Source organism: Cynocephalus volans, chromosome 10 (genome assembly GCF_027409185.1).
Source record: "Cynocephalus volans isolate mCynVol1 chromosome 10, mCynVol1.pri, whole genome shotgun sequence".
Taxonomy (NCBI): domain Eukaryota; kingdom Metazoa; phylum Chordata; class Mammalia; order Dermoptera; family Cynocephalidae; genus Cynocephalus; species Cynocephalus volans.
This window is the reverse complement of record NC_084469.1, coordinates 117,317,017-117,602,415: the sequence shown is the minus strand read 5'-3', so window position 1 is coordinate 117,602,415 and position 285,399 is coordinate 117,317,017. Positions and strand designations below refer to the sequence as shown.

Here is a 285,399-nt window from a genome sequence, read left to right as displayed (position 1 = left end):
TAATTCCAGAACATTTTTGTCACCCCAACAAGAAACCCTGTACCCATTAGCTGTCACTCCCCATCCCCCCTCCACCGCCCCACCCAGCCCCTGGCAACCACTAACCTACTTTCTGTCTCTATGGATTTGCCTTTTCTGGACATTCCATAAATGAAATCCTACGGTATGTGGCCTTTTGTGACTGGCTTCTTTCATTTGGCCTCATGTTCTCAAGGTGCATCCATGTTATAGCGTGTGTCAGTACTTCAACTCATGTTTGTGGCTGAATAATATTCCATGGTATGGACAGACCACATTTTGCTCATTCATTCATTCGTTGATAGACGTTTTGGTTGTTTATGCCTTTTGGCTATTGTGAATAAGGCTATAAACATTCGTGCACAAATGTTCATGTAAACATACATTCACAATTCTCTGGGTACTTAGGACTGGGATTGCTGGGCCACATGGCAACTCTGTGTTAACTATTTGAGGTACTGCCAAACTGATTTCCACAATGATTGCATCATTTAACGTTCCCACTAGCAGTGTATGAGGGTTCCAATTTTTCTACACCCTCACCAACACTTATTCTCCTATTATTATTATTGCCATGCTAGTGGATGTAAAGTGATATCTCATTGTGGCTTTGATTTACATTTCCCTAGTAACTAATGGTGTTGAGCATCTTTTCATGTGTTCATTGGTCATTTATCTATCTTCTTTGGAGAAATGTGTATTCAAATTCTTTGTCCATTTTTAATTAGGTTGTTTGTCTTTTTATTGTTGAGTTGCAGGAGTTTATGTAATCCAGATACAAGACCCTTATGAGGTATATGATTTGCAAATATTTCTCTCATTCTGTGGGTTGTCTTTTTCCTTTCTTGATGGTGTCATTTGTTGAACTAAAGTTTTTAATTTTGATGAGATCTAATTTATCTATTTTTCTTTTATTCTTTGTGCTTTTGGGGTTATAATTAAGAAAAAACTGCCTGATCCAAGTTCATGAAGATTTACACCTATTTTCTCTTGTAAGAGTTTTATAGTTTTAGATCTTACATTTAGGTCTTTGATCCATTTCGAGTTAATTTTTATATATGGTGTGAGTTAGGGGTCCAAATTCATTCTTGTACCTGTGGATGTCTAGTTGTCCCAGCACCATTTGTTGAAAAGACCCTTCTTTCCCCATTGAATAGCCACAGAACCTTCGTCAAAAATCAATTGACCATAGATGAATGGTTTTATTTCTATATGTTCAATTTCATTCCATTGATCTATATGTCGATCTTTTTGCCAGTACCACATGTTTTGATTAGTGTGGCTTTGTAGTAAGGTCTGAAATCAAGCAACGTGAGGCCTTATTCTTCTTTTTAAAGATTGTTTTGACTATTCAGGGCCCTTAACATTTTTATATAAATTTTAGGGCCTGCTTTTTCATTTCCGAAAAAAAAAAAAAAAAAAAGAAGGAAGGTAGTTGGAATTTTAATAGAGATTACATTGAATGTGTAGGTTAATTTGGAGAGTATTGCCATCTTAATATTAAATCTTCCAATTCATGAACCATGAATCATTCCATTTTGTAAGGTCTTCTTTACTGTCCTTCCACACCGTTTTGTAGTTTACCATCTACCAGTCTCATACTTTCTTGGTTAAATATGTCCCTTTGATTCTTTTTGATGCTATTGTGAATGGAATTGATTTCTTAATTTCATTTTTGGGTTGGGGCAGTCTTTTGAAACAAGGACATGACTGGGGAAAAGCAGAGAATGGCAGTTGACACCTAGAGAAAAAAGTATGAACACAGAAAAAAGCAGAAACAAGAAATTATGTGAAAAGGAAGGGATTTGAGGAGGAAAACAGACGGGGGGGACAGAGAGAGAGATCAATGACTGTACTTTACGCAAACTAGAGATTTAGAGACTAGGTTCCTGAAGCAAGGTAGAAGTATCCAAGGATAGACAAGAACATGCAGGACAAGGAAAATATGCACAATCACTAAAGGAGCCCATCTGGAGCAGGATGACTCCCTTAGCCAGCTGGTGATGTGTTTTTACCACTTCCTTATTAAAGAGGAACTGGAGCATGCTCAGAAGCCAGCGCCAGGCCTTCAGAATGCTTTGTGTATCTATGTGTTTGCAGAATGAGCCAAATGTAGTTTTCGCATGCCCTGTAAGATCAGGAACACCCAGCAGAGGCTGTCCCCATAAAGAACTCCCTCCTCGTGTTTTTATATTGCGATTCCTGTACTGAAGGGTTCTACCTAGAGAAATTCTGGTATCTGGACATAGTCAACCAGGTACATGGCTCCCTCACTCTTGAACAACAGATTCCATATTTCCATCTGAGAGAAACAAAGTCCCACCATGTTCCTAAGGCCTCCCACAGTTTTGCTGTGTGGGAAACCTGGCTGATACACGATACTCTCTTCCACAAATGTGGTGGATTGGGGAAAAGGGGAAGGAGGGGGAAACAGAGGTAGCTCAGGCCTAACTTCCTAGAGGACAAAATACATTTCTCTTGATAACTGCAACTATCTGAAAATTATTTCAGAAGAAATTTCTTTTTTTGTCATCCTGGCAGCTGCCCAAGGGTATGGCTTTCCATTAGTCTCTCTCTCTCTCTGTCTGTCTGTCTCTCTATTTATATGAGGATACTTTGAAAAGTTCATGGAAAAATAAAATTAAGAGATAAAATGGATGTCCAGGCAAGCGACTGAGCTAGCGGACATGTCAGGGATCCTGAGACAGGGCCATGGACCTTGGCCTCGCCCCCATCCCACATCCAGGCAAGCAACAGAGCCAGCCAGTGCCCTGAGACGGGGGTGGGCCAGCCCCACCCCCACCTGCAACCAGATTTTAGAAAGTACTTATTAACCCCTTGTGTTTCTTTGGGGTGTGTGATTTATCAGCTCATGTCCTTCACCAAATTTCTACTTAAATTTTTCTAATTCATTTTTCAGAGTTCTTTTTGCAGTAAGGATGTTAATCTTTATGCGTTAAAAAAGAGAGAGAGAGAGAGAGAGAGAGAGAGAGAGAGAAAGTAGAATAATGGTTACCAAAGGCTGGGAGGGGTGGGGATGAAGGGGAGGATGGGGGGTGGACTAATGAGGACAAAACTACGTTATCTACTCTAGGTGAATCATTGTGCAATATATGCATGTATTAAAATAACACACTGTACCCCAGAAAAATAAATATTAAAAAAAATTGAATTTAAAAAAAATAATAACATCTCTTTATTCTCTCTTTTATATCTAACTTCTTCCACCTCCCCTCCCTCAAAACTGAGAAGATGTATAATGTATAACACAAATAAAACAATGTTTATCTCTGGAAAAAAAAAAAAGATAATATGAACCTTTCCATGAACTATTTGAAGAGGGCTGTATGTATATATATACACACACACACACACCCTAAATTAACGTACAGATTCAATGCAATCCCTATCAAAATTCCAACTGCCTGGTTGTTTTTTTTTGTTTGTTTTTGGTGGCTGATCAATATGGGGAACTGAACCCTGGACCTTGGTGTTACAAGACTTTGCTTTGTACCAACTTTGCTACCAACTGAACTAAACAGCCATGCTTTTTTCTTTTTCTTTCTTTCTTTTTTTTTTTTTTTTGTTTGACAGAAATTGAAAAGGTGATCCTAAAATTTTATCACCTCTCATAGAGTGAGATTACTCAGAGCCCAAGTGCTGAGAGCAGTGAGAAGCCCAAAGGCACAGCACCAAGGAAAACTCCTTCAAGAGGGGAGAACCCAGGCACAGCCCCAAGTCAGTTTTTATTGTAAAGACAAGAAAGTCACAGAAGAAAAACAGATGGTTAATCAATCATAGTGAAAACATAAACAAACTGGGTATGTGACAAACTTCATTAAAGCATGTGTAGCTTACAATAGTTCAAGCAATTTACCATCAAAAGGAGTCATAAAACTAAGCTATGTGATGTACGCGGTAATCACCAAAGCGCCTAACTCCCCAAGAAACTCAAAGAAACAGCCTCGGGGCAAGATGTGGACCATCCCCCAGGCACTAACTAATCTAACAGAATATCCTTGAAGACTTTAACTTACAGACTTTCCCATGATTTAGGTTTAGCTGAACTAAGGGCTACTGCCTCCAGAACAATCCCCGTTCTGCTTTAATTCTCTCATCTACATCAAAGATTTTAGTCCTGTGAAAGTCCTCTGGTCTTTTTCAATCTTAGCATTCCTACATGTTTTCCTAAAGGGTTGGACTTTGTTCTCCTAAACTAAGGACTTTGGTCCTCTAAACTACAGCCTTTGTATATTCTGGATATTAATCCGTTGTCAGATGTATATTTTGCAGATATTTTCTCCCACTCTGTTGGTTGTCTTTTAACTCTGTTAACTGTTTCTTTTGCTGTGCTTTTAGTTGGAACTCAAACAACTTTACAGCAAAAAAAACAAGTAACCCAATTTAAAAATGGGCAAAGGAGCTGAATAGGCATTTCTCAAAGGAAGTTATACAAATGGCCAACAGACGCATGAAAAAATGCTCAACATCACTCAGCATTCGGGAAATGCAAATCAAAACCACACTGAGATACCATCTCACTCCAGTTAGGATGGCTAATATCCAAAAGACTGAGAATGATAAATGCTGGCAAAGTTGTGGAGAAAAAGGAATTCTCCTACACTGTTGCTGGGACTGCAAAATGGTGCAGCCTTTATGGAAAATGGTTTGAAGGTTCCTCAGACAATTACAGATAGATCTATCATATCACCCAGCTATTCCACTGCTGGGAATAGACCCAGAAAAATGGAAGTCATCATGTCAAAGGGATATCTGTACTCCAATGTTTATTGCAGCACTATTTACAATAGCCAAGAGCTGGAACCAGCCTAAATGTCCATCATCAGATGAGTGGATACAGAAAATGTGGTGTGTCTACACAATAGAATTCTACTCTGCTGTAAAAAAGAATGAAATACTACCATTCCCAGCAACATGGATAGACTTAGAAAAAATTATATTAAGTGAAATAAGTCAGGTACAGAAAGAGAAATACCACATGTTTTCACTTATTTGTGGGAGCTAAAAATAAATACACAAACAAACAGTGGGGAGAAGGAAGAAGACACAACAATCACAATTCCTTGAACTTGTTAAGACAAGTGAACAGATATGATGTTGATGGCTGGGAGCGGGGAGAGTGAGGGGAAAGGGAGGAATTGGCAAAGGGACACAAAAATCAACTACAATGTATAATGATAAAATAAATAAATAAATAAAAAATAAACTACAGCCTTTGGCCTTCTAAACTAAGGACTTTGGTCCTGTGAAATACATGTGTTTTATTTCTATCTCATTAATAACTTCTTAGTCAATATCCTCTACAAAATTTTTACAGAAATGAAAACATTAGGGGCCCGGAATAGTCAAAACAACCTGTGAAAAGAATAAACTTGGAGGATTCACATTGCCTGATTTCAAAACTTAACTACAAAGCCACAGTAATCAAAACAATGTATATATGTATATATAGAGAGTGAGAAATATATAGAGAAAAATATATAGAAAAAAGTTGGGGTGTGTGTATATACAGGGGGAGTATATATATAAGGGTGTTATATATATAAGAGGAATATATATAAAAGAGATGTATATGGGTGAATATATATGAGGTGTATATAAGGGCTATAGATATATATGAGGGGTATATATATATGAGGGGTATAGGAGGTGTGTATATATATATATATATATATATACACACATACACACATATGAGGGGTATATGAGAGGTGTATATATATTTGAAGGGTATATCTGTGTATATATATGATGGGTGTATGAGGGGTGTGTATATATGTATATTTATGAGGGGTATAGGTGGGACATACACACACACACACACACACACACACACACACACACACACACACATATATCCCTTGAACCTCTTTTCTTATCCATAGCTGCTGCCTCTTCCCTTACCTATTTCAGAATTCCAGGGAGAGACTACACAGGAATCAGTGTCTCAAAGTTGTGGGGAAATAATCTTGTCTTGGGTCAACATTTTGCTTCATTTTGGACACATGCAAATATATACCTACCCCCAAATTTTTTAGTTTTATTATACTTACAATAATTTAGCTCAAATGTTATGGAGTCCTTACTACTTGCTATGTTCTTAACATGAATTATTTTATTTAGTCCTCCCAAGCTGTGAGATAGGTATTGTAATTACTTACATCTCACAGATGTGGAACAGCCTTAAAAAGGTGAGAAAACCTACTCAAGGTCACTGAACTAGTAAGTGGCAGGTGCAGGTTCACACCTGGGGCCTTCTGTTGACTTCGGAGGTACTGAATTTTGTTAGCATGCTACCCTGCGCCCTGTGCTTGCCTCTGCACCTCCCTATTGGGGTCCAGCTGCCGTCCTGGTATCCATGCCTGTCTGCTGGCCCCGCTGGCTGGGTATGTCATGGAGTGCCCTGGGTCTGATCCAACCTGTAATAACTCATTCAGCAGATTAGGTATTCATTTGTAAAAATTCCTGGGTGAATTTGTCATTTTGATGACATTGCAAAGGTGTCCTCCATGGGGTTGTACCAGTTTATACTCCCACCAGCCAAGTAAGAGAGTGTTTGTTTACCCTCGACTCCCAAGCACAGGGTGATCCAACTTCTTGATCATTGTAACCCAATAAATAAAATTGATAGCTCATTGTAGTTTTAATTTGCATTTTCTTATATTATGAGTGAAGTTGAGTACTTTTCATATTTTTAAGAGCCATTTCTATTTCCTTGTCTAAGAATTCTCTGATCATTTTTCCCCCATTTTTCTGTTGGGTTGACAGTCTTTTCCCTTATTTTTTGTATATTAGGGAAATTAGCCCTTTATGTATTAGGGAAATTAGCCCTTGTTATGTCATATAAGTTGCAAATATTTCTCCAAGGAAGTGTTGTCTTTTGACTTTGTTTTTAATCATGAAGAACTTTTTTTAAAAAATTTTTTTATGTACCTAAATTTATCAATCTTCTCTTTTATGGCTTTTGGGGCTTTTTCCTTTGTTTGTTTTTCGTTTGTCATTTTGGCAGCTGGTGGTATGGGATCCAAGCCCTTGACCTTGGTTTTATAATACTGCACTCGAACCAACTGACCTAACCTGGCAGCCCCAGCTTCTGGGATTGAGTCAGACTTCAACAGGTCTTTCTTGCTCTGAGATTATTTTCTTCTAATACTTTTATTTCATTTTTTTAGAAAATTTAAATCCTTAAACCATTTGGAATTTATTTCGTGCAGTCTGAGTTTAGAATCCAACTTTGCTCTTCTTACTGAAAGTCATGCTGTTTCCATAATTTCCCCCAGCAATGTCAAATGCTACTGTTATCACATATTAAATATCCAAGCACTTCTGGGTCTCTTCCTGGACTTTCTGTTATGTTTCACAGATGTTTGTCTATTCATTTATAATCTTAATTACTGTAGCTTCATAAATTTTCATATCTGTTAGGGCTGGTCCCCATTCAACAGTATCCCCTCTACCACAATAAAATCACAGCTACCTCTTCCCTGTTGGTTCCCATCATCTGGGGAGCAAATGGATGATTCCCATATGGCCTGCAAGGAAGGAAAATCTTTCTAGAAACCTAACTCAATACAGTAGAAAAAGCAAAAGCTTTGGAGGAGTCCCAAAATGAAAGTAAAACCTAGGCTTTGCCTCGCACTAACAGGGTGACTTTGGTAAGTCACCTGACCTCACTAAGTCTCAGCCTCATCTGTAAATTGGAGACTACAATTACCTGATATAGTTGACATGAGGATCAAATGCAGCAAACTGTTTGCCATGTGGGACAGATGTGGTATTTGTTAGATTCTGTCTCTTCTCATTTTTCTCAGTATTTCGGCACAAAAAAAAAAAACTCAACTCTCAGTAATACAGAAATCCTTATTTTAGCAGAGGCAGGGTCCTGGGGTGGAAAGTGCATAGACATTAGAGGGAGACCAGCCAGGTTCAAAGAGCCCTTACACAGCCCAGTCTCTGAGCAATTTGAGCAGGTTCCTGTATCACCCCATGCTTCCGTTTCCACCTTTATAAAATGGAAATAATCATTCTTGCCCTATATTATCATTATTTTATTATTATATTATTATTATGAGGATTAAATGAGTTAATGCATTTACGTGTGAAGAACGATGGATGGCATAAGGTGTGTGCTAAATAAACAGCGGTTTTTGTTAATGTATAGAAGTACAGAATGGGCCCAGCCAATGCCTGCAAACATCTGTCTCCTCACAGGCATGTCAGGGAGACATCAGTTACTACCACTGTGTGACTACAGAAGGGAAGGGTCCACCCTCCAGCACCCACAGATGGCCGGGTGCCCTGTTCATCTGCAAGCAAACACGGAAGCCCTGCCCTCAGAGCCCACCTGCCCTTGTTGAAGGGAGCAGGACTGTAGCCGTGTTGGGACTTAAACCCCATGGGCTTTTTTTTAAAAAAAGAAAGAGTTTTTTTCCTTAACATGCATTTCTCTGAGTTCCCTCTTTTCCCATGGTTATTTGATATTTTGAGCCTTGGTTACAGTGCAGGGTCACATAGTTTACATACAGGTAAAGTTGTTGAGAAAGTGAATGCCATGGTTAGGAGGGTAATTTAGAAAGTACACTCAGCAGGCAAGGCAAGGAAGCAAGCCTGGAAACAAAGAGGCTGCTGCAGTGGTCCTGGTGAGAAGCGACAGGGGCCACAGGGGCAGCAGGCCAGAAAGGAGGAGTGAATTCAGGAGAACTTTTAAAGTAAAAAGGAATAAGATGATGTTAAGATGAAGGGCAGGACAGAGGTAATAAAATCCATACTTTTGAGCTTGGGAAGAAGGATGGGTCAGATATTTTCTTTCCCACATCTGTAACAGGGGAGCCCCAAATCTGTGAGGACACTGGCGTAGTGTTTGTGTAAGATCCGTGCACCATGCACAAACCCCACACGCTGGGATAGCTCACCTCACAAAGACCATGAGACAGAGTCTGATGCAATCAAGCAAGAGGAGTTTATTTCCAGCATGCTGGGGTCACTCAGCATTCAAGACATAAGCGACCCCGAATTTACAATACAAGCAGCTTTTATACAGTTTTTCTGAACAGATCTTGTGACAGGATGAGTTGTTGGTTATCTGTGGCGCCTTTAGGTTTACAGGTGGGCTTTAGCAGGCTGGCACCCCGATAGTGCATTTCTCAATCGTTTATCTTCCCCAGGGCCTGGCCAGGTGGCTTTTAGATAAGGAACCAGTCATTTGCTGGAACCGGGTGGGGGCTATTAATGTTTAGTGTGCTCGGGCCTGACCCTTGTATGGCCCCTTAGAAGCTGCTTTGCTTAAGCATTTGATACAAGACTGCGTACATTAAGGTTATATTTTTCTACAATTCTACTACAATTTTCTATGCCCCCCTACATTTGCTTATTCTAAAGAACTCACCTGGGGTTCCAACAGGTAGAGACATTGGTTTATTAGACTTACAAGAAGTACTGATCGTGGCCAGTCAGTCAGATACCTGCACCACCACGGGGTACATACAACACTTATGTAGTGAACAGATCAGAGTAGGGGTGTAAATTATTTTCAGGCTTATGTGCAGACCCTCACCCAGCTCACATAACTCAGAGTGCATGGGATATCTGGCTGGGCAGTTAAGTTAATCTACTCGCTACTCTCCTGGCACCATAGTGCTTGTTCATTTACTTAGGGTCCCTTGCTCCCTCCAGCTCTGTTTGTCTTAGAGGGGATGTGCCTTTCCTTGGGTAACTACCTTGGCCAGGGGTAGTATCCCAGAAGGGAGGGGGACTCTGATATTTACCGGGAGGTGGGAATAGGGCTACCTCCAGCAGCCCTATTCCCCCCTCACATAACTATTTTTAGGCTCAGCTTAAACGTCATCTGCTCAGAGAGACCTTTCTTGACTGCCCTATCCACAGTGGGACGTCCACCCTAGCTGTGCTATTTTATATCACTCCACCCTGTTTATGTCCTTTATAGCACTTCTCACAATCTGTAGTTATTTTACTGTTTGTCTCCTTTATGTGACTGTAAACTACCTGAGGGCAGCATCTGGTCCGTTTTTTATCCCTGAGCCTAGTACAGGGCCTCGTGCATACCAGGTGATTAAGAAAAATTCTCTTGAATGAATGAACGCATGAATGAGGACCAAGGAAGGAGGGTCAGGCTGGGGAACAAGATACCCAGGAGAGCCCCGGTTTGTGGCATCCATGAAAATCTCTCCAGCAGGCAGCTGGAGGGGAGAAAGAGAGGGGCTCTGGGAGTTATCTGTTTAAGAAAACCCTATCACCGAATGGAGATCGCCTAGGCAGGGTCAAGACAAATGCTACCTCGCCAGAGAATTACCATGGGCATTTCTTAAGCACACACAGCTTCCTTAGCAACTCCCAGACACACTGCAGAAGAATCTCTGGGATGTGTAACACGCTCCAGGTGACTTTGATGCATCTGGAGAAGAGGACACACATATGCGGGGGGAGGGAGAGGACAGGGGCTGAGACGGTGACTTTAGATGGCCAAGTATTAGAACAGGAGGACAAGCAGGCAGCTGACAGGGAAAGAGGCCCCCGAGGCTGCCCCGCCTCCGCCGGGACCTTTGGGCACACTTGGCCTCGTGCCGCGAGAGGGAGCTGACCCGCCCCCACCGCTCCACACTCCGATTGGCCACCGCCTCGCCCGTCTCCCAGCCTCGACCAATGGGGCCGGCGCGCGCCGGAAGCCGGAAGCAGGAAGCCGGAAGCGCGGCAGCGGTGGCGGCGCCTCCTCGGCAGCTGTTGCCTGGCGCCATGCGAGGCCTCCGGCCAAACCTGAGGGCACCGCGTCTCCTCCCGCTGCGGTTTCCCCCGCGACCGCCGCGGCCGCCCGGACCCCGGCTGTCGAGCGGGCCGGCGGCGGCGGGCGGTGCCCTGGAGCGGGCCATGGACGAGCTGCTACGCCGCGCCGTGCCGCAGATGCCGGTCTATGAGCTGCGCGAGAAGACGCCGGCTCCCGCCGAGGGCCAGTGCGCGGACTTCGTGAGCTTCTACGGCGGCCTGGCCCAGGTGGCCGAGCGGGCCGAGCTGCTGGGCCGCCTGGCGCGGGGCTTCGGTGTGGACCACGGCCAGGTGGCCGAGCAGAGCGCCGGCGTGCTTCAGCTGCACCAGCGGCCGCGGGAGGTGGCCGTGCTGCTGCAGGCTGAGGACCGGCTGCGCTACGCGCTGGTGCCGCGCTACCGCGGCCTCTTCCACCACATCAGCAAGCTGGACGGCGGCGTGCGCTTCCTGGTGCAGCTGCGGGCCGACCTGCTCGAGGCGCAGGCCCTGAAGCTGGTAGAGGGGCCCGACGTCAGGGTAAGGCCCCGCCCGGGCCGCCCCCGACCGCCGGGCAGCGGGGACGGAGAGCCCGGGTCCGCGGGCCCTTGGCGGCTCTTCCCATGTAGTCCTCACCTGCCCGCCAAGCCCCAACCACTCCATCTTCTCCTGCCTGAAGCTGCGCGCACGTCTCCTGGAGTTACAGCCCTCACTCTCTGTCCCTTCCTTCCCACGCTGAGTCCTTGCCTTCCCCCAGTCTGACCTTGCAGTCCTCACTATATAGTGCTTACTAAATACTGGGCACTTGTCTGCCATTAACGTGACTCTCCTCGTACCTGATTACTGTACTCTATAAAGCCTCTTTTTCATTATTTTAGCTGAGAGGTTTCATCTGTTTGGAGTACCTGAACGAGTATCGAACTGAGCATCATTCTGAGAACCTGGACGGTGTCAGTAAAAGTTAGTTGGGCACCCCGTCTGTGTGAGACATTGTCCTAAAAAGTCCTCTGAAATGCACAAAGATGGCTAGAAGTCAAGGTCACCTCTGCCCAGGAGTCTCAAAGCCGTCTGCCCTCCTCTCTGCTGCGTAACCTTGGACAGGGAGTTTAACTCCCCGAGTAGCCCTAACGATAATGATTCTAAGTTGATTTCCTGAGGCCATCAAGGGCTTAGCATAGTGAGTTTATGTTAGATGCAGATAAATACTTTGAGATTTAGATTATTGTGACCTGAAAGAGTGCCTCGAGTTGCCTGTAGTCCTTTTATACTATTAGTATTAAATATGAAGTGACCATTAGCCTTCCCTTTTAGTGAACGAAAAACAATGTAAATGTTTCGGGAAGTGTCTGACATTCAGAACTTTACTATGTGTAATTGGCTTTAAGAAAGATTTAACCAGTTGAATGATTACGTCCTACCTTATTTAAGAGCTCTGACATTGGCATGATAGTTTTCACTTTCATTCCCTCAGTCAGAGGTGGGTGATAGGCATATCCCTTTCATAGTAAAGGAGATGGATACTGACGTGATGTGACTTGTCTAAGAACTCAGAGCAAATAGTGTCTTTGATCACCCACCCGGATCCAGGGTTCTTTGCACTACACTGTATATCACCATCCTGCTATCTGAGTTAACAACATTCATCCAAAACTTTATCTTTTTTTTTTTTTTTTTGGCTACTTAGCCTTAGATGCATAAAACTTGGGTGTAGTTAAGGGTGGGATTAATCTCAGAGTGATGACAGTCACTATGATTTGACTGTGATAGCTGGTTAATTTCAATGCTAAATGATACCTAGGTCCACAAACCTTTGGCCAAAAGATTCGCAGACTGAGAACTCACAGTTGTTGATTGCACATCATGAAATCAGTCATGGATTCTTACTGTATTGAATTGACCATGCTCTGGGCTCAAGGCCAATCTGAATGGCCGAGCTTTTGTGTTCCACACACTACGAACGTAGTATTTGAAATGTATTATCCCCACAACTAGATGATTAGCTCCTTGAAAACTGGGAATCTTGTCTTAAATTTCATGCATAGCAAAGTGATGAATGAATCATTGAGATAAACTCCTGGATGCCCTGGTGTGAAACAGACTAGGCAAACTAATCATCACCATTTGTCTCAGGGTCAGACTGCTCCACACTGCTCATCACACACTTCTTGTCACAGAGTTCTGAGCCTAGAACGAAGCCCAGAAGGACTTGAAAGGTTTCTCCACATCCAAGTGGGTCATAATATCAGACATTTGGACAGCTTTGGTCCTCCAGTTCCAAATTCTGATTCTGAGATGTTACCAAATACATCCCCTTGCTCTTCCCCACATGGGGACACTTGGTTATCACATGGTTGAGAAGCAACATCCTGACAACTGAACACTATAATATCAAGACTTGGGAGAAAGGGACTTGCCCTGGGAAATCCAGAGGCTGCCAGCAGTGCTAAGTCCTCAGACCTTTAAAGGTTTCCTTGTTTTTAAACCAAAGTTGTCCATACAGGTAAAGGAAAAAACATCGCATAATGGTCAGGCAAAAGTCACATGGAATAGAGAAATTAGTTGAACAGAAAATGAGTAATGACAGCCTAACCTTTGCCTCTGCATGGTTTGGACTTTTTGGTGGCAGAAGCCTTTTCTGTTTGCTCTATGATGCCTCTTCCATTTCTCTACGTAGAAATCCTAGCCTTATATGCAGTGCATGTAACTGTTAATAGCTGAATCTGTTAATTCCCTTCTCCTTTGCTCTATATAGTTATGTCAAAATGGTTTTAAATTCTTGTCATTTGAATCATTCTGAGAATAGAATTATTTTTTCTATCCATAGAAATTGTCAATTGGAACCTGATATTGTAACCTGTCACCAGAATGGCTTAATGTGCAGAGTCCATTTTTTAAATGGACTTTATTTTTTAGAGCAGTTTTGGTTCACAACACAACTGAGCAGAAGGTACAGATTTCCCAAATACCCACTGCCCTCACACATGCACAGCCTCCCCCATTAGCAGCATCCCCCACCAAAGTGGAACATTTGTACAATCAATGAGCCCACATTGACATATCATTATCACCCAGAGTCCACAGTTCACATTAGAATTCACTCCATGTTAGACATTCTATCTATTTGGAGTGCAGTCGATTTTGAGTCCGTTTCTTTTACCTCATTCTGGATTTCACATCTATGTTAAAGAGGCAACTTGGCTAGAACTTTTCACTTTTAGGAGTTCAGTGTTAGAAATCACTGGAAGTTTGGCACAAGAAGCTTTAGGGCAGGATTTGTAGACTCCCAGGAGCTTTCTTAAGTGCTGACTTCTCTCAAGGGAGCAGGGTGCTCACTCCCCAGTTGCCCCAGCTCTTGGCACTCCTGATTGTGTGCACACTGCACCCGTCACACAAGTCTGCTACTCATCTGGGCCCTGTTGACTTTTGGACTTGCCAGGTAAAGTCAAATGAACATGCACTGGTTACAGGAGAGCTTCCAGTGGCTTGCTGCTCAGTGTTTCCTAGATTGGACTCAGTCCACTGTGTGGCCTGTCGCAGGTCCTTTTTTAGTGACTCCTATAGGCTGAAAAGACACTTTGGGAGTAAGTGGCAAATGTGATGCTGACGCCGTGTACTTCACAGGACAGTGGGTATAGTGTACTTCACTGGGTGCGGAAGGGAGCTGATTTCCAGTCCCGTCTTTGCCATCTGTTGGTTAGAGACGTGATTTTAGTCAAATCACTTCACTCCCCTGGTCCATTGGCTCTGCACTGAGGTGAGATTTGGTTGATGGTCAGTAAGCTCAAGGTCAGCCTGCTTCTCTTCCAAGAGATGCCCTGAGGGATATATTGGAACTTTACTAAAAATACAGTATACAAGTGATGGCACAGTTTGTGTTATGGGAAATATAAGAATCTGGAAGACTGACATTTCCGTTGCGAGTGTAGCCTAGCATGAGGACCAAAGGCATATGGCCAGGGTGGTGTATATCTTTTTCCTTGGACATTTTAAATCAGAAAATGTTTATTTTCTCTCCCTTGGGGTTTCTTAAGCCTTTTTTTTTTTTTTTTTTTTTGTATAAAGATGACCAGTAAGGGGATCTTAACCCTTGGCTTGGTGTTGTCAGCACCACGCTCAGCCAGTGAGCTAACCAGCCATCCCTATATAGGATCCAAACCCATGACCTTGGTATTATCAGCACCGCACTCTCCCGAGTGAGCCACGGGCCAGTCCTTAAATCTTTTTGATATAAAGTTCAGAGTCAGTATCAAGTGTCCTTTCTGGGAAGATAAAAGTGACTATGCTGAAAGTTTTTACAGTGGCAAAGGTCAAATATCATTGATTGTGTTTTTCAAGACAGCAAATGCAGTGTACTGAGAAGGTGAGCGTTAATTAAAAGGCTGTTAAAAGCATAATTGTATCAGACTTCTTGATTCAAACTAGGTCTCCACTCCCGTGGTGTATCCATTTGATGCAGATCTGTAGAATTCCTTGTATTACCATAAGTGAATTGATCTTAATGGATTTATTCTAAGAAAGGAATTTTAATTGCTTTAATAATTAAGGAATTTGTAGTAGAAAAGATACTTGTCAATATCCTTGACTTCTGTGATCACAAAACCCCCGATTTTAACCTGTAGAAATTGAAACAATAAATGAATTATTCAGTATAAGGAGTGACATAAAATCCATAAAGCAGTGTAATCATACCAGGAGAAGAAATGTTCCCTTTGGTTACAAGGTAAAAAGTGTTCTTTTTTTAGAAAGAAAAAATGTTCTTTTCCTCTGTCAAAGTGCGAAATGAGCTTAGATGGTTGTTATGGTGCCTAGATACACAGCCATTGGGCAGAAACAAGTCTGGTTTCTCATGTTCTTTCATGAGCGGGGCAGGCAAGGTCTTTGAGCTCAGAGAGGCACAAATTCAGATCCGCCCCATCAGTCACCCTCAGTGCTCCTGTCTCTGAAATGTGCTCAGTGGTGTCTGAAGAGGAGTGTAAGAGATGACAGCTTGTGTTAGCCAGATACAGCTCCCTGGAAGGGGCCAGACCCTGCAGCAAAAGCGTGCATGCTGCCCTGTGCCCACGGGACCTCATGGGTATGTGTCCTGCTCTGCTGACTGCTTCCTGCCTCTGGGGTCCTGGGGGATGGGCTGTGGTTTATAGGCTTTGCGTTTTTCTCCAGAGGCACATTTAGTTGATGACTTGTTTCTCAGAGATAAAATCCCCGTGAAACTGAGTTGAATCCCCAGTGTAGGAGAAGGTCTGAGCACTGTTCAGCGATTTATGGGCGCTTGAGGAAAGTTGGCCTTTACATCATGGAAAGGTTTCTTGACGGGCGATTTGAACATAGGAATTGTGGTGAAATGAGGCGCTCAAGCCTTCCCAGAAGTGAGGAACTAAAGAAAGGACTAAACTCTATCAGACACGGTAAATGTTCCCACCACTGCAGCTGCCCAGCAGAGCTAAGCCCTGGTATGCAAGCTGTTTGGGTGGGCTTCTCTGCTTTTATGTCAATGTAGTAGTCTTCATTGTTTCTAGTAAATTCTGTGCTTAACTATGCTAAATGAGAATTTATTTTTAGGTGGGAATGTATACCCCAATATATACAAGTATACACCTGGGGGGGGCACTTTTGTGAGTTGGAATCATACCTGAAATGTCTTAGCCTCTGTAGTGTTACCCTTACCAGTGGCTTTCAACTCTCTTCTCCACCTTAGAGCTTCTGAGCAAAGAAAAGTAACTTTTCTTCACACACGAAAAATGGGCAGATCTTGATAGCCAAAAACCTGAGAAGAAAGAGTGGGAGACAACCTTTTCTCTGCTAAAAGGAGAAGTTGTCTGGTATGCTAAACAGTGTTATCTAAGACCATTGGAATTAGCAGTACAGAATAAACTGAGAGCTAACGCTGACTTTAGCATCACCAGAATATTCCCAGCAGTTGTGTTTTTCAGTCTTGTTGATAAATGATTGCTGAATTAATGAGTATAAAGCAGAAGAGATTTCTCTCCCTCATGTTACTTGCAATCCAGTAACCTTGCTGCATGCTGTTGTTAATTCCAGACTGAACAGCTGTTGTCAGTGTTAGAATTAAGCAGTGGAGACTTCTCACCTTTCACCTGGATTCCCAGTTCTCGTGTGCCATCGTCACATTTTATAGCTGTCAGTAGCCCAAAATAGAACGAAGAGACTTTTGCAAGGGGAGCTTTCATCAGCCAAACCATTTCTTTAGTGATTAATACTGAGTTAATACTGAAACTAGGTATTTCCAGCCTTTTCCTATCATAAGGTGATATAGATCTGCCCATACATGGTATGCAGAACTCAGCTAGTCCATCCCTAACCACTTAGTGCAGAAGCTCCTAACCTGGGGTCCCTGGACCTTTGGGGATGGGCCACAGATACGTATCAATGGGGGGCAGTAAACTGTATGCAAAATTTTATTCACGTTTTCATTTTTCTAGGGAGAGTCTGGTTTTTAGCACATACTCTAGAGTGTGAGAAGATCCCAGGAAAGTTAAGAACTGTTGTAGTCAAACGCAGAAAATACAGTTTTATAAAGAGCCATTCTGTATTGTCTGGCAAATGAGATCCCTTCCTGCTACTTCCTCATCACCATTCTTTCATTTTTTTTTTTTTCTTCTCTTTTTCATTTGATATCAGTCTACTAATGAATGCTTTGGAAACCGCAGAAGTTAATCAGAAACAGACTCTGCCCTTACAGAATGGGAAGAATAGGAAACATAGGAATCATGGTTTGTCATACCAAGTGATGTTCCTGAGGGGATGAGGACTTGTTGAGCCTGTGCTGTCTGTGTACCTGTGTTTCCTGTATGATGCGTCTGTCACCATTGTACTGATTTTATATATTTAGTTATGTTCACAACAGCAAATGAATTGGAATATATTTGATTTGGGCAACTTAGTTCAAATTGAATGTTCTCAGTCAGGTGTCTTACAGACTGAAGTAGTTAAGTCTAAAAGAGAGTTGAATCAAAACCTCTCTTGGTTTGAGATAAGAATTCAATAAAGATGTTTCAGAAAAAGCTGTTTAGAGAATCGCCTTGCACAGTCTTCTTCCATGTCATATTTTAGCATTTTAATTCTTGGTGCTAGCAGCAACACAGAGGTGGGCTTGATCCATCACACCCCGAAGGCCTACGCTTTATCTTCTTCTTTCAGGAAATGAATGGGGTGCTCAAAGGCATGCTCTCAGAATGGTTTTCTTCAGGGTTCCTAAACCTGGAACGGGTTACCTGGCATTCACCATGTGAAGTGCTTCAGAAAATCAGTGAGTAAGTATTGAGGTTTTCATTTTCTCATATTTTAGCCAAAAGTCAATCTCCATTTACATGTACATTTTATTTCAAGCCTTATGAAACCAAACATAGTATTTACAAACATTGTGGCTGTTGTCACACATGGATAGAAACTGATCAGTATGTCAGTAACCTGGGGTCTTACTTATGTCCTCATATTTAAAGCAAACTGGCCCACTTTATAGCTTCCCAAGCCCCCATGATCAGACTTGTACAAACTCACTGGACCAAGTCTGCATTAATAATCAAAACAGTATTTCATTCATCTAATTGTTAAAATTTCTCTCTTGGATAAAATCTCTAACTGAACTATATTGTACGTAGTTACAACACATCCAGGACACAGTGTCCTCACCACATTCCATGCCGTCCCATGGAATCTAAGGCTTGAGAAGTGTCCTGCTGATTGAAGTGTAACAAACTCAAACAGCTGATAGTGCCTGCTGCCATTTCGCGTGCCAAAAACAAAATAGTGGTTGGATGAGGTTGCAGGATGAATGGACCCGAGAGATGGGTGTCTGTGGACTGAAGCCACTTTCGAACTGCAGGGAACAAAGGAAAGACGCAACAGAGTGTTCCAGGATGAAGCATTTGAGTAGCTTTTGCATAAAATCTGCAGCATAAGAGCTTCCCGGGAGCCTCACAAACTTAAAGTGGGTATTAAGAATTAGAGCATCATTGTGTATGTAAAATAGTTATTAATTGTATTCCTCTCAGTGCTGTTTCACATTAAAATGATTTTCTTTGAATTTTCCAGAAGAGCCAATTAAAGCTATATTTAAAGGATTTATTTGACTTCAGTGAATAATACGAAAAGGAATCAGCAGTCATTATTTAACTTGTAAGTTATACATCTGTCTTATCTCTGTGATTTTCTCATCAGGTCTGAGGCTGTGCATCCTGTGAAAAATTGGATGGATATGAAGCAGCGTGTTGGGCCTTACAGAAGATGCTACTTCTTCTCTCACTGTTCAACCCCTGAAGAGCCCCTTGTAGTTCTGCATGTGGCGCTGACCAGTGACATCTCCAGCAACATCCAGGTACCTGCAGATGGTCGACCAGGACAAGATAGGCACCCCACAAAGGCTCTGAGGTTTTTTTTTTTAACTTGGTATTATCTTCTTTCTAAAAAATTAATTGCTTTGGACTTCCACGGACTATTTAATGGGTTAGATAAAATCTCCAGATTTGTTGCTATAGAATGTGGAAGTGTAGTGTATAGACAGTCATGGAGCAAGGAAAGCACTCATCCAGCTGTGTCGTTCTTGAGTTAAGACACGGGAAGTCCATTACCGAACGTGTTTGTGAGGCAGAAAATAGTTATGGAAGGAAGATAAATAGTTAGGGAAGAAGAGACACAAGGATGCCTGGCTCAGCTTCTCAGCATGTGTTAAGTGTTTACAGGGAGTTTTAGAAGATATATGATTGAAAAATTGAAAGATATACTGTGTACCCTATGCCTAATAGAGGCCCAGAACTCTGCCTGGTTCACGGAGGTTTGTAGGAATCATGTCTGATAGTCCCTTCCTGTGGCAAACTGATCCTCTCCAGGAGGAGTTGGGCAGGAGTGTCTGAAATATTCATGCAGGCACTCAGGTTACGGAAGGACCAGTGGCCACACTGCAGGGTCTGGAAGTAGGAGAACAGAGCTCAGTGGAGGTGAAGACAGGTTGGGGGAGAGTATCAGACATCTGGGTCAGAGTGGGTTTGCTCAGAACAAGAGCACATGGGGGTGAAGCCTGGGGTTGGAAAAGCCTGTCAGGAAGTTGAATGGATGATAAGACCGGCCCCCTGAGCAGAGCTTCCCAGCCTAAAAAGTTAGAGAAATTGAACGGGGCAAACAGGCAGGTGTTTTTGATCACCACGGAGAAATTCTCTTACAAGTTTTGTGTTTGAAAAAGTCATACTCTCACATGCTGTTAGTGAGACTAGAAGTTATTAGGACCTCTCGTGAGGACAGTTTGACAATATGTGTTGAAATATAGAATGTGCACTCCTTTTGACCCTAAAAATTCCACTCTTAGGAATTTATCCTGGGGTTATACTCAGACCTGAGAGTGCACGGTTGCTCATGCAGCCTTGTTTGCAGTCTGGAAAGTGCTGTGAGTTAATGTGTCCCCCAAAGGTTCATGTTTTGGAAACGTGATCTCCATTGAAACAGTGTTAAGAAGAGGGTGGGAAATCCAATTACAGTATTTAAAAGGTTGGGCCTTTAAGAGGTGATTAGATTATGAGGACTGTGCCCTTGTGAATGGATTGATCCGTTCATGGAGTAATAGGTGTCATTCTGATGGCTTTGAAAGGAGAGCAGGTGAGAAGGTTGGCTCACTCTTGCTCAGCCCATTCTTGTTATGCTGTACATTGCTGTAGAGGGTCTACCACTGAGAAAAAGGCCCTCCCCAGATGTGTTCCCTGGACCTTGGACTTCCCAGCCTCCAAAACTGTAAGAAATAAATTTAATTTCCTCATGAATTACTCAGTTTCAGGTATTGTGTTATAAGCAGCAGAAACGGACTAATACGGAAAGGCTGGGGTTACTAACCTAATAGTCCATCAGTAGAGGATGAGTTAAAGAAATGGTGGTGTGTACACATGGTGCATCCTCACATACGCTGGATCTGTGTGTGTGTGTGTGTGTGTGTGTGTGTGTGTGTGTGTGTGTGTGTGTGTGTGTGTGTGTGTGTGTGTGTGTGAATATTAATGTAGGTTTATATTTTTGACACGGAAAGCCAACCTTGACTCACTGTTGAATAAAAATTCAGATTATAGAATAGCACGTAGTGTGTGGTCTTACTTATAATATTAACAGTGCTGATTGAGCTCATGCTCTGCGTCTGTCAGTCCACGAAGAACATTCCGTGTGTTACCACTCAGAGCCCCCTGTGAATTACGTATTATTATTATTATTATTATTATTATTATTATTATTATTATTATTATTATTATTATCGTCCTCATTTTAGACATGAGAAAACTGAGGCTTAGGGAACATCAGTAACTCACCCACAACCAGAGAGAAAGTAAGGGTGGGACCAGGATTCAAAGCCGGCCTCATCCTGACGCTGAGGGAAGGTGCCTTTCATGTGTGAAAAACTGAGCAGATGCATTTGTGCACATGTGAGCATGTGTGTGCACAGCTATATGTATATGCATATTTAAACATATACATGCCAACAGCCCATGAGATGACCTAGATGTGTTCATCAGAAGGTCAGCAGCAGGTGTGGATGTTACACTTTGGAGTAACTTGTGATTTCTTCTTTACGAATTCATTCTTTGCCTCTTTAACATTACACGTATCTCATTTGAATAACCAAAGAAAGATTTGTTTTATTTTGAAAACTTTAAAAAAAGATTGCTGGGAATTTTTGAATAAGGAACCACAAGATAACCTGCAGACTTCCTAAAAAATGAAGGAGACCATCATGGAGATGAAGACTAGGAGGGATGTGAAGTGCACTCTGGTCTTTGAAGTGCGGATTCTTCCATCTGAGGGCAGGTGCAGCTCCCAGCCCAGCATAGGCCTTGGGGCGTCACCTCCGTCTCATGAGCTATCCCACTTCCCTCACGGCAGCATTTCTTAACTTTTCGGGGGTCGGTCACAGACCTTGTTGAGAATTTGAAGAGGATGGAAGCTGAGCACATTTACTCCAGAGGGGGGGATATGCACAGACTCACACATTCATACACAATTTCAGAAAGTTTGTGGACCTCCAGACCTCATCCACGGGCTCTAGGCTAAACACCCCTACTTCAAGAATCAAATGTAGCTGGTGGGAGTTAAAATGGTTTAAATGTGTTCTTCAAAAGCAATCTGGCGTACTGTGAACAAGTGGGAAAAAACACTCTCTTTATTCTCACTCAACAACAGTCACACACAGAAGACTGGCTTCTGTGACCACATATGTGGGGACAGCTCCCTGCTGGCAAGCAAGCCAGCAGTTTCTCAGCAGATACCAGCTGGGTGCCCTCCAGATCAGTTCCGGCACTCTACCTGGAGATAGCATTAGATCCCACAGGTTGAGGGCTCAGTCCCCCCAGACTGCCCCCCACTTCAGATACCAGTTGCAAGTCCAGGGCTCGGGAACTTATTACCAACGAGCTATAAATTAGGGTTCCCACAGCCCCTTCCTTGGATTTGATTAGTTTGCTTGAGTGGTTCTCAGAACTCAGAGAAACAGGTACATATGTTTACCAGTTTATTATAAAGGATACAGACAAAGAGACACACAGGGTGAGGTATGGAGGAAGGGCACAGAGCTTCCATGCTCTCCCTGGGCCACCACCCTCCAGGAACCTCCACATGTTCAGTTATCTGGAAGCTCTCTGAACCCAGCCTCTTGGGTTTTTATGGAAGCTTCATTACGTAGGCATGATTGAAGGATGGACAGCCATGTAGAAATGTGATTGGACAAAAAGTGTCTGATCTAACACTAACGGCCTGGATTGGGAAACCCAGCGAGGCATGTCTGTTCAGGCTCTTCTTGGCCTCTCTGTGCAGTGTTCTTTCCTCCCAGCATGGGGCAGGACCACTCCTGAAATGGGGGTCTTAAGACCTACAATCAGCTAAGGTACATCAGAGAATTTTCTTCCTCAGACAGAAAAAGGAGCAGGTGAAAGGCAGGCAGGAGAAGGTCAGAGAGTAGCATGAGCCCAGAACCATGGACAAAAACCAATACATAAATATCATAATGTCAAAACCTGCATCAAAGCAAACTAGAATGTAACTGCCTGCTATTCCACTGTTATCAAGTGACCTTCAGAGGATTGGGTTCAGAAAACCCTACAATCAGAAATGAGTACCAGTAAAACTGGATTTCAGCTAAGTGACTTTCCAGTATAAGTTATTTCTTAGATTGCTGCTTGTATGTGTCTATGTGAATATGTGTTTTCATTTGGGAAAATCAAAGATGTTGGCACAGAGTCAAAAAAGGTACATAGAAAAGTCATAAAAGGGTAGATTTGCAAAAAGAAAAATCATGTAGGACTGCATATGGCCTACTGAATAGAAGCAAAGATAACTTAACAGGTAGAAAAAGCAGCCTTTTAAGGAACGGCAAAGAAAGAGGAGCTATTTGGCCTCGACGAAGGTTGTGTGTTACCTCTGGGTGTTGTGGGGGAGAATGGAAGCAAGTTTCAGTTTGCATGAGAATTTCAAGTGGTAGAGATGATACACCCAGGGAGGCTGTGAAATGGGCACCTCCAGGACAGGCAGCATCGGGTCTCTATAGCTAAACCCAAGTCAGGGAGCCGAGGTCTCTCAGCTCTTTCTGTTCTCTGGGAATGGTCTTATGACCAAAGCGGAAGGGTTGTGTGGGGGTGGGGAGAGCGTCCACCTGCTCAGGTCCACCATTGGTGTCTCACAGGCAATAGTGAAGGATTGCCCTCCATCGGAAACAGAGGAGAAGCACAGAATTGCTGCTGCCATCTTCTACTCCATCAGTTTGACTCAGCAGGGACTACAGGGTGTTGAGCTAGGCACTTTCCTTATCAAGCGAGTCCTCAAGGAGCTGCAGGTAAGGCGGCTGTGTGGGACAGACGGGGATAGCCCTGTGTCTGCTGTTTAAATGTGGTCTGTTCCCATTAGTGACTCTTGCAGGGTGTCGGGTTTTGTGGTGGGTGACACAGGATGAAGATAGCAGCTAAAGGGAGGGAGAAGGCCGTAGAAAAATGCCAGATGCCCCTTGGCAAGTGCTAGGAGCCATGAGACTGCCAGAGGGACAGGAATGATGTTGAGAAAAGGCATCCAGAATCCAGCTTCTCAGTTGTCCACAGAGTGCAGATGTATTCTCAGGACATCGGCTCTCTCCGGTGTAACCTCTTTCTGGTTTTCCAGGATGCTTCTGATCTCATGTGTTGTCCCAGCATGCATGTCAGGCATGCCCCCTTCACCCTCAAGTGTCCTGGTTTGTATGATACCATCTGTGGCCATCCTGGCTGTGCCTGACCTTCCCCTCCCCACCCCATGCTGCCCACACTGCCCACACTGCCCAGGGCCTCTGGCTCTGCCGTTGCATCACCGAGGGCTTTCTTGTGGTCTGTAAGGGGTGTTGAGGTTAGGCCAGGCAGCTTGAAGATGAAATTAAGTGCATTGGCTTATTTTTGATCTCACTCCCTTCTCTTTGCTGTCCCGTAAAAAACACTTTAACCATTCTACGTGGTTCAGGTTCATTTTGGGCCTGGGCTCTTTTGTTTTTTTTACTGGCTGCTGGCTGGTACAGCATCCGAACACTTGACCTTGGTGTAATCAACACTGTGCTCTAACCAACTGAGCTAACTGGCCAGCCCTGGTCCTAGGCTTTTTAAAACTATTTCATCAGGGGCTTGGATGAACTACAGTGAGTAGAATCTAATCTTTAGGTAAAATAACTAGATTGTTAATCATTGGCTCTGAGCGTGGTGTTCTCTGCTTTGGGTGGCTTCCACACAGGTCACCACAGCAGCAGCTCTTCCTTAAAGGATGACAGAGCAAAATTAAAATATTTACGTGTTTCCTGTTAAATTCATAATCAGTTTTTAATCTCAGAACTCAGGATTCAGTTGGTGTCAGCTTCATTATTATCGCTGTCTGCCACTCTTTCCCCAGAGGTGGTAACAATCCACATCTAATTGATATGTTTCTTGTTTTCTTTTTCTTTGCTGAGGGTGTTAATGAATGGGGCTGGGAGAAGGGATGTGCATGGGTAAGAACAGCAGAAGGAGGGAGAGCAGAGTCCAGGATACTGGGTGACTCAGCCACAGACTGTGCTTCTGAGTCAGAGCTGGCCCCAGTAGCCATCATGCCGGTGTCACTTACCAACACTCGGCCATGGGCCAGAGAGTCATCAAGGAGAGTCTTGAAGGAAGCAGTGTTATCCTCTGCACCAAAATGTTCCTCAGGGTTTATAAAAGCAGAACACTCGAGAGCCACTTTAAATGCCCAATGAGAAGAATGTGGTCAGGGAAATCATGGTATAGTCTTATCTTTTAATATTAGTCCGTCATTAAAATTATGTTTTTGAATTTTAAATGATAATGGAAAATGGTCATAATACAGATTCATAAGGCAGAATCTAAAATAAGTGTCTCATCTATGTAGAAATTGCATAGAGAAAGACCAGAAGGAGTTACACTTTATCAAACTGTTGAGATTAGTTTCCCAGAGTAGTAGAGTGTGGTGGTTTTCCTCTGTCATAAGTTTTTTTAAAATTTTCCATACTGAGCATATATTACATTTATAATCAGAAAGTACTAGATTTTTTGAAATGATAATTGAGATCTTTATATAGTTTGAACAGTAACGTTTGAACCGTATTGTATGCTATGAAGAAATACCCTCTATTTCCCCCTCTGGGCAGTCAGTCCCTAGTACTGTGTGCCAAGCATCAAACCCTGTTCTGTGGCCTCAAAAGCATCCACCAGGGGGCGTGGGGTGGTGGAAAGATGAGGTCTGTTGTCAGAAACTGCATACCAAGTCCCACCTTACAGTGGCCAGCTCTCTGATTAGGCAGGTCCCCTGATGCACTGGTCTCTGTTTTGCCAACGTGGCGATGGTGCAGATGGAGACACCATCTTAAAGCCTTGCCTTGGGGACTCAGGATACCTGCAGGCCTGGCACACATCAGGTTCCAAATCATTGTTTCTTGAAAGAAGAAAAATAATGCATGTCAAATGTCACTTTGTGAACTCTACAGCAGTATACAAAGGTGTATGATGCATAAACTATAGATCGAGAGGCGTTCCTATGTCATAATATACCTGCTGAATTTGTGTGTGTCTTTTCTCCACCCCATCCATGCTTTACAGAAAGAGTTTCCTCACCTTGGGACTTTCTCAAGTCTGTCGCCGATACCTGGATTCACCAAATGGCTTTTGGGGCTTCTGAACTCACAAACAAGGGAGCGCCGTGGGAATGAGTTGTTTACAGACTCGGAGTGTCAGGAGATCTCTGAGGTCACTGGTGGTCCCGTTACCGAGACTCTCAAGGTCGCTCTCAGCAGCAGTGAGTGGGTGAAGTCCGAGAAGCTGGTCAGGGCACTGCAGGCCCCGCTGATGCGGCTCTGCGCCTGGTACCTGTATGGAGAGAAGCACCGGGGCTATGCCCTGAACCCTGTGGCCAACTTCCACCTGCAGAATGGGGCCGTGATGTGGCGCATCAACTGGATGGCCGACAGGAGCCTCAAGGGCATCACGGGCTCATGCGGCCTGATGGTCAACTACCGCTACTACCTGGAGGAGACGGGTGCCAACAGCACCACCTACCTGGGCTCTAAGAGCATCAAAGCTTCCGAGCAGGTGCTCAGCCTGGTGGCCCAGTTTCAGAAGAACAGCAAGCTCTGAATATAAAGCGCTCCTGAAGCACATGCCCCGGCTCGGAAGGGAGGTTTCCCGGGTGGGCCAGGATTGTGCATCAGGGGAGCTCTTTGAGGAAGCCAGCGCTGGAGTGCATCCCACTGCCCACAGCAGGTCATGCTGAGGTAGGCCTAGCTTTCCTCATGCTGGGAGGATGCACTGCCTGGTGCACATGGGGTGGGGACTCTGCGCGCTGTCCAGAAGAGTCTGCTGTTGCCTTCGGCTTGCCCCTGCCCGGGGCCAGTGCTGTGACACCTCCATCTTCTGGAAGTTCCGCAGCCTCACAAGGACCAGGGCGAGTGGCCCAGATGAAAACAGATTTTCCTTCAAGTTTGTAGAGTGCAATTCGGTGATGGTTGCTTTAGCCGTTTCTCTTCTCACAATGCAAAAGGATAAAAGGATGATTTCCTTTTATGCTACATTTTACCAGGTAAATGCTGAAGCTCGTAAGTGTATGAAAAGTATGTGACTTTGCTCAAAGTGTAGTAACTTAAATCATTGAGCACAAAAGATGTTGCTGCTTGAGGCATACGTTGGATTATAGACTAAATTTACAGTGATTCAAGTTCATGATGAACTTACTAGTGAAGAACAAGTTTGTTCTATAAAGCATTAAACATGATTATTTAATGGTGGTGGTCTTTAGGGCCTGGTAAGGCTGGAGTCGGCTCTGAAAGGGCAGCTGTGCCGTCGTTCCCCAGCCAGCCCATTGGGATGTTTGGGAGTTGAATGAAGGGGGCCACAACAGAGATGAGGAAAGAGGCGATCATGTGGTTGTGGGAGGGACGAGGGTATGTGAGTTTGTGTCTCTGTCTGTCTGTGTCTGTGTGTGTGCATGTGTATGTCTGTGTATGTGTGTGTCTGTGTCTACGGTGTGTCTGTGTGCTTGGGTCTGTGTGTGTTTTTGTGTGTCCTTGTGTTTCTGTGTGTGTCTTGATACATGTCTGTGTCTACATGTATATTGGTGTCTATGCGTGTGTGTGGGTGTGCACATATCTGTCTGCAGTGTCTTGCTGTCCTTGGTGGGGCAGATGGGTCTTCTTGCCTTCTCAGCCTTTCATCTTCCACACCCAACCCAGGGTCCGTCTCTGTCATCTTCTGCATGTGACTTGCTTCCTCATGACAGACGGTTTGATGGTGGTCACTGAAATGTTTGCTTTTCCTGGACCTGGTGGGAGCAGCCTCATGCCTTTCAGCATTGCTTGGGCTGACTCTGGAAGGCCAGGGGCTCTGGAGCTCCTTGCAGGCCAGTGGGCAGCAGTGCTGGCACCCTGTCAGGCCCCCTTCTAAAGGCAGAATTCTTTACCACAAATGTCCCCAGACCCTCGGTCACCTATAACCTTCTTCTGCCTTACTGTCTTTCTCAGCCTTTGGCCTAGGTCTTAAAGGAGACCAACAATCTTCTGCATTTTATCCCTCTCCCTCCAAAATGCCATGGGAAGATCACAAGTCCTGGAATCATTCGGGCCAGAGTCTCAAGGCCAGTCAGCTCACATCAGTCGTGTCACTTCTGCCCCATCCAGTGTCTCCTATGTGAAAGGGAATGATAACAATACCCACCCCTCAGGCTGCTGGGAGGCTGGGCTAAGGTAGTAGCCATGGAGGGCCTTGGCGCACCAGAGGCACCTGTAAGGCAAGTGACCTATGTGTCACTGGGAATGAGGGCTCCTGAGCCAGATCTTAGGATAGTGTTCAAATCAGTCTCGTTATTGCGGCCGGGCCTCTTCCCCTTCAGTAGGGCAGCTCATCAGATCACATTACTCTTAGGCCAGATTTGACCTCCCCCACTTTTTGACTTACTGCTAAGGCAGTTTCTTAACCTTTTGTGAGTTGCAGATCACTAAAATTCTGTGGGCCTTGCCCTGGGAAAACATACACATGATGCACAGTTTTTTTTTGCATTTCCAGGGAGCTCCCAGCCCTCCCACAGCCATTCATAGCCCCCATTCTGTTTGGAGTGAAAAGCAGACCTCATCAGCATGAGATGGAAGCACGTGGATAGCAGCTCATCTTTCCAGGCTGGGGCTGCTGCATGTGAACCACTGACAGACCAAAAGGTGGCCAGGACTTTCCGCCTCAGAGACAGCCCTGTCCAGGCAGGGGCTTGTGAGATGCCCTGGAGCCCCCCCACCCCCCACATTGGTCCCCAGGCCTGGCATTCAGCCTCTCATGCAAATCCCCCAGGCTCCTGTGTCGCATGTTGCTGTGCCAGGGCCTCCCAGGCTCCATGATCACTGCACTCTGGGAGCCTGGGAAGAAGGCAGGCGTATCCCAAGACTGCATCTCCTAATTCCTGCATTTCACACCCTCTTTATTTCAGCTCAAATATACACAAAGTAGAGAGAAATAATGAACCTGTTACCTGTCACCCAGCCTCCCCAGTCATCGGTAATTTTCCTTTTTTTTCAAACATCTTATTCTTACACAGCCTTACGTTTAGCAGATGCTCAGTGAAGATTGGATGGATGAATGGGTGGTGGCGGGTGGAGGGGTGAAGGGACATGCTAACATCCCTTCTCTGTGCCTCGATCCAAATTACTGAGGGAAAAAGAGCCATGATGCCTCCGTCACACGCACTGAGCCAAGATACCCCTCTCCTCACATGTTACAGGAAAACCCCTCATTTATTTACTTCTCACACTTATCCTAAAACCCCTAGAAGGGCAGAAGGGGGCCTGTGGCTCCCCGCTTCCCATGGGATGACCAGACTGCCCAGCTTTACTTATGTCATCTTTCACCTGGTGACCACAGCAGAGCAGGAATCAGAGGCAGATGGTGGCCAGGTCTAAAGGTGACAAAAAATTACTGGATCCTAGCATTCTGAATTTACATCCTACAGGAGAGTGCCACCCACTGTCCAGGTGACATCATCACAAGGGGAACACAGTGGCTAAGAGCTCAGCCGCTTGGTCTCCCAGACCTCGTTTCCATCCCACTTGCTCTCAGAGGGACCACGGGCAACCACTGACCACAGTGTCTTCCTCTGTCCACTGCCCAGGAGTGTGACTGGCTCCCAGCAGGTGCACAATAGTCATTAGTAGTTAGTTTTCACTGTGCCTTAAGTTCAAAACTGAAGCCACACCCTGACCCCACTGTGGAGCCTGCTCCCCGGCAGCAACCCCCTTCTCAGTCTGAGGCCCAACCTCAGAGCTTGGAGCACATCTCTGATGCCATCTCAGCAGTGACTCTGCGCCCCTCCTCCAACACCAGGGACCCAAGTCTCTGCTCTCCTCATCTCAGTGCTCTGGGGTCTGTGGTTCAGATGGACCCCAGCCCCCTCCATTCCATCCATAAGGGTCTCACACGAGGCTCGGCCCTGGGCACTGGGGTTCAGATTGGAGAGGTGCAAATGGACTTGGGGTGCACTCGCTCTAACTAGTTCACGGGCCCCCTTTTTGTGCAGAGCGTGATAGTAGAAGCCACAGACTTCGGCTCCAGCCAGCACCCAGCTCCAGTCCCAGCCCCACCACTTTGCAGCTGGGTGACCTGGAGCAATCTAGCCACCTTCACTTTGCCTCAGTTTCCTCATCTTTAGCTACCCTACAAGATGCTGACAGGCATTCCTCAAAGGAGATAAATATATGAAGTGTTTGACCAACTCCTGGCCTAACAAGCCACCATTACTGTCACTGTTACAAACCTGCTCACGTCTGGGCTCCAACTGGGCACCACCATAACACACCTGAATGAAGGTGCTGCGATCTATCATCCCTTTATGTGGGTACTAGAACGTTTGTTGGTTTTATGGCTTTGACTCACAATTTCTGAGTAATTTGGTCCCTTGAAAGGAGGAAGGACAGGAACTACAGGGCGCTTGAGGGAGCCTAAGCCAGATAAGGCTCCCCAGCTCTGGCAGCCAGCCCCTGGCCAGCAAGCTCCAGCCCTGCTCTGCTGGGCCTCCTGCAGAGTCTGAACTACTGGGGTCACTCCGATGCTCCTCTGAGAGTTTGCCCTTCACGCCCTCCAGGTCTGAAACAAAAGTTGACAGCTCTTCCCTCTCTCCTTCATTGGGGGTGTATTAGTCTGTTTCTGTGGCTTATAACAAAATACTTGAAACTGTGATTTATAAAGAAAATGAAATTTATTGCTTACAGTTTCTGAGGCTGGAAAGTCCAAAGTCCAGGGAACCCATCTGGTGATGGTCTTGGTGGTGGCAACAGTTATGGCAAGTTATTGCATTGTGAAAATGGTGGAGCAGAGAGAGAGACAGACTCTCCTCTCTGTTAAAGCCGTCAGAACCAGACCCCTGACCACCATTTTTAATCCATTCTCTACTGTGTAGGCCTACAACCTAATCACCTCTTCAAGGCCCCACCTTTCAGTTACCATAAAAGGATTTCCCACCCTCTTAACAGTCACAGTGGGGACCAAGTTTCTAATACATAAAACTAGGGGGACACATTCAAGCTTCAGTGAGTTTTGGGAGGACATAATTCAATCCATTACAAGGGGACAGGACACTCTCCTGCACAAGGGAGCTGCTCCTCCTCCTCGTTCTGTACATGGCTTAAAAAGTAGGGGGGACATCAATGTTTTTGCAAGCATTAACTTATTCTGGGCTTTGTTCAAAATTAACTATAAGATATATTTAAGATTTAAATCAAACTAGCATCTTGTTCTGATTTCTAACTGGTTTTTGAGGCACTGCAATGTGAAATCCATTTTGATCTATTGTTGGAAACAAAAGCTTCTCACTGATTTCTACTAACCACAGTTTCTGCTTTATTTGCAACTCAACAAAATCTATAGAGGTGCCACCAGGTCTTGCCTTTGTCTTGTTTTGTTTTTCCAAATTGCATTTGTGTTTCTCTCCTAGCTAATTTGTGATCATTGAGGAAGGGAGAAAGAAATGCCGTTTATGGGGTCCCTGCTCTGGGCTGGCTGTTCTCCCTACAAGTCCCTAGCCCCAAGAATCCCTTCCCCCACAAAGGATCTCATCTCCATCCATGTCCACCCCTGAAGCCGGAGCGAGGGTTCTCATCTACAGATGAAACTGAGGCCCACGGAAGGCTGAGCCACTGGTGAGGGCAGAACTAAGACTGAGACCTAGGCTGAGCAGTGCCCAGCTCTTCTTTTCCCACTCCACTGACGGGCTTCCCTACCGGACAGGGCGCAGAACATAGGCATGGCACCAGCAAGGGCCCAGCAGCAGCTAGAGCAGAGTGAGTCACTGGAGCTGCAGCAGGAGTGTGGGGAGAGGGTCAGCGAAGCAGCCTGGCTGGGCCAGGAGAACTGAGGCCAGGGAATTTTGGGATGCTGACATCTTGGTGAGGACGAGGAGGTCCTAGGAAGAACTGTTGTGTCTTCCCCAAAGTCCGAGCAAGCTCCACGTTGTTGTGCTAGTCAGAAGCCTCGGCTGCCAGAGGCAGAAGCCCAGCTCCAGCTAGTTCAGGGGCAGATGGAGGGAACATGGGCCCAGGAAATCCAGGAAGGGGAGAGCAGGCATGAAGTCCTGGCCAGTGTGGACAGCCTGATCTCTGCAGGCCAGGGCTCCCTGCTGCCTCCTCGCCTGCCCAGGCTACATCACCGCGGACTCAGCCTTCCCCAATCACCCTCTCTCTCCTTACACCCAGCTCAGCCATGGCCACAGTGGCAGTGATGCTGGCCCAGTTTGGAGATGGGGAAACGGGCCCCCTTGGGGTGCAGCCAGAAGCAGACAGTTAGTGGAGCAGTTAGTATCTGCCCTTGTCATGTTGAGGAGGGCAGATGAGTGGCTGAGGCAGTTTCTAGGAGGGAGAGAGATGGATGTGCCATGTCCCACCAAGGAGGAGAGCTCGGTTCTGAAGCCTCATCTCCAGCTGGGACAGGGGCTGCAATTCCGCAGCTCCTTCCACTTGAGTCCGCTGCCCTAAGTCTTCCCACGATGCCTGGCACCAAGTAAGGGCTGCATAAATGGCTTTGATCCATTGAAGAAACTCAGTCGGTCCTCACTCCTGCTGCTCAGACAGCACATCCTGAACATAATTTAGTCCCTCCTTGATAACTTTGGCAGGCAGGAGACCAGAGAGCTGCCTGCAGAGATGTGAAAAGCTGTTTTTATGAAAGACGGCTTAGGCTTTTCGGTGCTGCTCTAGAGAGAGCTGGCCCTCTGCACTCTCTCCATTTCCCCATCTCCCGCCGGAGGCCACCCCAACGTGGCTCGTGATGCCACCTCTCCTGGCCAGCCCTCCCAGGGGCTAAGTCCAACCAGGTGCCCTCTTAGCCGTGGCCAGGACTGTGAGCTCCTCTGTTCTTCTCTTAGCACCTCTGACAGGCCTGCACTCCCCTGTCTTGGAGCCTCCCCATGCTCAGCAGACTGTCCTCAAGGGTTGGTCCCAGATTCCCTTCCTTCCCTGGAGAGTCTCACCTCCATCCGTGTCTTTACCTGCCACCTACATACCGACAGCGAGAGTGACTGTTGTCCCAGTTTGCTGGGCTGTCCCTGTCTGAGGTGCTGTTTTCATGGCACTATTGTTAACAGAGCTCCCCTTCACTCAGAAGTGTCCCAGTTTGGACAGTCACTTATAAGTTCCCCTACAAACGATGAAGATGCTCCAGACCCATGTGTCCACCTGGACAGCTCAGCAGTGGCTCAAGCTCAGCATAGTCAAGGCTGAAAGAACTTTCCCTGCAAAACTTGGCCTTTTCCAGCATCCCTTCCTAGTGAGGTCACCTCCAGCTGTCCAGCATGTGGCCCAGAAGGCTGGGCGTCATCCCTAGGGCTCCCTTACCCCTCCCATCCTCCCCGGACCCCTGAATGGGCCACTGGGCAGCTCCACTGCCAGCTCAGGCTACAGTCTCTTTTGCCTGGTCTTGTGCAATAAATAGCCTCCCAACCGGTCTGCTCACATGCTGCATAGACTCTTCTGGGTGCTTCTCCACCCCAGCAAACAGAGTTGTCATTTTGAAGTGCAATCAGGTGCCCCTCTACTCTGCTTTTCTCTCTCTCTCTCTGTCTCTCTCTCTCACAGACACACACACACACACTCACCGGCCCCCCCCCCCCCCACTTCTCCCGCCCATCCCCTGACCTCCCAAGCCTGCTGTGGTCTCGCCTTCCCCTCTCTGCTTTTCCACGAGGTCCTGGACACTCTCCTCTCTCTGTCCAGCCGCCCTCTCCCAGCTCCTGGAATTCGCCATCCTCCCACCCCCTCATTCAGCACATGCTGTTCCTCCACCTGAAATGCTCCCCGTCCCCTCTCCTGCCAGGCAGTGCCTCCCTGCTCTTCAGATCTCATCCAGTGTGGGTTCTGAGAGGGGAGCCACATCAGAATAGGAGCTCTGGAGCCGGCATCCCCTTGGGCCAGTCCCTTCAGCTCTCTGGGCCTCAGTGTCTTAATCTGTCATGTGGGGACCGTGGCACCCCCTCCCAGGGATGAGGTGGGGTCTGAATGAGTTAAGACCAGTCACTGTTCAGGTGACACCCAACATGAACAGCTCAGTAAAGGGCATCTGGGATGATGAGCTCCAGAGCTCCTGTTTTCACGTGGCTGCTCTGCGACCTAACACCTGTCAGCAGAAGTTCCCTTTAAACACAATAAGGGAAATTGAAAAGACACACTTCTACTCTTCTCAGTAGCCCCACTTCCAGCTCTTGCAAGCTAGACAGTAAGCCCCCTGGATGTTGGTGGCAGGGGGGCCTGCCTGGCTGTGAGCACAAGGTCCTAACAACCCTGCAAAGTTGTTGCCTCCAGCACTGCCGGTTCCTGTCCCATAGATGCTGATGTTAGTTGGCTTTTCATCCTGGGGCTGTCGGGGGATCTCACGGGGCAGGTCTGGATACTAGCACAGCGCACAGAAAGCCCTTCATAGACAGCTGAGACTCCTGATGCTAGAAGTGGACGAGCAGATCCACATCAGCCATCAGCACGGGCGTCGTCCACCCACAGCCACTAGATGGAGGTGTTGCGGTTCCCCAGCCACATCTTACTTTCCTGAACTTGAGCGTTTCATGCTAAATTCCTAACCGACCCAGGGTGCTCAGAGCTGACACAGACAGTTCCCCATCCCCTTGCAGGGGCTAAGTGACAATACTCAGAGCCGGTGCAGGAGTGAGAGGCCGCCCAACCATCTTTTCTCTCTGCTTTGAGAAGCTTCCCCCAGTCAGAGCTGGAGGTCAGCTCTTCCTGCCCAGACGTTTACAGTGGGGCAGGAGTGTGGTCATTTGCAAATGCCCCAGAGGATGCCCCTCCAGCCCCTTAGGTGGGTCTCAACTCAGGCTGACTGGAGACGTGACCTTTTGGTTCAGGCATGGAGCCCAGATCACAAACCCAAGTCCTGCTCAATGGTGGGGCCGTGGTTCCCAAATATCAGTCATTTGCTGACCACAGTGTGATTTTTTTATGTCACCACCATAAATAAAAACTCAGTATTTCTTGCCATAAAATAGAAGCTCAAAATAAAAGCTAATATGATAAAAACAAAGCAGTATTATTAAATTTTAGTTAGATATAGTTGCTTTCTCTCTCAAAAAAAAAGGGGAGATTAATAAATGTTAGGGGATGTTAAAGATATACTAAGTACCAAACAGACTTTCTCTTTGAGGACTCAAAAAGTTTTTGAAAGACTTTTGAAAAAGCAAGAATTAGAAGAAGATTTAATGAGATTACTGCTTTGTACATAAGCCACCAACTTATCCAGCCATCTAACACCTTGGGCAATCCTCTGAAGGATTCTGTCTCTGGACACATGGAATGAATTTTTCCTTTGGGCTTATCTAAGGCAGATTCCTTAGGTGTGTTTTTCCAAGAGACCAACGATAAGCATCAGACCAGATGGAGAAGCTACGTGCAGGTAAAACTCAGCCCTCGGCATTTTGGGAAGAAAGGCTTCTCTCAGCGACCAGGAGGTGGGCGGCCCCCAGCCCGACTGGGCCACCGCTTGGCGCGATGGTTTCGGGGATCTGACCAGGTTACACAGGCCTTCCAGAGCACCACAAATACTTTACTAAGCTTTCACTTAAAATCACATTTGTAACTATTTTAACCACATTGAAAATGACCCATTTACAAATGTGATCATCAGATATTAGTGCGTTGGAGCCATCAACACATCAGCTTGTGGTTCAAGGTAATCTCAACTTCATAAACCCTCAGAATACCCCGGCTTCTCCCCAGATCTATGGAGTTGGAGCACACATTGGAGGACTGTCTGAAACTCAGATAATTTGCAGTCTTTCATCCCTATGAATCAGAGCTCTTTCTCAGTCTTGTGCAACCGCAGAAACAAGCCTCAGATATCTCAAGCCCCTCGTTTCCAGTTTTTACAGTCCTCGTTGTAAAATCCAAATTTTACAATCTAAAACCACCTCGTTGCTGAAAGTTAAGATTTCTAGCCAAGACCTCAAGGTCATGCACCCACCACCCTCCAGTAAAGCAGTTGATGGCCAACCCTCTTCCGAAGAGGAGCGTGACATTTTAACAACAGTAATAATCAGTACTGGCCATAGACCCAAGCAGAGGGGTCCTGCCCTGGGCCCCACACCTTAGAGGCCCTCGCATGACACAAACACACACATGACAGGCTCCCAACAGAGCCAACCCAAACTAAACATCCACTCTTGCGTTAATGCCCTTCAAGCCCAGAGAAACAGCCTCCATGTCCTTGAAGCAAAAGGCCACCGTGTCTAAATGCTGTGAGGGCTGCTGGGCTTTGTGCCACCACAGAGGCAGATGCACTTCAGAGAAGGGAGGATTGAGCTGCATGAGAGGTGGGCGAGAGGACAGACACGTTCAGTACACCGTCCAGTCCTTCCTTTCCGAGAGCAGGAACCCAAGAGGTTCTTGCCTGGCAGAAAACCGCTCCCCGCGGCGCCGGCCTAATGTACGAGTTCTACGTGCCTGCACTTGATGACACATCCCCAACCCCGGACACAACTGTATGTGGTCATCTGCAATATCCTATCAGAACCATAACCTTGCCCAGTTTTTTCCAACTCGGTCATTGCAGAGGCGGATAGAGACTAGGACATATTTTGTTAGAACCCAGATATGGGTCCTAATCCTGGCGTCATCGCTTATGAGGCAGGTGGCTGTTACTCAATGTATAGTAAGTACATGTATCAATTTTAATTGATAGAACAAATATAAGCCAGTAAAGTCAATTTTTAAAATTTAGACATTTTCATATTGTCATTCCAAATGAGACTTTCGTTTATTAGAAGGCCTGTGTGGCCACTTGGTAAACAAAGGTTGAAGATGTGGGACAGGACGGGTTGGGGGCCTCCCGAACGCCATGGCGCCTCCTCCCTCCAACCTCGACAGCTCCTGCTCCCGCTCCCGGGCGCCACCTGCCGTGCTGACGGTGCTCCTGGTGCTTAAAAGGAGCTGTCATTTTGCTTTTCCTTTGCATCTCTGACCCAAAGCCTGCATTCCATAGAGAAGGACACTTGCCCAGTTCTGGTCTGCAAAGGCCACCTCTCTGAGAGGCCACAGCCTGGCTGTCTAGGGCCACTCCCCAGGCAGGTGTGTACGACCCTCTGAACATGTTTGAGGCCCACATCACCATCTTACCTTCCTAGGATCTGTGCTCTCTTTAAGCAACCACCCTATTTAGAATGGGATCGAGGGCAAGGTGCTGGTGTCCATGCTGGACAGGCGGCAGGTGGGGTGGGGAAGGGTAATGTGGATGTGGTTGCCCGAGGGGAGCAGCGGGGAGAAGGGGGTACATTCCTCCCGCCTCACAGTGGCTGACTGTGCAGAGGCGGCTCAGAATAACCACCATGACAGTGATGAGTCCCCCCACACCAGGCACTGGGACACAAAGACGTAGTGAGGGGGTCTCCTCCCCCGAGGAGGGTCTGGCTCCCAACTCCCCACAGGCCCTCACGCTCTTGGAGCCAGGTTCCAAGTGACAGGTTCCTTCCTTCCAAGCTTTGTCCAGCGAGCAGAAGAGGTGGGGTCCAGCAGAGGAGCCCCCAGTAGGAGGAGAATTTAACCTCCCTTGAGAAGGTTCTGGGTAGTGGATGTCCTGACTGGGGTGTTGGGGAAGGATCACTGGAGCCCAGGGTGCAGTGACAAGGGCCGGAGACTGCTCAAAACTCTACAGAGCATGCCGGTCAATGCCTCAGTTTCCCCATCTGCAGTCCCCTCAAGGGCCAGCTGTGGCTGGGACCACGCAGAGCCCTGGGCACCAGTCAAGTCCAGCTCTGGTGAGGACTGTCGTGTGGGCACGTCACTTCCCACTAGACATCTACAAAGACAGAGATGGAGCTCGGGCAGAGCAGTTGTTTCCCAGCTTCTGTGGGCTGAACTCTGAGTGTGGTCTCACCTGGACACCCAGCAACCTCCCCAGGAACACACCGCGAGAAAGCAGCTGCCCCTCACCTTTAATATCCAGGCCTTTCTGCGCCAGGCGTAAGCTGCTCTCGTAAGCTCCGAGTCCCTCCTCCCCTCCTTCCTCTGTTTCCCTCCCTCCATAGCTCCAGTCTCCCCCTTATCTCACTCCCTCTCCCTGCTCCTCTCTTCCTTTCCCCTTCCTCCCTCCCTCCCAACCTGACTTTCTCTTTCCTAGGTATTCCTCTCCCCTGAGCACAGCACAGCCCCAGGAGAGGCCAAAAGTACAGCTCCCATGCTGCAGATGGGGGCACTAGGCCTTCCAGCAGTGTAGACATTGCCCAAGGCCTCGTCCTGAGCAGGTAGTGGCGCTGGGCCGGCTGTGGTAGTCACAGTGGTGCTGCGCCCCGACCAGAGTTGTGAAATGATCAGGTGCGGGGCCCTCACCTGGCTCTCTGCTGCCTCGGGCTCACCTCCGCAAGATGTGCCCATTTTCAAGGAGCCACCACTGAGGTTGCAGATGCTCTGATGGACCCACAGCAGAGGAAGTGAGTGAGGCCTGGCCAGGCCCCCGGGGACCTCTCTGAGGCTTTTCCCCGGGGGCCCCTGCCAGCCCAGGGCAGGACTTTGTGATGCCACAAAAGGCCAGCCTGGCCTTCTGTCCCAGCTCCCCTGTTGCGACATCCGGGGGGGTCCCCCGGGGGAGGGCCGGCTCCACTGCGCCTGCTCCTCCTGGCAAGCAAGTCACTTCTGTCACCTCTGCCACACCCAGCCGCTCATCCTCAGGTAAGGGGGCCATTCAGGGAGGGGCAGGGGCCTCTCCAGGGGATCCTGCTGTGGGGGCCCAGCCAGGCCAGAGAGGAGGAGGGGGCCCTGGGGTGGGGGCAGCCAGCCTTCTGGCGCTGGAGCAAGGGTTAGGCTGTGGACTCCAGGGAAGCAGGTAGCCTGGGTAGGAGCCCAACACTGCTGCTTGTTCATCGCGCGATGTCAGGAAGGCACCAGCACCCCTGCGCCTGTCTTCCTGGCAGTAGAATGGGTTAACTCTGGTCCCTCCCATGCAGGGATGTTGGGAGGGTGAAGGGAGCCCCTCCTTCAGAGGCTCTGGCATACTCCACGCTGGCCCTTGTCATTGCACCCAGGACCGACAGCCACTCACCCCCTCTCAGCCAAGCCTGGAGGTTCTCCTGGTCACCAGCCCCTTGCCGATTTCCCCTCACCACACCCCCTCCAGGAGCAGCCCTCACCAGCTCCGCCACACTGCCACACCGGGGTCCATCCAGGCCCATCATCTTGGCAGAAAGAGAGAGGGGACATCAGGGCCGGTGCCCCCTTGGGCCTCTCTGCCTAAGGTCTGCTGCTCTCCCTGGCTATAGGTCAGGGTCTGGGACAGCCTGGGCCCCAGAAGCCAGAGGCTGTGGGTGCCCCCCATTGGGGTACTCTCACACCCCATCAGGGACACTCCATCAGGGAAACCGCATCAGGGATGCCCTGGGCTGTTCCTATCCCCGCGCGCCCACCCCCGACAGCTGACGCTGCAGCCTCGCTGGGCTGCTTGCACTTCTGGAGCATTTAAACCAGCCCCTTCTCTGTCCAGCTAGCCCAGTTCAGGGCTCTGCCAGGCACCGCCTCACCATCCTGCAGGGAAGGGCGGGGCTGCCATTTGATCTCAGGTCTCCCTGGATCCTTCCACCCCAGCCCCTGGCTGCTCCTGAATCAATCGCCTGGGGAGCTTTAGATAACACTGACCCCCAGCTCCCACCCCCAGACCAGAATCAGAGTCCTGGGCAAGGGACCCACATGTCCTTGTCATCCCAACTCCAGCAGGAGAGACAGCAGCTGGATTTGGGTAGTCCAGAGCCTCAAGGTGCCCCTGTCCCTGTTGGGTTGCTAGAGCTCTGCTCCCCCAAGCCCTTGGCCCCTGCTCCCCAGGACTTGGAACCCTCACTTGGTTTTGGAGGCTTTGCCCAGAAGTGACCCCCCAAACCTTTCCTTGTCCTTTCTGCTGGTGGCATCCCCAGGGGAACCCTCAGTTCTTTCCCTGGATCTTCATGGCAGTTCCAGCCAGGTCTGGAGTTCAACAGGGCCACCCCCGGAGAGACATATGATTTTTGACACATGGAAGCCAAAGAGCCTGTCAGTTGCAGGCAACATGTGCCAAGAGCACAGTCAGGAGCCCCTTTCGTACCCTCAGCCAAGACTGGGCTCCTGCGGGCTCTGACCCCAGCGCAGCCACATCCTGGAGGGGTAACCTTGGGAAGGTTATTTTGCCTTAGTTTCCTCATCTTTAAGTTCTAGAATAGCAGCTCCCTCGTGGGGATGCTGAGATGCCCCTTGATGTAATGCAGGTGAACTGCTGGGCTCTGTGGGGCAGGGGTGAGTGCTCGTGGACGGTCCCCACTCGCTGCCCTTCTCATTCCTGGGCCTTTGCACGAGGATCAAGGCTGCCCATGATTATCAGACCATCACTCCCCGCCATCTGTCTTCCCATTTTAAATGACTCTAAGATTGATAGCAAAAGATCCTGGGGCTCCAAGTTCACAGCCACAGACAGACATGGCCACGTAGAGCCACAGACAGACCTTCCTCACCCCTCTTTGTTCTCTTTGCTTCACAAGACTCTGCCTTTGGCGAACAAAGGTGCCCTGGCTGGGGCCACAGGGCCTCGCCCCTGCAGTGAGAGCAGGGCTCAGAGCAGGGCTGGGCTGCTGTTTACAGCTGGAACCTGGAACTTGAAGGCGAGGCGGTCCTAAACAAAGTCCTCTCTCTGTCAGGCATTAATCCCCTGCAATTCCTCCTTTGTTAGTTTCCTGCGACTGACATAACAAATGACCTCAAACTGGGTGGCTTAAAGCAACACAAAGTTATTCTCTCACAGTCCTGGAGGCCAAAAGTCAAAAATCAAGGTGTTGGCAGGGCCCCACGCCCTCAGAAGGCTCTGGATCTGTCGCTGGATCTTCCAGCTCCTCATGGCTCTAATCTCTGCCTCTGTGGTCACATGGCCTTCTTCCCTGTGTCTGTCAAATCTCCCTGTCTTATAAGGACGCTCATCGTTGGATTTAGGGCCCACCCTAAATCCAGGATGATCTCATTTCCAGATTTTTAGCTTAATCAGATCTGCCCCGCGATTACGATAGAAAGCGGAAGCCCGGGTTGCAGCTTGTGAACCGAGACCTCTCAGATCCACCTGTTTTCTGACCCTCGTCCCTACCCTGGTTTCTGGCCCAGCCACTGCAGGAGGCTCTCTGGGCCCTCCTGCCTCTGGCCTGGCCCTCCCCCAGGCTCTTCTCCACGCAGCCCCCATGGAGCCTGGCCCTGCTTGCTGTCTCCCTGCCCCCAGCACCCTGGGGGTGACGGAGGCTGAGCCACCTGCCGAGCCCCACCCCCCAGGTCAGCCTCTGCAGCTCCTCCCCAAGAGGCATATCTCTTCCTCGCCTGGCTTCCCTGGCTAAAGCCTTGTGGTCTTTACTCTGAGTCTTGCAGAAATCCCCCAGCCCTCCCAGATGGGGTCGCGGGCTTCCTGTCACGAGTGCTGGCGCCAGCGTACATTAAAGGTTTGCCTTTGCCCACTGCCCCTTTCCCCCACATCTGTGAGCTCTGCCGTGATGACCTGACCACAAGCTCCCAGCACTTGCCAGCACAGAGCCCATGCTGGCTGAAGGAAGAAAATGTGACCAGCCCCACTCCCGTGGCCAGAAAGAAGCCCAGCTCCAGCTTTCTGGCCCCCAGCCCAGTGCTCTCCTTGGCCTCTTCCAAAGGGAAGGCCAGAGGCCACTCCTGGGCACCAGGAGTTTGAAAGTGCCCCGCCTTGATGCTGTGTCCCCAGGTACAGAAAAGTCAATCCCAGAGGGAAGAGTCCAGGAGGCCGTGGCCTCAGTCATCTCTTGCTTAAGGAATGTGCATAGGCCCAATTCAGGCAATAGTACTCATTGAGTACCTACTATGTGCCAGGGAAAAGAACAGAAAGCACCCTGCACTCCAGGAGCTTGCATCCAATGTGAGGACTCAAACAAACAAGTCTGTGTGTGGTACATGCAGTGGTGACAGAGGCTGTGTAGAGAAACACTGCTGGGTGAGCAGGGCAGGGTGTTACCATTTCATACAGGTGCTCTGGCCTCAGTGAGGCGACATGTGAGCAGAGATCTGAACAAATCGAGGGAGCAAGGCATGGGGCATCTGACGGAAGAGCACTCTAGGCCCAGGGAACAGCAGGTGCAAAGGTCCTGAGGTAGGAGCATATCAGGAGCAGTGAGGGGCCCAGGGAGGCAAAGCAGGGGAGATGAGGTCAGACAAGTGACACCAGTTGGGTCACTTGTTTATGCCTTGGGTGAGGGAGGTTATCGGGTGCCAGCAATGCCATCTGGTTGTGTTTTGGCATGATGACCCCAGCTGCTGTGTGGAGGGTGCCACAGGGCAAGGCAGGGCACAGGGGGCACAGTTCAGTGAGGAGGCTTTGCCGCAATCCAGGGTGGCAGGGCTGGTGCTGGTGGATACATTTGCAGGAAGAGCTGCTGGGATTTGCTAACAGATTGGGGTGTGAATGAAAGAGGAGTCAAGGTTGACTCTGAGAGTTCGGCCCAAGCAGCTGAAGCAGAAGAAGGATTCTGTGGCAGGGGAGACAGCAGGGGTGGGGCCGGCTTTCCAATGCAGGAAGCAGTCTGAGTCCGCCTCGCATGTGAGTTAAGGCGGCTGGGCAGGTCCTGCGCCCGGGTTTCCCCTTCTCCACCTGGCTGCACCTTCCTTCTGCCCGTCGCTACCTGCCCTGAACCAGCGGCTGGAGCAGGGCATCAGCCCAGGACCCAGCCCCACCCAGTTCCATCCAGAGCTGGGTGGATCACACAGAGGGACACCCCGTCCCTGAGGGCCTGGGATGCAGCCCCACTGCCCTCGGAGCCCCCCTTTGCTGCCCCACCTCCCACTTTCCAGCTCCTGGCCACACGGAGCAGGGGGTGGCACAGGCCAGGGTACTCCCAGCCTGCAGGGGTATGTAGGCCCACCCAGCCCTCCTTCCTGGGATGGTGAAGTGTTGGAGACAAGGAGCTCACAATTAAGGGTCTGTACAGGATCCAGAAACCTGGGATCTCTGCCAGCTGCAAACGCCTCCAAATCAGGGTGTGTGTACAAGGAGAGGTGGGAGAGGCAGCTGGAATGGAAAAAGTGTCCAGGCCCAGCTCTGTCTCCCAGGCTCCTCCATTGTTAACAGCAGCAGTAATGACAGCTAACGTTTCTGCAGAGCTCACTGTGTGCCAGGAGTGTTTCCCTGGGCCAAGTGTCATTCCCAGTCCTGAGAGGTGGGGAAACTGAGACCGAGAGTAGTTAAATCACTTGCCTAGACCACACAGCTGGGAAGCGGTCCCTGAGGCTGAGTTCCTAACCACGCGGCCCTCCACCACCCCCCCAGCACCCCCACTCTCACCACAGCAGTCCCACCCTCGGATCCCCTCGCCGGCCTCCACCACACCAGGCCCATCCTGCCCCAGCCTTTCCCTGTGCCGCACTCTGTGCTTGGAACACTCTTCCCATGGCCGGCTCCCACCTGTTCTTCAGGTCTCAATGGAAAGGTCAACTCTTCAGAGAGGCCTTCCCTGATAGCCCATCTTCCCCCCAAATCTAGATCCCTTCCTGCTTTTCTGATAACTCAGCTGTTCCGTGTACTGTTCCAGGCCAGGAATGTGACAGGAACGAAGAGAGCAAGGCCTGTCCTTCACGGACCTGACCTCCTGCTGGGGCTCGTGTTCTTGGGCACCATGACCAGTGTCACCTGCACTGCCATTCTCTCCAACTTGTTAAATCTTCATGAGCTTGTGGAATTGAGCCTTAAACTAGCTGCTCTGCCCACATGACCCTGGAGAATTGTTTCCCCCTCACTGCCCTCCCCCGGGGTCGGCTCACCCCACCCCACATCTGCAGTTCCCACCCTCCGGAAGTCCCTCCTGCTCCTCGGCAGTGAGACAGAAACACCAGAGTGGCTTCGAAGATGAGCCTACACTGAAAGGGCTGAGGGAGGCATGGCAAACGGTGAGCCCTGAGCCTCAGTTGCCACGGCTCGGAGGAAGGCCTGCCGGCTGCTGGGGGGATCCTCTAGAGAGAACAGGCTGGTCTGAGCCCTTTAGGACCAAGTTCTGTGTTTCCTCACTCTATTGGTTTCTCTTTTCTGAACATTTTCCAATTTTCAGGTGTTTGTGTTAAGATACAGGGCTCAGAATCAAGTATCATTGATCAATGCAAAATCAAGCGGGACCATCACCCCCCACATTCTGTAGACTATGCCTTTATTAATGTGACCCAAGATTGCAATACAGAAAGACCACCATTCTCTTGCCCCTCCCACTGATCCCAGCTCTGGAGCAGTGGTTCTTACCCCCACCTACACATTGAATCATCGGGGAATCTTTTTAAATCCCAGTCCCCAGCCACACCCACAGCAATTAATTCAACATCTCTGGAAATGGCCCCAAATGATTGCAGTCGGCAGCCAGGGCCAAAACACAGAGATGTTGGCGTCCCATGGCCTCCTAGTCCTCTGAGCTCCAATCGCCGTCCCCAACTCACTGAGTTTCTGGTCTCCAGGCCTTTAAGGGTATTTACATTGGTGTAATACCTTTAAGTCAGTATTTATGCGAACTTTAACCCACAGTTCCCAAAGTGTGTTTCAGGGTATACTAATTCTGTAAGATGCCCCATGAGGAAAGGGTATGTGGTCAGTGAGTTTGGGAAACATTGCTCTAAAGCCAACCCCTAGGCTAGGTCACCAGAGGAGTCAGGATGGAAGCCCCCCACCCACCAGGAGTGGAAGGCAGATACACCGTGAAACAAGATTCTTGTAGAACTAACCAGAAAGCCTTTCTAGCCACGAGGGGCTGGGTCCTTGTCCAGTGGTCAGTCACTCCACAGACATTGTGAGCATGCCCTGAGCCAGGCACTGGGCCAGCCCAGACACCATGGTGTGTCCAAGGCACACAGTCCCCGCCCTCCCAAAGCCCTTGGTGTGGCCCTGGCTCCGTCACACCACCTCCTGCCCTCGGTTCTCTCTTAAGTGTGCACCATCTTCGTCCAGCCTATGAGCCGTGCAGAGCCAGGACAAAGTGAGGGGGCAGACACGAGGCCCTCAGGCAAAAGAGAAGTCACCATTGCCGACATCCTGAGGGGGACATGGCTGGGTGCCTCTGCCCTGGCCAGCCAGCAAGGGGGAGGAGGGGAGGGGACTGGCCCTATCCCAAGTTCTGGGGTCCAGGGCAATGAAGGTCGAGTTGAAGATGAACGGGAGGAAGCATCTGTCAAATTTCATGGGCAACTATTTACTATGTTTAAATTTTATATATTTATTAATCAGGTGACACATGAAAATGGTACAACATCCAAAAAGTGCAAATGGGTTTATAGTGAAAAGTGAGTCCCCGGCCACCCAGTTCCCCACTCAGGAGACGGCCACTGCGTCATGTGTCCTCCCAAGACAGCAGAGCACACCCCCCTGTCCCCGCACAAGCAGACACATACTCAACCCGCCGTCTGACTTTCTCTTTTCACTGGCATTCACGGGGCTCCTTTCACGTCTACATCAGGAACAGCTGCAGGATGTTCCATTGCAAGAATGTGCCAGAACCTATTTAATGAGTATCTTAATAATGGACACTTGGGTGGAGTCCCGTTTTCGGCTCTTCTAAGCAATGCCGTAATGAATAACTTTAGACAGACATCATCTCGCATGGGTGCAAGTTTGTCTGTCAGACAAATGCCCAACAAGGCATTGCCAGGCCCAAGGCCACATGCATTGTCATCGTCACAGATGTGGCCAGATCACCTGCCTAGGGGGCCTTCCAATGGGCAGGCCCACCAGCCACACAGTCACTTTTATTGAGTACCTTCCTGTTTTCAAGAGGTTTACCCTGCTGTCATAGTTTTCTGTTTTTCATGTCTTCCAGTGCAACCTTACGGTTGATCAATAAAAGAAATGGGGGTGGGGCTGGTGTTAAAGCAAGGGTAGGGTCTGCCCTGTGGTCTCCCACCCTCAGACGCCACCTCCAGGGAACCCCGCAAGGGAGTAATCAGACAGTGAGGCACCAGGAATAGTGACAGGGAAGCCTATGCAGCTGCCGGGACCAGAGGGGCAAGGAAGGACAGTGTCCATGCAGCCCAGTGAGAGCCAGACCGGGGAAAAGGAACCCCAGGGCTGGGCTAGGCCCACAGGAACCTCCAGACAGAGACACAGTGAGAAAATGTCACCCTGGCCCCGGGGTCTGCATGAACCACTCATACAGGTTAAATTTGCAGGAATTTTGTGAGCCAGTTGTTTAAGCACACCTGCTGTTAAAAATTAAATTACACTCTGTTTGGCTCATTGGCACACTTATTCTATTTTATGGAATAATGTTTTGCCTGATTCTAGAATCACAATAAAGCCAATTGAGCTCTTCAAAATTAATTAATTAATTAATTAATTAATTAATTAAATTACATAAACAAAATTAATAAATTATATTTAAAACAAAGGTAATAGAGACTCCAAACACATCACTTCCTAATTCTTCTGCCATGTTTTACTCCTAGCTAGCTACTGTCTTGAGGTTATTTACATCTGTGCATCTGAGCAGTGGAAATCATCTAACAGAGTGACCCTGCACATCTCTACCCAACTCCATCGTTCAGAACTGTCACATTGGTGATGTGAAACTGACCATGGCAGGAGTATTTACACCACAGACATTGGCAAACTACAAATCAGAGCTTCCCACAGTGTCTCCCAAAAGCTGGCTGTTAACCGTTTGCCAGCACACTGCCACCCTGACCACCCCCTCCTCCTGCCCTCTGACCTCCTGCCATTAATCAAACCCAACCAGACGCCAGCTGGCCAAGATGCCTGGGGGTGGTGGGGGATGGGCAGTGCCCAGGACTCAGCCTCCGGGGCTCAGAGCAGGACAGAGAAGGCAGATAATGGAGTGGGGGTGGCCAGTGGAGAACGGGCAGCATGCCAGCCTCTCCTCTCAGGGAGACAGGACCCCTTGTGATCAGCATCTCCCTAGGTGTGTGCCAGGTCTAGACACTCATCAGTGACCACCTGGGAACTAGCTGCTCCATTGAGGAGGTTCTGGTTCTCTTTTTACCTAACAGACCACATCAGCCCCATGTACTAGAACCTTTGTATTTTCTGGAGTAACGATAACATGCTTCTATGCAAAGAAAGGAACGTTCCATCTTCATTCATCACTGACATGTTCACATGCCAAGAGTCAGTAGTTCTCCCACATGAGCACGTTCACAACCCCCCGGGGGCGTTGTGTGGATACGGGTTGCCAGGCCCAACCCCCGGGGTTTCTGATTCAGCGAGTCTGGGGGAGCGGGAGTTAGAACTTGCTTTTCCAAGTTCCCGGGCACTGCTGCCGCTGCTAGTCTGAGAACCTCACTTTGAGAAGTCACTGCTAGGAGTGGACTAAACTGTAAGGCCCCATCCGTGACAAAGGGTCTGGCTGTGCTCTCACACCAGCAAGCACGGACGAAGAGCGCCAGGCGGTTTTCTCCCTGTGGATCCAGGTGGCGTGCATGGGCTGGGGTTTGCAGTGACTGAAAGGCCAGGAGATTGCAGGGAGGGGACCAGGGGTGGGGCACAGAAGTCAGGGAGGCCTGGGCAAAGTGCTCGGGAATCCTCCACGAGCAGGACCAGGGCAGCACCACGGCTTGTGCATTTCAAGGATATTCAAGTTCAAATACCCTGAATTTCAAGGATAACCTGCCTAGAACATGAAGAAGAGGACTCATCTGCTCAGAAACCAGGAGCTTCCAGACGAAGCCCCCACCCGGGCTTAGGAAGGAAACAGGAAACGGAAGATCCCTGGGAGGAAAGAGCCTCATGCGGGCCAAGGGGTGCACATGGCGGCAGAGGGAGGCCTACGGGTCGTCTCTGAAAGCAAGAGTGTGGAACGTGGGCACGTCTTGGACACGATGCCGAGCAAAAGAAACCAGACACCAGAGAAAACATTCTCTGAGATCCCATGTATACCAAGCTCAAGCACAGGTAAAACTAATCTATGGGGACAAAAAGCAGAAAAGGGGTAAAAAACTGAGAGGGGCCCGAGGGGGCCTTCCAGGGGCTGGGCACGGATGTCTTGGCCTGGGTGGTGATCACACAGATGCATACATCTGCAAAAGGTACACTTACAATGTGGGTGCTTTCCTGTAAGTGCTGACATGTACCTCACTTTGTAAATGCAATGGTAAAGCAGCGAGAGATGAACGGGGGCCCAGGTGAGGGACAGAGAGAAGGCTGTGAAGGATGATGAGCGACAGGTGCCCCAGGGAGGGTGGGTGTCAGGGGGAGCCATGCATTCAGCCATCGAGTGCTGGGCACCTGGACCGTACCAGGGGAGAAGCCCACAGACAGTGGATGTGGCCCACCAGGGAGCTCTGGCTGGGTGGTGTTGGGAGCTTGGTGAGGAGAGGTCTTGGAGACGGTGGCTGGGGGCACTCGCCCAAGGCCAGCACAGAGCTGGGACCAACTGCACCTCCAGTCTCAGGGCCTCAGGGAAATGTGGTGGTAGCAGGAGCTCAGTACCTGACCAAGGTGAGTGAATGAGCAAGCGAATGAATGAATGAGAGAAGGGTCAGAGCCAGACCTCTGGGAATTATTTTGCCAGGAGGTGTTTCTTATCATGCAAATGATTGGCTGGCAGACCGCCCTCTGGTGGCCTCCAAATGGGTTCTGGCTGGCGCCAGCTTTACGGGGGTGTGGTCTCAGACCAGACCCACTCTGCATTTAAAGCTCTGCTGTCTGTCGCTGTCTTGAAATTCTTAATCACTGTTGAACAAGGACCCAGGCCCTGCAAATTATACATCCAGTCCTGGTTCCAGCCTGGGAGGGGTGTCTCTAGGCAGGTCAGGGTAGGGTGGGGATGCCAGGACCAAGCCAGAAGAGCCACATGGCGGACTTGGGCCCCCAGACAGGCCTACGCAGCCACGCCATCGCTGGGGACATGGAGAGATTCAGGGTCTAGCTATGATGGTATTAGGGCAAGATGCCCACAGAAATCCAGACCCTGCCAGGACCTGGGCAACTCTTCTCCCCACGAGGTCCCCAGAGAAGGCACAAGAGCACGCGGGCAAAGGGGCATTTGGGAGAAGCTGGCACCTTGGGCCCAAAGCTCCCTGCAGAGTTGTAGGCTGAGGCTGGACTTGGGAGATCTGCCTGTTTCTCCCCAGCCCAGCACCTCAAGCAGACACCCAGTCCTCTCTGCTCCCATGGAGGGAGAAGCCACATGCAGCACTTCCAGAAGAAAGAGGGAGCTCATGGGGGTGGCTGCCCCCACCCGAGACAGGCCACGCAGACTCAGGAAGGAGCGGCCCCACCATACATCCCGTGAACTTTACCCCTCTTCAATCTCTGCCCACTGGAACTGTGACCTCCCCATCTGTCCTCCACACTCCTCTACACACACACACATACACACACAGTTGCATATACACACATGCACACATATACACATGCATACACATACCTACACACACCCAGATGCACACACATATATACACATGCACAATCACATATACACACACAGATGCACACACACATGCATGTACACACACACACACATGTACTCATGCATACACATACCTACACAGACATACAGGTGTACACACGTATATACACATGCATAATCACACATACACAGATGCATGTACACACATGCACTCATGCATACACATCCCTACACACACATACAGATGCACACACGTACATACACATGCATAATCACACATACACAGATGCACACACACGCATGCATGCGCATACCTACACACATATACACACGCACAGATGCACACACATGCAATGCATACATACATGGGTGTGCATACACACATATACATAGATGCACACACATGCATGTGTGCATGCACATACATAGATGCACATACATACACATGTGTGTGCACATGTACACACATACACAGATGCACACATACACATGCATATAGACACATACACGCATGCGTACACAGATGCACACGTGCGCATACACACGTACACATGTGACGCATACTTACACACACTACACACATGCATGTACACATGTACACTTACATATTCATATATACTCTCATAAATATACACAGCTTCCTAGAATCTGGACCATCCCCAGCAAAGCTTCTTCTGCTTCTTCCTGGAGATGGGGAGTGGCATGACCTTGATGCTTTCTCAAGACAACTGCCACAGTCCCTAACCCACACTTGTTCTCACCCTCCCCATAATCTTTTCAAAATGCAGGTCCAATCTTGTCACCCTCCTCTGGGGTCTTCCCTTTGTCCTTAGAAGAGAGACCAACTCCTTCCGTGGTGAACAAGTACTTCCTAATCTGACTCCTGTCACCCTCTCCAGCCTCGTCTGTCACCCTTGCTCAGCCACACACCCCTCACAGTTTCTCAAAAGACTCCTTCCAACCTCAGGGCCTTTGCACCCATTGTTGGCTCCTCCCAGCAGGCCTTTCTATCTCCATCCCTTCTTACCTATCCTTCCGTGCCCACCCAGTTGTCTCCCTTGCCAGGTGGGTCAGTTTGTGACAGCATGTTTATTCATAGGCTTATTTGCTCATCTTCCACACTGGACCGCCACCTCCACAAGGGCAAATTCTGTGTCCTTTTCTCCACCATCATGTGTCCACCTCTCAACACAGCACCTAGTGCGTAAATTCTTGCTGAATGAGTAAATGAAGGGTGGGGGAGTTTTTAAGCCCCTTCCCCAAGGGTCACAGCCATTTCAAAGGGGAAGCGGCACAGGGCTGAATTCCAAGACCCATTCCTGTCGTGCAACCCTGACGAACCACCTCCCCTGGCTGTCCCCCACTCAGCTTCTCCACCGAGGAAATGAGGCATTGGCTCATGAGACAGCTCTCTCTGTGTGTGGACGTCCTTGGGCCCAGGATTCAGTGCCCAACCATTCAGGTGAAGGAGAAGACTAGACTCAGTGGGCCACAGAAATCCCAGGATGAGGAGGATAAAGAGCATGAGAAGACCTGGTCCTGCCCCCTGGCTGGGGAGACAGGGACTGCCCACCCTGAGCAAAAGGAGGGAAGGGGGCTGAGGGTATCAGAAGAAGGAACAAGGCCATGGTGGCCTGGAGTCAGGTGCAGAATCCTTGACAGCCAGAGGCAGACAAGCCCATCCTTGCACACACTTGGGAGGAGGACAGAGCTGGGTCTCTGAGTCAGTAGAGCCAGGCCCAACCTGATGATGTTCTGGTCTCAATGCCTTGGATTCCACCATTCAAGCAGCATCACCTCTAATGCAGGAATTGTCCTGAGATGAGGATGGCCTGGGCCCGCTGCTCCCCATGCAGCAGACATCTCTGCATCTCTCCAACCCGAGGCAGCAAGGCTGCTCCTCCTCCTTCAACCATGCACCAAACCTGCATAGCCTTCAGGGCCCTGCCCAGACTTGATGTGCCTGCTGGCAGGCACCCCAGCCCTGCAGAAGGGCAACAGCAGCCAGGGTCCAATGGCAGCTTCCCAGCACGCTAGAGGGAAGGCAGTCCGAGGAGCCCAGGCCCTGTCAGCAAGGCTGGGATCTCGTCTCTTCAGACAGACATCCCCTTGTCCCAGCAGTCTCCTCACCTCCATGCTCATCACAGTGCCTCAGGTCCAACCATTGGATCTCCTCCTTCAAAAATGTATAAATTGTGCTGGGTCACTGCAGAAAACTTGCAAATATAGCTAAGCAACCATCCCCTACTATCCTGCTACCCAGTGATGCCAGCGAGGCTGCAGAGAAAGGTGGTGGTGATGGTGACGACAATGACGATAATGGTGGAGATGATGGCGATGGTGATGATGATGAGAGAGACAATGACACTGATGACAATGACTGAGCAGAAGTGACCTGTGGTTCACTTTGCTTTCAGTTCAAGGTGGTATCAAAGGAGACACAACAGGTCTCATTTCCTCAAAGACCAAAAACATTCACAGGGAAGGCTCTGTCCTGTGTCTGGGGAAGGAATCAGGTACAGGCTGCAGGGACTGCTACCATCTGGCCAGCTGGCCTGGCCCCTCACTGTCCCCTGATTTGCTCATTTGTAAATGTTGCTAGTAATAGTTCCTGCGTCCGAGGGTGATGTGCAGATGAATTCTACACAAAGTGCTGAGCACTGTCCTGGCATTTGGTCAGGATGTAATAAAGATAGTCTTTATTGTCATCAGTCTTTCTGTTCTCTCTGGCTCACCCCATCTTGGCCAGTCCCTTCCTCCCTTCCTCCCCTGGACTGACCTGTCATCCTGGTCCTGAGCCAGTGGGGACCATCTACGCTGCTTAGGAAGATCTTCGTGGAGTGTGGTCTTAAGTCCTGAGGGTTCCAAAATCCCAGCCAGAATGGGGGAGTCCCCGGTCCTGTGAAGGCACATTTGCTGAGCACTGCTAGGCTCTGGGGAGGAGTAAGACTCCATCCTCAGAGGTTAGTGGGAGGCGCCAGCAACTCAGCAGCCATTGCAACGAGGCCATTTCTCTCGGCTCCATCTAGCCCTCTTCCCTTCTCACTTGCTCTATCTCAGGGGTCTCCTCTGGCCCCTGAGCTTTAAACATCATCTCTTTGCCAACACACCCACACTTACACTCCAGCCAAGACCACTCTTCCCCACACCCCAAGCTCACCTACTCAGCGGGAGGGGTCCACAGGCATCCCAAACTCAACTCAGACCAGACACAACCCCTGATTCCCCACCTCACTCCAGTCTCCCCCTCCCCCAATCTTCTCCGCCCCAGGAAATGCCCTGTTGTCATCCACCTCACTGCTCACACCAGGAAAGCGGCAGGCATTCCGGATCCCCCCTTTCCTTCTCACTCGCCCCATAGCAGCTGGAGTCAGCTCTGACCAGCAAGAGCTGCTAGTGCATCTCTTCCCAACTCTGCACATCAAGCTGGTGGCTTGAAATCAATCATGGCGGGCGTATTTATACTCTAGGAACTAGCAGATGCCACAAATCAGGGCTGTTCTCTTTGGAGGAGTCAGTTGTTGAACACATAGCAGGACACCACACAAGTCTCGCTGGTGCTGGCTCCAAGAGGGAACATGGACACGTGCACTTTCTGCACTCAACAGCCAGCATGCTGGTCCTGAGCACCACGGCACTGAGCAGCCCCCACAACCTCTTCCCCTCCTGCCCACTCACGCCATTCCCCAGCCCAAAGCCCTCAGGAGCATCCCACTGCAGCCAAAATCACAGCCAAGTTTGTCTTTCAGCCTCCAAGGCTCTGCGTGGCCTGGCCTTGGCCGGCTTCTCAGGGCTCCTCCCACACTCCCTCCCCTCCTTCTGGTTCCTCAAACAAAACAACCCAGTTCCCACCCTGGGGCTTCTGCATGCCCCAACCTCAAGTGCTCCCCACCCCAGCTCTCCCAGCCACCATCCACACTGCTCAGTGCAAGTGCCACCTTTTCCAAGGGGCTTTCTGTGGTGCCCACTGCCCCCACCCTCTAATTCTCTCCAAAGCTCTCTCTTATTTTCTTCCCCCTAGCACACAGGACACTCAGGCAGGAAAGGCCTGTTGGCTTGTCTGGTCCGATTCGCAGGCGCAGGAGCCTCATAGGTTAACAAGAGCTTGCTTTTAAAGCACTTGCTGTAAGCCCCAGCACACAGTAGGGCTAGAGAGAAGCAAGCTCCAGTTAACTGCTGCTCCCGAAGTCATCTCTGCTTCATCTGTAAAGCAGAAAATTGAAGATGGGTCTGGAGAGATTTGCCAAGACCAGAGTAAAGCAAGGAAGAGCCCCCAGCTAAAGCAGCAGGGCAGCAAGGGGCAGGCGGGTAGGAGAGCTCCCCGCCCTGGAAGGGGAGCGGTGGGGAGCGGCCAGTGGGGAACGGCCAGGAGGTCCTCCCAGGTCAGATCCTGCAGGGGCCTGTCGAGGGTGGGTCTGAGGTCCACCCGAGGGCAGCAGGGAGCCCTTGGAGGCTGTTCAGTAGGGGAAGGCATCCTCTAATTTGTATTTTATGAGAGACTCAGGCCTCAACAGAAAAGGACAGGACTCTGGAGTCCTGCTTCCTATATCAAGAGGAGCCTGAAGGCCCTAAGCCTTCTTCCTGGGACTTCCAGGTGTTCAGGCGCAATTGCTCTTCTGCAGAGAAATGTGCAAAATGCTCATGGGGCTGCCCCCTGGTCCTGTTCCTGGGGATAGGCCAGGCTCACATGACACGGAATCAGGTCACTGACCCCACCTGTCCAAGAAGGCAAGGCCTAGAGAGTTTGTGAAACCTGATAAGGGCAGTAAATAGGGTTTTGTTTTGTTTTTTAAAAGCAGCACATGGAACAAAAGAACACAGAAAACAATGGCCTTGATCCAGAGGCGGGAGGTGCAGTGATGGGCAATAGTCATGGACACCAGAGGAAATTCAGCTCAGCAGCCCCAAGTGGCTTCGGCATCCCTGCCCAGGAACTTGGACTGGAACTGGTCACACACTTGTTAGGAGGGACTGGAAGCTCGGGTGAGGGGCTGGTCAGACAGCTCCCACTAGCCAAGGGTCTGCGGACCTCCCTGTGCCATGAAACGACCTTCCAGCAAGAAAGGGACCTGGGCACTTGCCCTCAGAACCCCTGGTGCCACTGAGGAGTCACAGGAAACTGGACTTTGAGGTCAGAGACAGGCAGCTGGGTCCTCAATTTGGGGAGAAATGAGGGAGGCCTGTGCTAGAACTGCAGCCCTGGAGGCTGACAGTGCTTCCTAGTAGAATTCTAGCACATGCGTCTGGTTACGAGCCTGCAGGGAGAAAAAAAGTCACTCCAAGGGCCTGCACTGATTCCCCAGGAGCAGCTGGGTCAGACGACTGTTGTTCTGTGTCTTGCTAGGCCTTGATGGTGTGGACAGAGAAGACTTGGTGGAGTTTCTCATCCTGTCCTATAGTCGTAATTCTGCCCGAGAGCTCGTGAAAGTACAGACTGCTGGGGCTGCCCGCAGAACCTGTGGTCTACTGGATCTAGGGCAGGCCTGGGAATCTGCATTTCCATTAAGTTCCCAGGTACTGCTGGTGCTGCTGGTCCGGGGGCCATACTTTGAGAATTACTGCCCTGGAGTAATTTATTGGGAATATTTGTTGGGAAATGTAGGCTGCACGATAGGAGAGCCTGTAGATAACAGAGCCAGATGAATGACTCTGCCCAGAGTGGAAGTGCCCAGATGGTGGTGGACAGAGGTGCAGGGTGGACCCACAATGTGCCAGGCAACAAGCTACCCTGGGGACAGGTGTTATTATCCCTAATTTATAGATGAGGGGATTGAGGCTCAAAGAATGAAGTAACGTGCCCAAGGACACACAGCTAGTAAATTCCAGAGCTGCTATGAGTAAATTCCAGAGCTGCTATGCAACCCAGAATCTCTGACTCCACAGGCAGGACCCTTTTCACTCACTTCTCTGCCAGTAATAGGGCTGTGACCACTGGAGGAAGGATCTCTGATTGTGTGCCACAGGGCTCTGCATTCACCTTTGGCCAATTCAAAATTGTTATCAAAAATTTAAATATATGGAAAGCATGCCAGTCCACATGCATATGATATAAAGCCAAGAGGGGCCATTCATACTCAGAAATGTTTTCAGAGTCTCTCAGGAAAGTCTAAAAGTAACCAGATGAATTCATTCATTCAGTTAGTATTTACCGGGCCACCGCTGTGTCCCAGGCCCATGTGAGGCATTTCTGATTCATCATGTGAACAAAGCAAAACAGATTATCCTCATCTCACTGAATTGCTTTTACTCACGATTATTACTATTATTGTTTGCTATACAAAGATAATGGAAATAAGAATTTTAAAAATCCATCTAAAATTCCTTGGCCCCAGCAACCCTTCTCGCTTCTTTTTTCCCCCTGGATCCTTTCCAGCTCCTGCCCGCAGGCCTCCACATCAGGCGGCACCAATCGCTTCCTGATCGTGTTTCTCTCCTAGACGTCGCTTCCTGGTTCTCTAAATGCCATTTCTTAAGCTGCATAATATCCCCCTGGGGCGTTGGCCAACATTCACTGAACTGTTCTCAGCAGCTGAACGCAGAAGTTGCTCACTTTTTTTGCTATAATATTAATGCTATGATGGATGTTTCCTTGTTTATTGTAGCCAATTTTTGAGTGGGGGGGCCTTTCCTTTAGAACTTTTTGCTCAGATTATGGCCATGCTTTACAAAGAGTGTCATGAAATGCCACAGGGGTAAAACGCCAAGTCCTCTGTTGAGTTCACAAGTCAATGTCATGAGAACCGAATCTGGGAAATGGGCTCATCCTGCCACGTGGTAAATGAGCAGGGTGACATCCTGGTTCTCTTCCAGCTGGTCCAATCGGTGGTTCTTTGGGCTTCCCATGAGGTCCCCCTGGACTCACCTGCTGGCACCTGCCATCCAGCTGGCCTGGCTCTTCTGAAGACATACCTTTCTTTTAGCCCCTGTGACTCTTCCTGCAACAGCACAATGAATATGGTTCATAAAAAGATGGGCTGCCGGGTGGATGGTGGTCTTGCAGCACTTCAACCGGCCAGGAGATTTCTAGGCTGCATCTCAGCTCTTCCTCCGACAGCTATGAGGACAGAGGTTCTCAGCCCTGGCTACACATGGACATCACAGGGTGGAAACTCCCCATGTTGAGCCGCACCCCAGCCCAATGACGTCAGAATCTCTGGGATGGGGGCTGGGCGTTAGTGTATTTTGAAGATTTCTCCAGGCAATTGCAATGTGCAGCAGGGATGAGACACGCTGCTAGAAAGTAGGCATCATTATCCGCATCTCACAGACAAGGAAATGGAAGCTCAGAGAGGTTAAGCCAGTTGCCCAAAGTCACACAGCTAAAAGTGACAGAGCCCGATTCCCAGCTTATCTGACTCCAAAGTGGAAGCCTTTACACACCTGGGCTGGACCCCCTGCCCACCCGGACTCTGGGGTGGTCACATTCACTTTCCTGCTGAGACATGCCCCCTGGTTTTTAAGTAAAAGAGGGAAGAATCGGTAAAGCAAAGGATGTGGCTGCAAGAAGGCATTGGAGCCTCCCCCCTGCGCAGACACTCCTCCCCAAGGCCTACCCAACCCTCCTCCTGTGGCTCCTGACCTCCCTGCCCCCATTCTCTCAGTGTGGCAGGCCCTGGGTCCCCAGCTTTAACACCCCCCCACCAGCGCCCTACACTGACTACCCCTGGGCCAGGCCCTAGCAACTCACACCGTTGTCCTGGGGCAGGCACAGGCCTTGCCACCAGACAGCCAGAAGTCTGAAAGCCTCTCTCTGACTCATTGCCAGTGGCCTTGGGCAAGTCTCTCAGGGTTTCTTCATCTGTAAACTAAAATTGTTACTGAAATCACCTGCCCACCTCTCCGGGTTCCTGGGAGGATCGATCAGACAGTGTGGGTGACCAGGTTCTGCACACAGTGCACCACGGGACAAATATTAGTTCTCGGGTCATGCGCTGGAAGGGCCTGGTGTCTTCATGCCAGAGCTCTGGCCAGGACAGGGTCACAGTCCCAATAACTAGGGGCCACGTGTTATGTTCTCAAGGCCTCAGTTTGCTCACCTGTAGAACGGGGACATAACAGCACCGCACCTTCCTCACTAGACTGTGTGTAGTCCCGACACATCGCTCCATGTGACACACCTACAGTGTGGCACCTTGTAACAGGCAGTGTGGTGACAGGGGGGCCCTGCGGGGCCTGCCTGCTGCAGCATGGTGAACACAGACGAGTTCCTGGACCTGGGCCTTTGTGCCTGAGACAGGAAGGAGGCCTCCTTCGTTCATCCACTACCTGCCTTCTGTCTGGAGGTGCCCAGCTCTGCAGTCGCAGCCCTGGGTTCAAGCCCCAGCTATGCCACTCATTCTGTGTGACCTCAGGCTTGAGAACACTCTCTCTGAGCCTCAGCTATGTACAAAGAACCCTCTGTTCACAGTGCCCAGTGCCTGGAGGTGCCCAGCAGTGGCAGAACTGTTGGAACCTCCGGCTGAGGAACAGGGAGGCAGGAACAGAGGGGAGAAGGGATGAGGAGAGGCAAGAATAGCCCCTTTGAATGGTTCTGGGACTTCTTAGAGAGAAAGTCGTGGGTTTTCATACAGGGCCAGGGGACCCACATCAATATCACGACCCACAGGGAAGTCCCTGAGGCTACTACCTTCTCTTCCACTAGTTCCCCAGCTCCTAGCAGCCTGCAGGGGGTTGGGGGAGGAGTAGGGAGTGGACCCGCCATACCAAACACAACAGGCTGCTGTTTGAGCTCCTCCTGAATGCCAGGCCCCTTCCTTCAGCCAGCTCTGATTAGCTGCTGCCACCCTGAAGCTCCATGTGGGCAGCACCAGATGGCGAAACTAAGGCTCAGAAGGAAAGCGCCTCTCCCAGGTCACATTGCTCAGCAACTTGCAATGCTCCAGGGTGTCTGCCCAGGCCTGCGGGGGTTCCTGGAACACAATGGGGCTGGCACTGCTAAGCCCGGGGATGTCTCAGTTTGTCAGCAGCAGATGCTGATGTCCAGGCCAGTGCTGTCCAGTAAAGACCTAATAAGAGCCACATGTGTAACTTTAAATGTTCCAGTAGCCACATTAAGCAAGTAAAAAGAAATGGGTAAAAATAATTTTAAGAATATATTTTATTTAACTCAATACGTCAAATATTTTTCTTATTTTCATTTCAACATGTAATCCATATAAAAATTATTAATGAGACATTTTACTTTTGGTTTTGTACTAACTCTTCAAAATCCAGTGTGTATTTCATATTTACAGCTAGGGCTACCAAGTGAAAAACAGGCTGCCCAGGAAAATTTGAAGTTCAGGTAAATAAGAAAGACTACCTTTAGTTTAAGTATATCCTAAATATCGCATGGGACATATGAAGTCAGCCTGCAAAGCCCTGCTTTGCTCCTTTCCTCGCCCTGTCCCCCTCTAACCATCACACTTTTGCCTGCCTCTGACATCATCTGTCTTTGTCTTTGTCTTAGTTGAGCTTTCCGGAAGCAACTCGACCAATTCCGTTTCCAATAATCACCTGCCTGGCAGGTAAACAAAGCGACAGGGAAGAAAGACCACATCTTACCTCACATTCTCCATATCAGCAAATTCTTAAAATCCAGAGCAGGGGTCAGGGCCAGCAGGGGTGGGGCACATCGGGGAGGACAGGCAGGTGCAGGACCTGGGGCCCAGGGAAGCCCATCTCCGGAAGCCTCCACCCCACCCTCAGGGGACTGAGACATTCCCAGGTGAGAGTCTCTGACCCTGCGTGCGTATCTCTCTCTACCTCAGTTTACAAACCCAAAACCACTGGGAAGTTGCAGACCAGGAGCCACGGGATGGGGATGTGGTGCCAGCAAAGCAGCAGCTGGGGGAAGCAGCAGTGTGAACAGGAGGTACGTCCCCACCTTCCCACTGAGCGCCAAACTCCTGTCCTGGTCCTGGATTGTGCCGGGTGCACATTGGGAGAGTCAGGAAGTGTCGGACACAAGGCCACAGCTGGAACAGAAGCCCAGAGAGGGAGCCTCCCATCCCAGGTCACACAGCACACCTGCAGTGGAGCTAGAAGCCAGCAGGGAGTTGAGGCCCAGGACGGGGCTTCCTGCCACCCCTGTGCCATGTGCTATGTTAGCTTACCCCCATGGGTCATTGCTCCTGTGGATCCCAGGAGGAATGGACTGTGAATGCCCATTTCCCCCATAAAACTGAGGCTCTGAGGGTGCAGTGACCCAGCCTGCAAGTGGCTGAGCCCAGAGACAGCTTTAGCCCACCCAGCTGCCTGCAGGTGCGGCCTCAGGCTGGACAAGTCACATGACTTGTGAGCCAGGTGGAAAATGAAAATGCAGAATTCCTTGTTTGAAAATTACTACGAACGAACGTTAAGGCAGCAAGAATGGAGCATTACACCAAGCTCGGGCCCTTCTGATCACAGGGCTGGGACACGGACCACATGGCCCTGGGCAGGACAGGACAGGCAGGAGGGGCTCAGGCCTGGCTCATCTCCCTAGCACTCAAGACCCTCAGCCATGGAACCAATGGTGCCTGACCTCTTCCCTGAGCCCAGGCTGCCCTTCTTACCCCAAACCTCCGGGGCTCACCCCCAGCCATCAGTTTCTCCCTCTGGGCCAGCACCCTGCATGCCACTCACGCAAGCATATGCAGGTGCACAAACACAGGTGCACACACGCAGGTGCACATGCAGGTGTACACACACTGTCTCTCCAGCTCTCTGCAGGTCCCCCTGGTCTCTGCATCCTCAGGGGTGTTTTTCACCAGGACCCAGCTCAGCCCCTGCAGTCAAACCTGGCCCCACCTGCCTCTTCACCCACCTGCTGCAGGCAGACGCTCCAGTGCCCTGGGCTCCTGGGCTGTGGTTTCTTTGCTGTGGGCAACTCCAGGGCAGGGTCCATGTCCCCTGTGGCCACCAGGGCCAGGTCTGAGGTGAGGAGGGTGAGGAATCACCTCGGACATGAAATTTAAGGGACACTAAAGCACTTCCATAATAAGGACACACAATGTGTTCATGCAGTATTTTTAAAAATCAAACTTCATGAAAAAAAATCTAGTATGAAAAAATTTAAAATAAAGATAGCATCAGTAGCCCTGATTTTTCTTTTTGTGTCAGGCTCCGAGACAGCTCAGCAGGGCACTGCTATGGATCCCGTCTTTACTTAAAATTTTAATATTTTGTTTATCCTGACTTTTTGCATTAACTTTTTGGTTTGCCTTGCCCTAGTCCTCGCCCTGGTGGCCACCTCAGGCCCCCCAGACACGGGTGGCAGAGAGCATGACGAGGGTGACGATAACATCGATAGTGAAGAAAGAGCTTATATGCACCAAGCTCTGTGGGCTGAACACTGTCTTGACCCCTTCCCTCCCGCCCTCTCGTGTTCAACAAATGCTGAGCACCTGCTATGTGCTGAGTGCCATTCTGGACGCAGGATCAAGCAGACACAAACACACTTCCCTGCTCACACAGAACCCACGTTCCAGTTTGGGGAGAGAGATGATAAGATAACTAAGAATTAGCAAAGTATGAGATTTGGTGTGCATTGCTACACAAACAAAAAGAGACCCAGAGTGCAGGCTGCATGGTCCAGGCATGGCAGCCAAGAATGACATCCGCCCCAGCAGGACAGTCTGTTACTTAGACCCATTTTTCAGATGAGGAAACTGAGGATTGGTCCTAAGGCAGCTTACCTTGAGCCCCCAGCCCCTGCCCCCTGCCCCCCAACCCCCCCCCCGAAAGAGGCAGTCTGGTGCCAGAGGGCTTTTTATTGGGGCGGAGGGAGGTGCAAAGTGGAATCCAGTGGAATGAGGGAACAGGGATGGTTTTTCTCCACTTCGAGGGGCCGTCACTGTGAGTGTTTACGGGACAAAGCTGTCTTCTCCTCCCTTATGGGAAAAGGCCAGGTTGGCTCTTTCAAGAGTCACTGGTCCCTCTTTCAGTCACTGAGCCCCAGGGAGGGGGGCCTGGCTAGTGGGAGAGGTCCACCCCCAGCACCCCTGGAGGGCAGCCCAGCAGGGGCCCTTTAAGGCCAGCCCCCCTGTTTGAGTTCATTCATCCTGGGGCCCCTGCTGACTCATGCTTATGAAAGTGATTTCCCTGGCCCCGCCCACCACCCGCCCCGCCTCCTGCCTCCCCGTGAAATACCCTGACTTCCCCTGGCCTCTCACAGCCTCTTGGAACCCCACGGGGTAAGGGTGTCCAGCTCCCGCGACGGGCATCTTGACCCCCTGGCCCTCACAGTGACCGGCCAGCCTCCTCGGTCTCCCTCCACCCACTGACCATCAGGTGAGTGGTCTGGGCAAGGCTCTAGGGGCAGGAGATTGTGGCACATCCCGGGCAGGGGTGGTCAGCGGGATCGAGGGTCTGCAGGACCTGGAGCCAGGCAAGACCCCAGGTGGTGCTAAGTGGAAGCCCACCCTAGGTTCACAGGGGCCGCATGATACTCCCCGACCCCAGGTTCCTCCTGGCTATACTCAGTCCAGGTGCTTGGCACCCTCAGCCCGACGGCTGCCACAGACCCAGCACACCCTGGCCCACGTGACCGCTGTGCTTGGCAGGAAAGAGAGGTGTGGCCTGCCCTGGCTTGCTGCCCTGTGTCCCGAGGCTACCTGTCCTGCAGCCATGCTGGGGGCTTCCCTCTGGGTCTTTGTCTCTCCTGCTCAGGTGGGCCAGAGCCCACAGGTGGCCAGGCACAGCCCCCTCCGTGGGGGTTCCAGTGACATGGCTTCCCAAGAAGGCTGGAAAAGGGGTGCTGGGAAGAGGGGTGGGGCCCCAGGGAGATCCTGAGGCTCCAGGTGGGGCAGGCGCTGGGGGCGAGGGGTCATGCTGCTGACTAATGGCAGGAAGCACTTGGGGGACAGAGCACTTCCTCATCCTCATCCCTCACACCCCGCCTCATGTGACTTTCTGGGTGTCACTGTTATCTGCTGTGTTACTTGGAGGGAACTCATCCTCGGTAGGACAAGCATGCAGGGCCAGAACTAGGACTTGTGTGCGTGGGCATAGTCTTGGACATTCTTGGGTGACCCGGGGGCAAGACGCCTCCTCCTCGTGACCTCAGTTTCTTCCTCTGCACAATGGGGATAAGAAAACTCACCTCTCAGGCTGTCGTCAAATGAGCAAAGGACTGCCAGGGGTTCCCAATAAATACAGACACATAGGCTTTCCAGAGCCCGAGAGCCGCCTGAGGCTTTAATAACCTCAGGTACCAGCTACAAACTTAAAAGGACATTATTTGATGATGCAACTATTTTTATTTCCTTTATGCTTATTTGGTCTTATGAAAGTTGAATCATCACATTTTAATGTTCACTTTTCTCTATAAACATCCACCATCTTCAGTCAGAAGGACTTAAAAAGACAACATTAAAAATTGATTATTCCAACTCTACAAAACTAAAATGCATTAAAAAAATTGAAATAATGGAACTTTTGAGTTATCTTTTAAGTTTGCAGCATGTACGTGTCTGAGGTTATGAGCCAGAGCTCTAAGCTGCCCAGGACCCTGGGACGTCCTGTATCATTCTGCACAGGAAGTGACCTCTCAGGTCCAGCCCCTGGGTGGTGACCTCATGCGTCTGGCATCTAGAAGCTTCTGTTCAAGTGCCCGATGGTTCTAGGAGGGAGCACTGGAGTTGGATTCCAGGAGTCCTGGTCGTAAATCGGTCTCCTTTGAAGGGCAGGAAGAGGCGATCTGTTCTGATTCTTCCTTAGTCAGGAAGGCTGTGGCAAGTGCTTTTCTCTCCAGGTGGTGGGAGAATTCAAAAGAACGAGGGAGGTGCAGGGCGTGGCCTGTGGTGGGCATGCTGGGCACGCGGAGTGGGTTGACACACTCATCTTGGGGGGCGGGGCTGGGGGTGTCTAGGCAGGCCCAGCCCACAGGGATCAAACTTCAATTCCATCATGCACCGACTCTGTAACCTTGGAGGCATGGCTTTACCTCCCCAAGCCTTAGTTTTCTCATCTGTAAAGCAGGTTGTCAAGAATATTAAAGGTGACAATGCATAGGAAGCACTTTCCTAGGATTGTGAGGACGAGGAGGAAGGGGCCCTGGGGCCATTTGAAAGTACCAGGAGCAAGTGGGAGAAAGTACTCCGGGAACTACGGTTCTATTCTTCAAGGCCTCGGCACATTCAGCACCCCTTCTTCAAGGCCTCGGCACATTCAGCACCCCGTAGCTACTGAGGATCCGTCCCCTCCCAGGTGGAACATTGGGAACATCAGCTTCCCCGTGGCCTTCCTCTCTGCCACCAGCACTGGGACAGAGCAGTAGGGCAAGCAGGGACGGGAGTGTGTACTGAAGGTCCAGCCCAGCCTGGAGGGGCCTGGACAGGAGCCGTCGTGATACCATGGGGCAGGTGCAGAGTAGGCTCTGGAGCAGAGTGGCCTGTGCGCAAACCCAGCTCCGCCTGTGAGAGCTGGGGCACACTCCCTGCAAACTGCAAAGGGCTGCGAGAGCTGGGGCAAAATCCCTGCAAACTGCAAAGGGCTGTGAGCAGCTCTCTGGGCCTCAGTTCCATCTGTAACAGAGTGATATGGTACATAACAATTATGCATAGAGTACTCATAACCATTATGAGTTAATGTGTAGAAAGCGTTCAGAACATGCTTGGCCCTCACCAACTGCATAGAAACATGTGGAAAATGTTAGCCATGTGTTGTTTTTCTTCTAGTTATTACTATTACCATTATTGTTACTATTAATGGTGGTGGTGTTACTCCCAAATCCTCTCCCCAGGCAGACAACATGGAACCCTGCAGGGACCTGGGCATGGAGAAGGCCACGTGTTCCCAGTGTCAGCAGGATGCCACCTTTCCTCTCCCAGATGCTGGGGAGAGGAGGCTGGCTGGGCCCTGGGCCCCAGCTAAGGCAAGGAAGGCTGTTCTCAGGGGAGCTGAGAGCACTGACCAGGGAGTCCCTGTTGGCCACTTCCCCACCGTATGACGCTGGGCACATCCTCCACCCCGGGAGCCTCCCTCTCCTTGTGGGCAAGACCGTAGGCTGCTGAGAGGACCAAGTGCTATCTGCAAACTGTAGAGTGCTGTGGGAGGGTCAGTTGTCGCTGTGGGGGCAACACGCAGGTCCTCTCACTGGCCCATCCATCTGCTGGGGACCTGCCTGGTGGCAGACACTGGTGTTTTTGTCACTATGTGCTCATCAGCAGTCACACACAATGGCCTCAGGTGTGTTTCATTGGTCTGCTCAAAATTTTTAAAAAATGTAAATTAGTTGCCCACTTTTCCAAATCAGGGAATTCGCATACAAATCCAGGTTTCCACATTCCCTGGAAGAATTTTGGAGCCTGGTGACCCTAGGCCCCTCCCTGGCCACTCTGGGCAGTCCAGACTCTGGGTCTGCCCACTCACTCCTTCACTTGCATGTGTGTGACCCTCCATGAGCCCTGGGTTGCCTCTGGGGACAGCCTGAGTGGCATGGTGACTACAGGCAAAGACTTGGCACCAGTTAGCCCTGGGTTTAAAAGTCGGCTGTGGACACTGAGCAGCTTGTGTGGACTCTGTGAGCCCCATTTACATGTCGGTGACATGGGATCACATCATCGACAGTTCTTTCTGCATGGAATCAGCATGAGGAGAAAAAACTGTGAGATATGTGGACATAGGAAGTGCTAAATGCCCACCGTCCCTCACATATGTTGCCTGTGGCCCTCAGGATGGCAGGGCTGTGGCCTGTGGGGAGGCTGGTGGCCGCTGCCAGCTGGCTTGGGGTGTGGAGAAGGTGGGTCTCACGCCCCTCTGGCACCTGCAACTCTTTGTCCCTTTGAGTGGTTTGGGCCTACAGCCAGCAGGGGGCGATGGTGCTCCAGAGATGGGCAGGCTTACGGACATTTTCCCTAAACCAAGTTGCTCCAGTTTCCAAAGTTTCCCCAAGTTCAAAGGTTCTAGCCCAGCCCCTGGATCAGTCAATAATCTCTGGTCCTTTCCCGGTGGTAGATTTACTTCAGGCAGGCGCCTCACGTACATTATCCTACTGTGTCCCTCAACACTCTGTGACGCAGGGACTCTCATGACTGCCATTTATAGATGAGGAAACAGACCCAGAGAGGTCCAGGAATGGGCCCATGGTCACCAGCTAGGAAGCACCTCACCAGACAATGACTCTAAAGTCCACCAGGCTGAACTGGAGGACTTGAGGGACTTGTGGCAGGGAGGGGGAAGGGAGTCGCATTATGATACACCACAGGGTGACCTTGGGCTTGCCCCTGTAGCGGGAGAGTGGCTGCATGACACCCAAGCCTGACCCCAGTGGGCCCTTCCTCCCCTCTGCCCCCAGGTCAGCTGCCAGCCTCGAGCCCCTGGACAGCCAGAGCCATGAGCTCGAGGAAGGATCGCCTCATCACCAGCAGCTCGGAGCCCCTCCCCGTCATCATCATCGGTGAGTGTCCTGGCCAGGCAGGGGGAGGGGCTGGAGCTCTCAGGTGCCCCCAAAGCCTAAGGTTAGGAGTTGGGCAAGGACAGGTCTGGCCTCTTTCCAATTGTCTTTAAATTAAGCCACTGAGCGTTTGCTATGTGGCTGGCTCTATGCTTAGCAATTTATAAAACATCATTCCATTTACTCTTTCCAAGAACCCAGGAGGCAAGAATAGAATGATCTGCGGAGGTTACCCAGTGGGAGGAGGGAAGGCCTGGTCCTAAGCCTGCATGGGTGTCCGTGGTCACCCTGTGCGTGGCACTGTGCAAGGTGCCCATGCAGCAGTGGCATAGGGATCTTGTCCTCAGGTCTGCAAAAATGGGAAAGACACACCCCCCAGAATGCAAGCATCAAGTTGGGCCATGTGAAACAGTCATTTTTGTAAGTCAAAAAACAGATGGATGTTGGCAATTTCAGATGGTTCCTCATAATACTCTGCATGAGGGTAATATTTTGAGCAGGACAAGACAAGAAGGTGGGGGAAGACAGATAAGAATGAAAGAAATGTCACAAGGTTGGGCCTGATGAATTGCCCAAGAAGTGCCACAGACAGCAGTGTGATTTGCTCAGACACGGGAGCGGCTGGCCTCACAGGTGGCCTAGCACCCCTACCACCACCCCAGGCTCCCCCACAAGGCGTGGAGCAGTCTGTACTGTATTTACTTGTCCATCCGCTCTGGAAGGACGGGACTAGTTCTTAGAGATCTCAGAATCTTAGTCATGTTGTTGCCTTATCTACTTGCCAGCTGTGTGACCACAGGCAAGTTACTTACCTTCTCTGTGCCAATTTTCTCAAGCATAAAAGGAGAAAGAGTAGCATTTAGCTCACTAAAGTTCTTGTGGTGGTGGTGGTGGTGGTGTTAAAAGCTCTTATTATCTTACTTGGCACGACAACTGTTTATTATTTTTTTCTTAATTATTATTATTCACAATGTCTGGCACAGGCTAAGGGCTTAATAATTTTTTTAACTTTATTGTTACAAATGAATAAATGAATGAATGAGCCCTCAGCAGTGGTCTCTTGCATCTAGAAAGCCTGCCCTCTTTGACCCCTGTCCTCTGTCCCCAGGCAACGGCCCCTCGGGCATCTGCTTGTCCTACCTGCTCTCAGGCTACACCCCCTATGTGAAGCCAGCCGCCATCCACCCACACCCCCTGCTGCAGAGGAAGCTCACCGAGGCTCCGGGGGTCTCTATTCTGGACCAGGTATGGCCTGAGCTCTGGGGAGGACACACCCACTGGTAGGAAACTATCCCAGCTTTCCCAGGGAAAAATGAAAGCTTGTGTTTGCTGGGAACAAGACCAAACACAGAGCATGACCGTCCATGAAATCAGCCACAGAAATCATGAAAGAGAAATCAGGGCTGCTTTTTGAGACCTACAAATGCTACATCAGCTCGTCTCACCACCCTAGACCAGTGCTTCTTAACAAGGGGACTGTTTTGCTCCCTAGGGGACACTTGTGATGTCTGGAGACAATTTTGGTTGTCACAGCTGGCGCTGTGGCATTATTGGATCTAGGCAGTAGACGCCAGGAATGCTAAATATCCTGCAGTGCACAGAATGGCGCCCAGAACACAGAATGATCTGGCCCAAATGTCAGGGGTGCCAGAGTTGAGAAACCCCACCCTAGATATTTCAGTCCCGCACCCCCTGCCCACAAGGGCTTGTAAATCCTCCCTCCACGCCCCTGGCCTTCCATGTGGCCACTCATTTGTCCACCTCCTCCTTTAGGCAGCGTCCATCCTCCCAGTCCCCTCCCACCCCTGAGTCAGGCAGGAAGAAATAGATCTAGACTGTTCGGTCTAGGTCAGCATTCTTCAAAGTGCCTTCAGTAGAACCCTAGTTCTTCAGCATAACATGCAGAGAAAATGTCCCTACTCCACTAGCCCCGAGAGACGTGGGGTTTGGCAAAATTAAATGGGTGAATGACAGCTGCGGGACTGGTCAGAGCCTTGACTGTGCTGGCATTCGATATCTCCTCGTGGGAGGCAGCATTTTTCAAGCTTACCTGACCACCCTGACAAGGGCAGGAATGCAGGACCAGGCCGTTGCTCACGTGCCTTCTAAGCTTTCCCATTCAGCCTGTACTCTGGGGCCCTTGGGCTCCTGGAGAGACCCCAAAGTGAGAGTCCCCAGCAGCCCCCAGCGTGGACATCTCTGCAAGACCAGGTCCCTCCAGCCTCAGTCCCCGAGTTCCTGCCCAGCCTGAGGCTCTGAGAAAATGACCCGCCTCCCCCAGCGGCCCCTCTGACCTGTGCCCCCTCCCCAGGACCTGGATTACCTATCGGAAGGCCTCGAGGGCCGCTGCCAAAGCCCTGTGGCCCTGCTCTTTGATGCCCTCCTGCGCCCAGACACGGACTTCGGGGGAAACGTGGAGTCTGTCCTCACATGGAGACACCAGAAGGAGCGGGCCATCTCCCACGTGGTGCTGGGCCGGAACCTTCCTGGGGGAGCCTGGCATGTGCGTGGGGGCAGGGAGGGGTGCAAGGGGGGGTGGGCCCAATGGACTTCCTGTTTTGGGGAGATTCCCCTCCCTGTTCTCCAGCTTGGGGTCAGGACCCTCCCATTTCCCTTCCCTCCTCCTCCCCCTCCTCCCCTTCAACCTACCTCCCCTTCCTCTTTCCCCACCTGCCCCAGCAGAGGCCTCCCTTGGTCCCCAGCCATGAGTGGCTCTGGGGCTAGCAGAGGCCTGGACTAAAGGATTCCTTTTCCACACAGTCCATCGAAGGCTCCATGGTGACCCTAAGCCAAGGCCAGTGGATGGGGCTCCCCGACCTGCAGGTCAAGGACTGGATGCGCAAGAAGCGAAGGTGAGGCCCCCCTGCGACGCACTCCCCTCCCCCACCACTGCACACATGCACTGAGCCCAGGAGCCAGAGGTAGAGGGGCTTCAGGGCTCATCTGGTCTGCCTTCCTCTTCCTCCAGAGGGGGAAACTGAGGCTCAGATAGGAGAAGGACTTGCCCAGGACCACACGAGGAGTAGGAGTGGGCTGGGCTCACTCCAGAACTCCCTGTCCCCTACTCCCTCCACCCTGCCACATTGCCCTCCCCAACCTGGCCTCCCCATAGCACCCCACCCTCTAAAGAGGGGGTAAGAATTAGCCCCTGCCCTCCATGTCCTGCCCCGTGCCCCTGGCCTCTCTGCCACCCCTCCCATGTTCTGAGCCTGGCCTGGAACAATCTTTCTAGGTGAGCTGATAGGATGCACTTCATTTTTTAATGCTTTTGCATGGAAAACGTAACCACACTACAGAACATTGAAACTTGAGAAAAGAAAGACAGTGCCCTCCAACCCCACCCCTCACCCAGCACCGTCACATCTGGGGTCTTTTCTCCCTGTCTGGTTTCCTGCTCCATCATGACCACACTGAACACCTTTGACCACTCTGGAGAAACAGTCAAATGGCTGAATACATGAATTCCGGCCCCTGCTCATCCTGGGCTGCACCCGCAGAGGGACCCATGTGAGAAGCTGCTCCAGGCAGACACCTAGGTGGGCTCACGGCATCTCCAGGGTTCACTGTCCCTTTGACTCAAAGACTCTTGGTCCCTGCAAATGTGGTAGCAAGATACATACCTGTGTAGTGATGTGTTAACAGATAGACAGGATGTTACGCTTCACTGTAAACAGGCCCTTCAATATCCTGCTTTTACATTCAAGCATTCCATCGTCAGCACCTCACATGGTGACAACAGTGTGCGACCATCTTTTGCATGGCCTCGTAACATTCTCGAAAGTGGGCGAGCATCCCCCAGTCCAGCAAACCTCCACTGAATGCTCACTACGTGTCAGGCCTTGTCTTCAGTATCAGAGCGAGAAACCACACAGACAAGCTCCCTGCCCTTGTGGCCCTGCCACTGTTACTAACCCACTGCCCAGCCACAGGGCTTTCTTCTCCCCAGTGTGTTGTCATTACAAATAGCCCCACATGAGACATCTCCTTAGGATGGTTCTTCATAACAGTGTGTACAAGGACTGAGGACAGGGAAATGACAAACCCACAGAGATGAATTCCAGAGCTCCAGTTCTAGGAGCAGATTGGTTAAGCTGGGCTGGCCAGAGTAGTCTTGGGGGTGGTGTCTGAGCTTCTGCCACAACTGGGGCATGTAGCCAGGGGGCATGTCGCACAGGATGCTCCAGTAAGTGAGTTCAACCTTAACAGTGTGTCTGCAAGTTGGGTAACTTGGCTCACCTCAGGTTGCACACCCTGATACAGGGAGGCGCTGAGATCCCGCCACAGCCAGACCTCTTCCACCAGCACCTGGCCCCACAGCCATCGCCCCTGGAAAGGGTGGTAATGCCAGTAATAATAACAACAATAATAATAAAATAGCCCCTGCTGTTACCATGTGGGCTGCGGACTATGGTAAGTGCTTCATGTGGGATATTTTTAAATCAACTTTGTAATTGAAATATAGCCTACATATAGAAAAGTCCTCAGCTCCTACGGGAACAGGTTGACACTTCTCACAGTGCATACACTTGTGTTTCCAAATCAAGAAATAGAGCCCTTCCCCCCAGAAACCCCCTCTCTGCTCTCTCTCGACCTCTAACTCCATCGATGAGTGTTGCCTTTTTCTGAACCTTATAAAAATGGAACCCTACCGTAACTACAGAGAATGTTATCTGATCCTTTGAGGTGATGATAAGGTGGTCAATTCTTCTACACCACTTTCCACCATCGGGTTGTTCTAAGCAGCTCATCGGATCCTCTCAACAACCTCAGGAAATAGGTCCTGCCACCATCATCACAGGGTCTCAGGCACACAGGTCGCCAGCGGCAGAGCCAGGATTTGAATCCAGGCGGTGTGGCTCTGGAGGCCATGCAGAACCCCAGCCTACAGCTCCCCTTCTGGGGGACATACCTCTTGAGCTCCATTTGACAGAAGATGGGGCTGAGGCTTGGAGAGGTTAAGCCACCTGGCCCAGTTCTACCGTTAGTGGGTGGTGTAGTCACTGTCCAGCTCCAAGTCTTGACAGCACCCTGGTCACCCCCCATCCCACCCCAGGCCACTCTTTGACACCCACCCTCCTGCATCTTCCCCCACAGAGGTCTTCGCAACAGCCGGGCCACAGCCGGCGACATTGCCCACTACTACAGGGACTATGTGACCAAGAAGGGTCTGAGCCACAACTTTGTGTCCGGTGCTGTGGTCACGGCTGTGGAATGGGGGACGCCTGAGCCCAGCAGCTCTGGGGCCCAGGACCCCAGCCCCCTTTTCCAGGTGAGTGGCTTCCTGACTACCAAGGACCAGAGCCAGCAGCCCTTCTCGCTGTGTGCCCGCAACGTGGTCCTGGCCACAGGCACGTTCGACAGCCCGGCCCGGCTGGGCATCCCAGGGGAGGCTTTGCCCTTCGTCCATCACGAGCTGTCGGCCCTGGAGGTGGCCACGCAAGTGGGCGCAGTGACCCCAGCCTCGGATCCAGTCCTCATTGTTGGCGCGGGGCTGTCGGCGGCTGATGCGGTCCTCTATGCTCGCCACTACAACATCCCAGTGATCCATGCCTTCCGCCGGCCCGTGGACGATCCCGGTCTGGTGTTCAACCAGCTGCCCAAGATGCTGTACCCTGAGTACCACAAGGTGCATCAGATGATGCGGGAGCAGTCCATCCTGTCGCCCAGCCCCTACGAGGGCTACCGCAGCCTCCCTGAACACCAGCTGCTGCTCTTCAAGGAGGACTGCCAGGCTGTGTTCCAGGACCCGCAGGGTGTCAAGAAGGTCTTCGGTGTGTCCCTGGTGCTGGTCCTCATTGGCTCCCACCCTGATCTTTCCTTCCTCCCTGGGGCAGGCACTGACCTGGCCACAGACCCCGACCAGCCGCTGAGTGCCAAGAGGAACCCCATCGATGTGGACCCCTTCACCTACCAGACCACCCACCAGGAGGGTCTGTACGCTGTGGGGCCACTGGCCGGGGACAACTTTGTGAGGTTTGTGCAGGGCGGGGCCCTGGCCGTGGCCAGCTCCCTGCTGAAGAAGGAGAACAGGAAGCCACCCTAGCATCTGGCCTGACATCCTGGCAGCCAGGCCCTGAAGAGGAGGGAGATCACCACCACCCTGCTGGACGCAGGGCCCATCTGAAAATGCCCCAGTGGAAGAAGGGGCCTTGCCCAGCATGAGACAGGAAGTGCTATGAGCGCATGCAACTGGCCTTACGGATCAAGAGGAGTGGGGAACCCAGACTGCCTGGAATCAGACCAATGCCCAGGGTGGGAACAGTGGCCACAGGCTAGGGTAGTCCTAGACCTGGGATTTGGGGGAAAAGCTGCCAGTGTGAGCTGTGATCACCAGGGCCAGCTGAGCACCCAGCTAGGCGGATTCTGAATCAGGTCCCAAATAAAACCAGTGCATGCCTCCATTCCTGTCTCTGTGCTTGGACTCTGTGCTTGGAGCAGAGCCAGGTGCCAGGACCTGGTGGGGGGATGAGGTGGTGGACACAGGACCATGTGGGAGGTCCTGGGTTGAGGCAGTTGAGTGGGGAGCTGTGCTAAAGATTTGGAGGAAGGTTGTGTGCAGGGAATGATGTTTCAGGAAGGTTGTCACAGACCTTGCTGATGCCTAGAGCCTTGTCCCCAGCCCTCTCCCCGTCTCTGTTCCAGCCCTATGGTCTTCTTTCAATCCTCATGCTCACCAGTCTCCTCCCTGCCACAGGGCCTTTGCACAGGCTGGTCTCTAGCCCAGGACACTTTCCCTCCTCTCTTTAACTCCTTCTCTTCCTTCCAATCTCTCAGTTTAAGAATCATTTCTTCTAGGACACAACACCTCCACTGCTATTGGAGCACATTCCCCTCTCATGGCCCAAGGTGCCGCCTCTTAATAGCAGTTCAGTTTTGTTTTCATTTGTGTCTGGCACCGCCCACTTGGCTGTAGGTTCCAAGAGGCCTAGGACCCGGTCTGTTTTGCCTGTTATAGGAACCCAGCGCCTAGAACCAGGCCTGGCGCCTAATGGGCTCTCTCCTTTTAAGTAATCCTTTAGATGGATGCATGCACGTATGCATGGACAGACGGATGGATGGATGGAGTGTGAAGGAAAGAAGGTGTTCTGGGGCGAAGATTGGTTTTGGGCATTGTGTAATGGAAGGGGGAGGTCTGGGGGGGCGTGCACGCCCGCAGGAGGGAAGGGTGGGTGCCCGCAGGGGTGCTAGGCGAGCCGGGGCGCGTGGGCGCTGATCCCCGGAGCTTGTGCCGGCAGAGGGCGCTCCGGGCTCGCTGGACTCCCGCGCTCCGGCCCCCTGCAGCAGCCCTACGGATGCGGGAGGGACATTTTGGGGGGGTGAGGCCTGCGGGAGACTTTCGGCAGGTAGCCCCCTAGGAACGACCCCCCTCTGCAGTCAGACCCCCACTCACCCCACGCCTAGGGGGCAGCCCCCGCCGCAGCCGGGGCCGGGGTCCAGTCACCAGCCCCCGCGACCCTGGGGGCAGCCCCCCGCTGCCGCGCCCCTCCGGCGGGGGTGGGGGCGGCGGACACGCGGCTCGGGGTCCAGGCGGAGCGCGCACCCCACCCCCCCGCCCCGTCGCCGGGCTCCGGCCCGTCCCCGTGGTGTCCGCGGTGTCCGCGGGGGCAGCGGGAGGAGGGCGGGGCGGCGCGGGCGGCGGGCGGCGCCGGGGAGGGGGTCGCGCGGGGGCGGGCCGCGGGCCGGGCGGGGGTCGGCGGGCTTCCGGGCGGCGGCGGCGGGCGCGGCGCGATGTGCGAGCGGGCGGCGCGCCTGTGCAGGGCCGGCGCGCACAGGCTGCTCCGGGAGCCGCCGCCGCAGGGCCGGGCGCTGGGCGGGCTGCTGCGCTGGGTGGGCGCCAGGATGGGCGAGCCCCGGGCGCCGCTGGCCCCCGACGCCCCCGCCGGCCCCGCCGCCGACCCCGGCCCCGGCCCCGCCTCGCCTCGCGGGGGCACCGCCGTCATCCTGGACGTGAGTACGCGCCGGCCGGGACCAGGAGACCCCCGCCCCCCAGCGGGGGACCCCGACGCCGCCCTGCCCCGTCCCGGCCGGGACCCGGAGCCCCCCTTCTCCCTGACGGGGGACACCCCCCCTGCCCATCCCCCTCGGTGACCCCACGAGGCAGGACCTTCACCCACTCCTCCGCGTCCCTGAGCGCGAGTCCCCAGTACCTCCACGTCCGGGGACGGTCTCCACCCCAGTCCTCTCTCGTCCCTGGACCGGGAAGACCCTCCTCCCTTCCGTCCCTCTGTACACTTCTCGGGATCCCCGCCTTCCCGCAGCCAGGACCCTTGAGCCCCTCGGATCCGGCCACTTCCCCCTACTTTTGTCCTTAGCCAAAGCTCCCACCCCCCGGCCGCCGCCCACCAGCCCCCTCCTCCTCTCCACCCCGGATCCCTGCCCACAGCGATACTTTTCTGAGACCCCCAGCAACGCCTAGCTCTGGGCCCCACCTCTGTGCTCTAGACCCTGAACCCTTCTAATCTCATCCCCAAAAACCCTTTGCCCCCAGACACCGTCACTTTAAAAGTGAAGCCCCCTCCCCACCTGCTATCTTCCTATCTGTCTTTCCGCAGAACCAGAACCTTCGCCCATCAGCCCTGGGCCTGGACCCCTCTGGGCTTCCCCACCCCAACTCCTCTTTGAACCCCCTTCCGTCTTCCATTCCCTTCCCCACTCCCACCCTTCACTACCAAGAACTAGGTCTTCTTCATGGACCCCTCCTAGCTTCTCTGGGACCCAAGCCACCCACGTCTGGGAAGCCCACCGCCCCCTTCTGCCCACCCCACCTGGGAGGGTGGATGGCTTAGGGGTGGGGGACTTCTTGCAGAGAGCTGTAGGCACTGGGGGAATCTTGGGGGTGTGTGCAGCGTGTGGGGGCTGGGGCGCCTCCGCGTGTGTCGTGGGCTTCTGGGAGAGATATGAGTGTGTTTCTGTGTGTGTGCGAGTGTGTACATGTGTGCTACCCACCCCTGGGAGCATGAGGAGCCTGGATTCCCTCTCTCCCTCTCTCCTCTTCTGTGCTCCTGCAATCCATAGTCAGGTCTGGGTGGGGAGGGCTGGACAGAGCAGGGGGAGCTCTGGTGCCCCCAAACACACACACACACACACACAGCGAGACACACACTTGCACAGCTGTCCTCTCTCAGGACCCCAGCAGAGTACACAGCTGAAAGTCCTGGGCTGAGGCCCCACAGACTCAGGCCTGCCTTTGCCCAGGCCCGTCCTGCCTCCTCTCCAGCAGTGATGGAAGTGGGCTCCGAGTCCTCCTCAAGCTGGCCCTGTGCGGACACTGAGCCTCCATGTCCTCCTCTGCGAGGTGGAGCGAGGGAGTGGGGTGTTGCTCTTGCAGACCCCTGGAGCCAGCGCCACCAGATGTCAGCAGTGGCCATGTCATTCATTGTTGAACACTCAGGCTTTGGGGGAACCTGGGAGTACCCAGCTTGGGACCCCAGCCTCGAGGAATTTTCCCAGTTAGGAGCAGGAGTGTGGGGTTCCCAGGCTGGGTATGCCTGGATGATCTGATAACTGCTGCTCCTTCTACCTGAGCCGGGGCACCCAGGACTCAGGGTCCAGCCAGGGGGAGGGCAACGTTTGGGAAGCCCTTCCCGAGCTGCAGCTTTAGCTTGACCACCCAGGTGCCTGTTAATGGCCAAGGGTGCCCCTACCCCATTGCTTGCAGGGATATGGGATGTGGAGGGCCATCTGTCCTTTGCCCCAGGGCAAGGACCAAAGATGGGATGGTTAAAGAGTGTAGTACTTCTTGCATGGTTTACCTCTTCCCAGTCACACCTCCCTGGTGTCTGGGAAAACATGGGGGAGCATGTTGCTGCCCCTCCCTGGGCCTCAGTTTCCTCCTTGCTAAAATAAGCCAGTTAGACTGGGGTGGGAGCCACTTCATGCCCTGAGGTCTTCTCAGACTTTAATGTGCTGGGGAATTAATCCCCTGGGGGTCTAGTTAAAATGCAGGTTCTGATTCGGTGGGTCTGGGGTGCATTTCTAACAAGCTCCCAGGTGAGATGCTACAGAACCTCAAGCCTCTACAAACAGCAAGGTCTGAGCACACAGGCATCAACTCTGATGGTACCTGGGAAGCTTTAAAAATGCTGTTACCTGGGTCTGTCCCAGAGAGGCTGATCTTGTTGCCCTGGGGTGTGGCCTCAGCTTGGGAGTGGGGATGGGGGGGGTCCATGCTCCTCAAGCTCCGCAGGCAATTGTCGTGTGGTGGAAGGGGAGGAACGGCTGCCCTAGAGCCCCATCTGGGCTCCAGCCCTGAGCACAAAGCACCCACCTAACCTTGAGGGATGCAGAATGGCCTGCCCCAGGTATGCACGTGTCACTGGAAATGCCAGGGAAGGAGTTACCTTGTCCCCAAGTTCAGGCTGGGGTTGGGTAGCCTGCTCTCCCATCCCTGACTGATGCGGCTAGAACCTGTCTGCAGCTGGTTTCCTGGGTCCTGGTGCCTGCTTCTCCCCCACCCCAAGAGTAATGCAGTCCAGCCCTTGGCTGGTCCCCTCACCAGGCCCCTTGGGCACCTCCCTTCAGACTTAACCCAGCCTCCCTGGGGAAACCCGCGGAGTGTGGAAGGAGCACGGTGGTAAAGGCTGTGGCTGTCCATGGGACACAAACTCCAAGTGGGCTTGTGTGTGACTGAGCGTTGGGCCGTGGGCGAAGCTGCGTGGAGCGATGGCTGTGGACGTGCACCTGCAGGGACGGGCGTGGGTGTGAGCGTGCAGGCGCACATGTGTGTCTGTCGCTGTGGCTGTGCACAGGCTGGCGGCACAGGAGGGAACAGTGGCTGCTTCAGCTGCGGGTGGCTGGGAGGGCCGTTGCCTGAAACGTCCCTCCCCCTCCCTGGATTCCAGCCCGAGGGTCTCCTCCCCAGGAGGAGGCGGGGGGGAGGGGGAGGGGGGCGGCGGGAATCTCAGCTTTCCCAGGCCCAGAGCTGCTCTTGGGAGAGGAGAGGGATCTCTGTACTGGGTCAGGTCAGAAATCGTAGGAGGGTGCCTGCCCCTCCCCAGCCCAGAGCTGACTCGACCTCTCTTCTCTGCAGATTTTCCGCCGTGCGGACAAAAATGGTGAGTTACCCTCTGCTGACCAAGGACCTGGCTCTTTCCATCCAGACACTTCAGGGGGAAAGGATCAGGGGGTAGGAGACATGGGCAACCTTGAACCTAAAGCTTAAGAGCACAGGACTCTGAAGTCAGAAGGCCAAAGCCTGGCGCTGCTCTGTGCCTTGGTTTCTCAGTAAGATGGGAATCATAACAGCTCCTACATGGTAGGGATGCCGAGTCAGCGAGCTGGTTCTGCAACGCCAAGAACGGGGCCTTGCCCAGTAGGTGCCTGGTGTGCTTTATCCTCCATGCAGCTGGGCTGGACCAGGGTGGGCCAGGCTGGGGCCCAGAGACCACCCTTTAAAGGAAGCCCCCAGCCTCCCTTTAGGCCCTCCATAGGCCTTGGTGCACTTCCTCCTCATAAGCGACCCGGTGCAGTTGGTGCTGTTGCCCCTGTTTTATCCACAGAGTGGTGGGCCAGAGAGGTTAAGTGACTTGCCCCAGGGTTGCCCAGCTGCGTGAAGGAAGCTGAGGCTCTCCTGCAGATCCCCAGCCCTTTTCCCATCTCTCTCAGCCTCCCTAACCCTGTGAGCAGCACATCATCATGGCCAAGGTGTCTGGGCACTCCACTCCTCCTGACTTCTTGAAAAGGCTCCACTCACCGGAGGAAGGCTAGGGGCTTGAGAATAAGGACGTTTACAAAGGCGCATCTGAGCCTCACAGTGGAGATGAATAAAATCACAAAAAAAGTTATGTTATTATAAATACCATAGTTGTCATCAGGCTCAATGCAACTCTTTGTGGATTTTAACCAAGGCAGGTGTCACCTCCAGCCTCATTTTCCCCATCTGTAAAGTAGGATGGTAACGCTTGCCCTGCCCCATTCCCTGGGCTTTTGGGAAAAGCCAGGGAGGAGATGTGGGTGACAGACGTTTTTAAAGAGAATCAAGAGGTGCTCCATGTTTGTTTCTTCATTCACTGAGAAAACACCCGTCGAGTCCCTCGAGTCCCAAGCCTGTGCTGGGGAAAGAGTAGGAAACAGAGACCCTGTCACCTGCCCCCGCCCCCCGGGTGCTGGGTCCCAACACCTCCAGTTCTGGTTCCTGTCCTGCGCAGCTGGAGTTCAGAATGGCAGCTCTGGCCTGGGCCCCCAGCACCCTGCCTCGTCCCTGGGGTTACTGTTGAATTGCCCCCAGTGGCTGTTGGGGGATGAAATGGGAGGCTTTGGGGATGGGAGGGCAGGTGTTCGGGTCCAGGCTGGAATTGCCTGGGGGTGATGGCGACCCTCCTAGGCCTCTGGGGTGAAGCACCATCAACAGCCATTCTGTAGGAAGGAGGAAAGAGGGGGATGCGGGGGAGATTAAGTGTCACTCAAAAAAACAGTAGTAGCACCGTGGCCTAAAACACCTTAAAGATGAGCTGACAGGGGTCCCAGGGCCTATCCGCTTATGTGGGGTGGCAAGATCCTTGCCCGTGTGCTGGCCAGGCTCCTCCAGCAGGTTGTGAGGTCTTTACGGGTAGGGCTTTGGGCTTGTCCCCTGTCCTGAGTCCTCAGTAAACATCTGTACAGTTGATGGATTCACTCTCCCCACCTGCTACGGAGTGTGCATGTGCCTCTGTAACTGCTGCCATGGACCTGAGCGTGTTGCACGTGTGTGTGCACATGTGGCTCTCTGTGCGGCTCCTTAGGTGCCATTGCAGTGTGTACGAGTGGGTGGGAGGCGCCACGTTTCCTTCCTCCCCCTGAGCACAGCTGTGGGGATCCTCAATTTCACTCCTGTGGCCCCCACAGAGGCTGAGCCCACCCCTCCCCCGTAGGTCTTCAGTCCCCCCAGCCATCACTACATGGCCATGGGGGGCTGTCACCAGGGTTACTGCGGGTGTGAGATGTCGGTTGCTGTGGGAGGTGAGGCTGGGCCCCTCCTCTGTCCCCTCCGGCGCCTGACTCCCTGAGTTCACGTCTTGACTCGGTCTCTTACCAGTGCTGACCTCAGGCAAGCCACCAAACTCCTGGGCCTCAGTTTCCCCATCTGTAAACGGGAATGATAATAGCGGAACCTACCTAGAGCGCTGTCTGAGGGTAGAGAGTTGAGCTCCTAGCTTGGAATAAATCAGTTGATAGGCATTGAATGCCCTGGCAAATGCCCCTGTTCCGGGCCTCTGCTAGCTTGGCTTGTCAACGGGTGTTTGATTTCTACCCTGTGCTCAGCGGGGAGCTGACCATCTGGGGGTGCTGCCAGCAGTCATTAACCATCTATCACGCACCAAGACTTAAATGGACTTTCTCCTCAGATCTTCACTATGATCCTGCTGGGATAGGAAGTCTCAGCCCTCCCCGCTTTTTCCAGAAGACAAAAACAAGGTTTGGAGAGGGCAGGTGATGTTTTTCAGGTGATCAGGGGCAGTGGTTCTGATTCAACCCAGCAGTTTGAAAGCATTGTGTAGGTGTGGGAATGGGAGTGGGCATGGAGCAGCCCTGGAAGCAGGTGTGCGTGCAGGTATGAGGACAGGTGTATGGAGGAGTGGGTACAGCTGCAGACATGGTATCCATGCACATGGGCGCACGAGCACACACACATGATTGTTTAACACAAGCCGATGCTGGCCCTGTCTGGGCATCCAGGGGTGGACTGAGAGGAGCCTCGGGGATGGCAGATGCGAGTGTGGTCTCAAACTGGGCCCCAGGCTGCGGGTTGCAGCTATAGAGATTACAGAGCAAAAGCTCGGGCCTATCCCATTGTGGAGGCTGTGGTGGACACGGGACGTGCAGTCCTGAGGGGGATGTTAGAGCGAGGGGCTGGCCTGGCAGCCTGGTGTATAAGCCCAGAAGGGCGGCATGTGGCAGCTGGCAGAGGGGTGCAGACAGTGTTTCTCTCCAGGGACAGGGATGATAACAGGCTCTTGGCATTTGAAAGGTCACAGTGACAGGCTGAGCTCGTGCTAATTAGCACAGACACCTGCAAATGCCCCACTCGGGTCTCTGCCGGAAGTGGAGGTGCCAGGGCCACTTGGCTCCTCTAATTGGACCAGAGGCCTGGGCAGGGGATGTTTTTCTCTCATTAGCCAATATGAGTTCATTAGGCCTGTGGTGGGACATTCAGGGTAAATGTCAGCTGAGAAGGCTTTGTGATGAGGGGACCTAGTGGGCCTCTCTGCCTATTGTCCCTGGGTGCAGAGGGGACTGAGGTGCCTAGACAGGCAGAGGAGATGGAGGCAGCCAGAGAGAGGCTGGGGGGTGGGGCGGGCTGGGATTCCCTGTCCCTCACCAAAACGGGTGGGGGCGGGATGTGCTGGGTTGGACTCAGGAGTCAGATGGCCCGATTCAAACTCCACTGTAGGACCGGGGCAAGTCTCCTAATGGCTCTGTGCCTCAGTTTACCCTTCTGTAAAATATGGGTGATAGTACTACCAACATCATGGGTGTTACGAAGACTAAAGGAGTGATCACATGGAAAGAGCCCCATGTATTGATTGCTATTCTGTGATGGGACTCCTGGTTTTTATCTTCAGTCTTGCCAGAGAAACTTAAGAAGTCTCCTGTGTCCCAGAATACAGAGGCAAAACTTGGATTTCATGTATCTCACAGCTGATTTTGTGGATTTTCATGGTTGGTTTTGGAGTCTTTTGTTTATGTATGTGGGGTTGCTTTGGTGGTTTTTTTTTTTTTTTTTGGTCTTGTTTTTGAAAGTTGCAATGCTCTCTCCGTTACCTTGAAACTTGGGCCAGGATGTCGGAGTTATATCGGGATGTTGCCCTAGCCACCCATGCACACCCACGTTCATATTCTCTCTCTCCCAGCCCCTGCCACTTCATGCCTGATGGGTCCAGAGAGAAATCATGTGGGGTGAAACCACAGCCAGGTCTGAGAACCCCGCTCTCCTGAGCTTGTACTCTTTCCTTACTTTGAACCTGGGCAGAGCTGCTGGGAGTAGAGACAGAAGCACTAGAGCCTTTAAAGTTTAATGGCTTTCGGTCTGAAGCCATATAGGTCTGGCGTGTGTGGTTGGGTGGGTTGTGCCCTGCACTAGGATACACACATGAGGGAATGGAAGGCCCCAAATCCAGGCTGCATTCCACTCCCTGCCCACGTGCCCTGACGCTGGGCTCCATTGCCCCCACTGCAGGAAGGCACATCTCTTTTTAATCCGCATGAAAGTGCCACGTGGACTCGCGGGGGTCCCTGTCCCAAGCACCTGGCCATGATTGCAGACTCTCTGGAAGTAAAGGAAGGGGTCCATGTAGAAAGGGTGGGGCCAGGAGATGCTGTCATGGGTTAACCCTTCTCCCTGACCTCCACTGCTTCTCACAGACATAGTTTCCCTTCAGGTGGAGCATGTGTGATTTTCTTAGATCCTTGGGGACAGGGTGGTGGCTGCAGGACGGGAGTGGGGGTGGGGGTTGGCTTGCTGGAGTTTGCTCAGCAGGTTTGTCCAGGTGGGAGAAGCTGAGGGTAGAAGCTTGGGGACTGCTTTTCCTGGAGTCACTGATCTGCTCGAGCCACCTCCCTCAGTAGCCCAATCTGACCCGAACGCAGAAGACCTTCCTAGTAGGGCCCAAAGTGCCCCCAGCGATACTGGTGCCCAGAGCAATCGCAGATGGAGAGAGAAGAGGGTGAGACCGAGGGACAGGAGCAAGAGGAACAGGGGGCATGGCTCAGTTGTGGGGTCCCCCTCAGCATCCCAGAACCACAGCCTCCAGCCTGGATGGAGGCCTGGGCAGTGCTGGGCATCTTGATGGCTGCATCTGTGGCCTGGGAGACAAGGTGACAGTAAGAACTCCATGCCAACCCTTGGCAGGTGTCTTATGTCTGACCACACAAAAGCCGCCTCAGGGAAAGGCCTGGAGTTTGCTGTACAGGTGAGGCAGAGGAGAGAGAAGTTGTTCCCACTCCCAGGGTCAGGACTTAGGTTCTGGGGTTGGAGTGATTTCAATGTGGGGAGACGTGGGCATTCGGAAGCAATAGAGTGAGGTGGTTCACCAGGCTGCCTGGCTTTGGATCTACCTCTTACCAGTGGTGTTACATTGGGCACATGACCAAAATTGAGCTCCCTTAAATAGCACCTACCTCCAAGTGCTTTTCTGAATTGAATGAGAGAAGATTGCCTGGCAGGGAGCAGATACTCTAAATTTGTTGAATGCACGTAAAATGTCTGGTACATAGTGAGTCCCCGTAACCTAGCTGGTGTGTTCTTTGTTTGATTTGGGGATTATCTGTAAATAGGCACTTGTCTGTTGGTTTGGGGATTAGCTGGATGAGTCAGTGATGCTCTGTGGACTGGACTTTACTGGTTAATATGGGAATTAGCTAGGTGGGCAGAGATTGGAGTTTAGTTTGGGAATTGGCTAAGTGAAAAGAGATTATCTGTGTTTATCTGTTTGCTGGGGAATTGCCCGGATTTGGGGGCTGTGTATGCACTGGCCTCTCTCTTCTTCCTTCCTCGCAGATGATGGGAAGCTGTCCTTGGAGGAATTCCAGCTCTTCTTTGCAGATGGTGTCCTCAATGAGAAAGAACTCGAGGATCTCTTCCACGCAATTGACTCCGACAACACCAAGTGAGCCCAAGTCCTGGTTGTCAGAGCAGGGGTGCGGGGGGTCCTGTGAGGGAGGCATCCTCCTTCTGATCTAGGAGCAGGGGGCAGGAGACCTGAAGATTCCCAAACTTGCTAATCCAAAAGTCAGCTCTGTTTGGCCTTCACTGCCCCTCATGTGTTGGGGAGTGGGCAAATTGATATTGCACTGGCTACTATCGCAAGTTTGTCTTTTCTGAGCACACATGGCTAAGCAAGGAGAGAACCCCGATTCTGCACAGGATACACAGGATAACAAAAATGGGAATTTGGCAATGATTTCATCCTTCTGCTCACTCCACCCAGTCAGACTCCGACCCCAACCCTAACACCTTGTGCTTTCTCCCGATCCCAACGGTAACTGAGGGGTTGAGCCTCACCTTAACACTAATGCCCATTTTAAACCAAAATGGAACCACGTACTAAATCTACTAATCCTAACTCTAACCCTCACCCTACTTCCTACCCTTGGACCTAATTAAACCTTTTCTCCAACCCAGTCATAACCCAACCTGCATCTCAGAATCAGCCATATCTGTCTCCAACCCATCTGTAAATCAAGTGCACACCCTACTCAAATTTACCCTTGACCGTTTGCCAACCTTAACTCCATCTCACCCTTTCCTTGGGATTCCCCAGACAGGATGAAGCCTGAGCCCCCTCCTCATCCCCATTTAGGTGAGATCAGAGCCCCTACCTGGTCATCATCTTCAGGCCCACTCAGGTGATAAGGACCGGAGTTCCCCGGGGGCTGCTTGGAGCAATTTGATAAATTGGGATCCCCTGAGACTGGCTAGAGATGGTCTGGACAAGGAAATACCAGAAAGCTAATTTGCAAGGGACCTGGTATCATGGTGGCCTGGACCAGAGGTTGAGGCAGAGAGTTTCCTGAGAGGCATTGGCTGGGGACCAGATTGGGGCAGATAGAGTCGGTATTCCTGACTGGGAAAGGTTACTTTAAAGAAATGGCTTCAGGCTGCAGACTCAAGAGTGGAGGGCTTTGTTTCTGGAGCCAGATGGAGGTTTCTGAGCTATTCCTGCAGCCTCCTGGGGAGCTTTGAAGGGGTCTAGGCAGGTGCCCACTGATTTATTCATTCTCATTCAGTGCTTTTGTGTTGGGCCAGCAGGAAGGTGGGGGAAGAGGGGAGAGAGAAAGAGGCACTGGTTTGAGAGTTTAACCACGAGAGTAAATGGGGGTGAGTGGGGTTTAGGGCAGACTAACTATTATGGAAGGTCAAAACTCTTTCAACCTGCTCTTCAGCCTTCCACGGTGTGTGAGCTACAACATCAGCTCCTTGTATGCTAAATAGACTTTCTGCCAAAACAATTGACATGAATCAGAAAGATTTGTGAAATGCAAGTTTAAACAAAATTGCAGGCTTCTTTTCTGCAGGACTTGTCAGAACTCTGAATGAGCAGAAGACGAGCACTGGCATCGTCTGAGCCCAGATTTATTTGGTCACAGAAGCCTTTTATCTAGAAGCATCTCGTTGAACCTGGATTCCACAAGCACACTATCCTCAGCCAGCCTCCTCCTCTATCACATGAGGGAACTGGGCCCAGAGAGGGGAGGGTTATCAGGACCTGCCCGGACACACAGGGCCCTTGACTGAGGGTACGCCTCTGTAAGCTCCGCCGTGGCATCTTGTTCTCGAGGCTGGTGTGTGCACCCTCACCACCGGGAGTAGCGTTCTCATGCCCGAGAAAGGGCAGGATCCTGCTCCGTGCTGTAGGAAGGAGGGTGTGGGTGTGGGACCCAGGGGCTAGGATGAGACGAGGAGGGCTGTGCCAGAGGCCCGGAGACCCCAGGACCCAGCAGGCAAGGATGCCTGGGGTGGGTCAGATGATGAGTTTTGTCAATAGCCTGTAATAGTCCTGCCCTCCATCCTTTCTCTCCCCTTTCCATGGCGCAGCCCCACCCTTGTTCCTATCTGTTCATGATGTGGTCAGGAGACTTTGGGAAAGAAAACAGAAATGGAGTGGGTAGCATGGGGGGGTCATTTACCTGCTGCTCCCTCATCTGTAAAGTGGGGCTCATGGTGCCAGTTCAGCATAGGATGAAAAGAGGGGCGCAGTGAGGATTGCAGAGTGCACAGGGCGTGCACACTTTGGAGGGGCATGGACAGGCCTGACACTCACTCTCTCTCTCTTTCTCTCTTTCTCTCTCTGCAGCCATGTGGACACAAAAGAGCTGTGCGGTAGGTGCCTGGCTGTGCAGGAACCAAGATGCGGGTGTGGGAGGGGGATTGGGGGAAGAAGGGCCCAAAGGAGGGGAGAGGCAGTGAGGGGCATGGGCAGGATTGGTGGGGGGCCTGGTAAGAGGGACAGAATCCCCTGTGACCCCTGACCTTTGCCTTCCTTCCCCCAGATTACTTTGTAGACCACATGGGGGACTATGAAGATGTCTTGGCCTCCCTGGAGACCTTGAACCACTCTGTCCTGAAGGCCATGGGCTACACCAAGAAGGTCAGCGGGTGTGGGTGGCCCCGGGGGTCCAGGGCCTTAGTGCTGGTTTGGTTCCAGATTTTCCCGGGCATCCTCACCCAAGGGTGCCTGGGTTTACAATGACAGCTGCTGGGTGGGCTTGGCTCGGGGCTGGGCTTTGCTTGGGGTGTCTCGAAGGAGCTGAGGTCAGCTGTGAAGTGAGCGGAGTGGCTTGGCGAATGGCCCTGTCCATTCGACCTCTGGTTTGGAACATGAGGCTCTTTCTCAGCATCAGGCCTGATCTTGGGATGGAGTCCTAGGAAGGGTGGCACCCGTCACTCTAAGCCCTGAAGGGTCCTTGGGCAGGCATTACACCTGATGAACCCATGCCCTCTGCAGCAGGCCTAGGATGCTGGAAGCAGGGGCGGTGGGGGTGGGGGGGCATGCTTCTGAACTTGACCAAGGGATTTATCATATGAGAGTCTGGGGAGGCAGGGAGACATGAGCTGAGCAATGGAACTGTCAGGAATATTGGGAAGGGGCTGCATGTTCTGGAGAGAGGGACCCGATGTGGCCTGCAAGTCTCTGCCCATGGTCCTGTCACCTCCTCCTCTGTGTTGATGCCCTGCGGGAGCTCAGAAGAGGCCAGCCCCATCTGCTGGCTGAGGCCAGGGAGCTCAGCTGATAAAGTCAGCCAGACCTGGCTGAAGGACCAAGCTGGTGATTTCTCTTTCTGAGCCTCAGTTTCTCCAGCTGTGAAATGGGAGTGTCTACTTTATAGAGTCCTTGAGAGAAGTAAGGCCTCTAAGCTGCTTAGCACAGGGCCTGGCACAGAACAAAGGCAAGTACTAGTTCTTATCATTAGGCTCCTATTGTATGCCGAGGCATAGGTTAAAACCAATTTTGTATGTTTTTCCAATGCTACTCAGTTACTGCCTACCACATGTTGGGGAATCCCTTTCTTCCCATATATCCAAACATAGCTGGGCCTAATCCACATTTCCATTTGTGTCCTGATGTCATACTGTTTTGAGTTGTTGTTTTAAAGTATGTTTTAATACAGTATAAGACTGACTCCCTATAATTGTTTGTCTTTCCGTTGTTTGATATCCTGACATATCAAGGTGGGTGGTGGATTAGAAAGGAGTATGGAAAGTTCCTAGACTTCAGAGTCACCCAGACAAAGGAGCCAATCCCAGCTCCACTCCCCATACACCCATGGGCGACAGGGCGATTGAAACCACCTCCTTGGACCCAGGCTTTCTCATCTAGCAATGGGGCCACTTCCTAGCAATGTTGTTGCAAGGCGTTGATAACATCCGACTTGCTCCTCTGTCTTTGGTCACGCTGTTCAGCAACATGATGTAGTTCTCCATCAAGGAAAGGACCTTAATGTCTACCAGTACAACTTAGACCAGCTTTACAGATTTTGCTCCCAGAAGTCATACACAGATGAGGTCAGGGGTGGTCTTTGGTGAGTTTTTAGTGGCAGGTCATTGCAGAGGTGATTGGGATTTCTTTTTCTTGCATATTTGCTAACTGGTGTTTCTTTGTAGAAATGCAGCTAATTGATTTTTATTCTAAATGCTTTTCTTGTATCCATTGATTTTAGTCGACTTCTTTGCTTTTGTCGAGATGCATTGCGGCATCTGTTATTAGTATGGTTATCTGCACTTCTGACATGTGCTTCTCTGTTTCACTGTTATGTCCTGTTGCACTTTCACCAGATTCTAAAACACCATGATGACACCAGACCAGGCATTCTTGTTTTGCTTCTGGTTTCCAAGTGCATCTCTCTAGTGTTTCTTCACTAATTATAATATTAACACCAGCTCTTATGTTAGAATCTTCTTTGGCATGTTGAAGAAATGTTTTTGCATTCCCTTTGTTAAATTATGTCTTAGGAGATGGGAGTGAATTTTTTCAAATGCCTTTTTGGTATTTTTAAATGATGATATGACTTTTCCTAAGGTATTGACGGGGTGGATTCTATTTTTAGATTCTCTCATATTGAACAATCAATCCTCAGCTCCCTGTCATCAATCCAAATTGGCACATTATTCTTTTATCACATTGCCAAGTCCTTGTCACTAGCTGAGCATTTTATCTCTGTCTCCAGTGGGAACTGAGATCAGATGATAGTTTGGGAATGAATTGTGAGGTGGTTTTGATTGTTTTCTGTATGTGAATCAGCTTCTCTAACATGCAATTATTTTTCTATTCAAAAATAGGAAGAATTTATCCATAACTCTTGGGCTAAGGCTTGAGAGAGGGGAGGATATTATTTTAAGTTATTTTAAGGTCAACCAAGGTTTTAGTCAAGTTTTTTACTTTTTGTGTCCATTTTAGTATATTTTTAAACAAAACTGTCCTGGACATGTTCGGTTTTATGATCAGTTATGCGTAGTACGTTCTTAAGATTATTTTTAAAACTCTCAAACATTGTTTGACACAAAACAGGCACCTAATACAGATTAAGGTCAATAAAATATCTGCTGTTATAGATCAGGTCTCATTTTAAATTTGATCCTGTTTTCCTACATTTTAAAACCTTATATTTGACAGTATGCCCACTTTAATTAGCAGTTTCTAATAACCAGCCTCTGACACATTTATTTAAATTTCATGATGTTTCCTAATTTATTTTTCGTTCCTCATTATTATTTCTTTCCAACATTTCCTTGTTTTTGTTGTTGTTTGCTGTTCTTTTTCATGTGTGAAATGGAATGCTTAAATTTTTTTTGATAACAAAGTTTGAAATTTTAAAAATTTACCTATGAATGATATTTTCACGGCAACCATACATCTTAATGTGTAATATTTTCACTCTCACAGTTCTCTGAATAGTCTCTTATGTTCTCATTTATTTCTCATTTCATTGTGTTACGATAACATTGAGGGACCGGTGAGGTTTCTACTCTATTTTTCTAATGTATTGAGATATCTTCATTATATAACATCTTATTTGTTTTTAATAACTATCTCATGGGTGCTTGAGAAGATGTGGCTTTTGCTTGCAGAATATCAGATTTGAAAATAGCTATCCTTGCTTTGTTATAAAATACATGCTATTAAAAGACAACTTTTTTAAAAGGTGAATTGTGTTTCTTCTACAAATGTTAAATGGACATGACAAATATTTTCTTTAACTCATTAATTAATGTGAGAATCAGTAAGATGTTACAATGGGCTCAAAGGAGAATTCAGAGAACACAGGCATATATATGTATATGTGGCAAGTAGGAAGTCTGAGATGAATTTGTGAATAAATGCAAAACTGGTCACTATCCACAGGGCATCAATCAGTTGCATTCTGCTAGACAAAATTCATTTGCGTTTCTGTGGATGAGAATTGTTTAAATTATTATAAATTTTCTGCATCTTAAGACTTTTAACAGTAGCTCTAAAACAAGGAAAGACTTAGATAATACAGGAAAGTATACTAGATGAGAAACCCAGGAATCCTTTTTGCCCACTTCAAAGACTTTCACAATTTTTCCTGACAATGCCCTCTGCATCCCTGTTTACTATTGTCAAATTTATCTGTCCTGTGGGACCATGGTGAGCTAATTTCTTACACTAAATTGTGTTTTGGCATTTAATAAGCTTTGTATTTCTAACAGCTTTACTTTTTATACTATTAGCTATGTTGTTTCATGTGTGTACTTTTGTTATAATATTTTTACTATATAAATCATACATATTTGATTTGCAAAATTTAGGAAGTAGAGAAACGTAGAAAGAAAAATTTCAAATCACTTCTAATTCTCACTACCCCTAACCACTGTTAACATTTTAGTTTACCTTTGTGCTTTTTTCCATGTGTGTTTCTTTCATATTTTTCATATCATACCATGTACATAAAATTATTTTCTGCTTTATTACCTAATATTTTAAAACTTTTTTCATGTTAAAACTGTACAAGAGCATCATTTTAAATATTCTTATTTAAATTTACTTATTTTTCCTCTCTTGTTGGGCGTATTAGTTATTTCCAGGTTTTTGATATTATGAATAATTCTGTAATTAATACCCTGGAACTTACATATTTGTCTATGCTTTGCACTGTTTCTTAAGGTTAGATTATCAGAATTGGGGAATTACTGGGTTAAAAAATACAAGCAGTTTAAAGCTCTTGACATATAGCAAAATTGCTTTATAAAACATGGCTGCATCCATCAAGTCCCCCATAGCTGTGTCTGTAGCAATATCCTCTCTTAGTGCTTGAAGATTTAAAAATATCATGTCCTTGTTTTGTCCACCCCTTTTGTCATTCATTATATTCTGACCCGTCTCAGCTTGTGTAATACTTCCTCATTTAAATTCTAACTTGATAGTGTTATTGCAACTTGTCCTGTTCTTTTGATCAAATTTGGTCACAGAATCTTTGCACAGGCTTTTCTTGTAAATCCTTTGTGCTGCTTTGGTTTAGGTGTGTTTCTGGTTGGATCTGATTTAATCCAATCTGGGACCACGTCTTTACATGTTTTTACCTTTTGATGGTCTCTGTGTTTATATTGTTGAATGTGATTGGAAGGTAAAAATCCTAGTTTTCATTTTACTAGTGATTTTTAATGAAAAAAAGTTAACATTCTTAATTCTGTTTTTATACTTAGCTAATAAAAGACACTTCCTATTCCCTCTAGAAATAAAAGGAATTTGCCTTTGTAACCTTAATGTTTAATTTGAGCGGTCACCATTATGTCTTCTTTTCACAACTTCTCTATTCAGTAATTCTTTCTCTAATTCAAGCCTAGATGATTTAGGAAAAATTCTTAAGCATTCTTTGCAGAAAGGGTGCTCATCTGGTAAAATTTCAGAGATTTGCTGATTTCTGAAAATCTCCCTGTTGCCCTGCAAATAAGTTACTTGTCCACTGGATACAAGGTTTCTAGGTCTGATCCTTCCCCTCTGGAACCTATAGAGCTGGTCTCTTGGATGAGGCATCAATTGTGGCAGAAGAGAAATCCGTAAAAGCTTCATTTTTACTCCCTTGAAAATAACTTGTCTTTTTTAGAATCCAGCTCACCAGTAATATTTATCAATCCCCTGTCTGCATCCCCAGTTACTGGTTGGGTGCTCTTAAGACACTTCACCTCGTTTTTCTGCTTGGTCACTTCTAGCAGTCTTTTTCTTTGTGTTTAGATTTTTTACCAAGTTGTCTTCCTGTTCGTTTTTGGCCATTCATTTGTCCAGAGTCCACTGATCACTGGATCGTGTGTTTCAACTGTCTGCTGGGAAGGATAATTGATCATTGCAATACATCAGGCTACCAGAACCTGACATACTTTCTGCCACAGGTTCATTCTCCACCAGGGCCTGTCTGCAGCGGGCTCTGGCCTGGCTGTTGGCACAGGACATCCACTTCCACACCTTCTCCATGTACCCCTGCTCCCACCCCCATCTCTGTTTCTCGGTCTCTCTGTCTCTCAGCCATGTATCCCATTGTGCAGTTATTGCTAATTAATTCCCAGTCAGAGTGATGGATGGTTTAATTTGCTTTCCTTCAGAGCCCTGTTTTCCTTGCCTTGCCAGGGACCGGGCAGAATTCCAAGGTGCCCGGAGCCGATGGCTCAGGAAGGCGGGGTCTTGGAGGCAGCTTGAAGAACAGCACAGGGTGTGAGAGACCTGGAATCCCCCAACGTGGCATCATTTTGTCATCTCATTCTTGAGTGACCTGGATAAGACAGAGCCTTCTCCCTTCCTCTGTAAAGCCTTTTGCAGTCCAAAGAATCTCAACTGGTCCAAAAGCCTTGAGAAACTCAGCCTTTCTTGAGGTCTCCTGACAAAGGAAATTCTATCTCATACCACAGTGCAAAACTAGATGAAAACCCTCTTTATCCATCTTTCCCCACAGTTCCCCTCCTCAGAGCATCTGCAAAGCCTCCCTCTTTCAGTCCCTCCCTGCTCCTCTGTTGCCTCCCTCTGAGTGCTGAGCCTCAGGCGCTTTCTTGGGGAAGCCAGTTTAACCCACTTGGCTGCTTTTGATTCTCTTCTGTTATTTCACTGAGTTAGCAGCATGGAGACCCAGGCACCCAAGAATTCTCCTTGGAGGAAGAAGGAGGGAGAGGAGGTTATGAATTCGTCTTCCCTAGTATTTTATCCCTGTTACAACAATAAAAACAGCACTGCTGCTGCCATCGCCACCATTACCCCCATCACCACCATCACTACCACCACCACCATCACCATCATCACCACCATCATGATCACCACCACCACCACCACCATCACCAACACCACCATCATCACCACCATCAACATCATCACCATCACCACCATCACGATCACCACCACCACCACCACCATCACCAACACCACCATCATCACCACCATCAACATCATCACCATCACCACCATCATCACCACCACCATCACCACCACCATCATCACCACCACCATCACCATCACGACCACCACCACCATCACGACCACCACCATCATGACCACCACCATCACCACCACCACCATCACCACCACCACCACCATTGTCATCACCATAATCACCACCATCACCACCACCACCACCACCATCACGATCACCACCACCACCACCATCACCATTACCAACACAATCACCATCACCATCATCACCACCACCACCACCACCGTCATCAACACAATCACCATCACCACTATCACCATCTTCGTCACCTTCACCACCATCACCACCATCACCATCACCACCACCACCACCACTGCCACCGCCACCACCACCATCATCCCCACCATCACCACCGCCACCACCACCATAACCGCCATCACCACCATCACCATCACTGTCTTTATCAAAGCAGCTGCTGTTTACTGAGTATTTACTATGTGACAGATACTATGCTGAGCATTGTATATACATTTTGTCATTTAGTCCTCACTGCAGCCTTGTAAGATAGACACTACAGTGACCATCATGCTCAGGGTCACCGAGCTGGTAAGTGGTGAAGCCAATACTCAGGCCTCGTCTCTGATTCCATAGCCCCTGCCTGGAGATTCTGTAGCCTCCCAGATGCAGGGAGCAGTGGGGTCCCCTCTTCCCACTGCAAGGCAGAGACACTGACCCCAGGTGCTCCCCATAACTTCTGTGCTAGACCCCACATCCAAATTCCCTCGCAACCTTTGTCCTTGGGGCCCTTCCCGACTCTCCACAGGTATACGAGGGCGGGAGCAACGTGGACCGGTTTGTGACCCGCTTCCTCCTGAAGGAGACAGCCAATCAGATCCAATCGCTGCTGAGCTCCGTGGAGAGTGCAGTGGAGGCCATCGAGGAGCAGACCAGCCAGATCCGGTGCGTGATGGGGCCTTGCAAGGTCTCCAGGGGCATGCCGACACATACGCACACAGCCTGCTGCTTACTGGGGTGTTTGTTTACCTAGGAGCTGGGTGACCTTGGGAAAGTTGCTGTACCTCTCTGGGCCTCCATTTTGCCAACTGTAATGTGGGGACAATTATATACCTAACCGCCCAGTCACTGTAGGATTGAATGAGAAAGTACGTGCTCAGGAGAATGCCTGGTGTACATATGGTACGTGCATGCCTTCATACCATAAGGCACTATTTCCCAGACTAATCAATTTTACCACATCCCCATACCACTTGTTTAGGTGGAACTGTTCTATTGCTGGGCCCAGTTTTTACAACTGGAAATAAATTGAAGAAACAGTGTGTGGTTACTTGGAAAATGAGTCTCACGTGCCATCAATGGAGTAACCAACAAAGAAGTAGCCTAAGTTTGCTCCCTCTCTGTTAAGAGAGGCTGGGAGATCTGAGAGAGACATTGAAGACAGGGTAGCACCAAATTGAGACTTTCTCGGGAGGCTTGAAAGAGTGAAAATGGAGTGGTTTTCTCATGGTGTACTCAGTGTTATGTAAGGCCTCGCTCATGTGCCCATAACCACAGAAAATCCCGAGATCCCGCGTGGGCGGCAATGCTGTGTTGAGGCTGTGACCTGGGGTCTAGAGAGGAGCAGTCCTCTCCCCCCAGCCCACCAGTACCATTTGCTGTCCCAAGACTCCTCTCCGCCCAGCTCCTCCCAGAACAGTCTGTGTGCCTGGCACAAAGGCTGAGTAGAGAAAATACAGAGCAACAGCCACGTGTCCGCGCCCAAGCTCTGTGGAGCCTTGACTTCCTCTGGACACAGCCTTGAGTTTCCCAGGCAGAGAGGCCAGCCCAGCCAGGATGCTGGCTTGCTGTGGGTTGGGGGTTTGAGTATGTGTCTTTTGTTTGGTGAGGGCAGGTCCCATTCAGGTAAGATTGTGAAGGCCACTTCATGATGCTGTTCCCAAAGTATGTTTGCTCTGAGTGCCTGCGGCCTAATCACCGGGAAAACTTAAAATGCAGAGTCTTGGGTCCCAGGCCACACCCACTGGTTAGAATCCCTGGGAGATGAGCCCAGGACTCTACATCTGTGGTCAGTCATGTGATTCTGAGGGTCCCCAAAGTTAACAGCCACCACTCTGGAAGCTGACACATTTCCTTTGTGTTTTGTCACTATCTTGGTGAAAACCTTGCCGTTTTTATCCTGCCACAGAATAGATAGTATTGCTGCGTGATTTTCATCAGTGATTTCCTGCCCTATGACATGGTGATGGTTATACCTGCCACCCCGAATTGGGACATTGGTGGAAGGGATGGCATGTCATGATGGGGAGATACACCTGTTCCACATGCCCCCACCTCAGACCACCTTAAGTCCCAGCTATTTTGGCTCCTGGCCGTGGGTCCCCAGGGCCATCTGTTCTGTTTACCGGCCCCAGAGCAGCCTCCAGGATGTCGTGTTCCAGTCAGAAGCCGCTGGTTCAACACCTGCCACCCCGGGGAGTTGGGTTTGCCCCTTCAGCACATGGGAGAGCCTTGCTGAGCTTTCAAGGTTCATAGGAGACAAATTCCAGAATGCACCGAGGCAACAATGCTCAAAGAAGGAGGGGGTAGTGTTGAGAGGGGCACGTCAGCCATGCACAGGGGCACTGTGTGTGTTTGTGTATTTGTATGTGGTGAGTTTTCCAGCATCCCTTTGCACGGGAGGGTTTGGATATTCACCATGCATTTGTTGAGTCCCTATGTGCCAGGCACAGTGCTCAGGGAGTAGGGTGTATGCACCTCCCTGGCTAGCTGTGTCTGTCAGGGTGCGTGGGGGCTGTGCTCACCAGCGTGTGTTGGAACTCAGTAGAGGGTTCAGGGCCAGGAGGTGGGGCCTGGCCCCTCTCTCTAGGGCCTGGCTGATCACAGCTTTCTGTCCTGTTATGTCCCCAACTGTCTCTTAGGGTTCCTTTTGGGGGGGTGGCAGATTGCTGGTACAAACCCAGGTCACCCACCCCAGAGGGCACCAAACACCAAACTGGCTTCCAGTGAGGTGGGGAAGGACGGGGACTTGGTATCTTCACAGCATGGGCTCAGCGGTTGCCCAGGAGGCTGTGAACTGTTGGGATAGGGTAGGCTCCTGGCTTAGCCTCACTCCAGCCCTGCACCTGAATCTCTCAGGAACAGGGCCTGGGCATGGGGTCCTAGAATGGAGCTGAGTTCAAGTTCTGGCTGGGGCAAGGCATTGACTGAGTCACCTGCTTTATGGGCCTCATTTCCACCTCCGTGAAAGCAAAAGCGGTAATGCCCACCTCACAGGGGTGAGGTTCCCCAGGGCGAACACTGGGCACATCTCAGCCCACAGCCAGCGCTACACAAATGCCTGCTGAAGCTGCTGCAAGTGTCAGGGCCCTGCAGCCAACACCGTAGTCTGTGTGTTTCCCCCTCTCAAACTGCAGACAGAACCACAGCAAACCCAGCCACGGCATGGTGGAGACCTGGTATGGAAGCCCCAGTCTGCCTTACACCCCCAACCAGAAGCTCACAGCCACGGACCAAGGGAGGAGCCCTCTGTCTGGTGAGAGAGCAGTGGCCAGAGGTCGGGGCAGTGGCCGGGGCTTTGGAGGAATTCTGAGAGTGCCCTGGCTGTGACAGTGACCGGGGGTAGGATCAGTCTGGGTGTTCCCTTCCCCCTCAGGCCTGGCCCTGTCCCTCCCACCATCAGGGTGTCTGTTTCTCCTTCTCAGCCACCTCGGACCCAAAGGAGGAGGGCCTGGAAGCCCAGGTCAGCCGGTTGGCAGAGCTGATTGGGAGGCTGGAGAACAGGGTAAGCCCCAGCCACGTGCCCACTGTGATCCCTCCTCTCTTCCCAGCCCCTGGGGCGTGCAGTTAGGCCTGGACTTCAGGACAGAAGTCAGGGCTGCAGAGGGGACAGGGGCCATGGAAAAGACCCCCATCACCAGGTGGGGTGTGGCAATGGAGAACTCAACTAAGGCTCAGACCCTGGGGAATATGTGTGTTGTACAGGCCTAAGGAGAGGCCCCTGGTAAAAGGGGGCTGTTGGGAGGGTGAGTGAGTGGCCAAGAGGGACGTCTCCAGGAGCAGAGAGTAGCCAACAGGGTCCCTGCTGCAAGGGATGTAACTTCAACTTTGAAGGAGACTTTGCTCTAAGGCAGGGGTGGCCTAAGCAGGTGGGAGCAGGAAGTGGCACATGGATGAATGAGACACTGTGATGATTCAGGACAGCTTAGAAACAAGGAGATGATGTGGCCCATCCACAGTAATAGCAAAGGACACAACCTTTACACAATCACGTTTTCAGAGAATGTTTTGTGACTCGGTAGAGTACTCACAACATGACCATTTGGTGGAGGAAAGAAAACAGTGTGCCTTAGGGCTTACCAGCTGCATGGGCTCAGGTATCAGACTGTCAACATCCCAACTCTGGCTGTACTGCTTAACAGCTGTGTGCCTTGGGCCAGTGACTTACATTCTCTGAGCCTCAGATTCCTCCTCTGATGAAAGAGAAAATAATCAGCAGAATGTTACCTCTCACAGGGGCGTTGTTCAGATGAAATAAAATGATGCCTTATGGCTTAGCACAGAGCCCCTGGTCATAGTTAGCATTTAATATTAGCAATGTTAGCAATTATTATCAGTCATTCCACTACCAAAACCTGTACACATGCACGCACCACACCCACACACCTACATAAACCAGGATAACAGGTGTCTCAGAGCCCTAGCATAGAGGTGATTTCACATTTCCTCTACTTTTCTGTATTTTTTTAACATCGTTTGCTAAGGGCATTGCTGCTTTGCTGGGTTTGAGGGTCGCAGGGGGAGGGATTCGAGGGGCTCCCCACCGGGAGGGACGCACAGTCTGTCACTTGGAGGGAAGTCCGAGGCAGGAGGCAGGCGCGCCCCCTGCAGTGCGGAGGCCGGGGTGGGATCGCTCCCCCTTGAAGCCGACTGTCGGGGTGAGAGCGGCTCGGCGGGACCCTGCGGCCCAGTTGTCATAACAACTCGGCAGGCGCCTCGGGAGGGAGGCTCTTTGCAGCTTATTTTTAGCGCCCGGTCGCCCTAACAACCAGGCTGGCTGGTAACCGAGGAGCACCTGGGCGTCCTGGAGACGGGTCGGGGCCCTCGTCCCCGGCCTCTGATTGGCCCAGGCCGCGAGCAGGAGCCAATCCGGGCCTGGCTCCGGCCCCGCCCTTTCGCGGGCCAACCGGAGCCGCTTCCGGGCTCTGCCTGGGCTGGGAGGATGGAGGCGCTGGGGCGGCGAGGCTGGAGAGCGGTGGGGCAGACCCGTGCCTCTGCTCTCGGGGAACCCACATACACGATTGTGAAACGATGGAGACAGACGCTCCTGCCAGGCACACCGTCAGCACTTAAAGCACGTTCGCGTAACGCGTCCGGGAGAAGTCAGTACCCTCTCCAGGATCGGCCCCTACAGCGCCCTTTCTTCAGACACTGAGACTTGTAAGGTGGGATTGCACACCACAGCCTGCTCACCTGCCGCTGTTTTCCTTGACAGCCAGCTGATAGGCCTCACACGTGTGCTCATGAGATTGCAGTCTGTCCTCATGCAGGATGGACAGGGATAGGCACAGAGGTGGCGATTGTCGCGGTGCACCAGTGAAAGGAAGAAGAATCATGATTCTTTGTGTCAGGTGGGGAGAGATACTCGGTCCAAACCCAGGCTGTGACACTTAACCAGCTTTTGTGACCTTCGGAGCCCAGGGTTGTCTCCTATGAAATAGTGACCGTTGAGCATCAGTGAGTGGTCAGCAGGTACCTAGTAGACACCAGGTACCGATGACACAGAGCTGACATGGTTCCTGCTACAGGGACTTACAGTGGGGCAGTACCCACCTCAGGGAGTCTGAAAAGTTAAGTAAGATGTATTTGCAAACCATTTAGCTCAGGACCTGGGGAAGGCCAGGGAGAAGGAATGTATCACTCCATTCCGACCATTACATTCGTGAGGTGCCAGGGATTGTGATTTGGGTGAGTTGTAAGTTGATGGGGAACCTCAGGGCTGTTGCCAGCCACTGAGGCAAAAAACAGCAGCATCCTGGATTGGGGCTTCTTGAGTCCCCACCCCTGCCTCTCCTGAGACCTCCCACCCCAGCAAAACACTCAGAGTCTCCTTTGTGCCCTCTGCAGTGGGTGGGCTTGGCCTCTGTGCCTTCCAGTGCCCCGAGATGCCCGGGCCAGAAGGGATTTTCTGCCACCTCCTGTGGTTGGTCCCCAGCCCTGCCTTCCTGGGTTCCCTCTGAGCCAGCACTGTGCATGGAGCGTGGACTGAGCCCTGTCCAGTGAGGCCTGGCCTCTAGGAGCTCCCACCAGCCCAGGGGTTCCCAGATCCCCTGGCACCTTAGGGCAGGGGTGCTGAAGCTCTGTGGTGGTCCCGAGTGCTCTAGTGTCGCTGTGGTGGGACCTGGAGGCCTCTCTGGTGGAGGTGGCCTGTGTCTCTAGTGTCACTTTGTGCTTCATTGTTTCAGACACTCTGGTTTGACCTGCAGCAGCGCCTCTCAGATGAAGAAGGCACCAACATGGTGAGACCCCTTCCCTGAGACCCTCTTTCCCCTGCTTTCCCATGGCCTCATCTCTGCCTAAGCCAGGACTGTCAAGATCCGGGTGGATTTATGTCTCTAACCTACCCCTCCTGCCCAGAACCACCACCAGGGAAGATGAAGCCCTAACACTTGGCCCCCAGACCCTGCCCTGGCCCAGGTGTTCTTCGAGGCTCCAGGGACTCTAATCAAAAGAAGTTTTGCCTGGAGCAAAGCAGTTGGCAAGACAGTGATGCCAAAACGCTGAATCAATCAGAAAGGGACTTTGCTGGTGCCTGGTTCTGCTGGTCTCAGGGACCTGGATGTCTTGTAGGCACAATGGACATTCATAGGGCCTCTTTAAACACCCTTGCCTGTTTCTCACCATTTGTGGGGACTACTTTCTGCATTTGGCTCAGTTCTAGTCCTTTTTAGCCAGTTTTCATGTGTGAGAATGAAAACCATGTGTGTGTTGGGGCGGGGGTTGTGTCTGGCTTTATTTTGGCCCAATTGTCCTGTCCCCTCAGAAGGGAGGCATTGGAGGCTGGGTGGGGTTTGGGGGAGGGCTTGGCAGGGAGCTGAGGGGGCGCCCACCGCACTCACTCTCTGGCCCGGCAGCACCTGCAGCTGGTCCGGCAGGAGATGGCCGTGTGCCCCGAGCAGCTGAGCGAGTTCCTGGACTCCCTGCGACAGTACCTGCGGGGCACCGCCGGGGCGAGGACCTGCTTCCAGTGAGTGAGCCACAGCACGGTGGATGGTGGCGGGGGCTCTGCCTGGTGTGGTAGATGGGGCAGGACCAGCCTCAGCCCTGAGAACAGACCGTGCCCCAGGGAAACGTACAGCAGGGTGATTAGGGGAGCTGTGTTCAGCTTCTTCCCGGCTGTGCACACGCGTCGCAAGTCACTTCAAGTGACTTCATCTCCTTGGCCTCAGCTTACTCGTCTACAAAGTGGGGCCAACAACAGGACCTGCTGGCGGGGGTTGTGGGAGCATAAGTGGAGTAGGGATATGAAGGGCTCAGGCCGGACCAGACACTGTCCACGTGCCCCCGGTGCGAGCTGCTGCTGTGGCCGTCGTCGTACACCTAGCACCCGGCCTGGCATGTAGCTCGCGCTCAGCAAATTATAAAGGATGGAAGAAAAAGGAGAGGACGTGAGGCCAGAGGGAAATGCCTGAGAAACAGTAGCCACCAGGTTTTCTCCTGGTCTGTGCTGAGACACCCAGGAGGAGTCCTCAGTGGGGGTGGGGGTAGCTGGGCCAACAGCCCCCACCTGTGTCTCCAAACTTTGGGCGGCTCCTTGGGACCTCCCCCTCCCATCCCTTCCCTGCACCCAGGCCTGTATTGCTCCTCAGCAAAGCTGAGCTGGTGGCCGTGGCCACATCTGAGGGTCTACAAAAGACCACAGCCCTGCTGGTGGTGGCCCAAGAGAGCTGTGGGCACCAGCCGCCCGGCTCTCTCCCTTCTTGTCTACACGGCCAGCCCTCTGGCCTGCCTGTCAGTGCCCAGTAGCCGTGGCCTCTGTGCCGGTTCCCTACCTCGATTCCCTCCCTCTCCAGTGGTTTTTTTTCCATCCTGAGAGCTCATGTTCTGCACCCTCTTGTTTCCTGGGAGCCTGCTAGGGGCAGGCTCTGGACCCTGGGACACAGCTGTGAACCAGGTAGGCAGGTGGCTGTTCTAGCTAAATATTTATTCTTGGTGGGACAGGGGCAGACAAAGATGGTTCCAGATGGTGGTAGGTGCTGCGGAGGCCAGGAAACAAGGTCTTGCCAGAGAAGGCACTTTGGGGAGAGGCTGCTCGAGGTTGAGGAGTCTCTGACTGCACAGCCGCCTGTCACCAAGGCCTGCGTGATGAGCAGCTTGACCTGCACAACGCAAGCTGGAGTGTCCAGGGCAGAGGCAGCTGAGAGCTGGGGTGGCAGCGGGAGGCAGCGTTTGAGAAAAAGAAAGCAGCCAGTGCGGCTGAACAGAGCAACATGGGGGAGAGGACCTGGCATGGTGGCAGGACCCATTCCTGCCAAGTGCAGCAGGCCAGTGGACCGTGCTGGAGATGCATACACAGGAGCAAGACTCAGTCCTGTCCCCGTTGTGTGAGGAAGGGCTGGGCAACCCAGGAGGAGACCCTGCAGTCACCAGGGAGGGGGTGATGGGGTGTCCTTGGCATGGTGGGTGGCACTGGCTGGATTTGCTAAGAGAGTGAATGGGAAGATGTGGGAGAGGAGACACGGTGGGCTCCCAGTTTCCTTGGCTTCACAGTTTTGACAGAGGACTGTGCCATTTACTGAGCTGCAGAAGACAAGGTGCTGAAAGACAAGTCTGCAGCTCCTGGCAGGGATGGGGCTGGGCAGGGGTTGGGGCTGCTGGGTGCACACGGTGCCTAAGGCCACACAGCAGTGAGCAGCAAGAGAGAAGGGGGCCCAGGCCTGGGAGGGAGGGAGACGAGGTGCCCAGCCACCCCCATGCAACTGGTGCTGACCCTTCAGGCTGAGCTCTGCCCCCTCATCGCATCACTCGGCCCACCTGTTGTGCTGCTTGGTACACACCCACCGTGCAGCCCCTTCCTCACAGGGCGCGGACCAGGCGCACCGGTCCCCAGGGCGTACAGTAGGGCTCCACGCCTGTTTGTTGAATGACTGCGTGTCCTCACTGCACCCTGAGCCTGCCTGCTCCATAACTGCTTTCATGGCGCTGCAGTCACCAAACAGATGAGCCAAGTTTCTTGTGATGACCTTTGCCTGTTGATGGAGAGAAAGACCCAGAAGCGGCACTATCCACATCTGGCAGAGGCCACAGGTTCCATCTGATCAGTGGGCAGCACGTGTCCCCAGCCTCTGCCCCATGTCCGCTCATCAAGTTAGGAGCCCGCAGCTCCACATGTAATTTTAGGCCAGAGTGTAATGAACTAATGATATGATTAGCGGCCTTGTTTCTCTGCTTCCATCCTGTGTGGCAAAACCTGGAATTGCCTGTAATTATACAGGGGAACATTCACCCGTGACAGAATCCTCCTGAAGGAGGGCTGGAGGGTTAGTTCTGCTGAGTGTGTGAAAGCGAGCAGAGGAGAGGCCAGATGGGAGCAGGACAGTGACACCAAATGATGTCGCCTGGGAGGGGGCCCTTGCTCCCCCAGGGCTACCACATTCCACAAGGTCCTGGAGACACCCCCTGTCCTCCTGCCCTCTCTGAAGCTCCAAGAGTCACGTAGCATCTGCCCTGTTTAAAACAAGGTGAATGACGTGCCCTGGGTCACACTGGTCATTCAGAAGTGACATGGGACTTGCCTGGCCTGTGGGATGCTCCCCCTGGGGAAGACCCTCCCTCAGTCTGTTTCCCCCTGTCAGGCCAGGTCCAACTTAAAGAGATTGTTTTAAGGATTAAATGAGAGAGTGCTTATGAAAGAGGAACATGCTTTGTTTTTTAAAGGTAAAGTTTTTTAATGAATATGAAGCCTTTTACAATTACATTTCATTATGATCTGCTCAACAAATAACTGCTGGCCACTCTAAGGGGCCAGGCCTTGTTCCAAACAGACCTGGTGGCTGGTCCTGGAGGCTCCGAGATATTCTGATTGGAAAAGCAGAGGCCCCCATTGTGGGGACAAGGTGGCCGCCATACCCAGACTGCCCTGGTGTCCCCAGCCTTCGCCAGCCTCACATTTCCAGGCTCGAGGTTATCCCCGAGCCTGACTCTTGAGTCCCCCCGGCAAGGCGCGTTCGAGGGCAGGGCAGGGCCAGGGAAGGAGGTGGAGGAGGCATTTGTGTGTGTCCGTGTTCCAGCGGGCAGCCCACAGGGGCGAGGGCTGCTCCCGTCCGTGCGCAGACTCCCTGCCTCTATCCCTGCAGCATCGCCGCGGTGAGGCTGTCGGACGGTTTTACCTTCGTCATCTACGAGTTCTGGGAGACGGAGGAGCAGTGGAGGAGGTGGGTGCAGCCATGTCCCCACATGCCAGGCCGGCAGCTTTGAGTTAGGTGACAGGCCATGGTGGGGGTGTCCCCGTGTGCCAGGCCGGCAGCTGTGGGTTAGGTGACAGGCTATGGTGGAGGTGACCCAATGTACCAGGCAGGCAGCTGTAGGTTAGGTGAGGGGGCCATGGTGGGGTGGGGTTGCGTGGTCCCTAGGGTCCCTTTCCTTGACCCCAGACTATCCATGAGAGGATGGGAATAATGAGTCCAGCCACCATGTTCCAGAAGCATCTACTGGCTAGAATGCCTGCCTCACTTGGCTGACACGTGCCCTGGTGCAGATGGAGGTGGTGTTTCTTGGCATGTAGTGAGACCCCTCACACTCCGCTGGGCTCTTTCAGTGCAGGTTCCCAGGCAGCCCCAGCCCTGCCAAGTCTCTGAATCTGACAGCAAGGCAGTTGCACACGTGTGCATGAAACTGCTGCTCTAAGGGTTACAATCCCCTCCCCAAGCCCTCCCGGCCTCACCCTTTCAGCTCACTCTTCCAGGTCCAGCTCCAGCGGCCTCCTCCAGGAAGCCCTCCTGATTCCACCCCCCCACCCCCTGAGTTTCCGGTCCCTCCTCTGTACCTCCTAAAATACCCCATTCCTCCTTGACTGGCCACTGAGGGCTGAGGCTCTGCCTCACTGAACATCTTACGCAGTCCAGGGCCTGATGCAGAGAAGGTAACTCAGTACCCATGTGACCCATTGCTCCATCGGTGAACCTCGTCAAAGCTGAGCTGCTGAGTGCTGACCAGGGAGCTGGGTGGTGAGATGGTAGGAGATGGGCTCTGATGGCCACTGTGGGGTTCCGTCTGTGGCTCTGTCACCTGCTCGGAACACATCCAGGGCAAGTGGCTCCCCTCCCTGGCTTGAGACAGGGATATCCAACACACACCCCTAATGGTTCTGCTTCGCCGGGCGCTCCCCATCCCTCCAGCACTGCCAGGCTGGCAGGAAGGGCAGCCTGTGGGTAGCTCCGCAGCCCTCACTGTCCTGCTTCCCTGCTGGACACTCACATGTGTTGACAGGCTGAGGACCCCAGGGGGGTGGGGCTGCCATGGGAGGTGAGTGACACAGGGAAGGACTCTGGGTCTCCTGTCCACACTTCGTTGACTTGGGAACAAGAGACTAAACCTCTCGAGGCTTCAGTGTCGTACAAGGCACGTGACAGTCACACCCCCTCCCAGGGTACATTGGGAGGTAGAATCTTTGTGCACTTAGACCTGTTCTCATTCCCAGGACAGGTTGACCCAGCAGGGTGTGTGGGGTACTGGCCTCAGTCCAGAAAGTCTTTCTTTTTTTTTTTCTTTTTTTTTTTTTTTTGTTCTTTTTTGTGACCGCGCTCAGCCAGTGAGCGAACCGGCCATCCCTATATAGGATCCAAACCCGCGGTGGGAGCGCTGCTGCGCTCCCAGCGCCGCACTCTCCCAAGTGAGCCACAGGGTCAGCCCAAGAAAGTCTTTCCATTAAAGCTCACTGGAAGGCAAGAAACTGGCCACTGTCCCCCAGCGTTGGTGGTCAGCCTCACTGGGGACTAGCCTTCTTCTCTTCCCAAAGAGACTCAGAGCCCAAACCAGCCCACTCTTGCTTTTGAGCTCCCCATCTCAGGCAGAGCTAGGATTAGAACTAGACCCTCTCCCAGAGGCTCCCAGACCCCCAGCCAAGCCCCACAACTAACACATGTCCCCTTGGGTTGCAGGCACCTGCAAAGCCCTGTGTGCAAGGCATTCCGGCATGTCAAGGTGGACACGCTGAGCCAGCCTGAGGCCCTCTCCAGGATCTCGGTGCCAGGTAGAGGGCAGGAGTGAGGGCCCAGAACAGCAGTGACAGCCAGGGGTAGCAGCAGCTGTCTCCACACAGAGACACTGACTCAAGAGGAGGGCAAGAGCCAAAGGGCAGCAGCTGGCAGCAAGCATACCCAATCCCCAGCAGGTCCCCTGCCCGCATCCACAGCCAGTCTGAATTTACCTGCCAGGTGTGTGATTTGCCTGGGTGACCAGCCAGCACCTGTGCATCACACAGAAGGTCCAAAGCCTTGCTTTGCTTGCTTCCTACTCAGGGCCACCACTGCCATCTGTACCATGGCGTCAGGCCAGCCCTGGCATGGCACAGAGCTGGCACTGGTTGAATAAGGGCACATTCTTGCAGGAAGTACTCCTCTGGCCTGCAGCAAGTGGGGGGCAGGAGAGGGGAAGCGTGCCACCCTGCCTGTCCCCTGCCAGCCGCAGCCCCCACAGAAAACGAGGGGAAGGGGATGCTGGTTCCCAACAAGCCCCCTTCCTAATGTTTCTCTCTCCTGCCACCTCTAGCTGCTTGGTGCACCGTGGGCTGAGACTGACCACATCCCCGAGGCCCTGCAGATGTGCCCACTGCCCTTCCCCCTCTTCTTGTAAAGGACGACCCATCTTTTCTAGAAACTTTGGTACATGAGCTGTCTTTTCAGTATACTTCTAAACAAGAATGTATTTTCCCCACTGTTTGGCGTGAAGGAGGGCCCCTTCCCCCTGGAATCTCCCACACCCCCCACCCTCGCTGGCAGGGCAGTGTCTGCACTGCTGGGGTCCTGCTGAAGCCAGAGGTTGTCGGTGACAGGGGAGGCTTCCTTGAGCCAGCAACCAGCCTCTCATTCCTGGCCTCTCCTCCCACCCTCAAGTGGCCATGCATGACCAGCCCCCACCATGCCCAGTCCGCCTCTGGCCTCCCTCCTACTCTAGTGGCCGAGGCTCAGCAGGACTCCTCCTGGCCAGCCACCACCTCTCTCCTCTTCCCTTCCTCATTGACATCCCTCCACTTAGTAGGAGCCGTGACCCCGTAGTGCCCAACCTAGCCTAGGCTGACCCACATGTGGTGGTAGAACCCACATAATCAGTGCCAGGATAGTAGACAGCAACTGGTGGGCATCAGCACCAATAAACTCTGGCTGGGAATGATGTGTGTTATGCTTCTGTGTCCTGTTTTCTGGTTCCTAACAGCTGGGGGAGGTGAGTTGTCAGGGTGCATGGGGCGCCAGGCAACATCAATTCAGGACAGCCCCTTATTTGCTCTGAAACTTTAACCAAGTCCCTCTGAGCCTCAGTTTTCTTATCTGTAAAATGGAGGTGATAACTTCATGGTGTAGGTATTTTGACAAATAAGCTCATGCTTGTTGTAAAGTTCAGGGTCCTCAAGACCACCCTCAGGCTCAGTAATTCACTAGAAGGACTCAGCAAAGCAGTTCTAGTTCAGTCATGGCTTATGACAGCAAAAGACTCAGACTGAAATCAGCAGAGGGAAGAGGCTCATGGTCAGGGTCCAGACAAGGCCCAGAGCTTCCAGCAGAGTAATGCAGACCGCACGTAATTCTCCCAGCAACAAGATGTGACAACATGCCCGGGGTACTGGCAACCAGGAACGCTCCCTGAGCCTCATGTCCAGAGTCTTTTCTGGGGCCTGGTCACTTAGACTTGGCTGACCACCCGGGTGGCTGACACCACATGGCCTTAGTATGGACTATATTGTATGGCCCAAGGCCCCAGGCAAACAAAGACACTTACCAGGCAAGACACTCCAAGGCCAAAGGCCAGACCGACCACTCTGTAAACACAGTTAACCACGGCACATCTGTAAATGAGCTATTCCAACAAGACAGGGAGACCAAGACTGAACTCGAAATAATGTTTTATGTCCTATTCTAGAAGCTTTGCAACTTCATCTCTTCCATTTCTCTGTCCTGGTTAGCAGGAAAGACTGTCACACAGGAAAGTCTCAAGGGACCAGGAAGGGAAGAGTAGTGGGTCCCTGTCCTAAGTCAGGACAGACCGGAGGGCAGGTGGGGAGATGACCACCAGGAGTAGCCGAGGCGTGGGGAGTAGGAAAGGAGTCGACAGTGCTGGTTGGGCCCAGAGAAAGGCCCTGAGCCAGGGCAGCAGCATCGCAGGGGCGCAGTGGGAGCCCCAGGGCAGTGGGCTGGGAACGGGCATCTATCCAACAGCAGCTCCAAGCCTGGCAGAGCTGGGAGTGGTCAGCCAGCGAAACATGGTCATTATTAATGCCGTACCACCAAGCGAGGTCCCCGTCCCCATGGCTGCCTGGAGCCTGGTGCCTTGAAGCCCCCACACCCGTGGCAGGTTCCATCCTCCTGCTTGTGTCCTGCCGCCTCCCTACACTGATGCCGGCCACTCACGCAAATCTAGTGAAACAGAGTGTGGGCTTGTGCAAAGAATACAGTGGGGATTCAGCTCCCAGATGTGCATCTCTGAGCTGAATGTCCTTGCACCAGCCTCTCAGAGCCTCTCTTTTCCCATCTGTGAAGTGGGGAGAAGACCCCCCCCACTTCAAAGGACCAGGAATGGCCTGGCTGGTGACAATGCCACTTACTGGGCTCCCGCTGCAGCACCCGCAAGCATAGAGCTGCCTTGCCGCCCCCCCCTCCAACAGCTGGTACTTTTCCAATCAGCTGAGCTGCTTTAAAAATAATATTCTCAGGGGGCTGAGGCTCTTCAGGGTACAACGAGGAACCCCGGCCGGCTGGGCACGTTGAGTTTCTTCCATGCATCACTCCTCTTGCTGAGCGCCCTGCACACCATCTCTGCTGACTGCCGCCCACAAGTGCTTAGAGCCTCCAGAGCCTCAGAATCTGAGTGGGCGGGAACGGGCTCCAAACAGAACAAATTTCAACCCTAAAAGGTATAAGCGCTCCCACTTAATTTACACTTCAGAGCCAGGCACGGGGCCAGGCACCTGGCAGGCATCATCTCCCTCAGTGCTCACTGCACCATCCTGCACTCAGCAGATGGGGAAATGGAGATGCAGAGAGGGCAAGTAACTCGCCAGAGGCCACACAGCAAGTAAGTGGCTCAGGTTAGACCCAAACCCAGAGCTATGTGCCACCCGTCCTGTGCCCGGCCACCGCACCACACGGCATCAATGCAGGGGAGCAACAGTTCCAGATTAATCCATTAAGATCCAAATTGGGTTCCTCAAAAGTTAAAGACAGAATTACATATGACCCAGGAATTCCATTCCTGGGTATATAATATACCCAAAACAATTGCAAAAAGGCATTCAAACAAGTAATTTTGCACAAGTATTCATAGCAGCACTGTTCATAGTAGCCAAAAATCAAAATCCAAAAAAAACACAGTAGCCAAAAGATGGAAACAACCCAAATGTCCATCACCCAGTGAATGGATAGGATATGGTCTATCCATACAGTGGGATCATAAAAAGGAAGGAAAAACAGACACATGCTACAGGACAGATGAACCCTGAAACAGCATGAGGACCACTATATGATCCCATTTATACGAAATGTTCAGAACAAGCAAATCCACACAGACAGAAGTAGATCAGTGGTTGCCCAGGGCGGGGTGGGGGATGGGGAGTGACTGCTTCACGCACGAGGTCTCCTGTGGGGTAATGGAAACGTTTCGTACTAGATGGAGGCAATGGGGGCACAGCACTGTGATTGTGTAATACCCCTGAACTGTACACTTCAGAGTGGTTCGTTTTATGTCATATGAATTTCACCACAATTTTTAAAAATCCCAATCAATTCACCTGTGCAAACAGAGTTCACCACCTGCACTCAACTGGTGGACCCACGTCTTTACTGGACCCTGTTCAAAACCTAGACCACCCACAGTAGTCTGCAGAGGAACCGTGTGTGGGGCAGGTGGCCTGCAGCACCCTGGGCTGGGCCCTGAGCCAGCAGGAAGGTGCTTCCGAGGGCACTCAGAGCCCCTGGCAGCAGCAATGCCCGAGGCTGGAGTACATGTCATTTGTACTATAAAATGTCACTTGGCCATGTTCAAAGCGGTTATGTGAGACATATAGGTCTCTACACGCAAGCACAGTTGTCACCATTGGCTGGGAGCTTATGACAGGCCAGGCTTTGTGCTTTTGCGCTGAGGGCTTTGCAAGTAAACCTCAGCCTGTCCTCACAGCTACCCTAGGAGAGAGGGGCTGTCCTCAGCTTTGTTTTAGAGGAGGACAAAGAGGACCGACACCTAGGGCCAGAGGACGCTGAGACTGAACGGCACTGGCGGAGGTTTTCTTGTGTTAGCAACCCAAGCACAGGCCTGTTCAGAGAGGGGACAGGCTCTGCCAAGCCCACACAGCTGGTAAGTGACAGGCAGAGCCAACTCAGATCTTCCAGACCCAGAGCCCATGCTTGAGGCCCTGAGGTGCCCCAAGGACACCACTTTTAGCCCTTCCTTCACCCAGCTGCTGTCCAAAACTTGAGGGAGCCACTTAGTATTTGAGCAGGACAATCCAAAAGACACTTCCCACCTTCCTTTATTGGGTAAGATGTCAGAGGGTGTCAGCACAGTCTGCGTTTGTCTGACTGCATGAGGCCACGTCCTTGCATTATGATGGTTAATTTAAAGCTAGTCATGTGAGGATCACATCTGTACCTGTCACAGAATCGAGATGGAAACCTTTGTCCCCAGTGGCGTATTCAGTCACCCCTTAAAGAGCCCTGCCCTTGCCTCTTCTTAGCATTCAGTGCTAGTTCACGTCCCTCCTGGTGTGTTTGCTGCTTTTGAGTGAGACCTCACATCCTCGTATTTCTCTTTTCCCCTTCACCACCAGGAAGCTCAGTGTTCCCCTGCAGATCTCAACCTGGGTTTTCTGGAAATACAGCTACCATTGCTTGGGTCCTTATTGTGTGTGAGGTATCCTACCAGTTGCTCTAGATACGTTATCACCTTTAATTCTCACAATAAGCCCACATTGTACACAATAAGCCTGCTCCATTTTGCTGGTAGGAAATCCAGTTCTTAGAAAAGATGCATGCATTTTTCAAAGCTTTGAAATGGCAAGTGGCAGAGCCAGTGTCCAAAACCAATATCCATAGATGGCAGAATAGACACCCCAGCATCACTCTCTCCCACAAATCAACCAATTTACAACTATGAAAAAGCAACGACAGCCAAGCTGGGGCCACTAGAGCTCAGGGGAAGAGGAGGAGAGACATATGGAGTGCATGAAGGTGGGCAAAGCCACAATGAGAGAAAGAAAAAACCCCTCTGACTGTTTCGAATCCCAGCCACTTCCAGGCTGGAGCTGCTGAGCACATGGAGCAAGAGCTGGCAAAAGCCGCAACTGTGCCCTTCGGATGAAGTTGCACAGTGTACGACTCCCCTGAGTTGGCAGGGGAGAAGAGGGCCTTGGTGGCCCCCAGGCCAGCAAGACCACTAATAGGGTTCTCATGTACCCACATAGGAGCAAGGAGCCACAACAACTGAAAAAAGAGAGCCACTCAGAGGCTGCTGAGTCATCTCAAGGGACCAGCGCATGACCCATCCCATGGGAAGTGTTTGCAGCACGGGCAGTGGGGGAGATGGGCCCATCAGGGGAACACTGGGGCACAGCAAGGACAGCTAATCTGCCCCCCAAACAGCATAGGACCACTCAGAGGAGACTGGTCAGGAATATAGAATTGCATGGGATGCAGTTTGATGAAAAGACTCAGGCCCAGACCAGAGTTTCTACACAACCCAGCTCCACCAGATTTCACTAGACCTGGAAGTACCTATAAAGTAAACCATTAAAACCTGAGCTGCACAAAAAGCCTTCCCTAGTGAATCAGCAGCAAAGCAGCAATTTAGCTCAACCACACAGTTCAAGTACTGGTCCTCACAGGAAGTTCCCCTGTTTTAGAAATAAGCAAAGTTTAGTTCTAGCGCAGAGTTTAAGTGGTAGGAATAGCAAATAATCCAACACAGAACTGAAAGAAGAAAAAAAGTACCCGCAACCAGAGACAAAGTTTGATATAAACTAGTAAAGGTCTCATTTCACAAAAGACACCTATAACACTTTGAAGGACCAGAAGTCTCCTGGGCTACCAAGCCAGAAACGGGGAGGGCTGGGGGCCTCAGCAATGCCCCCCAACACCTGCAACCAGTCCCAAGGGTGGGGGACGAGGGCCTCGGCCACACCCCCTGACATGCACAGCCAGCCCAGCGATGACCACCGAGCTGCTGCAGGAAGCAGCCTGGTCTCTCCTGAGCTGGGGTGGTGGGGGGCCAAGGGCCTCAATCACACCCCCCCTCCTTCCTCTTTCTTCCATCCCATTTCCTTCCTCTTTCCCCTCTCCCCCTCCCTCCCAACTGCTCTGCAACATCCTAGAATGTAAAAAATAATATTAGTAAAATTACATTTTCTTTTAAAAAAGAAAAAACAATATCCAACTCCAAAGCCAGTTCGTACACAGCCTCCTTTTATGGCATGACCCTCACCCTGCCACGCTTTGTTATTCCAGGACACTGTGAATGGTCCCATCACAGCCCCAGCCTTCCTGGCCAGTGCTGCAAAGCCTTCTAGGAAGCAGACGGGGTATAAATAATAAATGAATGACTCACTGTCTGCTCTGGGATGATAAATACACCATTAAAGCAATTCTGCCCAGCACATGTCCTGGTTCCCAAGGCCCTGCCTGGGAGGACACCATGGCCACTGAACATGGGGCGTGGCAGGTCATGGTGAGGCTGGTTAGAGAAGACCTGGAGAAGGGTTCAGTGTTCTCCTCACAGGGTAGAGTCTGTACTTGCAGCCACACCTCTCCCTTCCACCGGTGGTGCAGAGGGCTCCTCCCTGCCCCCAGGGCCTGCACACTAGTCCCCACCGCTGTGTGGAGTGGAAAGAGAACGGAGGCTGCTGGGTTCTCACTGGTTAGAGCATGGTGCTGACAACACCAAGGTCCAGCTGGAAAGAAGGAAGGAAGGGAGGGAGGGAGGGAAGGAGGGAAGGAAGGGGAAAAGGAAGGAAAAGAAAGGAAATGGACGATGAAATTTAACCCTAAATTGTTTCCGATCCCAGCTCTGTACCTCACAGGACAAGCAGCCTTGACGGTCCCAAGCCTCGGTTTCCTCTCCTGTAAAATGGACACGTCTGAAAACATCATGGCAAGTCATAGGGGCCAGACACAAAGGACAGGGAATATCCACAACAGGCAAACCCAAAGAGACTGAAAGTAGATTCCCGGCTGCCTGTGGCCAGGGGAGGGAGAAATGGGTACGAAGTTTCTCTCCCGGGTGGTGAAAGCGTCCCAGCATTAGATAGTGGCGGTGGCTGCACAGCTCTGGGAATATACTAAAAAACACTGAGCTGTACACTCTAAACAGGTGAATGTTATGATACCTGAATTCTATCTCAGTTTTAAAAATTCATGCATGTGGGCCGGCCTGTGGCTCACTCGGTAGAGTGCGGTGCTGATAACACCAAGGCCACAGGTTCGGATCCTATATAGGGATGGCCGGTTTGCTCACTGGCTGAGCGTGGTGCTGACAACACCAAGCCAAGGGTTGAGATCCCCTTACCGGTCATCTTTTTAAAAAAATAATAAATAAATAAATAAATAATAAAATAAAAATAAAAATTCATGCATGTGGACAGGCTGGAAAACACAATAAAAGTGGACCTGTCACCACCGCCCTCACACGGTCATGTACATGGTAGCTACATCACACAGGAGGAGCCTGACCCACTGCCTCCCCAGGGAGGTGTCCTGGAATGTCAGTCCCTCCCTCCTGGCTCTGGACCCACTGGCTTGTTGGAAGACAACCTGAGGCAGAGAAGAGTGGCCCGAATCCAGCAACATCAGGATGTTCCCGATGCCCCGTGCAGGGTCGGTGCTGGGGAACACGTGGACAGGGAACAGCCGGGCCCTTCCCCACCTCTCCACCCCCCTGCCCGCCTCCCTTCTTCCCCTCACCTCCTTTTCCTTACCCAGGCCCTGAGACAGACCCTTTGTCCTCTCTCTTCCTCTACTGCAGTGACTCCTTGCCCAGAATTGGGGTGGGGTCAGGTGGGAACTACAGAGCGAATAGTTCACTTGGCTTCCAGGCTTTTCAGGTCCAGTTGGTGCAAGGGAAAGGGAGCTCTCCTTGGGTCCCTCCGCCCCACCCCATTGAGCATGGGCCAAGTGCACAGTTGTGTGGCCTGTTCTGGACACGCATCTTCTTGGGCATCTCCTGGTCAAGGGCACGATTTTGGCATTTCCCATGCCCTGGCCAGAGGACCACCTTGACCCTCCTCCTGGCCTCCCATCCACTGTGCACTATCCCCCAACAATGTCTTTGATCCCACTCCCCAAAGCAGGGCTGTCTGGGCCTCAGCCTCCACCTCCCTTTTATGGGTTGAGTTGTGTCCCCAAGAAAGATAAGCTGAAGTCCTAGCCCCTGGAACCTGTGAATGTGACCTTATTTGGAAACTGGATCTTTGCAGATCCTAAGTAATTGAGATGCAACCAAGTTAAGATAAGACGATACTGAATTAGGGTGGGCCCCAATGGACTGTCTGGTGTCTTTGTAAAAAAAGGGAAATTTGGACACAGAGATGCACAGGGAGGAGGCCACGCAGTGACAGAGGCAGAGACTGGAGTACAATATCTACAAGCCAAAGACACAAAGGTTGCTGGCAGCACCAGAGCTGGAGAGATGGGAAGGAGTCTCCCCTGGAGCCTAGAGGGGAAGCGTGGCCCTGTTGACACTTTGAATTCGGTCTTTGGCCTCCAGAACTGTGAAGTGATACATTTCTATTGTTTTAAGCTACTAGTCTGTGGTCATTTGTCGCTGCAGCCACAGGAACCTAGTAAAACCCACTCCTCACTTTTGCACAAGAAACCCTTTGAATTAGCCAAGCCCAAACGAGCAGTCCGAGAAGGCAGAAAGGGTCAGTTTCTCCGCATGTTTATGAAGAAAAGAAGTTCCATTGGTGTCACGGCTGCAGGCACAGGCCCCTTCCTGCCTGGGGCCCTCAGAACAGCTGCAGGACAGCCGCCACCATGCTCTGCCCAAAGATGAAGGTGCCAACCAGCACAGAGACCACTCCCCAGACCTCCAAGCAGCACCTGCCAATTCAATAAATTCACATAAGCATGAGCTTTGCTAGATTCTTGCACAGACAAGCCAAGCCCATTTAAAAGCCTGGTAAAGTCATCGGTTTGGAAATAATTCAGAGTATTCTCCTGTACTTCTCGGGGTGGGCTTCTGAGACATGATAAAGTACACAGGCAATTAAAAAAACAAACTCTCTCACTCCATCTATTATTTCGTCACCTCATTCCTCCCCAATATTTTATCAAAGAAAAAGAAATGGGGGAGGGCAGACACTAGTTTTAAACCCCCTGCCATTCTGCTCCCCAGTGTCTGCTGAGACCCCTGAAAGTGAGGGAGTTGCTGAAAGCTCTAAGTCACATAATTGGGACGAGCGTGGAGGAAACAGAGGTTGGGATGGCTTCAGAATGTGACCAGAGATGGGGGCAGACAATGAGACTAGCATGATAATAAGATTCCCACAAAATGACAGGGCCACCAGGGACACTTCTGGCCCCATTAACAAAGGCCAAAAGTATCCGTTGTCATGGAAGGGGAGTCTCTAACCAAGCAACATCCCAGCGGCTGCTCCGAGCCATGAATGTCCTTTGACATGAAGGGGAAAATGAGGTGGCCATGGCTGTGGCTACAGCTGTGATGGATCAGAAGGACCTAGATAAAAATATCTTGAAAGCTCATCAGTAAAAGCTGTTGTGAGCTTGGATCAGGGACAAAACAAAAGCCCTGAGGCTTCAAAGAGTGCCCCAGGGAAGGAAGCACTGGGGGGGGGGGCGGGGGCAGACCATCAGGGGCCAGTTCTAAGCCCAAATCAGGTTTAGAGAATCCAGAAAAACTGCTCTCAATCCAGAAGGGAACCAAGCCAAGCCTGCTCCTTTGGAAAAAACCAAGCTTGGGCTCAATGGGGCTGGAGGAACAGGGGATACAGGGATCAGGCCTGCAGCTGGAACCCAAGTCCATGACTGCTGTAACTTAAGAGCATCTGTAGTGGGCTGAATGGTGGCCCCTGAAATTCATGTCTGCCTGGGGCCTGTGAGTGTGACCTGATTTGGAAAACGGTATTTGCAGATGTATTTAAGTGAAAGATCCTGAGATAAGATCATCCTAGATTTAGGGTGGGCTCTAAATCTAATGACAGGTTCCTTATCAGAAGGAGATTTCAGACACAAAGGCAGAGATTGTAGTGATGCGGCCACAAGCCAAGGGACACCTGGGCCTACCAGAGCCAGGAGGGCCTTCAGAGAACACGGCCCTGCCCATGCCTTGATCTCAGACTCTGGCCTCTGGAACTGAGAGAAAATACATTTCTGTTGCTTTAAGCCCCCCAGTTTGTGGTAATTTTTACAGCAGCCCTGGGAAACTAATACAAGGGTACTTCAAAAAGTTTCTGGAAAAATGTAATCAAAAGATAATACGAATCTTTCCACAAACTTTCTGAAGACAGCCTCCCTATCCCTGTTTCGGCCTGGTTTTCACATCTGCAGAACGGGAATAAGAGTCACACAGGCCTCAATCCATGCACACAGTTCCCTTTTCAGCGGGGTCAGCTGCTGGATGGCAAAGCACAGGTCTCAGTCCCATCTGACGCACAGGCTGGCCAAGATAGGGAGGGCACCCTGAGAGACATGTGTTGAGTGAAGGGTGACCCCAATCTCTTGTCTAGCCAGTGGCACAGAGCAGGGAGGGAGGTATGCTGGGGCCTCAGATCTACTGGGCCTGATCCAGCTCTGTCCTTACTGGCCTGATCATCCTCCTGGTGTGTAGGGTGGAGACACCGAGTATGGAGGAAGACCAGAGTGTAAAGGGGCCAGCATGGTGCCCTGCACAGAGGAGGCACCCAGCAAGGACCTGACAGTGGGCAGTGTGGCCCTGGTGTCCAGCTAGCCATGGGGCCTCCATAGGACCTGCCTGGGTCTGAGCTGGGTAGCGAGGGAGGGGGAGGATGCACTGGGGGCCTCCAGAGGCTAGGGAGAGCCCAAATCCACATTAGTCCCAACCACAGACCCTCAGAGCAGAAGGGACAGCCACCCACAGGCGGAAGAATGCTGGCTCGGGTGCCCTCCCCAGAAAGATGAAGTCCTTCCCCCATGGCCTGCAGGTTTCTCATCTCCAGGATGAGAAGATGGACAAGATCTCCACAGTCCCCTGTGGCATCCTCACTCTGGTCCCCTGGGTGCACCAAAGTTGCCACCCTCATCGTGGGGACACTTACTTGAGTCTTGGTCCTATGGGCTCGACATCCACAGCACAGATGAGGCACAAACCTGCAAAGAAGACACGGGGTCACCCCCATCTCTTCGTGACCACACCTAAAGCCACGAAAGCTCCCGTGAACCCTGTCAACACCAAGAAGTCCTCAATGCCCAAAGGTGGCTACACTGGCTGAGTCCCTTCCTGGCGAGGCGGCATGGTGCAGGGGTTAAGGGCCAGCTTGAGAGCTAGAAGGATGGAGCTGGAACCTGAGCTCAGCCACTTGGCCAGAGGTCTGGCAACACACTGGCTTCTCTGAGCCTCAGTTTTTTGGGTGACCACAATGACACGCCCTCTCCAGCAGGGTTCCTGTGAGGACAGGTGCAAATCGGTGCCTGACATCTGGGCAGTGTTCAACCACTGGCAGCACGATTGCTTCCTTCTCCTTTCTTTTCCTTCTTTTTTAAAAATAGGTCTACTGGGATTCAAAGCCAGGCAGCTCTGCCCAAAGCTCCCATGGAACCGTCTCCCATCCCAAACCTGTCCTAGGCGGTCCTTTCCAGCACAGGAAATAGTTGGAGCTAAAAGGCACTGTCCAGGACATGCAGCCACACTGGACCCGGGCAGCTCCAGACCAGGGGAGGCTAGGCGAGGAGCGATCTGACCATCCTGCTCAGAACCAGGGACAGAGTGGGGACCAGCAGGCTACTGATGACGCCATCACTGCCCACTTACCTGGGCCCCTGAATAATGTTTCATTTCCTCATTGAAGTTTGGGAGAAAACTTTAAAAGCCTCCATACTAACAGGCTCCTACCTCTCACCTGTTTGATATAGGGGCTGGGTTGGGCATCAGGGACATGGGGATAAGGGTCGCCCGAGTTCAACGTCTGCTCGACGTGGTTCCTCTCATGGCAGAATTGTAGGGTCCACTCATGGAGCATGCACTGGTGGAACACCTACTGTGTGCCAAGTGCCCACCATGTACTGGGCACCTACTCTGTGCCGAGTGCCCACCGTGTGCCAGGCATCTACTGTGTGCTGGGAACCTACTGTGTGCTGAGTGCCACTGTGTGCTGGGCACCTACTGTGTGTGGACCCCCAGACTGCCCCTGTGGGTCTGGGGTTTCTGTTCTGAGCACCAGTCAGCCCTCCAATGCTCCTCCTTCCTCTGGAAGCGTCCCTCTGGCCTTGGCCTTGCTGGGTTTCCTGTCTGGGGTAACATGCTTGGGCTGTTTTGACGGGAACCTCTCTCCATTGCTCGCTAACACTGGGAAGGCTTCATAAGAAACCATCCAGGGCAGAAGGGGCGTGCACCTGCAATGCCCGGTGGGTGGGAGGGAGACTTTCCCAGCGCGCCCTGTGCGTCTTCAGCCATGTGAGTTTCACATACTCATCCACCCTGTATTTTTTAAATAAAATAAAATTCTACAGCGGGAGGCAGCAGGGTTAACACTCAGCCCTGCTACACACCACTGCACCCCCAGGAGTGGGTCTCTGGGCCTCAGTCTTCTCATCTGCGGGGTGGGATGATAAAGGTACTTTCATCAAGTGCATCCACCGGGCCGCTGAGATGTTGAAGGAGGGAAGCTATTAAAGCCTCGGCCTGTCCCTGGTTCAGTGACCAGGGCACATCCATGGGGCCCAAACCTCTCGCCGCAGGGCTCCCAGCTTCCAGGACCTTGTCCTGCAGCACAGGGAGTGGCTGCACAGGTGAGCTGCGAAAGCCTGGAGAGCAGGAGACTCACCCGGGAAGATGAAGATGAAGAAGGAGCTGATACTGCCGATGACACCGATGATCTCGCTCAGGTCGGGCACGAGCAGGGCCAGGGTGAGTGTCACAGTGACCCACAGGATGGTCAGCGGCATCCGGACCCACGGCCCCGAGGGGTCAGACAGCGCCCAGGCTCCCCAGCAGCCCCTCCTCCAGCAATCCTGCATCACCGACCTGGAGGCCACACCCGCCACAGGCAGGGGCTCCAGCCAGCACCTGCCGCCAGGCGCCCGAGTCCTCCCGTGTTCCCCACACCTGGCGGGGCTCCTATTCCACACCAGGGGACCTCACCAACCCTCAGCCATTCTGCCACCATCAGGCAGCCGACAGGGGCAGCAGGGTGGGCTTGGGTTCCAGTCCCGGCTCTAACACTTGTTAGCTGGGCAACTTTGGGCAAACTACCTAAATTCCCTGTGGCTCTGGTTCCTCCTCTGTGCAAGGGGGATGACATCCCACAACACGCACTAGCACAGGCTCGGCACACACTGAATGACGACACATGCCAGTGCACCGTGTTCAACAGTGTCTCCACCGAGCCAGGCCTCACCTCCCCAGGAAGAGCACGATGGGATAGACAGTCACGATGGAGACAGCAAAGAGGACCCGGGCAACGATGACAACCACATCGTTACCCGGGTAAGACATCAAGACGTCGGCAGAAACTTCAGTCCCAAAGGTCAGGAAGCCATAAACCCCTGGGGGCAACAGAGGATGGAAGCCAGGGAGAGTTGATTGGGAAGATGCACCCCCAGCCCCTGCAACACACTGACAGCGCCAGCTTTACCACCCTGAGGTTTTCCTTAGGAGCTGACAGAAGGTTCTGGGAGGGCTCTCCATTCTGCCATTTCCCAAGGCTTTCCTGTCCCAAGCCTACATGTTGCTCTGCTCCACTGACTCAAACTCCTGCAGACAAGCCTGCCTGGTCCTTTCGTGTCATCCACAGAGCTCGTGCCTATTTGTAGAGAGTGTATTGACTAGAAGCACATAGCACTTTGAAATATATAAACACACTCCCAATGCCCTGGCCATCCCACTCTGACAACAGCTAAAGAAAGCAGCTGGCCATGCACCCACTTTCCAGGAGGGGAAAATCAAGACGCAGGGCGTCAATGACTGTCCAGAATCACACAGCTGGTTATGGCAGGACCAGGACCAGAGAGCCAGTCCCCTTGCCCCAACACAACACTGCTCTCCCCACCCTGGGTAATCAGCTTGTCCTGAGGCTCACTTTTGGCCAAAAGCTGTGGCACTTTCTGAGAGGACCCATGATCCTGCTGGCCCTGGCCCTGGGGCCATCTGGAGGTGACGCTCAATCACTGAGTCACGGCTCTCTGACGGGACCTCCCCTGCTTGGGAAAAGGTCACCCAGCAATTGTCTTGGGTAACCATGGGAGTCCAGGGCTGCCCGACAGATTTGCTGCTGCCTGAGCGCTTTCTAAATCCAGGGCTCCACTAGGTGGGTGAAAGAGCCTCTGGGCTGGAGCAAAGGGGAGACCAGAAGTCAGGCCGTGCCCTGGGTCTGTGCCACAGACATGCTGTGTGACCTCAGGCCTGTCACAGCTGCCCTCTGAGCCACAATTTTGTCAACTTTGAAGATCCTCTACTGCATAGTCTGTGAGCACCCCAGTCCATCAAGGCTACAAGGGTGTTTGCACGTCTAGCTGTGAGGACTCAGGTGAGCCATGGAAGCCCCTGAGCCTCAGTTTCCTCATTTAAGAAACGGGGCCCTTGCCTGTGGGGTGCTAAGGATTAAATGAGCAAAAGCACCCGAAATGCTGGGCACTGCGCCCAGCACATGGCAAACTCTCTAAAATACTCGTTGTTTCTCCCGTTTCTATGCCACTCCCCCCCAACTTCTGGGGCGTCCCAGGTGAGGCCTCACCTGGCAGGCAGGGCCCCTACCTGTCAGCGAGTAGACAAGGCAGCAGGCCAGCAGGGACAGCACCGAGACCAGGGCCCAGTGGGAGAGGCGCTGGTTGTGCATGCTGCAGTAGATGGAGACGGCCGCTTCATGACACTGGAAGACAGAGGGCTGGCTCAGTGGGACCTGGGCCAGCGGGTGTTAGACTCCCTGGGGGGATTTAAAAACATTGGTGTCCAAGAGATGGGAAACACCCACATGTCACCAGCAGTAGAGGACTGTAAATCGCAGGACACTCGTACATGAAATATCACAAAGGGCTGAAAAGAACCAACATGCACCTCGCACCTCAGCTGGAAGAGCCTCACAGACACAACACTGAAAAAAAAGAAGCCAGACGACAGAGAATGTTTCCACTGATGTGAGGTCAGGTCCCAAGACAGACAAATCCACAGCCATGCTCTTCAACCTCGCACTGCTGACATCTGGGGTAGGATAGTTCCTCATGGAGGGGCTGTCCCATGCACTGGAGGACATTGTGTAGCATTTCTGGCATCTTCCCACTAGATGACAGTAACAGCACCTGCTCCCCAGTTGTGACAACCCCCAACATCTGCAGACATGGTCAAAGGTCCCCTGGGGGGCACAGTCCTCCTGCTGAGAACCCCTGCACTATGGTAATAGAAGGCAGGATAGTGGTTGGGGTGGGGTGGGTACCACTGACTGGAAAAGGTCACGACAGGGCCTCCCAGGGGGTTGCCAATGACACATGGGAGCACACATCCTTATCACATACTTTACAGTAATACATTACATAGTCATACAAATTTTAAACGTGAAATGTATACAGCCAATGTCAAGAGCCCACCTGGATGTGGATTTCCTTTATATGGGTAGGTCCTGGGCACTGGTGTTTCACTAGCAGTCAAGGGGACCCTGACATGCTGCCAGGATGGAGAAGTTGCTCACATCTGTTCAAAACCAAACATGCTGATGTCTCCCTCCCTTCTGTCCCCAGGCTCCACTCCCTCTCTGAGCTCAGACCACCAGGGTCCCTCTTCGCTGCCTCAGGGCCTTTGCACATGCTCATCCTTCAGGAAAGCCCTCCCTAACAAGCCAAAGTCCTCTCTGTCCCCACATGAGCACATTTGGGCTTGCTCGTTCAGCATCTAATGTCAACTACATGACGGACGGCAAGGACCATGGCTGCCCTGTTTGGAACTCTGAGCTCGGACCAGGAAGGGAGGCTGGTGCATGGCTGAATGGACACTCCAGGGTTACTCGTTTATCTGTCCCTTGAACCCACTGGCAACCACAGGCCTTCCTCCATCCAACCCCAGCTCTCTGCCTCTCAAGTGCTCATCGAGTCCTGCTCAGTGCTGTTCGGGGGTGCCACATAAACAAGCCCCTCACAGCGCCCCCATGGAGCACACGCTCTGGAGGCAGGGGTGGCTCCGCCTCACCCCTCCTGGTTCTGGCCCAGGATGAGCTGAGACATGCCTCCACTGACAAAGCAGCCTCAGGGCACTGCGCTCTCTGCTGTCTGCCTGGGGCTGACCTGCAGGAGCCCGCTGGCCTCAGGGACCCTCCAGCAACTGGCAGGGGAACTCCATGGATACTCCCCCACCCCCACACTCCTGCAGCACTGCTGGGCGCATCCTGCACACCTCTCAGGATGGAGCGCGCACCTGGAGCCCCGGTGCCCACACAGTGACCTCTCTAATGCTCCTACCCCAGCTCACCTCTCCTGCTCCCAAACAGACACCAGCACCCTGTCACCAGCCCCGTCACAGGCTCTGCTTGAAGAAGACCACAGATGATGATCCGCAGTGGGGGACCCAGAACCACGGCTCTGTGTACTAGGGCTCAGCTGAGCCTGATGGCAGGGAGAAGACGCTCAGTGGGGCCAGGCAGTTTGGTGGCAGGAAGGTGACTTCCTTTCTTCCTGTTTCCTCCACGACTCCCGTGGGGGTTTCTACTGGTTTTATAAGGAATAAAGCCCCCTCTCGGAGGCGCGGCTGCTCTGCAGGGACAGCGGCTGGGGGGAGGCTGGGGGGCGGCTGGGAGGTGCAAGCTCTGTGGTCGCTCAGTGATGGAGGGCAGAACAAGGGAAGACGACACGAGAGCCGCAGAGTGGGAACAACCCAGACGTCCATCAAGGCACAACAAGCACACACGCCAAGTGCAGCAGGTCACATGTGGCCTGCCACTCAGCCATGAGAACAAACGAGGTACTGATACATGCTCCGATGCGGAGGAACCTCGAAAACATGCTCAGTGAAGAAGCCAGTCACAAAAGGCCACATATTATGTGACTCCATTTATATGAAGCGTCCCTTCCAGGCACATTTGTGGAGACAGGAAGCAGATGAGCGGCTGCCAGGAGCTGGGGCAGGGGGAATGGGAAGCGACTGCTAATGGGGACAGGGTTTCTTTTGGGGGTGTGAAAAGGTTCTGGAATTGACTGTGGTGACGGCTGCACATGTCTGTGGAGATACTGAAAACTGCTGACTTGTACACTTTAGAAGGACACACTGCATGGTGTGTGATCTCAGCAAAGCTGTTTAAAGAAACACACAAAACCCAGAAGTCCCGGTGTGGCCATGGTGGCTGGGAGTGGACCCCATGCTCCCCTGAGGCCCCCTCACCAACTCTGTACAGGCTTGGGGGAGGGGTGCCCTATTGTCAGATGAGTCTGGGGGAGGGATGGTGTTTTTGAATCAAGTCAGAGTTCCTGATGACAATAGGTGACTCCCTTCCTCTCAACCCCTCCAGCCTTGCCCCAAGCCCTCGCCCCATTCCTACCACCTTCCTCCATTTGCTGCCCCCTGCCACCAATTTCTGGCTGCCCCCTGCCTCTGGCCTGAGCCCTGGCCCCCACCCGTGAATTCATGTCCTTCCCAGCTGCCCATCACGGCATCCCGTGTCCCTGGAAACGGCCGCCCTGGCCTCGGTTGCTAAGAGAGCTGGATGAGGAGCCGAGGCCAGGGAGAGGGGCAGGCCGTGAGCACTGGGAACACGGCCCCGCCGAGTCTGCCAAGCCATATGGTGTTTGGGCACGAGGGGGTTGTTAAACTAAATCCAAACCAGCAGTTGACAGCAAAATCAGCTCTTTAGATCTTTCAAAATATTGGCTGTGCAAGAAGAAATATGAGACGTGCTGGCAAGCTGCTTGCTCAGCCCCGGAGGCGGTGCGCGAATCGTTTATGGGGAAGACAAATGGAAAAGCTTCAGGATCTTTTCCCAAAATGGCTCTCAAAGAGAATGCAAGAGAAAGAACAGAAACAGGAGCTAGGTGATGGATAAGGGAAGAAAAACACTCAAAGGCTACAAAGCTGAGATACTGTTTTAAGTCCTGGGCAAATCCACCCTGTGAGCTTGGTTTTACTTTCGGACGGTTTTGGTGGTGGTGGCAGGTAAGTGGTTGTTTTTAGGATAGAAGCTAATCTTCCCAGAAACAGAAGTGAAAGATCGGTGTCAGCTGCCACCTGCTAAGAGAGCTGGAGAACCCATCAGCCGGAAGGCAGGGAGCTGAGCCCAGGCCCCCAGTCTCCCCCCAGCACTGCGTGTAGCACCCACATGCCGAGCCCTCTGCAGGTTTCCAAACGCTCCTGGTACCATGGCTCACCTGTGCTGTCCTCTCTTACCTGGAATGCCCTCCCCGTCACCTGGCCACCTCCCACATGCTCTTCAAGATTCCTGTTAGACACCACCACCTTTAGTGGGCATCTCTGACTCTGCCCATCTGTTGGGATTCCACACACAGAACCCTGTCCATGACATCCTATTACAATTCTGTATATTCTGCCCCTCACCTCCTGCCACTCAGCCACTCGTACACCTTCCAGCGCCTCCAGCCCATTAGCCTGGTGAGGTGGGATCTTTCCTCTCCAAGGCCCCTGGGGCAGAATCCACCTGTATAAAGGTGTTCTCTGGGCCGAGCCCGTGGCGCACTCGGTAGTGTGCTGCGCTGGCAGCGCGGCGACGCTCCCGCCGCGGGTTCGGATCCTATATAGGAATGGCCGGTGCACTCACTGGCTGAGTGCCGGTCACGAAAAAGACAAAAAAAAAAAAAAAAAAAAAAAGGTGTTCTCTGGTTAGAGTAAGGGACGCTCCAGGTCTGCAGGCATGTGACAGTCCTGTGAGGATTCTGCAGAGACGGGTAGGTCCCAGATGCCCCCACTCTGCCCCAGACCCAATAAACATGGTGCTGCTGATGGCAGTTGGTGGGAGGCCAGGCTCCCAAGTTCAGTGGCAATTCACCCCTCCCTGAGCCCAGGCACCAACCTCCTTGCAGTCTCCAGAAGACGGCCCATGGGCTGAGAGCCCATCTCACCCTAGAAAACGTCCTCAAACTTCTCCCTGACAGGGAGGCCAAGCCCTCCCAATGCAGCAGGAGTCACCCACAGCCTCTGAAAATGCCAGTCTTCAACACGGATGCTAAAATTACCTGAAATCCAAAGCAGATGGTGGGGAAGACACTAAACACAGAGGTCCAGGAGGAAGGACTGTAAATAGACAAGAACAGGTGTTTATTAAAAAAGACTTAAGACAACCTTCAACTTGAGAAGATGAATTTTAAATGATACAGGCAAATGTAACTGAGCATGGCGGTGAGATACATTTCTAAATACTGTGTCCATGACCAGGGTTTTGGGGATAGAAAAGGATGCTTGTGAAATGCTGCACTTTCTAAATACGCCTTGGCTGACATTTGGTAACATGACATTCTCCACATGGGCAGAATGTGGGCAGGGCAATGGCTAGAAGGAGCCCCCAACTTCCCTCCTGGGCTGCCTGTTCCCTATGCTTAGGTATTGATCCCAAATAGCATAAGCCACCTGAGAGGACAGAGGTGGGCACAGGGCAGGACCTTAAGCCCTCTCAGTGGTCCCCAGGGGGGTGCCCAGCTTCCTTCGACAAGCACATCTACACGCCAGCCTCTGGCACCTACAGGGGACATACAGCAGAGTGCGATATAAACAGCACCCCCTGCCGAGCCAGCATTTCTTAGCTGTGGCATAATAATGGCCTTCAAAGAGGTCCAAGTCCCAATCCCAGGAGCCTGTGAATATGTTACCTTATGGGGCAAAAGGGACTTTGCAGATGTGGTTAAGGACTTTGAGAAAGAGAGACGACCTTGGGTTATCCAGGTGAGCCCAGTGTAATCACCCAAGTCCTTGAAATCAGAGAACCTCTCCTGGCAGTGTCAGAGGGAGCTGTGACTAAGGGACATGCAATGCGGCTGGCCCTGAAGAAGGAAGAAGGGCTGTGAGCCAAGGAATGCAGGCGGCCTCTAAAAGCTGGAATAGGCAAGGGAGGAGATGCTCCCCTGCAGCCTCCAGAAGAAACACAGCCCTGAGGACTCCCCGGTTTGAGGCCAGGGAGACCCGTGTTGGACTCCTGACCTCCAGAACTGCAAAAGAATATGTTTGCGTTGTTTTAAGCCACTAAGTGTGGGGTCACTCATTACAGCAGCCACAGGAAGCTGGGACACTGGTGTCTCCCATTCTGCTCTAGCTGACTCCAACTCGGGGTACAGACCCCAACACCCTCAGCCACCTGCACTGACTCTCCTTGATGGCACTGTCAGGGGGCAGCTGGCTTTCTAGTCACAATCAGAAACAAACAAACAAACATGCCCATGTTTCCTCTACTCCATCTGCCCACCTGCCAGGCTCTGGGCCCACACACTGTCCCTCCCATTCATATGGACGAGAAGCCTGAGCCCCAGCCTCAGGCCTATGCCTCTGCCAAGGTGCAGGCTCTCCCCTCTCGCCATCCTGAGGATGCAAATCAGCAGCAGACCTGGCATGCTCCCCGGGCATCGGGTTTTTTTCTTCTCTACTGGATTATCCCCATCAGCACAAAAACATGCTGTGACCTCTGCCCCCACTGACCCCCCGCCTTCAGCCTCTGCTCGTGCCCGCCCCCTCCCCAGGAGAGCTGCCTGTCTCTGCCGTCTCTTCTCTTGACCCGAGCCCACCTTAGATTAGGCTTCCGTCCCTCTCCTGACATAGCTCTTAACTTCACCAACGATCCCCAGGGCCAGCTCCAGTGCTCGGGGTGCAGCGGGCCTGCGTGAGCCCGAGCAGCAGCTGTGGCGGATCCCTCAACCTCCATGAAGTTTACTCACTGACCTCTGGGACCTGATCTCTAATATCCCCTATGCTAGGTTGAATAGTGTCCCCCAAACTCATTTCCACTCAGAACCTCAGAATGTAACCTTGTTTGGAAATAGGGTCTTTGTAGATATAATTAGCTAGATTATGATGAGGTCATGACTGGTGAATCCAATGACTGGTGCCCTTAGAGGAAGAGAAAACAGACCCACAGGGCAAGCGTCATGTGAGGACGGGGGCAAGGACAGGAACACAAGCACTGTTGGCACCGTCGGAAGCCGAGAGGTAGGAAGGAGCTTCCCCTAGAGCCTTTGGAGGAAGTGTGGCCCCGTGACATCTTGATTTTGGACTTGGAGCCTCCAGAACCGAGAGAGAAATGTCTGATGTTTTGAGGTCAACCAGGCCATGGTCATTTGTTACAGTGATACTGGGACTCTCATGCCCCCCAACTCACCACCCTTCTCCATCTTGCCAGCTCCTACTCACCTCCCCAACCTCCCAGTGCTGGAGTACCACAGCTTGGAGGACAGGCCTCAGGGTTGGTGGCCTAAAGTGCCATCTCTAGCCAACATCAATCACATTTCTCCCTCTCACCTAGACCTCTCTTCCTGACCTGCAGACACAGATCTGACCAGCTTCCCGACAGACTATTACATGCCTGCGATCTGTCTGCAGCTCAGTGTGTCTTGCCTGACCCCTCTCTGACACCCGCCCCTCAGCCTTCTCACTCCTTCCAGTCACTCGGGCCATGAGCCTGGAGTTGCCTTGACTCCTCTCTTTCACTCTCCGCTTCCAACCCATCGGCCAGGACAGGCCATGTGATTGGCAGGGCCCAGTGCAAGATGAACACACAGGGCCCCTTGTTTGTCAATGATTAAGAATGTCACGACGGCAGCAGCATGGTGTTAAACCCAGCATAGGCCAGGCTACTGCACAGGTCACGTACCCCAGAGCTGGCCCTGCCATCCCCAGTCTGACTTCACATGCATCAGAGTCTGCCCACTTCTCATGGCCACCTCTCAAACCACCACAGTCCGAGACAGCGGGTCTGGGCAAGCTCCCCTGGTCTCCTTGTTTCTGCCCCTGACTCGGCAGACCACTACAGCCAGAGGAATCCTTTTGAAAACAAATTCCTATCCCACCTCTGCTGTGCTCGAGAGGCTGTGGTGTTTCCCAGCCTGCCCAAAGCCAAAGTCCTCACGCGTCTTCAGTCCCTGCGTGACACCCTCACCCCACTCTCTGCCCTCGCTCGGGCTGGCCTGGCCATGGTGGTCCCCTGGCTGCTCCCTCTGCACTGCATCTGCCTCTGGCTGCCAGGTTCTGCTGCCTCCATGCTGTGGAGATGCGTCTGCAATAGCCCAGCAGCCAGGCTGGTGTGGCTTTTAGTGCTTTAGTGTCCTGTACATGGATATCACTAGCAGTGGCCCATCTGTCCTGAAGAAGGAAGGCGCCTTCCCGCGGTCTGATCACATCAGACATAGGAAAGACTTCACAGGAAGGGGCCAGGGCTCTGCAGCAAGCCATTCCACCTCTGAGGGCCCTCTCATGGCCTCCCCCCGGGCCTCCCCCAGAAGCCATCAAAAGCCGCTCCCTCAGACTCACCTCGGTGAAGGAAGGGGCTTGTGAACGAGGCCCTGGGGCCAGAGGTAGTACTGCACCGTGATGACCAGGGCCAGGTAGCAGGCGGCCAGGGTCCCTAGGATGCTAGTACACAGGCAGGGTTAGCGTCAGGTGCCTCGCAGTGGGGGACACAGGGACACACACAGCTGGTCTGAACTCCAGCTCTGCCCTCGCCACCTGAGCCTCAGTCTCCTCATCTGTACAATGGGGGCAGTGGCAGCAAGGTCATTTCAGACAGGCTGCTCTCAGATCCTAGGTCAGGTGCATCCACGTCCTGATGGTGCCTGGCACCCTTGGGGGTGATGACTCCAATAACTTTCCTCTCACCCACAGAAGCCTGCCAACTGCTCAGATTTGGCATCTAGGTCAGGACACTATCGTAGTTGGCCACACCGCAGGGGGAGGAGGACCCCCAGCTGGGCTAGATGTGACATGAGAGCCTTGACAGGCTGGGGACAATGGGGGAGGCCCTGGGTTTGCCGCCTGCCATTTCCAAGGTGAGAAGTCTGCTCATACACAACATAGAAAAGACTGCGGCAAACTTGCGTGGACACCGCTGCCAGGCTTTATTGTCTCAAAAGTATACAGAAAGCTTTGGGCCACAAAATGAAAAAAAGGGTGTGTGTGCGTCCCTCTCCGTGCCAGTGTGCTGCTGTGCACGTGTGTGCATGGGCGCGCATAGAGTCTGTAACAAATAACAAAACATGAGCAGCACGTGATGTTGTTACAGGCAAAATTTTTTTTATCTATATTTTATACCATGGGTACATATTTCTTGTGTAATTTGTTATTTTTTCCCCTTCTCCCAATGGGAAGGCCAATCCTGGCAGCTCATCCCACTCCCGACGGGCAGAAACCCTGACACAAAGGTGGGGCTGGGAAGCATGGGCAGCCCTGTACCTCGTGTGTTTCTGGAAGGCGATCTCCCGTGGACAGGACAGCGGCAGGATGACCAGCACGCAGAGCAGGGGCAGGGTGAAGCGCGGGTCTGCGTACCAGGGCTGCGGGGCTGGCGGGGTGCTGGGCAGGAGGAAGTCCCGCACTGGTGGAGACAGGGAAGGAGCTGAGCCACAGAGCACAATGCAGTCACAGGGTCCCTGCCTGGTCCTCGCACCCTGGGTGGAGTTGGACATAGGCACTAAGTCAGCCCCACGAGGCTAGGGATGAGGTGACAAGTGAGAAGGGGACCAGTCGTGCACCCCCACAAAGGAATTAATGTTGCCAAACAAATTCATTCAACAAACATTCACCAAGCTCCTTCCTCGAGCCAGCAACCAATGGGCAAACCATCTGTCCCATGGCACTTAGATTCCAGGGCCCAGAGTGGGATTTTGGCCACGATGCCAGTGTGAACTGTTCTCTGTGGTTGCTGTGCAATAAACTACCCCAAAACCCAGTGGCTCAGAACCACTGCTTTATCAATGTCGTGAATTGTAGGGAAGAATTAGGGCAGGGCTGAGCTGGCCAATCCTGCTCCACGTGGGATCAGCTGAGGTCACTGGTGGGGAGGGGGGGGGTCTGGCTGCCAGCGAGGCTGGTCCGGATGGCCCTCGACAGCTCCACCCCACAACTTGTGCCTGGTGGGGATGCCTGGGCCCTCCCTGCAGTCTCGAGTCTCTCCACGTGGGCCCCTCAGCCGGCTAGTCCAACTTCTTCCATGGTAGCTGAGGGCTCCCAGAGACGAAGGCAGAAGCTGCTTGTTCTCTTAAAGGCCAGGTATGGAACTGGCACAGCATCCTCCACCACACCCTGCTGGACAAAGCCGTTCCAGAGCCCGGCTGATTCGGGGGCAGGGAATACAGACCCCACCAACTGCTCAGTGGAAGGAGAACCAAAGAATTTGGACCATTTTTATTCTGCCACAATAAGATGGATACTTTGGAGTTGATACAAGAGGCAGCACAGAGGGGAAGGGGGCGTACAGGGGAGTCGACAAGATGAGGAAGCAGGAACTATGCCGGGTGAAGTGCTCCACAGTCCCAGTGGAGGGGAAGGGGGCCGAGAAGTGAGAGCTGGGTCCTGGCCGGCCTGGGGTTGTTTGCACTGCTCTGTATAAACGATTCTCCATTCTCATCAAACACTCAACCAAGCCAGCCATGCAAAGAAATAAATGCCTCTTGAGAGTAGCTTGTTTCTACTGAAATGACACAAGGGGAGAGCTCCACAGCTGGGTTGTGAAATAGCAGTGTCCATGTGAGGAGGGCCGGGCAGGTGTTCTGGGCAGAGACCGAGAGAACGCAAGTGCCTGCCCGAAGGTGCACAGAGATCTTGGTGGGTTTTAGGCCTCCACGTGTCATAGGATGGGGTAACAAGCCCTTATCCATCTGGGTCGCCTGCAGCCAGGAAACCCAAGCTCTGACATCAGGACTATACCAGCTCCTTCCTAAACCCAAAAGTTCCAGGACATTCCCTGAGGTCCTCAGCGCCAACGACATGTGGTCATTTATACCTAACTCATGCAGTGACTCCTCCCAATTCCTCAATCTCTATCACACCCCTCCCAGGAGCCTGGGCTTGCCTACAGAAAGGCACCTCCCCAAATACCTAACCAGAAACACACAAGCAATGCTCTCTCCATCCCGTCAATCTACCCAGAACTGGGGTGGCTCATAACCTAATCAGTACTCTTAACTAGTCAGGGTGCTCTACTACTGAGCCTCAGAATCCTTCTCAACACAGCAACATTACCAATTCACTTGAGTTGAAACTTGAGGTGAACGCTACCTGCCATGGGCAGGCAGGGTGTTTTTATGCCCATTTACCCACCAGGAGGTTCACATAAACCAACTTTGGTGCTTTTTGGTATAAAATAGTGTTTCCCAAGACATGGTAGCCTTTCATTTTAACATCCCACAGCCAGGGGCCTTTTCATTTATAGGTCAAGAGATGTAGAGAATAAACAAATAGCAAAATGGTACCCTAAATCCACCCCCACAAATCATTACATTCCAATTAAAAGTCTAAACATTCCAACTAAAAGGCTGAGATCGTCAAGATGGAAAAAAAGCAAGACCCAAACTATTTGCTGTCTATGAGAAATGCATTTTAAAATCCCAAGCCAGTTAGGTCAAAAGTAAAAGAAGGGGAAAGAGAATCATACAAGTACTAATCTTAAGGAAGCTGGAGCGGCTATATTAGTAACAGAGAAGTTGGATTTAATGTCAGAGATGAAGAGGAATAAGTCATGATAATAAAAGGATATACCTAATCACATAGCTTGAAAAACCATTACGGAGAGACTGACAGAATTAAAGGGAGAAATAGTCAAATCTGGGCTGGCCAGTTAGCTCAGCTGGTTAGAGCACAGCCTTGTAACACCAAGGTCATGGGTTTGGATCCCCATACCAGAGAGCTGCCCCCTCCAAAAAAATAAATAAATAAAAGGGAGAAATAGTCAAATCTGCAATCACAGCTGGAGCTTTTAATACCTTTCTCTTAGAAATTGATAGGCTCACTAGACCAAAAAAAAAAAAAAAAAAAAATCAGTAAGGCTGCTGTGGAAGATCTGAACAAAGCTGTCGATCACCTTGACCAACAGGACACTCCTAGCACACTGCACCAACAACTGCAGGATACACATCCTTTAAGGGCACATAGAATGCTTGCCAAGACTGACCACGTGCTGGGCCACAGAGCAAGTCTCAACAGATTTCAAAGGATTGAAATTATACAGACTATGTTGCCATGATGCCATTAAGGTAGAAACCATACAGGGATCTAGAAAACTCCAAACAATTTAAAATTAACACAATTCTAAACATCCCCGAGTCAAAGAAGAAACCATAGCAAAAATCTGCAAATATTTTGGATGGAATGAAAATGGAACACACTAGTATCAAAGCTGGTAAGACACAGCTAAGGCAGTTCTTGGAGGGCAAGTCACAGTGGGGGCCGAGAGTCTTAGCCATCCCACAATTAAAGGTTTTACTGGTTCTTTCCCAATAGGGGCTTCTTGCCGGTAGCCCCATTTCCTCATCTGTGAAATGGGTGTCTCCCCTACATGTCCCAGCTGTGGCCATGGTCTCTGTATGCTCCACCACTCTCATCGTGCTGGTGGCTGTCAATTCCTAGTCTCCCTTCCCCACCATGATACGGGCTCGGGTGTGGCCTCCACCTCTGCTGTCCCCCCAGGGTCCAGGCCGCTGCCTTATATCCTACTCAACTGGGGGACCCAGGAGCCATTACAAGCTCCACACCCTGGGCCACCCCAATTCCAGTGAAGGTACTTACGCTTCTCCAGCTGGTCCCCGATCACCCTGAGGAAGGCCACGGAGATCATGAGCAGGTTGACGATGAAGCAGGCCTCGCACAGCTTCCCGATAGTGGGGCCACAGAGCCCTCCGACAACGCCCTGGTAAGTGGTCTGGCTGCTGACAGAGGCGGCATAGCCCAGGATAACCAGCCCGCTGACCAGGAAGACCAAGGAGACCTGCGGGGCAGGACCGTGGTGCTGGGGCATGCCCATAGCCCTGCGCGTGGCCTCTCGTCTGCAGAGGCCAGGGCTGCTGACAGTCTGGGGGTCAGCACCAGATGTGCCACCAGCCCCTCTCCTGCCCTGAAATCAGAGCAGCGGAGCAGGTGGAGTCTGGCAGCTGCTCTGGCTCCAAGTCTGTGAATCTGGGATTCTAATTCCATTCTGCCCCAGTGGGACAAATAAGACATCAGAAACCCCGAGGGTTTAAATTACTGTCCTAAAATCACCTGCGCTGTGGGTAGGGAGGCAGCAAGCATGGTAGTTAGGAACCCGAGGTGGAGCAGGTGGAGCTGGGTTCAGATTCTAACTGCTACTCTCCTGCAGCATAGCACGAGGCAAACCAGACCATCAACCTCTGTTTTTCCATCTATACGATGGGGACGGCACTGCCTGCCCTCCAGGACTGCAGTGTGGGGCATGCTGGCTCAGCGCTCGGCATGCAGCAGTGCTCAGGAAACGGTCCTTACTCTCCAGCCTCCCTCTACTTCAGTTTAAACATTCTTCCTAACATTTATTGTGAACAATTTTCAGATACACAGGAGAGCTGAAAGAATTTTACAGTGAACACCCCTGTAGCCACCGCCCCTCGGGTCTGCCACACACAGGCTGCTGCACTTGCTTGATTACATCTCATCCGCTGCCCACGCCTCTGTGCAGCTACCCTCCACCTTAACTTTGGGGAGCATTTGGAAGCAAGTTGCAGATATCAGTATACTACCCGCTGAAGACTCGGGCACACTTATCCTTCATGAGAGCTTGATGGTTGTTTATAGTTCTTTTCTCTCCTGTGGGTTAAAATTTGCATATAATGAAATGCACAGGATCGTGTATCACTGGAAGAGGTACAACACACGACATGTGCACCACAAGTCTCCATCAGCAGACAGAACATCCTACACCCCTGGACAGTCGGCACAGGCCCCTTCCCTGTCAATTTCTGCCTCCACCTCATCCCCAGAAGAAACCACTGATCTAATATTTTTCCACTCATATATACTTGCATACCTGGCTTCTTGTAGTCAGCATAATGTGTGTGAAATTCATCTGTAATGTGTGCATCCGAACTTTATTCCTGTTTTTGCTGAGTGACAGTCTATTGTATGACTAGATCACAAGTTGTTTATTCCACATCCTAAACCCCAGAACCTGTGAATGTGACTTATTGAAAAGTTTTCGCAGATGTCAATCACGAACACGTAGTTAAATGAAAATGGGTCTTTGCCGATGTAATTACGGATCTCGATATGAGGTCATCTTGGATCATCCTGATGAGCCCTAAGTCCAATGACAAGTGTGCTTACAGAGACAGAGAGCAGGAGGCAGACTGGAGTGATGCGGCAACAAACCAAGGAATGCCTGGGGCCACCAGACGCTGGGAGAGTCTTCAGAGGGAGAGTAGCCTGCGGACACCTGATTTCAGACTTCTGGCCTCCAGAACTGTGAAAATGCATTTCTGTTGTTTTAAGCCCTCTATTTTGTGGTAATTTGTTATAGCAGCCACAGGAAACAGACACCTGCAACTATACAATATGGTGGGGCTCCCCAACGTCTCTTTCACCCACCAGACTCTAGGCTCCGTGAAGACCGGCCCATGTCTCTTTGTGTCTACCATTTAGCCCCAGAGGAGTTCCTACGCATAAAGTTTAAGGAGCAGGACCCACATCTCTCTGCCTCACAGCCCTTCTGGCTGCCCTGAGCCCCAGCCCCATCTACTAAGTCATGAACCCTTGTCTGACTTCCCATTAGGACAAAGCTTCATGAGGACAGGGACCACACTGTCCCTTATTCATCCAACACGAGGCAGAGAGCAGGTGCTCAGCCACCACCACGGGTGGCGTGGGTTATACCAGACACTGCACAGAGCGGGCACTGGTAGTTTTCAGAGGTATGTGAAGGGCCCTGTGTCCCACAAACCATTAGAACTCGGCCATTATCAGCTGGCTGCCATAAAACACATTTGAGATAATGCCCCGTCAAAGAGCTTACCACAAAATACCCTCGTTCCTGCCGGCCCCAGGGAAAGAATCAGAAAATTAAATGAAGCTTCGCTCATTAGTCGCTCTTCTCCTCTAGGGATGCTCAGCCTCAGGACTTTGGATGGGATGCAGGCTGAACACCTCTGACACTATGCGAGGCCTGGCCCAGCTAGGAGGTACAGCCTGTATCAGTCACCATCTGCATGTCGGATTTCAGCTCTAGTTATCAAGCTGAGACCAGCAGTCAAGAAGACTCGGCAGGCAGGACGCTCAGAGACAGCTCCTCCCTGCTGCAGTGCCCCCAACTCTGCATGCCCAGCTACCCATCAGCCCTGACCAGCAACCGTGGAGGGTGTTCTCCACCCAGGGCTACAGTGGGATTATCATCTCCCATCACTGGCTGAGTGGGATAGAAAAAATCCCCAAGGTATAGTTTATGAGAAACACAGCCCTGCAGAAACAATGCTGAGGGTCCCACCCAGAAAAGCCACAGTGATCTCCTACCTGCCCCAGGAGGCCCCCTGACATGCTTCCTGCAGACTCACCAGTTCCACGAGCAAGGCGGGGACCACCCCGCCCGCCTTGTAGAAGGCCCAGGGAAAGTTGAGCAAGCCAGCCCCCAGTGCGGACTTCAGGAGGATGAAGACGGCACCCAGAGAAGACAAACTGGGGGTGGAAGCAGGGAGGGGCTTCTCTGGAAGGCCTCTACTTTCTTGGGTCTGTCCCTCCATGGCTAGAGGCAGTGGGTGGTGGGGGAGGGGGAGAGAAAGGGCAGTCTTGGTCACACTTCCTTCCCTGTTTTTCAAGTTCAAGGTATCACTGCTGAGATCCAACAGGTTTGTTTCCCCAGTTCAGTAAAAGCCAACGTGTCTCCCTCTCCCTTGGCCTCGGCTCCCCCTTTCCAAAGCACTATGCATTCATTTGCCCCATGACTTCTGGTCTGCCCCCTCCCCCCTGTAACTTTCTACCCCACTTATTCTCACTCCTGTCCTGTCTCCCACTCAACTTCAAGGTGACCCTGACCCCTTCCTCCAACCCTCGCTTCCAAACCTCCAACCTCCCCCTCCCATCGATGCTTTCCCCGCTCCATCGCCACCCACCCCCTTTGCTTCCAGCCAAACTTCACACACAGTATCCCCACCCCTAGTCCTTACCATCAAATTGAAACTTTAAGGTGCGAGGCAATCCTCGGCCATCAGGGAAGAGGACTCAGGCTCACTCAAGGTGGTTCGGCTGCATTTTGGGGGCCTTGAGGGGTGGAAGAAGGAAGATTCTAGCTCTGCCAGGAGTGGGTAGATGAGTCATTAAGGAAAGGTCAGCTCTGTAAACCTAGGGGGACAGGGACAAGCAGTCAGGGCCATCTGTCTCAAGAACTTGGAGCTTCTGAGATTTCTGATCCAAGCAAGGAAATCTTAAGACTCCCCCGCCCTGCCAGCCCCTCCCCAGGGGTGGGGCTTTCTGAGCTGCCCTGGAGGGCTAGAGGGAGCCCAGCTACATGATGGGGGGGTGGGGGGCGGTCAGGCACGCACCTGATCTCACTACAGTGCCCTGTGGCCAGTTTCCTCAGTGCCTCTGCTCTCAGACGCCTGAGGGGCCCAATCTGAGGGAGGGAGGTCAGTTTGTGCCTGGCTGGCAGTGTGGGAGCTCCCTGAGCTCAGTTTCCTCATCTGCACAAGGTGGATCACAGTCAGCAGGTACAGGATCAGAGGGACCTTTCTCCATCCAACTCCAACCTGCGTTCGTCTAACTCTTCCCCTGCACACCGTCCACCTGGCGGTCTTGTGAAAATGCAAGTTCTGACATCTTACACCATGGGTGGAGCCCGAGTTTCCACATTTCTAACAAGCTCTGGGGTGGGCTGCTGCTGCTGGTCCCCGGACCACACTTTGAGAAGATAGACCCTCTCCCCAAACTGACACGTGATCAGCTAAGATGGCAGAATATGGGATATGGCCCCACTCCAGTAAATGCAGCACACGGAGGTCAAACCTCGAATCTGAACCTGTTTACTCCTGAAACCCAGGCTCCCTCTCATCCCTCTTCTCAAACTTCAGTTTGCAACAGAATCCCCTGGAGGGCTTGTTAAAATATGTATTGCCAGGTCCCATCCCAGGGTTTCTGATTCAGTGGGTCTGGGGTGGGGTCTAAGAATCTGCATTTCTAACCAGTTCCCAGGAGATGCTGCTGCTGCTCTGGACCCCCTTTGAGAACTACTGCTTTAAGTTAAACATCTTGGTGGTCAAGAGCTGCAACTCAATCAGTCCTTATCTGTAGGACACCAGATCAGCCCAAAAGGCTTTTTTCTCAATGTGGTTTCAAACAGTCTCAACCCCTGACTTGTGTGAACTCCTGACGGGAAGACTCATTTATACCTTTGTGGCTCCACACAGCAGGTGCTCAATAACTCCCTGACCAGCTGAGTGACAGTGTCAGCATGGACGCATGAAAAGGGAGCTAGGACTGTGGCCAGGAGCTCGGAGCTGGACGACATCTTGCATGGCATTCACATACCATCACATAAATGTGCTGAGAACCGTACCGATTCTCAAGAGGGCGTCCCCACCGTTCCTATCACACAGAGCAGGAACTGGGCTCAAGCAGGTCTAGCAAGTGGCTCGGAATGTCACCGCTGGCAAGTAACAAGAAAGATCGGGACTTGCCCTACACTGTCTCATCTCAAATGCTGTGCAGTCATGCTGCCTTCCTGCCCCCACACTGACTCCGACAGCGCCCAGGCTGGGAAGTACCAAATGGATGGATGGATGGATGGATGGATGGATGAATGAATGAATGAATGAATGAATGGATACACAGACTCCAGAAAAGAGACAAGAGGGAAAGTCGCTTGGTTTCTCCCCTGGATTAATTAAGTCCCTGTGGCTGCTGTAACAAAGTGCCACAAACTTGGTGTTTTCGGACACAGAAATTCATTCTCTCATGGGTTTGGAGGCCAGAAGTCTGAGATCAAGGTACAGGCAGGACCATGCTCCCCTTGAAGGCTCGAGGGGGGGATCCTTCCTGCCTCTTCCAGTTCTTGGTGGCTCCAGGTGTTCCTTGGCTTGTGGCCACATCACTCCAGTCTCCGCCTCTGTCTTCACATGGCTTTCTCTGTGTCTTCTCCTCTTTTTATGAGGACACTTGTCATTGGATTTAGGGCCCACCTGGATAATCCAGGATGATCTCATCTTGAGATGCTTGACTTAATTACATTTGCAAAGACCCTTTTTCCAGATAAGATCACATTCACAGGCATGTGAATTTATTTCCAGATAAGATCACATCCAGGGCAGGGCAAACCATTCAGCCAACTACAGCCCTGGTACCTGGGATCTCATGGTATTCTCAATCAACCAGTCACTCAACAAACACTGGTTTATTGGGCACCTAACATGTGCCAGGCCCTGGGGATTCAGGAGTGAAAGAGGAGGCCACTGCTCTGGAGGAGGAAACGGTTCCACAGGGAGATGAAGCAACCCTGGCCCCGTAGGAGAAGGATGGGCCACGAGACTGCAGGGGAATCTGGAGGGGCTTCCTGGAGAAGGTGTGGGGGGCTGAGGAGATATCTAGGCATCAGTGGTGGAGGGCTAGGGGGACATCCTGGGAAGTGGGCATTCTCTGTGTGTGCAGGCTCAGCCAGGGAACAAGCCAGTGCTCCAGGAAGGCCTGCAGTGGTCTGGGGTCCGGGGTGAGCTGGGAAAGGCCCTTCTTGCAACACCAGGGGATTAAACTGCATGTCCTCCTCACTGGAGTGAGGTCATTAAACCTTGTGAAGGTGGCACTGGACACAGTGTGGAGGGCAGGTACTGCTTGTGGGGGCTGCAGCAGGTAAGGCCAGTGCAATAGCCCAGACTGGGGGGGAAGGGTCCACACACAGTGTTCACACATCTCTCCCAGGCCTTCCACTGAGCCCCCCGTCATTCACTCTTTCCCCCAAATCCGGCCTCCTGAGCACAGTGAGAAAGAAGATAAAGAGCCCTTCATTAGCGGCTGGGGGCTTTGTACTTCTTAATCTTGGCTCTGGGGGCTTAGGGGCACTTCCCTGTCCCTGCCGCTGGGTCTCTCATTAGCTGCCCATTAACGTGCATGACTTAGAAATTGGCCACTGGGCTGTGAAATTCCAAGCAATGGGGAAAACCTCTTAACTCTGAGGGGCTTTGATATCCACTCTCTGCCGGCATCACAGGCTGTGTGACCTTTCCTGAGCTGTGCAGGGGTGCCCCGCTGGGCCCCATCTGCAGCCGCAGGCGGGCAGGCGGCCACCCTCGGCTCAGTCTGGCCCTGCCAGCAGGCTGGTACCGGCTCTGGCACAGAAGGAATACCGGGAGGACAAAGGTGCCCTTGTGGGTGACGTGGGTAGTGGCTCAGTACACACCTGCTTGGGAACCTCCGGCACGTGGGAGCCGTTCTCCCTCCTGCATTTCAGGGGCTCACGGCCCTGCTAGGGGAGCCCCCATCCCACCAAGGGGGTTCCTGTGGATCCCTCCTTTCCTTCCCCACAGAGCCTGTGTCAGGTGACAGGCGAGGTACTGCCACAACAAAGTGACCTCAGCTTGTGTCCCCGGACCTCTGTGCTAACACCCATTAGAAAATTCCAGAGGATGCACTGGCGCTAGGATCTCGGGTCACCTGTAACATGGGATGGCAGAAGTGGCTACTTTCTAGACTGTCAGAAGGAGCCAGTGCAAAGTACTGGAGGTGCAGAAGTGAGCAGCATGTCACTATTACCTTTGAGATAAGATCACGTGTCATGGTCCATTACCTCCACTTCTGTGTTTTTACCTCGGCCCGACTTGGAGCTTCCGGAATGGTGTCCAGAACCCTAGCTACACAAGAACCACTGAGGAACTCTCCCAACTCCTAAACCTGTGCCTCGGGCTTCAGATTAAATGGGTCTGGTGCGGGGCAGCAGAATTCTACAAAGCTCTAGCATGTTGCAAGGGCACAGACGCGTGGTTCTGAGCCAGAGGGCGTCTAACCTCTGTCCCCAGGCCAGCAGCCCCTCAATTCTCCGCAGCCTTCAGCCCCAGCTGGCCTGCAGAAGCCTGCTTAATAAATGCTGGGGATCCAGGATGCCGCAGGAGTGAAGCCTCGACGCTCTCAGGTGGCAGGAGCTCACGGACTTTGAAGGGCAGCACCCCCTGCAGCCCTTAACCAGGGCTCAAAGTCCTCCCACGAGGAACATATGACACCGTGGGGACAGGGAAACCCAGTGCAGTCAGCTGAATGATGGCCCCAAAGATGTCCTCATCCTAACATACAGATCTTGTAAATACATGACCTCACATGGCAAAAGGGACTTAGCAGGTGAGATTGAGATCTTGAGAGAGGGAGGTTAGCCGGGGTTAACCAGGTGGGCCCTAAATATAATAAGAGTGTCCTATGACTAGGATGCAGGAGGGGTTAGGGTCAGAGGTCATAGAGGAGACAGTGACGTGAAGACAGAAGCAGAGACTGCAGTGGCGTGCTCGGGAGATGGAGAAAGGGACCAAGGCAAAGCAACGCAGGGGTCTGCTCTCAGGGTTGCCCTGGCTCAGAACTCAGGATGCCGGCGTATTCATTTCCCGTTGCTGCTGGAACAAGTTACCACAGATTTAGTGGCTCAGAAAAACACATTTATTCTACAGTTCTGGAGGTTGGAAGTACAGAATCAATCTGGGTAAAAACAAAGGAGTCAGCAGGGCTGGTTCCTTCTAGAGGCTCCAGGCGAGAATCGTTTCCTTGCCTTTCCCAGCCTCTAGAGGCTGCCACCTTGCTTGAGAGCCCTTGCCAAGTCCTGCTGTCTCCTCCCTCTGATATGGGGCTGGTTCTCCAGAGCTATAATCAGGGATCCCCGTCTGGGTCAAGAAAGAAAGGGATGTATTGAACCTTGGGAGAGAAAGGAAGCATTCTTAAAACACCTTCAAGTTCATTTTCCTCTTGCCCACTGTGCCCAAAGGAGGAAACACTGGAGATGTGGGAATGGGGGTCAGCAGCCAAAGCAGGGCTGGGAGCAGTGGGTGCTGAGCTGGGGTCTTCATAAATTGGTCCTGACCTCTTGGGTCTGCACTGGGGTCTAAAGGGCCAGAGCCTCTCCCAATCTCCAAGCCAGGGGCTCCCAAGGGGCTTGCCTGTTCACAAGTCCCCTGGGGAGGTGTGTGTGTGTGCACGCGTGCATGCACACATGAATGTGAATTTGATAGGATTAACATAAAACTATGTTAACCACTTTATGGTGTATAATGCAGTGCTTCAAGAACACTCACAACACTGTGCAACCATCACCACCACCTAATTCCAGAACATTCCCGTCACCCCAAAAGAAACCCTCTCTCTCAGCCCCTGGCAACCACTCATCTACTTTCTACCTCTACAGATTTGCTTGCTCCGGATGTTTCATATAAACGGGATCATACACAATGCAGCCTTTTGTGTCTGGCTCCTTGCGCTCAGCTTATTTCCTGGGGTCAACCACGCTGTAGTATGATCAGTACACATTTCTTTTCATGGCAATACTCCGTTGTATGGGCAGACCACATTTGTGTTTATCCATTCATCTGCAGATGGACATGTGAGATGGTCCCCCCTTGGCTTCTGTGAATAGTGCAGCTATGACCCTCCATGTATATAGGCTTTTGTTTGAATACCTGTTTTCAATTATTTGGGGTATATGCGTAGGAGTGAAATTGCTAGGTCGACAGTAATCGTTTACCCTGAGGAGCTTTTAAAACAGATTTCTAGGCCTTCCCAAGGAACAGATGATTTAGTAGGTCTGGGGCAAGGCCCAGGAATCTGTATTTCTAGGACACTCACTTCCGATACCTTCATGTCACCAGCAAATGAAACCAATATCCTGTGTCAATATCTGCTTAGCACCAACCTTTAATGGTGGCACCAACTACTAAAAAAATCAAGAATTTTAATATTTTCTGGAAACTTCTATTTAATCTATACTGATCCCCAACTTATGATGGGTTTAAGATTTTTCGACTTTATGATGGTGTGAGAGTGACGTGCACATTCAGTAGAAACCAAACTTTGAGTGCCCATACAACCACTGTCACTTTCAGTACAGTATTCCATAAAGTGCATGCGATAATCAATACTTTATTATAAAACAGGCTCTGTGTTAGCTGATGCTGCCCGACTGCTGGCTACTGTAGGTGTTCTGAGCACATTAAGGTGGGCTGGGCTAAATTGTGATGTTCCAAAGGTTAGGTGCGTTAAGCGCATTTTAGAACTTACGATGTCTTCAACTTGGGATGTGTTTATCAGGAATAACCCCATCGTCAGTTGAGGAGCATCTGTATACGAAAGGCAGACCACCTTTTGAGAATCCTTGACTCTCTTCATCGTATGTCCAACAGTCCAAATCTAAGTAACACTCCCATTACTCCCTCGCCCGCCGTGGGAGAAGGGGCAGCAGCCTGGCACTGAGGGCTTCGGAGCACAGGCACAGGCCAGACCTGGGCTTTCTCCTCTGAGAAAGGTGGAGACGGCATGGGCCACTGCCTGAAGTGAGTGCTCAGCAGATGCCAGCGCACCCACCGTGGGGCCTGTTGTCGTGGGAGGCTTCCTCAAGGTCATTGTGCACTAGACGTATGTGCATAAGACTAGACTCAGATCTAGACTCAGATGGGGCTGAGGGTGGGTCAGGGCACCCAGCAGAGTCACCCTTTGCATCTCATCCCCAGGCAGTATCTCGAAGGCTCCTGCAGTCAGGTCCCCTTCTGACTCTCAGGGGACAGCCACAGTGAAGTGTGACACCTGGCCCCTCTCTGGGACTCTGGCACCCGCTGTGGGTTCCCTGGGGTATCTGTGGTTGCTCTTTCTTCGTTTTTAAAAAAAGGTGTGGCCGTTCACCAGAACAGATGATGAGAGTCCATGCCAGGGGCAAGAAGGGATCCCTTCAAGGCAGGGAGTTGGCCCAGCCCAGAACCTGACCAGTGAGCCCAGGTGATGAAACGTGCCCGCAGCCATCAGGCACATCTGTCCTCATGAACAGCCAGCATTTACTGAGCACTGGCTGTCAGGCACGAGGCTAAGCACATCGCCTGTATGTCACTGAGCTCAACATACTGAGCTCAGTGACATGAGGGCCCCTGTCTAAGGCCCACAGCAGGAAGTGGTCAACCTAGAACCAGACCCAGGCAGTCTGAGTCCAGGGCCAGGGCCATAGCATCCTCTCTAGAACATTCCTCCTAGGTGGATTCCTGAAATCCCACCTCAACCATCCAGCAAGGGGCACATACCTCCAGGGCCTCTCCTCTTAGACAGCACATCTGGACACCAGACTCAAAGCTGCCCCACCAGACCCACTGATCCAGTTCTTCACTGACACTTAATCCCCTTTCTGTATAAACTCCCCACCAAGGAGCACTCTCTCCTGGTTCAATCTTACCTGCTCTTTCAGTCATTTCCTTCTTCCACGACTTTGTCCCAAGGCTCCTCATCCCCGGGCATCCTCCTAGGGTGCTACTACTGTCCCTTTAAAGTGAGGCAGATGGACGGGGGACCTTGTACAGACGCCAGCAGTTAGGCATGTGAGTTTTGGAACTGAGGCAGACCCAAGTTCAAACCCCGCCTCTGCCTCACTCACACCCCATGCTTCTGTACTGTGGCAGAGCTGTCCTGGTTCAAGGCCTGCTGTGGTCTTTGTGGTTGCTACTGAACTTCACCTCATTAGATTAGGACCTAAACCCAAACTGTACGTGCACCTGACACCACATGAGTGCTCAGTCCCTGGTGAATGGATCCACCTGTCTAAACAGGAGGCCCCATTCAGAGCCTCCAATTCCCAGCCTCTGCGCAAGTGAGAACAACATCCCAGGCTTCCACACAGGGAAATGACAGGAGCAGGAAAACCAGTTGTGAAGGCAATTAATAAGTACAGAAGACCCCTGCACCACACCCCCACTACCCAAAGTTCCATTTTGGGGGGGGTGAGGTGTCCAGGTCCCCAAAGAGACAGGCGTACCAAAGGCCATTCAGCCAGCGTGGAGACCAAATCCTCCAGCTCAATGCTCTCTGGTCTAGAACTTCACTCCACAGCCACATCACCTACCATGTTAGGAAGATGTTACAATGGAAATCCAAAAAACTTAGTCTAGTTTACAAAAAAAAAAAAAAACCAACAATTCCATCATTTGCAGACATTAAAAACTGGGAGATTTCACATAATCCAGATTTCAGGCTTCTCTTAAAAGCTGTGCTGCTGCTCCTGAGATGCAGCCTGGGAGCTCCTCTGAGGCCCAGCTGTGGCCTGCTGTCTTCCACCTGGCCTATTTCCTCAGGCCCTGACTGCCTGGCCCCACACTGAGGAGGTGAGCAGCCCGCACCTGTAGAGGCTGGCAGGGAGACCAGAGATCCACGATCAGCGCACATGAGCTCCTCATCTAGGCAAGCAGAAGCTCCACGCAGCTCCACAGCCACCTGCTGAGGATAGACACACTGCTGGGTGCCAAGTACTTACCCCCTCAGGGCTGCTGTGATGGCCCAAAGCACTTCGGATAGGGAGCAAGCACCTCACAGGGCCCTCAGCCAAGCCTCCAAAGTCCTGGAAGCAACAGCAGCCACGAATGCAGTTAAAGCTGCAAGTGACCAATGTGACTTGCCAAGGATAAAGTCACAAGGGTGAACTGGGCCCTAGCAGCCCCTCCCTCTGCCCACGACCTTGTGAGCAGCCAAGGTCAGCACCCACATGGCCTCCACCCTCTCCTTTCCAGTCGGTTCACCCTCACCTCTGATGTGCAGTCTGACATTTGTCCTGGCAGCACACAGAATACATACTGGTCAGGCAGGATTAAATATTAACAGGCTGCCTTGGATTAGGCAAGTTTCTTAGATATGACACCTAACACACAAGCAACCAAATTAAAAAAAGAAAAGAAAAACTAGACTTCAAAATTAAAAACTTTTCTGCCTCAAGGACAGCAGCAAGAAAGTGAAAAAACAATCCACAGAGTGAAAAAGTATTTGTGAGTCATATATCTGATAAGGGACTTGGATCTGGAATATATATATAACTCTTAAAATTCAATAATAAAAAGACAACCTAATTTAAAAATGGGCAAAGGCTCTGAACAGACATTTCTCCAAAGAAGATACACAAATGGCTAAAAAACACATGCAAAGATGCTCAACATCATTAGTCTTTAGGGAAATGCAAATCAAAACCACGAGATAGGACTTTACACCCACTAGATGGCTATCATCAAAAGATCATTAATTATAAGTACTGACAAGGATGGGGAGAAACTGGAACTCACATTTGCAGCTGCTTTGGGAAAAAAACTTGACAGTTCCTCAAAAAGCTAAACAGAATATATGATTTTACTCCCAAGTATATATCCAACAAACAAAAAACTTACGTTCATGCAAAAACCTGTATACAGAGACTCATAGCAGCACTACTCACAATAGCCAAAAAGTAAAAATGACCCAAATGTCAATCAACTGAAGAATGGATAAACAAAATATGGTCTATTCACACAACAGAATATTGCTCTTCCATAAAAAGGAACAAAGCACTGACAGATACTACAACACGGATGAACCTCAAAAATATGACACACTCTGAAAAGCAGCCAGTTGCAAAAGACCACATACTGCATGACTCCATTTGGATGACTTATTCAGAACAGTGGCAGAAAGCAGATCAGGGGTTGACGGGGGCTGGGGAGAAGCGGAAAAGGGTAACTGCTAATGGGTACAGGTTTCTTCTGGGGGTGATGAAAATGTTCTAGAACTAGATATTGAGCGGTGATGGTTGCACAACCTCGTGAACACACTAAAAGCCACTGAGCTATACACTTTCGAGTGGAGACTTATGACATCTGAATTATATTTCAATAAAAAAATTAAAAGGCTGATTCAGAACCCATTCCGGGTTGTCTACTGACAACCTGGTTAAAAAGAACAGGACAGGTGGAGAAAGAGCCCTTCACACACTACTTTTCAGCTTCATACAGGTAACGCATATTTATTGAAAATTTTCTTCACCAACGATGGTGAAATCAAGACCCCAAATTACAAAACATGATGGCAGTTGATACTTATAAAAATAAAGCGAAGGTCTATGTTTCACAGATTTGTGCAAGTTTCCTTCAAATTTCAGTCTGTTCTTTCATCAAAAAAGAGATCATGGAATCTGTGTTATTTGTCATAATGTAATAGTAAAAAACTGCAATCCATTGACAAAAAAAATAGCTTTGCTTCCAAATAGCACAAGTCTTTAAAGTGACTTTTTCCCCACAATAAATATAGAAAATCGCCTTTAACAAGCATATGTTAGCTTGGTCGGGGTTGTTTCATTTGTCTGAAAAGTACATCCTCCCTCTCATGCAGAAGGGTCCCAGACGGCCTCTCAAATCTTTCTGCGTCTTTGGTGAACACAGCTGCTTGACATGAAGTCCTCCTCTGGGCTGAGCCATCAATCCCTCCTGCTGGGACCCAAGGCCACAAGACACTTCAAGACATTCCATGAGCCCCCGAGCATCACAGGAGAGGACCATTTAGAACAGACTCCAACAAACCCACAGCTGGAAACTGGATCCCTTTCAACAGGCAGCCTCCTACAGAAACTCCACATTTCCGCTTGCCCACCAAAGTGTTCATGAAGGCTCTCTTCAGCTCTGACAGTCAGCAGGTCAGCCAGTCTGACTGTCACACTGAAGGGGTCTTTGGTGGGTGAACCTGCTGCATGAGCTGCGGGCGCTTCACCCTGGGCTTCCGCCTCTTCGGCCTGCTCTTGGCCTTGTTGATTTGTACCACAAAGAAGGCCAGGACCACCATTGCTCCCAGGAAGGCAAAGACAGGAATGGTCTGGCCCACCTCCTGGTTGTAGCGGCCAGGCATTATCCCTGCAAGAGAGAATGGTCAGTAGTGCCACATGGCTACTGCTACAGCCTCTTTTCCCGTCAGAGTCGGGTTCCTGGAAACTAATGCTAGCTAATTTCATTAGCTCAGTTTGCAGCGCAAACGCCACTTTTAAACCTGGGCTGAAGTAACCCAGGCCATTAATGGAGAGTGGGCGAGAGGAGAGCACCGCCACACCCTGTGTCTGCCGAGCAGCAGCTTCCTCGTGGGGGTGACAGGCATAGGGAGAGCTCTGCTCCTGCTCCTCCCCAGGCTCACCGCAGACACTTAACAGCACTGGCTTTGCTTCTGTCACAGACAGCCTACAAAAGGGGGTCCCACATGTGCTTTTTGTTTCCCTAAAAGCAACAGAAGATGGACAAGTCTCGATCCAGAGGAGAGGGAGTGTGCTGGTGACACACTGGCTGAGTGGGGGGAAGAGGAGGAAGGCGAGGCACAGAGGTAATACAGGACTGTAGGCCGTGTCTTTGCCCTTCTGGGAATGCCCTCCATGGATGGGATGTGTGTTTGAAAACCAGGAGTGGCCATGGAAGGACCCCTAGTTTAGAATGTCAACATGCCATTGTAACTGAGCAATGCTGAGGGTTCCAGAATTTACCATCATCGGTGCACCCTGTGGCCTATAGGCAAGGCCTTCAGGATCTTAGCATCACCACACCAAGCTCCCAGGGTTGGACTGATTGAGCCAGGAGACCCCTTCCTGATTCCCAGAGCTTCTGGCCCATTCTTGAAACCTGGAGAAATCTCCCCTTTGGAGCTGTAAACTCTTTGGAAGAATGCAGTGGTTTCTAGAGCAAAAGAGCTGCACAGGCTGTCCTGGAATGAATTGTCCCAAGTAAGGGAAAATAACCTGTCCCAAGTAGTTTATTCAGGCCAAGAGTCATTACCTGTGAAGGGAACAGTATCAGATCACCTAAGGGGCACACCCCAGCTCAGTTAAGTCTCATCCCAAGCAGGCTAGGGCAGAGGATCAGAGGTGACTTCTGGGCTGAGGGTTCAGAGACCAGGGTGGCTACGGCCACCAGCCGGGATCAACACCAGCAGATGACAGGTGTCTCCTGGGGTTCATAATACATGCTTGTTTACAGAACTTTCATCAAGAGTATACAACCTACTCTGAAAAATTTTAAGTGTAAAACCTGGCCCTCATTAAAGAAATTCAAAATTTTAAATTTATGTACAATTTTCTAGGAGAAACAACATCTCAATCTTTCAGGCCTGCCTTTGGCCTTGTTTGTTTACCACAAAGAGCCAAGACCACAATGGCTCCCAGGTAGGCAAAGACAGAACAGCTGTCCTACTGGAAAAGGGAGGAAGGCTACTTTGAACAAAATATGGTATGGCTTAGCACAATAATAAAGCAGTTAAGAACTCACCTCCAGGAATGTCCCAGGCACCACTTTCTCCAGGGGACAAGGGTCTCACTTGAGGGCGATTCGATCGAAAGTTGGGTAACACCACTTTGTCCAGGTCAATGGAGAGTAACTTTTGATGTTTCCAAAGATTACTTCACAAAAATGGATTAAAACAGAATAAAAATAAGCGATTATACTAGCCTAGGAAGCTTAGCCAATACCTAAGGAATAAAGAGCAACCTAAAGAGAAATGTGAAATCTTTCCACCTCTATCTACCTAAATGCCACTGTACAGCTGAATGGCAGTGACTATTTCTGGGTCCCAAGAGAGAAATGTCAAAATTAGGTCTATGCTCACGAGATTTTAACATTCTGAGGAAGGATGAGTTCTACTAGGTTTATAGTACTGCCAACACGAGCCTGTTTTTCCAATTTTAGTATATGTGCTGCCGAAGCAAGCACAACACGAGCCTGTTTTTGCTTAAGGCTGGAAACATCAGCAAGCAATGAGAGAGGACACTCCAAGTGGACCTCGGAAAGGAGCTCGTGGCCAGGAGGGGCCACTGAGGTCCTCTGCCATGAAGCCTGAAGCAGTCAGAGCCTGCTTTCCGGCCAACGCAAAGCAGCGCAGCAAACGTGACCTCACAACCACCTCTAAAGGAGTGGGCAAAATGGTCCTGGGAACCAGACATCCTCTTTGTCCTCAAGGAAACCACCGTTCAGAGGGAGAATACGACAAACATACAAGTGACCAAGCAGCAGAGAGTCTGAACAGCCAAACATGGGATTGGCACTCACCTTGCCTGGGAGTGGGCTTTGTAAAGGCACTGTACTCTTGGTGGTGGCAAGTTACTATTACTGTTAATTTTGAGATGTGAAGAATTTATTCAAGCCAATACAACTTAGAACTGAAGGACACAGAGAGGCTGATATGCTGCAAAGGGTGGTAAAGAGTGTGGGAGGACACCTAGATTAGAGCAAAGAATGTGAATGGAAAATCTGAATACTGTTCTGGCTTAAGTGAGGGAAAATAAAATGTTAGCAAATTATGAATTCCCTATTTTTTCTGCTGTTTATTCATTTGGAAGCTGGAGGCCTGTCTCTCTTAGTTTGGCTTTGTGAGAGCAAAGATGTCCAGCTCTAATGGCAACCAGGGGGAAGGTCACTGTGAAGCTGGCAGCTGGCTAGGTCTGGGAGAGGAACAAGAGAAACCAACACGGGATACTCCCAGCTGGGTGACTGCTTGAAAATGCCAACAAGTATTATAACCTATCCTATTGTATGATTTCACTTTACACTTCACGTTTAATGAATCTGAAAATTAAACTGACAATGTTAAGTTCCAGAATCAATGACATTTAGGCTTTATGACTATGTGGCTGGATAAACATGGGCTATATCTTCAATCTACCAGTGATATCCTGTTCTGGAATTTAATTTTTGGTGATGGCACTTTCTAGTGAAGCAGTCGTGGTAACAGGACACTCACACTGTCATTTGAACACTGCACTGTGTGCTGATGAAAGGACACAGGGTCCACCTTGAGTAGGGGTTCCTCCTAAGGCTGACACATCCACAGCTGCTCAAGTGTGGACACCTGGTGCCCAACAAAGAAACTGGGAAATGCCTCCTCATTTCTCATTTCACACCAATGGAAACTTGCCCCCAGCTCTGGGCAGTCAGACATCTGTAGCTGTCTGACACTGGCCTCAAGTCTCTTTTAGAGATTCAGAATATGTCATGATCTAGTCTCTGGGGACCAAGAATAATTCTAACAACATGTAAAATGTGAGATAAATGTGAAATAGGGCAGTGTATTAATAAGGAGAAGAAATTACTAACAGTGATAGTGAAAATCGAATTCTAGGAGCTGTATATTATCAATATCCTTCATGGGTCTGTTCAGCATTTGATGGATTATTTGATGTGGACAGGAAGATACCAGCAGATACTATCATCTGTCTCTCAGAGTACTGAACCACACTGTGGAGAACAGTTGGGTTTCTGGAACGTTAGCTAACACTGACTATTCATTGAGTATGAACCACTGATCATGGCTAGAATACAAAGTCTGGTTTGAATGCAAGGATAATAGTAGGTTATAAACAAGTAGGATGTAAAAATGGAAACTTATCAGAAATTTTTAAATGATGGGATGCTAACTAGAATGGAAAAGTACTCAGTAATGGAAGGTTCAGGAAGAAAACTGCCGATGAGAAGATAATGTGATGATTCTACAATTTTCTTGTTTTCTATTAAGCATATTCTAAATGAAGGCATATGACGTGTTTAGCACCTTCCATCTGTGATGAACCATAAAGCAAAAGGCTTTGATGCCTTCCTGCAGGCTACCTCCTCTTCATTACAGTGCAGACAGTGGCCCTGGGCCCCTGACCCCATATCCCTTGACCACACCAATACCCATCTACAACTGATCCAAGGATAGTGGGCAGCCTCAAGAGGGGGAGGAAGAGGAGGCAGGAGACCTCTCGCTGGGATCCTGCTGCCTGAGGGGGGCAGGAGGCGAGGAGCAGGTTGCCAGGCAGCCAAGGGGCCCAGAAAAGGGGGCTCCTGCCTGACGGGGGCATGCCTGCCTGGTGAGGACTGTTCTGATAGCTGTCTCTAAGACATCTAGTCCCTGTTTCACTGTACCAGGACCCCACCCTCTTTCTCAGGAGAAGCCCCCATTCTCCCCCTGTACTGTCCTGCCCACAGAGAGAGAGAGGGAGAAGGTGAGATCTGGAGAAAGCAGGGACTAGCTGTACTGAGCTGGCTCGTCCAGGATGAACAGAGAAACAGCGAGGGGAACTCAAGTCTTGGCTGCCAAAAGGAAAGACACAAATTAAGAGGTTAAGTTAGGTGGTGAAACAGAGCAGCAGACAGACTAACACTTTTGGAGCACCACATACAGATGTGCAGTGACAAGCAGACGGAGGTCACAGCCTGTCACTGGATGAGGGTGCTGTCTCCAGCAATCATTATCAGCACAGGCAGTTCATGGCACAGCAGCACACTCTTCTTGGCCAGGCTACAGCGGCAAACCCCAGATCTATTCACAGCAATCTCAGCCCCCCCTGGTATGACACAGGAAAGAACCTATCTGTATTTTATAATCAATATTTCAAACAGGAAGCACATGGCAAATGGTAACACTCAAGTCTCCATCCAAAGGAGTCAGAGCTTCAGTTCAACTGACATCACTCTGTGGGATTACAGCTTTTCAAACAAGAGTTAACTAAATCTAACAAAATGCTAATTATCCAAAGCACTTTTTAAATGCAGAATACCCCTGAAGAGCTCATTTCTAAAGGTCAATATGGGGGTTTAATTTAAATAACCATCACAAAATGACAAAGGTAGAGGATCTGATTATTTAATAATGATGTCAGTAAAATTCCATTCTCTCCTATAAAAAAAAAAAAAAAAAGTAATGACTCAGAAGCCTTGCAGAAAGAGTAGAAAAGTGCAGGCAGACTCTAACCTGGGTGCTGTCTCATTTAAAGGCTGTGGCTTGGCCCAAGACAAGTGTGGACAGGCTGGCAGAGGCCGAGGTTTTGGGTCTCCCAGATGGGCCTCAAGAACCTTGGAGTACCGATGAAGATGGTTTCCTATGGGTAGCAGCAATATCAACAAAAAAGGAAATCACAGTCATTAAAATGCAAGGAAAAGCATCCGTCCTTCCTAGCTTCTGTCTGCTTTCCTGCCCAAGGGCCTGCTGTGCTCTGTGAACCTGTCACCTATGTGTTTTAGAGCCACACCCGACTGTCCCCAGACCTTGCTGAATGAAGGTGAGTGAAAGAGATCAGAACTGCCCCCTTTAGAGGGCCATACTGCATGCAAAGTGCTGGCTGGCGAGGCTTGAGGAATCTGAACTACAGATAGACTTCATGGAAAAATCTTTCTTTTCTGAAATATTTAATACTCTGGCCCCCAAAAATAATCTGCACTTTCAAAATTCCTTATATTTCTTAGATCTGCGCAATCCAATACTGCAGCCACTGGCCGCAGGTGGCTATCAAGCAACTGAAATGGGTTAGTGTCACATGTTTAAATAATATTTTTGATGTATCTGGCTAAAGTATATAATTAAAATGAATTTCACCTGTGTTCCTTTTTACTTTTTTAATATGGCCACTGAAAAAGTTTAAGGGACATCTGTGCTCACATGACACTTCTACAGACGGTGCTGCAGGGATCAAATATTTTGGACATGGAGGCACTTGGACCTGCACTGCTATGTGCAAAGCGGTTGGAGGCCCCGCAGAACCAGCACGGTCCATGAAGTTGAGCTCCAGGCTCCACTGCTAACCCACCAGGGTGACCTCAGGCAGTCACTTAACCTCTCTCAGCTCCTGTTCCTTCATCTGCAACCTGGAAATAATAGTATCCATTTTCACAGGATCTCTGAGAGGAGTCAGTGAGGCGATCAATCCGTGTGAAGCACCCCAGCCTAGTGAGTGCTCAAAAATGATGGGGATTCTTCCTGAAGACCCCCAGGAGCAGTGCCATCATCTGTGAGCGAGGGATCACACACCCAGACTGGGAGTGGCATATGGGTGAGGGAGAGTGGGGGAAGCACCTGCACACAGGGTCTGTGTCCACCCTGAAAAGTGGGACCAGCCACTCTGTGGGTAGAGCCACCAACTGCTAGTCCATGCAGCCACTCAGAAAAGCACTCAGTAGCACTCACTAACGGGCTCCGTTTGCTGGCAAGCACGGCCATTTCCTGAAGCAGCATCATGCCACGCTAGACCCAACTTCCCTCCCTGAGGCGTTGTGTGGCCACTCACCTTCCATCCTCTCTGGAGTGACCGAGCCCACTCCACTGGGAGGGCGCTGCCGGTTCCCCGAATGACTGAGGCTGGGAGGTGTCACTCCATATGACGTGTACTGCAGGAGTGCATCCAGCAGCCAAAAGCAGTCTGCAGACAAACAAGAGCTCTGTTTGTTAAAAAATAATCTCTACAGAAAAATAAAGTTAGCTCCCAAAAAGAGAGGAAAAATGGGAGTGCAGAAGTGGGAAGGTGAGATCAAAGTAAATCTGCCATATTCCAGGTTCCCCTGTCCTCATAAAACATGCATTCCCCACGGTGAGCACCATAGCCCACAAAGACCAGCACGTACAGGCACGACCTCACCGTGGGCTTCATGCCCAGCGTCCCAGGGCTCCGGCAGGTCGGCACAGCTGTGCACTGGGCTGGACCAACTGCCTGAGTGTCACACTAGGCTCTGGGCTCCTCCTGGACGAGGACTGATCAGAGCTCATTCACAGACAGCAAGACCACATGACACCCACTGAACAGCCTTGAAAGCGAGGACTCGAAGGCACAAGGGGGAGAACAGGGAACATGGCTTCTCCAATACCCCCATGGCTCTCCTGGGGAGAAGGAACTGGATTTACACGATGAGGGCACACACCACACGGAGGATGGTTCTACGCCAACCCAAGTGGAGAGTCTATTAATCTGAGTTGGTCTTTGAGTCAGTGGGCCCAACCACAAAAGTGTGAAAGCAGAGAATGGCCAATTCTTTCACGGGGACATCTCAAGGTCTAGCTGCCGGGCTATCATCAGCTCCCATTCACAGAGTCGCACAGACAGATCCTTCCTATCAGGAGACTGAAGATGTTGCACTGTACTTAGACCTGGAATTTCTGTTTCCATATTGTTTCTTCCCATGTCTGCCCACTTTAAGTCCCATTAACACCAACTTAGACTACAATCATGAGAGAAAAAATACTATTAAGTACTTATCTATCATTCAAGAGCACTTCTGGTCAAGTACTTAAAGCCCCTAAAAGATCCTAAAAGCTGCCATTTGAAAGTTAAGGATCAGGACAGTCCTCTCAGGCATTTAAAATTTTAATAAATGCTCTTACCAGGAGATCTCAGGTCTTAAAACATTAATCTATTTTCCACTGTGACTTTAACCCTTGCTTTTGATTTTTAAAAGGATTTTTTTTGATTTATGTAAAAAGGATTTACATAAATGCTAGGAATTTAGGCAACTGCAGTTACAATCATAGAGGTGCAAAACACACCTCTCGACTCTGGTTCTCACAGCCTCGGTCTTTTCAGTGCAGCCTGTCCACCACTTGAAAACATTAGGGTATCGCCCACTACCATTCCATTTCCTCCTTCATAAAGTGAGGAAACAGTCTGTGCCCAAGCTCAAAACTCTCAATTTGGACGATGCATCAAGGACTAAAAAAGAGGAGGGGTGGAAGAAGACAAGTTTGCCCCTCTTTGTGTCCCCTTCACAGGGATAACAGCAAATGACCCTCACAGATAAAGGCTCACGACAGCCTGAACACCCAAGTCTGGGAGGAGAGCCAAGAAAGAGTACGGCCCTCCAGGAAGATCATAGAAGGGAGCCCCCATGTGGCAGTGCCTGCGAAGTACAGACACCTCAGAGGGGGAAGACCAGTAAGTTCAGAACCCAAACCTGGCAAAGGGGGCTCCCTGCTAAAATGTGGTGATCCTAGCCTCCACTGGCCTCAGAATGGCAAAGACGGAGAGGAGACATTGTGGCCTGTAAAAGTGGTTTTGTCTTGCTTATCATATGTGTCCAGACCTAGGTACCTAAGGATATATTCCAAGCAGAGTGACTAGGACTTCTCCAGCTTTCCCTGGCTCACATGAGCAGGTGCCAGTTTATTTTACCAGCATCTTACCAGTGCCTTTCCAATGACAAAGGGATGAAAGGATATGTTAAGCTCATTCGGGTTTTACTTACCTTTCTGTCGGTGACTGTCATCCAAGCAATTGGAGTCTCCATATAGCACAATCCGGCCTCCACCCTCTGCTGGAATCTGGTAAAGTCCCAAAATGGGGACATTTTCAACAACTGCTGTTTCCTGTTTCAAAACCTCCAATCCTGAAACAACACAACAAAAACAGCAATGAGAGTTTTTGTCGAGAAAGGAATTATTTTCCATTTGCCACTTGAGATTTAATCCATAGAACAAATTTTAAAATTAGCAAAATCTAATATTTGATCAAAGTAATGCAAACTTTTAGAATAGGAAAGCAATGTGTTAAGTGCCATTAATCTGGGTTTCAGCAAAATTCACTTGTATGTGTATTTCCATATCCATCCTCTTTCATTTTCACTTGAAATGGTGGTACATAACATTTACAATTCGAAAGATGTCACTTCTCCCTTTTTATCCTAAAAAAACAAATTTTTGTCCCTTCTTATGCTGAAAGGTTTATGTCTGCAGACTGCCTATACAAGGGGCAGCCAGCAGCTCTTGCTAAACATGTAGGTATCTCTACAAATACAGTATATACAAAATAGTGATACCCAGGTTTTGTGTTTTGCTATTAAAAGGTGGGACAAATGTAATCGATTTTAAAATGTATGTCCACATAATATTTTCAATTTAGATTTAAGATATCTGTCACATTAATTTCACAAGTACAAATGTTCCAACAGCAGAGAGCCTTCTTACCTTTGCTTAATCAGATGACACAATTTAAAATGTCTAATGAATCAAGAAGTCAAAAATGTATAAACACGACGGGCAGCAATTGTCAGTGGCATGATAATGTAATCAGAGTCTCTACCCCTAAAGCAAATGCTTTCCTTAGCACTAGATGACACAAATCATCACCAGAATGTCTGTAGCTATACAGACACATTTCCTGCTCTCTGTGTATAATCCCACTTGTAGCTGAGCAGAAGAAAAAACACAATTTTCTTTGGAGGGAAGGAAAGACAGAGCAGTAAAACAGATGAAATGGGGAAAATACACACTGCATTGCCATTTGGCTTTGTGGTTTGACAGAATTTTGTTTCTGACAGTAGGATATTTTTTATCCAGAATATCCCAAATTCCTATTTTCAAATTCCTATTTTGTACCCCCATAATTATTCAACTTAAAGTCTTTATGGAAATAAAAAGCCCCTTAAAAAGAATTTCAAGGTAATTCATTTTTATTTCAGACTGTACCGGAACACCACAACAAAGTGTGCATCCTTAAATCCACTTTTGATTCCTCCCCCCATCCCCAAAACAATGATCTCCCAGACAAGAAACCACTGAGGAGAGCACTGTTTTACCCCTTGCTCATACCCAGTACCAAAAGGGATACTGCCTGTGAGAAATGCCTTCTAGAAAGAATCACAATCCCATGGTAAACTGTGCCAAGTGACTGCAAAAACACAATCAATCCATGATTAAAGTTAAAATATAACTATAAAAACAGATCCATTCAGTGACTGACCTTACTTTGATGAAAGAAAAAAACCCTTCCATGTAATACAAAAATAAATTCTATCTTGCAGTTTCAAATAGATAAGTTGAGAAATCCTACCTTTTCATCACTTTCAACTAATCAAACTGTCCCTAACTTCCCATCACAGAGAACAGCACCCTTTACAATGGAGGAGCCTCTCATTCTGACATACATAATATCAACTTGCATGAGGAAATGGGTCTATCTTGCACATTTTCATAAGCCTGTAACAATCTCATGGCTCTTGGCAGAGGAGAGAGTAGACACTCATGGTTCAAAATCACAGTTCTGGAGTGACAGGCCACAGGAAGGATGTCCTGTGGTTTCTGCTCACCCGTCCTTACTCTCCTGCACCCAGCTTGCAGGAAGGCAGAGGCAGCCCACCTTGCTGCCACTCCTCCCCTGCTCACAGGTGGGCTGTGCACATGAAGCACACGACGGTATCATGGGTGCTAATTCTAGGCCTGGGGTTTTCTAGGGTGACAGCTTTCTAAAGCTGAAGCAAAACTAAAAGGGAACCCTATTCTTGAGAGAATTTTAAGAGACTACTCTATAATTAATGATTTTTTTAACCTTTATATAGTTAAGAACATCAAAACATGGTCAAAATATTTCTAAAATCTTGTAATCTAGAAATCATAGAAGCAGAACAATTCACAGACAGATATTAACAAAAAATTCAAGTAACTTTGAAGTAGTTTTAAAAAAAATCTACAAGTAAATATTTTTGTCTCTCTCCTGAAGGAATTTGATTTCTTTTGCAGTGATCACTATATACATATATTCAAACTATGAGCAGGATTCTATCTTTGTATGCCCCAGAGCCCCTACCCAGAAGTCAAGGCTAAGGTAGGTACCACACAAATAATACAATATATTTTAAAAAAAAGCAAAACTTCTAATGGGTATGCGACTTCTTTTAGGGGGCGATGAAAATGTTCTGGAAGTAGACAGTGGTGATGGTTGCACAATTTTGTGAATTCACTATAAACCACTGAATCGGACACTTTAAAACGGTAAATGTTGTGGTATGTAATTACATGCTATAAAGCTGTTATAAAAGGGGGAGGGGAGGAAGAAACGAAAAAGCCTACGAATAGCATCCTTTACCTTGATCCTTGAAAGTCTGCGTTATCACTATGCCATCTTCTGGGAATTTAGCGATGCTGCATCCTGACGCATAATACACTAGAAAATAGTTGTTCAAAGTTACAGGAACACTGAACACTTTAATCAACAGCTACCAATTTACCCCAAATGCATTCTTTAGATATTATATACTTTTTAAAATTGTTTTTAATCTTAAGAGAAGAGCTGCTACTGCCTTGTCACACTTAAACTACAAGTATTCACCTCAAAATTCAAGTAAAAATATTACTAACAATGTTTCTGAATAGATTTTATAAGTCAGAGACTCAAAACAACCTAAGAACTTGCAGAATTAGTAACAGTAATGTTCAAGATGTTGTTCTAGAAACTAGTTACCCAAAACTTATCTATATGGAAACCTCTTAAATGAGATATGCAGTTATTTCATACATAGAATTTTATAATCAGGAACCTATAGGATATTTCCTATTTGGGAATATATAGTGTATAAAGACTCTTACAGGTAGCAGTAAAATTAGGAATGCTTACATATTTTCATTTAAAAAATCTGGACAAACTAGATTAAACACAGTTTTACAAATACACTTTCTGAAAATACTGATGAGTTCTTTCCATAGACTTCAGCTTATTTAAGAGTCACATCATTCTTTCTCTGAAACTTAGACTTCAAAGACACATAGCTTCTGCTCTCACACCTCTAGGAATAACATGCCCTAACAAAACACAAACACAAAACCGTACTGTCGTGGTTTGCCAAGGTAAACTCCCCTTCATACAGGCCGTCACTGAATGCCATATTCCACACAGACAGAAGCTCATTCAGAGCTGGGATATTAGCTCCTCCAGTATCCGGCATCCACCATTGCCTGTAAAAGTGATCATAGGCACAGAGAATGAAAGAATTAAAACACCCCATATACACTAAGTCTCTTCATGACAAAACTAAATTTCTCTGCCACAATCCAGTCTATCCACACTAAGGTTTCAACTGAAACTGTTTGGGTTTAAGTAATACTGCAAATGTAAATGCTTCAACCAATGTATAGAATAAACTAAAGCTAATTTATTTTATGAAATGAAAATCAGTACTTAAGGATTCCCAATGTATCATAAATACACAATAACTTACTGGAAGTTTTCTTTAAGTAACAATTCCTTTGGTTCATTTAAATTGGTATATATTAAGTAATACCAAGTTCTCTGAACGTCTCTCTCCTAACTGGAAAGACCACCAAAAGGCCAAATAGTCACTTAAGTATTTGCTGAGTAAAACGTAATTCCCGAAGAGTCACACATCTTATCCAAATACCAACTCATATCAGTACCTTGTGTTTTCATCATAAAACTTCACTTTTCTCATAACGGAAGTGTTGTACCAGTCACTGAAGACAATGAGCGAAAGACCATTGTCCACGTCCCTCCTCAACTTGGCAATCTCTTCAGGGAAATACTCCTCTTCGCTGTCCACCATTAGCAAAGTGCCTGACAGACAAAGTGCTTGGTTTGAGAACTGTCACCTATGAACCACAGGGTATCACGGTTTCAGAAACAGTATTTTACTGGGATCCATATCTCAAGTAACTGACTCCCAATAGTCTGCTTGGTGTAAGCCGGGACCACTTTAGAAGGAGTTTAAAATAAAGGATCAGGGCCCAACAACACACAGGGACTAACTAATTGTGGCCTTTTGTTTTCATCTGTGGTACCCAATATAAAGGTTTTTCACTTACTTGAGAAAGAGTAAAATACAGTGCTAGAGTCTCTTCTAATTAAAAACAACAACAAAAAAGAATTAAGATGTCTTGTCTCAAATCAGTCTGATAGTTGTGTATTTCAGCTGAATGTCACAACCATCACCAACAAGTAGGAATGTGCTCCTTCTGTTCCAGAGCCATGTCCCTGTCCTCCACTGGGACATGCAGACCATACACGTGCTCTCTTTATTGGCCTATCATCACAACTGTGATTCACTTCTCAGACATTTAACAAACATCCAACTTAAGCTGAAAGAATATCTGTCTGTCACATCACTGTTGCTTACCATACTGACTGGCATCAAAACATGTAAAGGGGGAGCCAAGGACTTCCACAAAGTAGCCCATGCTTCTCAAATGTTGGTACATGTCCCTGAAGTTTGTGTGGATGTGATCACCATTCCTGAAAAACAATAAGCGGTGACATTAAAATGATCAGTCTTTACTTGTTATAAAGGCCTATCTAGCTAGCCACAGGATTAAGTTTTGAAACCAGGCTGCCTCTGAAGGAACACAGCCTGATCACCAGCGGAGAAGGCCTGGAATGTCCAGTCCACTGACACAGTGGCCCTACCAGACCTGCATTCTCTGGGCTGGACATATAAAACTGGGTGACAAGAGGAAACCATGTGCATGGAAGGTGCACAAAAGAGATAAAATGACAAGAAAAAATGGCCAAAGAACATGTTTTTTAAAGTGCACTGAAGCATCACTTGAGCAGGGGCATTCGTGTAACAGCTAACACCATCTGTATCTGATAAATCAGCTTAGCACGTGGCCGTGGGAATACAGAGACACTGGAACAAGCCACCCAAGGCAAGCACACTAAGGCGACAACATACAGCTAACCGGATATCGTTGCCTTTCTGTCCCTCTCCCTCCCAAACACGCTCAATTTCCCACTGTACACCCTTCCCAAATGTCCCATGGAAGAACGCAGGGGCCACCCTCATGCCACCTCCTCCACAGCGCTGATTCGTGTGCTCCTCTGCAGACCTGCAGCCCTACCCGGGTCCATCAACTCCCAACACTTCTTGTCACCTGCCTCTGGTTTCAGTCTCTCCAATTTCCCTCACAGAGACATATGTTTTAAAAGGCAAATCTGACCCTGTAAGTATGCTGCTCGATAGTTTCAATGCCTCTCCTTCTCCCCATTTTCAGTGTCGAGTCTAAACTCCTTTACTTAACACGAAGGCAGAAATCACCTTGGCTCGTGGGCCAGGATTCAGCCCAGAGGCCCTGCAGGAAACAGGGCCCGGGAGATGGGTGTGTGAGGGGATAGGGAGGGAAACAGCGCCAGATCCTAGAGGTTTGTGGAGGTCACACCAGGAGGTGTGGCCACGTGAGGAAGTCTGAACAGGCAGCCACTGGAGAGTTTGTAGCAAATCATAATAGAATTAATGTTTTAAGGAGATTACCAGGGCTGCTACATCGGAAATAGAACTTAGGGGAGCAAGAATGACAGGGGTGAGACCCGTTAAGAGGCTACAGGTGCCATCCAGGCAAGAGATGGCGATGGCTGGGACTAGGGAGGGAGCAGAGAATGTCAGCCATGGGATGACTCAGGATACAGTGAAGGCAGGACCAACTGGCCTTGCTGATTGACTCAAAGGGAGAAGTAAGGGTAAGAGAGCAATTAAGGATAACTTCAAGGTTTTACTCACAATTATTTAATTATACTTGTGAGTTTCAAAGGAGCATAACAAGGACCTACAAAGTTTAGAGGTCACAGAAGTCCAGGCTCAAAAGGAAGCTGAGCAATGCCTTCTCCCCACAGGAGCAGGAGCAGTGGTGCCGAGTCCCACTGCGGAAGGGAAGAGCACCTGAGTTTAGTGGCTGCTTACCAGTCCAGAGGGTCATTCTTCATCCTTAAATTGTCCCTGGGGAAATAGCCAGGTGGATAGCGGAGATTGTGGTACTGATCCCAGAGAACTCTCTTGCTTCGAGGGGGAGTAGGAATTATCTTCACCTTAATCGGGAGCTTCACCGTGGAAGTCTGTTCTGCACCATTTTTTGACTTAAAGAAAATAGAAACTTGAAATGTCCCTCTGCCAAGAAAAAACTTCCAGGTTTTCAGGTTTAAAAAAACCATCTCTATTTACCAATTTAACTCAAATAATGTGAACACTAGAATTTCCAGTAACAACATGTGTGTGATGGAACATTCATGTACTACATTAATCCCTTTCACACTCTCAATAGTTAAGACTTAAAATTTAAGGCACTTTGTTCCTAAAAACTAGTGGAGCCACAGAGTATTAACCCTACATTTCCTTTTACAGAATACATATTTTTGGTGCACGCATTTTGAGCTGAAAATGTGGCACAGAACAGTCCTCTCTGCCGCTGTAAGGCAACAGACCAGAAAACACCACTGCCCATTTACTGGGCTGGCAGAAACTCCAGTTGCTCTGGAAGCCCTGGGACCATCAGTGTTTGCCTTCTAGGCTAATTCCATCTGTCTCGGGCCTTAAGCCAAGACCCCAGGCATTAAGCCTACCCTCTTCCTGGCTGGTGATGGTAAAAGGTCCAGAAAACCAAGCCACCTCCCTGGCACACCCTTACCTCCATCTCTGCCGGGGAAGCCACGGTAATCATTACATGACCCTGGGCAATGCCTTCCCAGGAAGCCGCTTTCTTGGTCACAGAAATGGAGATGGCCAGGTAGCCTGACCAAGGCCATAACACAGAAGAGTAAGAGAAAGCGACTTCAATGTTGTCTCCGTTCTGCGGTAAATAGGGCTGCCAATCAGGCTGTAGGAAAAAGAAATCAAGCAAAGGCTGACAAATGGTCTGAGAGAAAATAGATGGAAGCCAGTTAGACCTCAACTCCCAAGTTACTTACATCAATTTTAGAGAAATATTTCATTAAACAAGGAAAAATTAAATTTATACACAGAAACTAATTAACCTATAACCAAAGTAGTTATGGACTGTCTAGAATATATCCACTAGAAAACTCTAGAAACCACTATTTCTGACAGCCTCCAATTTTATGGAGGTTTTTTTTCTCTTAAAAACTGGGGGGTGGGAGGGGTGTACATGTCTTTGATGTGTGAACTTTGATGAAGAACTTTTATATGACTAGAGAACTTATATATATGAAAACTCTCAGATTTGAGGTTAGATCCCAATTAGTTGGTATGCTTAAAGAATCACATTAATTGAAAAAAATAAAATGACGTGGACACCAACTGTCCCCAAGCAAATTCTGAAGCTAGTGATGGGCAGCTGGAGGAAGGGCTGGCTTCGTTGTAAGGTGATACCCTTCCCGTCCCTCCCAGGTTTGAGGAAATCAAAAAGGGAAGTGTGAGACGAGACCACCTGGAAGAAAAATAAATGAGCTCTTATAACTAACCAATATTTCAAGTGAACCTAAATTACTCATTTCCCTCACAAGCCACACAGCAAGAACAAACTCCCAAAGTGAGTCAGCATATCAAAAAAAAATTCTGAAAAGAAAAATATCTGTAGGATACAGCTTCACAAACAATGAAGAAGGAAAGGAATTTTTAATGAATGTTCTTGGGACCACCAGCTGGCAATTGATAAAAAAGTTAATTTTTGTCCACCTTATACCATATCAAATTAACCAGATGTAAAATTAAATATTCAATAACCATATAAAGGAAAATTAGTAGAAAAATAAAATTGAGATTTTATATCTCTGGAGGGATGTTTCCAATAGAAGAAACCACAAAAGATGAAAATCCAACTCTATGAAAATGTAAAACTTGTAGAGAAGCAAATAAAATTTAAACCCACCAAAGTAGTAGTAGAGGGAAACAATAATAATAACCTGGGGGAACGTTTGTGCATAAAACACAGCAATGGTTAATTTTTCTATTACAGGAAGATCTGTTAGGATAGGGAAAATCCAAATTCCAACAGGAAAACAGGCCAAGGAAATGAAAAAGTAATTCACACAAGAGGAAACACAATTAGTAAACAAACCTGGAGATATCCACTTCCACAAATGAGGTGCCCATTGTACCCCCTCTAAAGGTAAAGTTAAAAGATGTGCCACCTAGAAAAGCCAAATGCCCATCAACAGATGAACAGATAAACAAAATGTGGCATATTCATACAATGAAATATTACTCAGCCATAAAAAGGAGTGAAGTAGTGATACATGCTACAACATGGATGAACCTTAAAAATATTGTGCTGAGTGAAAGAAGCCAGTCACAAAAGAACAAATGCTGTAGGATTCCATTTATATCAAATGTCTAAAACAGGCAAACCCACAGAGACAGAAAGCAGACTGGTAGTTTCTAGGGGACAGGGGAGGAGGGAATGGGGAATTACTGCTAATGGGTATGAGGTTTCTTTTTGGGATGATGGGAATATTTTGGAATGAGATGGCACAATGTTGTGGTTATACTAAAAACCACTGAATTGCACACTTAAAAAGAGTGAGTTTTATGGTATGTGAGTTGAATTATATCTCAATTTTTAAAGAACTCATGGAATAATTTTTAAAAAAAAAGATTAACCAATGCAGGCATGCTGGAGACATCTTCATCCTGAATACCGCCAGAAGCAACCTAAGCCAATATAACTCTCTTAGAAAGAAATTGGTGGTACATGTAAATGGCCATAAAAATGTTCACGCCCTTTGACGCAGGATTCCAATCCACAGAGTTTATGTTAAGGAAATAATTCAGAAGAAAACTATATACGCAAAGATAATCAGTGAAATGTTGATAGTTGAAAACAACCTAATTGTTCAAGCAAGGAAAAATAGTAAACAAATCATAATTTATGAATTATACATAATTTTAAACAACCATTAAATAGTACATGAGTGCTATGCATATATTTACATTTTTAATATTTACAATATAATGAGGACTGAAAAAAAAAAAGCTGAAGTTTTTGCCTATGGCACAAAGATAAAAAATATGTTTCAGATAAGGGCTGGAAAAGAATACTTATTTTAAAAATAATGGCTATCTATGTTTTGGGGCTGTAAGTAAGTTTTCTATTCTCTTTTCCTATCCTTTACTGTTGTGATAATGGCTACACAGTAAATATTTTTAAAATATATAAAAACTAAATTCAAAAGAAAGATCATACCTTCCAAACATGATGGCCCATTTGCGCTCATTAAGGAATAAAACAATTACAACTGGGCTTTCAATTATAGGAAGGAAACTGTATAGATGAATCAAATAAAATTAGTTGATTCAAGAGCCAAACTCAAGATGCTGAAGCCAAAAAGTAAAATTGATTTCATTAATTTATACCCTGACTTATTCTGTAAAGGACTCAGTGTATAACAAATCACTACTTCCAACAGTTCTAGGACCCTAGACAAGAAAAGAAAACCTTTCCTTTTTTATCTTCAGGAGAAATAACTTAAGGCTTAAAGGTCTGGGCCATGTCTAAGTTCACCACCAAGTCAGAGACCACATCAGAGAGAAATATCACCTTATCTACAATTCTTCCTGTGACTCCCATGCCATTGAGGATGGTGACATTAACAATTGTTGGCATTCCTCCATAGTAGATGGGCTGGGAGCAGTAGGGCCACATGTAGGGACACTCGGTCAGATCTATGTAGCTGGGGCTCAAACTGAAACAAAGAATACAGTGTTAGAGGAGACCACATTAGAAACTACAATGAAACAATACAGCTGGGTAGGAAAGAGCTGACACAGCAGACCTGAGCTTTAGAAAGACCTGCTTACAGGACTGCCCTTGGCTGGCATCTGGAAATTTGGCTTTGGAATGTTCCTGTGCTGGTAAGGCCACTGTGCTAGCCTGCTAGACTGTTTGTTCAAATAGTGTGATGTATGAGGAATGCCTCTTTCCTCCTATAAGTCTGGAGCTTTGGTAGTTATGGCTGGCAGAGAATTATTATGTGAACAATCCCAGTGGAAACACTGGACTCAAGTCTCAGGGGGCTTCCCTAGACAGAAACACACACACATCAATGCAGTTTGCTGCTGGGGAAAGGGGCCAGCTCTGTAAGCCCCTGCCTGGAAGATGGAAAGGAGATAGCTTAGGAAACCTAAGCCTGGATTTCTCCAGACTCCTTCTCCCTACCATGTCTTTTTCCCTTACATACCCTCTATGCTTCCTTGTTGTGCCACGTAATGAACTTCTCTGTGAGTACGACCACAGGCTATGTCCTCCCATGAATCCTTCTAGCAAAGAACTGAGCTTGGGACTGGTCCTGAGGACTCAGACATAATTGGTGCCAGAAGTGCCTAGCCATTTTGTTTGTTTCATGGTTTCCCCTTATCTGAAATGAATTTGTGTTGGGTTAACATCATTCCTAGCACAGCAAGGGTGAAAAGACAGGAAAGGAGGCAAGGGCTTCTGCAGACATGACCCAAGATGACCTCACTTGGAACGTTGGGTATACATGAGCCTTGCTTATCAAGCTGCACTGTGTTCAGCTAGCATGCAATCCGGCTTGATTGCTTCATCTTATTAAGAATCTCTAGCATATCTTAAACACCAACCAGAGGAAGAATATTTTACATTAGTTCATTATAACAAAGATTCATCTGGGGCAACTGAATTACAATATTAAAAACCAAACAGAGTATCTTTAGGATACTGTGCCTTTCAAGGGCAGTTATAATCAACATGTACCACAGTTAGTCATTTTAAATAGATACCACGTACTTTAAAAATCCTGAGCGGGTTAGCCATGAGGCTACCTTTGTATAAACCAGCAAAAGTACCTGTCTTACCTGAAACATGTTTGTAAACTTTGCTGGTACCTGTGCTCTATAAACAGTTTAACTCAACTAATATGAGTCGACTAACAAATCATTATTAGCAAATAGAATTCAACACCATATTAAGAAAATAATACACTACGACCAAGTGGGATTTATTTCGGGAATGTAAAGATTGGTTCAATATTAGAAAATTCATAAATATCATATGCCATATTAATAGGTCCATACTGTTCATACAAATCTTTATGGATGCTGAAAAAGCTTACAAAATTGAATGCACAGTCCTGATGAAAAACACTCAAGAAAACAGCAATTGATGGATAATCTCCTATTGTGATAAAATACATACACCTTAGTCATTTTAAAGCAAGCACCTTATTTACTGGGGAAACACAAGCAGCATTTCTACTGAGATGAGGAACACCATGAGGATGCTCACTATATCCATTGTTATGTGACACCATGCTAGAGATACCAGCAAATGCAACTAGATGGAAGAAAGCAATAAAGACTTAGGAACTGATAAGGAAGAGGTAAAACTATCTCTATTTCCATATGATAGGTTAGTATACCTGGAAAACCCTAAAAAATCAATAATAAGACTAAAACAATAATTCCTTTAGGTAGCACCATATAAAATTAACATATAGAAATAAAATCAACCAGTTAGAGGATATAATAGGAGAAAACCCTATCTACAATAGCAACAAAAAGATTAAATACTTAAACTTACCAAGAAATGTGTAAAACCTATAGGAAGACAACTGTAAAACCTCTTGGAAGACACAAAAGACTCGAACAAATGCAAGTACATCTTCTGCTCTTGAACAAAATAACTCAACAGTTTGAAAACATCACTTATAAGTTCATTTAAAATTTGATGTGATCCCAATAAGAATTCCAACAAGCTTTTTTTATGGAATTAGATAAATTGATATGAAAATTCATATAAGGGCTAGATGGTTAGCTTGTTGGTTAGACCAAGGTCAAGGATTCAGGTTCCCACACCAGCCAGGCGCCAAAAAGGAAAGGAAAAAAAATTTATATGAAGAAAACATTCAAGAATAGCCAAGAAAACACTACTTAAAAAACTACAAGGGGAACTAGCCCTACCAGATGCTAAAACATGCTATAAAGCCTTTATAATCAAAACATTATGGTGCTAGTACGTGGACAGACAGACCAGTGGAATGGAATAGAAAGCCCAGAAACACATCCAAATACATATAAAAATTTAGTACATGATAAAAATGGCTTCTCAAGTCACTGGGACAGAGATGGACTATTTAATAAATGGAGCTGTAACAAATGGGTGGCCACTTGGCAAAAGATGAAATTAGATCCACACCTCACACCATACACAAGAATAACCCCACGTGGATCTGGGAGTCTCAAGTAAATAAAAGAAAGCCCACAAGTATTAGAAGAGAACATGGATAAATTTCTTTCACCTCACTCGGTTCAGAGAAAGGCTTTCTAAGACTCAAAATCCAGAGGCGGCAACAGCAACAAAAGACTTAACAAATTTGACTATTTAAATAAATAAATAAATAACTGCATTGCAAAAAACACCTTACACAAAATCAGAAGACAAATGGCAAATGAGGAGAAAGATCTGAAACATATCAATGACGACAGGCTACTAACCCTGATACATAAAGAATTCAAAACTGAGGGACCAAAAACCTCATGAGAAATAGAAAAAAGAAATGAAGAGACAGTTCACAAGAAAGAAAGAAGAATGGCCCTTAAACACACAGTCTTCAAACTTATTCATTACTAGAGAAATGCAAATTAAAACAATAATTAGACAACGTTTCTCACCTATTAGACTGGCAAAGAAGTAACAAGTATGACAGAACATTCTTTCCATGAGCCTCTGGGGAAACCCGCACACTCATACACTGCTGGTGGAATGCAAACAGGCACAACCCTCTTGGACGGAAACACAGCAATACCTAACAAAGCTACCTATGTACTTAACTTTGATTCAGCAATGCCACTTCTAGGAACTCACCTTGAAGAAACACCTCCAACAAAACTAGAATACAGGGACAAGGTTATTCATTGCAACAGTTTATAATTACGAAACACTGGAAACAACTTAAACACCCATATGTAGATAAGTGGCTAAATACACATTGGTACATTCATACCACACAGCTGTAAAAGAGGAGGAAGAAAATAGCTATGCATGACATATAGTGATTTCCAGGATACTGTTACGTGAAAAAAGCAAAGTACAAAAGAATATCTACAGCAATGCTATCCTCCTATGTATCTGCTTATTTGTGCAAAAAGGAATTCCAGAAAGATTAACCAAAAACTAATGTGATTGTCACAAGGGGAGCATTGAAACAGGATGGAAAGAGTGGGGGAGTGGGAGCAGGTACACCTCCAGAAGCAGTTCTAACCTCAGAGCCAAGGCAACTTCTCACATGCTCAGAAAATGATGGGGACATGCTGAAAAGACACAGAAGCCAACTAGAAAGAGCTCCCAATAGCCAAATCAGGAACAATTTGAGCAACAAACTAATCATATTATGGATTATAATCAATCCATAGAGTAAATCAAATATCCACGTGTCCATACTGATATAAGTGACTGAATAAAGGACAGCTCTTCCTTCCAGCAGAATTCCAGTTAGTAAATGCAAAAGGAATGAGGGGAATAGAAAATCACCATATGTGAAACTCCTCAGGAGTAATCACTACAGGCAAGAACCACCAATAAATGCTAAAATTAGTGAATGAAAGTATGTTAAGAAACAGGATAATCCCAAAGCATACCCCCATAAGACACTTAGTTACAAAGGGAAAAACGGTAGCCGTATGGGGGAGAAACCTGGCAGATGACACCCAAGGCCCCATAGAGCCATGCTGCTCAGACTCCTGCTACAGGAGCACAGCCAGCTGACACCACCAGCTGCCACCCCGGCAGATGCCCCACCATGTCCGTGCCAAGGCCACATTTCCCCCCGGGCTGCTCTTGGCTAATGGCTAAGCAAAGAGGGGTCCTAGGGCAGGCCCATTTCCAAGGGACACAGGAATCCTCCAGTAGGAGACGTTGTTTTTGTTTTTTCAGACAATTGTGTGTTTTTTGTTCTTTATTCTATTGATATAGTTCATTACATTAATTGGTCATGGTATATAATTTTTTTCTTACAGAAACTATTGATTATAAAATTTGTGGGGTTACAGAGTTGAATATCAATACATGTATACAATGTGATGATCAGATCAGGGTAATTAGCATATTCATTATTATAAAACTTAATCATTTCTTTGTGATGAGAACATTCAATCTCCTCTCTTCTAGCCATTCGATACCATGCAGGTAATTATAGGTGCCTAGTTCAACTGTTCACTAATAGAACTTATTTTTCCTATCCAGCTCTTTTGTGTCCATTAATCAGCTTGTCACTATATCCCCTCCCCCACCTCTAGTAACCACAGTTCTGCTCTCTTAACATGAGACTTTGGTTCAAGGACTTCCCACCAGCCAAAACTTCTTTAGACCTGTGCTGTGGCACAGGTGCCTCCTCCCCATTCCTTCCTCTGTCCTCTCTTACCAGGTGTCAGATCAGCACTGCAATCCTCGGACTCTCTCTGCCTATTCCTGCTCCCTTCCCTTCATCCTTGATCCCCACTGACTCCCTTAGACATCTAATTCAATCTTGGCATTTGCTTCTTGGAAGACCCAGAACGACACACTCCCTTAATTTAATGGTAAAAATGAACACTACCAGTAATAAAATGAAGAAAAACTAAGGAACTACTTGTGATTAGAGAAGACTAAGGAGAAACAGCAACTAAATGCAATGTGCAATCCTGTACTGGAACCCAGACCAGAGAAGCACCTGAGTGGGACAACAGGTAGAATCTGAATTAAGTCTGTAGATCAGTCACCAGTGTTGTATTGATGTTAATTTCTAGGCTTTGAGGCTTGTACTGGTTATGTGAAATATTAACATTAGGGAGTGGTGGGTGAAGGACTTATGGGTTCTTATGCACTATTTGTGAAACTTTGTTGTAAATCTAAAATCATTTCAAAATAAAAGGTGAAAAAAATTGTCACCAAAAATACATAACTTCAAGCTAATCATGAGATAAACCCTCATCGAGAGACTGTCTACAAAATAAGTGACTAGCACTCTCTAAAGGAGTCATGGTCATAAAAGAACAATAAAAGAAAGATGAACTGTCAAAGGTCGGAGAAGACTGAAAAGACCACTAAACACAATGTGACGCCTAGATCCTGGACCAGACAAAGAGCACAAAGGGAAAAACTGGCAAAATGTAAATAGTCTGCAGGTTAATAATAGCACAGCATCAATGTTAACTTACTAGTTTTGATAATTGTATATGACCATCTAAGGTGCTGGCAGTGGCAGAAGATGGGCAAAAGATATATGAGAACTCTCTATATATGTCTGCAAAATTTCTGTAAATCTAAGATTATTTCAAAAGTTAAAATAAAAAAAAGGAAATTAACCATTTATATCAAAAATAACAGAACATCACTAAGTCAAAAGTAGTTACAAGTTCTGACAGCAGCACCCTAGCAGAAGCAGCAGCATAAAGTCACAGTGAGCATCCCAAGTGCTGTGCGATCAGTGACCACTTTTGTTTTGAAGTTAGTATTACACGCAGAGGGAAAACCCCCAGAGCCCAGGGAAGAGGAGAAAGGCTCATTCAGAAGGCCAACATACCAACCTTGCCTGTGGTTTGTAGCTGTTAAGGATCTGATAGGCTCTCAACAGATCAAGCTTGCCATGGCCTTGCTCAAACATGTTGACACCAGGAAGCCTCCGAGCTGATGCAATCAGGGCCTGCTTCATACTGGCAGGATTTACCAGCTCACGTTTCTGGACTGTGCTGGGGGGAAAATCAATATTTGTTCATTTTCCCTCAGTAAAACAATGAAAATCAGACAATCCCTAATATCTGGCCTCCCATCTTGTTTTACATCTAACAAGAGCTTCTTTGGTAGAGCCCATGCAAGAGGAGAACAAGCACAAACTCATTTCTGTACTTGCCTCGGGACTGACCACTTAGTAACCTTCCACATGGCTTTTCTGAAGAGTGACCTATAGGCTAGTGCCTGTTTATGCTAAATTATCAGTAACACCTATTTTTCCAATAATTTGACTAAATCAACCACAGAGGATTCAGGGGGGAAGAATCTGTAAGAGGTTCTGGCTCCTCAGGGGAGGGGAAGGCTGCTGGACCAAAGGGAGAAGACAACCTGGAACATAACCTGGCTGAGGGGAGACAAGGAACACAGAGGGATCCTGGAGAGGGCAACCAATGCAAGACAGGCAGGAGGCTTGGAGCTTGCATGAAGATCACAGCCTCCAAAGTGAAACCTCACATTTTTGTTTCCAGATCTGGAGGCCTGTGTGGAATGAAATGCTCTGATGGATAACACCTTGTAGAACACTGCAGACTTAAGGCCTCCTTTAGAGTTTCATCGTCAGAATGCATCTCAACCATCTTTAACACACAGCTCTACCTGGCTAGGAATTTAGGTAACACTAGCATTAAAACATTCATTTTTGTATATCTACTCATATGTATTATAAATACAAGAAAATTTTAATCCCCAACTTAGGGGGTGAGGAGGATCAGTTAGCATAAAAGAAGAACTTACTCTCCTAACCTCCTAAATATTTTTGTATGATGGTGGTTGGTCTCAGAGTCTAGGCAGGTTTTCTAAATCTGACATAAGGAGAAGTAAGAGGAGACAAAGCAGATTAACTCTTAATGACAGAAGAACAGCTAAAAGCTATAGGTCGTCAATCTTCCTGCCTATAAAGCAAAATCAAAGGTTAGGTTCCACTTCCACAGGAAGCTCAAGTCCTCCCTCATTGCTCAGCATCTATTATGAGCTACTGTCAGCCCACAAAAGTACTTCTGAACGATCATGATGGCATTTTTATCCGCTGCAGGGAGATGAGGAAAGCCAGAGGTTTCCTTGCTGAGGAAAATACCTGTACTTAGAGATGCCGCTGGAAATGGAAAACCACCTCGTCTCCCTACTCATTTAACAGTAGAGAGGTTTGATGAGCTCAACAGTGAAGCCAGAACCCACATTTCCCGCTAACAATCATAGCAAGTGGGGGAAATAAACCAGTACGTATTTTCTGTTTCCAACAAGACTGGAAACAGGAGTGCTGGCTGAATTCTCTCCACCTGGACAATACAAATACATGTAAAACAGAAAATCCCACAATCTACCTTTCCTTTCCTCTTTTTTTTTTTACTTTGTGTAACACGGGAGAGGGGAAAACAGCTGGAAGAGAATGACAATGTTTCTAGAAAGCATATGATTATTCTACAGACTACTCTGGCCAATGTCAACATTCTCAAGAATCTGGCTCTGAACTATAAGGGCAAAATGGGAAAAAGAGGAAAGAGGTAGATATCTACTTTTATCCAGGGTTACTAATACAATAATCTCTGGCATTAGAAGTTACAATCGATATTCAATTTACTTTCTTCCAAAGAGAATTTTAAATATAAAAATATTTACAATCATTTGCTTATTTTAATTAAATTTTAAAATTAGCATAGAATGTAACAACTTCCAACACACAGAGTTTTATGTGTTATCACAACATAAAAGCTCAACTAAAACCTCATCTAAATAGAAAAAGTAAGATTTGTTTTGGGGGAAAATACACTGACAAAATAAATGCTAGCTACAGAAAAAACATTTATAACCTTGAGAATAAGCAACATGGCCCATCCAAATGAAAGTCAGAGCACGTGAGCTTCAATTCTGGTCTACTATCTTTGAGAACTTTATTCCAGTTTCACCATCTGCAAAATTAAGAGCCAGTCACTAAGTTCCATTCCAACTGTATGTGAGATTCAACAAGACCAGGAGAATAAATGACATACAGAAACTTGTCTCTCATAAAGGAGAGGTGACTGTCAGACTCTGACTGGTTTGACATCTCCTTAGCTAATAGAGTATATTAAAAGGTGAATTCCTGTCACAAAAACAAAAAAAATGGGTAACTCCATGAGATCATTTTTTACTAGCTATATGTATCCTATAACATCATGTTGTACACCTTAAATATAAACAAAATAAGTTATTAAAAAAAAAAAAAAAAAAGGTGAATCCCCAAGGAAGTGAGGATATGGCAGGGCAATATTTTAGCCTGATCTATATACTTGTTTGGATATAAAAAGCACAGTTCTAGCACAGAAACAGGATATTTAAAAAACAGAACACAAACATAAAGAGAGTAACAGACATCTTGCCCTTGTATGGTGCTTTATGGTTTAGTTTACAAAGTGTGCTCACATACCTGTCATCTAACTACAAAAGAAGGGACTCCTACCTCTTTTGTAGAGATGAAGGGACAGACAAAGTAAGGTCACAACATGCTTGAACCTAGGCAGGCACAGAGCAAGACCCCACTCCTACTCTGCTGGCACAAGCACTCCCCCGTCCCCATGTGGGAGCTGCCAGTCTCTGCTGAGCAACACTCACCTCACTAACAAGGTGACAGCACCTGCAACCACTGGAGAGGCGACACTGGTCCCCGAGAGGGCCCGGCAACCCCCTTTCACACCGGAGCCCCGCACTCCAGCACCATAGGTGACAATATCAGGCTTTACACGACCGTAGCCTCCTGGTAGTTCCTACGAATAAAGTAGCTCAGTTTCTACATCACAGACATTGGCACACAGCTATACATAGTTATGAGTGAATCCAACCCAAATGGAAATATGTTATTTAAATGTAGTACAACCTTAGTAACGTACTGGTTTTAGTCTGAAATTCAATGCCACACAGCTTAGATGATAATGTAGAAAATAAAACTACTTTTTGTATGTTTTATGATAACCAGTACAATAGCAAGGCCATAAAGCAATTAAAAAATATTTTAATTTTGCCAATATGCAAGATTTGAAACTGGACACTGATTTATCACTAAGACTAGAAACTGGACACTGCTTTATCACTAGGTAAATTAAAAATTAGAAATATGACTAGGAAATTAAAATTAACAATTAGAAAAAGAAATATGTTTCTTTCCAAGGAAAAAAGTACATGGTACGACTGAATGTTTCAAGCTGTTGTCAGAGGGAAACTAAGATACCATTTACAATGATCAGGATAAGTGTACAACTAACTAGGGACAAGATTTTAACCAAGTACCTCCCTTAAGCTTCCTGAAAATCAGGGCAAAATGAGAAGTGCACCAGGATCTTATATTCTGTTGGAAAAAAGTACACCAGTTGGAAGAGGAAAAGCCCTTCTTGACAAATGAATACAGAAGGAGTGTGGATCCATGTATGTGAAAGTCTGAGTGAAGATATCTCCAACTATAGCGCTGTAGATGACTGAGGGACATTTCTCAGAATGCCATTACAGAACGAGCCCTTGATAAAGGCCAAGGACATGACATCACCTTACAGTTCAGTGAAAGCATTTACACAGGAAGCTAGATGCCTTTTTTCCCAGTATCTGACAGCACAGACTGTGCTGAGGGAGCACAGATGAGTGGACACAGAGCAGAGCCCTGGGACTTTTGCACAGAGTGGGGTGCACCAGCCCGTGGCATGCACCAGCCCGTGGTGTGAAGTCAGTGGGTCAACCCAGGAGGAAGCATCTGAGGGCATGAGGCAGGAACTCTGGGAGGGCTGACTGAAGGGGGCGCTGAGGAGCCGACACTGTCACAGTACTGAGGCTCAAGCAGAAGGCTATCCCCTAAAGTGCTGAAGATGTGGACAAGGCCCACAGTGTTCCCAAGAAGTTGTGAATCATCCCAGGGACTTTCCTAAGACCTCTAAGTTCAGCACACCTGAAGTTACAGCACGAACGGATGCTCTGAACCTGCAGAATGCTAGGGGCAGGGGCTCCCGTTCAGCCACCTCCAGGGTAAAAGCACTTGAGTGCTGCTGCAAGGGAGCACTAATTTTGAATCGAACTTTGTTTTGATGGGTAAGGACAGGTGAATTAGCTGCATAAACAAACCCCAAACAGCTGAATTATTAACTTGTTGGAGTTATTTTGATTTTGTCCAGCTAAACACAATTATTTTCTGTGTTAGAGAGCTGATATTAAACTGTTCTCACTGGTTTCTCCTACGACTTTTTTTCCCCCTCAGCAACTGGCTCAGGTGGAGATCTGAACCCTTGACCCTGGTGTTATAACACTGCACTCTAACCAACTGAGCTAACCAGGTAGCCCTCTCCTACTTCTTAAGGCCAAAAAAAATCATCTCACCTAGCACTGCTTATCTTCCTACTAGTTTGGACAAGTGAGCATGAATCCAATTCACCTAAAAAGAGAGTTGACTCAGAAATAAGTTAAAAAGAAGGGGAACTAGGAAACACCACTCAGAACCAGCCCATGCCCTTTGCAGTGGCTCTGGATTTGCCACAGTGAAGTGGCAGATGCTGAAGAGGCCAGATCTCCCAACCTCATGGCTGTGCAAGCACCACAGACCTAGCTGTTCGATCCCTGAATGGGAGGGTCAGCCTACCTTACCAGCTGCTTTTCCAAACCCTTAGCCACATTAGACTAATAAAGAAAAGCATACCCAGGTAGTCATTCCCCTTGAAGAAAAGCGGGCGATGTTATCTTCAAAGTCAATGCCACCTACTCCAATCACATCCATTTGATCAGCAGGGTTATTCAGAGTGCTAAATTGAGAAGCAAAAAACAAAGGAAGAGAAATAATTCAAAATGAATAACTCACATAACGGCAAATACTCCCAGAAAAACCTAAGACTTTATTAGGTTCTTCTGTGACAAGACCTGAGCAGCTTGGCAGATTGCTGCTCCTCACAGCTGTCCTGTGAAATGCCATGTTCCCTGCCACCTTTGTGCTATGCTCACATTATGTCCTTTCACCGGAACGCCCTTTCTTTGCCTCCTCTCTGTCAGCTTATCCTACTTGGGCCCAGCTCAAGACTCACTTTCCCCCTCACTGCTCCAGGCTTTAGATTCCCCCTTGCCTTGAGCTTCACAAGACTTAACACGGTCACACTTCATCACCTAATCACACATTCTCACATCACTTTTGAATTGTTCCATGTGTACTCTTTTTGCCTCCCCAACCAGATCAGACATTCCTCTGGTAAGAAACCATATCCACACTTTGCACCCACCATGGTCAGGAAGCTATACACTTCACTGACCTTCTGCAGTGTGCTGCACCTTCCTCATAAGGAAGTGTGGAAATGACTACCTGTACTCTGCAATCTCGGGCTCCTGAGAGGAAAGACAAGGACATAAGAGAAAAAAAAAATCACAACTCTCTCCAGTACCTCAGGTGCACTACACATGCAAAGACACTTTATTAAAAAGAATGACAAAAACATTTAAACTGTAAAGTCAAGATGAAACTGAACTGTTTGAAAGTATGAAAGTTATAAAATTGCCTTTCTAAACTTTGTCTGTCACAGCTTCACCACCAAAAAAATGAACTCTTTGACAATTCAATAACTACAACTGATTCCAAGTGGCTTAAGAGATTAATTACTAGCAATTAATTAGAGCACAGGTTTTTAATCAAGGATTTAAAGCCACAGCAAGCCAACACTGGCACTCACTGCCTTCTTAGCTCACTGGCCACCAATGTGCTACCAGGTGGTAATTCAGAGGAATCGATGATTTTCCATTGGCTGACGCTAGAAGTATACAAATCTCCATCAATTCAAGGAACAGAGGTTAGTACAGAAGTCAATAATAAAACCACCCCACTGAATTTGATAGAAAAATGCCACCTTCCTACTCTCCCTCTACCTCTCAATCCCTGTAATACTTTAAACCCTTAAAAAAATAAGGGAAGGCATGAAGAGGGATAGGCCCAGGAATAAGGAAATCATTGTTGGTATGGAAAAGGGGGAAGGTGCAGCTGCAGACTTGCTGGCACCACAAAGTCTAAGTCAAGGCAGCAGGACCCAGAGAGAAAGATCACAGCAAGGGGTACCGGGAGCTGCCTGTCTCACTTCCAGAGGTGCTGACATGTCTGTCCTCTGACCAGCACTGGGAGCAGTCCTACTGGATGCCCACGTGGTAAAACCATAACGGCCACAAGCTGGGCTGCAGTGATCACATGCCATTTCCTGTCACTACAAGCAGGGTATAGCTGGCAGATGCCTAGGTCTGTGTGAGGCACCATGAGCATACAAACAAGTTGCAGAAAGGGGCCTTCTTCTCAAGGTTTTTCTCCTCTAAAACAAACTGAGAATCCTGATCTGAAAACTCCAAGTCCAAAAGGCCCCAAAATTCAAAGCTTTTTGAGCAACAACATGATGCTCAAAGGAGCATTTCTGATTTCGGACTAGGGATGCTCAACCAGTTAAGTATTTGCAACTACTCCAAAATCCAAAAAAATCTAAAATCTGAAACACTTCTGGTCCCAAGCATTTCAGATGAGGAATCCTCAACCTACACAATATAAATTCACAACTGTTTGACTAGAAGCTATAAGTGCAACTGCCCACAAGAGCCACAGGGTTTCAGAAGGGCCGCTAGTATGTGACAAAGTCAGAATAGCAGGTGGAAGAGCTGGTAATCCAGACAAGTGTGAACAGGGATCAGCAGCAGGGACAGGTAGAGGGGAACCTGAAATAAACATGGTGTCTACTGGAGACACAAGGAGGAGACCAGATTTGAGGAAAACTTGCAAGAGGTAGTGGAAAATGGAGGTGAGCCAACAGACTCCAGCTACAGTTGGCAAACTAAGGCCTACAGCCAAATGAGGCCCACCACCTGCTTTTATAAACACCATTCTCCTGGAACACAGCCCTGCTCATTCATTTACATGTTGCTTAGGGCTGCTTTCACACTACAATGGCAGACTTAAGTAGTTGTGACAGAGACCATATGGCCCACAAAGCCTAAAATATTTACTATCTGACCCTTTACAGAAAAAGTTTGCAATTCTGGGCTAGAATGTTGAGAACTTTGAAAACCAAGAAGAAAAATTTGGAATTGATCTATCAGGCAATAATGATCCACTACAGATTCTTGACTAGAAAACTGCTAAAACATATTTTAACAGTAGATATACAGGAAAAAAGGAAGGAAAAAGAGTGGCTCCCACTCACCGGAGCATCATTATTCATGAAGCCTTCCCTTTGTTGTCCAATTTCATCCACAACCACCACACAAGCAGATCTCATGCCCCCAGGTGACAGGTAAGGAGGCTGTGCCTCAGAAAAGTAAAGGTCCCTCAGCCTGTTAGTGGCAGGTCCCACCTACCCATGCTGGAAGAGCTGGGGTGGGAAAGGGACGAAAGGTAGGACAATGGGCTAGGAAACAATATGGGTGATTCTGAACTGGTGAGTGCCGGCCTTGAACGGGGACATCAAAAATGGGAAAAGTGGCAAACAGGAGAAACATTTGAAAGAGAAAATAAGAAAACCTGACGAGATTACTTAATAATGGTGTTTTTCATGGCAGAGCTATAGCTAAGATACACTCAAGCAATTTACATGTATGAATCACAAGATACATTACTGATGCCACAACAAAATCCAGAACCTTGGACCTCTTACAAGTGGACAGGATCATTTATTGAACTGGTAGGCTGGAACCACATGACTGTCAATACTTATGTTTTCTTACCTATATAAACATGAACTTCACATAGCTTAGCCTCATACTTACACCCTGGATGTTTTGTGTAAGGGCAGCTGATCATGAAGACAACTTGCTTTCCTTCAGCAGGTACTCTTAGCATGTCCCAGAAAGATGCAGTGAGTAAGTGCGCATCATAATACACATTCACCTGGTGTGTGCCACACACAGACACACATGGGAGTGTGTGCAGATGTCAGTCTCTCCCTCCACTATACCATAGCATGTCGAGCACACACTCTGTAATCTCCTCTTTCTGGGTGGTTACCTCAAGCCCTCTGTAACAATACAGTTGCATATATCCTGGGTACTCAATAAAGGAGATTGACAAACACCCTACTACAGAAGCATTTCAACACAAGAATTATTTATACACATTATCTACAAAATAAAAATCAGAGCTGCAGGTAAAAAGAAAATTGAGATCTCTAACCAGTTTATCAGCTGTGATTCAAGGATGAATGTTTTGCGTCTCATGCTGCTTTAACTTGCCACTGCACCCAGTACAAAAGCACATTCCTGTGACACTGTCCCTTTCCACTTCCCTCCTATCTAACTCTCGTCAACTCCCAAAGCACCACCTGGGTCTCTTTTAGGCCCCAGCAACTTCCCCCTCGCACTAGTTTGGCTGTGTGTGCACCTGATCTTTCCTAGAGAGGGAGGTGTCTCATCTATCACTATTTACAGCAGAGTTTTTAAAAAATTAAACAGAAAAAAGATTGGAGGCTGGTTGGTTAGCTCAGCTAGTTAGAACATGGTGTTGTAACACCAGTCAAGGGTTCAGACCCCCATACCAGCCAGCCACCAAAAAGAAAGAAGATTGGCCTTGAGTTGAAATTGCTCAAGTGAGTGATGAGTGCTTGGGGTTCATTACACATTCTATTTTTTGTACGTTGAAAATGTCCATAATACAAAGTTTTAGACAGATATAAACAGGTATACATAGATAGCTACAAAAACAGAAAGACAAGAATTTTCCAGTTATTTCATGGGAAAAAACATCTCTAAGGTCACCAGTGCTGGGGTTACTTACCCATAAAGAGGTCCATCGTTGCCAATAGCAGAAACCATGATTACGTTGTTAGCTGTTAATTCCCACACCTACAAAATTTATTTTGTAAGCATTTATTTAATGAAAGTATACCACTTTTAAATAATCAATATATAATTGTCAAAAAATAAAAAAATAAAAATAACCCACAATGACTAAAAATAGTCCTAAAAAAGAAAGGAAGCCCTCTCAAAACGTAGCACTAGACTACTACAGAGGTGGCTATGTCTGTAACTAGTAAGCTGAGAGTGATGACAACATTGGACCAGGCTGTGCAGAGAGCAGACAATGGCTTTCCAGTTGTCTTCATGAAAACTTGGGGCTGTGCATTTAGGGAAGAATAAATCAACAAAGCACCAGGTGCTCCTTATAAATTCCTGTTTCTAAGGTCTCTAACCCACTGGACTTATGACATGCAAGTCACTGAAGTTCACTTCATTAACCATCTGTCCTCACAAAGCTGTCATCACTTGGGTGAAAAGCCACCAACACACTAGAAATGACAAAAAGTTTGGTTGTGAGCAGGAGCCGTCTTCTAAACATAATGTCCCTCTGCAGCGTCAACCAACCTTGTCAACAAAGGGATGATCCATGAAGTCGGGACCACCAATGCTGAGGTTTAACACATCGATCTTCTTTAAGATGGCATAGTTGAAGGCGTCCAAAAACCAAGATGTGTAAGATACCTAGTTTAATTTTAAAACAGTCCTTTTAGTGTGTCAGTAAAAGTATGAGTGCTACAACAGCTTTTATTCCTAAGGATAAAGTAAGTACAGACTCTTAAAAGCATGAAGTATTTCTCTTAATATTTTTTGATTCACTTAAAATCGGAAGTAAACCCCAATTACAAATAATGTTCTGGATGTTAAATACTACACTCAGAAATTCAATGTCCTTGGAGCTGGACCAAAAGAGGAAGAAGCTGTGTTCTGCAGGGAACCCATCTCTCTAGGTGTAATGTACAGCTCTTTCTTTAAGAGTATGCCTTCCTAGACAAAACCCCAAACTTCTAACTGCCTCTCTTATAAAAGAATTTATCCTAAGACACTTCTATTAAGCGTTTCTAAATAGTTTAATGTACTTGTCTAATATTCATTCCTAAATATACTGAAGGTTAAATGGTAGCAATAACAGTGATTTCATAATATTGTTTCTCTGATGTTCAATTTCTCCTACTTTCCTTATAGAAGTTAAATTTTTATTTTTAAATACAAAATTAAGTTTACAGTGGGAAGAGAAGCAGTGTAATGACTGAGAATTATGTTTTTAGAAGCCTTTTAAAAGCAAAACTACATATTTATTTTTGTTATATGCAAAAGAAATTCTAGGAGGAGGTAAAAGAAATGAAAAACAATATCACATGGGAGACATGAAGAAATGAGGTAAGAACCTGCTGGATAGGGAGACTTATTACTATGTTGCTTATTGACATTTCTGAGCTATGTATTACCTATTCAAAAAACAAATTTAAAAAATAAACGAACAAATACTAGGACTTGCCCCACCTTTTTATAAATAATTTCCAAATCAAGAGTGATGGAACAAAGCTTGTCAGTTGACATTACCCAGCAATATGCTAGGTGCTGGGTTACACAGGTTAGTCAGGCAGCTCCCACCCTCAAGGTGGCAGGATTCCAATCAGGGAGACAAATACATACACATGCAATTATCCTATCATGTAGACATAGCGCATGGTAGCATAGAGGCCTCGGGCAAGCCTGAAGGTGAGGACGAAACAGGGGAAATCAAGGAGTTACTGTATGCAGTAGCCTCACAGCAGAGTCTCCAGGGTCCAAGTTAGGCTGACAAAGGGGGTGGAGGGAGAAGGGCAAAGCCACACAGAGGCAGAAGGGACAGTGGAGACAGCGAGGCACACGTTGGGTGCTGGAAGTAGCTCAGTATCATGATGTGTTCTGCTTTTAAATGGATGTGTATATTTCAGTGCTTTTACTTTTCACATTTCAGTATCAATTCCTTAAAACTTTCAGGAGTACTCTAAACACCTACCTGATTATTGGTAAAGACCCTGAAAATATGAAGTTCTGCATCTGGAGCAAATCCTTGGCATTCCCTCATACTGGCTATCACACCTGCCACGAATGTGCCATGGCCCAACCCTGTTGCCCACAAGGAAAAAAAAAAATCCCATAAAACACAGTTGATAATGTATGTCACAGTCCAACATTTCAAACCATCAGCTCCACAGGGACTTCATTCTGAGTCCTGGATGGAGTCTCTGCTGCAGCTCTACCATCTTTCATTCAGAATTCATCCAGCAGAAGCACCACCTCAAGGTCTAGCCATATTATCCTCCCAACAGGGAGTCGTTCTTCCACCAGGCATCCCCCAACCCTCCTCAAATTTTCAGCACCCCCTGAAATAGTCAGAAAAGTTTTTGCCCATAACAAAAGACAAAATAAGCACTTGGGTTTATCTGAGTAACTGCTGGACACGGACTGTGGAACCATTAGCACATGGTACACTCTCAACCCATCACACACAGAGGATGGGAGTGCTGTCCTAAGTCTGTAAATGACCATCTTCTCACCACCACGCTGAGACCCACCATCATCCAGCGTTCGCTCATTGGTCCAGTTGGTTCTCTCCTTCACATTTTTGAAATGCGGATGCTTCTCGCTCAGCCCAGTGTCAAAAACAGCAACTCTTACGTTAGCACCTTATTCCAAAATGATAGAAAGCACAGTCATATTTGAAGAAATCTTTCTGGATTTTGTCTATAAAATACAGTCCTTCCTGAGACCTGCAGAAAATGACGTTATGGAAAGCCAGAGTGCCACAAGTTAGGTTGATGCTCCAGGGTCAATTGGCTGAGCCAAGACTAAGAAAAGAGGAGAATGAAGGAAATACCATCATCTGCTGCTGAACAAGATTTGAAGAGAAACAGAAAATCTCTCTGGACCCCATCCCCCCAACTGTACCCCTGGCTCAGGAACGAAACCATCCCTTCCCCACTCCTAGAGGGCCCCTTAAGGCTGCAGGTCACCAAATATGACTGATTTTCCCCTTTTGATAATTTATTCCAGATCTCCACTCCCCATCTCCTTAGAGGCCCTTCAAAGCACCCACAAAGCACAAACCTAAGGAACAGGGCTTGGCAAACAGGGGAAGGGGAAACTATTCCTATTCCTGACAAGGACAGCAATTTACTTAATGCTGCTTATTAATAACAATAAACTCTGTGGAGAGGAACTGTAAACAACATGCAGAGTTAATCACATTTTAAGGAAAATCAATACAGTATGCACTTTTTTATAATAAGTTTATTTCAGATACTGGCCAAAGGCCATCTGCACTGATGTGAAATGCGATTGGCCTATCAGATCAAAAAATTCTACAAAACATCTAAAAAAAAGTACCAGATACAGCTTGCCCTTCACACTTGCAAGTTTCCACCAACCACAGGTTCCCCCAACCACATATTTTCAATACAATATTCTCGAGATGCAGAACCTGGTGGTAAGGAGGGCCAACTTTCCGTATCCACAGGTTCTGCAGGGCTGATTGTGGGAATTCAAGGATTTTGGTATCCCTTGGGGGTCCTGAAAACAATCTGGTGTGGATTCTGAGGGCTGACTGTACTTATATGATTTAACAGCTAACCAATGTAATGAAGGTAATATCTTTCTCCTGTTTACACATCAATACTACGTTAGATAATTAATTATACTGACATAATTATCAAACTTATTGCTATTTTTTTTAAAACACACATAAAGTCTGAAACTATGGGATTTTAGGGGAATGAAAAATGCTTTTCTGATGATTAGGGAATTTGATTTTTGAAGGAGTTCTTACTCTCAAATGATAAAACCAGGAGACATTTTAATAAAATGTAAGTCCACTAGGTATTAAAAGTTTAAATACCTCAGTCATTTTGAAGGGCAGGGGGCTAAGAAAGTCAAAGGAGAGGTAAGGGTCTCTAAGTCAAGAAAATTTGGATAAATACACCAAACAAACTGTGACATCCTGGGGGCAAGAGAAACTGGCCCCCAGGATGTCAAAAGTAAGGGTAAAAATCTTCACAGTAGTTAAAATAAGAATGCCATGATGAATCAGTAAGGAAAAAAAAATCTTATTGGTTGTTGAGCTTTATTTCATAGGATATGGTCATTAATATCGTTTCCTGTTCTGAAACAAAAGATCAGCAAGCGTGATAGTTACTTAGTCATTCTGCATAAGGAGCACCAAACAAGTGATAAACTGATTTTCATGAAATTGCCCAAATCAAGGTGACTATCTCTGAATTTGATCTCTTTCCCTAAGAAGCAATAGAACTTTGCAGAACTGCCAGCCAGCTGAGTCTGTAAGCAGTGCTGTATTTGTTCGTGTATGTGTAAACAGGAGAGAAATGCTCCACATTCTACCCCTTCTAACCTCAAAAATGGTAACAAAAGACACAAATGGTGAGAATTAGAAAAGCCACAAAAAATAGATGCCTAGAATAACAGGAGTCAAAGACATGGGGGAGTTGACTATGTCCAGCTCAACAAATAGTAAGAAGAAAAGACACGTCAGACCGCGTGGCTTTAGCACCAGGCACTCCAGAAGAGACTCCCTGGACACCAGACCTGTGCTGCTTCCCTGGTTAACAGCACACACCTGTATATCCCATCTGCCAAAGCACATCTGCCTGTAGTGTCTGGGCAACCTGGCGTGGAATGGCTCTCAGCAACCGTCTACTCGAATGTCTTCCTGTAGCATGCCAGAAGCCAGAGCCCAGGGAGAGACTGGCTCTTCGCAGGGGACGTGATGATTGCCACTTCTGACTCCATCGGGTTTCATTACAGGGCACTATGGGGTCAGCTGCCAAGAAAGAGAAAGATCAGAACAGAAGAGGAAAAACACTTGAACTACACTATACCTGTCAGGCAAAACAATCATTCTGAACACAGCAATAATTGCGTTTTTAAATACTGGTTAAAGGTAAGTGGGATTCTCTCCCTTTTCGAGAAGGATGTTCTCAATGCAATTATAACTGCGGGATATTAGTTAATTGGCATCTTATTCCTAAATAGTCTGTACTTGGAATTTTCTAACCAAGATAACCAAGGCAGAGAAGGAGTAATAAAATAATACTTTTTAAAGAAAGAAAGCCAATCATGATACTAAAGCTAAAGAAAAGAGTGATTTTTCATCAGCATCTTGTTCTCACTGAACCAGAAAAAGGAGGAAAAAAAAGTTGAAGGAAATGGCCACTAACCTATTAGGAAGTTTTATACTACTAGATTTCTGGGACAGGAAAAAGTCATGTTACCCCACTGAAAATTTCTCTAGCCAAACATAATAGGACCTTTTAAAAACTGTATACTGCTCAACATTCTCAATGTTTTTATCTACTAGAATTTCCACATTCAAAAAACAAAAGAACTACAGAGGAATGGGATGGGGGAATTTTTGTGGCGGATAAAACCATTCCATATCTTGATTTTTTTGATGGATACTTAACTGTTTACTTTTGCCAAAACTTGCCAAACTATACTCTAAAAATGATGAATTTTACTATCTGTAAGCCCCTTTATTTAAACAAAAAATGGGGAAAAAGCAAAAGAAATGCAAGAGTTTCTCTTTACCTTTCAAGGTTCATGTTATAATAAAGAACATATCATATTTCAAATCAATTTAAAGCAGAGCAAACTACAATACTACTGCAGTCCTATTTCCAAAGCAAATTACTATCATTTTTACTCCAACCTTACCACACTACACCCGTGAGACCTGGAAAAACACAGTCAAGTCAATTCCATTAATTATTCACACAGTCCAATTGAAACCATTCTGCAGTGAACTTCCCAAGTTGATTGCGATCTTTCCGTCAACAGCATGGGACAGTACTGGAGTCATTCACTGAAGACCAACACTGAGGACAAAGGAGGAGTCTATTCTGCTTTACCTTGAACACACCAGGCTACATCCAAAGTATGAATCAGTTCTGGGCTTCACTCTTTAAGAATAACTTAGAAAAACTGTATTCAAAGGAAAACCATTAAAATGGTGAGTGGACTTGACACCACTCATAGGTCATATGAGTAGCCACTGATGGAACTGGGGATAATAAGCTTAAAGAGAAGTTGCCAAAGGGACACAATGGATATCTTCAAATACCAGAAAGATATCTTCACGATATCTTTAGATATCATCTATGGAAAACAGGTTAGCTTTGTCTTACAGCCCATGGGATACAACCAAATGCACGGGATTCAGAGACAGGTTTCAGCCCAAAATAAATATTATCCCAATAAGAGCCACAGAAACTATTAACATTTAATGTTACTTACAACATCCTGAACACTCTGCTAAATTCTCCTCACATGCATTATTTCATCTTGTCTCTGTGAGAACCCTGTGAGGTAGGCAAATATTATCTCCATTTTATGGACGAGAACAATTAAAGCTTAAAGATGAAGAGATGCTTACTGCTCAAGGTCAGAGCTAACTACAGGAAGAACTGGCAGGTCGGGAGGTACTGCATTTCCTTATGGGGGCATCAGGCACAGCACAGGACAAACACAGTGGAAATGGTGCGGAAGAGAACCCCCACCAGGACAGTCTGTGAATCTCGTGCTAAATTAGGCATCTCCATGTCTCCTAAAACATTCCAGAACTTTTTAAGATAAAACATAGAATAAAAATAGAGTCAAGTAAAATGGTGCAATGTACATACATTTGCCTAGTGATACCAGGTTTGATTTGCTTTTATCTTCCTGGGTCATTTTGGAGTGCTATTACTTTTTAAGGAGAAAAATAATACAAAACATCTGGACTAGCAGAAAAGACTCTGAAAACAGACACCTGAAGTCTACAGCTGACTGAAGAACTGGCCTGTCATACTGCGTAAATTAGTCAATCTTTTCCTGTGGTTTTTTTTTTTTAAAAAGCAGCAAAACCTCAGAGGCTCTCAGGCCTAGTATATGACAGACAAAAGAAAAAGAGCAAAATTTTATTTCTTTTTTACTTCCAGTGAAAGAAATGATAGTAAACAATAAAAAAGTAACAATTTTTAACCTGGTTTATGATAAAAAGGGAAAAATTTTCCTTTGGTAATACACATGCTTTGGAAAATATTATGTAATAAATATGCAACTTATTGTTTGAGGATACACTCTATCTTGACAAGCCCAATTGTAGTAAAGTAGAAAAGACTAAGCCCTTGAGCTGAAAAGGGAAAAATCAACTTCCTTCCAACCTCACACCTGCACAGCTGATGATTTGAATAAACCCAGTTGAGGAATGATCGTGCATGGTCAGTAGGCTGAGAGAAAAACAAAATGAAACCCAAAGAAAAGAGTGCCTTAAAAAATAAAAACACATAATGAGAGAAGCACCATGAAAGTAAAGAGGAGACACAAAGACATGGTCTTTCCTTTCAGCATGGGAAGGGGTCACAGCTGCAACCTTTGAAGGCTCTGAGACAGACCTGGGAGAAAATCACTTCCAACGGAAACAAAGATCAACTACCATCCTCTACCGCAAACCCTCAGTTTTTTCCAACCAGAATAGCACGAAGCCTCTTTTTTAAAAAAAATTCCAGCCAGGAAAATGTTCACACTGGTGAACTAGATGAAAGGACAATGGTATTCACTGTGCTATTTTTCATCTACTCTCAGTTTACAATGTTCCAAGTGAAACTGAAGTGATATAGTCTCTGAAATCACAATACTCACGCTCAGCACACTTAAGGGAACGAAGCACTCTCCGCTGAGGTGTTACCCGCTTGATGTGTGGATGATCTTCGAGTGTCAGCAGCCCCATTTTCTGCTTTTCTTTTATCTGAATCACCTCAAAATCACTAGGGTAGTCACTGGATGGATTGTTTCGAGGTATGATCCTCCAATTGTCTACTTCACTGCTTTTGAGGGCACTTGAAATAAATGAATTTCTAGCTTTGGCTGTAAAGTATCCATTGAAAGCCACAATATATTCTGAAATCAATAACCATAAATAAAAATAAGAATTTATGTACATATATTATAACAGAGATTATATCTAAAGTTTCACTGGTAAAAGAAAAAGTACACATTTAAAGCCCACAATAAAAAAGCAAAAAACTGAAAGACTAGTTTAAATGCCCTGTACGGCAGTTTGCAGAGATGAGTTAAGATGATCTACATGACTCCCTTGGTCACAGAGAATACATAATCTGAAACTAGATATCTGTAGTATTTTTTAAAAAGCAAATATCTGCAGAAGTTTGAATACACAGCAAAGAAATGTATATAAGTTTTCCAAATAGGAAAAAGGAATTCAGAGAACTGAATGCTCAGTTAGTTTTATTTTACTGAAAACAATGACAAAATTCTGGAGTGGATTATGAGAGGCTACTTGATTGGTTATTCACATCTGGTCATTTGAACTTTACAACATAAACATTCAGCACCTCAAAACCCCCCACCTTAACCAGCTACAATGGCATCTGTTCCATGGAATCAACTTGTAGGTACATAATTCAGAATATCAATTTCCTTATTTCACAAGTGCTAACTATACTGGGAAAACAAAGTTAATAACCATGCACTATGCACTCATCCTATTTGAAATTTATTGTAGAAAAAAGGGATGCATGTGCTCTTTAGCAAAAGCTAATGTTTATATTAAGTAAGCTTGAAGAAAACAGGGTGGGAGGGATGAACATTTAAGACAATATCATTACCATGTTCCACAACGGTTGATGAGAATTCCACCTTCAAAGTCAGGTGGGAACAGCCAGGGCATGGGGCCCTTTCAAAAGATTTCTTTTCCAGTCTGTCACCCAGATGTTTCTTCCCACAGAGCAAAACCACTAGCAGAAGCAACCAGATGTTGACAAGCTTCATGGTCATAAATGTATATGGTCAAAAAACTGCATAAATTCAAATCGCACTTTTTTCTTCCTTGATTAGAAGTGAATTTTTGTTTCGGCTAAAGCTGCAATATTACTGATCAGCCGTCTTACAGTCTTGTCCAACGTAAATAAGAGTTAAATCCCATGGCCTTTCATGGCTTGGCCCGAAGAAAGGCTTTCATTTCTTTCTCCGCTTCTTCTCCATTTTGAACATAAGGCTTCTCTCACTCGGGCCGAGACGACTGAGTCCTATACTCCATTTGCACCACAGATCCAAAGTCCACCAAAGCTGATCAATCAATCACTCTGGGAGCCAATATATGAAACAAAAAACAGCACACATAGACATTAGTAGCACAATGACATACCTATGTATGAGTGATATTCACAATTTAGATAAGAGGGCCAAAAAGATATCCCAGTTATAAGACGAATGTGTAATATAACCATAAAACATTTTATTATTTCATTTTTATTTACTTATTCCTGACTGCTTTGGGAGGGTGGGGGAAGTTTTAAGGCAGCTTCAAAAATAAAAAAGGATAAAATAAATGAGAAAAAAGGAAAAAACTAAGGGTAACAAAATAACACCAGGAATAATAGTAAGCACATCGGCCCTGAGCATCCTAGCAGCCACAGAGAAGAAGGAATCATGATCCTTTGCTTATGATCCTTTACTTTGCTTGTTTCAGCTTCTGTATTTTCTATCATTTGCAACTCTTCATCTTAAGAACATTCCCCCAATTGGCACTTTAATTTCCCACAAATTTCACTAATTTTTTAAGCAAAAGCTTACTTTCTGCTATAAAATTAATATCTAAGAGCAAACTAATGCCCATACAAGTCATATTTAACACCTTATTTAAGAGACACGGTGCTTTAAAATTGCTCAGATTTTGAATATTTCTTCCAATTCTATGAAAAGTGCATAAAAAGGTCTTTACTTTAAAATTTAAATTTACTTCCAATTCTATGAAAAGTGCATAAAAAGGTTTTTACTTTAAATTTAAATTCATTAAATTTATTTTACCTGAAGCCTCAAACTCAAAGATATTTAACCTGCTAAATCTGTTATAAAACCAGATTTTCTCAGTAATAAGAGAGCACAGTTTGTGAGTAAGCTACTGCTGAAGAAACATATTATTTGAGTACAACATTAGACTCGGGAAAAAATACCTTTCAAAATATCTGAACTGTAGGAAAAACTACCACTCTTCACAATGAAAAGCAGAGCAACAGTAAAAAACAACGCAGTCTGTAGCATGCCTGGAAAAATCAGATGCACAAATCACATTTGAGACACAAATAATCCAGCAACGGGGAATGGATAAATAAAAGAAGATAGGCTTTGTACGGGTACTTATTTTTAAAAAGAAAACATTTAGGACAGGAGTTAACCACCTTTCAAGAGAGATACGTCAAATTGTTAAACCCACTCTTCTGGCAGAAAGTGGTGTGCTTTAGAACACAAAGAGTTTGTGGTTTCTGGAACTATCCATATGTGCTTCTACAAACAGAAAAGCACTTATAGAGTAATGTGAGGAGTTAAAGTGTCTAATAAATTTTTTAAAACTAATTAAGTAGGACAATCATTGCTGTAATAACAAATGATCCTGAAAAGTAAGCCTATCTCTAGAACTGGCACTGAAGACTAAGGTTGGTGAAACAGAACTCATCAGAGATCAACGAAACTTTAAAAGTTATGTCCATCTCAACATGTAGAACAACAATGAGAATGTTAACCACATGAACAAAGAAATTAAAAACAAAGACCAAAACAGAAGACCAGAGAGAAGGAGCAAAGGACAACTTAAAGCCACCTTAACATTTTATAGCAATTTGCTTGTGAATGAGCCCCAATTTTTTCGTTTATGCTTGATACTTCCAGCAATAGATTAACAAAGAATATAATAATATGAAGCATATGCCTAGTTTAATTAAAGATTTTTGGTCAAATAAGATAAAGCTAATCACTGGTGATAAGAGTTCTCATATCATAGTAAATGAACATATAATTAAGATTTAAATGGTTCCCTCACTCAATTAAGGCAAGTTTTTTTTTAATGAACAACAAAAAATCTCTTAAAACACTTCTGTCTCAAATTACAGAATCTATGACATGTGTGAGCTACATATAACACATATTCGTGATCAATACTAGTGAGAAAAATCTTAGACCTACGTTAGGTCAACTTTAATTAAACCTGTTACCAAATAATTCACTCATAGGTAAAGAAAGTGAACTGATAGCATAGCCTATGTGAAAGAGATGGTTAATGTTCTCTTACAACTTAGGCAGAAGCCTGACTTTAAAAGAAAAGGAAGGAAAGAGTTTGAGGGTTTTTAAATGAAACAAACAAACAAAAAATCCATAAGATAATCAGTTCTCTTCCAAACAAAAAAAATTAACTTTTCAGGCTTTTGGAAAATAGGGCACCAAGAAGGCAATATCATAAGACATTCTACCTTAAATTACTCATTAAAGCATGCAATTTATCGAGTACTTACCAACTTAAGACACTGCCAGGAGCTGCAGAACAAACATGTATTATTAGTAAGTGAGGGACACAGCCCTCTAGGTATGATCTAGGAAAGGAGGCCAACCACAAATACAAACAACTAAACAAAATGCAGGAAAGGAAAATGCCAAAGGAGAGGCAAATGTAAAGGGTTGGGGAAGCTGAAATGAGACAGAGTTCCTCCTGGGGTGTAAAAAGGCAGCTTCAGTTGATTAGGTGGCACTGCAGCTGGCTCTTGCAGAATCTCAGCCAGGTACGGCTGGAAGTATGAAAAAAGGAGGGAGGAGTGAAGAGTCCTGAGCAGAACAACATTAGAGAAGGAAAACTCAGGATGTACACAAGGATCAGCACGTCATCCAGTATGAGGGAAGCAATGAGACATTCATCCAGAGAGGCTGAAAGACAAGAAGGGAAAGGAGGACCTTGAACAGGCATGCGGTATGAGCAGAGCACTCAGCAAACAATTAAAAACACAGACCATTTCCATCGAATGGCAGTGAACTGCACGGAGATAAAACAGGGCCCTAGGATGAGATCGCTGAGTTCCTTTGTCCACTCATTCCATTCACTGACTGAGCAACTACTAAGAGCTAGACACTGTTGCAGGCAGTAGAACTGTGTAATAAACAAAATATAGAAATCTCTGCCCTCATGAAGTTTACCTTCCTGTGTGGGGGACAGATAATAAACGAATAAAACATAGTATTCAGCTATGAAATACTGTATATGGAAAGAAGAAAAAATAAAGGGAATATGACAAGACAAGGGAGGGTTAGGAGTTTTTAGCTACACTGCTGCAGAAGCCTGTGAGGAGGAGACTTCTGAGTAGACCTGAAGGAAGCAGGGAGCTGACCAAGCTGTCTCGAGACCTCCTACCCCAAGCAGTAGGAAAAACAAATGGAAAAGCCCTGGGGCAAGGAACATGGCAGGTGTGCATTAGGAAAAGTAAAGAGGCCAGGGAGGTGGAGCAGAGTGAAGAAGGGGAAAGCAGAAGGTGAGACGAGAGAGAGGTAACTAGGGAGACAGAGCAGGGAGGGCCTTGTAGGTCAGAGAAAGGATATCAGCTGTTATTCTGAATGGGAAGGGAAAGCATGAGATGGTTCTGAGCACAGAGGAGAGGCACAAGCTGACCTGCACTTTAACCCGATCTCTGCCAAAGGGGCACAGGCAGAAGCGGGGACAACTGGAAGGCTCCTGATGGTGGTGGCTTGGACCAGATGGGGCAGGAGAGGTGCTGACAGCTGATCACATTATGGGTATGAAGGTGGAGCTGACATAACCTGCTGACAACAAGATGTGGGGGGCATACAAATGAGGAGTCAAGGACAACACCAAGGCCTCTTTCCTAACTGGACCAATGGAGTTTGCCCCTGAGAGGAAGAAGACTGCAGAAAACTATTTGAGAGGAACATCGGCAGGAGCTGAGTTCTGAACATGTTCAATCTAGGATGAGCACCAGAGCTGGGAGCGCACAGCCTAGGGCAGAATCCTGGGCAATCCAGTACCTTTACTTTGACAGAAGACAATAGAGGGCACAGGGAGGTCAAAAAAACTACAATGGGTGGAAAAGAACTTGCAAAGGAAGGGTGGGCAACTGGAAGAAACCTCTGGCTTAGTAATTAAAAGGTCACTGACCGCTCCCAGAAAAGGGCCACCCTAGTGAACAGGCGAGCCTGGTCGCCAGGCAGCACTGTACCAAGCCCATCAAATCCAGGCACCTGCACTGGTCTCCAAACCCACCAGTGGCTGGAAGGCAGACACTCTCAAGTATAAAAATCTGATGGGGGGATAAACGATAAGGCTGAAAATGATGGGGACAATGAGATACTCCCTTGCTTTGTTTGGATCTGGCTGACCTGCTTAGGTTCTTACGTGATGAACTAAGATCCAGACACTAAGACACTATTTTGAAGGACCTATGGCTCAAAAATTGTAACAGATCCCGAGGTTTCTATACTTTCCCAATCCCAGAATAAGGTTTCAAAACATAAATTTCCCTTGAGGAAAACAAAACCACCACCAGGAGGCTAGAGGCTAGTGAATGACAGCATGTGCTCTGGGGTCCACAAGGCCAGACTCTTGGTACCAAGCCCTGTGCTCTTGGGCCTATTTTTAAAAGATATCCTGTCCTCACTAACTCATCTAGTGAGGCTTTGAAAGCACAGACTGCACTTTCCAGTGCCTAACACACCTGTGTCAGAGACTGATGCTTCTTGGTTCTCAGCATATGATGCAAACCTGGTGAGCAAGCAGACTCACCATCTAGCGCAAGCAGATCAGCAGCAACGAGATCAGTATGTAGAGTATGTATGCAAACATACACATCCACACACACGAAAAGAAAAACACTTTCTAAAAACAGTCCTAATTTCTCCTTTTCTTCTTCCCTTGCTCAATAATTCTGAGGACAGAGGCTGGTGTCTGTGGGAAAGTCGCTGTGGCCCACTAGCGGGTATTGGAGTCTGAGCAGGTGAGGAAAGCGTGTGGGGGAGGCACCTGTGAGGGGTCAGAGCCTGAGTGAGTGAAGAAGGCACCACACAAGCAATGGGGTGATGGCAGTGAAGACAAAATTGATTTGATCAAGTAAATAAATACTTACAGATAATGGGAGGCAGCTTTCTTGTTGTCAGCAAAGGAAGTTACAAATATGAAAAGGAAAAAAATCGAACCATTCAGTATAAAACTGAAATCGGGTGCTGGTGTGAATGCAAGGTTTTCAATATATAAATGAACAGATGTGGAAATAAATAAATGCCAGTGTGTGTATATGCTTACATGCATGCATCTGTACACACATTTCCTAGCTCTATTGACAGAACAAGGCAGCAGTGACATCCCAGTAGCAGGGACGTAGCTAGTACCCAGAATTGGTTATCTAAATCTATTCTCCACTAAAAGGAGCCAGACTCCTTGGCGAAAGAGCTAGTTCCAGGCTGGGCCGGGTAAGAACACGAGTCTTGAACATCTTTTTATACCATACACGAGGAAGAGCTCAAAGAATGATGGGGATATATCAAAGGGACACAGAAGTCAGTTCAGAGGGGCTCCCACTAGACAAATCTGGAACAACCTGAGCATCAAAATAAATCATTAAAGTAACAAATTCTGACTGAATAAAATAAGAAAAAAGGAGGCCACAATTACATAAATAAAACAAAGTTTAAAGAAGAATGAAATATTTACATAGTCTCAAAATGCTCCCAACAAAATACTTATTTACAAAGGGGAAGAGTAACTTTACAGTGGAGAATCTTCGTCAGGTCATCCAGTTAACCAGTTAAGGGACAAACGCACCAGGGTCCACCCGACAGATGCCAGCATCACTTCTGTGAGGCTCCTGTCAAAGATGTACAACTTGAATCAAAGCGTGAAGAGACATCAGACACACCCAAACTGAGGAACATTCTACAAAATAACTGGCCTAGAATTTTCATAAGTACCAAGGCAATAAAAGCCAAGGAAGGACAGATATTGCTCCAGACTGAAGGAGACTCAAGAGACAATATAACTCATGATTCTGAACTAGATCCACTTGAGGTAATGGTCATTCTAGAACAATTCTGTTCTTGTAACCTTTCTGTTAAGTTCTGTTTCCAAAATATGTAGAAAAAATAAACTCTTTATTTAGTCTCAGTTGCTAGAAATGCACTGGGCAGGAGGGGTATTCAAAATTTGAAAGTGGCCGTAGGGGGCAATTATAAGCCTCTTTTATTAGACTTAGTGCTGATCACTGAGTGCAAAGCAGACCACAGACCATGTCAAATACATATACACTCGACTGTTACACAGAATGACATCCAAACATCCCAATAGGTGGGACTGAGCTAAAGTGAAGCTAAAAGTATACCTCATTCTAAGAAACTGACAGAACTCTTGAAAAGATTCATGATAAGTTTCCGTTAAATTAACATGTGTTTCTATGATTTACATTATAAAAACCAAGTAAGGGCTGACCCCATGGCTCACTTGGGAGAGTGCGGTGCTGGGAGCGCCGAGGCCGCGGGTTCAGATCGTATATAGGGATGGCCGGTGCGCTCACTGGCTGAGCACAATGCGGGCGACACCAAGCCAAGGGTTACAATCCCCTTACCAGTCACACACACACACACACAAAAAAGTAACATTTTGAAAGAAAAAAATTGAGGCACCCAGCATATAATACAAATCATGTTTAAGTATTCAACAATACTAATAAAATAAGTACTCTCAGAAGTTGCAGGTGAACATAAAAAAATTCTTATAGCTTTTAGAATGGCAATTTGCCAATATTTATTTAAACTCTTAAAAATGAACACGAAAGTTTTTTTTTGCCTAATAAACCCAGTAATAACAGTAAAAACTAACTAACACTTATTGAGCATTAACTATGTGGCAAGTGCTATTCTAAGTAATTTGCATGTATTAACTCATTTAATCCTCAAGAACTGTTATTAACCCCATTTTCAGGTGAAAAAACTGAGGCCCAGAGTAGCTAAGCACACATTCGACTGGTGCCACACAGCCAGTGAGTGGGAAAGCTGGGCTGGAAATTCAGGTGGTCTGGCTCCAGAGGCCATGCTCTTCGGAATCAGTTAGCCTGCTTTTCTAAAATGTCTCCTAGGAATTCATTCCAAGAGGTGTGAATCTGAAAGCACACAATGATTTAAGTCCTAGAACACACAGTGCAAGACTTTAACTGAGAATAATTAGAGACCATCTAAATGTGCAATAACAGGCAACTGGCTAAAAAATTATGGCTCATCCATACTATGCAATGCCATGCAGCAACTTCAAACTATCCTCCTGTGGTAGGCTGAATGATGGTCCCCCCAAAAGGTTTCCATGTCTTAATCCCCCAAATCTGGGAATGTTACTCTATATAGCCAAAGGGACTTTGCAGGTGTGACTAAACTAAGGATTTCAATTTGGGGAGAGTATCCTTGATCATCCAGGGACTCAGGTGAAATTACAATGGTCTCTATAAGAGGGAGGCAGGAGATCAGAGTGGGTAGTAAGAGATGTGTTGATGGAAGTAAGAAGTTGAAGTAATGCAAGGAAGAAGTCATGAGCCAAGGAATGCAGGCAGCCTCTAGAAACTGAAGGGAAGGAAATGGATTCTCTCCTCAGAGCCTACAGAAGAGGCCTGCCAACACCTTCACTTCAGCCCGGTGAGACTGATATTGGACTTCTGACCTCCGGAACTGTAAAATAGTAAATTTGTGTTGTTTTAAGCCACTGCTTGTGGTAATTTGTTACAGCAGCAAAAATGTGGTAAAATGCTAATGAAATATTAAGTAAAACAGTTCGTGTACAGTATAATCCAAATTTTGATTTTTAAAAATGTGTGCACAGGAAAACAGTAATACTGAAAGACACATCCAAAATGGTAACAGTGATTCTACCTTTCAATATGATCACAGATAGTTATTTTCTGTTTTATTCTATTTTGTTTATATTTTTACAAAGAGCTTATGTTGCTTTTATAATTAGATAAAACATATGGTTTAAATATTTTAATAAAACTTTAAAAATAAATTTTAAAGAAAAAAACATTTTCTGGCAAGACAGTGGCACAAAAATTCAAATACTATTTGTTAGATTTAATTGTATTTGCACACATAGCAGAGATTAAAAGGGACCTATCTCCTAGGAATAGTTTTCAAAAATCTGTCTGCAGTTATCTTCCAGCCTAAGGAAAAGATATCCTTTGAAAACACTAAGCTTTCAGCTAGCTCATTCTGAAAAGGCTTATCATTTGTAGTATCACTTACTCTTAGGGCCTATTTACGGCTGTTACTGGATCCACCAAGTGGTGACTGGATTTAATTTCTAAAAATTCTTTATGTAGAAGACCTGGTTATCTTTCCACACAAAGGCATACTCTAAAAGAAATACCATACCTGTGGATTTTCCATGAGTATGATTTCACCTCTAATATAGGTGTAATAAAAAATTTTTGAGGTCAAATACTAAGTGGAAAAGACAGTTCAAGTTGTATGTACCAGGAATAAGATTTAATGAGATACATGTGTAAAAAGGAGACAAAGTAGAGGAAACGTATTACGTGGATAAGCACCTGGTCTGGCAGACAGCTAACATTCCTTGCAGCTGAGTGTACTCATAATATGCATAATAAAAGAACATTCTTCTGGGTATAACTAAAATACATCTAATATTATTTCTTTGAAAATAAAGAACATTAATTCAGGTGAGAGGAACTGACCTGCATAACCTGACTATCATGTAATTATGCAGCTATGCCTTGCTTTTCAATAAACTAGTTTACTGAAATAGCTCCAAAGAAGACTGAATTGTGTTTAGACCACAAAAGAGTATCATCCAGTTCAATTAAAAGTTGGCTGAAAAGCTAACATTTTTATAACTAATTGCATACTTGGCTGTATTACGATTGTTTAATAGGCTAACAATTAAGTAACGCCAGACCACACTACCTTAAAGGTGTATTCTTAAGCCTGATTGAACCATTTCTTCAGGCGCATTCTGTCCATCAGTTGGTCTTGTAGAAAAAAAGGAAAAATTATTCAGCCCAATGGGTCAATAGTGCCAAGGGTGGGAAACCTTGGTCTGTAGCATCTTTTATTGTCTACTATTCACATATGTTGCGCTTGTCCTTTCAGTCTTCTCTTATCCATTAATCATCTAGTACTAGCTAGCCATACAAAGCACCTTCAAATTTCATACCTTCCTCATTTTACTTTAAATTCGTGTCTTTAAGCAAAAAGACATTGTCAAGATTAATAAATCTAGTTAATACATTTCTGTAGCACAATGAAACAGAGGAGGTCACATGGAAGGGGAAATCAACTTCTTGTTATCACCTCCTTAATCTGTTTCAGGCAAAACACTGAAAGAGAACAAGTTGACTTCAACCCCCGTCACCTCCTTAATCTGTTTCAGGCAAAACACTGAAAGAGAACAAGTTGACTTCAACCCCCGTCCCCTAATCAAATAACAAATACATGGTCTAGCCTTCTGTTCTTAATATTTCAGGTCACCAAGGTGGCATTGTCACGTATTTTTAATAAAATATAACCAATATCTCAACTCCCTCCTAGTGCAAAGAGGCAAACTGCAAATCTCCCAAAGAGAACCCACTAAAGACATTAAGGGGAGCAATGTGCAGTTTACCTTAAACCTTCAGTCTTCTTAGTTTTTGTTATTCTAGTTGTTCGTGGCACTTATTGTGGTTGCCACACAAATTAAAAAAAAAAAGCAATAGGCAAGAACTACCTACCACCAGACTGCTAGAAAACAGAATCAAAGAACAAATGAATTTGAAGGGAATGTTAAAAACTTCTTGACTAGAAGAGTTCCCACTTCATCCCTAGATGCTTCAAAGGTTCTGCAAGCACTGCATTAGATGTTCCCTTTTTACATAAAAAGAATCAACTTTTTTGTTCATTGCAACATAGTTGACTGTACATACCTATAGGACACAGTTAAATATCAATACTTGTGTGCAATATGTGATGCTTAAATCAGGATAATTAGTATATTCAACATTACACAATGTAATCGTTTTTCATGGCCCTTTACCAATTCCTCCCTTACCTCCCCCTCCCCCTTTCCCTCCTCCAGTAGACTCAGTTCTGTTCTCTCCTTTTGAAAGTTCAATGTATTATCTTTTGGGGTTTTTTTTTAAGCTCCCACTTATGAGTGAACACATGTGTTATTTCTCTTTCTTTGCCTGGCTCATTTCACTTAACATAATTTTCTCTAAGTTTATCTATGTTGCTGCAAATGGCAGTATTTCATTCTTTTTTATGACAGAGTAGTATTTCACTGTGTAAATACACCACATTTTCCTTATCCAGTCATCTGAGGATGGACACTTAGACTGGTTCCAACTCTCAGCTATTGTAAACAGAGGAGTGATAAACATAGGGGTGCAGGTATCCCTTCAACATGATGATTTTCATTCCTTTGGGTATATACCCAGCAGCGGAATTCTGAATTGGATCGTATGGCTGTTCTATCTATAGTTGTTTGAGGAACCTCCATACAGGTTTGGAGGTTTAATGGCTGCACCAATCTACAGTCCCACCAACAGGGTGACAGGGTTCCGCTTTCTCTGCATCCAGGATCAACTCTTGATCATAATGGATGCCTGGGGAGTGTGGTGGATGGAGTCCTAACGTGCAAGAGTCTGGCTCAGGCCTCAGCTCCCACCCCCAATAAATGACTCTGCCATCATCTGCATCATATATTCGAGCACAAAATAAAATTTTATTTGCAAAAGTGTTCTGCATGAATAGTTAAACAAAATGTGGTATATTCATACAATGGAATATTATTCATCCACAAAAAAGAATGAAGTACTCATTCGCACTAGAACACAGATGAACCTTGAAAACATTATGCTAACTTAAAGAAGCCAGACACAAAAAGCCCGACATATGATTCCATCTGAATATATGAAATATTCAGGAAAGGCAAATCTAGGGAGACAAAGTAGATTACGAGTTGCCAGGGGCTGGGGTTGAAAATGGGTACAGACAGCAAACGGGCACCAGGTGTCTTCTTGGGGTGATGAAAATGTTCTAAAAGTAGACTGTGGTGAGGACTACAGCACTCTGTAAATTTACTAAAAACCATTGGATGGTACACTTAAAACAGGTGAATTTCATTGTATATAAATTTTATGGTAATTACGGAATGGTATTTTACCTCAATGAAGCTCTTACAGAAAAAATAAATATAATAAAAAAGGGTTCTGTAGATTAAAAAAAAAAGTGGGGTTAGAATTATGGCTCTTCTCCAAGCCCCTCCTTTTTATACGTATGAAAATTGAGACCCAGAAGTTAGAGAACCTAACTAGCATAGTTAGGACTAAAGGGCTAGTCTCCGGAATTCCACTCCGGGTCATTTGGAACTATCATTCAAAATCTAAAGTAAATGTAAATATTTAACTTAATTTGCTTAGACAAATAGGCCAAGGTTCTCAGGGGCTCTTACTAAAACGAAGGGTAAACATCTCAATAAAAATGATGTTGATGATGCATAGCAGTCTCAGGTAACACAATCATGCCACGGTAAGGCAACATTTTAAGATCCTACAGGTTCTGAGAGTTAACCTAACAGCATCACGTGCCCAACCTGCCCCAGGCTGCTTCAACTGTATTTTAAAAATCAGTAGCGCAATATGCCAAATAACTGGGGTCATTTAAAATATGACACCAGCACCTCCCTGGAAGCACACCTAGAATTCTGTGTCTGGCTCGAGGCTCAGGGCCAGAGTCCGGCACACTGCTACACTCCGTTAAAGTTTATTTCACATAAAGAAAATAATGAACTTGAACAAGCTACCAAGCCGTGTAAGCCCGCAGAGGGCCGGCAGGACCGCCACTGGAGGTAAGTCGTGGTGGCGGCTGTCGCGCTTGGGCCGAGAACGCAGGCTGTAGTGCCCGGGGCGTCCAAACGCCCGTCCTCACCGCTTCACCCGGGAGCCCCCACCCCGCGCCCGGCCGCCTCCACAGGCCCGCGGCCGCCGCGCCGCCCAAGCAACCGCCGGGGCCGTCCGGGCCCGCGTAGCCCCCGCCTCGCCCCGCGCGCCGCCCGTCCTCGGCCTCGGGCGCGGCCGGCACACCTGGGCGCGCGGGCGGCCGACGTACCTGCCGCCGCCTCAAGCTCCGGTCCGGCGGGCCTGGGGTAACGGCGCCTCCGCGGCAAACACGCCTCGGCTCTCCATTCGGAGCTGTTTACTCCTAACTCTCGCGACACCGCGCGATCGGGGCGGGAGGCCCACAGCTGGGAGCGTCGGCCCCGCCAGCCCTGCGTGCCCTGCGTGCGCGCTCTGGAGGCCGAGGGCCGCGGCCCGGGCCCGAGCTTGGGCGACGGTCTCGCGACATTTGCAGCCCTCAGCCGGGGCAGGGTGGGACGCGGTGGGAGTGGGCGGCAATGGCAGGTTCCAATGTCCGGCTGGGGAGGCGCTGGGCTTCGAGGCCGGGAGCTCGGAAAATGAGCACAGGCCTGAAGACGCCCGCCCGGAACAGGTTCTAGAGAGGACGACCCTGGCGTAAACCGTCCCCCCGCTTCGCTGACATTTGCCGTAAACGTGCCGAAAGCCGGTTGCCCCAGCGCTGGCTTCCTGCAGGTGTAAGCCAAGCTCACGGCCATTTGTCCAGCCAGGGCGGCTCGGATTCTCGCTTAAGGGCGCCCCCCAGACGCCCGACTCTGCGAGGCGGACAGGTGAAGCGACTGGTGAGATGCCAGTGAGGGTTGGAATCCTGAACGGTCTCGCCCCCACCCTCACATGTGAAACCCCCGAATTCCGTCTTCTCCACCTTCTAAACCCCTCACGGCTTTGGCTGGACCTGCTGCCAGGGGTACCTGTGCCTTGAGAAACGGAGGGTGTCTGAAAGCCATTTACCCTTTTTGAAGAAACAAAGATCAATGTGTTAAGCTCTGAAAAGTTTGCCTCCCCCCAAAATGTATGGGTGATTTAGATACTAGGATCATGGGTTGATCGCTTCTCAGCCTTTTGGCTAAGATCAAGTGTAGGATGACAGGTTGTTTTCAGTCTAAATGTTAAGCTGGCCCACACTCGCTACTGGGCACAACTGAGGGACTGAAAGCATCTTTAGGTAATGCTAGTGGGCAGTGATGTGCTAGTCAGATAAAGCTGTTTTATATCGCGTTTGAACTTCCCACCGCCCCACGGTAATGCTGAATGGCACCAATATTACAAGAAATCACAGCATGTCATCTTCCCTTTAACATAATTTCACCAAATTGATTTAAAATAATGGATAAATATAGAATCACAAAATACCATATCCCGCCTCAAAGCATCTACTTTGTAATTTTGAGAAAGTTGTTTAACCTCTTTGTACATCAACTTCCTAACCCCCAAAATAGGGATACTAGTACCTACCTTACAGGAGGCATGTCAAACGAAACCTACACGTGACGTTCTTGGCTCATACATGATTCAATAAATGGTGGAGGATTCTTAAGTCTTTTCTCAACTCAGATCTCATACAGTTTTACAAACTTTCAGAGAATTTGTGACTCTTCTTACATTTGCAGATCCTTAAAATTAAGCACTCCCTTCTGCCACCGTGTAATGCATTCGATCTGAAGCTTGTCTATGTAGTTCTAGTCTAACTTGGGGTAAATTAATCTTGGTCAGGGTTTTTTTAAACAATCCTTCAGTTGTTACTATGCCAGTGAATACATGGCCCACCTACAGGAATCAAGTAGACTAGTGAATTGCAAACATCCCACGAAGCCCAGGGGCAGAGAAGAGGATAGTGCTGCCAATTCCTAAAAATGCCTATAAACCGAAGGTGTTGCAGGGAACCCTGAGCATTTTCTAATTGTTAAACCTGTCCCTTTTTTCCACTCGAGAAACCATTTTAGAAATTTTATGCTTGACTGTCCTAATAGCAAACTCTGGCTCCTGCAACTTAGCTTGGCTGCTTCATGCACCCGCCTATATCCATGTGCTAATAGGACACAACAGTCTTACACAGCCCTAAGGTCTGGATGCAAATTAGGCTCCAGAGCTGACCAATGGACTGTGTCCCATAATCAGCCAATACAAATTAGCAGGACTGCATCCCTCATTTACATAAGAGGACCTCAATGGGAACTCATTCAGGAAGTTAGGGTGGGAATTTTGGCTATATAAGACTGCCTCTTTCCTTTAGTTCGGGGAGACACTGGTCTAGGAGTCTTCACTCCCAGTGTTCTCCTTGCTTGCAAGCATAAAGGCACCATAATACCGAACAAAGAGCTGTAACACCAAATAAAGAACTGTAAAACTGCAACACTGATGCCTGTCTTGTATTCTCTGTGCAATCTCCCCCACAATAAAGGGGGTTAGGAAAGGGGAGACAGAAGTTACTTGGAAATCTAACAAGAAAGACTGAGAACTACAGGATCCTTGTCTACCACAGGTGGTTTTCCACAACTCCAGGTTCTAAAATAACTTCCTAAACTAGGCTTCATGTACTGAATAAAGTAAGCACAGTTCCATGGGAAGGTAAACCTTTATTCAAACTAAGTGATATTTTAAAGAATAACAGTTGATGGCACAGGCACTGGCCAACCCAGAGTTGTGGTTCCCAGAGCCCCAGTGGCTACTCCACTGGTGAAAAAGACCCTGGAGGCCCTAGTGGGCCCACACAGTCAGTGGCACTATGTGGAGGCCTCTTTTGGGGCATGGGCAGCTTAGTCAAAGCTTTGAAATCTCTGATGCAGACACCAAGGAGGTGTTCAAGGGAAAGATCATGCCTCAGTCTATGCTATTCAATCACCAGAAGATGTCCATGGAGATATCCATTCACTGTAGCCTCACCCACCAGCATGTCGTAGGCTTCCACAGCTTTTTCAAGGACAACAAGGTCATGTTGGTGATACTGGAGCTCTGCTACTCCGGGTCTCTCCTGGAGCTGCATTAAGAAAAGGAAAGTGCTGAGTGAGCCCAAGGCACACTATTATCTGAGGCAGGTCGTCTCTGACTGCCCTGCTCCAAATCAGGGTTATTCACCAGGACCTCAAGCTGGGCAACCTTTTCCTGAATGAGGATCTGGAGGAGAAAACGGGATTTTGGACTAGCAACCAAAGTCCAATATACCAGAAAGCAGAGGAAGACCCTGCATGGAACTCCTAATTATACAGCTCTCAAAGAGCTGAGCAGAAAAGGGCACAGTTTCAAGGTGAGCATGTGGTCCAGTGGGTGCATCACATATACCTTGTTAGTGAGCAAACGACCTTTTAAGCTCTCTTGCCTAAGAGACTTACTTCCAGATAAGAAGAATGAATACGGTATTCCCAAGCACATCAATCCCTCATCCAGAAGATGATTTGGACAAATCCACTGCCTGCCCACCTGTTAGCAAGCTGTTCAATGATGAGTTCTTTACTTCTGGCTATATCCCTGTCTCCCTATCACCTGCCTCACCACTCCACTGAGGTTCTCCCTCGCTCCCAGCAGCCTGGACCCCAGAAACCGAAGCCTCTCACACTGCTCAATAAAGGCATGGAGAACTTATCCAGGCCCGAGTGTCTCCTGGATAAGCAGAACCAGTGGTTTGGGAGAAGGGTGAGGGGGTCCAGTGCCACCTTGGCAACATGCTGCAGCAGCTGCACAGGGTCAATACCCTCAAACCCTCACAGCGAGGGGTGGTGAGGCAAGAGGTGGAGGGTCTTGTCCGCATCTCCATCTTCTGGGCTGGCAAGTGGATGGACTATCAGGACAAGTACTGCCTCAAGCATCAGCTGTGATAATAGCAAGGAGTGCTCTTCATTGACTTGGCACGCCTTATCCTCTATGATGATGGTGACAGCCTGCAGTACAGTAGTCTCCCTTTACCTGCAGGGGATGTATTCCAAGACCCCCCAGTGCGTGCCTGAAGCCGCAGACAGTACCCAGTTGCTGTCAACTGGAACATGTGTCTGTTCCTGTCTTCCACCACAAAGTGAATGCCTTTTCCATCCTGACTACACACTGATCACACCGGAGCTGCAGCTTCTGCAGTGTGAGGTGCAACAACTAAACTAGCACAAATTTCTTTTTCCTTCTTCACAATTTCACAGATACAAGATTCGTTCTTACCACAGAGCTCAGCAACCTCAGCATACTATTTTTTTTTTCTTTCCTTATTAAATTGAGAATTTTCACCTTTTAAAGGAAGCACTTTATGGTTTCTCTTTGGCCTATCCAAATGGCCATCATGACTACCTTGTGCTTTGGGGCCATTACTAAGCAAACTAAGGGTGACCTGAACACAAGCACAGCGATACTGTGACAGTCGCCCTGATCACCCAGCCAGCTATAAAGTGACCAGTGGGTGGGTAGCATCTACAGTGTGGAGACACTGGACAAAGGAATGATTCACATCCCAGGCAGAATGGAGCAGGACAGAAAGAGATTTCATCACACTACTCAGAACAGCATGCAACTTAAAATTTATGAACTATTTCTGGAATTTTCTATTTAATATTTTTGGACTGTGGTTGAAAATGGAACCACAGATAAGGGAGGACTACTGTACAGGGAGCACAATAGCACCGAGTCCCATCTCACTGGGAGTTCCCCTCCCAACTCTTTGATGAAGATCACCCTCCTGAAGTAGCTCCACAATTGCACAAACACACATGTGCCAAAGCCAGGTACCCACATCATACCCTGGGAAGGCAATGAGCTCGCACAGTCACCCTACCTGCTTACCTGGTTAAGCACCTGCAGTGCCATCATCCTGTACCACAGCAATGGTGCTGTGCAGGCCAACTTCTTCCAGGCCCACCAAACTTATCCTCTGCCACTGATGGCAGCCGTGCTCCACATCAACGATAATTGGGACTTCTGTACGTACCACCTGAGGCTTCTGGAGCAGTACAGCTCATGCAAAGTGCTGGCTGGACCACTGGCTCCACTATGCCCACACCACAGTGGACAAATGGCTGAGCTCACACTCAGCCATCATCACCTCAAAGCCTGCTCATAGGCCTCCCTCCCCTCTAGACTGGTGCCCCTCCTTCCCCCCATCAGCACCTGGGGCCTACACTGAGCTCCCATGGCACTGCTTCTGTAGTGTGCCCCCCAGCCTTGGGGGCTGGGCAGAGCTATATCATCCTTGCAGGTGGAGGCTGCTGTGTAAGTTATTTTTGTACATGTGCTGGTGTGGGATCCATAGCCTCTTCCCCGTGCCTCTCAACCCACCATAGGAATTATACAGATTATTTCTATTGAACTCGGAACTGTCCTTGGCTTTATACACTTTAAACATATGTAAATCTTCAAAAAAAGAAGGATAACAAAGACAGATGCACCAGAATTGGTTCTGGAGGTCACAGAATGTCAAGACTGAGGACATACCACCTAACCCTCTGGTTCCCAAATGTGACAAGATTTTAAGTAATTGAGGTTAGGGGAAAAAACAAGAGACACCTAAGAGCTGCCTCTGTTTGCTCTCTTCCCTTTTTTCTTCTTATTTTTCTTTCTTTTCTCTTCCTTTTTTTCTTTTTTTTTTTTTTTTTTTTGTCGTTTTTTCGTGACCGGCACTCAGCCAGTGAGTGCACTGGTCATTCTTATATAGGATCCGAACCCGCGGCGGGAGCGTCGCCGCGCTCCCAGCGCAGCACTCTACCGAGTGCGCCACGGGCTCGGCCCCCTTTTTTTCTTTTTGTAGTGGGTTTCTGAACCCACTACAATCTTGCTTTCATCCCCATGGCTCGATTAAAACAGCTTATGGCAAAATCACAAGTGATCTCTATACTGCCAAATTCAATGATCAAATCAGTCTTCATTGTTCAATTTTAATCAATCAATTCTCAGCCTATCAGGAGACTGAGATCACGAAATCAACTTATCAACTTAGTAGCTTCAAAAGATTTACAAGGCACATTATTACATACAAACTTGTTACCAAAGTATCAGCTTTTAATGAGTTATGACCACTGATGCTCACAGGTTAATTTTTTATAATCATTTCCATGGAGGAAAAAAAATATCTCTCATTCCAAAAAACCAACTTGCAAACATTTGGAGCAAAACCTCTTCCAAAGGAAACAGAAGCAACTGCTTTTATTGTTAAATTTTCAATTCACAGATTAAAGATTCATATTACTCACATTCTTAATTAGAAACCCCATCCACAGGGTCCAGTCAACTCTCAAATGAGCTCTGGGGGGGAAAAGGATTTTAAGAAAGCTAGAAAACTTAAGGAAATTCTTGGTCTTGCTCTTTCTCTGAAGCTAAGGACAACTTTGTGTCACATTTGCAACAATTAGCATGTTTACCTACGTGCTGTCAAGGAGGGGATTTTAAAACATCATTGACAAGGTGTGTTTGTTTATTCTCATCATGTAACAATGATTCCACACCTAATTTATAAATCTAAGACATTACTGGACTACATAACCTCACAAATAACTGACAATATCTTTACATAGAATTGCTGCTGCTTATTACACATCAATCAAAGGTCACATCAACATGGCATGAAGTCAGGAGGATTCCAAGCTAACACCATCAGAACCTTCTTTGGTGTGACAGAGTATCTCCAAGTGTGTAGTTTTCCACATCTTAGGTTTTGAAGACATGATCTAGGAGTGGGAAAGCTTCTGAACTTAACCTCTGATGAGCTGAGTCCAAGTCACAGGAAACACTGTAAGCAATGTCATGGGCAAAATCTGTGCATAATGTAAAAGTGTGCTTATGCCCACTTCTAATGGAATACCACCTCATAAGAAAATTCTATGCAAGTCCTGATTTTCAACCCATTCAGTAGCTTCTGCATCAGTGTCACAATATTAAGCTCTGAATTTTAAATATGCACATACTGTCATATTCATTTAGTGACTTACGGTTTTCAAAGCACTAGGTATGTGGTACTCAAAATGGTTGGCTTTATAAGACCTGAACTAAAGACATTTCACAGTAGGTTTCAATGCTAATCCACACTGTGGAGGTTGGTGCATAATTATCTTCACACCAATAAAAGGATTCACTCTAATACACGAATTCATTACACAAACCAAGAATAAGCTTCTAACTTATTCTGACAGATACAACATGAAATTTGTCCATATTTTAACTACTATTCCATAAATACTTGATGTTTATATAATATTGCAACTGGAATGGAATCATATTACATAGAAAAGTGTGTGAAAACCAGATATAACAAGCTCTAAAGGGCTAAATTTGTTATAAAATGGATCACAGGCTGAGAAATCACTAATTATACGTAACAATTATCTCGTAAATCAAAAGATGACTGAAGGTTACCCATTACATATCCAAATCTAGGAATGAATTCATTCCACAGTAGATTTGGAATAAAAACAAAGAAAAACATAATTTAGGAAGTAATATTATACATGGCAAACCTATACAACAAAATTGAGTAAGCTCGTTTAGTTTGAAAAGGAATAATCTAGATTTGTAATATCCCATAGGTTCCATGTTAAGTCATCTTGTCAAGAAATCTTTTTTAAAGTACTTAACCATAAATAAAGTTGTTCATACACACCCAACGAGCACACACATGTGGTTATCGAATGAAATCTCAGTTGAAGAGCAGCATTTTCATAAACACTAGAGCTAAGCAATATAATACACACAGATTTTTACTGCTAATGTCACCAGCAATCTTAGTGATAAAATAACACTTTTCAATAGTCTTTCCTGATGAACATTTGAAAACCAAAACTATAATTCATCTAGTGAAACAGGTAATGTCCCTTAAAAACAACACCTGAAATTATAACAGCTGACCAGTCACATTGTGTTTCAATATTAGCCTGCCATGGCTCCTAGAACAACATAAATCATACAACATTTGTGCATCTTAGGGAATGGAGCACTGAAACGTAGGCTTCTTCAGCTTCTTCAGTTCCTGCGGCTCATCATTATTCACCCTGTGCCACTCACATGACCCTTGAGTTTCTCACAGCACTCTCTGAAAGCGCTGTGTTCGCTTTGCAAATGATTAATCATCGGTATGCTAGATGATCAGTAACAAAAGAAAATGCATACGATCCATTAAATGTGTTTTTCCAACATCATAATACCGCAGGTCCCTGTGAGTTGGCAAAACTTCTCACATAGGCGTCCAGATTCACGCTTTGCAGGATAAGGCCTCCTTACGCAAGGAACGGTTGAGAATGTTTGCTCCCCACACCCAGAGCCATTCAGGCATATACTGTGCAAAAAGAAACTAAAAATGAAAGAGAAGAAGGTTAAATGGTTAAAACCCTAAACAACCAACACCGAAGGAACAGATGCACAGATCAGCACATGATTTATCTAACAAGTATCCACCAATAACATTAATTACGGCAAAGGAAAAAGCCCTTAGGTGCTACTGTATTGAGCGCCTATTTTGGTTTAAGATTCTACCCTAGATTCTACGGGGAATAGAAACATGATCACCATCCACCCTCCCCTCTTTCTCTAATGAGGTTGGACAGACCTGCATGTAGTAATACGATTCCATCTTCACTTAATGTGATATCAGTAGCATGTTCACTGGTTAAGAATCAAAAAATCATTATGGGAATAAAAGTCAGGTGGATAGGTAGATGCACACATGGTTAGTACTATATAAGAAAACTGGGGTTTAAGGGACAGGATGGAGTGAAGTTAAACAAGAGAACTGAGTTTAAAACACTGACCTTGGGACAGCATCTTGAGATGTGATGAGGGCTCAGGGAACCAGGGTAGGAGACCAAGGGTCTCAACCAAGGCCTTTGTGTCCCGAGGCGACATATGGCAATGTCTGAAAACATTTTTGGTTGTCACACTGGGGGTGGATGCTACAGATATCTAGTAGGTGGAGGCCAGGGATGCTGTTCAGCATCTTGTGACGCACAGGACAGCTCCCTACAACTAGGGATTATCTGCCCCAAATGCCATTAATGCTGAGGTGGAGAAACCCCGTGCTACTCTGACAGATTTTCCCATGAAAGTTCCACACCTTGTATATTAAGGAAGAGAGATGAACAGGCCCCTGGCAAGTACTGACAAGAGACAGGAGCCCAGTACTGGGCCTGGAGCCATGGGTAATGTTCAGGGGTAAATAACTAAGGTCTCTTTGGACTTCTTTAAAAAGCCAGGATTTTGTGGGGAATTGCCTAGATACTCCTCCTTGGAGCCTGTACCCCAAAGAAAAGTGTTCTAAATCCAAGGAGATAAAAGGAGTCATTTTATGTTCTCTTAGGAGGACCCCATAAATAGGGTCACACTGAAACATGTAGGCAACTGAGACAGCTAGATCATCAGAACCCCCTTCAAAGTGATATTCTTTATGCATTTTCAGTGTTTATTTACTGGGGAAGTGATCAGCATCCAAAAACTTGTTTGATTCTTAATTTCCATTCATAACCACTGTCTGTTTCGGGGGAGCAGCATCAAAGTATATTCCTCAGCTTCCCTATGGAGCTGTGTGTGGAGGCTTCACCAGCACACTATTTCTGGCTCATTCCAATGTGGTTTTGGCACCCTGCATAGCAGGACAGAAGGAGCTTGGTGGAAAGAGCTAATGGAAGAGGAGGAGAGAACTTGATCCTCTGGGTATTGATAGATAAACTAAAGGGGCTGACTCATTGATCCGTTTAGATAAAACAGTTACCAGAGAGGAGTGCCAAGTCTCTCAGTACTAGGAACCATGGGAGAGAGTACCCAAACTGAAGAGGGGAAGTTGGCGGGGGAGGTACGAGAGCATGGATTTTAGGTTCTTGAAGGCTTTGTCCACATAGAGGGGTCCTGAGCAATCTGTCTAGGCCTGAGAAAGCAGCTGCTGCTCCTCCACAACAAAAACCCACAACTCTTGATGCGGTGCAGCCCCTGAAGTGGCCACTGCTCAGTTAAGACTTAGAGAAGAAGGTCAATAGTAAACGTACATGTTCACTTGTTGGAAATTGCATTAGCAATGAAAATGCAAATGTCATACATTCCCCAGAGACAGAGACAGTGGACTTAGAGATGTAAGGAATAAATGGGAATGGAAAAGATGGAAAAGATTCTAAATAACACGAGCTAGGATCCTTCAACTGGAGTTATTCCAAAGGTATAAATGGAGCTTCTGTGAAGGCATGTAATTAACATTCCTTTTCCAGCTGGATTGGGAACCCAAGCTGGGGAAGGAGCGTCTTCACCTTGGACAGAGTCCCGCATCGGCTCCCCTGCACCCTCGCCCACTCCTCCACCCACAGCCTTCTCTTCCCACCTAGGTCCACCTCCCTCTGAAACGCCAACTTTTCTTTTTCTTACAGCAGCATGCAATGCACACACACACTCACATATGCACACATTGTATCTGTGAACAAAAGTAGGTACCAATTCAGAACAGGCTGCAACCCAATCCAGAAAGCTCAGATTCTCCTGTTCTCCCCTTCCCTAGAGCTGTCTCTAACAATTCCTATTATGTGCAGCATAGCACCGTTTTTTAGGCAAGAGATTTACTGGTCAAGCTGTGAAGGTATCTGCTTTTTGATCACATACCAGAACATTTCTGGCCTTACTACATGTTCTGAAGCTGACAAGTCAATATTGCCTAATGCCACTTCTGAAAATGAGATGAACTGCTCTCAAATCAATATTGATAACCAGTTAACAATGAAAGCAAACACATTTGAGCTCCTTTCTACTTGCTTTGTAAGTCCAAATCATTTTTTATACTTTTAGCTTGCAAATCTTTATTAAGATGCTAGCTTAACATACACAAGGTAAAATTGTTACGTTATACCCAGGGTGCCTGAGAGTAAAAACGTCACAGTGTTGAGCCCCTCTAATACTGCTCCTGTTTAGAAATGCTGTTTTACAGACTTGCTGACTAAGCTCATTTGTAAGGAAGTCTGAGGACCGGGCAAGGGGTGAGCACACCTTTTCCCTGACCTCTGCAGGCTAATCAAAAAGAGCCTCTTTTTATCTAAGCTTAGAAATGATCACGTGACACATTATGTCCCCAGTGAAAAGTTGTGAAATTACTTCAGATGCTATCCTTGAAGGGGCTTCAAGATGGATAATACCTAGATATGAAATATGCTGAGTGCTGCCAGAGGAAAGCCGCATGGGCTGAGCAGACTCCAGCCTCAGCCCCATGGTCAGGTGCCCCAGGCGTGTCACTCTCCCTGTGTCACAATTATTACTTCCACCCCCTCACTCTGTGCAAGCCTGCAGCCCTTCCAGCTCACCCCACTCTGAGCAGACCCTCCAGCAGACACAAATCCCTCAGCTTCCAAGTCGGCTTCCAGCAGTTTCTAGCTGTTTCTGAAGTCCAAACCATTTCCCTTCCTGGTGTTCAGGGTCCTATCCCCTTGTCATTCCTTAGGGACAATGCCTTTTTCTCCTGTCTTTCACCTTTTCTTCTCTATATGCTCTTTCCCTCCATCACTGAAGTACAGCCAACAAGCAAACAGCAAGCCTTCCCTAGACAGTCTCCATCTCTCATCGCGTTGCGAGAGTTGGCCTCACGTGGGTGCAGACTTAACCAGCACACCACTTCTGGCTCATTTAATGTGGTTTTGGCACCCTGGGCAGCGGGACAGAAAGAGTTTGACGGAAAGAGCTAATGGAAGCTAAGTGGAGAACCTGGTTGGGTATCGTCAACTCACTGCAACCTGGCTTCTCCCTAAAAATGTCTCCAAAACTGCTTTCATCAAGGTCACCAAAGAGTCCCAAGATACTAAGCCCCACATCCACATTCTGGTCCTCATGTTATGTGACAGTAGGCATCACCTGACATTGGTGACTGTTTCCTTTACCTCTAAACCATCTCTCCCCTTGGCGTCTGGGTCCCGCACTCTGCTGCTTCCCTATAATTCTTCCAGCTGCCCCTGCTGGGTCTCCTGTGCTGGATCTCCTTCCTCCACCTTTCCCTGGGATGCTGGAATCCTTGAGACTCTCGCCAAACTCTCTTTTCATCTCTACATGCCCTCCTTGGATGACATCATCCACTCCCACAGCTGTTCCCCAGCTAAATGCTGACGACCTGCAAAACTCACACCTGAGCTCTCATCTAGGCAGCTGCCAACTCCACTTCTCTGAGCTGTTTCCCAGGATCTCCAAAGCCAGCCTGTGTACAACTCTGATTATTTCTCTGATCTCCTCCTCTCATGCTACCTGTCTGAGTAAATGGCACCACTGACTTTCGGAAGCTGTAAACCTGAGAATGTGTTGATTCTTCCTTTCTTTCAACCCCCTCAATTCAATCTATTACCATTTCTTGTCAAGAAATAAATACACAATATCATTCTTATTTAACTCACAATGTAGAAGACTAACTGGAACAAACAGAACAAAATAAAACATATGTTTGACATATCAAACTTCTTTTTCACAGGCTGAAGATTGATAGAGGATTGAAATCTTGATAAAATTTAGATCTTTGCAACCTGGGCAAATTACATTCAGAAGAAATAATAACTGCAAAGGAAAAGTCACGGCAACAAGAGCTATTATGGAAATCTGCTATGGAAAAAAAGCAATTGAAGAATAAAATCTTTGTTGTAAATGGAAAAAAATTGATAATGTTGAAAACAATTTGAGTAAAATAAAAATGAAAATAGAAAAAATGCAAAGTTTTAATAGGTTTGTACAGAAAACTACTCTAGAGATTAAATCAGCTTAACAGAATTTCTTGGCAGAAAAACACATTCTCCAGAAAAGTTCAAAGTGAATAAAGTTTAATTGTGATGGAAATTGTTTTATAAACACACTCAGAATATCTACTGCATCTAAGCTCCACCTTCGTTATAGCTTTATTTCTAAGAGAACTTTGTGGTCAGTGACCTCTAAGACTACTTTTTATGTTTCTCAAGTAAGGACCTGGAAACAACCACTTAAATAAAACTGCTTCTTATTAAAACAATCTTTAGCCAAATCTTTCGATAAAAGTAAAAACTAACTGTTGATTTACTTATCTGTTTATTTAGTAGAGGTAAATCTAATAATCTTTGTGCAAACAGTCCCAAAAATATTTGTTTGATAGTCAAGAAAACTCCAAATATTTTTTAAAAAAAAGAAAATCTAAACTATGGCATGTCTATTTACTATACCAGATAAAAAAACACAAATTATTATAAATCATTGAGTTCTCTCACTAATACTTAGTATCACAATTTCAAATATTTAAGTTACTTTTTTTTTTTTTTTTGTCTTTTTCGTGACCGGCACTCAGCCAGTGAGTGCACCGGCCATTCCTATATAGGATCCGAACCCGCGGCGGGAGCGCCGCCGCACTCCCAGCGCCGCCCTCTCCTGAGTGCGCCACGGGCTCAGCCCTTAAGTTACTTTTTTAAATACTAAAAGACCCAAATTTTTGTCACGCCTGAACAACAAACATGAAAAAAAAATTGTATATACTGAGATAATATCTGACATAATAGTTACATGAAATATAGACCTATTTTTTTTTTGGTTTTATGTTTTTTTTTTTGGATTACACTGTTCGCTTAGAGGTACCCTTTCTTCAAGCATTACTAGAATTTTTTTTTCTCTGAAATTAGCATATAAATACTTAGTATTTTCATACTCCTACTATCCGCTTATATTAAAGCAGCATATTTCATCTTTTAGTCTCACAGAGTTTGAACTTTTGAAAATTCTTAATAATCTCACAAAAGAGAATTTAGTGTCTTAACCAAAATCATTAAGAGTGTCAGGCTTAAGAAGCAGAATAGACAATTCTCATTTTTCCTCATTAGGATTCAATCAAATTCCTATGTATCATTTAGAAAGGTTTAGGATGCATTAACCTAATTACGAGAACTGAAAGGACAGTGCTACCTGAATAGAATGGGACCAGTATCCTGTAGTCCTTTTTGAAATTCCAAGGGTAGAAACAGCATGATGTGCATATACTTTTGGAGAAGGCACCAACCACGGGCATTTGTGCAGAAAGCTGCTAGGTGCAGTCATGTTAGTAGCTACATAGAATGGGATTAAACTCTGTACAAAGATTCCTTTGGAAGCATATTCATACTGCAGTGCTCTGCTGAAGTGGTCTAAATAAGCCTGTTTAAACAGAGGGGAGAAAAAGACTGTTAATTATGAGGGAATTTAAAAGAAAAGTCAGGAGAAAAAAAAGACTTGCTTATTATTGTCATTTCAGAAAAAATATAGCACAAGCAAACATGGGTGCTGACAACAACCTTAACAAATCTGACCAAACAATTGTAACAAATGTTCTATCGCATTAGAATTTAATTGTCCAGTAAGTAATACCTGACCTTAGAAGCAGAAAATGCAGCCAGCTGGGGAGTGGGTTTGCAGCAGGAGCCAGAAGAGATAGTGACGATGGCACCTTTCTTTCTCTCCACCATTCCTGGCAACACTATATGGACCATCAAACTAGCAGCAGCAATGTTCACATTTATGATGTCCCAGAGTTTGTCCTCGGAGACCTGAGTAAAATACTGGGGGTAGGGATAAAACACGCCCACATTATTTACCAAGATGCCAATGTCTTTGTCTTTCAGGGCCTCTTGAATTGGAACATAGATCTCACGGCCACTGCTGAAGTCCGCAACTATAATATCGGTTTCCACTTTGTAGGTGTCAGCTATATCCTTAGCAACAATCTGCAATTTCTCTTGGTTCCGACTAATCAGGATAATATTGAGACCTCGACTTGCTAACTCTTCAGCATAGGCTTTTCCAATTCCATCTGTTGCACCTACGATGTAAGCCAGGAAAAGTGAGCACACTCATTTCACGGTATAACTTTGAAAATGGACTTAAATTAAATATGCCACTGCCAGCTTTAATCAGAGAAAAATTCATGATAGAAACAAAGTGAGCTCTAGTATTTATCAAGGACAACATCAAATCAAAAGTGTGAATGGTGCATGCTAGATTCTCTCCCAGACGCCCTGACAGTCAAGGAGTCCTTTTACATTCACCAACTTGATTATGAGACACAGGAGGAATGTATTTTCAAACTTCTATTGGGCTTGAATGAGTGCCAGGAGGGGCTTTTCTGGGAAACTAAATCAATAAATTAAAATGAAATTCAAAATAGGTGAAACATTTCTGAAAGCGGTGACAGTTTCTAAGGACAATTTCCAACCAGAGAGCAAAAAGGAAAAGTGAGGGGTAGGAAAGTAGCTGGAGGTCTGGGAAGGAGAGGGCAGAATAAGGAGGATAGAAATCATGAGGCAAGTTCTTCCTAAGATGAGGGCAGTAAGCGAATGTGAACGTAATCAGAACAGGAGTCAAGTGTTATTTTTTATCATCATGTTCCCATGAAAACATCACATTAAATTCAATGGCTCCTTGAATAACATATCCAGCTTAAAATACGACTTAAACAGAAGAGATTATTTTGATTTTAAATTAGGTTACCACTGATGACAGCCCATCTTCCATACTGCTTGATCAGGTCTGCTCTGCTCCCCAGACGAGGGATAAAATGCAGCCTGATCAGGCTGTAAAAGTCACAGATGACGGTGATGCTTTTTCTGGCCGTATACCAGGCTCCAACCAAAGCTAGCGCTTCCATATAGCAATTGCAAGACCTGGCAATTTCCCTGTACAAGAGGTAGAAGCTATCAACAGCAGCCATGGCAACCTGCAGGGAAGGGAAAAGAAAGAGATGCTCTTTGCTTAATAAGTTAAAGGAACATGCATGGTTTGAGTGAAGACACTAGCCTGAGGACATCATATGTGACAACTCTGCATTCAAGTAACAGTAACTTTTCAAATGCATGTGGCCCATGGAGCCCGTCCATTTACAATCTCATTATTTAAAACCTGTATCTTACAAAGTTCTTTCCTTCCCAGAAGATTAATCAAGACATCTACCAAAAGTTACTAAATTCCTACTAAAATTGAGGTACTGTGCTACATGTTGTCGATACAGAGATAAACACAGTATGTTCTGTGCCCTGAGAATATCCTAGTCTAAAAGAATGACAGACACAACTTTTTAATTCATATAAAATCCAAGAGATATATTTATTTCTTTGCTTTGTTCATAATCAGCAAGTGCAGATGACCTACTACCCATGCAGAGACAAAGTAGATGAAACAGAGGTAGTATCAAGACATAGTCTCAGCTTCAAGGTTATAATCCACTAGAGACAAAACTAAGACTTCAAAAACTTTAACATAAATTAAAAATGCATATTTTAAAAAGAGACACCACCCAAACTTGAAGAAATGTTTTCTCAGTGAAAGTAAAGTGAGCACTCCTTCACCTCACTAACTTAATTTGTACCCCATTATCTTTGCCTGGCCCCCTGGGTTTGAGAAAAGAAAAGTCCAACACAACTCTTGTAGGTATCCCCATGGCACACATTTACTAAGCACCTTCAGTTTCCATACACTGTGACAGAAGCTAAGGACTCAAAGATGGACTCAGTAATTGTGCTTAGGTGAAGAGGCAGACATTTAACAAAAAAGTTTAAAATGTCACATGATCTGATGGACATGTGCCTGCAAGCAGCAACAACCCCACAGAGGTAGACACAGGTCAGGCACAAGGGGCCCTGGCAACATGGCTAAGGGAACTGAACCTCTTCCTAGACCAGACCAGGGGACCACTGAGGTCTGATGCAACTGTGTGCTGTCTGTGAGGGACAAAGGTCAAAAAGACCAGAGAAGACTGAAAATTAAACCACAGGGAGCTCAGATATACACAAACACAAGGAAGCAGCTTATATTACACATAAGAAAGTAGATTTTAAGCCAAGAAAGAAAAGAAATAGAAAACTTCTGGGAGTGGCCCCTCTTAGAGAAATCCCATTAAAATAAGGAACAAAAAGTTGTGAAACTAAAAAAGTACCCAACAATAGCAGCAAAAATTGGCATAAGCTTAAGGAAGAATGAGTGAATTCTCTCCCACTCCACTGCAATGTAATCTGAGCACAACCAAGTTTTGCTGATTAAAATACAAACTAAACAGGAGAAACCAAATTAACCACTGAAATGTAACACATACAAGACTGACACCATATTGTGATATAAGGCAGACAAAATAATGAAAAACTGTTGAATAAATATGTGTGTATATATGTGTGTGTGTGTGTCTGTGTGTGGGTGTGTGTCTGTGTATGAGTAGTCCAATTTATAAACCAACAAAACATACAAAAAAAAGTGACAGAACACTGAAGAAATGGATAGGCCATAGGATTCCTAAAGCCCCACAATAAGGACCCAGTCTCTCAAACAGTAAGTCTCATATTGCTACCATATTACTAATAAAGCCGATGTGGCATAACATAAATTAAAAAATGTTTTTCTCAAATAAAAAGTTGGGCCACTTTATTTCCTATGAGTAAAATGCTATATACTGGGGTTCTGGTTCATAGACACTCACCTCCTACAATAAGAATGCCAAAGCTGATCATGAAAACAAAACATTATAAACTTTACTTAAGCACATAAACCAAATACTTAATATTTTAAAAAATTAAAATATTTTAATAAATTACTCCCTTGGGGTAATTTTTCTTCATGGACCAGGCTGGCTGAGATCCTCTAAAATATGAGATACCAAGTTCAACGAAGTTTGGACTGAAGATGTTTTTCTTTTTCTAATCAATCTTCTGAGTAGCAGGCAACAACACCCTTCGTTGCTCACAAAGCCTCTGAAATACGTTCAAAGTTAGGATCATCTGTCTCAAACACATTCTTTCTTCTACATTATGCATGAGAATGCACTCAGAGTTTGCAGATGCTAACCACGAGGGAGTGGCATGCCGCCTCTCGCCACGACCCCTTGTTCTGTGACATCCATGAACTAGCATGGTCCCTGCCACGTAGGCCGGCTGGCCGGACATGCCAACAACTAGGCCTGGTATCTGAGTACTTACACTGCTTGCAGATCCTGAATAGTCATAATTACAAGACTCCAAAAGAAATGACCCAAACACTTTTTCTCATAAGAAAAAACATTGAAAACAGATTTCATGTTAAAACATCCTAAATTGGGAGTTCCTGAAATAACTCTTTTGAAAGTGTACATGGGCCTTTTGTCATAAGCAATCAAACAGGAGGCCATGAGGAAAGTAAACACAGAAAATAATCACTTGTTTGCATTAAGACTTCTCAAACAAAATGTAATTATAAATAACAAAACTATAACCAAAAAACCCTAAACACTGGGAATATTAAATCTATTCTTCCAATAACAGGTAAGCATATATCTAGGATGTTAAAACAATGTTTTCAATGAAAAAATAAATCCCACATGTCAAGATGCATGAGCTGTGGTCAAGGCAGTACTGGTGGGGACATGAATGCACCAAGTGTGTGTTCTAGGTTTTAGCTAAAAAAAGAGGAGGTCCAGGTGTCTCAGGAGCGACCTTGGGAACTTCTTCCCTATTAAGCCCAGTTTTTTTTCAAGAATTTGAACATTTGTGAAGTAAAAACTCCAGCAAAAGGTGCCTGATTACCAAGAGGTTTCCCAATGTCTCTGCTCTAGTTGTTAGCCACCCTTGGTTTTCTCTTACCTTCTCCCTGTCAGTTCTGGGCCTTCAGCAATATGCAGCTCTGTCCTCCTAAGGCCAATCTGTGGACAAAAACCAACAAGAAACAAATCGCTTTTCTTTTTCCTCATAGCTCAGCAGGGAAAACTTTATATAAAATTAAAATTAAAGTTTTCAGAAAATTTAGAAAACACCAAATTTCTCATGTCAATCTCTGAACAGGCCGCAAAGCATCTCCTAAATGCAAAGTACCCTCATGTCAGAATAAGAAAGGCTCCAGTGTCTGCCTGGGCATAGTCCACTCGCCCCTCAAGGCTCAGCTGGGGAGTGCTGCCTTTTTCCTGCACCTTCTTTTCTGAAGGAATATTTCATCAAATGGGACAAAAACACATTCAAATTTGCTTAGAGGAAGATGGCAATCTGTGAGGATACTAGGGACCCGTAGGGAAACAGGGCGCAGGCAGCAGGCCGGCATCCTGGGAAGGGAGTGGACACAGAGCTGCCCTCGGGACCTTCTCTCCTGGGGTCTGCCTGGGTTTTCAACCGGCCTCATTCTATCTCTCTCTGCACACCACCTCCCTCAGCCCTGCCTGCAGAGACCACCTGAACATCCACACTTCCACAGCCTGCACGGCATCTCTGCTCCAAATTCCTGGAGAGATTCTGGCTGACCCACCTGAGCTCAGGTAGCCAACATTTGTCTGATCACCTGGCAGAGGTGGCAGAGAGGATGGGCATCCTGCAGGATTTGGGGCAGCCCACTAGGCAGTGAGTGGGCCGGGTGGTAAAAAGGACAGAAGGAAGGGAGCCTCTGTGACACACTCCCTCTCCTCCCACCATGCACACTGCATCAGAACTGTTTTGGTTTTTTATCACCCCCAGTAGGCTGTGTTCATCCAGGGCAGAGGCCAAATCTTGCTCCTCTCTGCTCTTCCAGCACCTTCCATAATTCCTGGCACAGAGAAGGAGCTCAACAGGTATTTGCTGAATTAAGCAGCACTACCAAGTCTCTAGCTGCAGCTCGCAGGCTGAGTCCTTCCTGTCCCGCTCTCAGTCCCCACACAGCAGAAACATCTTAGTTCCCAGCTCAGCAGTGGACCACCAACAAATCCTCTGATCTCTTACAGAAAGAAAGACCTGTGTACAGAACCTGCGGGGATGCCGTGCTCAGGCCCAGCAGAAGGGGGACATCTATTTCACAGATAAGGAGAAGAAAGGCCGTGTCAAGGGGCTCCAAGCTCACCTTGGCCCGGCTCCTCAACTCCACCCATCAGACACCCTTTCACCTTTGTTTCAGGGGCAGCACCACTATGAAACTTTCGCACTGCAGCTCCATGTGCAAATACCTTACACAGGTGTTATCACTGCTGCATGTTCTTTTAAATCACAGACAACCAGAGGAAGGCATTCACGGTTTGGTCCTCAGCCTTGACGCCACAAACACAATTTTATCACTCCTCAGAGGCCGCTCAAGATGGAGAGATCTGACTCACACCCACCAAACTCACAGAGGACTGACAAATTCAAACACTAGTTTATGTTATGAATAATGGACAATATAGCCAAGAAGGCTAAATACGCATGATCACTGGTCTGTAGAGTCTCTCATGTAGGAAAGCTACATGGAAAACCAAACTGCTAGAACAGCAATGGAGAACAGAGCTCAGTGTCAGAGACTGAGGGCAGCACCATGAATAAACCAGGATTCCACCCGTGCCAGCCTGTGCACACGGAATCCACAGAAAGCTAAACCGAGCAACTGTGATTTGGGGTGGCGAGGGCACCGCTGAAGGAGGGAAGTGGACCGTGAAGTACAAGTAAGACCCCCTGGGCAGAGAAGCGGGCAGGGGACCCAGGCAAGGGCATACTCGAAAGGCACAGCATCAGCAAATGTCTGGCTTGTTCGGGTAGAAGTTCGATGTGCGTGTGCTTACAGCATCGGGCATGCCCAGGAGGGCGTAAAGCGGGCTGGGAGTGGCCAGACTGTGAAACGCCTTCATGCCAAACTGAAGTGTCTGGACTTACTCCTTGGGCACCAGAGGAGGGAGCTAATCGGGTTGGTCTCGACAGGTGACTGGAGGCAGTTGTAATAGCACAGGCAGGAGGTCCCGAGCCCTGGTCGTTCCAGTGAAGGATGGAAGAGGACTGGACAGAGAGCACAGGGCTCGGTGGCCCCTCACTGCCTCTGAGACACACCACACACGTCACACATTTGTTCACACCTTGACGGACCACAAATGGAAGAGAACAGGCAATTAGAGACTCATTACATCCTCTCCACCCTTCTCCCCACCCTTGAGTGCCTGATGAGAAACACTGTCTCTGTAACAAAGGAAGCAATCAGTACTTTCCCCAAAGCCACTAAACTCTGAAAGCTCATGGCCTTTCACTGAAACAGTTTTAAAGGAGCGTGTTATACATTTAAACCCAGGCACCGACTAAGCTATGTACAGACATCGAGCTGCGTTGAGTTTGTTTGTGCATTTGACTAGTTAATTTTTCTGTAGATTGATTAGTTAAGGGTATTAGCCTATGCTACATGAATGTTTGTCTTACCCTTGCCCAAATCCATGTGTTAAATCCTAACCCCCAGGTGACGGTATCAGGAGGTGGAGCCTTTGGGAGGGGATTAGGTCATGAGGGCTCTGCCATGTGAGGATGCGGCAAGAAGGCGCACCACTGAGGAACAGGACCCAGACACCAAATCTGTGGGTGTCTTGATCTTGGACTTCCCAACCTCCAGACTGTGAGAAGTAAATCTTCATTGTTTATATGTTACCCAGCTTGTATTTTGTTATAGCAGCCTAAATGGACTAAGAGAGTCTATAACTTAGAGAAACCCATTACTTAGAAAGCAACACTAAAACACAGTAAAATTCTGATCCCTGTACCATCTACCTGCAAAAAGTTATTAAAAACCTTTGTACATTGATGGTTGCCAGAGGCTGAGGGTGGGGAAAATTGGGAGATTTTGGTGACAGAGTACAATAAACTTCTGTTATAAGATGAGTAAGTTCTGAAGATCTAACGTACAGCATGGTGACTGTAGTTAACAATACCTTATAGTATACGGTACTTGAAATTTGCTAAGAGGGTAGATCTCAAGTGTTCTCACCACAAAAAAAGAGAAAGAAAAAAAGGGTAACTATAGGAGATGATAGATATATCTGTTAAATAACTTAACTGTAGTGATCAATTCACAGTGTATACATATATCAAATCATCATGTTTTACACCTTAAATATATACAATTTTATTTGTCAATTATACCTCAATAAGGTTGGAAAAGTAAAAAATTAAAATTTATAAAAATTTTTAAAGCTTTATTTTCTTGTCTCTACAGAAAATGAAGACATCAGTAAACAAAACAAAATCAGAACCACCCCACACTATGAAAAAAAGAGCGATTCCCCATTGTCTTTTAGGCATTTTCTACTTCTACAGGGCAATATTCATCAGGGCTATATCCATCAAACACTAAGCATGTATGGAAATCATTACAATTACAAAAGTGTCATGGGAAAATTATGGTCAAAACTGCAAGGAGCAAAGTCACCTTTCAAAGCACCACTGCTGTGGCCTGTAACACTATCCTGACCCACAGTTTAGCTGACTCGGTTTAGCAGTGTGAAGGGCAATAAAATCAAGTAGAAAAACCTTCACGACTCAAGAGTTCTGGGAAGAAAGTCCTGGTTGAAACACAGGCCTCACCAAGTTATACAAATGAATGAGAGCCAGGGTGGATGGCACAAGAACACAAAACAAATGGCCAAAAGGTTTTTAAAGAAAATAAAGCAAGTATGACAAGAAAAAAGACAATCGAAGCACCACCAAACGACAGTGTGGTCGCTGAATAACAGCCTCCAGAGATGACTTCGTCCTAATCCCCAGACCCTGCAAATATGTTATCTTATGTGGCCAAAGGGACTTTGTAGATGTGATTGAGTTAAGGACCCTGAGATGGGGAGATCATCCTGGATCATCCAGGTGGGCCCAGTGTAATCATGTGCCCTTATAAGAGGGGACAGAAGATCAAAGAGATGATGTGACCACAGAAGCAAAGGTCAAACAGAGTGCAACTTGAGGCGCTGCACTGCTAGATTTGAAGACGGAGAGAGGGGCCCGAGAGAGGACTGTGAGTGGTCTCTCAAAGCTGGCAAAGGCAAGGAAAAGCATTCTTCCCTGGAGCCTCCAGAAGGAAAGCAGCCTTGCTTGATGCCTTGACTTCAGCCCAGTGAGAATGAGTTTAGGTTTCTAACCTCCAGAACTGTGAGATCATTAATTTGTGTTGTTTTAAGCCACTACATTTGTGGTAATTGTTACAGCAGCCACAAGAAATAAAGATGGATGGACAGATGGACAAGTGAACTGTCAGTTAATCTGGCTTTCAGGACAGAAAAGAGACAAGCTGAAAATCCCGCAACATCACTTAAGCCAAAAGCATCACATGTGTTCAGGAGCCAGAAAGTCTCCTCAGAGATTCCTATGCTCTTCAACTGAATGGGGTAGACCTGAGGTCCTCCTCACCAGCTTCATCAACAGCTAGTGTCATCCAACTTCTCAGTAAGCTCCACGGCTATGGATGTTTCCATTCAAAACGTTTTTTCACAGAAATCTTACTTTTTTCAGACAAGAGTCTGAATCCGTCTTGCACTCAGGAGTCCAAATCCTATCTGTCCTTCCAAGACCCCTTACTGACCAGCCCCAGCAATAGGTCAGCCCTGGGGAACAGCTTCCCTTCACTTTCCAGGCCATGGCACTGACCCCGCCTCTGAGTTCCTCTCCAACTCTCTTACCCATGTGGCACTTACCACACAGTGCTCTAGAGTCTATTGAAATGTTTAACTTGTTTATATCTTGGTTCTCCAACTAGAGCATAGGACTCTCAATGGCAGGAAGTATCTAAAACTGATTTTTCTGTAATTAAAAAAATTTTGAAAAATATACACAAAGTGTGTAAAACCTATTATGCACCACCGTTTAAAGAATAATAAAAAACAGCCACCTAAGCCACCAGCCTCCTTAACAAAACCAGCGTCTTAGAAGCCCCACATGCTGCTTCTCTGATCACGTCCCCTCCTCCACCTCGGAGGTGGCCACTCTCCTAAATTCTGAGGTAATCGTTCCCTGGCTTTAAAAAAAAATAGTTGTACACCCCAAGCACGTATTCTGAAACAAGAATGGTACTGTTTAGTTTTGCCTGGTTTTGAACTTTATATAAAAGAACCGCACTGCATGTATTCTTTGGTGATGAGTTTCTTTCACTCAACATCATCTTCGAGACGCCTCCGTGATCCTGCAGCTGCAGCACATACTCCTCCACCGCTGTGCAGTATGTCACAGTATAAACACACCACAGCTCACACACCCACCCTACTGCTGAGGGGCGTGCAGGTTGTTTTTGTTGGTTTTTATTATACAGTTATGAACAATGCCACGATGAACATTCTTATCCAAGTATTCTGGGCACCTGTGTGAGAGTTCTTGAAGCGACATGCCTCATGGTCAAACTGCTGGGCTGCACGTGTTCAACCAGACACTGCCACCTTTCCAAAGTGGCAGAACCCATCTGCACACCCAGCAGCAGCAGTTCACGGGCCTCCTGACGATCACTGGCTGGGAACTCTGACGATTCACCTCCTGCCAACAGGGTGGCTGTGAGACAGTTTCTCATTATGGTTTCAATTTACATTTCCTTCATTAATAATAAGGTTGAAATTCTTTTGATGTTTATGTGGTGTTTGTGTTGTCTAATCTATGAAATGCCTGTTCCTATCTTTTGCCCCTTTTTTCTCCTTTGTTGTCTTCTTTTTCTCTCAGAATTATAAGAATTCTTTATGTAGTCTAGACATTAGTTCTCAGTATGGTTTGTGTCTTCATAGCACTTTTGATGAACTGAATGTCTTAATTTTTATGTAAACAAATTTATCAATCTTTTTCCTCTATGGTTTGTGCTCATTATGTTTTATTTCAGAAATCCCACCTTAGCCCCAAGTCATGAAGATATTTCCCCACATTATTTTCTACAAGTTTCACAGTTTTGCTTTTCAGCAAACTCCTCCTGGAGTTTCATGATGGTATAAGGTCGGGATCTCACATCCTTAATATTCCTTCATAGCACCTGGCATGCTGCTGTGCATGTAATATTTATTTAATAAATAGAATCAATTACTGCTTTGTGTTCAAAGGTCAAATTTCACTCTTGAGGAGAAGCTTCTCAAACTTTGTGTCAACACTTTAACAAAGTTACTACTGGTGTATCACAACTTTTAAAAATTTCCTTACCTTCCATTGCCAACTTTCAGTATATTACTAGACTAACAGTGAAGATGAGCAGAAAGAGCAACACAGCAACTGGAAACCTGGATTCTCACCCAAGATCCAACACTCCTCAGGTTCATGTCTCTATTTGTGCATTAAAATAATAATAGCATGCCACTCCTAGGCATATACCTAAGATAACTGAAAACGTTTGCTCACATAAAACCTTGTACATGCATGTTCATAGCAGCCTTATTCATAATAGCCAAACGGTGGAAACAACCAAAATGTCCATTAACAAATGAATGAATAAACAAAATGTGGTCTATCCATACAATGAAATACTATTCAGCCACGAAGAGTGATGAAGTACTGATGCACACTACAACATGGAAGAACCTTGAAAACATTATGCTAAAGGACAGAAGCTAGACACAAAAGGCCACATCTTATATGATTCCATTTGTATGAAATGTCCAGAATAGGCAAATCCATAGACAGAAAGTAGATTAGGGATGCTAGGAGAGAGGAAAAGGGGAGAAAGGGAATGCCTGCTAATGGCGTTGGGGTTTCTGTTGGGAGTGATGGAAATGTTCTGGAATTAATGGTGATGGCTGCATAGCACTGTTAGCATACTAAAACCTACTGAGCTGTACACTTTACAATGGCTAAAATGGTGTATTATATGTTACATGAATTTTATCTTAATAAAAAAAATCTGCTAAAAAGAAGTAGCACCAATTTGTTGAACTCTATGCTCCTGAAATATCCATACAGTGATTAAAATCACAGATTACCTGGGTTCGAACCCAGCTCTCTACTTAGGAGCTGTGTATCCTGGATGAAATCTGTACTTTCCTCCCATCACCTGTAAGACGGGGATAATAGCTCCTGCCTAATATTATGATGAGAATTAAATGAGGTAATACGTATAAAGCACAGAACTGTGCCTGTTCATAAGTGCTCAATCAACCTTGGCAATTAGCCGCTATTATTCAGTATTTGATGTTAGTTATTAGCTATCCTTAGCAGTCAGTTAAAACTGAGGGCTGACTTCATGCAAAAGCCTCTTGTAAGTGCTTTGTTCCTATGGTCTCACCTGACTTTCTTCTCATCAACCTTATGAGGTAGAGTTACAACCATCCCCAGTTTACAGACGGGGAAACTGTCCCCAGTTTGTAGCCAGGACCCCACAGCTCAGAAGGGCGGACTGGAATTCAGATCAAGGTCTACCCAAGTCCCGAGCCCTGGCTGGGGACCCCATTGTGAGAGCCCCAGCCGGCCTCACAGTAATTTGAGGTACACATCCTGCTGTAGCTGCACTGGCTTGCGGGCCTGTCTGGGCTCACGTTCCTTCAGGACAGGGACGTGCCTCATTCTCCCCTCGAATCCTTCCCTCCAGCCCCAGCAGGCCCAGCAAACACGCGCAACCCGGAACCCCGGCTGAGCCTACGGCCGCGGCATCGGGATGGGCGCGCCCTTTCTTTCAGAGCTCTATTATTCCGAAATATTTCGATTTCAGAAAAAGACGGCAACAACAAAATCCTACCCAACCCAAACCGTTTGGAAATGAGGATGAAAACGCATCGACAAAGGGGGTGACTTTCAGAACCCGTTCGGGAGGGGCTGGGGAGGGGTCTGCGGGAAGAAGGGCCACGCTCTGGGTGGGTGGGGCCGCCCCCGAGGGGCGGGGGACGGAGGGGTGTCCTCTGGGGGCGCAAGGCCGCAGTGGGGTGCGTGGGGATGGAGTCTGCAAAGGGGGACTCTGGGATTTCGGGGGACGGGTTGGGGATGCTTGGTCTGGAAGGAGGGTGTCCGAGTGGAGGGACGAAGAGGGCCGGGGTGCCGAGGGGCCCGACTGCACCGAGGGGGCCCGGGGGCGTGGCTGAAGGCGCGAGGGAGGGGTCGGGAGGATGCGCGGGGGGCGCGGTACCTGCCGGCGGCGCAGCCTCCGGACCGAGTCCCGCCAGGTCCGCGCGGCCGCCGCCCCCGTCTCCGCCGCCGCTGCTGTCGCCGGGCCGCGCTGCCACGTGACCCACGCACGCGCAGGGGGCGGAGCCGTTGCCGGCCCGCCCCGAGTGCGCGTGCGCGGCGGTTGCCGTGGCGACCAGGAAAGCGTTGGGCAGCCGACTACGCGGGGCGCCAAGAGGCCGGCGGAGAAGAAAGCGGGGCCTTTCTGGTGGGGTTGGGGGCTGAAACGGCCCCGCGGAACGGGTGCCCACTGCGGCGGGCTGTTCGGGGTTACAGGAGTAGACATGCACCCCGAGGCCTCGGAGCCTGCGGCGAACGGGGCAGCGGAGCTGGACTGCGTGCAGCAGCCCGGCGTGGAGGCGTCCGCGGGTGACCACGGGAACGCGGGCCAAGGCGGCCCCAGGCAAGGTGCCGACCGCCGCCCCGGGGAGGGCAGGAGGGCGAGGGGCCGACCCGGCTAGGCGCTGCAGCCCGGTCCCAACACCACATACCCCCCGGTCTTCACAGCCAAAAATAGCAATAATAATAATAGCAACCAACATTTATTAAACGATATATGCCGAGCACGTACCTCATTTGAGCCACATACCAGCCCTCTGCAGTAGGCGCCCCTGTTCCCATTTCATGCAGATGAGGAAACTTAAAAGAAGTTATAAAACTTGCTACAAACATTACCCTTACTAGTCAATGATAGAACAGAGACTCAGGCCTGGACAGTCTGACTCCGGAGCCCAAGTTCTGTCCAACACAACGTTCTTCCATCTCCCAACTTCTTTGTTTTGAATGTATCTCTCTATTGCTATCACCGTGTAAGACAAAGGCTTTTTCTTCCCCTCTAGACTTCAAGCTATACAGGGCAAGTCATCCTGCTTGAATTCCAAGTGTCTAGCCAGTGCCTAACATATGATAGAGACTGAATGAAGAGCTGGTGGTTCTGGGGTCAGTGTGTGACGTCCCACCCCCAAAGTTTCCGGGAATAGTCTTGAAAGATAGGCTTCACCCTCTGCTCCCACTAGGCTTGGGGCCACGAGGGAGATCTTTCAATGACTGAAGAAACCAATTGATTTGTGTTTCAGTTTTTGAACCCATTCAACAAATGTATCTTCAGCATCAACTGTCCGGGCAAACCCTGTAAGGAATTGGTATCGCACAGTGGAAAGACACAGGGTTTGGAGACACTCGGGTTGGGTTTAGATTGCAGCTGTGCAGCTCGCCAGCTTTGTGGCTGTTGGCCCAGAGCTCAGCCTCTCTGAGCCTTAGTCTCCTCATCTGTAAGCAGTGATAATTATACAGGGATATACAGAGATAATCGTAATTATAGTTTCTGGTATATCGTGGGCCATTAATAAATAGTAGCTCTTGTTATTAGCATAATCAATTATATATATTGAGCACCTATTCTTTATTTATTTCACAAACATAAATCTGGTGCTTCTGTGGCTGGGCATTGTATGCAGTGGGACATTGATGAGTGTAAGACACAGTTCCCAACCCCAGAGATTTAGTCCTATTCAACAGAGCTCACGAACACAGAGAGCAGCAGCCAACAGCCCTTAAAATTAAGTTCATTTGAATTGGCTAGTTGTGAGTGACCTTTAAAAAAATTAAATGCATTTGAATGTGCTCATTTTCTTTTTACTAAAGATGTTCCCACCTTTTTTTGTTTCTTTTCATGTGTTTTTTCTTTTGAGAAATGTTTTAAACAGAAAAGAACAGAGAACATTATAACAAACACCCATGTATTGCCACTGAGAACTGAAAGTGATTAACATTTTATCATATTTACTTGAATTCTTTTTTTAATTAAAGCAATAAAACATTCCACATAAAATAAATGTTCCTTTAGTCCCCCACCCCCGCCATTTCTAATCCCATTTCTTTCCTTCCTTATCCAAAATTTTTTATGGATTCTTTCAATCATTTCTCTCTCTTTGTGCTCTTAAACAATGCATAGCATTGGTTTGTATGTTTTAAATTTATTCTCTAAATGGTGTCCTGTGTTTATTATGAAACTTGCTTTCTTTTCTACTTCAAATATTTTCTGAGAATAATCCACATTGATTGATGCAATGCTCTAGTACATTCTTTTCAAAGGCAGAAGAGTAATCCGTTGGTTTATTTAACCTGTCTCTATGCATGAACATTTGCATTGTTAACAGTTTGGGGCTGTTACAAACAATGCAGAGACTAATATCTTTGAACACATTTTCTTGTGCACCTGTACAAGAGTTTTTATAGAGGATCCACTTTAAAAAATGAGATTTACATAGTCATTGCCAATGCTTTAAATATTGTTATACATTTAAGAGTACTGGTGTTCCATACTGACAGTGGACAGTTACTAATCACATTGAAATTGGGAGAATTCTTTTTGTACATTTCTTGATTTCTTCAGACCTGATCTCTTTTATTTTACAGAAATTGATGATCCTAAGGAAATATGTGTGGGTCCTTCTGACACATCCTACCAAAATCAGCAGAAACAGAGTGGCGATGGTGGGTCAGACAGTCACTTCACCCACCCAAGAGATGATGGGAAAGATCAGGGGCTCAGGTATGTGGGCATGCTGCCAAATAGTGCACAATTATGGAGCAAGTAGATGGTGTTATCACTCCTTTGTACAGATAGGGAAACTGAGCCTTGTGGAGATTGAATAGCCTGCCCAGTGTCTGAGGATTGTTAAGTATGGAGTCAGGATGGTGCTTCCTCTGTGGCACTACTAACCACACTCTATTAAACTTTAATGCCAGACCTGGAAAGAGAAACATCAGTATTCTTGAGGACACTATTAAAAGTATTTTTATTAGTACATACACTGCAATTTTTAAGAATGCTGAAAGTAAGAATATTGGATAAGGCTATACAAAAAGAAGAAGGATTTTAAATAGGCATAAAGTATATGAGGAGTTGTAGAATTGGGGACAGGAATGGATGTGGTAAAGAACTTTGGGAATGCTCATATACTTTACAGCTGACAAGTTGAGATAAATTTCTTGTTCATGTTTTCCATTTTAACAGAATGACTAAAAGTTTCCTGCAAAAACTCTGCAAGCAACACAAGCTTTATATTACCCCTGCATTGAATGATACGCTGTACTTACACTTCAAAGGTGAGTACCGTAGTAAAGGAGATGGCTCATGTCAGGGGAAAGATTCTCTCTAGAGGTATAAAAAATTATTTGCGGGGATCATATTTAGTTTTCAGATTATATTTAAGTAGAAATTCCAGAGTTTAGTGAAGATTTATAAAAAAAAAAAAAAAAAAAAAAGCAATACAATTTCTTCAAGAAAATCTCTCAGCTGACTAGAGTTCATGAAGGGGACACTGGGTATGTAAATACAAAGGAACACACTGGTATCCTTTATTTATGTTTTTGTAAGGACTTATAATTTTTCAAACCAGAAAGTTAGTTCTTAAGTGCTTTGGGCTGGGAAGGGATATTAGTGAAGGATTGAAGACTGGTGTGGAGAACAAAGGCATCGCTGGCTGCCTCTCAGAATGGAGAGGTACAGACAGCAGCATCCCCGAGGGCTCAGGGTAGGTGTCCAGTAATCACGTACAAATTTAAGTGCAGGTTCATGGACAGGGCTGCACCAAGCAGTGACTGAGTGGGGGGGGTGTCACTGCTTTTTCAGTCATTCTGTGTGTCCGGCACTGTGCTCAGTGGCGGAAATGCAGATGTGGAGACAGCACAGATACCTTTGGCGTCCTGGGGCAGGGGCACCACTGTAATGAAGGTGCGGACAGGGAGGTGCACAAAAGGCTCCTGCAGCACGAACACCTTCAGGGTTTGGAACGCCCCCTTAGTGATGCCCTCACCTCCACTCTCACCCCCTTCACAATTCTCCGCCTAGCATCTAAGTGTAGCAGTGAATAAGGTGACTTAGGAGGACAGTTCCTGGGGGACTGATACTTAAGAGGTGAGATGAAGAAGAGGAACCAGTAAGTTAGATTAAGTAGAAAGAGTCAGAGAGGTGGAAGAGGGCCAGTAATCCAGGAGCTATTAGCTGGGAGGATCTGGCTCAGGGTCTCTCATGAGGTGGTGGTCAGACTGTCAGCCCGACCTCAGTCACCTGAAGGCTCAACTGGGGCTGGAGAATCCACTTCCAGGCTTAGCCTCAGGTCCTCAAGGGCTGCCAGCCTGAGGCCTCGGTCCTTCACCACGTGAGCTTCTCCATGGCAGCTAGCCCGCCCCCGAGCAAGTTACCCAAGAAAGAGCGAGGCCAAGACTGAAGCCACAGTCTTGGAGATGATACATCACCTCTTCTCCCTATTCTTTTGGTCTCAAGATCAACCCCTGAGGCAAGGTGAAAGGTTGAGGGGCCAAGAGAGAAAATGCAGAATTTCAGGACCTTGAGGGGACAAACGACCCAGCCTCTTCAACAGAAAACTGCAGTAGGAGAAAGAGACAGACCGTAGGTTACAAGTGACTTAAGAGACGTCAGCTCATGACAATGTTTGGAACTTATTTATGTGCTGATTCAGACAATAAACAGTTTGGAAAAAAGACAAGGGAGAAATGTGAACAATGACTGGCTATTTGATGATACTGAGGAATTATTGTAGTTTAGATGTCACAATTTATTGTGGTTATCTTTATGGCAAAAAAAAAAAAAAAAAAGTCCTTATCTTTTAGAAATACTGACTTCAGTATGAAGACCTTGAAGCAACATGGAAAATTCTCATGCTATAAAAATTGTTATGGAAAAAAGTCAGGATTTAAAAATATATACATCTGTACTATACCTCACATTTATAGGTATTTTATGATTACAACTGTAAAAACATTATGCACATTTACAACAAGCTTGTAAGGAGATAGAGAAAAATGAGAACAGATTATTGGGGTGGCAGGGTCATGGGTAAATTTTTTTAAATTTTGCTTACCATTAATATTAAATTTTTTAATCAAAACTTTCTCAGACAACAAAATAACTACCTTTAAAAATTTTTTGGTAACAGCAGGTGAATCCCGAATTAGAAATTGATGATGAGGTACTAAAGGAAATGAAACTGTTTTGTTTTCCTAACCTTAACTTTGTTTCATAAAAATGAAAAATAGAACAAAACAAGGCACACAGTTTGCACTAGCTTTAGGCTTGGCTGGATCCCAGTGCTTACGGCGTTTCTCCATGAGACCGTCTCTCTCCTGCCCTTGAACCTGTCCTCTGTGCCAGTTCATTTTCAGGGCAGGTCCACCCCACCCCCCACACATTCCCAGCCATAAAGGGAAGGTGGCTGCTACAGCACTAGGTTCCCCCTATCAGGTCGGTAATTCTAGCAGAAAGACTACCTCTTTCCAGCAGAGCCAGCAAAATTCCCCAGAGTTCATCAGAGTTGGCCCTGCTTGGCTAAATGTGACCAGCCCCTAGTGAATCCTCATGACTCTGATTGGCCACCCAGAGAGCCATCGGGTTAGCATTAGGAGAGGGGTGTTTCCACAAAGAAAAGTTGTTACTAGAGGAAGGAAATGTGGATGCTAGGTAGGTAGGTTTTTTAGTCCATTTGGGGCTGTTATATCAAAATATCATAAACTGGGTAGCTTTCAAACAATAGAAATTTATTTCTCACAGTTCTGGAGGCTTAGCAGTCCTAGATCAAGGCACCAGCCGATTCGGAGTCTTGTAAGGGTCCTCTTCCTGTTCATAGATGGCACCTGCTTGCTGTGTTCTCACTTGGTGGAAGGAGCAAGGGAGCTCTCTGGGACCTCTTTTATAAGTCCACTGATCCCAATCTCTCATGACCTTATCACTTCCCAAAGGTCCCACCTCCTAATACCATACCATTGGGGGTGAGGATTTCAACATATGAATTTGGGGGAGATACAAACATTTAGTCCCTAACAGTAGGCAAAAACAAGGGTGACTGTGACCCTTCTGAACCCTATGTGTGTGTAGAAGCTTAATTGACACCCCCTTCCTTCTCACTAGGTTTTGATCGCATTGAGAACTTGGAAGAGTATACAGGACTACGCTGTCTCTGGTTGCAGTGCAATGGAATACAGAAAATCGAGAACCTGGAGGCCCAGACTGAATTGCGTTGCCTCTTCTTGCAAGTGAACTTGCTTCATAAAATTGAGAACCTAGAGCCTCTGCAGAAACTGGATGCTCTTAACCTCAGCAACAATTACATCAAGACCATTGAAAACCTCTGTAAGAGCATCCAACAAGCAGTCTTTCTATGTGCCAGACGTCCATCACTTTCCCCTGGGGGAGGTTCTAGTTTATATTGTGGGCAAGAAACATTTTTATGCATTTGTTGCTTACTTCTCCTGACCTCATCTTCCAGCCTGCCTCCCAGTGCTGAACACGCTACAGATGGCCCACAATCACCTAGAGACTGTGGAAGACATACAGCATCTGAAGGAGTGTGTGAAACTCTGTGTACTTGACCTGTCCCACAATAAGCTGAGTGATCCAGAGATCCTGAGCATTCTCGAGAGCATGCCTGACTTGGTAAAAACAAAGAAAAACATCACAAAAAACAACTTGCATTATTTTATAGTCTTTAAATATCAAGTCCCTTTCCCTTTTTCTTCCTTCCTTTCTTCTTCCTTTCTTCACACTTTTTTCCTTTGTGTTTTTAGCTGGATTAGCTTAAATGTCAGATGTCATGCTATTTTACCCACAAATATTTCAGTGTCTATCTCTGACAGATACAGACTTTTTAAAGCATAATCACAACTGTACTATTATTTAGACATTATATGTCTCTTAAATCTCTTTTGATCTATAATAGTTCCCTTTCTGTGTTTTTCCCCATTAATTTGTAAGAGAAATTGGGTCCTTTGCCTGCTAGTTTCCCACATTCTGGATTTGGTTGATTGCATCCTCATGGTGTCATTTGACATATTCCACTGTTCCCAGTATTTCTTGTAAGATGGTAATGGAGCCAGAGGCTTCCTTAGATCCAAGTTCAGTGTTTTACTTTGAGTATGCCGTGGAGCATCACATGCGGGGCAGGCATGTGATGTCTGTTTGCCTCTATTTTTGTAATTTTAAGATTGATTAGTGGGTTCAGATGTTGTCAAACCAATTTGGCCATAATGAAGTTCTCTGTCAATTTTTCTCCAGTTGTTTTGGCAGCCATTGGTGAATGCATCTTGGAAGCATTATCTCATTAGGAGTCACACAGTGATTATTTTTGAATTATCATATTCCTTCTGCATTTATAAGTTGGAATGCTTCTACGAAGGACTTTTCTCATCAACTGGTGGTTCATACAGAAAAGGCCAGGATAAATGTTTGGCTCTTTCCTTTTATTTATCAATTTTTAGAGAAATCAGTTGAGACCCTAGCAATCTATAATGGTGACAACGAAGGCTTCTTCTTTTTCGGTATCACTATGAACTCATAGATTTACATATACAAGTTTTGTTTTGTTTTTGTTTTTGGCAGAAGGGGGATCCAAACCCCTGACCTTGGTGTTACCAACACTGTGCTCTAACCAACTGAGCTAACTAGCCAGCCCTATACAGTATCTGATATGATTTAACCCTTGCTGTCATTTTAATTTTTGATGTTCAAACTTTCCCATCCCTTGGCCTTGAGAACCCTCCAGGTCAAGGCTGCCATAACAAAGTACCACAAACTGGGAGGCTTAAACAATAGAAATGCATTTTCTCATTATTCTGGAGGCCAGAAGTCTGAGATCAAGGTGTTGACAGCATTGGTTTCATTCTGGGGTTTCTCTCCTTGGCTTGTAGACGACTTTTCTCCCTGTGTCTTCACATGGTTGTCCCTCTGTATGTGTCTGTGTCCTAATCTCCTCTTCTTATAAGGATACCAGTCCAACTGGACTAGGGCCCACCCTAATGAACTAATTTTAACATAATTATCTCCTTAATAACCCTGTCTCCAAGTATAGTCACATTCTGAGGCACTGGGGGTTAGGACTTTGCCATGTGAATTTGGGCACAATTCAGCCCATGACAGAAGCAGCCACCTTGCGGTTGCTTTGTGATTGCTCCTACATTCTCCACACGCAGTGCACCCCTTCATTGCCTGCCCCTGGGAGTGTTGCTCACCTCACCCCACCCCCTGCAGGTTGAAAATATGGCAAGAGGGGTGAAGATGATATGAGAATGAAGTTTGGGAAATGCTAAATTAACTAGTTTACAATATATTTATCTTCTCCAAGCCATTTTAGATATGAAAAATATTTCATCAGTTTAGGCACACAGCTTGTAAAGTGGTTCCCTGCACATTGCCTTAACCATTCACATTCTCTGAGCTTCTTGAGGCAGGAGAGGAGGTGACAATATTTAAAGATGGGCAGGATGGCATGTGGGCATTGCCGAGCCCCTTCGTTTTTCCAGGTCCCAACTTGACATCAGGGAGATCTGCCAGCCTGGTGAGAAAGGCCCTCCATCGTCGGGCACTCACGGGAGAGCCGCGGGCACTAACATCCTTTCCCTGAGTCACTGCTTCTTACCTTCCAGCTGCTGTATCTGTTTTCTTAAAATGGGTCCTGGCTGGGAAGGAAAGCAAGCAATCATTAGACCGAGGTTAATTTCAGTAAAAGAGATTGGGCAACAAGTCTAATATAATCACCGCACTTGGAAATGGCCTCAGGAAAGACTTTTTGATATTGTTCTGGAAGGACAATGAGATTTAAGATCCGAAGCCAAGTAGAGAGGGCTGCTCTATTATGTGGACAGTTCTGACAGCACAAAAGCAACGAAAGCCTTCTAACTGCTCAGATCAAGTCACCAGCACATGATATTGGCACTTCCGTTTTGCTCAAGGAAATAGATTTTACTTGTTTATTCTTAGAGCACAGCACATGTGAAATGATTTAATCACATCATTTTTTTAGTAATCAATTTTGTTCTGCTTGTTTGCTGACAGCGTGTTCTGAATTTGATGGGAAACCCGGTTATTAGGCACATTCCTAATTATCGAAGGACAGTCACCGTTCGTCTAAAACACTTAACATACCTGGATGACAGACCAGTTTTTCCAAAGGACAGGTAAGAAGAAGAGAAAAGCCTTTTGGTCACATTTCAATATTTAATAGTTGGCTGGCCGGTTAGCTCAGTTGGTTAGAGCGTGGTGCCGATAACACCTCAGTGATAACACTAAGTCCGGGTTTGTTCCCTGTACTGGCCAGCCACCAAAACCAAAAAACAAACAAAAAATAAAATTTAATAGTTGAGCATGCTTAGTATTACATTTTTAAATCATCTGATTTTTAAGCGTTTTCACACATCATTAAATATTCTTTGGAAGTAGGTTTAATGGCTGTAATTGTCTGTAATAGGAATTAGAGCACTTACTCACCAATTTTTATATTCCTTTGATAAGCATCCTGTAATGGAGGTCTTTGACCTCGTTGCTGAGGGTTTTCTTGGGATGGAATACTAGGAGTAATATCACTGGATTAAAGAATGGGGTTGGAGACTTTTTAAAAGCTCTTATAAGTATTTTCAACCTCACTGGATATAGCCATGTGAAAGAGATCTTTGCCAAGTTAATTGATGAGCAAAGATAGCATCTTATTGTTTAAAATTTGCAGGTTTGGATAACTAATGAGGCTTGTCATTATTTTCCATCTTTATTGGACATTTATATTTCTTCCTTTATGAATATTCTGCTCATGATTTCTTCCTAATTTCCTTTTGAAGTGCTTTTCTTATTGATTTGAAAGAGTGCTTTTTTTTTTTTTTTAATTAACATTGTACCCTGGACTGCCATGTTTATTGACACTACTTTTAACTGTATTTTTTAAATTTACCTTTTAATTTATGTCACTAGTTATTCTCACTTAAGATAAAACCTCAGTAATATAGACTGCTTTAAGGGAAGTAAAGCCTGAATTTTTGAATTATAAAACATTTTTTTAAGTGTAGATTGTAATATGTTTTTAAACTCACAAATTTAAATCAAACTAACAAATATTTTAAATAGAAGTTAGAGCTTCCACTCCAGCCAAGTAAGAAAACCAGAAGACCCGCTTCTGGGAAGTTCAGCAGATATTGACCCAGCTCCCTGGGCTCCCAAGCCTGGAGGTGGTGGGGGACACCCAGAGAAGCTGGCATGTGGCAGAAAGCACCTCGATCCAGCCGGCCTTGTCTTCCAAGCCTGGCTCTACAGCCACAAGTTATGTTAACTTGGGTGAGTTCGCAAACCTCCCTGAGCCTCACGTTCCTCATCTGTTGAGTGGGGACAATTAATACCTACAGCAGGGTCTTGTACCTGTGAGTAACATATTTGGCTCAGGGTAGGGACCAGGCTCCTAGGAGGTATGAACCCATGACAGCAGCTGCCACTGAGGATGCTACCCCCACCCCGGGGTGGTGCCGGGGAGCAGGAAAGCATCAACACGGATGTGAGCATGGAGGCCTACCGCCCTTTACAGTATAGTGTGAGACTCCATTTCTGGAGTCAGATTAACATGGGCTTGAGTCCTAATCCAACCACTTACTGTCTGTTTGACATTTGGCACTTGCTGTCACTCGAGATGCTCTTCCCCAGATATTTTCAGGTGTCTGCTCACCTGTCCTCTTATTAAGGGGATCTGCATGGTGGACCACCCTCTCTAAATAGCACCTTCTCCTCCCGATGTCCCTTAGCCTGATTTTATTCCTCTTAGGACACATCAGCCTCTGACTCACTTGTTTCCTTGTTTGGGGTCTGTCTGCCCCACCAAAAGGCAGCTCTATCAGAGGGAGCAGAGTCATCTCTCTCGTCTTCACTGCTGGATCCCCCACCTCAAGCACAGCACCTGGCACACAGCAGGTGACCGAGAGGCCGCTGCCAATGTCTGCTTCGAGATAAAGGGGTCTGAAGGTTCTCACTGCTGTGGTTCATGTATGGAACATAGTTTCCCCTCTTCAGTATATTCTGTCTTGGTGACCTGCAGGCTTTTTTTGCTTTGGTATACTTTGTAAAACCCTATTTCCAAATGCTTTCTGTACCTTTGATTTTCCAACAGGGATCTGCTTCTTCTCTCTGAAGTTAAAACCTCTGTTTTTCAGCTGCTAGACTTTTTTTTTAAATAACAGCTTTATTGAGATATAATTCACATACCATATAATTCAACTATATAAAGTGTAAAATACAAGGGTTTTTAGTATATTCACAGAGTTGTGCAGCCATCACCACAATCAATTTCAGAACATTTTCATCAGCCTAAAAAGGAAACATCATCCCCATTAGCAGTCACTCCCCGTTGCTCCCCCCGCAGCGCAGTAATCTACTTGCAGTCTCTGCAGATTTGCCTTTTCTGAACATTTCATACAAATGGAATCATACAGCATGTGACCTTTTGAGTCTGGCTTCTTTTACACAGTGTAATGTGTTCAGGTTTCATCCATGACACAGAGTGTACCAATACTTTACTCCCTCTTATCTCCAAATAATATTCCATTTTGATCCAGCACATTTTATTTATCCATTAAGGGTTGGACATTTGGGTTCTCATTTTTTGATATTGTGAATAATGCTGCTATGAACATTTGTGCACAAGTTTTTTTTTTTTTTCCTTAATTTTATTTTGTCGATATACAATGTGGTTGATTATTGTGGCCCATTACCGAAACCTCCCTCCCTCCTCCCTCTCCCCCCTCCCTCCCAACAATGTCCTTTCTGTTTGCTTGTCGTATCAACTTCAAGTAACTGTAGTTGTTATGTCTTCTTCCCCCCCCTCCCCGGTTTTTGTGTGTGTGTGTGTGAATTTATTTATTTATTTTTAGCTCCCACCAATAAGTGAGAACATGTGGTATTTCTCTTTCTGTGTCTGACTCGTTTCACTTAATATAATTCTCTCAAGGTCCATCCATGTTGTTGCAAATGGCAGTATTTCATTCGTTTTTATAGCTGAGTAGTATTCCATTGTGTAGATATACCACATTTTCCGTATCCACTCATCCGATGATGAACATTTGGGCTGGTTCCAACTCTTGGCTATTGTAAAGAGTGCTGCGATGAACATTGGGGAACAGGTATACCTTTGACTTGATGATTTCCATTCCTCTGGGTATATTCCCAGCAGTGGGATAGCTGGGTCATATGGCAGATCTATCTGCAATTGTTTGAGGAACCTCCATACCATTTTCCATAGAGGCTGCACCATTTTGCAGTCCCACCAACAATGAATGTATGAGAGTTCCTTTTTCTCTGCAACCTCGCCAGCATTTATCGTTCAGAGTCTTTTGGATTTTAGCCATCCTAACTGGGGTGAGATGGTATCTCAGTGTAGTTTTGATTTGCATTTCCCGGATGCTGAATGATGTTGAGCATTTTTTCATATGTCTGTTGGCCATTTGTATATCTTCCTTAGAGAAATGCCTGCTTAGCTCTTTTGCCCATTTTTTAATTGGGTTGCTTGTTTTTTTCTTGTAAAGTTGTTTGAGTTCCTTGTATATTCTGGATATTAATCCTTTGTCAGATGTATATTTTGCAAATATTTTCTCCCACTCTGTTGGTTGTCTTTTAACTCTGTTAATTGTTTCTTTTGCTGTGCAGAAGCTCTTTAGTTTGATATAATCCCATTTGTTTATTTTTCCTTTGGTTGCCCGTGCTTTTGGGGTCGTATTCATGAAGTCTCTGTCCAGTCCTATTTCCTGAAGTGTCTCTCCTATGTTTTCTTTAAGAAGTTTTATTGTTTCAGGGTTTATATTTAATTCTTTAATCCATTTTGAGTTGACTTTAGTGTATGGTGAAAGGTATGGGTCTAGTTTCATTCTCCTGCATATTGATATCCAGTTCTCCCAGCACCATTTGCTAAAGAGGCAGTCCCTTCCCCAGTGTATAGGCTTGGTGCCTTTGTCAAAGACCAGATAGCTGTAGGTGTGTGGGTTGATTTCTGGATTCTCTATTCTATTCCATTGATAAGTGTGTCTGTTTTTATACCAGTACCATACTGTTTGGGTTATTATAGCTTTGTAGTATAGTTTAAAGTCAGGTAGTGTTATGCCTCCAGCTTTATTTTTTTTGCTCAGCGTTGCTTTGGCTATGCGTGGTCTTTTGTTATTCCATATAAATGTTTGGATAGTTCTTTCCATTTCTGAGAAAAATGTCATTAGAATTTTGATGGGGATTGCATTAAATTTGTATATCACTTTGGGTAGTATGGACATTTTCACTATGTTGATTCTTCCAATCCAAGAGCATGGGATATCTTTCCATCTTCTTGTATCCTCTCTAATTTCTCTCAGCAGTGGTTTGTAGTTCTCATTATAGAGATTTTTCACATCTTTGGTTAACTCAATACCTAAGTATTTTATTTTTTTGGTGGCTATTGTAAATGGGCAGGCTTTCTTGATTTCTCATTCTGCATGTTCACTATTGGAGAAAAGAAATGCTACTGATTTTTGTGTGTTGATTTTGTATCCTGCTACTGTGCTGAAGTCATTTATCACCTCCAAGAGTTTTTTTGTAGAGGCTTTATGCTGTTCGATATATAGGATCATGTCATCTGCAAACAGGGACAGTTTGACTTCATCTTTTCCAATCTGGATGCCCTTTATTTCCTTCTCTTCTCTGATTGCTCTGGCTAGTATTTCCAACACTATGTTGAATAGGAGTGGTGAGAGTGGGCATCCTTGTCTAGTTCCTGTTCTTAAAGGAAAAGCTTTCAGCTTTTCCCCATTCAGGATGATATTGGTGGTGGGTTTATCATATATGGCTTTAATTATGTTGAGATACTTTCCGTCTATACCTAACTTATAGAGGGTCTTTGTCATGAATGAGTGTTGAATTTTATCAAATGCTTTTTCAGCATCTATAGAGATGATCATATGGTCCTTGTGTTTGATTTTATTAATATGGTGTATCACATTTATTGATTTGAGTATGTTGAACCAACCTTGCATCCCTGGGATGAATCCTACTTGATCGTGGTGAATAATTTTATGTATGTGTTGCTGTGTGCACAATTTTTGTGTAGGCATATGTTTTCAATTCTCTTGGGTGTATATCTAGGAGTGGAATTGCTGGGTCATATGGTAACTCCATGTTTAACTTTTGAGGAACCACCAAATTGTTTTCCACAGCAGCTGCACCATTTTACATTCCCATCAGCAATGTACGAGGGTTCCGATTTTTCCATGTCCTTCCCAATACTTGCTATTGTCTGTCTTTTTTTACTTATAATCGCCTAGGGGTATGAAGCGGTATCTCTCTATGGTTTTGATTTGCATTAGCCTGGTGGCTAATGATATTGAGTGTCCTCTCATGTACTTATTAGCAATTTGTACAAAATGTCTGTTCGGTTTCTTTGCCCATTTTTAAAAAAATTAATAGACTTTTTTTAGAATAGTTTTAGCTTTACCAAAAAATGAGCAGAAAGTATGGAGAGTTCCCATATACCATCTCTCCCTCAGTTTCCCCTGTTGTTAACATCTGGCATTAGTGTGGTACATTGGTTACAATTGATGAACCAAGGCCGACAAATTATTAGTAACTAAAGTCCATAATTTACTTTAGAGCTCACTCTTTGCTTTGTACGTTCTATGTGTCTTGACATACAAATGTCATATGTTCACCATTACGGTATCATACGGAATAGCTCCATTGCCCTAAAAGTCCCCTGTGCTCCACTCTTGTCATCCCCCCCCACCTCCCTGCCCCCAACCCCTGGCAGCCACTGACCTTTTTACTGTCTCCATAGTTTTGCCTTTTCCAGAATGTCACACAGTTGGGATCATATAGTATATAGCCTTTTCAGACTGACTTTTTTTTATTCAGCAGTGGATTTAAGCTTCTTCCATGACTTTTTGTGGCATGATAGCTTCTTTCTTTTGATTATTGAGTAGTATCCCATTGTCTGGATGTACAAAAGTGTGTGCATATCCATTCACCTATTGAAGGACATCTTGGTTGCTCCCTATTTTTTGCCAATTAGAAGAAAACTGCTAAAACGTGTGTGCGTGTTTTTGTGTGGCCATCAGTTTTCATCTCATTTGAGTAAATACTTAGGAGCCCAATTGCTGGATCGTGTGGTAAGAGTATGTTTAGTTTTGTGAGGAACTGCCACGCTGCCTTCCAAAGTGGCCGCACCATGTTGCAATCCCACCAGCAGTGAGCAAAGCTTCCGTTTCTCCACATCTGCATCAGCATTTTATATTGTCAGTGTTTTGGACTTTAGCCATTCTACTAGGGGTGGAGTGTTATCTTGTTTTAATTTGCAAGTCCCTAATGACATATGATATTGAGCATCTTTTCACATGCTTCTTTGCCATCTGTATATTTTCTTTGGTGAGATGTTCAGATGTTTTGCCCAATTTTTTATGGGGTTGTTTGTTTCCTTATTTCTGAGTTTTAATTTTTTTTTTGTATGTTTTGGGTACAAGCCCTTTGTCAGTTTTCTTTTTTGCAAATATTTTCTACCAGTCTGTGGCTTGTTTTTTCATTCTTTTAACCTTTGCCCATTTTTAAATTGTGTTGTTTTTTTATTCATGAGTTGTAAGAGTTGTTAATATTTTCTAGGTACAAGGCCTTTATCGGATACAAAATTTACAAATATCTTACATTCTGTGGGTTGTCCTTTTACTTTACTTATGGTATCCTTTGCATTACAGAAGTTTTTAATTTGAATGGAGTTCAGTTTCTCTTCTTTCTCTCTTCTTTCTCTCTTGCCACTTGTGCTTTTGGTGCCATACCTAAGAGGGCTCAGCAAACGCTTAGACTTGAAAGGTTCAAATGCACATATGTTAACTTTCATCCTTGCAGCCACGTGTCTTATGTGCCCTTTGCTTTGATTTTGAGGAAGAGGAAAAAGTCTGGCTGGATAGTATATGTTTGGAATTTACTTTTAAGCTGCAAAAGTTCAACCCTCCCCATTTCTGTTCCTCTATCTGTCCTTTAAACAGAGCTTGCGCGGAGGCATGGGCCAGGGGCGGGTACGTGGCTGAGAAGGAAGAGCAGCAGCAGTGGGACAGCAGAGAGCGGAAGAAGATCTTGGACAGCATCGAAGCCCTGGCGATGATCAAGCGGCAGGCCGAAGAGAGGAAAAGACAGACAGAAGGCCAGGAGAGAGGTACGTGCTCTGGACAGAAGGCGACATGCCCATACTTCCATTTACATTAGAATGTCCAGGCTGTCCAACGCACAGTCTTTAGTCTCTAGGACTTTTTTTAACCATTTACTCACATGCCTGCAGGTCCCCTGCAGGTGGCCTCACCCACCTGCCAGGGCCAGTGAAAAACTCCAACTATTGTGTGCAGTTTTAAACCACTTTTACTGATTAAAACACAATTGGTTAAAATAGTCCTCATTTTTCAAAACGAATGTGTTAGTTTTCTGTGGTTTTTCTATGGTAGTACAGTACAGCAGAGTGTTGTATGTGTGGTAGTAGTGTATAGTGTACCATACTCTCAACACTCAACATAGTGCTGGGCGCCAGAATGTGCAGGTTTTTCCTTCACCAACCCATTTTTTGACACCAGCTGAGTGTCCTGCAATTCAATTCAATTCTGACACTTAACTCAGATCCCATAGGTTAAGAGCAACAGTCCCACAACACCTCCCCTCTCTGAAGATGCCAATCGCAAATCTTAAGAGAGATTGTCACCCTACTTATGACCAACTGGCTATAAAATTGGGGTTCCCATGACCTCCTCCTTTGGGTTCAATAATTTGCTATGATGGATCCCAGAACTCAGGGAAACACATTTTCTGGTTTATGACATTAATAAAGGATATTATAAAGGATACAGATGAACAGCCAAGTGAGGAGATGCATAGGGCAAGCTATGGGTTGAGGGGTGCAGAGCTTCCATGCCCTTTCTGGGGGCCCATCCTCCAGGCACCGCCACATGTCAGCTCTCTGAACCCATAGTTCAGGGGTTTTTACTGAGGCTCCATCACGGAGGTGTGATAGATTATTTCCAGCCCCTCTCCCTTCTCTGGAGAATAGGATGTGGGGCTGAAAGCTCCAAACTTCTAATCATGGCCTAGTCTTTCTGGTGACTAGCCTCCATCAAGGAGCCACCAAGAGTCCCCTTATTAGAACAAAAAATGCTCCTATTGCTCTGGAAATTGCAAAGGCCTTAGGAGCTCTGTGCCAGAAACTGGCGTCAAAGATGAAATATTAAAACAAAATATTCTTCTAGTGCCCCTATCTACAGTGTCTTAGGAACTCTGTCTCAGAGACAAGTACATATATTTCTTATCATTCACAGCTGCCATAACAAATGACCACACAATTAGTGACTTAAAACAACACAAATTTATTATTATAGTTCTGGAGGTCAGAAGCCCTAAATGGGTCTCACTGGGCTAAAATCAAGGTGTCTCAGGATTGTGTTCTTCCGGAGGTCTAGGGGAGAATCCGTGTCCCTGCCGTTTCCAGCTTGTAGAGGCTGCCCGCCTTCCTGGCTTATGGCCCCTTCCTCCACCTTCAGAGCCAGCAGCGTAGGTCTTCTAATCTCTCTCTGATTCTGACCTTCCTGCCTCCCTTCTACAGGGACCTTTGTGATGACATTGAGCCCACCTGGATAATCCAGGATAATTTTCCTGTATCAGGGTCCTTAATCTTAATCACATCTGCAAAGTCCCTTTTGCCATGTGAGATAACATAGTCACAGGTTTTAAGATTAGAAGCTATCAGTACAAATGAATATTACTAATTCCATTTTGACTTCATATCAAAGCAATATGATATTGTACTAATTTAATAGGTACCACATCTAGTGCCATTCATAGCAGTAAATCAGCCAGGATATATACTGGGGGCTTAGTCAGTGCCCTTTATAAAGCCTTGTTTTAATCAGAGTGTTATAGTAATATTGATTTTTAAAATTGTTATTGAGATTTTTCATTACTACTATTGCCCTATTAAATTCTACATTTCTTTGCCTGCAGAAAGGTCTCTTTGCCCATTTGGTATGATAGCGGGACATTTATAAGTAAACAGGTCTTGTTGTCTGCACACAAACACAGGTGTGGGCACACAGCACATGTGCTTACACACCCAGAGCAAACATGCAGACACTGGCGCAGGTTCCAGCAGAGGGAGGAGGTTGGTTCCACCTCCTCAAGGAGCCCGCAGTTTCTTTGAGGAGGCAAAGAGGAGAACTAGAAACCCATAAGTGGAATCTGGTTATTAACTGGAAAATCAGATGCGATTAGCTGGGTTGGGTGGGGTCATAACAAGAAGGGCCCTGAAAACTGGCCTCGACATGAGAGGTGACAGGAAGTCACCATAGGTTATGAAAAAATGGCTGTCGTGGGAGTGATGCTGGTGATACTTAGTGATGGTAGGTGTGGCACAAATGTGTGTGGGGGGTGATCTTTCACTTGGGGAGCCAGGTGGAGCACTGCAGCCTCAGTGTTGGAGAGGGGCCTTCTGAGCAAGTCACCATGGAAAAGCACAGAGGCCCTTGACCTTTTTGTTTTGTTTATTTTTAATTGAGGTAAAATTCACATAACATAAAATGATTAATTTTAAAGTATAGAATAGAATTCAGTGGCATTTAGTACATTCACAGTGTTGACCAGCCAGCACTTCTATCTAGTTCCAAAATGTTTTCATCATCCCAGAATAAAATCCTGTACCCATTACTCCCCCTACCCCAGCCCTGACAACCACTCATCTGCCTGTGTCTCTATAGATTTGCCTATTCTGGACATTTCATATAAATGGAATCACACAACGTGATGTTATAACCAGCACTGTGTCTTTGAGGCTCACCCATGTTGCAGCACGTACCAGTACTTTATTCTCTTTTATGGCCAACCTTGACAGTTCAGTTTTGTTAACTCTGAAGGACAGCCGTGCTGCTTCCTCTTTGGCACAGATCATTTGCCCTCTGTTGAGCTCAGATCAGAGCTAAAAGTCTGGGTGATTGTATGAAATCTGCTAGACCCTAGAAAGATTCAGAACCACCTATTCCCGGCTTGGTAGGTCCAAGGCTGGCCTGGGGCATGTTCTTAGCCCCACAGTCTCCCCTCCCCGACCACAGTCTGTTCCAAGATTTCAGAGTCTCTCTCCTTGCCTCCCTCTGCAAACCCCCCATTTCAAGACTCTGTCTACTCCCAGGTGCCCTGGTTTGCTGTGAATGGACCCCTTCCTGCCCCACTTGGTCTACTACCCCAAGTCCTCGGGCATGTGGAACCCCCTTCTCATGCCCAATGCACCTGGACAGCATTTGGTGGAGGCCATAAGTGAGCAATTGAGTTGTGGGTCCATCCTAGTCCAACCCTAACATGAGGGCTCACTGGCCATATTCAGGATTCTGGGCACAGTGCTCAGGGCACCTTCATAAGTAAGAACCCACCTTCCTCACCTGTACCCAGTAGAAGAGCCAGGGTCTCCTCTCCACGTGTGCTTTAAAATAACATTGATTGCCTTTCATCTAATTACAAGATATGAGTATACTACAAATAGAAAACACAGAAAAGACAAGTAACAATATAATTGCAGGAAGAACCACTCAATATTCTGGTATGTATGTTTCCTGGCTTTTCCCCATGCATGTAACACATATTTTTATACCAAAATGATATAATTATATTGCTTTCTGCCTACTCTTTTGAACTAGCATGCTATAACTATTTTCCATAAAAACAGACATTTTCCTACAGTATATTTTTCCTATCCTCAACTTATTTTGAAATTTTTCAAATTTTCAGAAAAGCTGAGAGAATAGTAAAACAAATAGGTGTATGGTGTCCATTTACATTCAGTGGTTTTTAACATTTTGCCACACACACACACACACACACACACACACACACACACACACACACACACACACACACACACACACACACACACACACACACACACACGTCCTTCTCCTGAGCCATTTGAAAGTAAAGGCAGACATCGTGGTCCCTAAACCCCAAATCCTTCCTGCATCTCCTAAGAACCTCCTGCTCTGTGTTTTCTTAATGGCGGTATCCTCTCCCATGAAATGGACAAGCTCAACTGTCCCTTTTTGTGGACGTTTCACTCCCCTTATTGAGCGATCACAAAGGACACTGTGGTGACCACCCCTAGCTGCAACCCTGACACTTCCCCATGCTCATTCTCACACGTTCGCTGCATGTCCCTGATAGATGTACAGACGCCTTCATCCTCCTGGACATTTCCAAGTTCACCTTTTCACTTCCCTTGCTTAGGGGACAGGCCACCAACCAGCAGCGGCGAGAACACGTGTGACAGCACGGCAGGCAGGGAAGAGCCTCCCGTGGATGGAGAAATACAGCAGAAAATGCAGTCGTTTGTTAGGAAAAGCTTCGAGGCCAAGGATGAGCTGTGCCCGGAAAAGACAGGAGGAGAAGAAGAGGAGCTGCCTTCAGAGGTTGACAGAGAGAATAAAGGCCAGCAGCCGGAGGGGACCCTCCCGGCTAAGGCCCCAACACCGCCACCCCTTGGAGCTGCTGGGGCAGGTAATTCAGTTGAGAAACCCAGACAGACAGGGGAGCACTGGGCATCACATCCGGGAGGCCTGGCGCCTGATTCTCCCTTCTTTATCACTGGGTCTAGAAGATAAGGTACCCAAGTTGTCTCATCACCTACAGCAGCACTTGCTGCCAGATAGAAATAAAATGGGAGCCATCGCTAGATTTTCCAGTAGCCACATGAAGACAAGTAAAAACAAACAGGTAAAACTATTAGCAATATATTTTATTTACCCAATATACCTAAAATACAATCATTTCAGCTTGGAATCAATATGAAAATTCTCAATGAGATATTTTACATTGTTTTTTGTAAGTCATCAAAATCCAGTGGGTATTTTACACTTACCGCCCATCTCGATTTGAATGCTAACTTTTCACCAAAGGGAAATGGAGTCCTACCAAAACAAGCAAATTGTTTTATACTACTTCAGTTTTAAATTTTAAATGAAAATGAATTAAAAGTAAAGATATAATTAAATAAAACTAAAAATTGATACTGGCCACATTTCCAGTGCCCAGCAGCCATATGTGGCTGTGGCTACTTGGTAGGTGATGCAGATCTAGAAAAAGGGAATTCCTTGACAGGTTCTAGCCAAGTTGGGTTTTGCCAAATAACAGGTATACCCAGGACTTCCCCAGGATGAACTCACTACTATTGTGGGATTTGTGGGAGAAGCCGGATCAGGAATATTCCCAGACCGTAGGGTCTTGGGAGATGGGAATAATTCTGAGCCCAAACCTGAGCAGGACTTGAGGTCTGCTTGGGGAATTTAGCTAGTGTGGCCCAGAACTATGGTCCCACTGTGTGGAAGAGACCCAGAAGTGACACTGTTCTCCAGACTTAAGGAGATCAGCCAGGGAGCAGGGGCCACACTGGGTGCCAGGACTGGGCGAATTACCTTTCAGGCTAAGGAACTTGGACAGAGCAGACCATTCTGAACCATTAACCCAACTGAGCCCTATTTTAATTAATCTCTTCAAAATCATACTGGCCTCACCCCACTCCCTACCCCCAAACACTCAGTGCTCTCTTATTAACTTGGATTTATTCTCCGCCTCCCTTATGTTCAGAAATATCTATAAAATCTCTTGCAGCCTAGGGGTGTTTACAAAATATGTGTGGGAAATAAAAACACACCCTCAGGAGTGGGGCCTGGGGGTGATGTCCTCAGGCCTGACCCCACCTCAGGGACTCGGGAATGGTGGTTTTTCCCAATGCTGGACTCAGGAGTCTCTCAGAGATTCTGTGCCAGGGGAGGCAAGAGGCACGGAAGGAAGGAAGGGCAGGAGCAGCAGGGAGACAGTGAGCAGAGGAAGGGCGGCCCAGGCCCTGGCGGAGCGGGCAGGGAAAGAGTGGCTGGGTTATTTCCGAACGACCACAGTCACCGAAAAGAGGACGCTACTCTCTGGGAAGTTGGGGGACACACTCCCCCATCATGCCTTTTCAGATGTTCATCACGGCTCTTCCCCGATGGTGATAAGAGACTGGGGCTTGATGTTTCTGAGAAGCTTGACTTGTTCTGACTTCATTTTTCCTTATGAGGCGCTGAAGTGCTGCCTTCTGTAGCCTGTGGCGCCGTTTTGCTGGGTGGGATTGTAAAACCTCCATGGCCTCTGTGGTCATTTCTTGGTTTCTGGAAGAACATCTCAACCAGGCCAGGCTCATGTTTTCCCTAAAGCTTTCCACAGATGGAGATGTTGCAGACTTTATTATTTAAATGGTGCAATATTTCTGCTTTAAGCATATGAGGAAAAGTCCTCTCAACTATTACATTGGCATTATCACACATGGATTTTGCAAGATACAAAGTTTTCCCTGCATAATCACTCCCTCTCCTTTAAAGTTTTTTGCTTCAAAACTGTACCTCAGGGCCGACCCCGTGGCTCACTCAGGAGAGTGCGGCACTGGGAGCGCAGCGGCATTGGGAGCGCCGAGGCCTCAGGTTCAGATCCTATATAGGGATGGCTGGTGCGCTCACTGGCTGAGTGCGGTGCGGACGACACCACACCAAGGGTTGTGATCCCCTTACCGGTCACAAAATAAACAAACAAACAAACAAACAAAAAAACTGTACCTAGTCTAGCAGCAGTTTGTATGAGTGAAACAGGCCTTTGCCTTGCTGAACAGACAAAGGGCAAATTTAAAGTAGCTGCTCAATTGCAGTTGCTGTGGTCAAGAGAGGAGACGTGAGCCAGCAATAAGTCTATCTGGCATCTATGGGGTTCCGAGTGGAGGCCAGAGCTTCCCAGGACCCCTGTGAGGTAGGTGCTACCGTCCTTACCCCATCTCATGGAGTTGAAGATGGAGGTTCCATGAAGTAAAGTGACTTGCTCCAAATTGCAGAGCAGGTAAACAGCGGAGGCAGGAACTAAAGCCAGATGTAACCTGAGAGGCCAGGCTTGGTCCCGCCTGCCTCACTGACCTCATGCCTCCTGTTAGCCTTTGTCCTGAAGCCTTTACTTCCTAGAAGCTCCTGGTCCCCAGCTTCTCTCTCTCCTGGGCTGTCAGGGCAAGGAGGACCTTCCTCCACCTCATTGTAAAGTGACTCAGGAAACGTAAATCTAACTAGAAAGCCATCTATTTACAAAGTCACTTTCCATTCATCTTTCTTGCATCAAGCAGTCTTTCCTTGCAAGTAACGAGGTCTCAGTGAAGGATGGAGAAGACCAGGAGGTAAACCATAGGACCAACTTAGCTGTGTTCCCTGAGCAAACTCTCCCTGAGACCTCATCATGAAGTCAGGAATTGGTGAAGGTTGCCTAGGGAGCAAGAGTCAGACTTAGATACTTGAATAGCTTCCCACCCTTATTCTAAGGTTTAAACATAAGGGCAGAAGTGGAACCTTAGGTGAGTACATACCAGTTTGGAAATATACACCATTTCCTGTCTCTTTAATTACACCTCACTCTAGAAGCTTTAGCTTCTTTCTAGTAGTCACCAAAATCGTCTGTAGAATGCTACAAGCATTTTACTGAAATGCACTAAGCACAGTGTGGTTTCTAAACAGACACCTGAGGTCAAACCCAAGTTCAGCCCCCTAATTAGCGGAGTGACCTTGGGCAAGCCACAACACCTCTCTGAGCCTATTTCCAGCTCTGTGAAATGGAAACTATCCCTAGACCATGGGCTGAAGAGATCACATAAGCAGTGCACCCGATAATTGGGAGTCTCTTCCCTGCCTCACCTTTTACCCTAAACCAATTAATGCACAGACAGACAGGTTTTGGTGACGTAGAAACAAAAGGACTTGGTAGCTGCTTTGATCATGAGCTTCTCGGCTGAGAAAGTCGGAGCCTGCGGTGCCATTAGCAGGACAAGGGAGCAGGAGAAGAGCTGATTTGAGAGCAAAGCCAGAGTCAGCGTAATTAGAAATAGGGACTTTGAGAAGCTATGGGACCTCCCCGTGGAGAAGACCAGTAACAACTGGGACTTGTGAGTGAGGGTCAAGAGGGGGCTAGAGTGACAAGTGGGCCTGGGGTCACCCACAACAGCAGCTCTGGGAGCCTGCTGCCAGTGTCCTCGTGTCACTTTAACACGGTGTCCAGATGTGGCTCTGAGTCAAATTGGGCATGGCCAGTTCTTGGGGTGGATGCAATGGACCACTGATCTCTAGCATAACTGAAGCCATGAGACCAAGGAGAAATCAGAGAACAGGACCCAAGGACACAGCCTCAGGAACCTCGAAAAGCAGGGCCCTGGAGGAGGAAGGCGACCCTGCAATGACTAAATTGCACAAGTCCCTGACGCTGACTGAGGAACAGGCAGTACAGACCGTGGTGGGTACCCCTCCCTGGACAGGCCATGCAGCTGCCCCTTTGGCCTCCCGAGGAGGCCCTTGTCAGCACAGCCCCTTCCTGCGTCTTCTTGCTCGTCGGTCAAGCTGCCCTTTCCAAGTTTCCTGCTTTTTCTGCGTTGATTCCTGGCTGTGACTTTCATCTCACTGGATTCACATCCAGATTACACAAAGGGCAGTGTTTTCTCTTCTTTTCTTAGTAGATATAACCATATCCTAAGATGTGGTCTCATGACCTCTGTAACAGGGGCTGGCCTTTTGGACCTGAAGAGGGTTTCTGTCCTTCATCTGCTCTTGGAATCCATCTTCACTTTGGGCTTGTCAATCTGACTACTGTGTATAAAACTAACTCTAAGATTAACAACTTTTTGTTGTTGTTCCTTAGAATCAACTCCCCAGATTGTGGCCACCGAGAGTGTATTAGTTACAGAACTTGATGGTGCTGGAACTGAAGATTTAGAAGCCATTAAACTGGAGACAAAGGAGACGTTATTCATCAATGTACGTGAAGTATTTAACCTTGCAGAAAAGCACCAGTTTTATAGTTGGCAAAACAGGTGGTCACGTACAAACCTCTGAAATCGTCCCTACCCAAAGTGTGGTCCTCAGGCCAGGAGGTGTGGCACCGCCAGGGAACTGGTTAGAAATGCAGAATCCTGGGCTACCCCCTGCTGGTCAGAATCTGCATTTACAAGATCAGAGCCTCTCAGTCTTCTTTGGACACCGCCAGCAAGAGGCCCCTGCTAGCCACTGGCCTGTCACTGTCCCGGCTTCCTGTTGGCTCATCAAGCTGTGCCTGTGCAGCGTCCCACCCCTAGCCTGCTCAGTGATAGCATGATCTCAGCCTCCGGTGTCACTCCTCCTTGAAGCTCTTCCCGTTTTGATGACAGTCTTAAATGCTGTGGTCCACGGGAACAGTGCTGTGGGAACTCACACATTCATTGCAAGCCCACAGGAAGGGTGCCGGGATGGATGGGGCGAGAGCGGGGACGCACTTCTCAGCAACCTCCACCTCGCCCCAGTGGGCGGCTGGCACGCACTCTGCTCACCTGTGGTGCGCGACTTTGCCAGCCCCTGCCCCTGCCCGCTGCCTGGGGAAACTTCTAAACCGCTCTTTCATTTCCAAGGCCCAGACTTCAAACTTTCACATGGCTCAGTAAGCGTTAAACTGATCTTGGTCAATATTCATAGTGGGTTTCAGGATCTATGCATAAGAAACAATATTGGCAATTAGGCTCTACCATCTGATAACTGATTGTGCAGAACCACAGCACCAATAGCTAACATTTATTGAGTTCTTACTCTATGCATAGCACTGCTCTAAATACGACTTGTATTGATAGATTTAGCTTTTCCCATAACTATAAGAGGTGCATACTGTTATCATCCCAATTTTACAGATGAGGAAATTGAGAAACAGGTTAAGCAACTTGCCCAAAGCCACACAGCTAGGAAGGGTAGAGTGGGCTGTATGCTTCTCCAGGCAGGTGGCTCCAGTGTCCATGCATCTCACCACACACTGTGCACTGCCTCCCTCACATGCCAACTGGGGGCTATGGATGAAGATCCCAAAAAACGAACAAAAACCTCATAATACAAAACAAAAAAGTCCTACTAGTTTTGGGGAGGTACAAAATATATTACTTTCATACCACACAGAGTCCTAGGACTAATTGTTACAGAGGTACATTTGGTTTGGGTTCCATTATTTCCCCCAAGATGAGCTGGTGGCATCTCTAACATGGTGAAGTGGAGAAAAGATGTGGAAATCCCTCAGATCTGTCGCGCCCAGCCAAGTCTCACTTTCATTGATTAGGTCTGGACATTTGCAGTGGCAATGTTTGTTCTGTTAGCGTCCAGGAGGTTCCTTTTGGAGGGACAGACTAGAGTGCCGTGGGCAGTTGCTCATGTCTCCTCCTCTGTGGCCTGCATGTGACAGAGCCTGAATGCAAAGCATGTGGCCCTCACCTGCCTTTCAGAGCGCTCAGAGTGTGCGTGCCCCCTGGTGACATGGGAATTGTTTGCTCTTTCAGGACCTACCTGACCTGGAAGATATGGATGACACAGGAGAATCTCTGGAAAACCAGGATAAGGTTATCAGTGCACACCTTTCCCACAGTCAACTTAATTCCACTTTCGTTTTTGTCGTTTACAGAGTCTCTCTCCTTATCGTGAAAGTCCCATGCTCTCACTGAGGAAATGCAGCTATTATTTTATGGTTAACTACTTGGGCTTTTTTGAACACACATTTTATTGCTGATTTGTAATAACTGTATACTATACATAATCACCTGAAAGCATTTCCCTGTCCTTATGCTATATTTATATGGTCATCTTATAAATGTCTGTTTAAAGACAGCCACATAGATAGGGGAAGGAAAAGGAGGCGAGAGGATGGAGAGGAGCGAGTGTATGAGGCACAATGGGGAATCCATCCAAGCTGACCTGACCCTGCTCCCTCTGAAAGCTCATAAGTGTCGGACTTGTGTGCCGAGGGAGAAGGAGGCATGAGACTTGACCTCTATGCTTGAGCTCATCAACAAAGGAAACAGACACGTGAGGCCAGTTACTGTGGGGGGACTGATGCCCAAGAAGCATGGTCTTGGAGTTTGTGAGCAAAGCCGGGTTACGGGTTATGGGGCATGTTGGCCACTGGAGATACCTGTAGCAAAACAGAGTGGGTGGGGAGCACTGTGTGGGGACCGAGCAGAGGGTTGGAAGGGAGTGCAGACACTGGCTGCAGAGCTCAGCAGAAACAGCCAGCCAAGGAGTGTCCATCCTGAAGCCTAACTTTCAAAGGGCACAGTCCCACTTCCCCTTGGGCCTTTCTTGTATATGGCAACAGAATAATTTTTGATGTTAGATAAAAAAGCAGAATTGACATGGGGCATTTTAGTGTGAATCTAATGTCTTCTTTTAATAGAAAATGTGGTTTCCGAAGATTGAAGTCATCTCAAGCTCGAGTGACAACAGTGGCTCTGAACTAGACTGCACATCGCTTCCCATGCTGGGACATATGTCCACAGACACCCTTTCAAACATATTCGCAGTCTCTAAAGACACCTCAAAGAAGGCAGAGATGCCTTTCACAGAAATATTTAAAAAGGAAGCAAAGAGGGGCTTGGAAATGCAAAGTAAAGACCCGAAATCCCCACGGCCGCTGATTGAGGAGCTTGGTGGCGATGAGCCCTTGGACCAGCCACCAGCACCCCACCCCTGTGAAAGAGACTTTGTACCACCCCCAGCTAGTGCGGATGGGGACAGCAGCCTTTGTGCAGCCTCTCCACCAGGTAATGCCACCCTGCTTTCAAGACCACAGGGCCAAAAGCTTTGTAGAGAAATGGACTGTTAACTACCCTACCCTGGGGACCCAGGCTGGTGGGGGTGGCCCTTTGAGCCTTTGCCCTAAGAACCCCACATTCTCAGAGAAGGGAGACCATGTGTAGATCACGCTCCTAAATTCACGGCTCTGAAGCTGTCACTTGTGGTTACCAGCTTGGGCCAGCCCATCCCTGGTAGGCTGAGTCTGACTGTGGGGGGTTGGGGATCACCGGGGCCCTGTGGTCATGCAGATTCTCAGCAACCTCGGCTCAGCAGGTCGAGGCCAGCTCAGGAACTTGCATCCTCACCATCCCTGTTCCTTGGCCCTGCCAGATGAGACATCTGCAGGAGGGAGGGGACTTCTGACACCATAGCTGGGGGTGTGGGACAGAGGGAGGGTGTCACTGGTGTGAGGGCACAGCTGCTCCACAGAGAAGATCCAGGGACCAGGATGAATCTCGTGTGAGAGGCAGATGGCTTTGTGGCAGGATGGGGAAGGTCGCCAGACAGGGGTAGTGTCCAGGGGCCTGGCTGGGGAGGACAAACCACAAACAACACACTGGGGGCTCACCTAGCTCCAGAGGCCGGTGCACATGAGGGGGATGCAGGGTGTGGGGAGAAGCTGGTGAGTGCTCACTGAGAACAAGCTGCCTTTGGGTGAATGTCCACAGCAGGATGCTTGCTGAGCCTGGACAGCTCCTACTTCTTATCCCACACTAACGAGAGGTCAGGCTTTTTCCTGAAAGACAGCTTTGTGGTTGACTCTAGACTTGCATGCAGGAACAGAGAGGGGATGACCCCATTTCCCAGGCACACTGCTGCCCTCTCTCTTGACTCTTTAGGAAACAGAACTGAAGAGAACGAAGTGTGGTCTGAGATGGAGCCCAAGGAGCCCGGGGCAGGGGCACACCAGGAGGATATTGAGTTTGGCTTGGACTGAACTTCAAGGCAGCCCCCTTCACCTTGGACTGGCAGTTAAGGAAGCAGGCACATGTCACCCTTGGGCTTGGTTCCCTTCCCTCCCAAGTGCTGCAGGTACTGTGAGCATGCCCCGGGGCCTTGGCTGTGACGTCTGCTCCATGTTCCTGTGCCCACAGCAGCATACAATTCCCCCAGTTATCTGTAGTACAATTGTGTAATTATAAATGTCTTGGAGCATGATAAACATCTTAACACCCAAGTCAACGTGTTGTTGGACTGTCTTAAAATCTGCACGAGTCATATGCGATTCCTTTCGTTTTATCAGCTGCCTTGAGAAGGGACTGTTTCTCTCTTTACGTGTGATGAGAAACTTAGATCAGACGCTGGGGCCTGTCAAATTTCAAGCGGGTGTTTTCCCCACAGGAGAACATAATCTCCCACTGGGACGAGAGAACTCAGAGGAAGTGGGACTTGATGCATTAGACACCACGAGCTGCATGAGGGGACCTGGCCAGTCCAGAAAACGTGATCACCCAGTCCACATTCAGCTGACGTTTATTCAGTCCCTGAACCTGGGTCCAGAGCATCTCCCTCTACAAAGCATCAGATCACGGTAGAGACTGCTTAATAAACACAAACCCGGAACAGCTGCCGACCTCCACTGTGCCCGCCCCGTGAGCCCGACAGGGCCTCACCCCACCCTCACCAGACCCAAGGAGCTCGGGGCGCTGCGCCACTTCCCAGGACGGGGAGGCGTGGGGATGAGGCGACAGCGCGGGGATGAGGCGACAGCGCAGGGCAGGCACTCTCCAGCATGGACTGCACTGTCTCCCGGGGGCATCCCTGCAACACTGGCCCTAAAGACAGAACCACCAGCACCTTTCCAACTTGCCCTTGGAATTATCTTCAGGTGAACAGATGAGCCACAGAAGAAACTATTCTGTGGCTCCATTCCTTTGACTTGGCTCCAAATCACTTTTGGATGTCTCCCACAATCACACTGGCCCTCAGGAGGTAGAAAGCTCTGCACCCCAGACACTGTTCTCTCTGGTTCCTAAGTATCCACCTTGGAAGGCACACTGGTCCAGGAAGGATGAGGGGCTTTCTGGGGTGGGGAGCAGCCTTCCCTGCACCCTCAGAAGCCCATGCGAGCCTTCTTCCGACGAGGCTGAGAGCCAGAGAGGACAGGGGTGTGCTGCCGGGAGGGCGTAGCCCGGATGCTGGAGGCCTGGGAGGGGGATGTGGCAGCACACCCCGGGGTGTCCCCTTGGAGCAGCAGCTTGGCCTTGTGGTCTTGGAGCGTCTGCTGCTGGGAGGAGGCGGCCCAGATGCTGGAGGCCTGGGAGCGGGGTGTGGCGGCATATCCCGGGGTGTCTCCTTGGTGTGGCAGCTTGGCCATGTAGTCCTGGAAAGTCTGCTGCTGCTCCGAGGGGATGCTTGGGGTCCAGAGGTCCTGGGTCAATTCCTGGGAGAGCGGGGTTGCTGGGAGCCGAGGCCTGGCCTCAAGGGATGTCCGGTCTGGGCTGTGACGGGGGCTGGTGGTGTCTGAGAGGTCCACGCAGCCACTGAGTGAGAAGGTGCTGGAGAGCTGAGTCCGCCGCTTGGGCCGCCTGGGCTGTTTCCCAGGCTCTGTGGTTCTGCCCTGTCGCCTCGCCCACCAAGCAGGCCCTCGGCCTTCCCAAGCCTCTCCCAATCGCTCACTGAGCTCATCCTCTGGGACTGATTCAGGGGCAGGGGGAGGCTCTGCCATGGGGAGTGAGCCCAGGTCCTTCTGTTGCAGAAGCTGCCCTTTGGCCATGGCTGCCCGGAGCACCTCTGGTGCTTTCCCTTCCTGTGTCCGCAGTTCCAGGCTGCGCAACACAGAGCGCTGCGAAAAGGTGGGGGCAGCCCACACAGGGGGAGCCAGGGGCACCTTCAGCAGGGCCTTCAGCCACTGGCTGCAGCAGGCAGTCTCCTGTGGGGTCCAGGAAGCTGTGGGGGGGGTGGGAGTCTTGTCTAGGGGGGTTCCTGTTGCCGTGGAGACTGGGCAGTCAGGCCCAGTGTCCCTGTGGGGGCTGCAGTCTGCCTGGAGGCGAAGGCACTGATAGAAGACATCTCCAGCAGCCGAGAGTTGGAAGAGTGACAGGACAGGCATAGAGGCAGAGGGCGGGACGGCGGCAGCCAGACCTGGAGATGGGAATGATACTAACCTGCAAGGCCTGGCGGGGGCGCATCCGTACCGCAGCCCCCCAAGCTCATTCCCCCACCCCAGCACACCTATGGTTGGTGCTTTTAGACGCTCCTGCAGCAGCCATTGGCTCTTTGGCTCCAGCAGGGGAAATGCAGAGAGGGAGTCGGTCCTGGAAGGAAGAGACTGGGGGGGCCCTGCCAACCGGGGCACGGAGGCCACCTCTCCTGCAGGAAGGACACACAGCTGAGGCCCTGGCCAGGCCCCACTCCTGCCCATCTTCCCCCACCCCTGCCCATCTTCCCCCACCCCCAGCCAGGCCTGGTCCCTCACCCGTGATGTGCAGCAGCTGCAGTTGCCCGCCCTGGCCTGCCAGGAGCAGGGGCTGCGGGGAGCCAGGGCGTGGTGGAGGCAGCAGCCGGGCCAGCAGCGGAGCGGAGGGGAGGCCGTGGTTCCACTTCAGCAACGGCACCAGGGGGAGGCGCTCATCCATCAGGTAGAGTGAAAACTGGGGCCGAGAAAGAAGCAAGAGGGCGAGTTTGTGGCTGAGACTTGGGAGCTCGCTGGCCGGTGGCTCTCAGGATGAGCGCAAGCCCTGCATGATAGCAGTGCACTCTGGCCAGCCTTCAAGTGCCTCACCCACCACACCTGCCGGGCCCTGAGTGGGAGATGTTTCCAGACAGACAGACAGGTAGACAGGTGGCATCACAGGGAGAAAGATTCTTGGAAGTGTGGGGGAATCTCATCGCACAGAACCCCCTGGCTTTCCTGCAGCTGGTCCCACACTCTCCTGACCGTGGAACCTGTGCTGACACGTCCACAAACATCCTGGGTTCTTGGGGAACTGGGGGAAAGGCAGGCAGAAGGCAGAACCTCAGGTGACCCTCAGCCCTCCTGCCCTGGTCCTGAACACAGAACAGCTGTCCAGCTTTGCACACACACCCCTGCCTGATGCCTCTCCTCACCTGCTCCACCCCCAGTTGTACCTCAAAGCCCTAAGAGGGTGTCACTCCCCATGGGGCCTTCCCCACCCACCAGCCAGCGCCAGATGCAGGGTGCAGTGCTATGGAACCCCATGCACATTCAGGCCACAGAGCTGTCCGGGCTTTAATGAGCCTGGTTCTGCCTGCGGCTGTCTCGACTAGGCAGAGCCACTGGCAAGCAGTAGGTGTTAGCAACCGTCTGAGACAGAGCCCAGGTGGAGTTGCTCACCTGGGTACAGAGGAGATGGAGAGTGGGAGGCAGAGATCCAGCACCAGGCTGCCCCAGGTACTGTGTGAGCAGGATACGTTCCCCTTTCTGGCATGAGGCCTCTGCCCCTCCACGGAAAAGCAGCAGACCACAGCCCGGTGGGCCCTGGGGAGAAGCACAGGTCAGCCCTTGCTCAGCCTAGGTCTGGACACTGTTCTTGCCACCACCATGGGCAGCCTGGGACTCGCCGGCTCTGTGGCTCCGCAGTTGGGGAGGTCTCCGGTCCCTGTCTCCATACCTGAGTGTCGATCATCTTCACACCAGTGCGGTCACCCACAGTCAACACCCGAGGGTGGGCGGTGAAATCTGCCCAACGCCAGGGAGAGGGGTCCCGGAAGACAAGGGTCTCAGGGTCCTTGTAGAGTTGCTGCAGCCTTGGGGAGATGGTAAGCCATGGGCTGGGGGACGGGCCAATGGGGGAGGGGCTGAGAGGTCGGCGGAAGACCAGGGGCGACCTGGCCCTGGGTCAGGATGTGAACAGGGAGCAGAGGGCCATAGTTCTGTTTGTTGGGGGGAAGGGGCATTACCCATCCTGAGGGGTCCACAGACAGACAGCTCCTGAACGGCTGCAGATGGCCAGTTCCCCAGGCAGGTGAGGGCTACAGGACACGAGCATGGTTAATGTCGTTGGGCCACCCGTCCCTTCTCCCAGGCCCATCTCCTTGCTGACCAGCCCAAATCAGCCCCTCACCTGAGACTGATCCCAGTGGCTCCCTTTTTCACCTGCAGCACCTGCAGGGGGACTGGCAGCCCCTGCCTACTGACCTTCCACATGGCACAGTGGTAGTCAGAGCGGACAGCCAGCAGAGCTACAGAGGGGATGGAGAGGCCAGAGGTCAGGGGTCAGCCAGCAGTTCAGTCAGTGAGCAAGGGAGGTATCTGAGGGCCTTACATTCTCCCTGGACGGTACAGGTCACCACCTGTCGGACAGGTCCCCGGAGCTGGATGTGTCCAGGGTCCCCATGGACTATGGGGTTACCATCTGAGATCAGACTGACTTCTTGGAAATCTGGGCCTTTGGCTAAGGATCAGTGCACAAACTGTGGTCACTGCAAGTCCCCCAAGTTCCTGCCCTTCCCTGGACCATGCTGAGATACCTCCTCCACCAAAGGGAAGCCCTCCAGGATCTCCTGTCCAGAGACAAAGGATACACAGCCTATCCAGGGCACCTCCAGCAGGGTAGACAAGCTGTCTGATCCGGGGTGTCCTTCCAGGCACCCAGGCCAAGGCACCCCCGGTGAAGGCCTGGTCCAGAAGCAGCTGCTCCCACTGCATCACCAGCTCCTCATGCAGCAGCTCCCCCAGGAGGCTCGCCATTGACTTGCCCAGGACAGAGCCCCCAAGGATGGAGAACCGGCGCTGTCGGGGGCTGAGGTAAGCCCAGGGACACCTGGGGATGAGGGAACAGCAGGAAGATCATATTGTGGCAGTGACGAGGGAGGAGGACTGGACACATCCCAAGGGAGGCCGGGCGCAGTGGACACATTTTTATCTACCTAGAATCTCTTCCTTTGGGAAACCACCCACCCTGTTCCCATGTCCCAGAGGCAGTCACATGACCCAGACCTGGCCACAGAGAGTACTCCATTGCCCCTGCCACAGTGACTGATTCACAGATGGACATGAGACTCAAGCCAAGCCAACCAAAGTCCTTTCTGGGACTTCTGTTGCCTCAGGAAGGACACTGACTCTTTCCTTGGAGTCATAAGCCATCTTGGTGCCACCTGACAACAGCCTGTCTAGGAATTAAGACAGGCAGAGGGAAGCAGCTGAGAAAATAAAAGAGACAGAGCCCTATTAACTTTGCTTAAACACCTGGATGCAGCTGTGCTTGAAGTCCATGAATTTAAATTCCCTTTTCCCTTAAGCTAGTTAGGATTGGGAGTTTCCTATCAGGAAGCGCAGCTCATGACTGCATGACATAGGGGTAGCAATTGTGACGGAAGCCTGGATCCACACCCCAGATCCTTCCACACCCATAGCCAGCTGGGCCTATCCACCCATCCTTTCTCACTAGCCACTTGCCCCCAGGGCTGGTGTCCACCGAGGTCCTGAAGCAGCTTCTCCACACTGACCACTGTCATCTTCTTAGAGCAGCTCTGCATGGAAAGGCCTTGTCAAGCTCACACACCCTAGGATCTACCCCTGAGGTGAAGCGGGGAGTCCCTTCTCCTGGACAACCAGGGGATACTCACTCGTGCTCCCTCCAGTTTGAAATTCTCTAGCATCAGCTTCCCCAGGGGTGCAAAAGCTATGTCCCCATGATCCCACAGGAACCGGCTGAGCTGGGGGAAGAGAGGCGCCAGGTCACTAAGCACAGCCTCCAGGCCATGCAGAACTATCCACTGTGGGACCACTCACCTGTTCAGTGCCATCTAACACAACTTGGGGCCGTCTCCGGTATCGATAACCTCCACGGAAAAGCAGGTCATGAGCAGTCACACCAGAGTCCCAGGGATCTCAGGGAAGAAGGAGATTAGGGAAAAGACTGAGAAGGGCACAGCAGCGGGACTAGGTGTCCCAGGTGACTGGAGGGACCCAAGGGCCCTGGGGGAGCAGAGGCTATCAGGAAGGTCTTGTGAGTAGGGGGTAGGGGAGAGTAGCAATAGGCCGAACAGTTTGGAGCGAGCCCAGAGGAATGAGACCCTTACCAGGGGCAGGAGGCAGCAGGGGGAGGGGCCCAGGGGTCACCGGCTCCCATAGCAGGTCCTTGGTGAAGTGCAGTGCCCCATTCTGGAGGGAACGCAACCACAATGATAGTGTTACAATGTGGCATCCCCGGGGCCAGGCGCTGTGCAAGCATTTGCCTTTTATTAACCCATTCAACCCGCAGAGAAACCCTGTGAAGTTGGCACGATTGTCATCGCCATTTTACTGATGAGGAAAGGGAGGCATAGGGAGGCTGTCACTTGCCCCTGGTGACAGAGCCAGTAATAAGAAGAGCTGGCATTTGAACCCCGGCAGCCTGACTCCAGTGTGTGGTTTTGACCTCCACCTGCACTAGCTCTTAAAGATGGAAGCCCCTTCTTCCATCACTGGCTGATCTGAATCCCCCTGAATTTTCCTTTCCACGCAGGAGACCTCATAGACACTCTGGGAGCCCGACAGGCTCCTCTACCTCCCACTGCCAGGCCTGCAGCTCAAACACTCGGGACACGAATGAGCCAGCACGCTATGTTCCCCGAGGGGTACCAATCTGACATGAAACCCTTCCTTATCAAGGAGGCCATCCCTGACCCCCACCTCCCAAGCCCCCACTCAGCTGTCTCTTTTTATTTGCTTATCCACTCTGCCAGGCTTAATCCTTAGCTAGGCTGTCTCCAAGACAGCCAAATGGCTTAGGATTCCAAGAAAAGGGCCAGTGTTCTTCCTGAGGCACCAGCAGAAGTCTTGGTGAAGTCTGTCCTCCCCGCCCCTCCATCCTGCCATGCTGTCTCAGCATCCTTTCAGTTCCACTCAAAGCTATAGCCACACTTTGCAATGATTTTATTCATTGGTCTTTTCACTTATTTATTCTCACTCAGTTCTACAGGGCAGGGATCATCTGACTTATTCATGCTGCATTCCCAGGGAGTAATGAGGGACCTAGCACATAGTAGGAGCTGTTCAGTATCTGTTGAACAATTAAAGGAATGAATGTCTTGGGAAGAGACAGGTGGGAAAGAGAGAGCCAATAACTCCTATTGAGTAAACAGTCTATGGGTGGCAGGGCATCCCACATACCCCAAAGGAGGGGATTCTGGCTTAGCCTGTGTCTTAGCAGATTTGTGCTAATGCCACCCCACTCTGTACCCCTGCCAATTGATGTGAATGCTAGACAAGGGGACCAAGTCAAGGGACCCATGCTGGAGCTGCCAGGGCTCCTGCTTCTATCCTTACCTCAGAATTCTTGGGCTGGGACTCTGGCAGAGTCAGCGCGTCTCTCCAGCTGCACATAAAGGACAGGTCAGGGACATCGCTCAGACCAAGAGGGCCAGTCATAAACAACGTGGGCTGGAGGGAGCTGGGGAAGTCCATCCTGGAAAACAAGGACCAAAGGTCACACTGGCCTTCTCAAGAGACCCTGAATTTGATAATGACTTCCACGGTTCTTGGAGAGACTAAAGAGTACCCTAAGAGGGGTATACTTTCTTTGAGGAAGCAGTTAACAAAAACAAATGAGTTTATTAGCCTAATGCTAAGCAGTAATAAGCGCTACATTAAAACCACCCATCCACCCACAAGGGAGGGGGTAGTAATGGCTGACGGTACGGTTTCAACAATGGTGGCCAGGAAAAGCCTTGTTGAGAAGGTGGCGTTTGAGGACAGCTTGAACCTAATGAGGGAGAAAGCCATGCAGGTAACTGGGGACTGGGTTCCACATAAAACAATCAACAAGTGCAAAACTACTGGAGCTGGAAAGTGTTTGAGAAACAACTAGGCAGCTACAGCGTGAACAACGAAGAGAGCATTAGAGAATGAAGTCAGACAGTGGCAAGAGGCCAGCTTCTATCACAGCTCTTACATATTATAGTACACATCTGTAGACCACACTCCTGTGCCCTAGACTACACCAAGACTAAGCTTGAGCTCCTCCAAAGCCAAGGATTGAGTTTTGTTCATCTTTCTTCCCGCTGTTAAGCACAGTGCCTCCCAGAAAATGTGCTGTGTGTTGAATACAAATAAATTTACGTCAAAGGGCTTTGGTAAATACAAAGTCCTCCAGAAGTATAAGCAACCATATCATCCCTCGTTTTTTATTAACAAAAATAATAGGAGATCTTACTTACTCAGCATTCACATCTGCCAGATGCCATGCTGTCTTTTCTCTTCTATTGCCCCTATTTTAGAGTTCAGGAAACTAAGGTTCAGGAAGAGGTAACTTGCTCATGGCCAACAGCTTGTAATTGCCGGAGCGAAGACTTGATCTTTATCCAATTCAGAGTCAGAGCTCTGAACCACTGCTCTTCCATGCACCCAAAAGCAAACATTAGCATTATAGTCTTAGTAAGTGATGGAGTTTGGATGTGTTGTCCCCTCCAAAAGTCATGTGGAAATTTGATCTCCAATGTGGCAATGTTGGAAACTGATTGAGACATGGGGGTGGATCCCTCATGAATGGATTAATGCTCTCCCTGGGGGAGGAGGGGTAGCGAGTGAGTTCTCGCTGTATTAGTTCCAACGAGAGCTGATGTTTAAAGGACGCTGGCACCTCCTCTCTCTCTTGCTTCCTCTTGCCATGTGATTTTCCTGTAACCACCGGCTGCCTGCCGCTTTTCTGCTAGGAGTAGAAACAGCCTGAGGCCCGTGCCAGATGCAATCATCCCAGAATTGCAAGCCAAATAAACCTCTTTTCTTATAAATTACCCAGTCTCGGGTATTCTGTTATAGCAACACAAAACTGACTAAAACAATAAGCAAAAATCTTTTCCCTTGGAATTTCCACTGCATCTTATCAGTTTATTCTGTAACCTCCATATATCCATGAACCCTCAGCACTATGCACACTGCCTATCACACGGTTTCGACAAATACTTGAATTCCTCAGGGAACGTGTAACTTTAATGGTGTATCTGTGCACTCTTTTCTCCTTCACTAGACTGTAAGCTCTCTAAAGGCCAGGACTTTGTCTGATTCATTCCTGAGTCCCTGCTGTCTAGCTGCTGCTATCATTTTATTTTCCATGACAGGAGAGGACGGTGGCAGGAATCACAGAGTTGCTCAGTAAATCCTTGTGAAAAACATGGCTTTCGTAGGAGTGACTGCTCCAATTGCAGTTAAGAAGCACCTGCATCCCTGGAGGTGGCTGCATCTCCGATAAATCAGCAAACACACACACACGCACACACGCACACACGCACGCGCGCGCGTCTCGAGATCATTTCTGATGCCTGGGCTCCAACCACACTGGCCTCCTTTGGGTTCTTCCTGACCATTCTGCTTCTCACCACAGGGCCTTTGCGCATTATCTCTCCATCTAGAATAAGCCCCAGCATCCTCCCTCCCCACCTACAAAATCCTTCAGATTTCGAGCCTCTCCCAGTTTCCCCAACCCTATCCTCCCAAAACACCCTGTGTGCTTCCTCCAGAGCATGCATAGCAACCTGTAATTAGATATTTCAGGAGGAAGCTGTTTGATTCAAACCTGCTCTAATAAGCCCCACGGGAAAGGAACTTTATAATCCCCAGTGCGTTGGTAAGTACTACAATGGTAACAATCAGTACACATTAAATACATACGTATAAAGAAAGAACAAATCTAGGAATGAATGAGTCGGAGGAGAAAGGAACCGAACAGCCTGAAACAAACCCAGGTTGGCCGAGGGCGCTGGTGGAACCCACCATCTCAGAAAAGCCCTCAGACAAGGCAGCCTCGATTTTCCCCGGCTGGCTTCCCGCCTCGCTGTAGGCTCTCCAGGCCCCTTGAGACCTCCAAGGCTGTAGATCTCTGTCGGGTCTGCATGAATGCCAGGCCGGGGACCTAAAACGTGAGCCTGTCGCAGAGGAGGGAGATCCGGACGGTCCCTCCCCTCATACATACGTGTACGCCCTCCAGAACATCCCTAGTCTGCGCGCGCACTTACGTGGCCAGGCCTCGACGTGCTCGCCTGGGAAATGGGCCCCCACGTGAGGCTCACCGGACCCCCGTGACACGAGGGAGCCCGAAAGCGGCACGTTAGCCCCAGCGCTCCGGACGGAACATCCCCCTCGGCAGCAATGAACTGTTTTCCGGGCATGGCCGGAAGTACTCCCTTGGAGACAGGAAGTCCCTCCTCCCAGACCTGCCTCTGGAGCATCGTAGTGCGCCACCTCCCGGGCGGAGGAGGAACGGCCACAGGGGCGGTGCGTGGCCCATCCAGTAGGGATAGTGGGGGCCGGGGTGACTTGGGTTGGGATCCCACCTCTACTTCACCCACTCCCTATCTCATAGAGTTGCTGTATCAAATGAATCACTCAACACTTACTGAGCACCTACTATGATCCAGGCAGTGTGCGAGTATTAGTAGGTATCCTACTGACGTCTGTCCTTAAATCCTAAGAAGTGGGCTTTACAAACAAGGGTACAAATATCCCTGGGAGTGTGTGAGGCTTCCCGGGAGTGGTCAGGCACAGATAGCTTTAGGCAGTGGTTCTCAAACTCTAGCTCATCAGCAGCACCTGGAGGGCGAGTTAAAACACAGTTTCTGGTTCAGTGAGTCTGGGGTGGGGCCCGATAATGTGCCTTTCTAAGCTCCCAGGTGATGCTGATGCTGCTTGTCTGGGGGCCATGCTTTAAGAACCACCATCCAATCATAAATCTTACTATTATCCTAACCTACTAGTTCTCAAACTTGAGCGTGCCTCAGAATCACTTGGAGGGCTTGTTAAAACCCTCTGCTGGGCTCCATCCCCAGAGTTCCGGATTCAGTAGATTTGGGATGTGGGCCAAGAATCCACATTTCTAACAAGCTCCCAGGTGATGCTGATGCTGCTGATTCAGAAACCATACTTTGAGAACCATTGTTTTAAAGAATCAATTTCCAAATCCTCAACTTTGTCTATATAGTTTCTGTCTGGGAGGTGCTGGGAACCGATGGTTCTCCTTCCCGAACTGCCCCTTCATAGTCAGCGTTTCCTGCCGAACAAGAGTGTGATTCCAGAAAAGCAGAACTCCTACGGGAGAGAGCCTCTGAAAGACTAAGAAAAGCAAGGTCAGTAAGAAGTAACAGCGGATGGGTGCAGGAGGAGTGTCTTGGGGGACCCATTATGTTTCTTTGCCTGAGTGCTGGTTATACGGGTGTGTCCAGTTTGTGAAAATTCACTGAAAGATCTGTACACTTTTCTGGATGTAGTGTTATACTTCATTAAAGAGTCTTCGAAAAAAGAAAAAAAAAAAAGAATAGAATACTATGGGCTGTGATACCCTATCTCATGAAGACTTCAAACTCTGGGTTAGTCTACTTGCCTTCTTAGCTATCTACCTTAAAATTAGAATTGAGAAGTCACTCTACGAGGGCTGGAATTCTTCTGTGTCGGTCTCTGATGAATTCCAAATAACTAGAAGAGTAGATGCTCAACAAATGTTGAATCAATGAGAGAGGGAATGAGGTGAGACGATCCTTCTGGGAAAATACCAACGCATTTATTTAAATTGAAAAATAAAGTCAGACTGTTTCTGATAGGAAGTCTGATTTAGCTAACTTGTTTGACTATTAGGATGGCCTTTGCCAATTAGGTCATCTGGACTGATTTTTCATAAATGGAATGAGCTAATCTGCATCTCTTGGTTTTGGTGAAAATATATTTAAAGGATGATCATAACATAATAAATCAGAAATTACACCTTTTGTAATTATTTAAACTTGGGATTAAAAAAATTGGCACTACACAATTTTTCAAAATTATTTTAAGAGGTATGGTTGCAAAAAAATTGGAGACAACTTATATTAGTTTCCTATTGCTACTGTAACAAATTGCCACAAACATAGTGGCTTCCTGATACCAATCCTTGAAATGTCTGGGAGGTTGAAACTACCCAGCCCACCATGGCTGCTCTTTCCAAGTCCAAAGTTCCTGCTTCCACCGATTGCTCCTCATATGCCCCGGTATCCACACTGTCACAATCTTGGTGAGTGTCGTCAAGCCCCGGAGTAGCAATGAGCGGCAGCAGCAGCCACCAGGGCAAACACTGTGAAATGAGTAACCGGTCCTGTTTCCCCGGTATCTGGCAACTCTAAGACCGAGTAAGATTTGCAGCCCCCTTCAAAAGAACACGTTTTACATCGTAGCAGGCCTCATGTAAACTGTTCTCATGCCCGACTATCTTATTTTTCCTACTTTCCCTTCATGCCTAGCTCCTCGCCTTAAAGAATTGCTGTCTTGTGGTACTTTTATGAGTCAACTCAAAATCCCTTCTGTTGGACATTTTAAAATGTGGATTCTAATGATTCCGTGGGGCTGCCACAATGTGAACAGGACGAGGACCCAGGCTCAGGAGGCTAAGTGGCTGTGACACGCTGTGGTTTGGAGGTGTCCTTGGGCGGGATCCGGGATGTGAAGCGGAACCTGAAGCCCCAGACAGTCTTCCCTGGTCTTGGCTTCTCCGGGACCAAACAAGGTCCGAGAATACGCGGACGCGAGCTGCCACACCCACCCGCCCTGCAAGTGCAATGTTCGTTGGCCACGTGGCCACTCAATCCGCATTGGGCAAAGCGGTTGGGAGCCTGGCCTTCCCATTGGCCGGGCGTGCTGAGGGTCGGGAGCTTGGCCTTCCCATTGGCCTGGCGCGCTGAGAGTTGGGAACCTGGCCTTCCCATTGGCCGGGCGCGCTGAGAGTTGGGAACCTGGCCTTCCCATTGGCCGGGCGCGCCGCTGCAGCTCTGCGGCTGGGAGCAGGCGCGTGGCGCTTATAAAAGAGCGCGGAGCTAGGGATCCGGCGGTTTGGGCCTCTGGCTCTCGCGTGCGGCCATGGCTTCGCGGGCCAGCACAGCTCCGGGTGAGAACGACGGCAGCCGTAAGAAGCCCCGCCTGGCAGCGTAGCTGCAGACAGTCCCGGGTCCTGCCCCTGGGGACTCTCGGCCAGCTTGGGCCAAGACCCCTGGGAGCCCGCGCTCCCACCCAGCGTGGAGAAGGACGATGAGGGTGGCGGGCAGCCCCAGGCCGTGGTGGCAAGGGACGGTGGGCCTGGGGAACTGGGGGCAGCCCGGGCACGGGAAGACTCGGGGGGGACGGATGGGGAGGTCCCCGAGGGTCTCTGTCGAGCCTGCTGGGGACTTCCCCGCGGCGGCCAGGTGGCTGGGCCCACAGCCCAGAGACCCGTGCTCCGGCCGGGCCGTGGCCGCGCTTGCGCAGTACGTGGCGGGGCTGGAGCCTGCCTGACCTTCCGAGAGGACCAGACGGCAGCTGCGGCCCAGGGGCCTGGGGACCGGGCGTGCGAAGACAGGAGCCGAGCCGCCGGAGGGCCGACAGTCTCAGGGTGGAAGCGGATGGTGGCCTCCGTGCTCACGAGACGTCTGTCGCCGGTCGGTGGCGTGCTCGCCCTAGAGGAGGCGGGAGAGAGGGGCCTCAAGGGTAGAGGGCGCATCAGCTGCACCAGACGCCACCTGTGGCAGGGTCATGGGGAGGTGAACCCCAGCGCGGGCTCTGCACGTGGACCTGCGTTTGGGTCCCGGCACCACCTCGGGCAAGCTGCCTGCCCTTTTTGTGCCCCGTCTGTAAAAGGGAGGCTTCCATACTTATTTCGGAGCAGTCTGGTGGTGAGGGCTCAGCAGGGCTTAGGCTGGCGAGGGTGCAGCAGTGCCTGATGTGGCTGGAGTCCGCAGTTCAGGAAGGGCGGTCAGGGTCTTCTGGTTGTTCTGGTTGTACTCTGTGTTAGGGGACGCTTAGGTGAGAGCTGCTGGGGGCAGGGGTGTAGGTGTAGTGGCCCCTCCTAACTGGGGCCCATGATGGGGCTTAAGGCCAGGGGGCTCCTTCATCACCCCATCCTTCCCCAGGTCCCTGTTTCCCCTTCTCTGTGTGTGAGGAACTGGATGGGGTGGTCTGCCCTGCGGGCACCAGAAATAACAGAGCGGAGGCCAAAAAGCAGGCGGCTGTCTCTGCCTTCTCTTACATCAGGAGTCAGCTGGAGAGCCCAGGTAAGGGAGGGCCGGGTACTGAACCCAGCTGGGGACAAGAGGCCTGAGGTTTGCAGTCCCACTGCGAGGCTGAAATGGCTGTGTGTGTGTGCCCACGCACGCGCAGAGGTTAGGTTGCTGCAAGGACCTCTTGGGCATCAGGACCTGACCTGCAGGGAGCTGGGGAGAGGGATGTGTGCTGACCACTGCTCTCATGTCCTTTGAATCCTACCCACACTGGGGACAGAGACTACTAGCAGAGCAGCTGGTGGAACTTTCCATGTCTGGAAGATGAAGACTTCCCCTCCTCTTCCCCTTGGCTTCCCAAAGGATAGGAGGGTAGACCCCAGCATCATGGCAACTGGCTCACCTTTCCTGTCTTTCAGACCCCCCCCCAGGACCCCCAGCAGGCCTCCACTTGCCTCCCTGAGCACTGGTAGGTGGGCTCTTGCTGACCTAAGCCCCAGTGTCAAAGGGCGAGGCATGTCCTGTGGGGTCCCCACCCTTACCTTCTTGTGCTTGCACAGAGAACATTGTCACCCACGAGCAGCGCTGTGCAGCTGTGGTCAGCACCGGCTTTGACCGCCTGCTGGATGAGAACTCACCGTACCGGGCCTGCAAAGGGACTGTGGCTGCTGTTATCCTGGAGAGGGGTAGGGATTGCCCTGTCCTTCTCTGCCTCTTGGAAGGACCCCCTTGTCCCCTTGCCTTAGACTGAGCCTTTTCTGCCCCTCCCTGCCAGAGATCCCGGGTGCCAGGGGCCATGCCAAGGAGATCTACCAGCTGGTGGCACTGGGCACAGGCAGCAGCAGCTGTGCTGGCCGGCTGGAGTTCTCTGGCCGCCAGCTCCATGACTGTCACGGTCTGGTCATCGTGCGCCGGGCCCTGCTGAGGTGAGGGGCAGGCGGGTGGCCACTCTGCTGCAGCCCAGGGCCAGAACGCGGCAGCCCAGGGCCAGAATGCGGCAGCCCCAACTGCTCCTCTGCCTGTTGCTCTCAGGTTCTTGTTCCGGCAGCTCCTGCTGGCCACGCAGGGTGGCACCAAGGGCAAGGAGCAGTCCTTGCTGGTCCCTCATGCTGGGCCCGGGCCCTGCTTCGCCCTCAAGCCCGGGATCTTCCTGCACCTCTATGTCAGTAACACCCCCAAGGGAGCGGCCCACAACATCTAGTATGTGGGGGTCTCTGGGTTAGGCTATTGGGTGAGGGTCAGAGTGAGAAGAGCACTCCTGACTGGTGTGCTGGTCCCTGTCCCCTCTGCCTTCCCCTGCAGCTTCCCATCATCCTCGGAGGGTGATTCCCTGCACAGGCCGCCCTTCCGTCTTCAAGCGCATGTCCGCGGGCAGCTGGAGTCTGTGTGCTATGTGGCACCCGCGCTACGCAGCACCCACGTGGTCTGCCTCTCAGCCAGTGACAAGCTGGCACGCTGGGCCGTGCTGGGACTGGGTGGCGCCTTGCTGGCCCACTTCTTGCCACCTCTCTATGCCACCAGCCTGGTCTTGGGTGAGGGGCTCTGGGGGGATGAGAGAGAGCTTGGGGAGTGGGGAAGAGTGTGGAGGTGTCTCAGACCTTGTCCTGTGTCTTTTGCCCCCACAGCTGACCCCCACCATGACCTGCCCACTCTGAGCTGGGCCATCCATGGCCGGCCCAGCCTAGACAGAGTCTTGGGGCCATGCCTGCCGCCTCCCTACATCCGTAGCACCCTGCACCTGTTTGCAGGGCCCCCTGTGGCCCCCTCTGAACCTACCGCCAACACCTGCCGTGGCTTGAGCCTCAACTGGAGCCTGGGGGACCCTGATGTCGAGGTTGTGGACGTGACCACTGGGCGCGTGAAGGCCAAGTGAGAAAGGCCCTGTAGGGCTTGGCTGAGGAGAGGGCCTGGCGGGGGGTGGTCCCCATCTCCCTGCCCATGGGGTAAGAGCATGCACAATGGTCACTGCCACAGGTGTGCATACTCGGCCCCTTACCAGCTCTGTGCTGGTGGCTCCCATAACCTTGTCACTGAAAGAAAGGAGATGGCCTGAGCAGTGGCAGGCAGGCCTGCTCACTCAGCCCCTTTCCCTCCTCTGATCTCCATGTCTTCTTCCCACCCCCAGCACTGCCCTCGGGCCTCCCTCCCGCCTCTGTAAGGCAGCCTTTCTCCGGGCCTTTCACCAAGCCGCCCAAGCTCTGGGGAAGCCCCACCTCCTGGCCTTGAAGACCTATGAAGCTGCCAAGGTCAGTTCCAGCCCCCTCCAACCCTCTTTCTCTGGGTTCTCCTGTACCACCCCCAAACCACCCAACAAGCACCCTCTTTCTTCCCCCCTTCATGCCCCCCACCCTCTTCACCTCCCATCTGTCTCTTGCCCTAGGCTGGGACCTACCAGGAGGCTCGCAGGCAGCTCTCTGTCCTCCTGGATCAGCAGGGCCTAGGGGCTTGGCCCTCAAAGCCACTGGTGGGCAAATTCAGAAACTGAAACAGACCAGCTGGACCCCCACTGGGGGAGCCCTTTCTGAGGGGTGGGGGATGGGCCTGGGCTAGGCCGTGGTGGTGTGTGTGGGGGGGGAGTTGGGAGGGAGGGGCCTTATGTGGCTGGAGGCGGGCTGCTGAACATTTGGGCTTGAATAAAGAAGTTGTTTGTGGTACTCCTCTGTGCAGGTGGCTTTTTGTGTGTATGTGTGTTGGGTGTAGCCAGGAGTCCTTGGTGAGGCCCTATGACCTCTGGGCTCTCACCTAGGTCCTCTCCTCTCAGAATTACTGACCTGTCACCCCAGCTCCAGTTCACAGAAGTGGAGGCATGTTTGGGAGAGGAGGTGGCCTCCAACCTTCCATCCCATGGTGGGGAGGTCATGGGGGGGGAGGCCATGGTAGCGCCAGAGGACAGGTGCTGGCTGCTGTTGGCAGTGTGGTTGTGGGAGCGTTTCTGACTCTTAGCCTTGCTAGGCAGACTCTGATACCTTCCTTTCCAGGGCTCAGACTTGGGGGAAGCAGTAGAGAACTCACAGGCCCCAAGTTAGCTGGTCAGAGTTCAGCTGTACTGGCCTCTCGAGGGGCTCTTTGGGTCTGCCAGTCCCGTGTTGAAGGATGTGGGGGGCATGTGGGTGTCGGCAGTCCTTTCTCTGGGCCATCCCAGCTGTTTGACCTGGGTCAGTCATCTGACTACCAGAGTCTGCTTCCTCCGCTGTGCGGAAGGATGGGGCTGCCGCATAGGTGCAGGCTTGTTGGGTCCCCCCACTTTCCTCCAGGATGGGACAGTGAGCCAGCAGGGCGATCAGGCTTTCTGTGCACCTTGGAGAGGGAGGGAAGACAGTGTACACTCAATATACAAACACACACACACACACCCCTTTTGCAAACCTGGACCCTCCCAGCCTGGCACTGTGTCTGTTGAGCAAGAGCACAGCAACTTTGATGTCTAGGGACCTGGGGCCAGGGATGGTTGAAGACCAGGGCCAGCCCTGCAGCCCTCACCCTATGTCCTGAGGCTCCCTGTGCCCCCAGCAGTTTCAGGGTTTGGAATCACAGGCTGTTCTCCCAGATGGGCCTTGGGAAGCTGGTGAAGGATGGTGTGATGGTTAATGTTAGTGTTAGCTTGACTGGGCTAAGGGATGTCCAGATAGCTGGTAAAACATAATTTCTGGGTGTGTCTGTGAGGTGTTTCTGAGAGAGATTAGCATTTGAGTCAATAGATTGAGTGAAGAAGATCACCCTCCGCAATGTGCATGGACACTGTCCAGTCCACCAAGGGCCCAGACAGAACAAAATGGCAGAGGAAGAGTGGACTCTCTTTCTCCTTGAGCTGGGATGCCATCCTCTTCTGCCCATGGACATAAGAGCTCCTGGTTCTTGGGCCTTATGACTCAGATCTGGACTTATACCACTGGTTCCTCTGATTCTCAGGCCTTTGGGTTTGGACTGGAATAAACCACTGGTGTTCCTGGACCTCCAGTGTTCAGACAGCAGATTGTGGGGCCCCTCAACCTCCACAATTACATGAGCCAATCTCTCATAATAAATCTCCTTCTGTATATCTAGATACAGTAGTCCCCTCTTAACTGGGAGATATGTTCCAAGACCCCAGTGGATGCCTGAAACCACAGGTAGTAGAACCCTAACTATGCCAGTTTTTTCCTATACATACATACCTGTGATAAAGTTCAATTTATAATTAGGCACAGTAAGATTAACAGCAACGATAATAAAGTAGAACAATTATAAAAATATACTATAATAAAAGGTATGTGAATATTGCTTCTCTCTCTCAAAATATTTCTTGTAATAATTTTGGGCTGCAGTTGACCGCAGGTAACTGAAGCCACGGAAAGGGAAAGTGCAGGTAAGGGGAGACTGCTGTGCGTCCTGCTGCTTCTGTCTGTGAGGAACCTTGTCTACCACAGACAGCTCCCTCCAGAGCAGTCATTCAGGGCCAGGCATGTCCTGATGTGGAAGCTCTGAGATTGGGTCCTCCCTTCCAACCCATCTTCTGCCACTGGGCATGTGTGGCCTTGGCCAGCTGCTTAAGCTCTGCGCACGTTGGTCAACCCATCTAGAGAAATAGAGGACTGGCCTAGGTGATCTGTTCTTGCCCAGACTGCCCGTCTGCAGGCCCGGGCTTTCCCTCTGCTTGTCACTGGGGCTGTGCTCTCTTCCTTTCCCAAAGTGCCACCACCCACGTGGGGTGATCCCAGGGAGGGGGAAGTAGAGGAAATAGCACCACTCACAGGTTGAGGGCTCCAACAGGCCCTGGGCCCAAGGCTTTACACGTGCTGTTAGGTTCTTACCTCCCACCCACCGCACAATAGATGTGGTCATCGCCCCAGTGTTCAGGTGAGGAAACTGGCAGGGTAAAGTTGGGTCACTTCTAGAAGATCACACAGCACCTGGGTCAGGCAGAGCTACACTAATGTGCAGGCAGTCTGACTTCTAGGTCCTTCATTCTCAGGCCCTGTGCAGGACTACTGCTGGATTCCTGTACATGACTTTGGATGAAACTCTCAACTTCTCTGAGCCCCAATTTGCTCGTTTATAAAACAAGAACTGGACAATATCACTCCTGAAGTTCCCTCCTGGCCTCGTGGTTCTCTGCTATGCCCTCTCCTGACTGCTGTAAGAAATCGGGAAGATGCCCTCTGCCATTAAAGAAGGGCGCTGTAGGGTGGTGAGCTGGGGGCATCAGGGTGAGAAAATGGGTAGTGGAAGGGCAGGAGAGGGGAGTCGAGGCAAGAGGAGCTGCAAAAGGCCAGGGGCAAGTGCTGAGGAGCAGGCGTGTGCAGGGACGAAAGGCCAGCCTCTCACTGAGGGAGGAGGAGTAGAGAGAGGGAAGTCTGAACCAGCAGGGAGTGTCTCAAAAACCAGGTAAGCACTGATTTCTTGTTTAACTGAGAAAACAACTAGGTTATTTATCTTTAGGGGTTTTTTTTGTTTTTTTGTTTTTTTGTTTTTTGTTTTTAAACTTCTCAGGCCAACTTTGAAATAATTATTTCTCACAGGGATGGAGAGGGTTTTCAGATCACCCAAGCCTATTAATTACCACATTTATTACACATTGTTTTCCCCAGGAGATATTTTAAATTGATTTACTTTCTGTATTGCAGTGGTGACTACAACCAGATACATAAATATAACAGCCATTTCAAACTTCAGTTCTATGCAATGAGCCTTTTGCTGTTAATTAATCACACAATCAGCGGGTAAACAAGTTATTCAAAATGACATTAACTCTGCTGTGTTTTGCCAAATAAATAATATTTGTCTCCATGACACATAAATCTGCCTGTCCAGTCCTCTCCTCCCAGGACAGTCTTTTCATCACACAGTATTTGCTCACTCCCTTCAACTCAGCTTTTTTGTCATTGCAGGATGATGATGAAGGCTGCTTGTGAAATGGAGAGTCTGCTGATGTCGTCTTGGCCCTATCTCCTCGGGGTGAAGTTTGGCCAACAAGAGCATATTTGCATTTGGAGGTGATGTCATCTAGCTTGGCACAGCACAAGTGCTGCTTCCTGCCCTGCAGCTCTGGGAGTCTTGCCTGGACCCTGGGCACCCTTTGTACCCTTCTGTCCCCGTGTATCATCCCCACTCCTGGGGTAGACCATGCTCAATGGACCTGGGAGGACAAGGGGTCACTCCACCTCACCAATCCTATTTCCCCATCTGGCAAGTGAGGGTCGGATACAGATGCCTAGCTGCAGGGTTACGGTGAGATTAAATGGGAGGCAGTGGTCCTGGCTCTGGGCAGCCTTCAGGTAGCTGCTGTTAGCCTGCTGCCCGCCTGCCACCAGCTCCCAGAGGTGGGGCCGTTGTTTGTCCCTCCATCCTCTTGTGGGGGCTCCTCATAGAAGATGCCCATCAGAAAAGCACTGAAGGGAAAATTAATGAATTACAGGATCTCTTTACAGGAGTGAGCTGGAGAAAGAGAAAAGAAACCCAGTTCTAAAGTGTGACTTTAGAGGATATTTTGAAACTTTCCATTGAGATTTGAGCCCTTTTTCTCTGCCCTGTAGAAGCAGTTAATAAGGACCTTGAGAAAAGTTAATGAAAATCTAGGGAAGGGGACCTACTCTTAGATGGTCCCCCTGCTCCATGGTTTAACCGTGAAATTACCATTAAAAAACCATAAAATTTGGTCTTAAAAGATATTTTTTAAAACATCCTTTTTCCTGGGTATCCACATGCAGAAGAATGAGGAGGGACCCCTTCCTTATATACTGTACACAAAACAACTCCAAATGGATCACAGACCACTTAACACAAGAGTTAAAACTGCAAAACTCTCAAGAAAATGTGACAGTAAAACTTCATGACGCTGAGTTAGGCAAAGCCTTCTTTAATATAGCACCAAAAGCTTAATGACAAAAGAAAACATAGAAAAACTTGGACATCATCAAGATTAAAAACCTTCATATTTCAAAGGATCAAGAAAGTAAAAAATCAACTCACAGAATGGGAGAATATACTTGCAAACTACATAACTACCAGGTGACTCGTATCTACAACAGTTAATATAGACTCAAGCGGAAACAACCCCAAAATGCTCATCAGTGATGAATGGATAAACACATTGTGGTCTACCCATCCCATGGCATATTCAGTCATAAAAAGGAATGAAGCAATGACACATGCTACAACATGAATGAACTTTGGAGACATGATGCTGAGTGAAAGAAGCCAGACACAAAAGGCCATATTGTATGATTCCATGTATATGAATTGTCCAGAATAGGCAAATCCACAGAGACAGAAAATAGATTTGTGGCTGCCAGGGGCTTGGGGGTATTGGAGGAATGGGGTATATGTGGGGGTGAGTGTGTATCTGCTAATGAGTATGAGATTTCTTTTTGGAGTAATAAAAAAATTTTCTAAAATTGAACATGGTGATGGTTGCACAACTTTGTGAATATAATAAAAACCATTGGATATCATGCACTTGGGTGAGTTATATGGTAAGTGAATTCTATCTCAGTAAAGCGGTTATATAAAATATATTTTTTATTTCAAAAAAAATTTTTTTTAATTAAAAATTCTGGTTTTTTGCAGTCCTGGGTTTCTACACACTGCTATCTTGAAAGACCTGATTTTTACTGATGTCCCAATGCTTGCACCAGGTGCCCGCTGTGATGCTATGACAAAGAAAGCCAAATAGTCTGGCTTTCGTAGGAGCTCATTCCTCACAAGACAATCCAGAGGTGGACAGGCCTGGACTGGGTGGGTGTTCACCATCCTGACCTTGAGAGGTGGCCCCTCTTAAAGGAGGGGACCCATAGGTTCCCCACCCCCCTCTGTTCACATTCCTGTTGGTCCAAAACTCTGCTGCAGGAGTGGCTGGGAAACGAAGACTCCAGTTACCATTTAGTGGGTCTTGTTACTAAAAAGGACGTTGGCGAGAAGGGTGTTGACAGCGGTCCTCGATGATCTTTCCCCCAGGGCACAGGAGGAACTGACAGGCTCTACCCCAAGGAAGACCTGGTCATGGCAAGGGAGCCTTCCGGCTGCTGGGACACGGCTGTGTACTTAACACCACAATGGGGAACTCTGCCTTCTGTCCCCCCTAGCCCCTGACCTCATTTCCTCACTCCAGCACCTTCTGTGCTCCGGACACGTAGTTCCTTGAATGACCACACGCACTCCTGCCCCAGAACCTTAGCATTTGTGCACCATTCATTCCTTCCTTCCCCAGTGCTCCCTCCGGAGGTCCACGTTCTTCTCTCCCTCCAGCCTTTTCAGGATTTGCTCAAATGTCACGCTTGGCTTGGTGAGGCCTCGGGGTCGCCTTCTACACAACCGCCCCCTCCCTGGCCCCCTGCACCACCCGCTTTCTTCTTCTTCGTAATCACTTTGTTTTGTTCCCCGCCGACCCCCAGGGCCTGGAGCAATGTCTGGCACAATAAACACTCTTGATGAATGAGTGAGCAATAAATTTGGGAAAAACATCAGCAAGCTCTGCCATCACTGCCAGGGCCCTGCTGCCCGGCAGCCACAGCCTGGACACCCCGGCCACTCTCCCCACCCTCGCCCCCACCCAGTGTCCCCCTCTCCCATCCTGAATTCATCTTGCCAGTGTCATTATCCTGACATTCTCCCAGGGTGAGCCTGGGGTTGGTTTATTAATCTCCCCCCTTTTTTTAGACTAGTCAAGCGCAGTAATGAGAAGGGGAAAGAGTAGAACAAGGGTTTCGATCTGGAACAGACTGAACAATCAGTTGAGATAACTCACCACCTTCAGAACAGCTGGATTATTTATTTTCCAAAGATCCCAGGGTCTTCAGCTCTGACGCAGTGTTAAGCAGGTAGGAGAATTTGTGAATGCTTCCAAAGAGGCAGGATAGGGACGCAGGGGGCCAAACCTGCCTTGAGAGGGAGACTGTGTGGGTCCCTCTGCTCACTGCCTTGTCCCGGGGCCGATGCCACAGCTGGTGCACAGTGGGCACTGTGCAGGATGCGGGGAAGCAGAACCACTCCTGGAATGGGATGGCACTCACATTCGCTACCTGTCGACTATATGCCAGGCCCTGTCGCAGAAGGTAGACACGGGCTGGGGGCGAGTCTCATGGCTTTAAGACACTCACAGGACTCAACAACTGTTCCCAGAGTCATCATGAAAAGGAAATAGTTCACTGCCTAAAGTAGGCGTTGGCTGAGAAGACATCAAATGTAGACATCAGTCCTACTCAGGGTGACGTGGCTGCCAGGTTTGCATGTGATTTTCCCCATAGGTATTTGCTAACGCACTTTAGGTGCCGATTCTTGCTCCCAGAAAGGCAGATCAGCAGAGCTGGCCAAGGCAGCTAGAAACCCAAGGCTCCTCATCCCTGCCAGGGCCAGAGGTCTGGATGTCTGACCCAAGGATACTTTGGAGCTCCTACAGGAACGAGCACTCTGTCTGTGAGGTTCAGGGGCACATTAGCAGAGCAGACCGACTGCTGTAATGAACAGCCCCATGGTTTCACAGACTGAACACAGGAGAAGTTCTCTTGCTTACAACGTCCGTCACTGCAGGTACTGAGCAGCAGGAGTGCAGGGGCTGCTTCCACCCTGAGGCCCCACCTCCTTTAGGACAGGGCCACAAATGTACCTATTAAAGGCCTGAGAGTAAATAGTTTCAGCCTGCGAGCCACAAGTTTTTGTGTGACTACTCAACACACCATTGTAGTGCAAAGCAGCCATAGAGAATGCCTAAATGAAATGGCCTGGCTGTGTTTCCATAAAACTTTATTTATAAAAACAGGCCTGGAACTGATGTAGCTATGGGGAGAGGGACTGGAGGGAGAGTATTGAGGCTTGTGCAAGAAGCATTTGCAGCCAGAGCTGGCAGTGCCCCGTCTGCACATTACACTGATAAGAACTCCCCATGCCCGTGGCCCACGCCCTCCTCACCTACCCCCCACAGGGAGGCTGGACACATGGGCCAGTGGATGGAGGAAGAGGAGCCCACTGCAGCTTACCACATTCAGGAAGGGACAGAAGAGCCTTGGGCACTTAGTGGTGTGGCTTGGTAACAAAAGAACAGGCACTAGAACCAGCAAACCCGAGTTTCAAGCTCAACTCTGCTCATATGATCAGTGGGATTTTTCTATGCCTCAATTTCCTCATTTGTAAAATGGGGACAAATAGGGCTTCCCCCCAGAGTTGCTTTGTGGATGAAATGAAATAAGGTTCATAAAGACTTGGCCTGGGGCCTTGTACATGGGCAACCCTCAGAGACCGGTGGCTTTTTTCTTTTTAAGAGCAGTTTTAGGTTCACAGCAAAATTGAGAAGCAGGTAGAGATTTCCAAGATACCCCCTACCCCCCCAAACCTCACTATCATCATCTTGGCACTATGGTGGCACATTTGTACAATCAATGAACCTACATTACCACGTCATTGCCACCCAGACCTTAGGGCCCCCTCTCGGTATTGTTCATTCTGTGGGTTTGGACAAATGTGTGGCACATGTATCCCCATAGTAGCATCACACAGTGTTTTCACTGCCCTGACAATCCTCTGTGCTCTGCCTAGTCATCTTTCCTCCCCCCCGGCCCCTGGAGCCACTGATCTTTTTGAGTCTCTACACTTGTGCAAGTTCCAGAATGTCATAAGTAGGTAGCTTCTCTCGTTGGCTTCTTTCACTTAGCAATGCGCATTTGTTAAAATAATTAATTGGGACACCATTAGGCTGAGATGGCTCCAGAACCTTGGGTTCATACATAAGCAAATGGAAACCCAACTTAATGTAAACAGGAAAACAAAACTTAAGTTTAACCAATCAGAAACCACCAACTCCCCTCTAACTGGAGACTTTCCACTTGAACCATATATTTTCCTTGTCTTGCTTCTGTGAACACCTTATAAAAGTGTCCCCGTCATGCCCCCTTGGTGGAGTCCTGAACCTCTTACAGTCTGCCTGATTCAGGAAGCACCGTCTATTCAAATAAACTCGCTAAAATTTTAACATGCCCAAATTTACCTTTTAACACGTTTCCATTTCCTCCATGTCATTTCCCGGCTTGACAGCGTGTGTCTTTTCAGTGTCGAGTAACGTCCCGTTGGCTGGATGCACCACTGTTTGTTTATCCATTCACCTCCTGAAGGACATCTCGGTTGTTTCCAAGTTTTGGCAATTGGGAATGAAGCTGCTGTAAACACACGTGTGCAGTGTTTTACGTGGACATAGTTTTCGACTCCTCTGGGCTGGTGGCTTTTTAAAAACAGGATGTTTGAAACCCGCCGTAGCCCGGCCAGTGAGCACGTAAGATAAAAAGCAGAGAGTGAGCAACTCTCTGTCCACTTGGCTTCTTCCTCCACACCAGGGAGCCGGGGCAGGGGTTCCACGTGTCCCGTGTGTGGAACCCAGATGTCCCTTACCATTATGGTGGTGCCTTCAATGGCCTCACATGCTCCTGTGGGGCCACCAAGGCCTCTTCTAGCACTACCCATCTATGTGACTGTGACCTGGCCTGACCCAGGCCCCGCAGTTGCTGAGGGAGGGTCACGCAGCTCTGCTCCCCAAGCAGGGCCAGAGGCGCCAGCACAGCCCTGCCGATGGATGCTGTTTGTCTCCCCTCTTCCTCCTCCTCCTTTTAAAAAATTGAGATATAATTCACATGCCATAAAATTCACCCTTTAAAAGTGTACAATTCAGGAGTTCCAGTCAAGATGGCAGAATAGACAGTCCCCAGCGTCACTCTCTCCCACAAATCAACCAATTTACAACTATAAAAATGCAACATCAGCCAAGCTGGGGCCGCTGGAGCTCAGGGGAAGAGGAGGAGAGACCTATGGAGTTCATGAAGGGGGAGAAACCACAATGAGAGAAAGAAAAAACTGCTCTGAGCGTTTCAGGCTGCGGCCGCTTTAATGCTGGAGCTGCTGAGCACAGGGAGCAGGAGTTGGCAGAAGCTGCAGCTGTGCCCTTCAGACGGAGTTACTTGGAGGCGGCAGGGGAGAAGAGGGCCTTGGTGGCCCCCAGGCCAGCAAGACCACTAATAGGGTTCCTGTGGACCCACACAGGAGCGAGGAGCCAGAATAACTGAAAAAAGGGAGCCATTCAGAGGCCGGTGAGTCATTGCAAGGGACCAGCACAGGGCCCATCCCGTGGGAAGTGTTTGGAGCATGGGCAGTGGGGGAGACAGGCCCACCGGGAAAACACTGGGACATAGCAAGGACAGCCAGCCCGCCCCCCCAATCAGCACAGGACCACTGAGAGGAGACTGGTTGGGAATGCAGAATTGCATGGGGTGCAGTTTGATGAAAAAACTCAGGCTCAGATCAAAGTTTCTACACAACCCAGATCCACCTGGTCTCTGGAGAACCAGAAGTACCTATAAGGTCAACTATTAAACTTGACCTGCACAAAAAGCCTTCCCTAGGGAAACAGCAGCAAAGCAGCAATTTAGCTGAACCACACAGCTCAAGTACTGGTTCCCACAGGAAGTTCCCACAGTTAGAAGCAAGCAAAGGACAAAAAATTAGTTCCGGCCCAGGCACACCACCAGCAACTTGGGGCCTGCCTGGGAACTGGAGGCTTGGAGCAGTGGGCTGGACCCCCCTCCCACAACTAGGCACACTGTGCCAGTGCCAAGGAGCATGCCAAAAACATCACCTCCACGTGGGTTGCCCACCACAACCACCACAATAACCATGGCCGCTGTGAAAGCAGCTAGACATCACAACCACCATGCAGATGGTCTGCCAGCCACTGGAGTGCATCTACACAAGGAGAGTCGCCAGCAGAGATAAAGAAAAGAAGAGGATGTCTCTCTCCACAAAGCCCATTTCAGAGTGACAGAAGAAGCATCTGCTCTATGGTAATATTGGGGGACCCAATCACACCTCTGAGCATTGAACAGATCATCTAGGCAACAGATCAACAGAGTAACCATTATTCTTTCAGAGACAGAGAGGAAATCTAGGGCAATTCAAGGTGGGGGGGGAGGGAGATGGGGAGGGGGAAGACTGGATAAGGGGCATAAAGAATAATTATGATTTGTAACATTATATATGCTAGTAATATTGATTTGGTCAACATATCTCAATGTTGAACCTCAAAAATATGTATAATCAATTTTGATTCAACAAAAATATAAATTAAAAAAATAATTTTTTAAAAAAGTGTACAGTTCAATCATTTTTAGTATATTCTCAGAGTTGTGTAGTTGCCACCACCACCTAATTCTGGGAAATTTGGATCACCCCAAAAGAAACCCCATATCTTTTAAGTAGCCACTCCTCAGTCCCCTTCCTCCCAACCCTGTTCTGGACATTTCATATAAATGGAATCATACAACATGTGACCTTTTGTGTCTGGCTTCCCTCACTTACAATGTTTTTGAGGTTCATCCATGTTGTAGCATGTATGAGAACTTCATTCCTTTTTATTGCTGAATAATATTCCATTGTATGGATAGACCACAGTTTGTTTATCCACTTATCTGTTAATGGATTTCTTTTTAAAAAACACACAAATACCTGAGCTCTGGAATACTATCGTATAGAGAGAATTAGATCTTAACATCACTTGTGTAGTGAGAGACAGTATCCCAAATAGGAATATACGTGTATGATGTAGGGCTTTGGAAGGCTTTAAGATGTAGAAGTCAAGAGCATAGAGTCTGGATCCAGACAGACCTGGTTTGAATCCTGAATTCATTACTGACAGCCAGGTGACTTTGGAATATTTACTTAAACTCCTTGTGCCTCAGTTTCTTCATCTATGAAATGGAGATAATAGTACCTTCCTCAGAAGGTTGCCGTGAGGATTAAGTGATGCTTTTGACGAGATGAAACAGGACCCAGCTGGCAGTCAACAACCAGCAGACACTGTGGTCATTGCCCGGGGTTGCTGCCTGCACACGTTTCCTTCCCTTTTGGAACAGTGCCCTCATTTTCCCCCAGCAAACTCCCCCTCCCCACTTTTAATGAGGAAGACTCAAGGAAAGCACATGCTTGAGATCCTGGGGAAAAGAGGCTTTTTTTCCTCAGTTGGCTTAGTGGAGTGAGGGTGTAACACTTGGAGCTCATGCAACCACTTTGTGGCCATGAGGAAAGCCTGACACACCTAGGAGGCAGAGGGAAGATGCTGCAAATCTGAGCCAGTTTGTTTGACAGTGGTGACATTGGCCTAACCCCTGGGTTATACCACACCTGCACTCCATCTGGATTTTCATTTATAAGAGCCAGTAATTCTTTTTATTTGTTTATTTGTCTAATAAATTCTGAATAGGTTTTCTTGTACTTGGAAAAAAACATTCCTAACTGGCATTTATGGGTGTGTTCTAGAAAATTCTTAGAGCTGTCACCCTTGGGACGTTGGAATGGGAGTCTAGCATAGAGTGAAATTTACTTTTGCAAAATAAACCCTTGGCATTTCCCCCTCTGTTCACTGTCTCCCAGAGTCCCCCCAGGGACTTGAATTCCAGTTGCCCATGTGGGTAACAGCCTGATCACACCCCCCGATTGGCTGTCTTCCCTCCTCTGTCTCACTTCTCTCTCCTTGACCAGTGCTTCCTGGGATCATCTTCAAATAACATGTCTGCACTCAAATCCTTTCCACAGGCTCTGCTTCTGGGGGAACCCGCGGATCTGAGAGAACCAAGATATACTTCCTCAGCAGTCTGTCCAAATTTGGCAACCCCTATGTCCCCACGCACAGCTATTCTCTGTCACTCCTTGGCCTTCTTCCCTCTAGGACTCATCGCGAGTGATGCTTGTCTCGTTTACTGCTTTCTTTACTTATCTGTGGTCTGTCTTCCCCTCGTCCCTCCACCCAGGCCACATGGGTGTCTGTCTTGCTTACCTCTGTCTCCACAGTGCCAGAACATCTGGTACGTAGTAGGTCCCTAAGAAACACTGCCCCAGAAGCCAACCATTGCTCCACCCAACTTCTGACTCAGGTCTTGGTGGTGGCCAAGGGTGGGTGACTGTATTATTTAATTTTCTGTGGCTTGTAACAGAATGCCTGAAGCTGGGTAATTTATAAAGGAACAGAATTTATTTCTTATAGTTTGGGAGGCTGGAAAGCCCAAGGTCCAGGGAGTGTGTACGATGAGGGCCATCTTCTTGGCAGGGACTTTCTGGAGAGTCCCCAAGGCAGTGCAGAGTATCACATGACAACAGGGCAAGAGCATTAACGTGCTCTCTTCTATTCCTTATAAAGACACCAGTGCCCCTCCTGTGATAACCTGCTCATCCATTAAGTCATTAACCCATTAATCCATTAATCCATGAATGGATAAATCCATTCCCGAGGGCAGAGCCCTCATGATCCAATCACCCCCTAAAGGCCCCACCTCTCAACACTGCCACACTGGGGATCACTTCCACGTGAGCTTTGGAGGGGACAAACATTCAGGCCATAACTGTGACCCCTGGCCCCTGCCACCCCCTGAGCTCCTCATCTCCTCCCACATCCCCAAGGTCAACCCCAGCAAGCCTCATGACTGGACCTGCCCCCATACACCAGAGAAGCCCAGCATTACTTCCTCATACAGTCTAATGTTTCTTGCGGTGGGGGAGCCCTGAAAGCTCCATTAGGAAGGTGTAGGGTGAAAGTGCCGAACTTCCCAATGGGATCTTATTCAGGAAGGTTGCTGGCCAAGAACAATGGAAGCCTTCGGAAGCAGCAAGATTGGCTAATTTTAGCTCAGGGTGCCCAAATTTGCTCCAGAGTTGCATCACACGGAGCCAGCGTTCCCCTCGGCTTTTCTCCCTTTACAGCAGAGGTGAGTTATGAAAGCCCTCAGCAGCTCTCCACGTGTCATCAGGAAGTTGGCTGCCAGTGAGGCTGGGCTGGGCTCGCTCAGGCTCAGCAAGGGCCACTTCCCAAGGGACAGCTATGGATTACCAAGGAGGCCCCAGGCCCTGCAGGGACAGCAGCTTCCCTCTGTCTTATTTTTAATCAACACTGTATTCCTGGAGGTGCCCCTGGTTAGATGTCAGAGTTGGACAGAAACAGGCAGTGGGTGGGGATCAGGCAAGCTGAGAGCACTAGGCTGGGAGTCTAGAGCCCGGGCTTCGAGTCCTGGCTTTGCCACCCCTGGCTGTGCGGCCTGCCAAATTATGTCTCCTGGGCCTTCACGTCCTTTCCGCTCTAAGAATTTGGGAGGCTGGCTACCCGCAAGCTGACCAAGTCAGAGAAAGACAACAGAGGATCCCCTCCTTGTCACAGGTGGGGAGAGATGACATGCTCTGAGTCTCAGGACCTGATTCATCTGCAAGAGGGACATGTTCTCTTCCTCACAGAGGTGTCCGGGTGGCTAGTGCACACAGTGTTAGGAATCTTGTTCTGTTTAACTTCTTTCTGAGCTGAATGACTTTGGTGACCATGTCTGAGGCAGTTACTTTGCAACTGTTTGGTCTTCTTTGAATGTATTTTTCTTTTAGGCCCTCATTTCTCTCTGGGATTTTTGCTTTTCCCCAAATAAACTAGGCAATTGAAAGCCTTTTCTCCTTGAATCTCTATGTGCTCTCTTGTTAACGTTTTGCCAAAAGACTCTGAGGCCTCATGAGAAACACAGCCGTGGCGTGGCCTTGACCTCCTTTCCGGATCTGCTGCCTTCCTCTTGGAGCCCCAAGAGTCGAAGGGCTTTGGCTCTGTTTGTTCATTGGCTCAGCCCGTAGCTCAGTAACCCAGTTAAGGAAATTCTACGGTGGAGTTCTATGATTTTATTTGATCTTGGCATCCATTTCTTAAAAAAACAAACGAAAGTCATCTGTGTCTCCTCTGACACACAAACTCCTTCTTAAAAAGGCCTGCGTTCTCTCTCTGTGCTTTGCAATGTAAATTTGCTGCCTCGGTTTCTCTGAAAATTCAGTGTGGGCTTCTGTCATGTGGGGCAGATAAGCTTCAACTTGTTTCCTTTGCAGAGACGTGATTTAAATCCAACTGTCCTTTTTAAACTAGTGAGTTTTATATTGTATCTGTCTCATTAATAACATTTTAAACAAAAGCTATAAGATCTTTGTTTATGTGGGCTTTTTTAATGTCTGCATATGTACATATTTTAGCTGTATGTTATGTCTACATGTTCATGTCTACACGCATCTGTGTATTGTCTATATGGTACCAAATTGGCTTAGAAACAATGCACAGTGATTAACTGGATAAACGTGAATGCTTTTCATGTTCACATGATTTTAGTTTATAAAATTGTTGATAAAATAGATGTGTTTCCAAAATTTGATATACTTTTTTTTTACACCTAGATTTATCTTTTGGTCAGCACACAGTTTATACTGTCTCTGATATTTTAAGGTCATAAGATTGTTGCTTTTGTAGTATATTTGATACTTGCTTAATTTGTTTATAAACTAAAAACTGTAGGAGAACTGGCTACTGGGTTTCCCCAAAGCCTTGCATATGTCCTGTTCTCAGTTTGTCTTTGGTTTTAAGCCTGTGAATTCTGCGGTCTAAACAACTGTGGTGAGGTCAAAGGACATAATGTCTCCACAGCACATGGGCCACCAGCTGCAGGACAAAACCCAATATGGTCTCCTCCTTGTCTTAGCTCTGCCTCCTGATCATGCTGGGAAGGACAATATCCTTTAGACATTATCTTTGTGTACTCTGCCCTCTGTCTCGGACTCCACACGACTGCCCGGATGCCACATGGTCCTAAATGCCACATGGGTACTTGGCACCCAGGATGGCTAGGGAAAAGGGACCTACGTCCACCATCTCAAAGGCCTTATTTAGTATTGGTTGATAAGAGTGTAGCTTACAAATGAAATTGTCATAGTTTCAAAATTCTTTTCAGTTATTCGAAATCTTAAAGTCATGTTATATTAAATTAAGTAATAGGTAACCATAAATGTCTGAGGCTTTCAGTACAGAAACATTGTTTTTATGTGATATATTTTTAAAAGGCAAAATATATTTGGATCTGTTAAAAAAATTTAAAACATGTCTCTTCAGAAATTAGAAATGGTTTTTATATATAAATATTAACATAAAACAGTTCAAAATTGCTTGCTTCTTAGGTTTTTCACTGGAAATTAGGGTTACTAAGAGTTAATTATAGTTAATACACATAATTCAAACTGCTAGGTATAAGAAGATTTTATATACGGGACATTTAAAGAAAGTAGGATGTGAAAAAAAGTAAAACATGTTTTTGGTAAAGGTTGTAGAAGGCATGACGATGTAATACGTTTCTGTTAACAGAAAAATTTGTCTGGTTTAAAAGTATTTAAAGGTTTGTAAGAGCTTGTAAAAGTTACTATTACCTTGTGTGGTCAAAACTGAGATTAGACAGATTTATTTGTAAATTTTTATTAAAATTAGCTGTACTATTAATAGTACACTGGTACAAAAAGTAAAATTTGGTTTCCTTCTTTTAAATGAGATTTTCATGTAATATTAATACCAGGTAATAAAAGATTTGTGTTCACCTTTTGAGTAAACTATACAAAGTAAATGACAAATAGGAGATATTTTCCACAAAATTCAAGGATTGCTGCCTCATGACTAACTTTTGCTAGAGATCTATGGAACTACTTAGCATACTAAGTGTTTGGCTGGGAAGCCATACAGACCTATTCAGTAGAACTGGCTGGGGCTCAGACTGGGTGTAATGTGCTCTGACAAATGGACCCCATACCACCTGTGGCCCTTGCGTTCAATGTTCTACTGAAATCTTTGGTAAAAGGGCCAACTGGCAGTTAGCCCATTTGTCTCCTATGCAGATGACCAGTCGAGTGGCCTGCATTCTAGTCCCACACCTAAACTTATTGGTAGGCACCAGCTTTATCATGAGAAAAAAGAGTCCGCAGG

At 48.1% G+C, this 285,399-nt stretch overlaps 9 protein-coding genes and 1 pseudogene across 15 annotated transcripts; 6 read left to right on the top strand and 4 right to left on the bottom strand.

Annotated features, from left to right (window-relative positions):
* Nucleotides 1-10,760: 10,760 nt before the first annotated feature.
* MLYCD (malonyl-CoA decarboxylase) lies at nt 10,761-27,032 on the top strand. Its single transcript, XM_063111102.1, has 5 exons — nt 10,761-11,331; nt 17,950-18,062; nt 18,970-19,126; nt 23,453-23,602; nt 25,872-27,032. Exons 1-5 carry the CDS (start codon nt 10,789-10,791, stop codon nt 26,403-26,405), a joined length of 1,497 nt encoding a protein of 498 aa, XP_062967172.1. The 5' UTR covers nt 10,761-10,788; the 3' UTR covers nt 26,406-27,032.
* A 34,218-nt stretch (nt 27,033-61,250) lies between these two features.
* On the top strand, nt 61,251-71,892 carry OSGIN1 (oxidative stress induced growth inhibitor 1). Its single transcript, XM_063111600.1, has 6 exons — nt 61,251-61,386; nt 65,393-65,494; nt 66,600-66,736; nt 67,803-67,994; nt 68,252-68,343; nt 70,586-71,892. Exons 2-6 carry the CDS (start codon nt 65,431-65,433, stop codon nt 71,532-71,534), a joined length of 1,434 nt encoding a protein of 477 aa, XP_062967670.1. The 5' UTR covers nt 61,251-61,386; nt 65,393-65,430; the 3' UTR covers nt 71,535-71,892.
* A 1,327-nt stretch (nt 71,893-73,219) lies between these two features.
* NECAB2 (N-terminal EF-hand calcium binding protein 2) lies at nt 73,220-103,644 on the top strand. 2 transcript variants are annotated; one of them, XM_063113121.1, is made up of 13 exons: nt 73,220-73,438; nt 76,521-76,545; nt 81,966-82,074; nt 84,262-84,287; nt 84,458-84,555; nt 91,662-91,798; nt 94,270-94,388; nt 94,558-94,637; nt 97,318-97,371; nt 97,987-98,099; nt 101,209-101,286; nt 103,012-103,103; nt 103,622-103,644. In XM_063113121.1, the coding sequence occupies exons 1-13, from the start codon at nt 73,220-73,222 to the stop codon at nt 103,642-103,644; spliced, it is 1,173 nt and encodes a 390-aa protein (XP_062969191.1). The 2 variants fall into 2 exon arrangements, with proteins under 2 accessions (XP_062969191.1, XP_062969192.1); XM_063113122.1 differs by lacking the exon at nt 97,318-97,371.
* An 8,408-nt stretch (nt 103,645-112,052) lies between these two features.
* Nucleotides 112,053-132,876, bottom strand: SLC38A8 (solute carrier family 38 member 8). The gene is made up of 10 exons (XM_063108962.1): nt 132,691-132,876; nt 129,926-130,124; nt 126,596-126,737; nt 125,678-125,779; nt 122,404-122,461; nt 117,995-118,109; nt 116,640-116,787; nt 116,067-116,266; nt 114,342-114,393; nt 112,053-112,146 (listed from the first exon to the last, which is right to left on the bottom strand). Exons 1-10 carry the CDS (start codon nt 132,874-132,876, stop codon nt 112,053-112,055), a joined length of 1,296 nt encoding a protein of 431 aa, XP_062965032.1.
* Nucleotides 132,877-143,090: 10,214 nt separating this feature from the next.
* MBTPS1 (membrane bound transcription factor peptidase, site 1) lies at nt 143,091-197,939 on the bottom strand. Of its 5 annotated transcripts, XM_063112011.1 has the most exons (25): nt 197,792-197,939; nt 191,422-191,517; nt 186,838-186,927; nt 185,491-185,967; nt 184,505-184,762; nt 181,443-181,646; nt 179,389-179,499; nt 178,830-178,939; nt 177,392-177,508; nt 176,805-176,872; nt 172,722-172,824; nt 170,663-170,814; nt 167,872-168,033; nt 161,891-162,035; nt 159,023-159,211; nt 158,302-158,474; nt 156,745-156,860; nt 156,029-156,185; nt 155,445-155,569; nt 154,704-154,781; nt 152,089-152,229; nt 150,144-150,275; nt 148,835-148,961; nt 145,375-145,505; nt 143,091-143,982 (listed from the first exon to the last, which is right to left on the bottom strand). In XM_063112011.1, exons 4-25 carry the CDS (start codon nt 185,657-185,659, stop codon nt 143,786-143,788), a joined length of 3,165 nt encoding a protein of 1,054 aa, XP_062968081.1. In that variant the 5' UTR covers nt 185,660-185,967; nt 186,838-186,927; nt 191,422-191,517; nt 197,792-197,939; the 3' UTR covers nt 143,091-143,785. The 5 variants fall into 5 exon arrangements, with proteins under 5 accessions (XP_062968081.1, XP_062968082.1, XP_062968080.1 ...); XM_063112012.1 differs by lacking the exon at nt 186,838-186,927 and having other exon boundaries at nt 191,475-191,517; XM_063112010.1 differs by lacking the exons at nt 186,838-186,927; nt 191,422-191,517.
* A 138-nt stretch (nt 197,940-198,077) lies between these two features.
* Nucleotides 198,078-202,853, top strand: LOC134387698 (serine/threonine-protein kinase PLK1-like; annotated as a pseudogene).
* A 679-nt stretch (nt 202,854-203,532) lies between these two features.
* Nucleotides 203,533-224,341, bottom strand: HSDL1 (hydroxysteroid dehydrogenase like 1). Its single transcript, XM_063111290.1, has 6 exons — nt 224,257-224,341; nt 216,087-216,145; nt 212,977-213,202; nt 211,863-212,308; nt 211,420-211,647; nt 203,533-205,849 (listed from the first exon to the last, which is right to left on the bottom strand). The coding sequence occupies exons 3-6, from the start codon at nt 213,194-213,196 to the stop codon at nt 205,751-205,753; spliced, it is 993 nt and encodes a 330-aa protein (XP_062967360.1). The 5' UTR covers nt 213,197-213,202; nt 216,087-216,145; nt 224,257-224,341; the 3' UTR covers nt 203,533-205,750.
* A 237-nt stretch (nt 224,342-224,578) lies between these two features.
* Nucleotides 224,579-252,705, top strand: DNAAF1 (dynein axonemal assembly factor 1). Its single transcript, XM_063110093.1, has 12 exons — nt 224,579-224,702; nt 226,713-226,848; nt 227,314-227,405; nt 230,227-230,448; nt 230,585-230,751; nt 233,146-233,267; nt 240,111-240,277; nt 244,366-244,635; nt 248,830-248,945; nt 250,478-250,537; nt 251,368-251,734; nt 252,608-252,705. The coding sequence occupies exons 1-12, from the start codon at nt 224,579-224,581 to the stop codon at nt 252,703-252,705; spliced, it is 1,941 nt and encodes a 646-aa protein (XP_062966163.1).
* A 574-nt stretch (nt 252,706-253,279) lies between these two features.
* On the bottom strand, nt 253,280-260,677 carry TAF1C (TATA-box binding protein associated factor, RNA polymerase I subunit C). 2 transcript variants are annotated; one of them, XM_063111266.1, is made up of 15 exons: nt 260,609-260,677; nt 259,984-260,122; nt 258,756-258,837; nt 258,466-258,563; nt 258,300-258,389; nt 258,130-258,203; nt 257,256-257,494; nt 256,997-257,113; nt 256,796-256,913; nt 256,632-256,703; nt 256,343-256,478; nt 256,066-256,209; nt 255,187-255,361; nt 254,943-255,080; nt 253,280-254,852 (listed from the first exon to the last, which is right to left on the bottom strand). In XM_063111266.1, coding segments are annotated over exons 1-15 (2,655 nt in total). In that variant the 5' UTR covers nt 260,611-260,677; the 3' UTR covers nt 253,280-253,821. The 2 variants fall into 2 exon arrangements, with proteins under 2 accessions (XP_062967336.1, XP_062967337.1); XM_063111267.1 differs by lacking the exon at nt 254,943-255,080.
* A 4,853-nt stretch (nt 260,678-265,530) lies between these two features.
* On the top strand, nt 265,531-269,127 carry ADAD2 (adenosine deaminase domain containing 2). The gene is given in 13 exon segments (XM_063113088.1): nt 265,531-265,645; nt 265,648-265,781; nt 265,783-265,924; nt 265,927-265,958; nt 266,549-266,706; nt 267,074-267,111; nt 267,203-267,328; nt 267,418-267,568; nt 267,675-267,842; nt 267,945-268,174; nt 268,268-268,511; nt 268,768-268,888; nt 269,023-269,127. Coding segments are annotated over 13 exon segments (1,764 nt in total).
* The last annotated feature ends 16,272 nt before the right edge of the window (nt 269,128-285,399 follow it).

Bases quoted from the DNA above. Each gene is read 5' to 3' on its own strand.
- SLC38A8 (XM_063108962.1), bottom strand. From the start codon at position 132,876: ATGGAGGGACAGACCCAAGAAAGTAGAGGCCTTCCAGAGAAGCCCCTC. The intron at 125,780-126,595 runs GTACAGGGCTGC...CCTGTGTACTAG, and splicing joins GCCTTCCAGAAACACACGAG to CATCCTAGGGACCCTGGCCG. The intron at 116,267-116,639 runs GTGAGGCCTGGC...TGTGGCCTCCAG, and splicing joins ATCGTGCTCTTCCTGGGGAG to GTCGGTGATGCAGGATTGCT.
- MLYCD (XM_063111102.1), top strand. From the start codon at position 10,789: ATGCGAGGCCTCCGGCCAAACCTGAGGGCACCGCGTCTCCTCCCGCTG. The intron at 11,332-17,949 runs GTAAGGCCCCGC...TTCTTCTTTCAG, and splicing joins TAGAGGGGCCCGACGTCAGG to GAAATGAATGGGGTGCTCAA. The intron at 18,063-18,969 runs GTAAGTATTGAG...TTTTCTCATCAG, and splicing joins GTGCTTCAGAAAATCAGTGA to GTCTGAGGCTGTGCATCCTG.
- HSDL1 (XM_063111290.1), bottom strand. From the start codon at position 213,196: ATGGCTGCTGTTGATAGCTTCTACCTCTTGTACAGGGAAATTGCCAGG. The intron at 212,309-212,976 runs GTAACCTAATTT...CTTACATCGTAG, and splicing joins AAGATGGGCTGTCATCAGTG to GTGCAACAGATGGAATTGGA. The intron at 211,648-211,862 runs GTCAGGTATTAC...CTGTTTAAACAG, and splicing joins CTGCATTTTCTGCTTCTAAG to GCTTATTTAGACCACTTCAG.
- NECAB2 (XM_063113121.1), top strand. From the start codon at position 73,220: ATGTGCGAGCGGGCGGCGCGCCTGTGCAGGGCCGGCGCGCACAGGCTG. The intron at 97,372-97,986 runs GTGAGACCCCTT...CTGGCCCGGCAG, and splicing joins ATGAAGAAGGCACCAACATG to CACCTGCAGCTGGTCCGGCA. The intron at 101,287-103,011 runs GTGGGTGCAGCC...CTTGGGTTGCAG, and splicing joins ACGGAGGAGCAGTGGAGGAG to GCACCTGCAAAGCCCTGTGT.
- MBTPS1 (XM_063112011.1), bottom strand. From the start codon at position 185,659: ATGACCATGAAGCTTGTCAACATCTGGTTGCTTCTGCTAGTGGTTTTG. The intron at 156,861-158,301 runs GTAAGCAGCCAC...ATTGTTTTTCAG, and splicing joins AAGAATGACCCTCTGGACTG to GAATGGTGATCACATCCACA. The intron at 145,506-148,834 runs GTTAGAGTCTGC...ATTTTTGTGAAG, and splicing joins TTAAATGAGACAGCACCCAG to TAATCTTTGGAAACATCAAA.
- TAF1C (XM_063111266.1), bottom strand. The intron at 256,704-256,795 runs GTGAGGGGCTGA...CGTGTCCTGTAG, and splicing joins GCCACTGGGATCAGTCTCAG to CCCTCACCTGCCTGGGGAAC. The intron at 255,362-256,065 runs GTGAGCAACTCC...TCTCGGCCCCAG, and splicing joins TCCATCTCCTCTGTACCCAG to TTTTCACTCTACCTGATGGA.
- OSGIN1 (XM_063111600.1), top strand. From the start codon at position 65,431: ATGAGCTCGAGGAAGGATCGCCTCATCACCAGCAGCTCGGAGCCCCTC. The intron at 65,495-66,599 runs GTGAGTGTCCTG...CTCTGTCCCCAG, and splicing joins CCTCCCCGTCATCATCATCG to GCAACGGCCCCTCGGGCATC. The intron at 67,995-68,251 runs GTGCGTGGGGGC...TTTTCCACACAG, and splicing joins TTCCTGGGGGAGCCTGGCAT to TCCATCGAAGGCTCCATGGT.
- DNAAF1 (XM_063110093.1), top strand. From the start codon at position 224,579: ATGCACCCCGAGGCCTCGGAGCCTGCGGCGAACGGGGCAGCGGAGCTG. The intron at 230,449-230,584 runs GTAAGAGCATCC...CTCATCTTCCAG, and splicing joins CAAGACCATTGAAAACCTCT to CCTGCCTCCCAGTGCTGAAC. The intron at 240,278-244,365 runs GTACGTGCTCTG...TCCCTTGCTTAG, and splicing joins GACAGAAGGCCAGGAGAGAG to GGGACAGGCCACCAACCAGC.